The sequence below is a fragment of the Siphateles boraxobius genome, unplaced genomic scaffold (genome assembly GCF_051911475.1).
Source record: "Siphateles boraxobius isolate OS27281-9 unplaced genomic scaffold, OSU_SipBor_1 31, whole genome shotgun sequence".
NCBI lineage: Eukaryota > Metazoa > Chordata > Actinopteri > Cypriniformes > Leuciscidae > Siphateles > Siphateles boraxobius.
The window spans coordinates 10,939,385-11,157,723 of NW_027508931.1; the positions used below are offsets into that span (position 1 = coordinate 10,939,385).

Genomic DNA, 218,339 nt, shown 5'->3' on the forward strand with positions numbered 1-218,339 from the left:
TATCTGGCACTGATGGATTAACTGTAGGAAAAACCTCACGACCAACGGCATATTCCGAGGATGTTCACATGAACTCCATGCATTCATTGTTAATGTAGGCTACTTTTCGTTCTTTTTCGGCTACCTTTCTTTATTGAATTCTAACTCGCTGCCAAAAAAACACGGAGAAAACAACATGTCCTTGCTTCAGGACCCACATTGTACTGTACATTTGACATTAAGTGGCAACACAACACAGTGCTGAAAAAGTAATTCGAACAAAGGTAAACAAACAGCATAAGCCCAACAAGATGCTAATGTACTGAAATAAAATAGACTGAACTGAAAAATGGAGAACTTTATAAATGCATTAACAAAACGACGAACAGACGTTTGATTTACCTGTAAACCTAGTCCAAGTTATATGTTCTTTTACCATGCAACAGTTTTTCAGTTGGATTTATTTTTATTTTATTTAGCATGTAATGAAACTTGCCCTTTTTGTGATTTTGATAGTTTATCCCAAGTGACAGGTTGAATTCTTTGCAGAATACAGTAGAGTTGATGTATGCTCAGTTTTAGACGTCAATAAAAATGTATAGGCCCTTATATATGTGTCTCTGTGTCAAGGTTATTATAGTTTTGCATTTTTAAATTAGTTTTTATTTTAATATAATTTTCTAATTTCCTGTAAATTTCAGTTTAGTTTTAGTTTCATTGTTGGTTTTGTTAGTTTTTATTTAGTTTAAATTTATTGGACACATTTCTATTTAGTTTTTATTTAGTTTTTCATGAATTATAGTTTAGCAGAGTTAACAGAACACTTCCAGTTAAAGACATTCAATTTCAGCAAAGTTTAATGTTTGCAGTTTACAGTTAACTCTTGTGAAAACCTGTTAATAATAAAAATAAAATATTTTTTTGATGAACAAAGAACCAAACAAATGCAACTAAAAAGTAAAAATTCATTCATACGCATTCAAATTAAAAATGCAATCTTGTTAAACATGGTGTATAAGAAAAAGAAAAAATATGCGTATGATTATTCTTTAAAGTTATTTCTATGATTAATCCTTTTAAACATTATTTTTGTATCGATCCATTTATGCTTTTTGTCTTTTGCATCTTTTAAAATCACATACTTAAATTACTTACTCATATTCAAATGTTCTACTTTAGTATACTTCTACTATGTACATCTATTTCTGGGCTAGACATGCTATTTGTTTTTTCCGTTTTCTGCTTAGTGTGGTATGTTGTTTAGTTTCACATGAGATGGTTATCTTATTCGGAATTAAGGTACAGCTATTTGCATAAAATTTAGACATGATGGAAATTGGCCATTTCTGCTTCTTAGGGCTGGTTCACACAGAAAGCGATTTTGCTTTTTGAAAAACAGAAAAAAATATACTTTTTCGGTACAGCATTAGAGCTTTTTAATTACGAATAAACTATTTTTTTTTTTTGCCTATTATTATTTTATTTCAGTTAGTTTTTCAGTAACTGTTGTTAGTTTCATTTAGTTTTAGTTTTTCAATTATGTTGGAATTTCTATTTTATTTTCGTTTACGAAAATGTTTTAGTTTCAGAGTCTTAGTTTCAGTTTTCACTTACGAAAATAACCTTGCTCTGTATACACACACACACACACACACACACACACACACACACACACACACACACACACACACACACACACACACACACACACACACACACACACACACACACACACACACACACACACACACACACACACACACACACATATATATCCGTAAAATAACAGAAAAGGTACGGGCAGCTTACTACCCAGATCATTATAATTTTACAGACATATGCGCTAGCCCTAAAACACAAAGCAATGAAGTTCAAAATTCAAAATACAGGTAAAACAATAAAACAGGTAAAAAATAAATACTGAAAATTACGTCAAATTATACAGTGTACCATATTTTGAAGGATTTTATATATATATATATATATATATATATATATATATATATATTTTGTATATATATTGTATGGAGAGAGATCTGGTATATATATATAAATATCCACACCCCGATGAAGGCTTATTGGCTGCAACACGTAGGTCTGCCGTTGCTTGTCACCTGTTTTTAAAACCTAAGCCATAAAAAAATAAAGGCTTTTTATATTTTTCTAAAACTAATTAATCGAGTGTCTTGGATTGTTTTTTCTTTATATATATATATATAAAGTCTTCTGCATCAGAACTTCAAGTGTGGGTAGTAAAGTCCCATAAGGACAGTCGCCTTGTAAAATGTCCAGTGCTGCAGTCAGAGGCTTCATGGCGGTGCAGTACTCATGCAGGAACTGTTACTCTTTGTCTTTGAAGCACTTAACTCCCAGTTTGCTCACTCATGGGGATTTCTGCAATCCTCCTTACAACGTCAAAAAAGGAATTCCACATTTTGGATGCGGAGGATGCGGTAGATGAGGCATATGAGAGGAAGAAACTGCGGTATGCTCATCTGGCCACTGAAGCAGAACAGCGAGGATGGAGAGTCCAGGTTTATCCAGTGGAAGTGGGTTGTCGAGGTTTTGTGGCACACTCTACAACCCGGTTCCTCAGAGACGTCGGATTCAGTGGCCAAGAGTTGCGTCGCACAGTAAAGTACTTATCTGAAGCAGCAGAAAGGAGCAGCAACTGGCTGTGGTTGAGACGGAAAGTTTCTAGCTGGCTGTGTACAGGCCACCATGCTACGGTTTCGTAGAATTCTTGAAAACTTGAAGAGTCTGTTGGTTTATTTGTATAGGTTGTATAGTATTTACAGTCATTAGGTTCCTGTGTATATTGCGTGAATGATGGGTGGTTGGGCAGATATTGTGTTTTGCGGTAGGTGGTATGCCATACGGAACCGTTGCCACTGAAACTGCATATTAACGCACCAGTGGGGCTCGACAGCCTTAGTCAAACGGGTATGGTTGGGTTGCGGAGATATTGTGAGATTGTGGTTAGGTCTCAGCAGCAGGAGGGATGTAGAGGTCAGTAAGCTGGGCTGAGTTGAGTGGGGGACGGAGGGGGGTGACTCTGGGACGCCAGAGTCATTGTCGAGCCCTCTTGAGTTGTCGTGGGCTAGTCGACGAAACACTGAGGACGGAAGGTGCCCACTTGAAGACCCTAGAGATGTCCCCTACTCTGCTCAATCCAGGCGGTTATCATGGGGGGACCGCACTGTGGTTGCAGCCGTTGTGTGTGCTGACGCGTGTTAACACTAGACAGAGGGAGATTTACATCATCATATGGAAAGAAGCGTAAATGGATGGAGAAGCATAGGTTACTGTAAAGCTATGTCTTAGTTGGTGCTTATCTTGGCGAAAGCCGAATACAAATCAGCATGAAGTTTTAACATCTACTCTTGTGTAATGGAAATCTTGGATGTTGGTACCAGGAGCTTTCTTTTGCTGACTTCCTCCACTGTTTCTGATGCAAGGGTAGATCTACTTGATTTGGTCCAAAGAGCTGCATTTTGCTCACCTGTGGTGCGGGGGAAGAGACAGCTGGCCATCACTTTCATCCTCAGCTGAGAGGATTCTGACAGATCTAAAAAAGTGACATCATCATCATCATCTGTGGGGGTGGACTCTTCCTCCTCCATCTCATCATCGGACTCTGTGACAGGCTGATAAACTTTAAACGCCTTTACAAAGTTGGATCCATTATCAGTCACTGTTGCAACTACTTTGTTGAGTAGTCCAAATGAAGAGTGAATGTTTTCGATTTCTGCACCAATAATCATACGTGTGTCTACCGCGAATTCTCCTACATGCCAATGCAGCCTTGTTGTGCTCTAATGTGGATCTACTGATCCAGTGGAGCGTTACTCCCATATAACTTCTGTTGTTAGCAGTCCAAATATCCGCGGTAGTTGACACAAAGTCGACCTCATTCAGCGCAGCCTTCAGATTTCTCTACATCACTGCATACTCCTACTCCATGTAAGAAGAAAAAGCTGTTATGTGAGGCAGCTCGGCATTGACAGTAGTAGGGATCTTGTTGATTATGGCACGAAACAAGGGCGAGTCAACCGTGTGTAAGAGCAGCATTTCCTCTACAACATACTGCCCGACCAACTTCTTCAACTCTCCCCCACTTTCTGGTTTTGCCCCGAAGTCCAGCTCTTGTTGTTTGGGTGGTGGGGGACCTCCTGCTCTCTGCTTCGCACCACCTGGTGGGACTTGCTCTGTAAGTTTGACTGTGCTGTGCTGCGACTCCAAATGTTTCTTCAAATTTGTGTTTTTGTAGCTAGATAGCACTTTGTCACCACCAGCACAGTGTACAACGAACCTTAATATTGCCATCTTTAGCGGACACAAATTCAAAATAGTGACTTTATTTCCAGATAGAGAACCCACATCTCTCTCCTCCCTCCATTGTGGTTTATATTTGTGTCGCTGCGTGGTATCTATTACACCTGAAATGTCTTCATGCTGAAAAAGTGACTTGTCGCATACGTGACTTCACTCCCCGAGACGCAAGAAGAAAGCCAAAAATATATATTTTTACTAAGGAAAATGACAAAAATAGTAACACAGTGACTTGGATAAGTAATTTAAATGTGATTCCTGGTTTGGAAATAGTAACGCGTTAGATTAGTTGTTACTGAAAAAAGTGGTCAGATTAGAGTTAGAGTAGAGTTACCGGCATCACAGTATACACTCACCTAAAGGATTATTAGGAACACCTGTTCAATTTCTCATTAATGCAATTATCTAATCAACCAATCACATGGCAGTTGCTTCAATGCATTTAGGGTGTGGTCCTGGTCAAAACAATCTCCTGAACTCCAAACTGAATGTCAGAATGGGATTTTCACGCACAACCATTTCTACGGTTTAAAAAGAATGGTGTGAAAAGGGAAAAACATCCAGTATGCGGCAGTCCTGGGGGCGAAAATGCCTTGTTGATGCTAGAAGTCAGAGGAGAATGGGCCGACTGATTCAAGCTGATAGAGGAGCAAATTTTACTGAAATAACCACTCGTTACAACCGAAGTATGCAGCAAAGCATTTGTGAAGCCACAACACGCACAACCTTGAGACGGATGGGCTACAACAGCAGAAGACCCCACCGGGTACCACTCATCCCCACTACAAATAGGAAAAAGAGGCTACAATTTGCAAGAGCTCACCAAAATTGGACAGTTGAAGACTGGAAAAATGTTGCCTGGTCTGATGAGTCTCGATTTCTGTTGAGACATTCAGATGGTAGAGTCAGAATTTGGCGTAAAAAGAATGAGAACATGGATCCATCATGCCTTGTTACCACTGTGCAGGCTGGTGGTGGTGTAATAGTGTGGGGGGTGTTTTCTTGGCACACTTTAGACCCCTTAGTGCCAATTGGGCATCGTTTAAATGCCACGACCCACCTGAGCATTGTTTCTGACTATGTCCATCCCTTTATGGCCACCATGTACCCATCCTCTGATGGCTACTTCCAGCAGGATAATGCACCATGTCACAAAGCTCAAATCATTTCAAATTGGTTTCTTGAACATTATAATGAGTTCACTGTACTAAAATGGCCCCCACAGTCACCAGATCTCAACCCAATAGAGCATCTTTGGGATGTGGTGGAACGGGAGTTTCGTGCCCTGGATGTGCATCCCACAAATCTCCATCAACTGCAATATCTATCCTATCAATATGGGCCAACATTTCTAAAGAATGCTTTCAGCTCCTTGTTGAATCAATGCCATGTAAAATTAAGGCAGTTCTGAAGGCGAAAGGGGGTCAAACACAGTATTAGTATGGTGTTCCTAATAATCCTTTAGGTGAGTGTATACTGTATATACAGTGCCTAGCATAAGTGAACACACCCATGCTAAAGTTGACTAAAAATAGGAATAAAAAAAAATCATCTTTTGGAAATAGATCTTAATGTCAGGAACCACTGGAAATAACAGGACCCAAGTGCAGAGATGAGTGGTGAATGGTGATTTATTAACAATAGGATGTAACAATTTGTAAAAGTTACACAATCCAGAGACAGTCCACAACAGAGATCTAGACAGGAGACTTGGGCACAGGATTGAGCAGCCCAGTAACCAGCAGTCAGTCCAGTCTCAGGATGGGCAGGGCAGGACTCGACCACACATACAGAAGAAACAAGACAAGAACAAATCCACTAAAACATTAGACAAGTACAAGGCAGGGCAAACACTGTAGTTAAGTAACTGAAAAACTAAACTTACATATATGAGAGGAAAACTAACAAAACACTAAAGTATATAACTAAAGTAAAACAAGTACACAACAGGAGAAAGCTATGTATTAGATAGGTGAAAACCCCGGCTAAATAATAAATCAAAGAGAAAAGCAAAGTAACAGAAACTAACTCTATAAATCTGAGAGACAGAACTAAACAAAAACTAGAATATCTCAAGTAAAACAAGAAAGCTAAATAAAGAAAGTTAGTCTAAGATAACCCCAAAGCAAAACCTGCAAGGATACAAGCTACAGAGAGCGCTTCGGACAATCACACCTGGATATGACACGAGAAAGATCTTGGACATGAACTGAAAACAACGATCCAGCAAAGACTAGCAGTAAGGAAGCACAATATAAAGGGAGTGGAGCAAACGAGGACAGGTGAACACAATTAGTGAAGAGGACTAGACAAAGACTAAACGAGGGGGCGTGGTAAGGGGAAACTAGGAGGAAAGATAAGGGGAGCACATGGCTAACATAAATAAAGGCAAAGCCATGTGCTCAAGCACAAAACAAACATGGAAACATTGAACAAAGATACAAGAGACAAAGCTGCTAGGGCATAACCCTGACACTTAATGCCTTAATTAAAAAAATGTCTTGTTGTTTCATGGATCCAGGATACTATGCATCCTGATAAAGTTCCCTTGGCCTTTGGAATTTGCTTTGAGAGACGATCTTATGGAAAGTGCCCCATGCCAATCTCTAGGTATGGTGAAGGGTATGTGTTGATGTGGGGCTATTTTAGCCAAGGGAACTTTATCAGGATGCATAGTATCCTGGATCCATGAAATAACTGGCCTTAAAAAAATCTGCCTGGCTCTATGGGAATTTAACATAGGGGTGTCCTGACTTATGCACCCTGTATTTCTCCAAGACATATGATAAAAGGTTAATAAAAAATGTACTGTTGATTAAAATGCTAAATTTGATAATTTACATTATTACTTTATTACATATTACATTAACCCAACGCACAGGACAATGGTGACTAAAAATATTCATGATTCTGAAGCTAAAAATACAGAATTGTTTTAGAAGAATATGCTTGCACTATGTCACTGACTAGATATATTTAAAATAATGTAGGCCACTTTTTCCTGGTAACATAAGACATTTGGAATTATCAGGACCGACAAATATTCCCCCATTGCATATTACACATTATATTTAACATTATATAGGCCTATAGTAGTTTAATGCAGACACTAAAACTCTAAAAACTTGATTTTTTTTCTCACACCGTAATGAACTATCCATACACATTGTTGCATTTTTGTATTGCGAAATATTGTGACACAATATATTGTTACAACCCAGTCTGTGGCCCAATGAGAAGTTTAAACGTTCACCATACCATATTATAAAAATGTATATAACTTGTCACTTTTCTTATTTTTACTATGCTGAGAAATTAGTTGGTTTCAATTAAAATGTGGAGAAGAGTAGGCTAGGAATGAAAAAATGTATAGAATTTTTTTTTTTAAATCCCATAATGATCTATCTTAAATGTTGCTGTAATGAAATTTTTTTTATATTAAGATATGGGTCATTTCAAAGCTCAACAGACATTTTAGAATGATTTAAGAAAGAGAATTGTTTTCGTTTAGAATTAAAAGAAATATGAAATTCATATTTTATAACATTTCACTTACACAAAGGGGGCAGGTCCTATGAACACCCGCATATCTTGAGACATGAAAGTTCTCATGATAAATCTTATGCAACACTCTAAAATGCCTGAGAACAAATCACTGAACAGTGGAAGGAACCTCTGGGCTCTGCACAGACTGGATGACGTCATTCCATCATGACGTATTCACAACGAATAAAGACCGTGGGGAATGGATGTTGCGATAACAATAAAAGATTCCTCGAGGAAAAAAAACCAACGAGCACAACTAAATAAAGCGTATGGACGATCTTCAATAGCCCTCCAAAAATAGCAACTGGATAGATGCAAAAAGTGTTTGACCTTTGGCACGGTCGATTTTGCCTCACAGAAAACGATTGCAAAGTTGTTCTTAGACAGGAGGAATGAGGCAGTGAGTTTGTGTCTGTCCTGAGTGCGCGCGCTCCACTTACTCAGTCCCTACACGCATTTAAAGTCACACTGCCGCACGCGCGAGCGAGCCACTGGGACACGGACGCTGCTCGCGTGATCTTTACTCTTTCATTCAGTATTGTGTGAGGACAGGCTGCTGTGAGTGATGGCGGCGTTGACCGGAGGAGAAATGTGCGTCAAGTATCTGATGTTCGTCTTCAATTTCATATTCTGGGTGAGTGAGCGAGCGTGTTTAATGATTGATGTGTTCAGAGGTTGGCTTGCGCGCGGGACGGTGTTTTATTATAATTCGCGGTTTTCCTCTAAGATTCGTTGATAAATGCATGTGCACAGCGTAACTTAGGGTTTTAGTTAGTTTAGATTGTAATTAATGACGCAGAAACGTTTGTGTGAAGCAATAATGCAACAAGATTGCATCCATTTGGCTGACCTAATTTTACGATTTCAGGACACTGGTCGTGTATTTAAAATACCGTGTGTGTTTGTGAAAGAGTCGCTGTTTGTTTGTTTGTTTGTTTGTGTGTGTGTGTGTGTGTGTGTGTGTGACGGGACAAGCACTGCATTTTGAGTGTTTCCTTTGACTCCTCTCTGTTCGTGTGTCAGCTGTTCTCTCTCACGACTGTACAGGCGCATTCTTGTTGGTGATGTCCGATTCGTGAACACCGTTCATTTGAACAGTCTTTTTTAATGGATTATTCGAACCGATTCGCTGAGTTGTTCGAATTTGCATAGGCTACTAATTTTATTTCCACCGTTTATTTGTATGTATACAGATTTTCTGGAATTAAAAATCCCATTCATTTTCTCCATATGGAAATGTATCTTACACACACACATATATATATATATATATGTGTGTGTGTGTGTGTGTGTATATATATATATATATATATATATATATATATATATACTCCTACATTCTATACTCCTACTCCTTTCATTGAGTATGTATTGGGCCTAAATCCAGTTGTTTTTTGTGATCGGTGGTATTTGATGTACAATCAGATGTGCTGTTTCATGGCAGATTTTTTTCTTCAGAAAACTACATAATCAAAAAGAATGGAGCATTTTTGTAGTCTCATCTCAGTTAAAATTGAGTTCCACCGGTATGAAAATGGACGCAAAGTGAGGCTATTTATTCACAGTCGGGAGTCATGCAAACAGATCAATGTTTTGATCTTTCTATAGTGTTTACATATTAAGGGGGAGCTGACAAATTGCTTGGTTTTTTGCCTCTTCACTTTAAAGACGGGGTAGGCAATTTTCGGGGCAGATAGCAATAGCAAGTTAACTTTGAAAGCATGAGATCCCACCCTACCTTCAGTGTCTCCAAAGCCACGCGCATATTTGCAAAGCGCCAAAAGAGGAGAGACGGCATTTCAATACCTCATGTCTCAAAGCACATTACATTACAATAATAATGAACATAAACAACTTATGCCGGGGACACATTTAATGATTAGCTGAAACATTCTAAGACTGAACACACAGACTGTTTCCATCTACTGCAGCAGATTTAAAACACCGACTGTGAATACCAACTGAACGCTACTCTGGGCATGATCAGTCGTAAGTATCAAATTACATTCATAATCGGCCTTACAGTTGTTAAGTGTGTCCCCGGCTTTAAAGAGCACTGACCTCTGCCACCTGACTGCTGTAGATTCATTTCGGCGTTGATAGTGTTGCCATTCAAATGCAAAAATTACAGTAGTTATGCGCTGAACGAAGCATCGCTCGTTGTTTTGATTCAGGAGGAACTGTAAAAGGTGGCTGCTGTTTCGGTTGCGGTGCTCAGTGTCTAACGTTTGTCTAACTCTGCTTAGCAGTAGTATGAAACGCGTTGATGATGTGAGATGTCTGCTCGAGGAGAGTGCGCGGAGGTATGGAAATGCATGCGTGTCAACGTATGTATTTTGTATAATGATTGGACGATCATTTAATGGTCCAATGCCTTACACAGACATTATATGCATACATATAAATACATTTAGACCACTAAACTTAGTGATGGCTATCAGGATGGGAATAGAATTTCAACCAGCATAACAAAAAATGCTTCTGGAACTTATCACCTACCCTGCCTTTAAACTGGGGAGAAATATCACCTTAATGTAGTGAAAAAAGTTGTGATTTTTTTAATAATTTCATTGAAGTGAACCATTCACTAAATGTGCCACTAAACAAGCCCAGAGCCGTATGGTATGTTTGTGTCTGTCTAGCCCAGAGGGTTTATGTGAGCACGCGCCCTAGATTGTCTTTAATCTGCAGGTCTATTTATAGAGTATCATAATCTCATGGACAAACTCACTGTAAACTGCATTTGTTGTGGGTTTTAATGATGGGAAAATGTGCCCGCTATGACTTAAAAAAAAAAAAAATTGTGTGTGTGAGAGAGAGATTTGGTCTCATTAATTTGCTCTCTGTAAATGTTACTTAATATTTGCATTGCTTCACACCTCTGAGCTTAGGGTGGGCGATATGATCAAATTCTTATTTCACAATATGAGAAATTTGATTTCACTATAACGATTATATTTGATTTCACAATATGGTTATTTTGTGTTATTTTTTCTCATTTCTGTTATTAAAAATAAAGAAGCAAATTACAAACAATAGGACAAAAACAATATAACAAAAAATATGAATAAAAGAAATTAAGTTTTTCAGGTACAATAGTTTAATTTAACATGTAGTTAGAATTAGTACAGAAATGTAATAATCAAATGTAAAAACTGTACGAATTAAACATAATTTTATTCTTATGTTATTTTCTCTTTTGTTTGATTCACATTAATAGACTGGGGCAGGAATGACGTCACTTTGAAGGCCAACCGGCAGTTAGCATCACACTGGTTCCCTCGACAAAAACCCAATGGGATTTTCCCATAGGCTTTTGGATTATCGCTAAAAACAAGCTCTGTGACCAACAAAAGTTAATGATACTTGCACGATTTGTCCATCGAGATAATTGTCACAGATGAACACAACTTTTATGAATTTTGAAGCCTCAATGCAGTCGCCAGAAGTAAAAAGCTAAAGGTAGGCTATAAACAAACTACACCACGGTCCCACGAATTGGTCCCCAATTTTAAACCAACAAGATTTTACATTTGCATTTAATCATTTAGCAGAAGCATTTATCCAAAGCGACTTACAAATGAGATTATAATTAAACACCCACCCTCCAATTCTCATTACTATAAAATGTCTCATTCTCATTACCATAAGGTGCATTATGTAATATTCATGATTATATATATTATATTTAACACGCATTATATGACCAGTAATATAACCTTATAAATATTATATAATTTATATGTGACAACTTACCCCACATAGTATTATATTTTACATGATGGTAATGAGATTATTTCATCCCAAAATCTATTCAAAAAGGTTGGAAAAAAGAAAATGAAGCCCATTTTAAAACCATTTAGGACTGTTTTCTTTTTTGCATTATGACATCATTTCAGGAAAATTTCATTCGCCCCCAAATTCTCATTACCATAATGTAAAAAAATTATATATTTTTAAACTGTAACATTTATACTCCACGGTGGTATCTGATGTACTGAATTTAATTTATGGTCATTTTAATTTAAAAATAATAATGGCATATTTATAATAATTAATATTTAATATAATATTTAAAATAATTATCATTCAAATTTCACAGTTAAAAAACAGGCTTCTTTTTTAATGCAAAATATACATTTATATTGTTTTGGGGGTGAAATACAGCCCAACTAAAGTGTTCGAGATTTTAGAACTGAATGCAGTGGTAAAGTCAGCTGTAAGACACATTCACATACTACCTGTAAGCTCCTCCCACTGATGCACGGAATATTGCGCAACACACAGACATTTTCCAGTTTCACTTTGTCATACAAAAGGAGGAAGTGTGGAATAGACAAACAACACGTCTGTGTGCAAAGTTTGTAGATTAGAAGCTTGTGCAGGTGAACGCATAGTCTCTACTAACAGTTTGTTGCTCTGTACACTAACGTGACTTGGACAGCAGCGAAATGGGGGTTGATGGATGTCCAAAATGTATAAAATACACCATGTTTATCTTTAACTTGGTGTTCTGGGTAGGTGAACTTTCATATTTGTGTTTTTGTGTGTGATTGTGTAAAAGTAGCATGTCAGTTTTATTTGTGAAAGTTAGTGTTGTGTTCGGTTTGTGTGTGGAATTGCGTAAGAGGTTGAAGTGGGGTTGTTTTAAGGGTGTTTGTTTAGCTAAGCGTTGGCCTGGAGATTGGGAACAGATTTGTGCACCGTTTAGTTTTTCCGACAAAAGATCTGGGTCAGAGAGAATACATCAAAATAGAAGGACATGAACTCTCTGAAACATGAAACCATTACATCTTAGTGAGCAGGACATAACTAGAAGGAAAAATAAGTCACGTGATAAAGTGAGGATCATGGCATTGGTATGTGTGATATTTCACAATAGGTAGCAGATTTTTTTAAATGGAAGATGGTTGTTGGTTAGCGTGATGCATCAAACCATCAAATGTTGCTGTAATATTTTTTGTTTGAAAAAAGGAAGCAACCTATTTTTTTTTCTTCATGCGACCTAGGTTAATTTATGCCTGAATGGATGAAGTAAAATCAGGAAATGAAAATAGCATACAGACTGTGTACGTATAATATGAGTCAATCTGCTAAGAGGTAATTAACCCTTAAACAAGCAAGTGTGGAAAAAGATTAGCAAAAAAAATAATTTCATGTCACTTTTTACATCATCTGGACTTAAGTAAAACATATCCAAAGCAATTTTTGAAATAATTGATATCCTAGTTTCGATTTTATGAGTTGTATTTCCCAGGATATGTTGCCCTGGCTATTAGGTTATGAAAAAGGGAAAGTCATCAATATTTCTGAGATATTTGATGAAAAAAAAAATGTAATACACAAAATATACTGCATGTATGACATGTCTAAGTGTCCTAAATGAAGGCATACACATTCCTACACTGCTGAACGGTATTTTTGAACTGTGTATTGCTTATGTGTATTTCTGCTGAAATATCTCGTCTTCAACGACAATATTCACAATTAATATTAGTAGTTGTTTTGCATTTCTTTGCTGAAGAAAAGTAAGATTAATATATGCCAACTTTCTACACAGTCAGAATGTCCAGCACTATGGGCGGACATGTTTGGCTTTAGGTCAAACTGATAAAAGCGAGCACAGAAACTTTGAATCAAGTCATGTGACCCACATACTCAAACAGACTCAACTATGATAACAGAACTGGATGAAAAATTGTCTCATACCTCCTCCTACAAGCGATTAAAGAGTATGTAGTAGTGGTGCACGTTGCCTGTTTAAGGGTTAAATGTAACAAATCATGTAAAAAAAAAAAATCATCTTTTATTGAAAAATTAAACTACATTTGATCAAACTGTGATGATTGCTTTAATCTTTTAAACAACTGAGAAGATTTTTTTTATTTTTATAAAATGTAGTTTGATCACTGTCAAGTTTATAATGTTACTTCAGCATATGATATGAGAATCAAATTGGACGACTACAGTGACTCAGCTCAAGATCACTTATTTAACAGTGCATCTATTGCCAAAATTGTGGAGGGAAAAAGATCAAGAATGTCAGAATCAGAATGCCTAGTAGTTCATGCATAAAAATATTTGTCAAAGCCAACAAATGTTGAACGATGTTTGCTAACCTAGTGAAGTTTTTCAATTAGATTGGCATTTAATCTTAGCATGCAATGTGTAAAGTATTTCACTCAGTTCCTTCTTATTCAATTTCAGCAAGTGAAGAGCAAATGTGTACTTGTATGTGTTATGTATTACGTACATGCGCGTAACTTGTGGCTGGGAAATTTCCCCACCACTTTTTATCAAGGTTAAAATTGTCCCCACCACTTTTTTGAAACTTCTCGTTGCACGGATAATATACCTAATGCAAATGAAACATGTCCAGTTGATGTTAATTTATCCTAAATAAGAGGCGACCTGGCTCTGGAATGTGTTGTTTTCGGTGTCAATATTATCATAGACTCTCTTTTTATTTTTTGGGTAAATCAAAAAACAAAATGTATATAAATGTGTCCCTGCTCTTGATATGAACATCAAAACAAAAAACAATATGAGGGCGGATTACAACCCGGAAACTCTGACACGCTTACAAGTTCTTCCACCAGACCATTAGGGAATACGGATTTATGTATTTTTTCATTCACTAATTTGGAGAATCTCGAGATATAGGCTACAATATCTCGTATTATAGTAGATGTAAGAATGAAACTATCACATTCAACATGAGTTCTATGTTGATACATTAAATTCAGTGTACTATTGAAATTGATTTCTGGACATCGTAATGTTGTTTTTTGGCTGTATTTTTTTTTTGTGTTTGGCTGAAAGAAAAACGTCATATACACCTAGGATGCCTTGAGGGCGAGTAAATGTTTGGATGAACTGACCCTTTTTTCTTTTACCAGGAAAGGAGGGTTTTTATTGTCTCTACTCCTATAACAAAAATCTAATATTTAAACCCATGAAAATGCAGATCCTGTTGTAGCCTAAATAATAGTAAAAAATCACTTTTTAAAACTGTTGTTCCATTATCAGATTTTGACTCATAAAGCATCACATGTCTAACAGATTGGCAGAACTTCTGCCAGTTTTCTTTAGATTCTGCCAATGTAATTTTGCTTGCAGGTGTGATCTGTACACTCTCAGATCAGATAAAAAGATGGACTGTCTGTGCTTTTGAGTTTTACTAAGCTTGTAGTAGCTACACATTAATACATAATTCATGCACCTCCAATTTCCTGCTGATTTGTTTTGTCCTCTATGAAGAATCAGGCAAAATGGGCAAGGTGTCTGGTTAATACTGGCAGTTCACCCCTGCTGGTATAGAAAAAGACATGTATTCTGACAGAAATGTATATATTTGCAAGCTGTTTGAAGCTACTAAATATTTAAAGGTGCAATGTAGGGATGGCCCGATACCATTTTTTTTTCAAACCGATACGAGTACGAGTATTTACATTTGTGTACTTGCCGATATCGAGTACCGATACCGATATTTCTACCCCAAAAGTAACTATAGGCTCCCAGAAAAGAAGACAGAAGACTATTTTAGAACACAGGTTAGAAGACTGTTTTTATTTTCTTCTCTGCTTGTTTTAACAAGTCTAAAAATAAATAATAATGAGTAAAATAATAAATGCATTAACACACAAACCACTGTTAATTTAACATAAAAGCAAGCAGTTACTGCGTGCATTGTCTGACATGACTGAATGCGCCCAAAGTGCGCTCCCTTAATAGCCTAATTCCTAAAAAGCTGACAGTTCATCGCGATATCACACATCTGTTATTATCAATGAAGCTGACTGCAATATGAATCTTTCATAATATCCACACTTTGTTTGTTATAATTAGAGGATTTGCCAGCATACAGAATTCAGCACTGAACAAAAAAGTTTTGAGCAGTGAGGGGAGTCTATCTTAAATGCTTCTGATTAGCCATTGCGTTCAAGAAATCAACACACATGTCTGTGATTGGCTACATCGCTCAACGCTGCAAACATGTTATGAATAGAAACTCTGGCCTGTAAATCGTTTCTATTTTGTTTTAGTTGTTCTTCTTGCTTTTCTGCAACAGATGAATGAAAATCTATTAGTTTTAATATGTTGTATTCATAGATATTTCTAGTTTGCGGGAGGCCCGCGAATCGTTTTATTCTCCCGGAACCCACACACACAGAGTGAGTGCATTACCGCTCGTGCCCGCGCTCGCGCTCGGCCATCAGATCTAGTGCCGCGCCGCACTCTTTTGCGTTGGGAGTGCACATCCCTATGCCTCAGTTCACCTCGACAAAGCACTCGCTGCGGCCAGTTTCGTTTCGCAAAATGTACGTGGTATCGGGGCGTGGTATCGGCGAATTTTTATGAGTACGAGTATATGAGGACAGTATCGACCCGATCCCCGATGCCAGTATCGGTATCGGGCCATCCCTAGTGCAATGTGTAATATTTCTGAGGATCTATTGACAAAAATGCAATATAAGATCCATAACTATGTTTTCAGTGGTGTATAAAGACCTTGCATAATTAACCGTTATGTTTTTATTAGCTTAGAATGAGACATTTATATCTCCATAACCGCGGGCTCCCCCTTCTATGGAGGTCGACATACTGTGACGTCATGTTTCTAACGTAGTCCTAAACGGACAAACGCGTTTTGTTACTATGTTGCTCTTCGTGCAAGGAAGCAAGCTTAGTTCAGCGAATAAAACACTGACACAATGATGAACAACTAACAATAATATTCGCAATAACATAGTTTTACTGAATAATTAAGTAAACATAATTTCTTAATTTATCCTTGTAAAGAAACCTCATTGCTGAACTGGCTACTCTCTGCTGTCTCAGACGATGACATATTTTCCTGTCGGCCACCGTAACTTTTGTTGGTTGCAATTCGTAACCTCACCACTAGATGCCACTAAAAATCACACACTGCACCTTTAATTTAGTCGAGTTTTATTTTTATTATTTTTTTATAATTATATAATACTATTTTTATTTATTTTATGTTTAGTAATTTATTCTAATTGGTTTTTTTGTGTGTGTTTTTTTTGCAATCCACCTATAAATGTCAGATGCAGCACCATACCTGCTGTTTTAGTTTCTTTCTAATGTTAAAGGAATCCTTTTGATTGAGCTGTTTGTGTGTATTTTATTCCTTTTGCAGGCATTATGGGGAGAATTATTTATTTATTATTAATTATTGCATGCATGTCATTTGTTTCATTGCAGCTTGCCGGTACAGGTGTCTTGGCTATTGGACTTTGGCTGAGATTTGATGCCAAAACAAAAAGCTTGTTTGAAGGAGAGAACTCGCCTTATGTCTTCTACACAGGTCAGTAGTTGTTTATAAGTCTTTTTACACATGTTGTGTTGCAACTGATAAAAGTGACGCGTGTGTGTTATAGGTGTGTACATCCTCATTGCGGCCGGTGCGCTGATGATGGTTGTGGGTTTTTTTGGATGTTGCGGTGCCATCCAGGAATCCCCTTGCATGCTGGGATTGGTAATTCCCACATCATGCACCTTTTCTTCTCAAATGTCACTTAATACTATTATGAGGTGATTGACTTTTGTGTTTGAATGTGTTTTTCCCGTAGTTCTTCTTCTTTCTTTTGGTCATATTTGCGGTCGAGGTGGCTGCTGGTGTTTGGGGCTTTTCCAACCAGACCAAGGTGGGAGTTTCAAATTCTTTGTGCACGCATATCCAAACACACAGACGGTGCCCCTAATTTATGTTAATATCTTTGTGCCCATAGGTTACTGAAGATATAACGAATTTCTACAAGGAAACATACAAAAATTATAAAGACTCCAAAGAGGACACTCTGAAAGACACACTCAGTCTCATCCAGCATGGAGTAAGATCTCATCCCTTTCTCCTTATTTCTCAAAGATATTTAGCATAATTGCTACTGTGCATCTGAAACTCTTGAATATCTTTCAAAACCATGACCCTTGCGAACACCAACTGCTAGTCGGTAGTAAGTGATAGTAAACATCCTCAGAAAGCGCTTGTTTTTATGTGCTAAATGCATCAGATGGGCCGTCAAACACCAATTATTTTTAGCTTGTGGATTTTGAAGCTGTAATCATTTGCGATGACATCTGTTCCTCATCTCTCAGTTGAACTGCTGTGGAACAGGAGGAGAAATCCCGGATTATTTTAAAGAGACCTGCCCCAAAAAGGATGGCCTTGAGGGTCTCATCACAAAGGTAACTGTTTACAAGAATAAGAATTTTGCCTTTTGGTAGTTATTATACCCAATATATAGATTCCAATGATTACTTAGTTTTGTGCTGATTAATTGGACAAAAGCCTATCAGTCAAAAGGCTCAAATAAAAAATAAATGTAAGCATAAAAAACATAACTAAATGAAAAAAAGATGCATTAATATGAGAAATGCAGAAATAAAAGGATAAATAAATGCAAATCTAAATAAATGTAAATAGAAACAAAACTGCATAAATTACAACATTTTAGTATTTATACAGTCCTTCATATAACAAAGTACTGCAATACAGTCAAATTTAAAAGGTTTTCAGCAAATTTAAAAAGTTTTTAAAAATTTGTCAGTGTTATATGCATCCTATTATAGTATTTTTAATATTTTTAATTGGCTTTAATTGTACATTTTTATAATATTTTCCAATTTACGTTTTAGTCATTATGTGCTTTTGTCATTTTTATTAGGGCCAATGGCCCTATTGTTTTCCTGCGGTAATTTTTTCTTTTTTACTTTACGGGTACTTTTGGGGCCGTTTAAGGCCCCATAATGTTTAAATCCTCAAAAAAAACTTCACATTTTGCACACATGTTGGAATCGTGGGTCTGTGGTGCACCCTTTTATTGTCATGGAAATGTGTCAGACTTTAATATTCTTTTTGGGTGTTTTTGAGACTCTTTGCATGCATCAAATTGCATTAAACTCAACACACACACATCAGAGTTGTCAGCCAGTAGACATAGGAAAAGCCTTAGAAATTGGTGTGTAGGACTAGTGCCACTTTTTGACTAAAGTGGGGGGTAAGTTTTACCTGGTCACCAATCTCAGTACATATGTTGTTCTCATTGAGATGGACAATTTTCTAATTTAGTCTAAATCAGTCTTTAGCTCTGACCAACAGGAAGTCAGCTACTTTTGTTTGAATGTGTATTTTTTTAATCAAGCTCTGAGTTTTTTAACTACTGCTTCAAAGGGCTTAATACGATTCACACCAAATTTTCTCAGCATGATGCCAATATATTGAAGATATATTTTGCGATATAAATTGCAAACAGGGATTGGATATCTTGAACTGTGTCGCCATGGCGAGGGATTAAAGTAATGACAAAAGGGAAACTGGATGAGTCTCATATCTTCTAAATAAAAAATTATACATCATTTATTTATTTATAAAATAATACATAATTATAATATAATAAATAGGCCTACACATTTTATTATTTTTTCAATAATTAATGCATTATGTGCAATTTAAAAATATGCATAGGCCTTTTTTAAACAGGATTGAGAAAAGCCTTGTTGCTGAGAACAGTGTTAATTAACAGTCTTCAACTCAGTCTTAGATATCTCTCTCTTTCTCTCTCTCTCCCTCTCTCTCTCTCTCTCTCTCTCTCTCTCTCTCTCTCTCTTTCTCTCTCTCTCTCTCTCTCTCTTTCTCTCTCTCTCTCTCTCTCTCTCTCTCTCTCTCTTTCTCTCTCTCTCTCTCTCTTTCTCTCTCTCTCTCTCTGTGTGTGCGCGCGTGTGGGTCTATTTTACACTCTTGAAAATCCATTAGGCCTTCTCTTTTTCTAATAATTTGAATAACAAAATAAGGCATAGAAACCAGTTCTTTTGTTGTGGACTGACAACATAGATTCATACAATTAGTTCAATAATTGGTTAACAAAAATATAAAAAGACCTTAATATTAATTAACACTTATTGGCTTGCAAAATTTTGACAAATGATAAATTCACTCACTTGAAATTGACCTATGTTGCTGAGAACAGTGTTTTCAGACATCATGACTTGCTTTTATTAGGTATTGCATTTGGATATATATTAGACATAATCAAAATCTACTTTGTCACAGTTTAGATTTTATTCATTTTATTTATTTTTGTTTAAAATGTCTAATATTCTGGGTCAACTGATCCTTTAATCTCACTCTGCCTCTGTGTGTGTAAGTCTGTTTTACACCATTGATGGTTTAGAGTTTAACCCTTTTATTGTTGTGGTTTTGCCTGCATTACAGGATATGGAATTTCTTAAGACTTAGGATCTGTTTCTATCAATTTTAATGACAAAATAAAGGCGTAGTTCACTGACAACATAGTTTTATCTAATTAGTTTATTAATTAAGAAACGTATTTAAAAACAAAAAACTGAAAAAAATAAATACATGATAACTTCACACTCACTTGTAAGTGACCCATGACATCCTGTGACCTGAAATGATCTCATGGATGTGACTATTGTGGTTCACGGTCATAATGGCACCAGGTGCTGCAGTAAATGTGGCGTCCTCTAACAACTTTGATATAGTTCTTTTATATTTAACCTCTTTAAATCCATATTGCCTGCCATACACAGTTTCCCTAATGCCACCAGGTGGCGGTGGCGTCCGGGCCTGATTTAATTTATTTATTTTAATTTATTTTAATTAATTAATTTATTTTTTTATTTTTTTGCCAAGGCATCATTTAAAATGTTCATTTACATTTTGTATTTGTATATATTTTCAGTTTTATTTTAATTTATAAAAATGAGTTGAATAGTTACATTTTATTTAACAATAACAACACTGATATTTGCCAAGGCGAATCATAACCCCTAAAAATTGGGATTGAATTTACAATTTATTCAGTTTCATGTCTACATCTACATGTATATGTACGTATAATAATTTGCTAGTGAGCAGAAATACTTCCATGAAGTATACATCATGCAGTGATTTATCAGCACTGATTTACAATTGGCCGCACTGAACTGGATTCTTCTAGACACCAGGTATGATTGTGGATTGTAATACTCCAGCTTAGCTCAGATTTAATGCACTGGAAACGTTTGTAACCTGAGTGTATTCCCACCTCATAAACACACTGATTCCTGTGCTCTTCTGTATCTCAGCTCAGTTTAACTATCGACTCTAAATAGATGAATGGATAGATGATAGATCTTTGAATATTCAAAGTACATAACAACATTGATATAAAATAAGAAATGGATTAATTGTTTCTGTTTTATGTTCAGAGCTGCCCTGATGCCATTGATGAAGTTTTCAACTCCAAACTTCATATTATTGGAGGAGTTGGAATCGGCATTGGAGTGATCATGGTAACTTTTATTTAGGTTCATTGTGTGACTGTGTTGTTTTAATTTTTTTAAGGCTTGTTCAGCATTTTGTCCTTTAGAAGATCTATAATTAAGGTGTATATCTTTACCAGCTTAATTTAATATTATGTCAAATAAAAAATACAAAGGCAAAAAAGTATCACTGTTTCCACTGAAATTTTACTCGAGCAGCAAATCAGCATATTACAATTTCGAAAGGATCGTGTGATAAATTCAGCTTTAACATCAGAAATAAATTACATTTTTAAAACATTTTAAGTAAAAAGTTATTTTAAATTGTAATAATATTTAACACTTAACGTTATTACTGGATTTTTTAAAATCTATTTTTCAAATAAACGCTAGGGCTGGGGCGATATGGATTTTTTTCTAACCGCGGTTGAAAAGCAAGATTTTCCCGCGGTATGGCGGTAAATTGCTTTAAATACCACCCCATCCCCCCCACACACCCCCGACAGACTTTCGCGCACGCACCAGGAGTCGTTTTTGCTAGACAGACTTTGTTAAATATTGTCACCTACATCTGAAAAAAACTAGCACAATTTGAAAAAGTCAAATTTTCATCAAGCAGTAATTTGGCATGAACCAATCACTGAATAGATTTCCTTATTTAAGAATATTCTCAGAAACATTAATTGAATTCATCATTTTCAGGAGAATAGGCTACATGATGTTTACATTGGAAATGAAAGATGAACACCTCTTGCAACATGTCTTAATTACAAATATTATACTCCATATTTATGTTTACATAATATAGTGTTATTTTTATTTAATCTATGTCGATTAAATGAGAAGTGAACAGCATGCATAGGATAGGATCATAAGATGTGTCAGACATGATTTTGACCACTTTATTAAGTTTTGTTTGGTAAAAAGCCTTTCTTTAAATTAAATTTCGTTTTGTATAAATTGTACCTTAATTTTAATCACTGTTTCATTAACTAATTGCCTGGAATTAATAAATAAGAAGCAAATATAGCAGACATATAATCAGGAGGTCGTGGAAGCGCCGGTGCGTTCTTTTGCGCGTGAACTGGACCTCGTCTCATAAATGAACCAAAACCAAAAATATTTACTTATTTAGATTTATCCCTGTGCGCCGATCGGAGACGGAGTTCACTGCTGATATTGGGGATACAACATAGCCAATATACTGGGGACTTTAGCCTTTAAATATCTTTGCTGCATTGGATCAGTGTTCTTTCTAGAACAGCCAAGAGCTTTAGCCTCGCGGCAGCAGCGCCTCGCATCGCCCATAGACCTTAAAACAGTCAGCGCTGCGGATGCGGTTTCGAAAATTGATCAAAAAACGTTGGTGCGGATGGATGGCGGACAGATGATGAGTTTTGTGATGCGGTTGCGAATGAAATAATAGCCCATCCGCGCATCTCTAATACGAATGGAATGTTATTATTTGTCATGGAACATTGCGCTCCTCAACTAGCGAAATGTCGAATTTGCTCCATCTTTTGATGATAAAGGGGGTCACACACCGGACGAGAAGCGCCGCGCCGCGTTTAGGACAACTCGAGGTATCGCACACCAGACGCGCACTTTCTCACTTTATGGCCAGCAATATTGTTATGTTTAAGGACATTATGGAATTAAGATAATGTATGTACTATGTTATGATTGTACTGTACAATTAAATACAATCGTTGCTAAGTCTGCCGTCTGCACACCTCACCTCTGCACACCTCACCTCAGAGCGTCCGTTAACTGAATGAATTGAGAATATCACCTGAAAATCAGAGCCGTTAAATATGAAATACGATAACATCAGCAATTTTCACTCAAGCAGCTGATTTCTGTAAATGAATGTAAAACTAAATGTATATTGCAGCACAGGGTGAAGTCAGTATATCAATTAATGACGATTTAAGACAAATAAATGTAAATTTAATATAAAACTATGTTGCTAAATGGCGCTCTGTGGCGCCGCAGGTTTTTGAACAGGTCCTGAGCCGTAGCTGGGCGCCGCGGACAGACGGCGAATGGCGCCGCCGGTGTGTGTACACTCATAGAGAATATTGTGTTCGAATTTTAAAGACATGGCGCTGCGCGATGTGGCGCTGCGCTTCTCGTCCGGTGTGCGACCCCCTTTAAGTTTTGTTTAGAAAACCTTGAATCCATGTAAGACACAATATCATTAGACATAATCCATGTCATTAGAATCAAATAATCCATGTCATTAGACACAACGTGCACACATGTGCAGGCCTATTTTTTATTTTTTTTTGCGGTGATGACGGTGACGAGCTCAGACCCGCGGTTGGAGTCACGTGACCGCGGTATTGCGGTAACGCGGTAACCGTCCCAGCCCTAATAAACGCTGCCTTGGTGAGCAGAAAAGACCCTTTAAAATCATTTTAAAAAATCTTGCTGACCCCAAACGTCCGAATAGTAGTGTGTTTTGGCATTTCTTTTTGGTAATGCAAATACTGAAATTACACACTGCAGATTTAAAAAGATAAAAAGGTATATATTTCTTAGTACCATGATTGTAATTTGATCATAATGATTTTTGAAAACGCTGTTGATGTCCCATTGAAGGAATGTTTTCTCTATGTGCACAGATCTTCGGCATGATCTTTAGCATGATGTTGTGCTGTGCCATCCAGAAAACCCGGGAGATTGTGTGAGGGGTCTCGTTGCCTGGGAAACTGCCAGTGTATTTGTGTTGCATGATGTCTGTCACAAAGCACTGTCTTGAACATGACCTCATCAGCTAAGAGCCAGTTAAATCACAGCGTCAGGCACACAATCTGTACATGTCTCTGATTGACTGGAATTCACTCTTTTTCTTAGTGCAGCTTTATCACTGGTTCAGTCACGAGTAATGACAAGAAAGGGTTGGTTTAGCATTCCAAGCCCATTTGAAAAGGCCTTTATTAAGTCTGATTTTTTTATATTTTTTTATCGTTCATAATAGATTTGAAAGATTAACCATTGTTTGCTTTATTGTACTTGCAGTAATGCTTGGTATGAGTCGTTCTGAATTTTTCTAATGTTTTGTTTTTGATTTGTGAATAGGGTCGATTGATTTACCCACATCGGTGCATATGGCTCAAATAAAAGCCAAATTAATCATGAATTTTGTTGTGGGAGTTTTCTTTTTTCTTTTGCGTATCCAGGATGAAGTTTGTTTGTATGGATCTGTTTTGACAGCGATCGGTGTTTTACTCAACAGTCTGATAAGAGTCCCTGTGAAAGAAGGATGGCCAAAACTTCATCCAGTTTCCCATAATCACAGCGTTGACTCATGGTCACTCCATTATGTGACCGTGCTAAAACCTCTGTTTCCTTAATCTTGTTTGTATCATTTTTTTTAATCCCCCCCCCTCCTTCCTGTTTGCCTTACTTTTACAATTAGGCCGAAATTTGGCAAAACCACCCATAAAGTGGTCGTATAATTATAAACTAGTACCTCTATCTCATTCCTTTGATCGCATGTGATCTGTTTCTTAAACACAACACTTGACACACTGTGAAAAAATGTTTATCTGCATCTGTGACACTATGACTCACCAGCAAACCCAAACAGATCAAGCCAACAAAGAGATCAGAGAGTTTGAAATCATATTAAAGCACGAAGAGGCACACCCACCAAAACATTTCCTTTAATCTGATCAGAATCTCGTAAACATGTCAACATGTTTTAGCCTCCTTTTATGTCTCTCGTGTCAGGTTCGTGTTTGACTGTTGAACATTTTGTTGGACTGTAATTTTTATGATAATGCTTGGAAATGCTTTTAATCAGAAACATGTTTACATGGAATATTTCAGAATGTATCACCCAAATGTATTTTAGATTTCCTATGTAATGTCAAGTTGAACTGTTTTATATTATCATAATTAAAATTTTATGGATTGTGATATTGACCTGCCATGCAAATAGACCTGATGCTAACGTGGAGTTAAAAACATGATAGATGAACAAACTCATAAAAATGATAATAAAAAAAAGCTCTCCTTCCTCAGAGAAACTGCATATATACAGTGCATATGTGTGTGTGTGTGTATATATATACAGTATATACAGTGCCTAGCATAAGTGAACACAACCATGCTAAATTTGACGAATAAAAAATCATCTTTTGGAAATTGATCTTAATGCCTTAATTAAAAGGGAAAAAACCTTTAAGGACACCAATTTTCTTTGTAAATGAATAATGTATCTTAAATAAATGTTCTTCCTTAAAATACAGGGTGCATAAATCAGGACGCCCCTGTGTTAAATTCCCATAGAGGCAGGCAGATTTTTATTTTTAAAGGCCAGTTGTTTCATGGATCCAGGATACTATGCATCCTGATAAAGTTCCCTTGGCCTTTGGAATTAAAATAGTCCCACATCATCAAATTCCCTTCACCATACCTAGAGATCGGTACAGATTCGGTATAGCATCGGGTGAAAACTAAACATACAATTGCTTTTTTTTTATTAAACCGTGGTTTACTTAACAGATTGTGTCTCTGTCAAATAAATTCAATTATAACTAAAAGTTTCTTAAGTATAAAAAAATGATCTGTAAACTATGTAGGGTGCCCTTTACTATAACATTACTATAATATTAAAGTTTAACAACAGAGCCCAAACTATTAGCCTCAATTCCAATGCTATTTATTTTCAGAAATAATATAAATATAAAATGTTTGCATTACCCTTATGAAAAAGAAGTTTTATTCAAGTGTGCTATTAGTATACTTCTTTTAAACTAAAACTTTTAAACTACTTTTTATGTACTTCTCAGAAATATACTTCAGATTGCACATAAGTATACTTGACTTATACTGACAGAAAAGTCTAAGTATATTTGGCCTATACTTGTTGAACGAGATATACTTAAAATTATAATTAAGTATTATATATATTCTTGGCTTGTGCTTGTTTACTATTTTGATTGAGTAGCTTATTAAGTATTTTTTTTAAAAAACATAATAGTACACACTGTCTTATAAACTAACATGTTCATGTTTACATAGTAACAAGCTTTCAGGTGGAATAGCTTATAGAGTAAATAAAATTTAGCATGGAGCTGAACCTGATCTTGTGCATAATAATCCCTTACGAAAAATTTGTTTATTCAAGTGTTCTATTAGTATACTTCTTTTCAACAAAAATAAAGAAAGCATACTTTCAGTATACATTTTATATACTTCTCAGAAATATACTTTATGTACTTCTCAGAAATATCCTTAAAATTACATTTCAGAATACTTGACTTGACAAGTATATTTGGCCTATTCTTGTACTCAATCTTTTGATCGAGATATACTTAAAATTATAATTAAGTATTCAAAGTACACTTGCCTTGTAGTTGTGTTAACTCTTTTGATCGAGTAGCCTATTAAATACTTTTTTTTTTACATAGTTTTTCATATACAGTCTTATGAAACTGTATATGAAAAACTGTATATGTATAACTGTATTGTTAGAAAATATTGATTAAAATATTGATATAAAACAGATATGTTTCTATTCTGCGTATCTGAATTTTTGTGTAGGCTAGTCCACTGGTAGTGTACATAGGAATTTACTTTAATTCTACTCTACTGTTTACCCATCATTGACTGAATTTTCCAGCTATCCATGTTTTCACTGTTATACGATAGGGGGCGCTATGACACATCTTCTAGTACAGAATCTCCGGATCAAAATACAGGAGAAGAAGAAGTTGAAACAAGTGATAGAAGATTGCTCACTCAAATGTAAAATAACGTGATCATCAATTATTAAATGAAATGAAGCGTTACACATGAAGAGAAAACGACTGTGAAGCTTTGGGGTTGTTGGACTCGATCTACTCCATCTGTGTTTTGATCATCGTCCTGAATCTGATTAAGGTGTGAAAGTGAAATTGACACGTGATGGCCAAGTATGGTAACGTTAACCCATACTTGGAATTTAACCCATCCAAGTAAGTGCACACACATTAGGAGCAGAGTAGTGAACACACACACACTGCAAACGTGAATGCACACACCCGGAGCAGCGGGCAGCCTTGAGTGGCGCCCGGGGAGCGATTGGGGGTTAGGTGCCTTGCTCAAGGACACCTCAGTCATATTCTTGCCGGTACTGGAATCGAACCGGCCTACGAACTCCTGTGCGAGTATTGAAGCTGACTTCTGCTGATGAAACTGCAAACTATCTTCAGTAAATATTTTCTTTAATTTTTTATAATTCTGACTCTGGGTATTCATTCTTCATATCTGGTTCTGTGTCTTTAACTGTACACCCCTTACAGTTTGGTGTAAGAATTAGTTAACTACAACCTTTGAGTCACCAGTCCAACTCTGTTACCATTAGGCCATGACTGCCCTAAGGCGTAGTACTCTTTTTGTTTGTTTTTTTAAACTGCTGCCTTTATTTATGAAACTTACCAACATTCAAGTGTTGATAAAAAACGATACATGAAGCTAATAAAATGTTTTTAAAATTAAAGTACAGTTAAAGGTATTTTTCAAGTATAAAAAATAACATTTGAACATATTAGTATAGGCCTACTGCAAGTGCAAAAACAATATATAAATAGTAAACTATAAGTATAATGTTAAGTTCACTTAAAGAAAACTTGTATAAAACTACTAAACTAGTAGTTTACTGAGAGTAGCCCACAGTAAAAGAAACCGTGCAAGTAGCCTATACTTGCAGTATAAAACTACTAAAGTAGTTTACTGAGAGTAGCTACACTAAAAGAGCAAAAATAATATATAATTAGTTAACTACAAGTATGATGTTAAGTTCACTTAAAGAAAAATTGTAGTAGCCTATAAAACTGCTAAACTAGTAGTTTACTGAGAGTATACTTCAAAGTGTACTTTCATAAACTAAAAATTTGCTACAAGTATTAAAATAGTAAACTCCTAGTATACCCATAAGTTCACTTGCAGTACAAATGAGAAACGTAATGAATTAGTTGTGCACTCAAAGTTTACTAATGTTACACTTATAGTACACTTAAATATATACTTTTATATACTAAAAGTGGGCCAATTTAGGAGATGGTTCTCACTGCGGAATATGAAATCCACGGGGAGGAGTCGGATCCAGATCCAACTCCTCCCACCTTACATACACCTAAACCTAGACAACTCCGCCCCCTGATCCCTAAACACACCCCTAATCCCTAAACCCAACCCTAATCCTACCCATCTCCACCCCTTGGATCTTGATCTGACTCCTCCCCATGGATCTCATGTACTGCATTGAGGTGCTACTGGAATTTAGTCCCAAGCGGTTCACTACTATAGGACATATTGACATTAGTATACTTACTACATAATTATACTTAAAAAATATACTTGAACATTACTTAAGTATACTTCATAAAATGAACTTGAAGTATACTTATTTTTCGTAAGGGTTAGCTTCTAAATCTAATTTTAAAATGTTTTTACTCGAATTCGTGGTTGAAATATAATAATTTATACACAGTGGATGTCATTTTCATGACAGATTTATTTAAACCTACTGTAAATAATCAAGAAATCATTAACAGGTTAAGGAAAATATATTAAATATATAGTAGTATATCTAACTAACAAGCTGTGGACACTGAATGACTTCCTGAGGTAAATGATGTAATGCTACGTGACATATTTTTACAAGCTGTTCTATTGATGTCTTTCCATAGTAGTCATCACCAGTGTTCTCCCTAAAGATTTGTTCTTCATATTTACATGCAATTTGTTATAACATGGACTTTGTTGCCCCCCGGTGGTCTTCATGATGAATAATATGGAACTAGATAAAAATAAGCAAGCAAACAAACTTTATAACTCAACAAAACTTTATAATACACGTATGTTGTGTGCTGAAGAGATCTTAAACCTAATGTATTTCAGATGCTCATCAATAAGAGATAGAACTTGATCAGTCTTAGCAGTTCCGACTCTCTGACATCTAAAGTGAAGGAGCTCCATTTCACTTTTAAAAGGTTTGATCACTTTAATGAATCTATAGGCTATACTTAAACAGAGAGAGAGAGAGAGGAAGTGTGTTACAGTGTGTAAAGATCTCATCACCCGCTTCAGTTGACTCCACTGCTGTTTGCATGTGAATTGGGACAGTCTGTGCTTCAGGACACATCCTCAGATGGTACAGGTGGGTTTTCATTTTCATTCTTTTTCTTAGGAAATCAAGAAACTTCACATGCTCAAAAGCTTTTAAATCTAAACCTTATCTCAATAATTTTTAAATTGATTTTTTAATGTAGGCTCTTTAGTACATCATAAAAAAGATTTATTGTTCAATATATTTAGAAATCAAATCTAATTAGGAGTACATTTTATTTAATTATTTAATATATTAATCATTGATGTATTTTTCTAATTTAATTAAAAAAAAATTATACAGATATAGTCGTATCACAGAGCAAAGTGCAGACGAGAACTCCAAAGGAACTCAACACCAATACATTTCTATTATAACTAGCCGACTTTTTTTTATTAACAATTAACCAATTAGTTAAAAAAAAGTACTGAAAATGCATAAATTAGTGTACATTTCATAGTAACGTTGATAGGTAGATATTTCTGATTTTATTTATTTGTTTGTTAATTTTTTATATTTATTGACTAATACTTTCATTAATCATGGTTTTTGATATATATTTATTTTTACATTTGTATTAATTTTAATAATGTAAATAACAAAAAGGAAATATTTTATAGTAAAGGTTACAATTTAAGTTCTCTTCTAGAGATTTCTGTACTTTACAATGTAGTTCTCCTTTAGTATGTTTATTGTTGTGCATTAAAATAGCCACTAACGTCATGCATGACTTTGACCACAGAATCTCCGTGTGCAAACACACCAACTAGAGGATTCAATGCTCCTGTCACACATGAAGCAGAAACTATATGCTGTTTCTCATGTACAGGATGTACTGATCAGCTCATTAAGCGATGAGTCCCGGGATTCATGGCGTCTCTGGAGACCCCAGGCGACCTGCTTTTCTGCACTGATCGTGGGACTGACCGCTGCCTGACCATTGACTGCTGCTTTACCAACAAGAGTCTCTCAGGTGGGACCCTGATCAGAGGAGATGGACGATTTCACAATGTCTCTAATGATTTCTCTGCTTTTCAGATGCTCCGATCAGTGGCTATATTAAGGCTTTGAATAAGGTCAGCAATGAATAGCTTTATTCTTAGCATCATATCCCAGTGACAAGAGGTAACTGCTTGTTTTTATTGCATTTTCTTTTCTTTGACTGTTTTAACTCGCATAGGATTTATATGAAATCAATGCAAAAGTCATTTTTGTGGAAATCCTCTTCTGGCTGACCTGAATTCACTACTGTGCTCCCTTTTGCAGAGCTGCATGTGCCTTTGATGAAGGGGGGAAGCAGAGAACAGTGGGCTTAGATTTCTAAATGTAGTGTGCACTGCTAAAAGTTCAAATCTTGTGCAAATATGTCTGAAAACCCTGAAGACCCCCTGGTACTGTTGGAGATCCTGGAGGTGTTAGGCGCATGCCATGGGAGCGTGTTGTATCCAGACATTTGCGTCTATCTGAGTGGAAGCTTCAGCCTGCAGCCGCTTCTAGAATTACGGAGTCTCTTATACTCCACCGCCTGTAGAGACCCCTGCTTCCCCGCCACCCTCTTCCGAGAGCGCCTTCACCCGCCCTGCAGTAATCGGCTCTCAGCGGCCGCAGATGTAGTCTCTCTGTTCAACCTCCTCATGCACACCCGCATGGCTCCTACAAACACTCAGAACCGTCAGTCGCTGACGCCCTGTCAGATCTGTGGGAAGGGATTTGTGCGTTACCACTGGCCGGCCGCCTTACCCGTCACAGTAGGAGGGACCACCTCTGAGGAATGTAAATATGAGAACCTCCCTTGTGAAGCATTCAGTCATAACACAGAGGCTTCACACGCTTGGAGGACCACCTCCACATTGATTGCTCAGTCTCACTCACTCATGCACAACCAAGGCGGGATGCAGAACGCGCATTCTGGGGACGTTTCCAGAGATACGGTCAATCAGCTGGCAGTCAAGACCTCGGCGACCAATCAGGGAACCCACGTCGCTCGTTCCTGCTCTCAGAGAAGGAGTGCCTTTAAAGAAGGCATCCACAACGAAACACTTATGTCCACGGAAAGTGGCGGCCAATCAGATCAAAGCCCAGACGGACCAAGATCGGATGGCGAGGACCTGCTTTACAACCCCTATCCAGACCCCACAACGTACGCAAACGACCATCACATGTCCAACCCGGCATCACACGGGCAATGTGTGCATGACCATTTGTATGCTCACTCAAATGCACCTGAACCAGATGCGCATGCTGCCAATGCGCAATCGTATGCTGACGCCACAGACCCGTATGACAATCAGACTCAGTGGCATCAGGTGAAGCAGGAGAGTTTGGACGAGCTCCAGGCGTCCACATACTTCGGCCCTACCGTTTCCAACGAAAAGCACCAAACTCCGGTCCTTCAAGTCAAGAGCCACAGCTTGGACATCGACAGCAGGACGGCGGATGAAAGACCTGAGCCTGAAACGACTGGACTGCAAAAACCCAGATCAGAGCGGTCTGTTTTGGAGAAGTCTGGTTTACGAAAACCAGGAGCTGTTAAGATTAGCTTTGACGGGTCAAGCTTTGACCTTCCCGGCTTTGATCCTCACATCGTCAACTCGGTGCGGGATACCTTCAAGCGGCTGAGCGGCATGAGTTTGGATGCGTGGTACGATTGGTCACCGAGCTTTGAGGGCGCAGTTAGCGTTGGCACCCAGACGGAAGCTGCAGATCGCCGTGCTTTACGAAGCCTCATGCTTGGCGATAAGCTCTCCATTGACAACCCTGACATCGGCGAGGACGACATTAGTGCCATCTTCCGTTTCCTAGATGACATTAGCATGTGTGGCTCCATGGCAGTGTTGCCAGGGGAAGGAGGCGGGGCACAGGAAGGGGGCGGGGCTGGGCTGCCAGAGAGGCGTGAACGTTTGGGAAAGTTAAGGAGGTTGTTTCACTCCTTGGAGGCACCTGAGGAAGGCGTGAGATGGGGTGTGGGTCGCCTGCTCCAACGGGTCGCTGAGCTGGAGCAACAGCTTGAGCCGATCTCAGAACTACGTGAGCAACTGGCCCTTGTGCTCTCGACGCTGGACCGACTGGAACAACGGGAGCAGGCCGCATGCCCTCACTCGCATCAAATGATCATACAACCACAGCTCGCAGCACGGCCTAACATACAGCAACAGCATGGGTCCCCGAGGACCAATCCAGGAATGGAGGGCGTCAATGAGGCAGCGGCAAAGCGCAGACGTCTGTTTGTACGCAGGGCCTCCAGGAGCCACACGGAGAGCAGCGGGTCTGAAGCCCACAGAGAGTGGAGCATCAGCTTCACCAAGGAGCCACACATACAGCCTGCTAAGGTAACAGGACAAGAAATATCTGCTGAGACAACAAATGTAAAGTGGGGTCTAAATGTCTGGTAGTTTATTATGTTTTAGAATTTTACAACAAAGAAAATTATCAAGTAAACACATATTTTAAATTCTCTGTAAGAGATATTTCTTGCACATCAAATTTTCTTAAATCACTAAAGTATGTGGGAGAAAACCTAATTGTCTTTGTGACAGAACTAGACTGAATTCAGAATAGCATGTTAGCATACTACTTTTACTATTTTTGCCATGTACAGATAAGTAAAATATAAGGAAAAATATTAAGAGTAGTATGCTAGTACACTGTAATACAATTAGGCCTCTGTCAACGACAAAATAAAAGACAGTTGCCAATCAGAAAGTTTTGTATCCAATCGGAATACTAGCCAATCGGAAATGTTCTCTGCTTGTCATTCATTTTGTGCATATGTGCGGAAATCACTTAAAGAAGCTTTAAAGATTAAGCACTTTTTCTATTTCACAAAAAAAAAATTGTGACACTGACAAAGTAAAGAAAAAGTAAGAAAAAGGTCCGTTTTTGTTTATGCTGCAGGAAAGATTCATAAACCAGAACGTTTTTTTTTTTGCATTTCCGGTTCAATCGTTACAAAGTCAATGGGTCTTTTAAATGTTTTTTTTTTTGTTAACTGCCTGAAATAATGTCTGTGGTTAACACAAGCTCAATATATTTTTTTCCGAACAGGACAACTCATCTGCTCACTAATAGCCTACTGTACGTATTTACAGCCTTGTTGTATTCCAACTAAAACTTCCCAACTTGTAGACTGGCGGTGAAGTTGAAGTCATGTTCATTTAGCTTTAGCTTGAAAAGATTATCTTGAACAAAACTTGTAAGAATAATACACTTTTGCTGGTCAGAGCTTAATTTCTGCAATAATCCAAAAGCCATTGGGAAACGTTACACTTTATTTTAATGTGTCCCAGTTACAGTGTAATTATACTTTTAAGTACGGAGTAATATTATTCAACTACATGTACTTACTATAGGATTAATGTAGTATTAGGTTTTGGTTTAGGGTTAGTTGCATGCAATTATGTATACATGTAACGTGTAACAAGGACACATTAAAATTAAAGTGGTACCATGGGTATTTGTGGAGGGAAACATGTTTGATCAGGTTCGATCATATCAAGCTCGAGAACATGATCATCAGGTTTTACACAAACTTGTGGAGTTCATGGAGCTGGATTGCTGCTGTCATTAAAGCAATTTTTTTAATTCATGTACATTTTTCAATTAAGCTTTGCACCAAATTGTCATGAAGAAAATAATAAAATAGTGTTAATTTAGAGAAGAATGCTACATATACTGTATCGGTGAAGATGTAAGGGTGAATCGTTTGTTATAATATAAATCTTGTTTGGCTCCTCAGTCAGATAATTTAGGTGGAGTGTATAAAAGAGAGGTCCCCGTAGTGCAGGAAGTGATGGGTTTTCACCTCATGCCACCTGAGACCCAGAATGCACCACGCCGCACATCAGTCCAGAGCACGGCCCAGCATCTGCTTGACCGCCCCAAAGTGACCTGGAGCCAATCTGACTTAACACCTCTGGACCTTCAGGTAACATCTCCAAATGTAATGCTTTGAGTCAAAACTGTCACCTCATAAATCTGTATTTTTCTACTATGTATTTTTGCTGGAGTCATATTGACACAAAGTAAAATAAAATTTCTATATTGAATGGTAATCCATTTTTCCAAAGTGCATATATAATTTGATTTACAAGAGAGGTTCACATCTTGGATAAGTAGGTAATATCTTCCTAGGTTTCGAAAAGGTTTGTGGAACATATTTAAAGAATCTGGGTTTAATAACGGAGCATTTTCAAAATGACTTGAATTGTTTTAAATATACATCATTGGGCTCAACAGAACATGAAAGAAAACAGCACTTGTTGTGCAGATAAACCAGCATTCATAAACTCTGATATTTTCTGATTATATTTTGCAGCCCCCTGAGTCTTTGGAGTTCTGGACGGACGAGATTAATACGCCAGCCTCTGACACGCTCCTGCGACGTTCGTATTCGTACACCCGTTGCAACAGAAACCAGGCGTACCGCATCGCTGCCCTCAGCATCACTGCCACCATTATCCTCATCCTCATCATCGTCATTCCAATCAGCACCATGTAATGTACATGCAGTCACATTACATGCCTAAAGCAACTCTGAATGGCACAATATGTGTTTATTAGGTAATATTATAAAGGTTTAAATGAAAGCATGATTTCTTCATGAAGCCAATTCAACAAGCATGGCAGATTGTAAAACCTATGCAAAATAGGCTTCATTCTAAAAAAAAACATTTCCTGAAACTTTCCATTGGCCTTTTTGGAGTTTCCCTACCTTTAGGTTTGTTTTTGAATTGTAGCACATTCTCCGTTAAAAGCTCATTCAGCAGTTTATGGATTCAGGACATTCCGGTATACCCTCTTTGTTTATGGATATTGGGGAGTTCCCGTTAGTCTAATGTAATTCTGCTGAAACCTGAAACGGACATCCACTTTCTCACACAGCAGCACACGATCTCTACACCCACACCTCTGCTTTCTCTCTCCATTTAAATGCTAGGAAAATCCATTCATAGCGGCAAATTCACATGCAACTGCTATTTAAATCTGCTAAATGTCTCCATATGTGTAGGAAATGCTGACGTATGAGTGACATGTCTTATCTCTGTTTTTGTTTGATGTATTTTCTATACCTGATTTTGTGGTGAACTCGGTAAAAAACCAAAATAGTGCAACAACATGTAACATCCTCCCTCACAAAAGTTTAAAAGACAAGGAAAATGAGCCTCCAGAGATCCAGAATGGATGCATGATGGTGGATCGATACCAGCACACATTTTCAATTTGCTGAACAACAGCACTAAACTTTTAATGGGCTGTGATGGGACTGAGTGAGTTAATGCGGGAGGGGAGAGACCAAGAGAAAGAGTGTTTGTCCTCTTTTATTGTCCTGAAGGAGCCCTACTTCTGTCTGCTGCAGCTGATTAATGAGAAAAGCCTCTGATTTGCTCAGGTAAAAGAGTTTCAAATAGGAATTAATCATATTCAGTTTGATCTAAAATACTGTAATTCATCTGGCACCACTTGTGCTACGGACTACAGAATGATGATACCTCAAATCCTGCTACTTCTCTAAATGATTGGATTTACGATGAAGGATTGATCTATGCCATAAAGGGACGAGTATATCACAGGCCAGGAAACAACCACCTGGCAACCACCCAGAACATCTTAGCAACGCTTTTGCGACCATGCACAACAACCACATAACAAGTCTTAGAAATGCTTTCTATAGCACATAACTATCTGAATACTGCAATATGAAGATAATTGAATGATATGTCCTATTTTAAGGAGGCAATGTTGGAAAAGTTTTGACTTCATGATTTTGGCTGATGGTTTTTTTTTTGTCTTCCTCTTGTGCTTTAAAAATAGCCTATTGATTTATCTTCAGAATCATTTTTTTGTTTGTTTGTTTGTTGAATTTATAGCAATTGTTTTTCATTCCATGCTTGTATGAACACCTTTATATTTCTTGATAGGGAGTCTTATTTTTCAGGGCACCTTTGACTGTGAATATATATACCTTTGTCTCTTATTTTGTCTTCATAAAGCTGGTTTTGATTATTCAACGGGACCATGTCTTGTGTTTTGTTTCTTCCAGCAGTTAAACAAGCTGACAGGTGCATAGAAATCAGGTTGATCATGACAGGGGTAATATTTGATTGAAATGAGTTTTTCTGCAATAATATCAGAAACTTTTTGCACACTGCTACACTGCTGCTTGCTGCTTTTCCCACTGGAGTTTTAATATTTCAGAGCACAGCTCTCATAAACGTTTATTATCTATTTATGATCTGTCAGTTCCGTTATTGACGTAAAAGCACTTAACCGCACTTACACACATAACTCAAACGAGCCTTCCTTCTAATGTAGTTTATCTAAAATCCACTGCCTTTTTCTCTCTGCATACAGTATACATTGTAAAAGTGATTTGGTTTCATATCTGACAATGCTGCAAGATTCATTATATAGCACACATATTGATGCCTTTGAAAAGTGACCTAATTTATTTAGAAAATCCAATAAAATGCAATTTCATATAAAATATATAATTATGAAGATATAAAACATTAGAGAGTCGTATTGAATCATGATTGTAAGACCATTTCTAATAATTGGATTTCTGCTAACTTGTGTTAGTTTGTGTTAATTTAACTAGGAATTTCTATAATTCAGCCTGTTTTATATAAAATAAAAAAGTTTTTTTTCTTGTACATGCACCTGAGTGTCATATACATTGGGAACAAATACTATCATATATCTTAAGCGTCGTCAGTGATTGAATCATTGCAGTATGTGTTTACATTTTAACTATACTGTTTCCAATTAATTAACGTACAAAACAACAATTAGAAGGCTTAATAAATTTGTAAAATTACAAGGCCAATTAGTTGATGTTTTGCTGCAGTATCCAGTATTGCATCTTGCCAAATATATATATATATATATAAAACACTCAAGTGTGAGGAAAGTCTGAAAAAGAACATGGTATGTCCCTGTAGGCTACTAAGTTTAAGTCTATTAAAATCGTAAAGGGTTACATTCGAATACAAAGAATATTGCAATCTACAGTATACATTTGCATTACTTTTGTTCATGTGATAATTCAGTTTTATGCAATAATGTTCAAGTTTCTTTTTTTTACTTTAAAAATATCAAGTTTGATTACTGTCTCAATTTACCTTAACACATTAGATAAAATGGGACCGTAGCATTCGGCTAAAGTGGGACACCCTATTGAAATAAAAGATAATATTGCTTAATATGAGAAATTGTTTAGTTTTACAGAAAGCGTGACAAAACTGTCGGGAGAAGACAGATATAAAACAACTGCTATTCACAACCTGCTAATAAAGTGTTGACCAGTTTGGCACTTGTATATATCGCTTCTTTTTTTTTTTGCAGAAATAAACTGCTTCAGAAAAAGTTAGGTGCCATGCAAAATGTAACGAGTGCATTACTTGTCTCAAATGTCTTTGAGTAAAAAAAAGCTAAAAAAATATGACAGTGTTTTTTCAAAATAGAACTCTTGTCTAACATTATAAATCTTTACTATCACTTTTTTATCAATTTCACACATTCTAGGGGAATAAAATGATTAATTTCTTTTTAAAAAAATTACTGACAACAAACTTTTGAACGGCAGTGTATAACCTATTATTACAAAATATTTATATTTTAAATGAATGCTGTTCTTTTTATTTATAACTTTTTATTCATCAAAGAATCCTGAAAAAAACTATCACAGGTTCCAAAAAAATATTAAGCAGCACAACCGTTTCCAACATTGATCAGCATATTAGAATGATTTCTGAAGGATCCTGTGACACTGAATACAGGTGTACTGATGCTGAAAATTCAGATTTGCATCACAGGAATAGATTATATTTTAAAGTATATTAAAATAGAAATGCATTATTTTAATTGTAATAATATTTCACAATACTGTGGTGTTTTTTTCTGTATTTTTACCACAATACAGATCAAGAAAAGGGCGAAAGTGTTACCATGGAGACGTAACATGCGCAGGCGCTGTAGCGCACATGTGTTGTTACGCATCCATGGAAACATCTCTTGACTGTTGTAGGGGCATTTAGTTTACGTTTGCATTTTACATTATATTCACACACTTATCAGTCTGTCAGGCTTACAACGACTGTGACATGACTCATGTCCGGACCTATAATCCGCGCGTTCGTGTGGGAAACTGGAAAGAAGATGTGACTTTAAAAGAGGTTTGTTGTTTTGACGCATTTAATAAGGGTTACAGAGTGTCCGTGTAAAGTTCCATTATTGAACTGAACGCACGCTAGTAAACGAACAGTGTCTCTGCAGGAAACCCTAAAGGACTTCATTCTTCAAAAAGACAGAGGCGAACTCACAGTCCAGAAAGAAGGAGCTTTGAGACAAAACATCCTGAAACCAGTAAGACAAAACCATTTTCTGATATAGTATGACAGAAGAGTCTTTCAACAATGCTGCAAGATGATCGGGTTTATCAGATAAAATATGATGAAGAAAGATATAACGTTATTAATTAATACCCTAATTTGTTGTCTATTATTTAAAACCCTTTCGTAAATGGTTTGCTTGAATTGTAGGCCTATGCTTTATTTGATTTAAAAAAAAAAATCTAATGCAATGATCCTCAGACTTTTTTAAAGTCACAATGAAATCAAAATTGATTTATCCGTGCACATCATTATTTTTTTTAATTTTTAAAATGTAGTCTCGAAATCTTTAAAGGGATTTTTTTCACCAAAAAATGTTCACCTAAAAAATTCACACAAAATATTTTGTCATCATTTACTCACCCTCCAGTTGTTCCAAACATGTACGAGTTTCTTTCCTTTCCGTTTCTTTTGCTGAACACAAAAGAAGATATTTTAAACAATTTTGGTAACCAGACACCATTGAATTCTATAGTAGGAAAAAAATACAAGTGAAGTCAATGGGTGCCACTCAAAAAAATAACTTTTGCCTCTTGTTAAATTTAATTAATTAAAATAAGCAAGAGTAACACAATTGTTTTAATATTTTGTCACAACTTAATTTAATTGTGTTCAATCAACCTAATATATTTAAAACTACATGAGAAAACTACATGAATCATTTTTGTTGACAACTAACTGGGCAGTGGATCTGTAGTTCCCAGCATGCTTTGCAAGGGACTGCATTAGGAGGGTAAATTTAGGGATTAAACTGTTATTTTATGTGTTTTTCTGTAAATGGAAAGATGTTGTTAGTTAATGTTAATGTTTAATATTCAGTAATGTTAGAAACTTAAAAGACTTTCTGTAATGTTTTTATATTTTGTGGTTACCATTATGCAGAAGAGTGGTGAGTGTGTTTAGGTTAGGGCTGTGGGCGTTCAATATTCTTTATGCATGCATTAATCCTCATTTGCAGACCTCCATAATTAATATTCAATATTACTCTGTAAAAAAGTGGTTTTAATTAGTGATGGGTGATACTGCAAATTTCTGTATCGATCCGAAACCAAGTAAATACAGGGCCAGTATCGCCGATTTCGATACCGATACCGATACTTTTTCATTTTAAAAGCATGCATTTGAACTTGAATGCACTTACAGCAGTGTGTCATGATTTATGAGGTGAATCCATCATTAATATGCTAAATCTGAACACGTTTTCATGACTACTAGGCCTAAATATTTTGTGATCTGTGCTCTCAACTCCCCTTTAATTAGTCAAAACTACCCAAATTATAGTACTAGCCTACTGTTCAAAAGTTTGGGGTCTGTAAGATTTTTATTTCTCTTAGTAAAAACTGTAATATTACAATTTAACAATTTAACATAGGCTATCTGTTTTCTATGCCATAGTAAACTGTAATTTATTCATGTGATCAAAGCTAAATTTTCGGCATCATTACTCCAGTCATGATGATAATTCATTTTAATATGCTGATTTGCTGCTCAGGAAACATTTCTTATTATTATCAATGTTGAAAACAGTTTCATATTTTGTTGGAAACCATGATACATTTTATGCAGAATTATTTGATGAACAAAGTTGAAAGAACAGCATTTATATGAAGTAGATTTTTTTTTACAGTGTAAAACCCTTGACTGTCACTTTTGATCAATTTAATGTATCGATCCTTGTTGAATAAAAATATTAATTTCATTAAAAACATCTTACTGACGTCAACATTTTAAACCATTATGTACAGTTTTGGTTTGTTTATTGCGAAATAACTCCCGATTGTTTCTCTGTCATCTAAGCAAGGCTTCGTTTCCCAAACGCACTGGGCCTGTGAGCTCAGCGAAGCACCAGCATCGAACGCTCTCTGTGATTGATTGGTTTCGTCTTGTATACAGATGACTAGGAGAAAAGGTTCTATCCTACACAATTAACCGCTAACATTCGCTTATTTTTCCACTTAGAAGCTTATTTTACGCACTGAATTGCATGCTAAATTAATAAAAAATTACTGGTAAAAAAAACACACATTTGGATCGATATTTTTGTGTGAGGATCGATCCTTTTCGATACCACGTCAGTATCGAAGTATCGATACTTCAGGATCGATCCGCCCATCACTAGTTTTAATTAAACTGAACGCTAGTACCTCCTATCATTGGAAATAACTGTAGAGTCAAATTAGCTAAAATTATAATGTAGGCGAATCTAGGCAGGGCAAAAATTAAATATAGTCAACCTGACAAAACTTTATCTAGCAGGAATGACTAAATAAATTTCAGTTCATACCACAAGATTACAACAAATAATTTCAAACAAATTAGATTTTGTTGGAAAAATCTAATTCATTTTCGTGGTAAAGCTTTCCTTAATTTAATTAAGTTTGTTCAACAGCTTATTTTTTTGAGTTAACTGTCTGGTGACCAACATTCTTTAAAATATCTTCTTTTGTGTTTAGCAGAAGAAAGTAACTCATACAGGTTTGGAACAACTTGAGGGTGAGTAAATGATGAAAAAATTAGAGAACTATCCCTTTAACCAAAACGACTTATCCTTCTTCTTTCAACAACATCTGTTCTCTCTACTGGTGCATCACATGAGATCACAGCAATAGTAAACCACAACCATCAATTCAATTCCCGATGGACAATATCAAGTCCTGCCCCTACATTTTTTCTTGTTAGAGAAGACTTTTCACTTGGATATATGTCATAATAGGGAAGAAAAGATGCAACTTCCGTCTTTAAGTGTGACTGTTTGTCTGCTAAATGTGAGACTGATTATATTTTTTGTTTAGGTGAGTTTATCGGTGTCGCAGGATGGCTTTCTGCACTTTGGTGACACAATCATGCTGGTGAACTCTGGAGGTGGAGAACATGACCAGCGTGGCACTTGTGTTCTTAGCATCATTGCCGACAGCAGTAATATTGCATCACGTTCACAGACAAATTCAGTCCTCCACCTTCTCAGCCCCCTCCAAGTGGGGGGATCCCACAGCATGACCCCTTGTGTTAGAAACGCCTTTATCATTACAAGGTATTGCACATGCACATTCAGATGTACTCAATCGCACACCCACGGTTGCTGATCTGTTATATCATGTGATTCAGTGTTGATGGGACCTCAGATGGAGAGCTGCTCAGATATGATCAAAGCTTTGCCCTGAGAACTACTGCAGACTTTGCCGGAGAGGTAAACAACCGAATGAAACGTATGCACAGTTGTTTTGCAATTGCTGAGTTTGCCATATCTTAACATGCAATCTGTTTGACTCTACATAGCTGTTCCTTTCCAGTGATCACAGAACATTTCTGAAGTGTGCTAAGAAGTCTCGACTACAGGAGTTGAGTTTAGTTGAGGAGTTTGATTTCCTGTGCTGGTGGAAGGTCATTTACTTTGACCCCCAAGAAAGGCTTGAAAATGAGGGATACCCTGTTCAGGTGCACACACTTTCAAACGAAAACTTTTACAAATGTACTTGTTTTTATTGGCAACTTAAAGGGACAGTTCACCAGAAAATGAAAATTCTGTCAGTAATTACTCACCCTCATGTTGTTCCAACCCCTTAAGACCTTCGTTCATCTTCGGAACATGAATTAAGATATTTATGATGAAATCTGAGAGCTGGATCACTCCTCCATAGGCTTCTAAGGGATTGAAACTTGTTCACCGAAAAGTTATTAAAGACATCGTTAAAATAGTCCAAGTGACTACAGTGGCTCAATCTTAAGTTTATCAAACGACGAGAATACTTTTTGTGTGCAAAAACCCCCAAAAATAACGACTTTATTTCAACTATTCATTTCCTTTCTTTGTGGGCCTCGAGTCAGTTCACTAGTGATATAGCGTAAGCTTCTGTTGTTGTACGTCACACGCATCACACACATGACCAGCGTCGGCCAATAGTGAGCCTACGTGTGACGTATCACTATGCTATCACACTACGTGAACTGACTCGATGCCCACAGAGAAGGAAATGAATAGTTGAAAGAAAGTCGTTATTTTTGGGGGTTTTTGCGCACAAAAAGTATTCTCGTCGCTTGACAAACTTAAGATTGAGCCACTGTAGTCACTTGGACTATTTTAACGATGTCTTTAATAACTTTTCGGGGAACAAGTTTCAATCCCTGAAGAAGCCTATGGAGGAGTGATCCAGCTCTCAGATTTCATCAAAAATATCTTAATTCGTGTTCTGAAGATGAACGAAGGTCTTACGGGGTTGAACAACATGAGGGTGAGTAAATACTGACAGAATTTTCATTTTTGGGTGAACTATCCCTTTAATAACCTGGCGTGAATGCTTTGTTTTGGCAGATGAACAGCAAGGTTTTGATTTCCCACTGTAAGACAAATCAATGTCTGGCTGCACTCGGCAATCACATCCTATGGTAAAGTTTTATTTCATACTGTAAAAGTTTTAATTCAAGTGCTGAGGGAATGGCTTAATATTACAAGTACTCCAAAATTAAATTCCTAATCAATAAAATCCACTTTGCATCCTTCATTTTCTTGTCAGAAATATGTAGTTGCATTAAGAAGTCTCTTATGCTCATCAAGGCTGCATCTATTTGTTTAAAAATAAATTAAAAAACTAATATTTGAAATAAAATTACAATTTCAAATAATGGTTTTATATTTTAATATACTTTAAAATATAATTTATTTCTATGATGCAAAGCTGAATTTTCAGCATCAGTACTCCAGTCTTCAGTGTCACATGATCCTTCAGAAATCATTCTAATACGCTGGTTTGATACTCAGTTATTATCAATGTTGGAAACAGTTGTGATGCTTAATATTTTTTTGGAACCTGTGATATTTTTTCAGGATTCATTGATGAATGAAAAGTAAAAAAAAAAAAAAAACCCCAGCATTTATACAAAATAGAAATATTTTCTAACAATATCAATCGTTACTATCACTTTTGATCAATTTAACATTGCTGAATAAAAGAAAGAAAAAAATTGGCTGACCAGAAACTTTTGAACGGTAATGTATATTGTTACAAAAGATTTCTATTTTAAATAACTGCTTTTCTTTCTTTTTTTTACTTTTTATTCATAAAAGAATCTTGAAAAAGTATCACAGGTTAAAATATCAAAATATCAAGCAGCACAACTGTTTCCAACATTGATAATAAATCAGCATATTAGAATGATTTCTGAAGGATCATGTGACCGAAGACTGGAGTAATGACTGATGAAAATTCAGCTATGCATCTCAGAAATAAATTATATCTTAAAGTATATTCAAATAGAAAACCATTATTTTAAATTGTAATAATATTTCACAATATTACAGTTTCTTTCTGTATTTTTGATCAAATAAATGCAGCCTTGATGAGCAAAAGAGACTTCTTTCAAAAACATTAAAAATAGTAATATTTCCAAACTTTTGAGAGCTTTAAAACTGGTCAGTCTAATTTAATGTTAATATTGTGGGGATATTTACTAGTGTTATTCTTTTTTGTTTGTGTGTTTAGGACTCCGTTTGGTAAAGAATATGAACTCACTGCTCACACCTTCTTGGACTCCCATAAAGCTGAGCGGGACAACAACCATTGGCTGTTTTTTACGGCTCATCCTGCCAATCAAAATGAAACCCTGATGCAACTGCAGAAAGACACAGTCATGACGGATGAGCTAAGAGAAAACCAAGAGGCCACACAAGTGAAAGAGTGCAGTTAAAAAGAACAGAGACAGAGAAGGAAATAACACAATAATAATATCAATAAATATTTTTCAAAATTATTTATTTATTTATTTATATAATTACTATACATATTTCCATTCGCGAGCTCTATTGATTTTTCTTTTACAGAGTAGAGAATTTCATAAAGCCCCAAAAGGAGAACACAACTCACTGTTTCCCCCTGCTGTTGAATACTCAGCTCAGCATTGCAATGTTTATTTAGCATTTATTCAAGCAATCTTAAACACAAATTTGCTCTCTATTTAGTGTTTGAATTAGCATAAAAATATACTTTTAGATATTTTACTTTTAGACTTTTAATATACTTCTAGGAATTAAAAAACATGCCCCGTTCTGAAGTTTCCTCTTTTTTTCCCCATGCCAGTTTTCTTGTGATTTTTTTTCTTCTTATTTCTTATTTCTTGTTGTTCTTTTTGCCTCTTCCTGTCTTTGCCACTTTCTTTGTTACGGATTCTTGTTTCCCCGTCGGGCACCTATACAGAGAACAAGAAATCATGTGCATTCTGTCGTAAACACACAGATATCTGGACTCAAAACTTCTCTCTCGTATACATTCCTCGTATACAACTTTGGGGTCAGTAATACAATAAATTGATCAGTGAAAGGGAGAGACATTTTTCCATCACAGGAATAAATTACATTTTAAAATACATGAAAATAGAAAACAGTTATTTTTAATTGTAAAAATATAATTCACAATATTGTTTTTTTACTTGTTGATTGCTGATCAAACAAATTATCAAAAAAAAAACTGGTTTGGTGAAAGATAGATAGTTATAGCTGTATAAGACGTTGAAATGTTGACATGCACAAACAAACAACATTTCACAATAATTCCTGTCAATGAAGGCCAGTGAATTGTAACTGTGATACTTAAAGAAAATCAAAGTTTTTAATGTTTGTTTATATGTGTTTGTGGCGTTAAAAAAAACCCATCAATACGAACCATGAGAAATTCATCAGTCAAAACCATTGCTAAATATTTTCTCCTTAAAACTGCAGTGAACCGAAGGCAAAAACTTGCTTTAGCATATCATTAACTATGTTGTGAGGCAGAGGTGTCTCAAGAGAAAAGCCAGGTTATCCCGATATATTTTTCTGTTGATAGGAAAAATCAGGGTGCATTTAGCAATATAGCGGGTGAATTATGTTTATGATATATTACGATGTTATGATGAATATGCCTTTCTCCACTGACATTCTAAGTTCTATGGAAACATGGGTTGTGTAACATTAGGAACACATTATTAGCTGTTTGATAACGTAGTCAAGCAAAAGGTTAATCATATTAATTACCGTTATGTGTTGTTTAAATGTCTCTACGCTGTAGAAAGCGATACATAAAATGCGTAAATGACTACTAAATGAAGCAAGGGTGTACATTCAAGCTATTTTAAGGAATGCAGAAATCATTTCCACAGGAAAAAAACGTTTATATATGTCATTTAAAGGATAAAATGATTGACTAGGGGGGGACATTAAGAAATAAAAAGACAGAATAGAAGAGCAAAGTTTTTAATAGGACAGAGACATGGTGAATACAGTCGTACAGTGTGTGTGTAACAGTCATATGTAACCAGTGTCATGATCATTCATACATAAACACATATATAAATAAATAAGGAAAGGGAAAATGGGAGAGGAGATATAAATAAGGGGTTCAGGAGGAAGGAAGGTTTAAATCACTTTACGTTTGTCCACGAGGTCCACTCGCTCCACTGAGAGAGGAGAAGCATGTCTCTGGAGCGCACCCTTAGTTTTATGATATGCCCTTTCACTTCAATCTTTGACCTCTCCTCCCATTCTTTAGTCTTCAGCTGTAAATACAGAAAACTAGAGAATTAATTACAGTTCTTAAAGAAATAGTTCACCCAAAATGAACATTATGATTTTCAGTAATTAATGACTTGAATTGTTCCTAGCTTGAGGCTGTCTACACTGGAAAAAGCGACCGTTGCAATTACAAATCCATTTGTTCTTCGTGTCAGAAGTAGTATGTCAAAAATAGAACGGGGCATCGCCTCACTGCATCCAATGTAGACAGCAACACTGATTATAATTCTGTTCAACTTTATCATGAAAGAAAGTCATAGATTTGGGATGACATACAAGTAAATGATGACTGAATATTTATTTCATTTTCGGTGAACTAATCTTTAAAGATGTGCGTTGGTGTGTGGAGGAGAGCATTTCGTACCTCGCCATTGTGTCGAATCTGGTACTCGACCTGATGCTTCAGAGGAAAGAAACTGTGAGGCTGCGGCCAGGAAGAAGGCGGCCTAACCTCCAGTTCTATGATTTGCTTATCACTCCCCTCATTATTTACTGTGCAGATTGAAATGTCTGGATTGGCTGGTTTAACTAAGAAAAACAAGAGACATCACTTTCAATCAATGAGGATTAGATGAGGATTTAGACCAGTGTTTTTTCAACCTCCCCCCACTAGAGGGCCTCAGCAAACTTCCAAAGGGGCGGCCGGATTACTATATAAATATATATTATGATTAATATTAACATCCTTATTGTTAATATATATTAAAACAATCTAATGTAATTAAAGGTTTAGGGTTATTGGATATACTATAGGTTGTACAGTATAAAAATCATTATGTCTATGGAAAGTCCCCATAAAACATGACCAACATGATGACTTAAAATGACTTAAAATAAGACAACAAAAAAAGCATTAAAATAAACTGATACAACAAAAAATCTATATATTATTATTAGGTTATTTTTTCAATGAGAACATTCATCTTTCTTTGTTTTTATCTATTTAATTATGAATAAAAAATATTTTTAAATCATTTTTAATAAAGAAACACTTTTAAATTATTTAAATTAAATTATTGTAGGGCTTTTTGGGGCTAGAGGGGGTTCTCGTGTAGAATTGAACTCTGATTTGGACGAAGCAATCGAGCCAAGTGTGAAAAAAGCCTGATTCTTTAAATACTTAAAAAGTAACTAACTTACTGAGTTAATCTGAGCATAAACTGACAATTTTAACCCACACACTCACCAATGTCTCGGAGATAGAAGCTGTAGTCAGTTTTCATATAGCAACATGAGGAAACTGCCTCCCCTGTTATCAGTAGTCGCTCAGATTCTTCAGAATAGGAATTGGTTGAATGTGGGAGAAAAAATACCCCATCCACATGTTGTGACAACCATTTACCATCACCCCTAAATAAACACCAAAACATGCTCGGTTGAGTCAGAGTTAAAATCCTATTATTTAATTCGGGGGTGTGTTTGGATGTCTGATACCTTGTATTGCGAAGTCTAAAAGCAGTAAATTCATCTGAGGTCCAGGTACATTTGATGCGTTCGTTGCAGGAAAGAGTTTCAGCTGTGCAATTGATGTTAAACACTGAAAAGGAAGAAAGAAATACGCTGAAAAAGCTGAACCGGACTGAACAGACATAACTTGAATACTGTCCAAAAACTAAGCGGTCTTCCTGGTTTGCAGCCCAGACAGCCGATGACTCAACAACCAGCTGTTTTTAATGAGGCGCTTTTAAAGTGAAACTAAACGGCCTTCCAAAGCACCGTAATAATACACAAATAATGATCTAGATAATTGGTTCCCTACTAGTTTTGCTTCAAATACCAGAAATAACACAGTAGTAAATGTCCTTAAAATCTGTCAGCTATATTCTACCCACTGACAGCCGAATTTGCACAAAATATTGTAGAATTTGTTTGGACTCACAGCCTTTGACGTCAACAACAAAATATTGAAAGTGTTTTCTCATTGTTTGATAAGCTATGCGTGATTTTATGGTTGGTTGTATTTAATATTTGCATTTAGTATTATTTTTCACTGCTGTGAGGACTTCATTGTAACATTGGATGGTTAACTAATGACATGGTTAATGAATATTAGAATGCCACAACTTTGCATGGTCAACATCCTTTTTGGTGTTAGGATGACATTCCTATATCAAACAATCATATACCAAACCTTATTCCTAACCATAACCTAACCTTCTGATAGGAATGTTAGGAATATATGACGCTCCCACCTGTAGCTTCTTTAGACTTGTCAAGCAGGAGATAGGTGTAGTCTTCAAGACCCTTATCACTCCAGCAGGTGTAATTCCCGAGTTGGTCTTCCTGCAAGTCGATCACGGTCAGACTCCGACCACTGAGTTTTTCAAAATCTGATTCCACTATGTCCACTGTGTCACGTTTCCATGTGACACTGTCTTTATTCGTTTCACAGATCAGGGTAACGGATGTGTGTTTCTCACCAATTACAACTGCATAAAGAGAAGCAATTCAGAGCACAGAGTATGCAGTCACCTACATTGTGGCCACTTTAATATGCTCTGGCATAAAAAGTGACAACTATTTATAGGCTATTTAATACTCAAATGGACTATCGATTTATCTCTTTGTCCATGGTCCATCCATAGATAGATAGATAGATAGATAGATAGATAGATAGATAGATAGATAGATAGATAGATAGATAGACCCAACTATGATATAAAAACTGTGTGTGTGTGTGTGTGTGTGTGTGTGTGTGTGTGTGTGTGTGTGTGTGTGTGTGTGTGTGTGTGTGTGTGTGTGTGTGTGTGTGTGTGTGTGCGCGTGCTCTCACATTTATCAGGGAAAAGGTTAAGCGCGGACATCCTCGTTATGGACAAACAGAAAAGAACGATGAACCTCATCAACCAACCCATCTGGAGAAAGAATCCGCAAATTGAAATATTAAACATTTAGTATTTGTTTATTCAATTTTTATATTTCATTTTTATATTTCATATTTTTTTTTATATTTTTTATTTTATATTTCATTCATTTTTATTTCATTTTTATAATTCAATGATCAAATGATTATTCAATGATCAAAAGAAAATGCAAACGAAAAATTAAAACAATACCTTCATCAAGCATTAGTGTAGCAATATTTACTGAACTTTAACCCATATTGGTAACGATCAATTATAATAATAACGGTCATCATAAAAATATATAGTATACAGTCATTTTTGTAATTGTAATCCCTGAACCAAGGATCTAACATTTTATTATTATTTTTTAAACAATATTCATATTTATATATATCAGTTTACATTAATGTATATGGGGAAATATATGTAACCTATTTTATATAATGTAACTGGACACCATTTTTATTCACCATTAATGTGTTTTTTTTCAGTTTTTTAAAGGTTCCAAATAAATTTTTACAAAGGAGGCTATATAAATATTTGATCTCCAAATAAATGAGCTCGTGAAACGGACTGTACAGAATTTAATATATAAGATCCAGCGAAATGTTGTCTAAACTATAGACTATGTCACACTGCAGGATATCAGCTTTCCAAGTTTTATGTACAAAACTATTGAACCTATATTTATTGTTCTAACTTATTTTTCTCTTATTTTAACCCTGTATATTTGTATAGCCTATAAACTTTTAAATACATCTAGAGCTGTAATGTAAATGAATATGATTTAAGTGAGTTAAGTTTAGTTTGTAGCTCCGAGCGTAGGCTACGCATGTCTTCTTACCTTCGTTCTGTTGCGCGCTTCAAATTCAGCGCAGAAAAAAATCAAGTGCGTCTGTCTGCGGTGCGTCGTGTGTTCTTTTGCGGGGTCTGTGCTTGCTTTTATTACACACATTCTCACTCGATAACACCCACGTAACCCGTGGGCAAACGTATGCGGATTCTTAGAAAGAGTTCCCCTCGAACTCACAAGTTGATGAACAAGTGTTAAAATTACCACTAAAGACGCGCGCGGTCATTCTCTGCTAAATTACTAATAGATGGGTTCTCTTCCCCTCTCTGTCATCACTCCCATTTTAGACCAGTTTCAGAAGTTCTAACTGTGTTCATTCAAATAGTATAGTGTAGTGTGTAGTAGCCTACTAAATCAGTAGCCTGGTAAATTTGGGCACATATGTTTTCCTCAGTGTAATGATATGTGCCTTCAGTATCAGTCTATAAACTAATAGCCAACTATACTATACTATACTATACATGGGGTAACAGAACAAAGAGAATCATTTGCTCTCTTTGTAACTTATTTTTTACATAATACAGAGACACACTATAGAATCCATTTGAATTAATTGTCTAATCCTTATGTTGAAAATATTTATATCTTCTTAAAAATATATATATTCAACAACATCTGCCCTTGAGATATGTGGTACATTTGTTAGAGAAATTGTTTTTAATAAATCACACTTTAAGAAGAACACAACACTCTGTATGAAAGAATAGATACTGTATATTAATATTAGATGAGATGATTCAATATAATCTTCATAAACATTGAGGGGACAGAAAGGGCACATATTTTTGGCTGCCTCTGGTTACTTGATGGACTATCTTTTTCCAGGCTTTTCCTAATCAATAACTAAAAATTATTTTGTATAAATTTTTATTTATTTATTTGAGTAATTTGTGGGTTGTGTAAGGCTTTTTAGAGCACAAACGCTTCCGATTGTTTTACCTTAATTCAAGAAAAACAGAGAACATAAGAGTGGGTTGGAAGAAACTGAGAGAAGAAAAATTCTTGCTATTCATTTTTTGTCAGAATTCTGTTCTTGTCTTCAATATAATCAGGAGGTCAGACATTTAACCACAAGCACAAATATACAAATTATAAATGAAAGAATTAAGGAAGTGAGAGAATTACAAACACGAAGGAAAGACTGATGTGGCTAGAAAGAGAAGTGTAGTTTTACTTTGAATTCAAAGTTCTTAGTTTGACTTCTAAAATATAGGTTATATAGTTTGCACGGTGCCTGCAACTGGTTGTAACTCAATACTAGCCTCTTTCATGCTCAGTCTCTCTGAATTCTAGAAAAAAATATTGGGTCTTCCCTTTCGTCTCATGTCTGCTTCAAATAAATGTGTGACTGAAAGCAAACATAGTTGTTAAAGGTGATAAGAGGACTGATAAAGATCTGTGGTTGAGGCGGTGTAAATAGTAGTTCCTCTGTTCAGCCTTTGCTTTGCAAATGATCTAAACACTGTACTTCTGTATGCCACGCAGGGGGAAACCATGTCTGGCGAGTTTGGGTATTTCAGGAGGTGAAACATACGTTTATTGCATTGTGTGTGTTTATGCCTTTTTGGTGGACCTGTGGGCATGAATACAGTGAAAAGCTGATTCCGTATAGGTTTGCGTAAGGAAGAGCTTTTAAAAGGGCAGTGGACTGACATAATTCTGGCAGGTCCCCTTGATGTCAGAAAACGCAACACATTCCTCAAAAGTGCAGAAACACACTGTAGCAAGATATAAGTCATTATGTGTTATTAAAATTCACTCGCCATGCCATGAAATTTCCTCAAACATGCATTATGGTTTAAATGACACATTTCTTTGCCTTCACACATATGTCACTAATTGCTAGAATTAGAGAGGCACATGGAAACTCAGTTTGGGGCAGTTTTGTCCTTTGAGTTTACAGTCCAACAGTGCAAAGCTGCTTCGTACACTCTTAAATCTAAAGGTTTAAGGGGGTTTTAGCAGCAATGCCATAGAAGAACTATTTTTGGTTCCCTAAAGAACCTTATTTTCCTTAGTGTGAAGAACAGTTTAATAATTTAAAGAACCCTTTTCCACTTGTGCTATGAAAAGGTGTTTACAAATGTGAAAGGTTCTTTATTGATCCGCCAATGCCCATAAGGAACCTTTATTTTTAAGAGTGTAGCAACTTTAAATAAGTTGGTTACCTTAAGAGGAACTCAGACTGAGACTCTCCCCAGTGATACCCCTTAGCATATGCGCCTACATCCTGAAAGCACCAAAGGACACGTAGGTACTTCTGCTATGAAAAATGCTATTTGACTAATTTTGTGAACATAATGTTTAACCTGATGTTTCCCTTTCACTTATGACATGTGCTGAGGAAGACATTTTCTGAAAAGTCAAAAACTGTTGTTAATTTCTAGAAAGCCAGAATTGGCCTGTCCCCTCATCTAAATATCATGGGCATGAAAGTACCGAATAAGGCCAGTCACTTCTCGCTTTACTTTTTCACTTGGGTCACTCATAAATATGCTGTAAATTCCTGTTTTCCTCTGTAACCTTTTTTTTCTGCCAATCATGGGGTTCTATCTATCTATTTATCCATCTTTCTTGTCTATCTATCTTCTTTTTTATTTGGCCCTCATTCTCACACGCAGCAAAAACTATAAAAATGTCTTTATATCCATTTCTTTCTTTTTTTTTTACTGTAAAAAAAAATCACTCAACTTAACTTTGAGTTAAGTTGTATGTCCTTAGAATATTAAGTTTTCCTTTCAAATGGAACTGTCTGACGCGTGTCTAAAAACACTGGTGCGACCGGAGTATAAAAGGGCGCCTGTAGTACACGTCATCCTCTTCTTTGTCTTCAGGGATCATTTGTTTGTGACGTGTTGAGGGCAATTATGGGTAGCGCTAGTGTGAATCATTTCAGGTGCTGTGTCAGTGTTATCTGACACCTGGTGTGATGAATCATACGACCTATGTGTTTCTTTATACACGAAATCCTGCGGGTCATAAAGATCCGCTCCCCATAGCTCTACCTTGATACCAGTATTAAGTTGTATGGTTCACTTAGAACCTCCATGATAGGGCTATCCTTGACATAGTGTAGTTAGGTCTCCCCTCATTTTAGAGGGTCATCATGTTGAGGCATTCACTCTGCAGAGCTCAGTTTAGACGGTGAGACTGTGTTGTTAGGCCTCCTCTCGGTCTGGAGAGTGTTTCTGCTGAGGCACCCGCTCCCATGGCCTTGCCTATATAATGGTATTGAGTTGTATATATCTTTCTGAACCTCCTTGATAGATCCATCAGTATTTTCTGTTCCTTTCTTTACAGGTGACATCTAGTGTGTCTGGCTCTTTGTGAGCCTTCCTGACAAAGTTGCTTTTAGAATAGAGTATAGTTTCTCTCACTAGAGAGTCGTCTTGCTGAGGTTGCCTCTCCCCAAAGCTCTCTGGATCTATATATATATAGCCGTTTTCCACTGTCGGGCCAGTGCGAGCCAGGGCTAACAATGCCTCGGAACTCAAGCACCAAGCCCAAAATCAAGTTGCGTTTCCACTGTCCGGCCAGTAGACCTGCAGTGCTACTCTAAAACCCGACCTTAAACATGCCCCCATAGAACGACACACAACCACCAGCTGACTGAAAACGACCTAAATCGCAAAATGAGTATGACAGAAGCAAACGTTTGGTCTTTACTTAAATACTTAAAGGTGCATTGCGCAACAATTCACGTTAAAAATACCTGTTTTTCTAACCCATACATGCTCAAAGAACTGCCTGATGGGCTGAATGAGCCCTTCTCTGCGCACTGAGATTGCCTCTATCATCCTGTACTGTAAAATATATAAGAGGGATTCGGGTTCGAATTTGAGACTGGGCGTGACGTCATGCGCGTTCACGCTCACCAGGCTATGTCTCGCAGGTTTGTGTATTCGCCGGCGCCGCCATTCTCTGCATCAGCGAAGACAACTCGAGCGTCAAAGGTAGAAGATGGATTCAAAGAGACCGGCTTGTAGTCCATTCCAAACCCCAACGCAAACTCCACGTAAAGTAAAGAAAAGAAACATTTTGTCTAGTGCCACCAAAAGGTCCAAATTGGAGTCAGACAGGCGTCGGAGTAAGACGAGAGTCAACCTCAGCAAGGCATTCAACAAATGGAGAGATCTCCGGTCTGCTCTTGGTCTCAAACGGGATCCTCAGTTAGCTTTTTTCTTGATAAAACGGTAAGATATAGCCCAGTCTCTAATGTTTGATACGGCCAATCTATGTACGTTATGACAACAAATGACGTAAAATGTGTAATGCTTTAGCGTAAGCTAGATACATGTACAATCAGAATTGGTTTTACTACCATTGGAATGGAATTCGCTCCCGTTATTTTTGGTCTCAGAGAGTCACAATGTTAGTTTTTCCAAAAGATTGAGATTGTATTTATTTACTTTGGAGTAACTTTAATTATGTAATTAATAATGACTTTATAATGAGCTATGGTTATTGAACTGTGTTTTTCATATTTTGTGTTTTGCCCGGACAGCTGTAATATTTAGTATATAGAAGAGCTTATATTGTAATATTATGTTATGTTTAGTGTATATGTGTTGTGTTGTGTTGTGTGTGGGGGAATTAGATGTTTTAGATGATGTTGTGTGCATTTCTGTATTTGTCTTCATTGTTGTACAGCCTTGATGTTAATATTTTGTTAAAAAATTGTTAAGACCCCAGGAAGAATAGCTGCTGCTTAATGGAGTAACTAATGGGGATCTAAATAATAAATAATAAATAAATAAATAAATAAACCATTGTTAGTGAACCGTTTCATAAACTAGGAATTGTGTTCGGAAGAATAGTACATCATGAAAATAAAACATATCCAATAAAAGATGCTAACTATGTTTTTGTGTATGGCCTACCGGTAACGTTAGCCTTGTGTCCATTGCTAACATGCTAAGGTGTTCATGTTATTGACCAACAAGGAAGAACGCCGTTGTATTGGCTATATTGTATTTTTCGGTAAAAATAGTAAATTTTTCCCGTGAATGTGGTACATTTTGTATGTAGTATATATGAGGTATGTGGGGGCAACAATGTATTAAACTCTATGTAAAACAATACCTTTCTTCAGAGGCTAACTTTACTGGGTCTGGACCTGGTTTAGCTCTGATTTAATCCTATTTTAGATATTACTCTGATGTAATAATCATTATTACCTGTAATAAATTCAGTAAATTATAACAGAAAAAGGATGTATTGTTATTGGAATATTCTACTTAGCAGATCAATAACAGGCTGAACCCAGCAACCTGTTTGTCTTTTATGAAAACGTCATGGTGACATTTGATTGTTTATTACCTTGAGACATCTGAGTGAACGTTGTTGACCAACCGTGTATGGTATGATTATTATTTTGAGCTTTTGCGAAGTAATCAATTATATTGTTCATGAAGGTGTTTTCATAACAATACAATCAAAGGTGGATACAGTAAACACATAAATAAAGTTTTCTACTACCCCCGTTTTCCCCTCAGACATAAGAGTAATTTACTCAAATGTCTTTCCTTCCATATATTTGAAATGACTTGCAGATTTATAACTTTATTACCTCTGAAGACATTTTGGCTGTACACCAAAGATCTGTGCGGCAGATGCTCCTTTAGTTATGAACAGCTCGTGCTCGTGCATGCGTGCGTGTGCGTGTGGTCCATGAGCGTGCACAACTCTGATTGCAGTTTCGCTTGTCGCCAGAGGGGGCGTAGTTCTGCAAAAACTCAGAGACTTGCGTTTTGCACCTTTAAGATTCCAGCATCAATATTTGACCGATGTTATACAATATATATTTTTTTTTTACAGTGACAGTAATTTATTAAATAGTGTCTGGAGTGCACATCAATCATGCTGAATCAAACTTGTATTTACCATTTCACATAAAAAGTGAACACATACCTATTAATTTACCTTCCATTTATTTGTGATCACAGGAATACACAAAACGACCCCAATTAAGGCTTTTAAGCCCAAAGGCTTAGACTTTTAGAAAAATATTGATAAATTATAAATTTATTATAAATTTATATAAATCATATACATTTATATAAATGTATAAAAAGGTTTGAGCGATCTCTCCCATCTCAATGTACTGTTATCCTTTTAAGCCAGAGCAACAGAGGGATCTCAAAAGAAGAAAACAGGAGTTATTAGTTGTAACAAGAAGGCATGTTTTTTTATGACATATTCGGAGGCATTAGTCAACAAATCAACAAAGGCTCAGGGAAGAGACCAATAAAACATGAAACCAAATAAAGACACGATTATAATCATATATGACTTGTCTACGTTCTTCAAACAGTCTCTGGTATTTTCCACAAACATATGTGTATTTATTATTCCAATAGTTAGCATAAGTAGAATTTAGAATAGCATATACATATATTTCTGCCTCATACAGTGATCAGAATCCCCATCGGATCGCAAGGAAGTTATTTCAAACGATCACTGGTGTCTGAAAGTACATTTTTGAGCTGAAAATTGTCTCAAATATTTAAAATGTTGAAGTTAGCTGGTAGCCTCATTTGATAACATGAGAAATGGGCAGCGGTGTTGATCCTCTCCTGACCACTCCTCAAGCCCATAGCTCAAGCCCCAGTTGGCCTGCTTTGGCCCCGAGAAGCCTTGTTGAGGCCCGAAGAAGCCCCGGAAGTGACAGTTAAAACGCGACTGAAGGGGCTTTCACACAGGACGCGGAATGCGCTGCGCTGGCCGCTGGATTCAGCGTTGCCCTTCAGATACAACTCGATTTGCGCTGCTATATGCCAGAACAAGTAGGCGGAGTTTTCAAAAAACCTTTTAAGCGGGAGTTCTATTACCTCTCCCCCACGTAAGAAAATTGAACAGGTGTAACGTTAGGTGTCATGGGGGACGTGCATACGTTCTATGTATACAGTTGTATTAGACAGGTCTATTTAACAGATCGTAAACTAATAAACACAGAGAATGCGAGCACTATGTGCTCAGGCTCTGGCGTTCTCAGCGCTTCAAAAATTAAAGGTCCGCCGCCCATATTGCCTGTAAAATCTATCTAGCTTTGGTTCACAGGAGTTTGAGCATCACCATGGTACATCGATAAGAATGGAGAAGGGACAAAGGATTCCGTTTAAGCCATTTATTGCCACTGTTCACACATGAGGAGCAACGTGAGATGATGAGGCTTGACGGTTATGGTTTTTTTTATCACGCACAACCATGGATAGTATCTGAATCACAGAGACTGAGGGTCCTCACATGTGGTTTGTGTTGCTGCCAGGCAGAACAAAGGAATGGGTGGGGCTTATAAAGTGAACCATTGATTAGGAGGAAGTGAGATCAGGTGAGATTGGGTGGGTCCTTGCCATGGAAACAAGCAGAGGGCTACTGAATAGTATGACTCTATTCTACAGCCGCCCCCAAATCCCATAGGGATTTGCTCTCCCAAGAGTCATACTAAGAGGAGTGATCTGGAGGATCATCGGGGATGGCAGGGAGTTTAATCAGTCGAGAAACTGGGCGGACATAAGATCTGTTCCCTACCATTACTTCCGCCGTCCTGACCTGACCATCCTTACTTGGAAAAAGCTTTGTAATGCAACCAACAGTCCAAAGGGCCCTAGGCAATTGTGGGTCCATGATCATAACCACTGTATTAAGCTGCAAATTCTCTTTGTGTGTTTGCCACTTTTGTCTGCATTGAAGATGGGGGAGGTAGCGCTTAATAAAATGGGCCCAAAAGTGATCTGCCAACACCTGGCTATGACGCCACTGCCGGCGACTAAGGAGGTCAGAGCTCGGATAGGAGACCAAAGGCAGGGAGGAATCTCGCCGCCCCATCAGAAGAAGATTTGGGGTAACTGGGTCAGGATCGGCAATGTCCGAGGATGCGTAGCCAAGAGGCTTAGAGTTAAGGATGTTTTCAACTTCTATCAACAAAGTGTGCAGGACTTCTACTGTCACCAACTGGGCGCCTAGGGAGCTCTGCAGGGCCTGTTTGACAGAACGAATCTCTCTTTCCCATATTCCTCCAAAATGAGGGGCATAGGGAGGGTTGAAATGGAATTGAATCCTTTGTTGATGGAGTTGGACTTGCAGGGATGGACTGAGTGCTATGAAGGCCTCCCTAAGTTCCCTCTCTCCTCCCTTAAAGTTAGTACCCTGGTCCGACCAGATTTCGAAGGGAGTGCCTTTACGGGCTGTAAAACGGCGTAGGGCCAGGAGGAAAGAATCTGTATCGAGACTACAGAGGAGGTCCAAGTGCACACAGCGAGTCGTTAGACACTTAAATATAATGCCCCACCGCTTCTCGGTCCGACGTCCAAGCTTGACATTATAAGGTCCAAAACAATCCATCCCCGTTGAGTAGAAGGCGGGCTTGTACAACTGGAGACGAGCTATAGGAAGGTCTGCCATCCTGGGGACAACGGGCCTTGCACGCCACCGTTGGCACTGGGCACAACCACGTTGATATTTCCGTATTGCCTCTCTCCCTCTCAAAATCCAGAACCGCCTGCGGAGCTCTGCAAATACTCTCTCTGGGCCAGGATGTTTCAGTCTTTCATCATATTCCTGGATGAGCAGCTTAGACACTGGATGCTTGGGATCGAGGACAATGGGATGAATGGCGTTAGGTTCCTGTTCAACCTGCCGTAACCTGCCTCCGACCCGAATAAGACCTGTGTCCGTACAAACTTCGGGTGCAAGGGTGAGTAGGCGACTAGTTGACAATAGGGGTTTTTTGGCCTTGATATAGGTGAGGTCTTCTCCAAAGCTATCCATCTGTGCCTGTCTCAGAATTTCTGTCTCTACCTGAAGATAATCTGCTGGAGTTGAGGTTACCTGAGCGTTTGGGGGGTGCTTCAACTGGGCAGAAGCATCAAGGAGGGCTTGATAAGTTCCATAAAGGCTGAAGTCTGGGACCGACCTGATAGTGCCAACTGCTCCACAAAAGGAAGGTTTAATTTCAAGGTGATGTTGATCTCCATTGTTGGAGCCATCAGGGGGTTGAGGCCAGGTACCAGGGGGTTGAGAAAGGAAATGAGGGCCTTGGCTCCACCGGTTGGGCCGTTGGAGCTCTCCAAGGGCTTTACCCCTCGTAAGGTCATCAGCTGGATTATCGGCTGTATTGACGTACCTCCAGTCTTGGCAGTTAGTAAGTTCTTGTATCTCAGACACTCTAGTACCAACGAAGACCTTAAAGCGGCATGAATCGGTCCGCAACCAAGTAAGTACAGTGGTTGAATCTGACCAAAGGATGGTACGTCTGATAGGGAGAGTCAGTTCTGTTCTGAGAAAGTCACAAAGACGGGAACCAACTAATGCAGCACAGAGCTCTAATCTAGGAATGGACTGCTGTTTCTTTGGTGCCACACGAGATTTAGCAAGCAAGAAGGCTACTTGAACTTGGTTCCCACCCTCCGACCGAAGGTATGCCACTGCACCATAAGCAGATTCCGATGCATCACAAAATATGTGAAGATCTTGTGTAGAGGGCAGTGGGGCACTGATAGACGTATAACATCGAGGCATGGTTACTGTCGGGAGAATTGACAGTTCATCACTCCAGGAGTTCCAAGCAGAAAGTAGGTCACAGGGTAATAAGGGATCATCCCAATCCCGTCGCTTGTCCCACAGCCGCTGGACTAGGACCTTTGCCCTGGTCGTATAAGGGATAAGGTACCCTAAGGGGTCATAGAGGCTGGCAAGGACATGGTAAATGTACCGCATTGTTATGGTGGATGATTCTGTTGCCTGGCCTCTGTAACCGAGACGATCTGTCTGGCAATTCCACAGCAGCCCAAGAGTACATTCCGTTGAGGGCATAGTATCTCTAGAGAGCCAGAACTCACTATTTTTAGATCTTGCTTCTGGTGGTAAGTGACTGATGACCATCGGGTCATTACTGGCCCACTGTCGAATGTTAAAGCCTCCAGTGGACAAAATTGACCTCAACTGATCGAGAGTCTGACGGGCCATAGCAACTGTGGGGTAGCTTTGAAGGCAGTTATCAACGTAGAATCCCCTCTCTACTGAATGGCGCACCGAGTCATTCGGCTGAGTATGATTTTCGATGTGCCTTTGAAGGGCAAAGATAGCACAACAGGGGCTACAAGTAGTCCCAAAGGGAAGGACTTGCCATTCGTAGATGGTTGGAGGGGCATCCTTCCTCTTGTCCCGCCAAAGAAAACGAAGGAGGGGCTTGTCTTTGGTCAAAAGCTGGACTTGATGAAACATGCCCTGTATGTCGCCACTAATGGCGACAGCATGTTCTCGAAAACGGAGTAAGACTCCAAGGAGGGAAGGCCCCAGTGTAGGTCCAGGTAGTAAGATCTTGTTCAAGTTTTGGCCTCGGTAGTCAAACGAACAGTCAAAAACAAGGCGATTCTTATCATTATGTGTCACCATGTGATGGGGTATATACCAGGCCTCAGCTGAGCCTTCAGCTTCCTCTGTGGTAATCATTTTAACATGACCTGCCTGTTCAAGTTTGGAGACCTCAGTGTTATAGGCTGCTGCTTTCTTAGGATCCTTCGCCAACTTGGATTCAATGGCACGCAGTCGGGCCATGGTGGCCTGTGGAGGGGCCTTTAAGGGGGGCGCATCTGGGATCCTCAAGAGGGGTGTCGCATAGCGATAGACTCCATCCACTAGAACTCTCTTTGTGGCTACCTCAAGCAAATTCACTGCCTGATTGTCCAGCTTGGACCGAGTGGCTGCCTTTTCATTTCGACTGGGAATTGTGTCCAATTGCCAGAGCCTTTCCACATTTTGATACAACTCATCACATCGAGAGGCAATGGAGGTATGGAAGCATGTAGCAACAGAAGGGAGAGATTCAATCTCCCCCGTTGGACCTTGCAATGTCCAGCCCAGACGAGTCTTAACAGCTGCTGGTGCTCCTGATGGACCGAATCGAACTGGGGCAATAGGTGAAATCAAGTGGTTATGGTCTGAACCAATTAAAAGTAGTGGGGTGACCTTATGCATTGGTGTCAATGGCAGTCCATATAAGTGTCTATATTTCCGTTGAAGGGAAAGAACAGGGTGTGTGTGCTCCGACAAGGCAAGTCGATCAGCAGTAAAGGCATGGTTAATATCGAGTTCACCAGAACTTGAAGCAGAGCTCACCTTGAAGGAAACGGTAGCCCCCTGGAGGATCTCCACTCCTTGTCTCACAGTTCTGAGCGCTAAATCCTCTGGTTCTACATCAAGCTGTAGGCTGTGAGCTGCTGATTGCAAAAGGATAGTTCTTTCTGAACCATCATCCAGGAGGCCGAACGTCTCCATGGTGCGTCTGCCATTTCGCAAGATGACTTTAACCAGCTTCAAAAGGACTTGACCAGTATGACTTGGGCGATCTAGGTACAGGGTGTGAGCTGTGGAATTAACAAGGTAGGAATTTGTATCAGGTTTCTTGTTAATTTCGCAGAGTATTTGTAGATGTCTCCGCTTACATATATTACAGTCTCTGTTTAGTGTGCACTTAGCTGCAACATGTGGTCGGGCACAGCGCCAACACCTCCTATTTTCCTTGATCCATCCTATAACTTGTTGTTTGCTGAGGGCCTTAAAATCAGCACAGTGACTTATGTGATGACTTGAAGAGCTACAGTAGGCACACGAAGACCTTAAAGGCATTTGGGGATCCCCACGCTCACTGATGCCGTTTGCTCCGTGGAGTATAGTTGTAGTTGCTTGAGTAGAAGCAAATGGTCGGTGTACTCGAGAGGGATTTGGACCTGTGTAATCCCGCCTGGGTTGACAACGGGACTCTACTTGCAGCCATTCAGAGAGGTCGATGAGGGCATAGTTGGCATCTACTTGGTTCCTGTGCATATGGTGTTTAAAGCGGCTAACCTGTTCGTTCGGGAGTTTCTCCAATAGCCTGTCTACATGTGAGCCACAGAGGAGTTCAGCAGTGCCTTGGCTAGCCATAGTTCTTAACAGCCCAACTAGTGCTTGGAGTCGCAGGGCAAAGACATCTAGGGCATGACCATCTCCGGGGCGTACAGGAGGAAGGGCCATGATGTTCCTCAGTTCTTTAAGTACCAACTGGCGTGGTTGGCCATAGCGTTCATCTAGTGCCCTTAAGGCTTCGGTGAATGGCTGGGGCGCATATGAATAGGCTAAAGCCAAACGTCTGGCCTGGTCCACCTTCAGATGGTCGAGAAGAATGTGATACTTAAATTCCTCAGTTTCATGTGGATCCAGTAGGTTGGTCAGTGCCATTCGCAACATTCTATATTGCACCTCATCCTCTCTGGTAAGGTCAGGAAACTTAGGAGGTTCAACTGGTCTGTAACGCCTATGCCTGTCAGCAGGGGGTGCTGCAGCTCCTCCGAGAGAATACATGGGTCTGGACTGTAGAGGAACAGGAGGTAGAGGAGGTGCAAGCTGATGCCGGGCTAGTTGATGCAAGAGGTCTGATTGATGGACTGAAGGAGAAGGGCGATTTTGTGAGTAAAGGGGGCGTGAAACTACCTGAGTAAGCCCTGATACTTCATTTCCTCTTCGAGGGTTTCTGGGCTGAGCCATAGCTAAGGCTGTAGGTTCATGGCAAAGAGCTGGCGGTGGTGGGGGTGACCCCACTGTCATCTGATTTCGTTCATGTGAGTGATCGTCTTGTTGACTGGTTGCAGAGGAATAGCTGCCTTCTGGGCTTGAAGCTTCATGTCTCTCCATGAGACGCTGCAACATCCTTCCTTGCTGCTTCACCATTGTCACGGTTTCAAGTAACTGTTTAACTATGTCAGCTCAGTTCAGGTGTCAGGTGGCTCAGTTCTGGAGTGCCGTCTTGCTGTCTGGTGGCAAATGTAGATGGAAATGGTCTGGTGACGGGGGTAGGAGGTGGTGAAGTCTCACTAGGATTAATATAGCGTATTCTGTTTTCAGAGTGCTCAGGATTCTCTTCCTCATCATCTACTTGAAGTTCTTCCTGTTGACCCTCATGTGGAACATGTGTGCAATCTGGGTTAGTAACTCTATTCTCATAGCCAACTTCATAGTCCTCCAGGCGCTTGGGTGGACGAATCTTGCGTCGAGGATTAAGTGCTCCATGGGTTAGAGGTGAGTTCCCTTCAGCCATGACAATGCTCAGGCTCCGGCTCGAAGGACCACTTGTAAAATCTATCTAGCTTTGGTTCACAGGAGTTTGAGCATCACCATGGTACATCGATAAGAATGGAGAAGGGACAAAGGATTCCGTTTAAGCCATTTATTGCCACTGTTCACACATGAGGAGCAACGTGAGATGATGAGGCTTGACGGTTATGGTTTTTTTTATCACGCACAACCATGGATAGTATCTGAATCACAGAGACTGAGGGTCCTCACATGTGGTTTGTGTTGCTGCCAGGCAGAACAAAGGAATGGGTGGGGCTTATAAAGTGAACCATTGATTAGGAGGAAGTGAGATCAGGTGAGATTGGGTGGGTCCTTGCCATGGAAACAAGCAGAGGGCTACTGAATAGTATGACTCTATTCTACATTGCCTATCTATAACAAGCTACCTGATATATATATATACACGAATCATGAGCTCAGTACTTTTTTTAAAATAAAACATTTATTCAAACATTAAAGCTGACACAAAGGAACAAATTATATATATAATATATATATATATATATATATATATATATATATACATATATATATTAAAACACACCAGACATGCCAACTTAAAAGGAGATATGTCTCCATGACACAGCTTTTCTGACGATGTCAAAATTGTATCGTACAGCTCAGGAAATTCCGACAGTACTAGCCGTTCATCCATTTTGATTTCCGTGTTTGTTTGGATGTCCCGTTTCTATTGGCCGCGCTGGTAATCGTCACAGAGCGCAGCGGCAAAAGTTAAAATATTTTGTAGTTTGACCGCGGCGTGCGCGCGAGCAAGTCAATGGTGCGCACCGCTGCGCTTGCGCTTTGGTCGACGCAGCAACAAAACGCCTTCACGCGGCGCAAGCCATTGAAATGAATGGGTTTCATAGCGCAGCGCAGCGCATTCCGCGTCCTGTGTGAAAGGCCCATGACTCTGGCACACACTTGTGTAGTGCAGTAGGGGTGTCGAAATAAATCGTTTCTACGATGCATTGGGATGCAGACGAGGACGATCCGGTATTGGTTCAGTACTAGACCATAACCGATTATAATGTACTGATGCTTTTCTGACGTCATTTATCGCGTAGCAGCTATGTGCCTTGTCACGGTAGCATACAATGGCAGAGGGAGGCGATTAGCGTTAGCCGTTAGCCGTTTTCACCCCGAGCTGTTAACGCCTGGCAGAGTCTGACTGCTAAGAGTAAGCGGATGATCTCCAACGTCACCCGAATCCGCAGGAAAAAACAAATCATCCACCCGCCCCAATAATTTTCTTTGATTTAAGTATCCGCACCCGATGGTCAAATTACAATTATTCTGTGTTGTTACGCGTGATCAAGGGTGTAACTTTGGTTTGAGAAGTGGGGGGGACACAAAATGGGGGAATTTTATTTATTTATTTGAATCTCATTTCTTGCATTTACATACATTTTAGGGACTATGGTGATACAAAATCTAGGAAATAATTAAGTTGATTATAACGATACATCCTGCCAAAAATAAAAGTAGGCTACTAAACTATGTATAACAAAAAGATTTCTTACTTTTTTATTGTTTAATAGGGGCCGATTGCCAAGACTTGAGAGAATCATTTTATAACGACACAAACGGGATTTTGAAAAGTGTGGGGGGGGGGGGGGGGGGGGGGGGGGTGCGTTCCCATAGCGTCTTGTTCAGACGCATTTATTACATTTATAACCAACACGATTTTTAACCTGAAAACTTTTGTTGACAAATCTATTTTTGTTTTTTAAAGAAAGTAACCTTCCAAAGTTTAGTTGAAATGCTATAAACTCACTCTTTTAAGTTGTCTGTATTAAAATTCTTAATATTAACTTAATATGGCTTATTTTCCTAACTGCAAGTTCAACCAAATAGATAACACCACATTTCTCCATATAAAGGACTTTGTCAACAGTTTCCATTACAAATTTACAAATGTAAAGGAAAACAGTCAATCAAGTTCAAACATCCAGAGTTTCGATTTCCAGTTTATCTTTTAAAAAAGTATTTCTCAAAATTAACGGAAAAAAACAGGGGTCTCTTTTTGCCTAACATTTCAATTGCTCAGTTTAACAATGTACTTGAAACAATGAAATGAATTAATTAATATTAGAAGGTGGTGGACAATACAGTACTCAATTTCATGACAAGTGGTGCTTGAATAACCACATCTAACAATCATACTTCTCAATCATTAGCCCTATTCAGATAGTGGTTGTTTGTCATGGGGAGGTTATTTTAGCATTTACAGGGATTTTATTGCCTTCTAAATCCACAGCTCAGAATTTATCGATCTAAAAGTAATTTTGCAAATCCTTTTTGACCACTTTCATGCACTTTGTGATAACTGTTGCACTTTGCGGTAATGTGCATTACATCACTGCTCCACTACAGCGAGAGGGAGCCGTTAAGAAAATAATAAATAAAAAAGAGAACAAAATAAATGTCAGAAATCAGTCATTTTCCATTCGACCAAAAGGGTGACATTTATGTCCCCAGGACATTAAATGTATAAAATTGCATGAAATTTAACTCTAAAAGACATTTTATTATTAAGCAAAATAATAAAATTATTTTTTGTGTTTATATTTTGTGTCCTGCACTTTAAGCTAACTACAAATTTAAAATGTATAATTAAAAACATTAATAAAAACTACATAGAACACTAAAAAATAGCATTTTCTGCATGTCCCCACTCTCTATCTCTAAAACTGACCATGAAATATGATGATTAAAATCCTTCAGAAATCTTAGTTTGTTTGCATTGTTGTGTGACTTTATATCCAATCTGTGCTTTAAAATGCTTCTTTTTCATGAGAAAAAAATATTTTATCTAATATTTTAGATAAAATACAAATTTTAGTCGTGTCCCCGGGTTTTCACTCAGTCCTGTTACCCTAACACATCCCCCCCCTCTGAAAAACTTGGAATATTCCACAAGACACATTTTCAACAGGAAGTTGCATCATCTGGATCTTCTGAAGGCAATGGGATGACCATAAGTAAGTCCTCTCATTTTAATTTATGTATATTTTATGAAATTGTAACTATGACTGAGAAGGTAAATCTCAACATACTGTCCAGTTACCTAAATTATTTCTTAGATTTTATTTGTTTATTTTAAAAATATGAACTTTTGGTAAGTCACTAGAAATTGCTCTGTGCCCTCATGCTGTTAGCATGTATGCTATGTGGTTATATGCCATGTATTTGATAACTTTTTGCTTAAAAACTCAATCCTGTTACTTTCAGTCCTGTTGCTTATATGAATAAATAACAAGAGTGAGTTAAAGTAACAGGAGTGAGTAGAGTCCTCTGTTTTGTTGATTTAATACTGTAAATATTAGTTTATTTAATACTATTCAACTGAATTATGAGTTTTAAGGTTGCACTGACTTATATTGTAGACATTAGCATTAGTTTTACAACGTGAACACCATACTTTCAGGAAGCCAGTCCACCACGAGGTAACTTAAACGTTGTGTCTTTGTCTTTCTTATATTTTGTAGAAAATGGACAAAACCCATAGTCTGCAGGTGCCAGAAACACACACCTATGACATATTGCAATGGAAGGATCGAAACACACCCGCAATCCTCTCTTATCTCCCTTTTTTGTCTTAACTTCTCTCTTTCTCCCTCCATCATTCTTCTTCTCTCTCTCCTTCTTTCTCTTTCCACCTCCTTCTCTGTGAAGTACTACTAGCACATAGTACATCACTTCAACACAGAAATCTTTTGCACACAGTCATGTAGACTCTCTCCAATACACACACACACACCCACGGACGCTTATACCTGTTACCAAGTGTTCATTCCTGTTACAAAGTGTTCATTCCTGTTACTATTTTTTTCTTTTTTCTAAAAAAATAAAGTTAAACCAGTGTTTTTATAAGTTTTGTTTGGTCCATCATTTATACAATAGTTTAATCAATTAAATTCTTAAAACAATTATAAACTTGAGGGTTCGGTCTTCTTTAAAATGAAAAATGGCTTTGTGTTTTTTATTAAAATACACCTTGCCTTAATATAAAGTGATTTTTTTTCACGAATATCAATTATTTGAACATATAACCAACAATTTCTTTAAAATAAACACTTTCTTGTGGGGAAACAAAGGAATTAATTGACATGCTTTTAAACATGCTTTTTAAATGGAACATGAGTTTCGGTAACAGGACTGAGAAAATCTGCTTAAACCTTGTAAAAAAAATAAAAAATAAAGTTGGCTGAGATTGACCAATACACATTTTGAAAAGTTAAATATGTGTAGTATTAGATTCAGTGTTGAAAAAAGATAAAAAAATCAAGTTTAATTTTGAGAGTTACAACAATGCAATAATACACGTATATGCAATACATTTATATAAATTAAAGCTTGCATGGCTTTAATCATTTTACTAGTAGCAGGGTCAAATGTTTACCTTATGTAAATAAGAGGTTAAATTGTCAATTAACTCTAAAATTATGCAGGACAAGAGAAATTGCATGATAGAAAATGCCCAAAATGTATAAGAAAGAAGTTCACTAAATAAATGTATACACACACACACACACACACATTACATATATACATACACAGACATACAGACATACACTCACACAGCGGGGAGGGATTCTCCGAGGCTTGACGCCACACCCACTGTGTCTGTCGTTTGCTCCTCCTGCCAATATATATATATATATATATAAAAAATTGAAGAAATGATTTCCATTATACGAGAGTAGATGTTAAAACTTCATGCTGATTTGTACTCGGCTTTCGCCAAGATAATCACCAACTAAGACGTAGCTTTACAGTAACCTATGCTTCTCCATCCATTATATATATATATATATATATATATATATATATATATATATATATACACACTGGAACAGAATCACAGAATCAAGACAGGTGGTTAGTGGAGAAACAGAGATATTTTATTACAGCAATGAGCAATGGGAAACGCAGGTAAGCAAATCAGAGTTATTGTAGTATAGCGAGGATGAATGGATGATGACTTGTGTAAAGGAGATTGTGGTGTTGGAAACTCAAAAGCGAAAAACCAAGAGACTAGGTTGTACCTAAAACAGGATTCTTTATTGATGTGCTGTTTTTCGCTGCAGTCATCAAGTCCAACTAAGGCAGTGATATATTGTAGTTGATATAGCCGTAAAAAACCTTACCTGACAACCTTAAAGGGTTAGTTCACCCAAAAATGAAAATTAAGTCATTAATTACTCACCCCCATGCTGTACCAACCCCGTAAGACCTTCGTTCATCTTCGGAACACAAATGAAGATATTTTTGATTAAATCTGAGAGGTGGATCACTGCTACATAGGCTGCCAGAGGGAATGAAACTTGACGGCCCAGAAAGTCATTAAAGAACATGTTTAAATAATCCATGTGCCTACAGTGGCTCAACTATAAGTTTATCAAGCGACGAGACTACTTTTTTCCCGAAAAAAAAAACATAATAACGACTTTATTCGACTATTCCTTTTCATTCCTTGTGGGCCTGAGACGAGAGTTCAAGAGATTTCCACGACGCATGCGCGAGAACTGAACAAGAAGTATTAGAAGAAGAACGTCCTCTTCTCAGTTCTCGCGCATGCGTCGTGGAAATCTCTTGAACTCTCGTCTCAGGCCCACAAGGAAGAAAAGGAATAGTCGAATAAAGTCGTTATTATGGGTTTTTTTTCGGGAAAAAAGTATTCTCGTCGCTTGATAAACTTATAGTTGAGCCACTGTAGTCACATGGAATATTTAAACATTTTCTTTAATGACTTTCTGGGCCGTCAAGTTTCATTCCCTCTGGCAGCCTATGTAGCAGTGATCCACCTCTCAGATTTAATCAAAAATATCTTCATTTGTGTTCCGAAGATGAACGAAGGTCTTACGGGGTTGGTACAGCATGGGGGTGAGTAATTAATGACTTAATTTTCATTTTTGGGTGAACTAACCCTTTAAAGCATGCAAATTAATATACATTTGTAATTATACAGTTATAGCAACCCACCTAGTCCTAATCCAATCAGCCAATCAACTATTCAAAGAACTTATGGCGCTTTTCTACTGCATGGTACGGTACGGTTTTTACAATAAAGTGAACAGGAACTGGCAGAAAACTCTTGCTGGAAACTTTGCTTGACAGAATCATTTATCTGATATCATCACCTTAACCTTAAATGCTAAATACAATGTACTTCACATTAGTTTTTTATGTGATGTGAGGTCAGGATGTGGGATCAGCAGATCTTAAACAGATTCTTAAATTTGTATGATCTGCCCTTATGTTGTTGAAGTTTGGTTATTTAAGATATTCATAATAAATAATAATAAAGCAAGATTGAAGCCTGTTAAATGTGAGATGTGTGGTTTGTATTAACTGCAAAGGTAAAGTATAAATTAAAATTATTGTGACCAATGTGAAGGGGGAGGAGAATTTATATGTGCGTCACGTTTAGTCGATAAAACTCTTCCGCAAAGGATACACCTGTGTATCCTCGCTCATGACTCCTCAGGAAGCCTCCTCACGCCTCGATCCTCGCTTCCTCGTGGTGCAATCAGAGAATTGAGATGTCCCACAAGATGGCTGAGTTCGATTGGTTTCCGGGTCATAGGATGGAGGAGGGAGGAGACGAGGAGGGATATTGAGAAGCACCCACACACTTGCAGTCTTAGCATGGGACCACTTGTATTCTTGCGTGATGTTTTTCCTGTATTTGGCCCAAGTGTTCAAGTAGGCGTGAAGACTGCAAGTGTGTGTAGAACTTTTGATTACCAGATGGGACACACTTATAGTGTTGCAAAAATGCAAGTGTTTACAGAGCTTTATTTTGATTTTTTAAATACTTTGCATTTGAAAATAAACTTCTAAATGTCTGGGCCCGTATTCATTAAGATTTTAAGAATCCTCTCAGAAAACTCTTAATTTAGCTTAAAATCTTTTACGTAGGAGTCTTAGCTTAAGAGCGTTTCGGGATCGACCTGAGAGCAACTCTGAGTAAGGAAAGTCCAAAACTTTTATCTTAGTGAGGAGGCGGGGCTGACCCCGTTGCTATGTATGACACAATCTTTTGAAGACTGTGATTGGTTGGTTGTCCAAGAAGGAAAAAAATAGTGATTTTAAGTATAGGGCCTATTCTAATAGCCTGACTACGTCAGACTTCCTACTTCCGCTAATTTCATTTCGCTCCTGTAAGCCTTCACATTGAAATTACATGCGTAATTTTTCCTATTCGACCATTCTCATACACACACACACACACATTATATATGTGTATATAAATCATTTTTTCAATTTACCATACTGTTAATTTCCTATAAGGTATTTGATTGGATTAGAATGATAAAAATTGTTCCAGTATATTTAAGTGGTGGTTTGAATGTTGGTTTTAATGTAGCAAACATGGAATAAAAAAACAAGAAAGCTCAACTGGACAGAGGAACAGTGTTTACTGTGAGCCCATTTAGTGGATGAACACAAGGCCATCCTTAAAGGAAAATTCAGGCCGGGTGTCACAGCACAGAAGCAGATGTGGGAGCTTGTAGCGGTTAATAATAAATTATTTACGGTTCATTCCCCCTGCTTGTGCGGAAGCCTGCTATATTCATAAATGCATTTTTTTGAGCCTGCAAGGTGGGAATGTCCAGTGTAAACAAAATGAACAGCGACACAATAAGAGGTTCTGAAAGTGCTGTAATTGTTCGTGATCACTCTGCTTACAGAAGGTTGTGACAGACCCAAATCATCACTGCTGCATTGATGCATTTTCCCAGCTGCCAAATATCTTAATGTACAGTAGTGATTTAATTTCTTGCACTATACGCCATTCCTGCGCTGTGTCGGAGATGTTATTGTGTCTCTAATAAAATCGGTCACAAACATGTTCCCTGCACGATCTAATCTATAGTGTCTTATTAACTCACTGTCATCTATTGTCTGCAACACATTTCTTCTCCCTCTTCGTCTTTCTGCCATTTTCTCCTCTGCTAAAGAAACTCTTAAGCCTCTTAAAAGTCCTCGTCCGTGCTCCTAACAATTTTGACCTTAAGACCTCTTTTAAGGGTTAAGATGCTTTCTGAATTACTTTTTTCTTTACTAGGATTTTTTTCTTTAATTTTAAGAGTAAACGCCCACATTTCTAAGAATTTTCCTAGAATTTTGTCACTAGCTACTCTTTGCATTAAGATTCTTTATGAATACGGGCCCTGGTCATTAGTCCCTATGTAACAGAAGACAAAATTTAAAACTGTGGTGCTTCTAATTAAGTGATAAAAACAGTTGCAAATGTTTTACAAAATACACATAGCCTACTCATCTTCGCACCAATAAATGTACATGTATTATAATTAATTTAACTTAGTTTCCTCTTTATTGTTTCAGGGCACGTGATTTCCCAAACTTAATGCATGTTGGGATACGCTTGGACTTGAATATCGCTCTGATGCGGTTTTCAATAGGTTCAAGGAACTGCGCTTTGGCTTTTTTTTTACATGAGAAAGTCTTGCGCACGTACTTCCTGTCGCGTGCATGCACTCTTAAGTGGCCAAGACCACAAGTATTTGGAAAGGCCTTATGAGTGAGGGAGTGCAGCAGTGAGGGACTAGTGCAGTCGTGACATAGGCGCGCGCGCACACACACACACACACACACACACACACACACACACACACACACACACACACACACACACACACACACACACACACACACACCTCGTATACCTCCAATTAACTAAACTGTTTGTGTGAAGCATTGTAAAGTCATATAATTTTAATCAGTGTTTTATTAGCTGATAACAGGAATAGCTAGCATGTGTCAAAGCTAGGTTGCTCCGAAATTGTATACTCTCTCTTGAGTAGGTATACTTCTTTTGAATAAGTAATCACGGTCGCTTAAACGTTCTATATACTATGAGTGTGTGTAGTATGAATGTAATACCGAAGTACTACATTCTCCAAGTTGTCATGTGACCTACCAGCGTCAGTTGCGTAACTTCACTGCCTTTCACAAATTCTCTCCTGTGGGATAGTGTCGATATACTTCAGAACATCTATGCTTCAGAATCTAGGCGGATCATCCGGGTACTTTTTGCCTACTCTTTTATGAGAATGAATTCGGACATTCTTCTTTTGTCACATACTTTTTTTCACCAACTATGTAGTAGGGAAGTATGCGATTTCAGATGCAGTTATTGTGTCAAGCTAGCATAGCAAGTCTTACTATGGCTGTCACTTATCATACATTGATAAATTTTATGTTATCATAAAGAACCCCTTTCTACGGTGGCCGAGAGAGCTCAACGCGCTGCAACTGAAGAAAACACGTGCAAATTAAGAAAACATCTTCATCAGTTCCGCAACATGTGTGCTCCAAATACTCACAACACAACCAAATACAGAAACGCGCTGCGAATAGCACAGACCACAACAGAAACGTTTCCAGGTGACCCCAATAAGTGACGGACCCGGCTGGTAGGGGTGGGCGATACTGCAATATTTGGTATTGATACGATACCAAGTAAATACAGGGCCAGTATCGCCGATATCGATACCGAAACTAATACTTTTTTATTTTAAATGCATGCACTTGAACTTACATGTACTTTCCTGTGCTAGAGTAGCCTAGTGTGTCATGATTTATGAGGTGAATGCATCATTAATATGCTAAATCTGAATACATTTTCATGACCACTAAAATATTTTGTGATTTGTGCTCTCAACTCGCCTGCAATTAGTTAGTGACTTTTACCAAACTACCATAATTAGCCTATAGTAAATGCACTATTGTATTCTAGCCTACAGTAAAAAATGTTGTGGTCTGTAAGATTTTTAATTCTCTTCTGCATTTATTTGGTCAAAAATACAGTAGAAAATGAATTTATTCCTGTGATAAAAGATGAATTTTCAGCATCATTATTCCAGTCTTCATGATCCTGGGGGGCGGGGGGCTCAAGCCCCTAGCTGCCCCTTTTGTCAAGTAGCCGATTGTGCCCCTCGCTGATAATTGTAAATAATAATTATTATTATTATTATGATAAATAGTATACACCTTTGCCAGTACAGTAATAATACAAAAAAATATTATATATATTTTTTTGGCAGAAGCATTTGGCGGAGGTGAAGTGGTAGGCGGAGTTTACTTTGCAGCGCCTCATACGCAGAGGTTCGCCGCGCACCTTCAAACTTAACGAGCACGAGCAGCAGGTAATATGGAAAAGTTACATTTATCCAACCATGCTACTGTAAAAGTTGTGGCAGCATTCAAATTATGCTTAACTAAAATAAAAGCAGCCTATAACTCGATTCCACCCGCATTCTGAGTTGACAATGTTATTCGTTTTTATACGAGGCAAGTGTTATTAGCTTGGGGAAATACATCTAGTGAAATTAAATCTTAAGTCCATTTCCAACTCTAAATTGTAAGGAATGTATCTTTGATATCATAGTAACACTTTACAATAAGGTTAATTTGTTTATTATTCATGTATTAACTAACATTAACTAACGAGCAACACGTTTGTTAGCTACTGTATTTGTTAATCTAAAAAGTATGTTTTAATTATAATAATAATACACCTGTTAATTGTTTGTTCATGTTATGTCACAGTCACTGCATTAACTAATGTTAACATATACAACTTTTGATTTTAATAATGTTTTAGTCAATCCTGAAATTAATATTAACTAAGATTAATAAATGCTGTAGAAGTGCAGTTTATTATTAGTTCATGGTAACACATTTAACTAATGAAAACTTATTGTAAAGTGGTTCTGAGTTCATGATAGCTAACACTACACACATATAAATACATAAACATAAAATTTACAACATCAACAAATCTAAACATGAATTCCTCATATTAACCTTCTTGATTCTCACTGTTTTGTTTGGTAAAGTACATGATGATGCAACAATTTGTAGAGAATCTTATTGAGGAAATTCACTAAAATCAATAGACTGGTGCAGGGATGTAAAATTTTGTTGGCCAAAACCCAGAAACAGAAGAGTTAGCATTTTAGCACTTTTGGTTCTACTGTTTTGAAGGCAATGGTTTTTTTTGAATGGGTTCTTGGTAAATGTTTGAAATTAGGTCAGTGGCGAGCACAAACTCAAGATATTTTCACTTTTTCTTATAAAATACATCAGTAATACTCTCTTGTGATTTTTTTTTTTAAGGGGGTCATATAATGGTACATGCACTTTTACAAGTTGTTTGTACTGAAATGTGTGTTGGCAGTGCCTGTACACAACCATCATATAATGATAAAAATCCATCCAGTGTTTTTGTTTTAATCCTTATATGTTTTCCCCTGCCTCAAATTGCGCCGTTCGATTTTGTGACGTCACTAAATCGGACGCCCCCCCTACGATTGTTAATTGACAGCAGCGTTTCAACACAGACCTCCCCTGAGCGAGCTGTCATCGTAGTCCGCTATTGTTGATACGCTGGAGCAGAATGGCGTCTAAGCGATTGTGGTGTTCGTTCTTGGGTGTAATAATAAATACAGCAGTCATTTTGGTGTTCCTAAATTCAAACCGCTGAAGACGCAGTGGCTGAGTTTTATTTTTGAAGGGAATATTCCCAGCGATCTACGTAAATGCTTTTATGTTTGCGCTAATCATTTCTCACCAGACTGCTTTATAAACGAGGGTCAGTGTAAATCTGGTTTTGCTAAGAAGCTGCTCCTGAAAACAGAATCGGCACCCACTATTCGTGTTCCGATGCTCCTTCAGAAGAAGTGAGTGTAACGTTTTATTAACCTTTAAATATTAATCTTTGCAAATCGCTTGCACACTTCATGATGAATGCGGCTAATGTTTACACTCAGGGTATATTGCAGCATGTTTTCTCTGTAAACGACATTCTCAATATAATTCATAATCCCACGTTTATAATGGACAACGCGTTATGGTTAATGTTTCAGCACTGACAGTTGTACCTAACACTGAGATAACGTTACGCATCACTGACAAGCCTACATTTACCAAAAAAAAAAAATTTGACAATCTGTCAAAGAACTAACCTATACATCAGTAAACACATAGCATCTGTATCTCACTACTCTAAGTTACCCTGCCAGTACAAAATGTCATTATCCGAACAGGTAAACTCATCTACTCACTAATTGGCCTTCACAACCTCGTTGTGTTTATAATCACGCTCTTGAAAACATTTCTAACTTTAACTTTCAGGGAAAATGTTTTTGAAAACAAAGACTGAGGGGCCTTTTACATGACACCGTTTTCAACTAAAACGTTTTGGCCGTTCATTTACATGACAATGGCATTTTGGGGCCCGGAAAATGCAAACTTTTGAAAATGGGTTTCAAAGTGCAAGATTTTGAAAACGGTGATGTTATGCGCACGCGTATTACGTGTTCAGTCTATATGCGTGTAGTGTTTCTTCACAAAGTGACATCGCCAACTACTGGCCTGCAATGCATATACAGCGTTTTTAGTCCTTTCGCAAATGCTTGTGAAAGGGATTTTTTTTAATCTTGTTGTCTGTTTGCGAAAACTTCTGTTTTTAGTACATCGTTGTCATGTAAACGTACCCTGAAAGAGTTGTCGGAAGCTTAGTGATGGTGACGTTGAAGTCATGTTGTTCATACGCTTCAAAATTCATAAAAGTTGTGTTCTAAATAATATTTAGTAATATTGTTATGCATTCTAATTCTATCAACATCTTTACATAGAATGCCAAGGAAATAAAGGATAAAAAGAAGAAAAAGACAAGGAACTCTCAACTTTAAAACTTTCTATCTCATCTTTGGACCATGCATACCTAACATTTCTTATGAAACTTATTTAAACATGACAACATTTGTACAATGTAACTGATGCATAGATTAACATGTTTCCCTCATGTTCTTTTACTCTATCTTTTTTATTTATTTTAGTTTTCAGCTCATTGTTCTTTTCTCATTAGTATTTTGATGACATTAAACATATTGTTAACATTTTGTATATTGTATACAAAGTTGTATGTCATAAACATGTTATCTCTATATGTTTTGCAAATAATAATAATAATAATAATAATACAATATAAATATGAAATATAATAAAATAAAGTAGACTTTTGCCCGTTTACACGAAGGGAAAACACAGATATTTCCCTGCGGTTTGGCCTCTCATTTACACGAAAACCCCCGTTTCTATCACAGAAAACGATTATTTCTAAAAACTCCGGCCAAAGTAGAGATTTCTGATATTCGTTTCTCTAAATACCCGGCTATGTGTAAATGTGGCCTTTGAGCTGTAAGCACGTCCCAACCAGGTTCGTCACTTATTGGGGTCATCTGGAAGTATTTCAGTTGTGGTCTGTGTTATTTGCAGCGCGTTTCTTTATTTGGTTGTGTTGTGAGTATTTGGAGCTCACATGTGTTTTGAAACTTATGAAGATGTTTTCTTTATTTTCAGGTGATTTATATGCCTTTTTAACTAGTGAGGAGGACCAGTAAAACGTCCTCACTAGTCAGTTGTCATATTTTACTATATGTGAAAACATTTAGCCCTCACAATTATAACCAAACCTGTGTTCAAGTTCACAGAAGTATTATTCAATTTGCTGTGTCTTGATTTTAATTAAAAAAATATTTTTTAGTTTATTTAATAATCATTTTAATAATTATAATTAATTATATATATATTTTGCTAATCTTTGTCTTTTTCAGCCAGTTTAACTTATAGTGAAGACCCTGTCTGTGCACAAATAAAATAAAGAAACTGTAAAATGATTTTTAAAAAGAATTTATATAATTATTTTTTAATTCTTAATTATTAAAAAAAATGTGTTTAATGAATGTTGCAACTGTCCCTGCATGTGCACTGTTGCAACCGGCCCCTATTATGGTGCCAGTTGCAACATTTGACATTGTCTATTCAAATATAAATTAAATTGTATGTAGATTATCATATTTACACGTGTAACAGCAGTGTGGTGGGTAGCAGACAGATGTGGGTTACGCATATTACAATTTTGGCCTACCAATACAAAAAATCTCTGAGAAACATGAAGGGAATGCAAAAAGTGTTGCAACCTCCCTCACCTTAACCCTAACCCTATATTTAAGACAGTTTATTGTAGCTCCTGACTTTTCCTGCAACTCATGGATATAATGTAACTTGAATAATTAATGCTTTACATTCCCTTCATTAGTGAAATTCGAGATTCTCCAGGCCCAGCACAACTAATTTACCAAAAAGGGCTAATAGAAATATATAGATAATGTGCTTGACAGATTATGACAACTAGTTCAACCATTCTGCATTTGATGACTTATGCAATTATGGGGGTGTGACTGTTCAACAGAGAACTAGTAGCCTATAATATATTTCGATTTACATGACATAAGCAATTGATAATGTAGGAAACAACAGACAATTGTAGCTAAGCTACAACATCAATTGCATGAATGTACCAAAACATTTGTAATTTGTTTAAAATAATAAGAGATCACAAGAACAGGTAGCCTAACCTAGTTTTGAGGGTTTAAAATGTGATCTGAGAAATATACCAAAGTATCTGAGAAAATCTGTATTAATTGTGTAGGACTTCTTAAATAAAATGTTTGGGCTGATATTGGCCAATTATTCCAGGCTCTGGATCATAGCCGCTCCTTCAGGAAATCAAGTTGTGTTGGTAAAATGTCATTGATAAGAAATCAAAGAAAACTTATTTGATCAATGAATTTGTGTTTTGCACAGTTTGTGTCTGGCTGTTCCGTGTACATTTTATATTCACGAAGAAGACAAATTGCTAGGCTCTATCTATCGGTCGAGGATCTTGTAACCATAGACAGTACCATAGACATCATATAGACATCTCTATATGATATCTATGGACAGTACAAGCTTGTAACTCAATAAAGTTTGTTCAATACCGGAAGTGTGACGTCACACAATGGCGGTCTCCATGTGGATGTAGAACCAACGTGATTTTGCGCATGTTTTGGAGTCTGTAACGTACAGAAAAGCAAGCAAACATCAGTATATATTTGTTTTGGAGGCCACAATAAGGTAAGTAACCGATTATAATATTTAGATTAAACGATGCTGTTATCGAATAAACCTACAAGAGTTAGGCTCCAGTTATCATAGAAGTGTACAGTATGGTTGGTAGAAGAAACTTAGTTATTAGTTGTAGAAATATATTTAAATAGGGATTACTTATTTAAACCGAGAATGTTATATATATATGTATGTATTCAACATTTACATTTGAATAGTTGCAAATTATATTCGAGGGAGTTGTTTTTTGATTATTTTCTGTTGATTGCCAAATCAAGTTATATGTAAGGCTGAAACGAAATAAAGCTGCAGTCCAAGCTTGCAATACTAAATACTTGCAACGTATTCATTGTGATGTCCGTATGAATGTTGTGATCTGCAGGTCCCCAGAGTGAACCTGCTGTCAGCTGAGAATCAGTGTTCATATCTGAGATGGCTTCGTTTAAACCTACCAGAATTCAGACCTATCCAAAACTGGGCGAGAAAGTAACAGAGGACACGCTCTACTGGAAAAATTATAAAGTCAGCCAACTTTCTTTTGCTTATTATTTATATGTCTAAGGGTGTTAGCATCTTAGCAGCTTTAATTGGTCAACATTTCTGACAAAATGTTCGCCATTTATTCAAACTGGTTTTGATGACAGTCTGTGTTTTTTCTTTTAGCCTGCTTTACAGATTAAAGAGTTTGGTGCTGTAACAAAAATCGAATTCTCTCCGGTCCCACCTCACAATTATGCCGTTACAGCCTCCACCAGAGTGAGTCCATTTATTGTTCTATTTCTCTACTTAAATACTCCTACTACTCTCATGTTTACATATTCATGTATTTAATCATTTGAATATTCAAAGTGACTTATTGCATTGTTTCTGAATGTCTGTCAGTTCTCAATACTTTGATGCAAAAATCTATATTATTTAATTGTTGAAGAAAACTAAACACAAAATTTATTCTTTTATCTTTTCTTATTATTATTTTTTTAACAAACGCGTCTCTGTGTTTTAATAAATTCAATTATAAGTATTTTTGTTAAGGATAAAAAAAACTTGGCTAATGCTGTAAACTACAGGAAGTTTAACTTACTATTAAAGGTTACAATTAACAACAGAGCCCAAATTATTAAATTCAGTTGCTGTTTATTTTTAGATATAATAATCAACGCTCCAATAAGAAAAGAAAAAAAAAACATGTAAATTCAGGCAGGTTTTGCATTAACTTATAAATTAAATTATAAAGTAAAGTTTCTACTTCAATTCATTTTTGAAATATAATCATTTACACAGTGGCTGTCATAATTTGTTTTCATGACAAATTTATTTAAACATGCATTAAATAATCAAGGCTAATATAGTGCAAATATGAAATGCTTCTCTCTAGAGTTAAAGGACAATTCCGGGCCAAAAATGAACCTAGGGCTAAATAACATATGGGTACAGAGTCGACCGTTCTATGGGACGCGTTTTCATGATAATCGAATGTACCCAGTTTTAATGTTATTTTTAGTTTAACCACAGATTAGCTTATAATGCTTGTGTACGGGGCATCGAATAAGTACGAATACAAATCGCTAGTTAATACCACTAACAATACTCAAAATAGCCCCACACTAACACTGTAGCATAAATGAGGGTCCCTACCTGCAAACTGAAGCATTGACAACTTTGTAAGTGTACAGAAAGGTTTAATAAGAAGATACTTTATAAAGACAGTTCACTTCGCGTATACAAGCAGGAGCCATCTTTGGAAAACAGTCTCGACCAGTCGAACCAGGAACGACGTGCTACGTCATAGATATATACGCTAGATGTCGCCTTGGGGTTCTAAGCATGCGTCAAAACCGCGGCCATCTTGGAACAGGGGTCTTGTCATAGGAAGTAGCTAGGTAACGCTGAATTCATGGATGAAGCCGGACTTTTGTGCTGCGTATGGATGTTCACACGAATGAAATCTAAAACCCAGACAGCTAGGGATTACATTTAACAAGAATGTGAAATTTTATAAATTTTTGTAAATTTCTCTGGACTCAATGATAAATACATGTCTGACCGTTGGAACGAACCAAAACAACTAGAAAATCTCATTCATGACAATTTATGGTGATTTTATTTCCGTTAGACCTTTTCCTACATTGACGCTGATGCATTAAAGAGGAGGGCAGGATGCATCCTGTTCCATGATGGCGGCTCTATTGACGCATTCGTTCTAATGAACTGCTGTAGCCAAGGCGACTTCTAGTGTATATATCTATGGTGCTACATGAGCTGAACTGTGACTATCGACCATGCTATCGACCAGCACGTAGCACGCCGTTCGTGGTTCGACTGGTCGAGACTGTTTTCCAAAGATAGCTCCTGCTTGTATACTCGAAGTGTACTGTCTTTATTAAGTATCTTCTTATTAAACTGTCTGTACACTTACAAAGTTCTCAATCCTTCGGTTTGCATGTAGGCACCCTCATTATACTTCCATGTTAGTGTGGGGCTATTTTGAGCATTGTTAGTGGTATTAACTAGCGATTTTTATTCTGACTTATTTGATGCCCCATACACTAGCGTTATAAGCTAATCTGTGGTTAAACTAAAACTAAAGTTAAAACTGGGTACATGATTCGATTATCATGAAAACGCATCCCATAGAACGGTTGACTCGGTAACCATGTGTTATTTAGCCCTAGGTTCATTTTTGGCCGGAATTGTCCTTTTAATTTCCCAAGCGAACTAACCTGCTGTCGACACTAAACGCTTGAGGTAAATGTAATGCTATGTGAGAGATTTATTGATATCTTCCCGCTTTTGAAACCCTGGTTGAGAGCTGTAAAAAAATACAGATTGATCGAAAATATATTAAAATAGAAAGTTATTTTAAATTGTCATAATATTAAAAAAAATTACTCTCTTTTTTTTTATCAAATAAATGCAGCCTTGGTGAGCAGAAGAGACTTAATTTAAAAACATAAAAGATCTTACCGATCCAAAAGTATGTGTGTGTATATATATATATATATATATATACAGTATATAAATATATTTCATGTGCATTACAGTGGATCGTTTGTTTTTAATTGCCATAAAAATAATGTTGCAATAAAAAAACCTTGACCTGTTTTTGTGAGCTTTTCTTGTGTGTTCCCTGAGAATTGAACCCATCACAGTATTGTTGGTAGCATAATGCTGCTCTCACGCATGCAGTATACTGATTTTTTAATGTTCTGCATCAGATTCACGTATATGGACCTCACTCTCAAGAGCCCACACGGAGCTTCACGCGTTTTCGAGATACAGCATATGGAGGGAGCTTCAGAGATGACGGGAAGCTGTTAGTGGCAGGAAGTGAAGATGGAATTATCCGACTGTTCGACATCAAAAGCCTAGGGGCACTCAGACAGTTCACAGGGCATTCCAAGTATGACCTGGCATGAAATAATGACTATTGAATAATATAATAACTTATATTATAATAACTTAACTACATTACTGGGTTTAAATAAATGTATTGAGTTATGTGTCAGCAGTTCTCTTGTCTTAAGTCTGTCTTTCCTGCTCTCTCTCTTGTGCGCAGGGCGGTACACGCAACCACTTTCCTGTCTGATGGGTTTCGTGTGGTTTCAGGGTCTGATGACCTGTCGTGTCGTGTGTGGGATGTTGCCAGTTCTGTTGAGCTCAGCTCATTCACTGAACATACAGACTATATCAGAGCTGCCGCCCCCAGCAAACTCAACCCAGATCTGTTTGTCACAGGTTATTATTTTTAATTCACATCTCAGACATGATCACATCCCCTTCCATCTAAATCTGGCTTAGCCAGATCCATGGGTTTTAATATTGACAGAAATAAAATTTATATGTGCATAAATATACAGCAATTGGAAAGTTTTTTGTTTCATAGTGCCAACAGGTCAGTGAGGTTAAAACTGCATGCGTGTAATTTTTTAATATTAAACAGAACGGTATCTGTTTGTTTGGGGGTGGGTACATAATTTTTAGATTTAATAAATAAAAAAGTTATTCAGCAAGGATGCATTAAATTGATCAAAAGTGTCAGTAAAAAAATTTGATGTTACAAAAAATGTATTTAAAATAATTGCTGTTCTTTTGAGCTGATTCATTAAAGAATATTAAGCAGCACACATTTTCTTCAACAATAATGTTAATGATAAGAATTATTTCTTGAGCAGCAAAAATCAGCATAGTAGAATGATCATTGAAGACTGGAGTAATGATGCAGAATTTTGTTACCACAGGAATAAATTGTATATTAAAATAGAAAGCATTTTATTTTTCAAATTGTAGTAATATTAAACAATATTACTGTTTTACTGTTTGTTTGTTTTTAAATCAAATAAATTATGCCTTGGTGAACATAAGAGAATTCTTTCAAAAATATATACAAAAATTTTACTGAGCCCCAACAACAGTAGTGTGTATATGATATTGGTAAAGGGTTATTTCATCCAAAAATTCTTTAATTAATTACTACAAATGAAGATCTTTTTAATGAAATCTGAGAGCTTTCTGTCCCTTCATTGACCGCTACACAACTACCACTTTGACACTTCAAGAAGTTCACAAAGAGATTGTAAAACTAATCCATATGAATTGAGTGGTTTAGTCCAAATTTTCTGAAGAGACATGATCGTGGCTTTATATGGTAAACAGAATGAATTTAGTATTTTATTCACATATAAGCATTCATCAACTCACACATCAGTTGTGGTAAGCAGAAGCTCAACCGAACCTGCTCAAACCTCATTGGTTCTCGCACGTCAAGCGAAAGTGCTTTGAGGATCTTTTTACCACAATTGATGTTTGAGTTGATGAATGTTTAAATGTAAATAAAGGACTTAATTCAAACTTGTGTAGCTGTCAATAGAGTGTCAGAAAACTCAATTTCATCAAAAAGATCTTCGTTTGTGTTCCGAAGATTAACAAAAGTCTTACGAAATCAGGGCGAGTGATTAATGACAAAATTACAATTTTTGAGGTGAACTATCCCTTTAAATATGCTCATAAAGATGATAGTTTGTACAGTAGTTAATGTTTGCCCTGAATAATGGTTGTCTCTGTTTCAGGTTCGTATGATCACACAGTAAAAGTGTTTGACGTGCGGACAGGGAGCAGTGTGATGACCATGCAGCATGGCCACCCTGTGGAGTGTGTGCTGTTGTACCCATCAGATGCCCTGCTGGTGTCCACAGGTAGACAACACTCATCAGTCTTTACTAATGCTTAGAACCCCTTGCAACCATTTATTCTCACAGGTCATAATGCAAATATATAGACTTGGTGCATTAATGTAGTATTTGACTGATGTGCTATTTTACAACGGTTTTAAATGTTGCTCTTCCAGTCAAGATTTCAACTTTTGTCTATTTGTTTTTTAATAAAACAAGTCATGTTGAAATAATTTTGTGTATGCATTACACAGGAGGGCGCTATGTGAAAATCTGGGACCTGTTGAAAGGTGGACAGCAGCTTGTTTCTCTTAAGAATCATCACAAAACTGTTACGTGTGCATGTCTGAGTTCTACAGGCAACAAACTGCTCACAGGATCACTGGACAGGTATGTTTGCATGTGTGAGCCATAGTAAAACAATGCTATAATGTACTTATTTGTGCAGTTTTTATGACCCTGTGGTGAAAAAGTGGTATTTATTTCTTCTGTTTGCTTTCCATGTTAGGCATGTCAAAGTGTATAACTCCTCCTATAAGGTTGTGCATAATTTCGACTGTGCGGCATCCATCCTCAGTCTGGCTATTGCGGTACATTTAGTTCATTACACAGGAAGAAATCTATAAATATAAACGTATAAAACTGTTTTTTTACTTGCACTTGATTTAAGGTGTTGCTCATTGTGGTTCTCCCCTAGCCTAATGATAACACAGTTGCCGTTGGGATGACCAATGGCGTGTTGAGCGTCAGGCACAGGAAACACAAAGAAGAAAAAGAGACGTTAACTGACCGAAGGCGAAGGGGACCAGCGTACCGGGTCAATGTCAAGGGAAAGAACTTTGGGCCCAAACAGGTGATATTTTATTCTTTTATTAATTGTAATTAAATTCAATTTCTGATTTGTTAACATTTCAGCTAAAACTGGTCTGTAATATTGCTATGCAACAGCTGAAATATTCATATCATAATATAATTCATAAAATTCAAAAAAAGGCAAGTATGAAGTGAACTTTTTTTGCTTCAGTTGTCTTCATGTCTCTCTCTTTTAGTATGATTTCTTGGTCAATAAACCAGCGAAGCAGCATCTACAGAAACATGACAAACAGCTGAAAAGCTTTGAGGTGTCCAAAGCCCTGGACTCAGCTCTAGAGGTAAAACGCACACACTTGTGGATATAAGACATTTCATGTTTGATATGACTGTTCAGATGAGGCCACCAGTATATGTTTGTGCATGTTTACACAGGCATGGAAACGCAGCAGTAAACCAGATGTGGCGGTGGTCGTTATAATGGAGCTCAACCGCAGAGGAACTCTGAAAAACGCTCTCGCAGGACGAGATGAAGCGAGCTTAGCCAGGATACTCGACTTCCTTCTAAAGTGAGTAACACAGTATTATGACTTCAGACTCTCATTTAAAACATGTTATGATGGCTCAGGTACAGCTGAAGGGGATAGTTTATGAACAGTTCAAAATGAAGAAAAAAAACTGATGTAGTACAGCCTCATTCAGTTTAAACAGAAAACAAATGGGAGAAAATCTGATGTGTAACTATATTCGTGCATCCATTCTTAAAGGGACAGCAGCCTCATAAACTGTTGACATCCATTTCATTAATGTTAATAAAAAAAAAAAACACTCACTGCTTTTGACTGAATCACTTTTTTATCTTTGTATGAATTAAATATAAATTGATTCATATTCATATTCTGACCGCAGTCAAATAAGAAAAGTAACACAAAACAGTAAACTACAATCAAATCTATGCGCATATCAAATCGAAATTTGTTTCAAAATCGAGAATTGATCTTTAATCGAATCGTGACCTCAAAAATCTTTTTGAATCGAATCTTGAGGTTCCAAAAGATTCCCTCCCCTAATAATTACTGCCATGATGTATATTTTTTCACATATTAAATAACACATTTTTTCATTTTCAGTTATGAGAATTTACTGGAAAAGTGCTTAATTGTCATGAAAATTTGATAGTAGAAATAGTCGAGATATGTATATAATTTTAATTTAAGAAAAAGAAAGTATATTGTGTGTATATGCATGTTATTGAAAGGCTGTGTGGGATTCACCTTTAGACAGTTTACACTTAAGAGTTTCAGCACTTTTAATATTCTGTGAAATGCATGCCATTTGACTTCTTAGAATGGTTAAAGCACTGGGAAATTCTTAGGCAGATTCTCAGGGTGTGGTGACTGAGAATTTGGGTCACACAACACAAAAGTGACCCTGAACAGGAGGTCAAAAACTGAAGCATGAACAAGACACAAGAGTCGACCACATTTTCTTGATTCAAGGCATTAAATGCCACGATACATGTATTCAGTGATGATGACTTGATATGAAAGAAAATATTCCTAAATTAGGTTAAAGGATGTTTTTGGCTTTTGTTTTTTAGGTACATCACTGACCCACGCTTCTCTCGCCCTCTGCTCACGGTCGGGGATATTGTGCTTGGTGAGTTTCGCATCATATCATGTGCACGTGAGCAAGTAAGAATGAAGAAGTGAACTGCTGGTTGGGAAATAGATTTGTTTTTCTATGTTTTTCTTCATAAGAAATTGTGTGTGTGTGTGTGTGTGTGTGTGTGTGTGTGTGTGTGTGTGTGTGTGTGTGTGTGTGTGTGTGTGTGTGTGTGTGTGTGTGTGTGTGTGCGTGCGTGTGCGTGTGTAGATCTGTATCAGCAGGTTATTCCCCAGTCACCTGTAGTCGAGAGGTTGCTGCAACGTCTTCTAGAGCTGTTGGGTCGAGAAGCAGAACTTCAGCAGGAGTTTTTACAGGTCTTGGGAATCCTGGACACACTTTTTGCATCATTGAACCTCAGAAAAGATGTAGCCACCCTTGCTGCCCCACCAGTACCGCAGGGGTCACAGCTACAAGCCGCCTGACACTAATTACAAAACTCAGTGGGATCTTGTGACGCAACCGAAACATGCTAGACTTTGAAAGGCGTGGTGGAAACGAAAGGCATATTGGAAGGAAACAAACATGAGACAGCTGTGGGAAAGATGTTGCTTAATGGCAGTGAACAATCACTGTGTCAGCTTTTTTCTGCTGAGGTTTGCAGAATTTGAAACTGTATTTTGTATATTACTGTCATAAAATCTTTAAATCTGTGTTTTGGTTCTTTCTTTCATTGATAATCAAAAAAACGTCATATTGTAAACTGGGCCTTTACTGTACAATAATACAATAATGATTTGTGGTTTAATTCAGTGACTGACAGAAGTTAGCAGAGTATTACTTCTATACTATGTAATTACTAACTTAAAATGTATGGCAACACCAAGGGCCAAATGTAACCATATGTTCAGAATTGGGGTGGTTAAATATATTGTAAGAATCAATCATTGGGAAATCCTTATCTTTCAAGCACTAATCTGACTATTACTGACCTTGAGTATAACCACAAATTACTGTCCTAAATGTTTACAGAATCTAAATACAATTCTGAATATTTCCGACAATAAATACTCATTTTAAGTGTGATGTAACATGCAAAAGCAGTGTTGCTGCACATAAAAATCTAATTTAAAGTGATAGTTCACCAAAAATGTTTAATTCTTTCATTAATCGCACTCAATTTGTTTCAAGAGTTTTTTTCTTCTGCTGAACAAAAAAATTTTTTTTTGAATGTCAATAACTAAACAGTTGATGGGCACCTTGAAGGTGAGTGAATGATGACAATTTTAGTTTTTTTTGTGAACTATCCTTTTAAGACTTTTTAAATGAAAACGAATACCTCACACAGCTTAAAAAACGTACCCGTTCTCAAAATACATTGTATTATATGTGTTTTTAAATGTAAACAATAGTGCTTAGTAAAATCTAAAATGCATAACTGGATGTAATGCGACTGATAAAATGACTGGCTATTTGAAACATTCGATTTCGGACGCAGCGTTAGGCTCAGAAACAGAAAGAAGCTAGCTTGCTTTGTTAACGGGGTAACGGCTGCATTTCTGATATTCCATACGCGCCATCTACTGTCAGAGAGGGTGTTCATTTTCAATCAGATTCAAATGGATCTTGAAACTACAAATATTCCTATAATTTATGTGAAAGATGCTCTGGCTAGTGATGTGATGCAGGAGGGCCAATAGGATTCCAAAACACACACACACACACACACACACACACACACACACACACACACACACATAATATACAGTAGTCAACATTTGAAGTGGATCAAAACCTTTCATCAAAGTTATACATGAATTTTGAACAATATCCGTTCTTGTTTTAGGACAACTGATGAACTTTTTTGATCCACTTCAAATGTTGATTATATATATATTGTAAGTTAATGCATTTTTAAGTGTGGATTAGGTTTTAATGTACTTTTAGGACCCATTTTATTATCTTCACGATATTGTCAAGAGTAAAACAATGTTATGTGAAATTTATAAGATGTGCGGCCTGAATAAAAAACAACAATTCTAAAAAGAATATATAAAGAGATTTTAAAAAACAACTAAATTAAATTTAAAGGGGTTAATCAATTCCAAGTAATTTGCAGAGTTTTAAGTTACGCTTGGTTTAAGTATTTAAATGAAGTCATAGGAGCCTGGATTTTTTTTTTTTTTCATTTTCCGCCCTTTTTTATTAATATTAATGAAATTATAGACATATAAGAAAATATTACTTCAAAAGGAGAAACAGTAACATACTAGATAGCATTCTGAAGAAGAAGGGGGGGGGGGTAATAATAAAATAAATAAGTAAATAAAATAACGTGCTTTGAGGACGTGGCAGTTCTAAACCAATGGGATAATCACGTTTGGACTGAAGTGGACCAATCGTGAAGCGACTCGGAAGGCGTTTGCTCGGGCGGTCCTGAGTACAATCTACAATCTGATTGGTGTGTTAAGGGAAGTCTGAGCGTTCTGTCGAATCTGATTGGTCGATTGAACGGGCCATCAACTAGTTTGACATCCGGAGTTACTGAGATCAGCCGGGCGGCGTGAAACGCTACAATATTTGGTAGGTAAAGTTGCATCAAACCATTAAACAGTTTATCGAATATGCTCCGTTATGCTTCGCTGTTTTATTTATCTCGTTTGAGAGTGATTTGTATTTGCTTGAAGCTTATGTGAGGAATTTAAACGATGTTTGCATGTCTAAATATCTGTGACATTAATTGAATGTTACAATGAAATGTTATTAAGAAAAAATTAGATAATATAATTTATTTGGTAACACTTTGGAACAGCATTCATTGCACTAGCAAAAAACTAACTGGGTATTACCCTGATTGTTTTTTGTGTGTTTTTTTTTTTTAATATATGTATTATGGGAGTGCCATGTAAATAACAGGCTACATGAATATGGTAATCATTCAGTGCCATGGTACATTAATGCATTATGCTCATTGCTCCAAGAATACATGTATAGAGAACTTACTCTATCCATCTAAGAGTTACCTGTCACATAAAATAATTATCAATGAAAAGTTAGCATGATAGGAAATTATTATTTAACATAATAACAATATTGCAAGTGTTTGCATTTATATTCACTTGCTCTCCACCTTGCTTTTTGACCCTTTTAAGAAAAAATATATAGTACGTGAAGATGGACCTGTTGCCACTCTTGTTGTTCGTCGCCCTCTGCGTTCTTCAGTCCTCCAGCAAACCCATGGAGAAGAAGGACCGTATCCATCATGACGCGCCCCTCAGCAACAAGGAGCACGATGATGAGGAGAACTTCGAGTACGACCACGAGGCTTTTCTCGGACAAGAGGAGGCAAAGACCTTTGACCAGCTCACTCCAGAGGAGAGCAAAGAGAGACTGGGGTAAAAACAGACGCACCACATATCTATGAGCTCTTATGAGAAAGCTCTCCGGATCATTGGCTCTCTCTTTCTTTCTGTCTACAGTAAGATCGTAGAAAAGATTGACGAGGATCACAACGGCTTTGTGACTGTTGATGAGATGAAGCGGTGGATCAAACATGCTCAGAAGCGATGGATCTATGACGATGTGGACCGGCAGTGGCAGGCTCATGATCTCAACTCAGATGCTTATATCTCCTGGGAGGAATACAAGAACGCTACCTATGGTTACATCCTTGGTGTGTATAATGTGTTAATTGATGAATCATATTTCTAAGGTTTTGCTCACGCTACACATGAATCTGATTTGGTTTTCCAATCCGATCTTTTGGACCGAGCAGCTATACCCTCATTTTGCAAGAGATGTAATCAGATCCATTTGTTGTGAGTGTACACTGTGCACAGTCAATCTGACTACAATCTGAGCTCAAAACAACTAAAGGAATTTGAGTCAGGCCAACAAATAAATATTGTTTACCATGTAAATGTACTGTTTTAACCAGGAATAGCTTGAAATACCAACTAATATGATTGTCTATGTGTGTTTAGATGAAGCAGATCCCGAGGATGGTTTTAACTACAGACAAATGATGGCCAGAGATGAGCGCCGTTTCAAGATGGCTGACCATGATGGTGACATGAGGGCAAATAAAGAAGAGTTTACAGCATTTCTTCACCCAGAGGAGTTTGACTTCATGAAGGATATTGTAGTGCTGGTACGTCGTCTGGACAGTCAAACTTTGCTTCTTCCATACCATTGCTGTTATCTTGTTCCTAGGGTTGTCGATGTAACACATTCATTCAGTTAATTAGTTATGGAACAAATAATGCATTCAAATGCACAAAAAACACATTTAACGCACCTGCCCCAGACCTACGTAGGTCATCATTTCATACAGTTGGTTGATGATGAACATGATGCACGGCAAGAACAATTCTATGGCACCTATAGAAGGCAGTTAGAATGTCCCTAAAAGTTAAGAAATTGGGGCAAAAATGCCCCTGTATGCGTTTTTGTCTGATAACAACACGTTTGCCGACAAAGAAGCAGACATGCCTGTATGCGCTCACACTAAAACTCACAGCTTTTTTTTTTATCGAGGTGTAAGCTTTATATATAGGTTAGAAATTGCACACACACAGAAAAATTCAGAAGCATAGAAACTGAATTCCAAGAATTTTATAAATAAAACAGCTTCGCTACTGGAAGCTACATTATATTACTCTGCAATGAGGTGATAACCTTGCCGTTTCTGAGTCAAAACCCGAGGGTCAACCATGTCACATAGTATAGCGCATAGCTCTCCTCAACAGAATCATTTTTGGAGAGGATTTATGTAAACGCGTATATTGGATACCAGTCGTGTCTACTAAACAGGTGGGACAAAAAATCGGGTTTGATCCAAAAGATCAGATCTGTGCATTAAAGGTGCTCTAAGCGATTTCACACGTCCTTTAGGCCAATTTTTTTTTTGTCACATTCAGCAAACATCAACTCACTATCCGTTAGCGGCCTGTCCCCACAACACACTGGGAAAACTGCAGACACCCCAGGCTCCACAAACGGCAACAAAAACAAACTGGGCTAACCCGCACCACGAAACATAACAAACTGTTCCAGCCAATAACCGACAAGAAGGATTTGGGGGTTAATGCGCGGATGAGGAGGAGGGAGGTCTAGCTAGCCTCCGTTTTCTTTGACAATACTTTAAACGTCAACAAGAAGTGACATCACCCAACATCTTAGAGCACCTTTAAGACTTGCAGTGTAAACACAGCCTGAATGACTCAATGACTTACTCATTTAGACATTTACCGCCACCTAATGGCAGTTTAAGTTTCTTATTTACAGTATCAGTTAATTAAAAAGACATTTTATATTTCCACATTAATAAAAAAGCTCATTAAAGGGATAGATCAACCAAAAATTAAAGTTCTGTCATAATTTACTCGCCCTCATGTCGTTTCACACCTGTATGACTTTCTTTCTTTTGCGGAACGTAAGATAAGATATTTTGAAAAATATTGGTAGCCAAATAGTTTCGGATACCAGAGACTTCCATTGTATGAACCAATAAACACTTTAAGAGATAATTTGATTTGATTAGATTTCTCAAAATATATTCATTTATGTACCACAGAAGAAAGTAAGTCATACAGGTTTGAAACTAACATGAGGGAGAGTAAATGTTTACAATTTTTGGTTAACTATTCATTTAATACCCAATTAAAACACATTAATCTGATGCGATAAACGGTCTGTAAATATGTCTAAAAACCTATTCAGATGTAGCTTAAAAAAAAAAAAAACGGCCGTTGTAGCCTAAAAGTTTGTGTAATAAATTCAAATAAAATGTTGAGTCAAATAAAATATTTCTCTCTCAAGCTACTTTTAATACTATTTTAAATGATCTTTTGGGGGTAATTTGAATTTTTTTGTCTATGTTTTGATCTACAGGAGACCATGGAGGACATTGATAAAAATGGAGATGGGTTCATCGACTTGGATGAATATATTGGTAAGTCGTAAGTGTTTTTTAAGTGTGTAATTAAGTTTCCTTTTCCATGTTTTTTTTTTCTTACTTGTGCGCTTGTGTTTTTCAGGTGATATGTACAGCCAGAATGGGGACCCAACTGAACCAGAATGGGTGAAAACTGAAAGGGAACAGTTTACAGAGTTCAGGGATAAAAACAAAGATGGCCGTATGGATAAAGATGAGACCCGTGACTGGATCTTACCCTCCGATTATGACCATGCAGAAGCTGAGGCCAAACACCTTTTGTATGAGTCTGACGCAGATCAGGTAAAAACATGGTAATTCTCTGAAGCTTGCATTTGAAAGGACCCTTTGCAAAAAAGTCATAGCCATTACATATTTAGCTATTTTTAAAGTTGTCGTTTGCTCTACGCACTAAACCATTAAAATCATTGTAAACTGAATTTCTCTGTCAAAAAAAGGGTAAGATATTTGCATGAAGTTGAATATTTTTTAAATAAATAGCTAAGCCAATAAATACATAGTTTTAGCTTAACGGAACATTCTACCATCATTTAATCACTCTCATGTCATTGAAAACCTATGTAATGAAAAGTTTAGCACAACATCCAAATGTTCTTTTCCAATGCAAAGTAGATGGTAGAACAGTTTCCGGATCAACCTGCTAAACATCCCCGATTGTGATCCATGGAAAACATTTGGCAGATGCTTTTGTTCAAAGCAACTTTCATTGCGTTTAAGCCACCACCTTGCTCTACTACTGTTTGAGCTCCAGAAATTATGCATTTTTATGTTAATTAATTTGATTAAATTAATAAGTCATAATTCTATTGCTAATGGGTGATAAAAGCAAAAAAAAATGAATTGTATGATGTGATAACTGCTGAAAATTATGATTGTCTAGCTTTTTTTTTTTTTTTAAGCTGCTTCAATAACTGCTTTTTTTATCCCCATGATAGGATGGACATCTCACAAAGCAGGAAATTGTGGATAAGTATGACCTATTTGTCGGGAGCCAAGTAACAGATTTTGGAGAAGCTCTGGTCCGACACGATGAATTTTAATTGTGAAAAATTTACACTTGAGAAATGCAAAAAGAACAATAATTTATTTTATGATTTCATTACTGTGTTTACGAAACATTTCACATTTTTTACGCTGACTCGATCAAATCCAATTTTTTGCCTTTTTTCGTGAACATGTCTTTCGTAGCTTAACACTCATCGGCGTTGGATTCTGATGCGATTTCAAATGCTCTGATGAAGTAATATTCAGGTCAGCTTGTGAAGCTTGTCAAAGTGATGTGTAGAGGTTTGCCTAATGGTTTATAATGCACTAAAGCACCCATATAATGCAGCATAATGGCATTTGTGTAACCCAACACAGCATAGAGCACTTGTTTCAAGTGGATATATTGCACAAAATATGAATCTTTTTAAAATAAAAAACAACTAATACCGTTATGTAAAGTACTTCTCTAAATAATACCAAATGTCTTACAACCACTACATGTACATGTTCTTCATCTTCATTTAGCCAGAGAATGTATGATATTGATAATCAAGCATAGGAATAGATCATAGTTAGAATGTTGTGTAATTCCATTGTCTTTGGATCAAAACAGACCTAAACCAGAGTTCAGGATTTGTTTATTTCTCGAGCCTGCAGGAACACGGGATGTCGTGGCTCGGTGCTGATCAGTTTTATTGTTCTTTCATACTCAAAGGACTGTGAGTGCAAGGACAGAAACTATCAACTAATCTGGGGATCTTTTATGAATAAACCCCCTGCTCAAAGGAACATTGAACACCATTCCACCGTCTGACCTGTCAGTAAGACCTTCATGAAGTGTTAGTACTGTCATTAATGGACTGAACCAACAAACTAAAGCTGTTTTTTCCTCAAGTGCCTTTTTCTGTCTCCCTTGACCTTCAAACTGCTTCGTTATTATGCGAGGCTTTGTTTTCTTACCTTTTTTTCCTTGTGCAATTCATACATGACTGAAAATGACCTCCTCACTTAATGTTAGTATATAGTTTGTGTATGTATGTCTATAATTGAATGTGAACAATATGCTGTGGTCAGGTATTGTAAATACTGTCTTATAACTGAGAGTGTTTTCTCAATAAAATTGATCAAAACAAATCACTTTTTATATTTGTGTTTCCATTTGTGGGATTTCCAGGTGAATTGCTAGATTATGGAGATACTAATCTTATCCATTAGGGGGTGATCCAGGTCATTTGTACTTAATTGACTTCTTTTGAGGCCATAATGCAAAATAACAAAAAAAATAAAAATTGTAGGCCTTTTACCATTACTTTGACTTTGATGTTATGCATTATTACTATGGTGAACAAGGTCCATGTAATTTTAATTTTAGCTGATGAACCATCTACACCACAGATAATCTTGTTGTTTGTCATGAGTAGATTTTATTTGAATTGGTACATTGCAATGCAAAGTGCAATTTCAATACAAAGGAAACATGTCTATGCAATGTTGAACGTACTGTAGGAAGGACACAGGATGTTCCCATTTTACGAAGGCTCATTTGGTGCTCAAGCTCAATACTGTAATTTCAAACAAGTGTTGTAGCGCATTTTTAGCTTTCATCAATCTTCATCTCCCATCATTACTTTCATCTGTGTCGAGTTCTTCATTGAAACATTCTATCTGCAGAGGATCATGAACATAGTTGAGGTGTTGACCACTTGTATCTAGATTAGATACAGATCCTCCTTCTAGGCTACTGTCATCTAAATTTGTTGCAATGTCCTCGTTAACATAATATATGTTTGAGCTTGCTGTGCTGTTCGTCTCTGCTGCCAGACATTGTTCTGATCCATTGTATTGACTTGAATCGAGTGTTAACGTGCTTAGATGTGTTTGTAAGTCAGTGTTTAAGATTTTTTGTGTTGCAGTGTCCTGGTTACTTACATCCTGAAACTTTTGTACAGGACTTTCAACAACTGAAACCCGAGGATCTATATTAAGATCAGCAGATTTTCTCATTCCATCTAAAACCAAGACTTTAGGGTTCGTGATATATGGCAAGAATTCTGCTTGTGTAGTAGCATCTTCTGGTGCTGAGTTTTGTGTACAATCTCTGTCTTGACTTTCAGTTGAGTTTGTTTGTATTCTGTCCAGGTCAGACTTGACTCCGTGCTTCCCAGATAGTTTTTCGTGCCTTAATTCCAGTGGATTTGCATGAATTATTGCTTTGAAGTCAGTTTTTACATCTGTATGGCCAGTATTAGGTATTTCGTAGTCTCGGTTGACTTCTTTGAGGTGTGTATTGAGCATTTCTGACTCATTTATGTCTTCACAATATGAAGTGGTTCTTTTTGATAGTGATATAGTTGTATAGTTGTCATCTAATTCACAATCCATGTTAATTTCTTCTAAATCAGTACAGACTTCTGCCTCTGTTCTGAACGTAGTCTCCATGTATCCTTCACCCTCTTCATCACATTCCCGAACCACGATGTAGTCACGAAATGTCACCGTTTTATTGTTAAACCTATTCACGGGCCTTCCGTTGGGCCGCAGTGCCAGATAATTGCGTCTTGGTTCCCTGTTAAAAGTAATTGATGGCAAGTTCACAGATGATGATGGTGGTGGTTCCTCTATTTTGGTGTAGATGCCCTGTTTGCCGTAGAAAGGTGAGGTCGAGTAGTCGTACTCGCTGAATGCCTCGTTGTGATATGAGAACGTTTCCTCCACTAAGGGCATCGGGCGGCTCTGGTTCACCTGTCACAGAAAAACTGTATTTACAATTGCTTCTCTGAAAACACATTTCTAATGTTTAAAAGCACAAATACACAAAGTGTTACTATGGGAAATTTGAAGGTTCACTGAGTAATATTGTCCTTATTTATATTAAAATAGTTTAAAATGATCTACACTACACAGTAGTGTACACTTATCTACACTAATCTACACTTTAGTAACAAAACGGCTTGTCAATATACTCTTTAAGAAACCATTGTTTTTCCACTTTCATCTCTTTATGAAATGAAAAATGCTGTACAATGAGGTTCACTAAGGGGGAATAAAGTGACATTAACTCACCATCTGGAACATTCTCAGACTCTAAACATGAAATATTAGGAAATGCAAAAAGATTCACTTTGAGACTTGTACAAGCAAATCTTGAAATATTCCATTTGTTTATTATCAAAGTATGGCATTAAAAAGTTTGGGGTAAGCAAGACATTTTTTTATATAAATTAATACTTTTAAGTGTCAAAAGTATAACATTGACATAATGTTATATAAGATTTCAATTTCAAATAAATGCTGTTTTTTATATTATAAAATCCAGAAAAAATTTATCATGGTTTCCACAAAAATATTAAGCAGCACAACTGTTTTCAACATAATAAGACATGTTTCTTGAGCACTAAATAGGCCTATTTCACAAAAATGGCCACCGAGACCGGAAGTAGGGTAAACTCTTTTCCGGTGAAAGCACTAGCGGTAGCAGTCGGAGAACAAATGCGGAGACTAAAATCGGTCAGTCCTGTTGCGTCAGCGTATTAGAATGATTTCTGAAGAATTACGTGACACTGAAGACTGGAATAATGATGCTGAAAATTCAGCTTTGCATCAGATGAATTAATTACATTTTAAAATTAAAAATAAAAAGCAGACATTTAATATTGTAATAATATTTTGCAATATTTCTATAGTTTTTCTTTTTCTTTTAAAGGCTTACTGACCCCAGATTTTTTCTAACGGTAGTGTAAGAACTTGGAAGTAAAAGTAGTTACACTGCTCTGTTTCTTATGTATTGGGTATAATACGTTTGGAACAATTGGACATTTTCAGCACAAATGCAAAGTTTAACATGTCCTTTGTCCATGTTGTGCAAGTTGCATGAATAGATTTTGTCTTACCACATTAGGGTCACTACTGTCAGCCACATTGGTCCGGATGGCATGATCCCGCTTCTCTCTGCTCATCCGAATGCAGCGCACCAGTGTAAATAAGGCAATGGCCACCAGGATCAGATACACCCCTGCCACGCCCTCTGCCCTGCCCACTGTCTCACTGCTATACAGAAGCCCCGCCCCCAAAGGACCCTGTGGAACTTATTAAATGCATTTACTGTTTATTATTTTATGTTTTTGCAAGTTTTGCACAGACAAACCACACGCATTTTTAGTTTGTTCACAATTTATGTATGCCTAAGGATCTTTATTTCATATATATTTGTATATTCCCATGTTATTTGTGTTTTCTAGAAGATTTTCAAGTACCTGATTGGCCTTTCTGAAGAACTTCCACATGTAATGCAGCTTTAACAGTGTCTCCTGATTCCAGGTCAGTGGCTAGAACCTGCAACACAGTTGCGAATTGTCATTTTCTAGAATAAGTAGTTGTAGAATACTGTTCAGATTTTGCTTATGAATGTAGTCTACTGTAGATGTCATACCTCTAGGAAGTATTTGTGGCTGGGGAGTAGTCGGTTGGTTTTAGCAATGAGCAGTCCCTCTTGTGTAATGTAAAAAAGCCGAGAGCTGTTTTGTTGAGAGTTTAGAGAATACTGCAGTCTGGGATTGAAGCCCTTTAACCCACAAACATAAAGCAAACTCGGTTTCTTAGGCTTAAACAGAAACATGAACCCATATTTCATGCAATGAATGTCAAACCAGGGCCTTTGTGATGTTGAAATTGGATGTTGACTCTGGGGTGTTACAATTGTGTGGTTGTAAGGATTGTATGTGGTCTTGTAAGTGTTGTGATCTTGTTGAGTCACGTACATCGGAGAAGTCTTGATCCGTTGCCTCCAGGACAAGTAATTTGTTGGCGTATGTCATGACAAGCGAGGCAGGACTTGTGCTCTCACTGACAAAGCCCCGGTATGCTGAACGGTTGAACTGGGGTGGAAACTTGTTTTCTGCAAGAACCCTCACCAGAACCGTGGCTACTGCATACTTAAGAGGGTCATCCGTCTGAGCTGCCTGAGCAGAAACATCGCAATGCTCTCAAAATGCAATAAGGAAAACAACACAAAAATAAATATATATATATATATATATATATATATATATATATATATATATATATATATATATTCAAAAATAAATCATATATTATTTTAAAATATACAAAAAAATTTTTTTTTACTTTTTAAAAATGTTATTCTTTACTCTCAGACGCACCATAACTCGCAGTCTCAGTGTCGGGATCAGCAGTCTGTTCTCCACGCGTCTGGTTAACTTCACTTCTCCAGAACTACTGTCAATGACAAATCTGCCATTATCTGCCCCTGTATTAAAACACACACACACACACACACACACACACACACACACACACACACACACACACACACACACACACACACACACACACACACACACACACACACACACACACACACACACACACACACACACACACACACACACATTTTTATTATACTGTATATATATATATATATATATAATATAACATATTTTCCCAGGCGTTTAGATTAGGTTCAATGGCAGAGGATAATCACCTGACAGGATGGAGTACACTACTGGCGTTCTGAGACCCTCATCGCCATCCAAAGCTTGAATCGGACCCGGACAGAAATCCAAGACAATGTCCTGATTGACAATTAATCAGGTGATAGAAGGAATCACATACATGTGAAAGTAAAGACCTTTACATTAACAAACAAATTATTTTCAATATGAATGCTGTTATTTTTAACTTTCTACTCATCGAAGAATCCTGAAATAATGTATCAGGTTTACACAAAAAGACTAGGTAACGCAACTGTTGTCAATTTTATTTTTTAATGTCAATTTTATTTATATAGCACCATTAATTCCAACCGAGGTTGTCCAATGTGCTGCACATACTGTAGTAGACATATTAAGACAATACAATACAATTAAAACAAAAATAAAATAAAAACCGTATAATAAAAAACTTACAATACAACTTCCTCTTTGAATATAAGCCAATTCAAAAAGATGTGTTTTTATCTTAGATTTACATTTATTCATTTAGCTGACGCTTTTGTCCAAAGCGACTTACAATTGCTATATATGTCAGAGGTCGCATGCCTCTGGAGCAACTAGGGGTTAAGTGTCTTGCTCAGGGACATATTGGTGTCTCACAGTGGATTTGAACCTGAGTCTCTCACACCAAAGGCATGTGTCTTATCCACTGCACCATCACCACCCACATTTAAAAACAGACAAAGATGATGCAGAGCGAATACACAAAGGTAGAGCATTCCACAGTCTGGGGGCAGCTACTGAAAAAGCCCGGTCAACCCTGCACCTGATAATAAACCGGTCAACATTGATAATAATAAGAAATGTTTCTTGAGCAGCAAATCTGCATATTAGAATGATTTCTGAAGGATCATGTGACACTGAAGACTGGAGTAATGATGCCAAAAATTCAGTATTGCAATTAATTGCATTTAGTAATTGTTTATTTTAGACATTCACAGGGATTATTACCTGCTCGTTCTCTGTGATGTTGGCGGTGTATAGGGGGTTGGCACATATGCGTTTGCCGTGATTGGCTGAGAGAAGAGTGCAAGGCCGGAATTGTGGGTATTGGTCGTCCCCATCTGTCACATTGATGATTACTGTTGCTGTTGTGCTGTAGTGCTCATTTGTGTTAGTCTCCTAAAGCCACATGAACACATGAGTAAATGTTTTTTTTCCCCATCTTTTTTTTTATCATTACCAAACAAGTATTTTCTGTGTGTTCTTTACCACTGCAGAAATAGTCAGTCGGAGCTGAGTTTTGATCTCGTAGTCCAATGAATTGTTGAGAATCACTTTGCCACTGTTGGGCAAATCCACTCGAAAATACCAGGCATCCGGCTGGAAATAAATGATCAAATGTCCACAGATGATTATCAAGCAGCCAATTTGATTCATCAACAACAAAATTTAAGTCAAATGAGACTAAAGTATAGGACTAGCAGAGGATTTCTACTGTGGGTTTGTAGATCTGAAGAGGTGTTTGGTTCACCTACTGATGTTTCATCAATGATGTATGTGAGCGTGTCTCCATCACCATCAGTGGCCTGGACTGTAAACGCTACAGAGTTCACCGCTGTCAACTGAACATACACACATCAAACAAGAAGATCTTATGAATGGAGTGTATATATACACATATATACAAAATATATAGACAAAAGTTTGGGCTCGGTAAGAAGAAAGAAGTATCTTATGCTCACTAAGGCTGCATTGATTTGAATAGATATACAGCAAAAACCATAATAAAGTGAAATATTATTACAATAAAAAAAATAATTCTATTTGAATTTATCTTAAAATGTAATGTATTCCTGTGATGGCAAAGCTGAATTTTCATCAGCCATTACTCTAGTCTTCAGTGTCACATGATCCGTCAGAAATCATGCTGATTTGCTATTATTATTATCAATGTTGAAAACAGTTGTATGCTTAATATTTTTGTGGAAACTGACACTTTTTGTCAGGATTCTTTGATGAATAGGAAGTTCAAAATAACTTTTGTAACATTTAAAATTCTTTACTTTCTCTTTTGATCAATTAAATGTATTCTTGCTGAATAATAATAAAAAAAAAATCTTACTGAGCCCAAACTTTTGAGTTGTAGTGTATGTCAATGCATGAAAGAAAACATTTGTTGTTTTGGTTATTTTTTTTTTGTGTCTTTTACCTCGCTGAGCTGCAGAGGTTGTATGGAGCTTTGCAGGAATTCAGGTTTGTTGTCATTCTCGTTCAGAACCTCTACCATGATCCTGTGTTCAGCCTGATAACAACATCTGACTTTTATTTGACGTTTAAATTATATAGCTAAATCCAATTTTCTAAGATGTCTGTATGTCACAGATAATTGAACTTACCTGTAGGGTTTTATGTTTGTAACACCTTACAGTTGCTGTTAAAACGGAGCCGTGTATCTGTAATATCATCAGTCAGATGATATTATGTAAACAAGACAGAAGATGATAGTGTAATTGCATGCATTTATTGATCTTTTTTTAATGTTACCTCACGGTCAATAATTCTAGTTGACGTCGAGTTCAGTCTGACAGTTCTTCCCTCCAGATAAAACCAACCAGCATCTTTTCCAGAAACCGTTAAGTGCATGTGATTGGCTGATGGGTGTACAGTGAATCCAAGGTTGCCAATAAATGTTCCCATCAGGCTGTTCTCTTTGACTTTGGCAAACACGTCATGACCACCTTCACATTCACTGGCTGACAAAAAAAGAAAAAAAAGAAAACACATAACATTGATTTGAACAACATTTTCCTTATATTTCTAATTGCAGTCTGCTCTAATGTAAAATTTTGGTTGTTTTTCATGTCTGGGTGATAGTAAATGAATAGTAAATAAGTAAGTTAGTTTGTCAACTTCTAGTCAAGTCAAGTAGCCTTTATTTATAGCACTTTCTATAATACAGATCGTTTCAAAGCAGCTTTACAGTGATAAACAGGAAAATAATGATCAATGATGCAAACAGAATTCAATTCTGCTGTAAATTAGCCTAAAAAAAAGACAATCGAGTCATTATTCAGCTGAAGTCAGTTCAGTGTTAAATTCAGTTCAATAACTGTGTCGAAATTCGTCAATTATGAGGTTGAATCAGTTATATAGCAGCTACAGAAAACCCCGATGTCATCAACGAACTCAATTCAGCTTAAGGTTTGTTCTCATCCAATTGTGCCAGTGCAGTCAGCACAATAATTTTACAAAATATTAAGTTAAAACTTCTGACAATTCTTAGAATAGTTTGATGGATTACAACAAGCCTGTTGTTCAGCACTGACGGATTATCCTGACTGGATTGTTGCCAGTGATTTGTTCTTAATTTTTCATGGCACACAGATTAAAATTCCATCACATTTCTCTGCTCAAACAGTCAAAATTCCTTTTTATATTTAGCATGTTGTTGTATGTGAAGTCATTTTAGGTTGTATGGATGCATGCATGTCAAATGTGTGTGTGTGTGTGTGTGTGTGTGTGTTTGTGTGTGTGTGTGTGTGTGTGTGTGTGTGTGTGTGTGTGTGTGTGTGTGTGTGTGTGTGTGTGTGTGTGTGTGTGTGTGTGTGTGTGTGTGTGTGTGTGTGTGAGTGAGTGAGTGAGTGAGAGAGAGAGAGAGAGAGAGAGAGAGAGAGAGAGAGAGAGAGAGAGAGAGAGAGAGAGAGAGAGAGAGAGAGAGAGAGAGAGAGAGAGAGAGAGTGAGTGTGTGTTTTCCATGTGATTTGTCTCTGTTTGTGTTTAATACCAATTACAGAATGCCGGCTGACCACTGAATAAAGGTGGCAGAATATTAGAATCTTCCACAGTGGCTGTTGACTGAAGATCAACCTCAAAAACATTTCTCACTGCTGGGATACAAAAAAAACAATTATGTTAAAAATGACTTTTTGTTATTATATTTACTGTCTGTTAAAGGGGCATTCGGCAACTCCAGCTATTTCTTCGCTGATTTTCACTTTTGTTGTCGCATGTTTTCTCAACAAGCTCCCCCTACAGCTGTGGGGCGTATATTTCACAACAATGTCGTAAAAAACTCACTTGCGGCACATGTGCATTTGTTGTTATCGGAGTCTACCAACTTTGTGTGTAATACATCATACACATTTAGGGCGGCGTGTGTGTTTATGTCGAATTGCCGTAAAGCAGTTCGGGTTTCTCACAAGACTTCCTATTTCCGACTTACCGGGACGTTAGTCCCTATGGTTAGTCCCCATGTTGCAAGTTTGGGTTTCCGCCTAGGAACGTTGAGGGGAGCGGGGAAGTCACCATTCTCACCAGAACAGGTTATTAAACCATCCAAATGATTTCTAAACGGTTTTATTAAGTCGAAATAGTTGCCGAGTGCCCATTTAAAGTGTAGAACTGAAAGCTCAACAATTCATTCGCATGACATTGTTTGTATAGTACATTGCTAAACCGTCATAATACAGCTCATTATGAATTGGCTAATTTAGCTCAAGAGAAACAGATGCTGGTTAAATGTAGCTAAAAAGGCTGGAAATGTATTATTGTGTTCATGTTTAGGAAATCCAGCATGGAGTAACATGATCTGTAAATGTATGACCTAAGATAGACTTGCAGCAAACAGCCCTGCTCTTGTTTAAGACTTACAAATCTCCTAAGGAGGTTTTCAGCAGACAGTTAAGCCTTCTTACGTGAAAACACCAAAACACACTCTTGCTGCTTACACACGTATTTGAGCTGTGTTACACTATTTCCATTCAAGTAATCAAGAACACATTTAATTATTCTGTACATTGTTAAATAACGTTCCAAAAAAGTAAAGTTTAATGCTTAAATTTGAATATGCAGTACAATAGGCCTATAATATAATTAAGCAATAATATGAAAGGGTGTTGATAGGCATGACTTGCAGCATTTTTTTGAAAGATTGTTTTATGTGATATCCTTTTGGTAGAAGATTTTTTTTTTGTTTATATTATTTGAAATAGATGAATTATTATTATTATGAAAACATGAAACATTTGCTCCTATTTAACAACTATATTGATTCTTTATTCATTTAGCTTAGTTGAAATAAATAGATATGAATGAATACATTAACTCTGCAAACTTATATTCCAGCATTTGACTTACTTTGTAACTTTAGCTCCTTGTTTTTAGCAACAAAAGATGATTAAAAGTGAAATCAATTTAGTCATATGTTCATTAAACATATTTATTACTATTATTATTATTGTAATTCTCTAATGTCCATAGTGGAATTTTGAATTTTGTTTTATGTGACCGTATAGTATTGTGGATGGTTAGAGATTGAGGATTTATTGGTAATAATTGTGAATGAACATACTGTCATGCAAGAAAAAATTCAGACTTTCTCTGACAGTCTCTCTCTCTCTCTCTCTCTCTCTCTCTCTCTCTCTCTCTCTCTCTCTCTCTCTCTCTCTCTCTTTTATACAGAAGAATAGATAAGCCAAAAATAGACTTCAGGGTTGTTTGAGTATTGTGGTATTGGAGAATAAGAAAAGATAGCATGTTAACCTACCTGTCCCATCTAACTGTTCTTCAGGTCCAGATGTCCAGATATTCTCTCCAAAGTTACGTTATTACCATCCTTTATTTGGATGTGAGTGTAGGCTATAAAAGAGAGTTCGAGTATTATTTGTTTGTGACTTGCATGTAAGAGTCCACCTCATGTCTGTGTTTGGAGCAGTTGGAGAACAGTGGATAAGTCTGAGGTTTAGTGTTCAAACTCACTGGATCAGAGCCAATTAACGCCAAGGTAACGTAAGAGGTCAAGTCAAATGCCACAACTAGGTCTAACCATCATCATAGGTCTAACCAATAGCAACGCTTCACTCCTGGCCAGTGAAATAACTGTATTCTAAGATGTCCAATAACCTCTGAGCAAAACCAGCCACATCATAACCAATATATAGAGATCAAACAAATTCAGTGGGCTACAAAAGTATGAGAACACACTGAAAATTTGGGATACAAAATTGGGAAATTACCAGAAACCAAGAAGATTTTGAAAAAATTGTTAAAAATAAAAACTTTTTGCTGCACTTTTTTTTAATCTCTAATCAAATAATTACAGTAATCAAATTTGAAATTCATCTTAATTTTTCAATTAAAAGTTTCCTTAATTTGTTATGTTTATGCTTACCATTTGGAAAACAAAACTTCAAAACTTTTCTCTATGGTCTCTGACTTTTAATTGTTTATCTATGTAGTAGGTTGGTACAGATAGATAGATAGATAGATAGATAGATAGATAGATAGATAGATAGATAGATAGATAGATAGATAGATAGATAGATAGATAGATAGATAGATAGATAGATAGATAGATAGATAGATAGATAGATAGATAGATTTCTGTATGTCACATTCAAAGCAAAAATGTTACGAGATGTTTTCTCCTGATGATCCTGATGGAAAAGTGTAACAGCATGTGTCTTGTGTGGTAATCTGGGCTATTCCTGTCTCGTCCTAGTGTAGGCTACTTTATGCTTTAACAAACCCTGACAGAGGAGCGCACACACACATACACACTTGACTTGCAAGCACGCTGTAATTAAGACAGATAGAGATTAGGAGGCTGAAATAGTGCCCTCTCTTTAACCAATAAGAAATCAGAAACAAAGGTCATCTGAGTGTTCTTTTAGACATCACATTATGAAACTAAAGGCTGGAATATGCTACACGACTTTTAAAATCTGAGCAAAAGTCGTGCAGTGTATTCCAGCCTTCATTCAGTTTTACACACATAAACTTTTTTTTTTTTTTTTTTTTTAATTGAGGATGGGAAAGATTTTAAAAAAAGTGTAACAGACCAATCAACTCATATATAGCCTACACTCAAGATTTCACAAAAAAATGTTAGTTCATATAAATTCTTACAATGTAATAGTATTTTTTGTCCATTACTTCCACAGACATGGTAAGGATATATTCATTTATTATTTTAAATTCATAAAACCCCCATATATTTATTTTTATTGCCTTTATGATATCATATATTTCTGTAATTCATATTTACTCATTTTTGAATGCACGTGATCTGTTGAGCATTATGTTTGTATAATTTATTATTGTGCATTATGTGTTAATGAAACTGCTTTGTGTTCTTGAGGACTTCAAGCGCTCGAGCAGTCCGGAAATCCGGAAATGTTCAAATGAATGTCTGCAGATTTTCTCCATTGGCTGCAGAGGAGGAGGATCAGGGTTAGAGGAGCATGCAGAGTCTCCAGCGGCTGTCACATTTACAGCCTTTATTTCAATCGCGGAGGAGGGAAAACAACGAAGCTTTGCTTTGTTTTGTTTGGAAGCGACAGGAAAGCAGCTAAACCCCCCTAGCTAAACAGCCGAAAACAAGTCCAGATGTTTCAAGTCAGAGGGTCGCTGTCATACGAGACCTATACCAGAGTACTCATCAAGCTCTTCATCCGACATCTCGCCTCATATAGGGGGAAAATGTGTTATATATTTAGATATTTATAATAATTTTTTCCTCCTCTTGAGTAAGGAAAACGGTATTTCTTTCTTCCTGGCGACTTTGTGAGAACTAAACTTATCAGACTGCCGAGAATGGGGCTGAAGTCTGTAGTTGGAGATCTTGTCTGGAGTTTGTTTTTTCTCTGGAATGTTTGTGACTGTGTTCAAACTCATCAGGACGCGAATACCGGTGAGAGCAGCTGTCAATCTAACACATGATACATTGTTTCATTGATCTGTGCCGCAGCTGTATTGAATCACTGATGAGCAGGAGTTGAGGAGCCAGTGATGGATGAGTGAGTTGTGTCTTTCTATTGACATGTCCACGCTTGAATCCAGTGCAGGACATGCCTAGAAAGACAATATAATAATTATTATATTTGCAGTTTTATGACCTCAGGTTAATCTAGACTACATGGAATATTTATACTTTTAAAAATAAATTACCTGTCACCACAGGACTGTTTAAGTGAACCGCAGTAAAGTTTAATAAAAGTTATTATAAAAATGTTTTAAAATATTAAATAAAAAAGGAATGATGAATGTAATGCATTAACAGGTGTTGGAGCACCTATATAAACATTTATAGAAATGACTGTTAAAGGTAGCCTATGCATGAATTCATAACTAAAACATCCACGTTGAAGTGAATAAAGACGTTATTTTGTATCTTTTTGTAAAATGTGTTACCTCTTGGTAACATCTCCAAATTGACTGTTTTCCCCACTATAGCTATACTATCGACTGATAATGAATATAAACATTTTCCTTTGCATTAGAACAATAACTTAAAAAGTTGCAAAATTTCTTTATTATTAACTTTATGATTATTATAGTCCTAAATGAAAACATTTTGCAATAGGATAAAAGCTGACTTTGAGAATGTCCCCAAATGGATTTTGATTCTGATTTTAGATTTAGCTGTCTTCAGCCGACCATATTGTTCTCAAACCATAAGCTTCTAAAAACAAACTCAAGCACTTCTCTCTTGTTTGACTGTTATCGCTGTCTCTGTTAGCCTCTGTTTATCTGATGGTTTGTGATTTCTGTCCAGTGCAGGTATGTTTCTACATGCCTTCAGTGATATTTTTTATATTTTTTTATTTTCAAAAGATCCTCACCCCTTGTCTTCTTCCTTTTCTCTCTGTTTCTGTCTGGCTTTTTAAGCTCCTGTCTATTATCTTTTCAGTCTGACTTCATACAGAAATACCTGAGATACAGATTGAGATTGCGTGTGTGTGTGTGTGTGTGTGTGTGTGTGTGTGTGTGTGTGTGTGTGTGTGTGTGTGTGTGTGTGTGTGTGTGTGTGTGTGTGTGTGGAACTGCTTTGTCCTCAGGGAAGTTTGGAACAGTAAAGATCTGACAAGGAAAAGGAAGTCATTAAGAGCATTTTCCTCACTTGCCATCATTGCTCCGCAGAGTTTTTTCCCCTACATCTTACTATTTTTTTAATTTATTTTATAATTTTTATGTTACATTCAGGGTGCAAAAAAATAAGTTAATAAACAAATAAATAAACAGGTATAAATAGGTAATAATAATGATAATAACAAAAATAAAATAAAAATAAATAGAAAATAAAAGACATGACAAAAAGTAAAAATGGAAGTAGTAAAATATATATAAATACATTCTCATCGCCAGCTAACAATTGAAAGATGAGAAATACTAAGACAGACAAAACAGTAAGTGGAATTAAAACTGAATTCTAAATATCAATGTAAAACGAAAAATACGAAAAGGTTTAATCAGACAAATTAAGAGATTGCAGAGTTTGTACGTATACTAAGAAGGGCTTTCAAATTTTAGAGAATGATGTACTGGGTGGGTGAAGAGAAAATCACATTTTTTCTAGTTTGATGAAATACAATCCAGTCTTCAAATCAATTTTTTTCAAGTTTGATGAAATGCAGTCAAGTCTTTAATCCAGTGTGCTGGGGGATGAGAGTTTTTCCAGTTAAGCAAAATTTGTCGTCTGGCCAACAACGTGAGAAAAGCAATAAAATCAGCTAAATACATCTCACTATTTATTTACTTATAAACTGTTATAAATCTTTTCATATTCTACTGTTTTATCTCTATGATGCAGATAGACTACGATTTAAATGTGGAATAATTTCGATGTTTCTCTCTTATGCTCATCAAGACTGCATTTGTTTTACTTTTAAAAACAGTAATTTAAAATATTTTAACATTTTTTAAAACGTAATTTATTAGAATGCTTGCCTTATAATATTTATTAGCATACAAGAATAATTTCTGAAGGATCATGTGACACTGAAGACTGCTAAAAATTCAGCTGTGTCATCACAGAAAAGAATTACATTTTTAAAATATATTAAAATGTAAAACAGTTATTTTTAATTTAAATAATATTTTAGAATATCACTGTTTTTAATGTATTTTTAATCAAACAAATGCAGCCTTGGTAAGCATAAAAGACTTCTTAAAAGACATTAAACAAATCTTATTAATCTTAAAAAATTATTCCAAATATTTGACTGGTAGTAAATTAAACAAATTAGATATTTTAATCGGTCAGGACTGTGAGAACAAGAACAACCTTACGAAAAGTACTATGTAGATACCATGGTGCAGTTATGGTACTCTATCATATACTGTAGTAATACCACGGTACCTGATATACATGGTTCTGAATGAATACTAGTCATGAAGCATGTGGCATTTTAATGTCATCATAATGCTGATGCCATTCTTCATGTCATTATTTTCCTCTGTTAGTAATCAACCTCTTGAAGGCTCTAAACGTCACTCGCTCTCACCGGGTGGCGTTTAAGGCCAAAGGTCGTGACCCAGAGATGCCAGCCTGGCGTTTCCGTTCCTTCACGCCTCATCTCACGCTGCCCCAGGACTATTCCGACTACCTCTTTAGCACTTCACAGGGCGTCCTGGGTTTCCATCTGGTGGGCCGGCAAACCAGAGGCTCGGAGGCCACTCTCATCTCCCTCACCTCCCCTGCCCAGCGGCAGCATGACGGACGCCCCCTGCTGGAGCTGGTCTCCAACACCCAAGCAGACTGGCTGCAGCTGGAGGTCAGGTCACCAGACGTTCTACGGCCAGAGGTGATCAAGCTGCCAGGTGGGAGTCCCTTCTCAGTTGGTTGGGTGAGGATGGCTCTGAGTGTGGAGCCCAGACAGGTGGTGCTGTTTGTGGAATGCGAGGAGGCCGTGGTGCTCAAACTGAAAGAAGGTGGACGAATTCTGACTCTAGACTTCCCACATGATCTGAAGATCACGTTCTCCAGCACTGCAGGAAATAAGGCCAGCAAGTTCAGCGTGAGTTTATTGACACAAACACTTACAGTATGTTACCTACATGGTAGTGTCCCTAAAAAAGTGGTTGGTCTAGTGCTGTCAAATCGATTAATTGCTATTAATCGCATCTGACAAAAAAGTTAGTAAATATAAGTTGTAAATATATATATTTACAATACAGTATATATATATATATATATATATATATATATATATATATATATATATAAATATATATATATAGTGCGTATTCTGTGTAACAAATGTATTAGACTACCTGTTATAATACAGAGAAAATCTGTCAAAAACTTGTTTAAAACTAAAAAAAGTTATTGTCATTTATTAGGCAAATAACAAACTGAATAGTCTTTATTCACACATAATAACTAAAAAACGTAATATTTTTTATGCTGTTCTTTGGCCTTGATAACAGCTTGCATTCTTGCTGGCATTGTTTTTATGTACAGTACTTTTCCACAGTCTCTGTTGTTATTGACTTCCAAATAGAATCTTGTTGTTCCCAGAGACTTGCTTGTGTGCGATCCATCTGTGAATCCACTCAATCCCAAATTTGTTAAATAGGATTCAAGTCTGGAATTTGACTTGGCCAACTGTGACCAAAGAGCTTACACATAGTGGTGGATTAACTATTATAGAAACATAAAAAATCATTTTGGTAATCACCAATATTGTTTGTTTAGGGCAGCTGCGGCACAAACCTCACATTGGGTGGTGGTCTGATAAATTTGTGTAAATATACATATTTACAAACTTTTATGTTATGTGTGATTAATCGAGCTCAATCGATTTGACAGCACTAGTTTGGAGACTTATGTGAAGCTAAAAATAAGCACTTTTTGGGCTTCTAACTATTCCCAAGATGAATTTTAGTGAACGTATGAAGTCAGTTCACACAGGTGTTTTAGCAGAATAGCCACAGGTGTAATTCAGCACATTAATTACTGTCATGACTTTGCAATGGGTTTCTATTGTGTACATGTTCACAGAACTGACAGTATGTTTTTCTTATTGTTTCAGGGTTTTTGGCAGACTGCTGAACTCTCCACAAGGGCATATGAGAGGCGTCCGTGGTTCTGTGACAATGTAACAGGCATGAAAACAATAATAAAAACATTTAAACATCTGAGCTACATATGCACATTCAAAAAAACACTCACAACAGGAAACTTTCAGAGCTGCAAATAAAGGTCATACAGGTCCATAAAGATTAGAGGATTAGATTCAGGTTTAGTTGGATTTTATAGGATTATATTAGGGGTCCTTTTTGAGTGTTTCTGTGATGCTAATGAATACTCAGGATGAATTTTATGCTTCTGCATTATAGAACAAATACTGATGCACATATACTCAAATATGTCTAAACTATCTAGGGGAAAAAACATCGGCTCTTTTTTAATTTATTAAAGCCAACACAATATATTCTTCTTTTATAATGTGTTTGCATTTGTGGACACATGCAAATGCGTGTGTGTGATTATTACAGACTCACTTCCTGACACAGTCCAACCCACCAGTCCCACCGTATCAGAAATCTCGGACCTGGATATGATGAATGACCAGGCAAACCGCGGAGATGAAATTATATTAAGTACAAGATACCACAGTGAATCAGACTTGCGTTTAGGCCAACTGGAGAACAACTTGCATAGCATCAAGACCATGCTGGACATGCTAAAGAAACAGGTACATTGAGAATGTATTGTGTCAGCACTTAGTAGCACTTAGTTATATACCTGTATATAATACTAAAATAGCACTGTATCAAACTGCTTCTGATACCATAATGTTACCATGACACAACCAAGTGATAATATAGACACATTTTCTTTTCAATCAATTTTCTGTGTGTGTAGAACACTGAGCTGCAGACGAAGGTTGAGTACTTGGAAACGTGTGAATGTACAAAAAAACTCACACGAAAGTGCGTTTATGAAGGACGTCAGGTGGATGAGGGACATCGCTGGTCTCCTGACAGCCACACCGTCTGTTCCTGCACCAGTGGCCACATTCAGTGTAACCGTTTAAGTGGTGAGTAATCTAACATCCATTAAATCATCATTGTGAATCAAAACACAACATCATTAATTATGCCATATGCATTAACCATCTAATCTGCTTTAATCAGCAAGCCAATAATCCAACCGTTCCATTGGATCTGATGTTCAGACGATGTAAACTAGTTTACAGAATCCAATAGCTTCGTCTATATTATCTTTCTCTTCCTTTTCTCTCTCTTGTTCACTGAAAGTGTGATCAGCCTTAAAGTTAATGCTAATATCATTTTTATTGCACGCATATTTATAAATACATTGTAAACTGCTGTGACTAACAGGCCTAATAATAATGATAAAAATAACAATTATATATATATATATTTGATATACGTATATCATTAATATTGTCATCATCACCAGTTGGAGTGCCCTGTATATCCACCTAAAGGGCTCCCCAGACCATTGTCATTCTGTCCTGGACTACACTTCCCATAACTCTCTGCATGCCCTGGACTCATCATGTCTGCTTGTTTTCAGCTGTTGATCATTAGCTTGTTAATTCACACTATATAAGCCATCGCTGTTTCTCAATACCAAGAACGCAAAGAGCGGACTTGCGTCCTCGTTGAGACCGGTCTTGCCAGGCGACCTTAAAAGAACGAACTCGGAAGGATGCGAAAACACAGAGCGCATCTTTATGAGAATTGAGATGTGCTGCGATCTTGCTGCTTAACTGACCATCTCTGCAAATAGCGATTCACGACCAAAGCACAATTAATACAACATAACATCACAAACATATGTCACCTCACAACCTATTAAACATTTCCTTTCATATTATTAAACACATTGTTTTCATATAAGTTTATATCTTTTTCGATTTTACCGTGTGTATTTATGAGTAGCCTATGTGTTAGGAGTTACCTATGCTTTTTTGAAATGTTTATATTCCTTTTAATATGCCAATAAAAATACTGCTGCTTTCTTGAGGTCTTTATCACTTTATTAAAATTAAGCAAAAGAGTCCGACAAATGTTAACTTTCACGAGCTGTCACGTATTTCGAGCTTGCAGCGGAATCTCTTAAGTGAGAACAAGAAGTTTAAAGCTTTCAGCCTTCCGTACGTCGACTGCCCGCAGCGTCTTCTGGGATTTTTAACGGTACGATTCTTTCAAGCCTGCATTCGATGCATCCTTGATATCAAGGACACATCCGGGCACTTCATGCATCCTCTGTACTTGCGTTCTTGAGTATTGGAATTGAACTTCGACGGTTGATGATGACGTAGTACGAGAACAGAACACAAGGATGCAAGATCACTGAAGAACGCATATTGAGAAACAGCCCATGTGTCACTCAGTCACTCTTTGCGAAGTCTTGTGTGTTTAATGTTACGCTGGAATTCTGAGCCCTTGTATCCTGGTTCCCCGTGTAATGGTTTTTATCTCTGCCCTGTTACTGTTTGGATTATCCTTTCAATAAACTACTGCGTTGGGATCCTCAACCCATGTTTCTCAGAGCGGTACGTGTCAGAAGACTTCATCTTGAATGGCAGAATGAACCAGGCTTATATAGACAGGGACTGACATGGTAATGAGAACCAGCTGAAGACAATCACGAATGATGAGACCGGGCAGTGAGTTATGGGAAATGTAGTCCTTGAATGACTGGAAATAGTCTAGGGTAGAGTGCCCTCTGGTAACAAGGGTACTCCAGCTGGTGATCATGACAAGTAAGATATTCAAAATATTAATAACATATGTAATATTGATTATGCATTAATGGTAATGATTTTAAAGCATATTTTGCTTTAATTTAAACAACAACATCTCGCCATCTGTACAAAGGCATAACATAATGTCACTAAAAAGCTTATTTGATTAATATAATATTGCATTTTTCTTCTCACTTTACATCAATAAATTCATGTATGTGTTTTTATTTTTTCAGAATCCTTAGTTCTGTTTATATATACATTTTGAAATTAGATTTTGAATTAAGGAAGTTTGAGTTTGGTCTCAAACTTTTCAACCCCACTTTATATATCATTGAATTCATTGAACTACTGTTGAAACTAGTTTTCAGACACCAGATCTCTGGAGCAGTCTGGAAAGTCTATCATGAATACTTACAGACATCTTTTAGAGTTCATTTTGTAAATAAGATTTGATCTTATGTGGGCAGGAAATATGTGGTTCATCTCACATGATTATCTAAGGAGGTTTCATAGGGGTTTCGTTCCACCACTAAAAACTGTGTGTATGTCTCTGATTGGTGATTGCAGAATGCAGCTTTCATGGCAATATCTATAATAACGGCGATGTCTTCAGCCCAGACAACTGCAACCGGTGTACGTGTGAGGTATGAAATCTAAAAGATTAAGTCTTTGATCTTTTTTTAGTCTTTTAGATGGATTTTTGCTTCTCCTACACTGGCATCTCTTGTGTCATTGTGTGTGTGTGTGTGTGTGTGTGTGTGTGTGTGTGTGTGTGTGTGTGTGTGTGTGTGTGTGTGTGTGTGTGTGTGTGTGTGTGTGTGTGTGTGTGTGTGTGTGTGTGTGTGTGTGTGTGTGTGTGTGTGTGTGTGTGTGTGTGTGTGTGTGTGTGTTGTTTATAGCATGGAAGAGTAGAATGCGAAATTAATCCATGTCCACAACAGTCCTGTGAGGAGCCGTCTGTTCCTCAGAGACCATGTTGCCCTGCCTACCAAACAAGTACCCACGTTGCATCTCTACATATAATACACACACTGTACTTTCATATGTACCAATGAATGAGTGCTATATTCATAAAATATGATATTACTGTAACATGGTCTTCCAAAAAGTACTTACAACTTGCATTTGCTTCATACATGTGTATTTGTTTTTCTTCGTGTTAATCTTCAGAATGTAGACATGAAGGTGAAATCCATGAGAACGGTGATGTGTTTGTATCGAGATCAAACCCCTGCCTCAACTGCATCTGCTCTGTGAGTCTACTGTGTGTGTGTGTGTGTGTGTGTGTGTGTGTGTGTGTGTGTGTGTGTGTGTGTGTGTGTGTGTGTGTGTGTGTGTGTGTGTGTGTGTGTGTGTGTGTGTCTGTCTGTGTGTGTGTGTGTGTGTGTGTGTTTGTTCATATGATTTATGAGGACACAAATTTGCATAGTGATGTGGGTATTACACTGGTTAATGTGGTTTATGAAGACATTTCCTGAATCCTCAATTAAAATGGCTTAAAAACACATACTAAACAATGTTTTATTAAAAATTTAAAAATCAAGAAATTAAAAAAATAAGTTTTCTATGATGGGTAGGATTAGGAAAAGGGGATATAATATACAGTTTGTGCAGTATAAAAACTATTTACACATACACTGTAAAATGTGATATCATCAATAAGTTATGACAACATGTTTTTATATTGCTTCAACTCAAAATAAGTTAACTTGTCAAACTTATCAAAATAAGTTAAGCGTTTTTAACAGTTTTTTTACAAGTTATACAAGATTCATCTAGTTCTTCTTTCCGTTTAATGTAATTTAAGTTGAAACATCCAAGTTGATTGTACTCAAAAAATTACAGTGTGTGGAATGTCCTCATATTGATAGGTGTACCAACATGTGTGTGTGTATTTGCTCTCCTTGTGAAGATGAAATATAATTGAAAATTGAATTAAAATAACTGCACTACAAAGCCTGTCAAAACGTCTCAAGTTATGTATGCAACACTGGTTCCCTGAGAGGGAACAAATACACGCCCCTGCGAGATTGTGTCGTGAAGCCAGGTATAATCAGTCCAATGGAAAGACGAGATGTCATAGGCGTGTGACGTCACCGACCAGGAAACTTGAGATGCGTCGAGACGTGGTGGGAACTCCATACCCACTACGCCATAATAGCAAATGCCTGTTCTGTGTGAAGTCATTGCACACACTAAGAAGCAAGCAGCCTAGAACCTTGAGTGGAGCCAAGATCCAAGTCATAAAATTGAACAAATGTATGCTGTGAGGACCAGCCTGCCGCATCACAGATGTCATGGAGGGAAACCCCCGATAATAAAGCCTTAGAGGCAGCCATACTCCTAGTAGAATGGGCCCGGACAGCCAAAGGTGAATGCTGACCAGCCGCTTCATAAGCAAGTGAGATAGCCTCGACTACCCACTTTTACGGCACGATTGGGCCCGAAACATTAGTAAGGACCTTAGGAATATAACCCAGCCTAGGGTGAAGAAAAGCATTCACCATGCCAGGTGCAAATTCCAGGCACGAAAGAGCAACCGACAAGGCTTGCAGATCTCCAATTCTGTTGATAGAAGAAATAGCAACGAGAAATAAAGTTTTTAGAGTAAGGAACTTTTCTGAAACCTCTTCAATGGGCTCGAAGGGAACCAAAGCCAGGCCTTCCAGTACAACGGCCAAATCCCAAGCCGGTGCTCTAGTGCGCAGTGCAGGCCTCAGCCTCAGCGTGCCACAAAGAAAACAAATGAGAGGATCTCTTCCTAATGATGCACCACCCTGACGGGTGTGTTAAGCAGATATAGCCGCCACATACACCTTCAAGGTGGAAGGAGATAATCCAGAAGAGAAACGTTCTTGCAAATAATCAAGTACTGTACCAACAGGGCAGTTAACACGATTCAGTTGGTGTTCTAAACACCAGGCAGAGAACAGTTTCCATTTCAGTGAATAAAGTCTTCTCGTGGAGTATGGTGTCCACGACCTTGGTCGAGAGATCAGATTCTATGAGCTGGGCCCCCTCAGGGTCCAAGCCCACAGTTTCCACAAATCCGGGCGAGGGTGATAAATCATACCCCCTGCTTGAGACAGTAGGTCCCTCCTGATCGAAATCTCCATCAGAGAGCCGTCTAGAAGGGATACCAGGTCCGAGAACCAAACTCGGGTCGGCCAGTACAGGGCTACTAACAATATTGTTATATAACCAAAATCTTTAATACCCATGACGTTGCTATAATTAGATTTCTGGGGATTAAAAACTCAAAATGAAACCGAGTTATTCCACGATTTCGACACCTCAGTGTGGAGATTGGGAAAAAACGGCAAACCCCGGCGAGTAGGCTGTGATCTAGATTGTAGATATCTTTCATCTAGTAAACTCTTTTTAATATCACCCTGTTCCTCGGCTGGCCAGTCAATATTTAATTTGGCAACAGCATGAGTCACAACCTCCATAGACTCCTCATCAACAAGGGTATGACACGGCAAACTCTCATAATCCCGGGTAATAAACTGGATAATCGCAGTGGTGTCTCATCCCGGGGAAAAGAAACCGCAACGCATGCTTCTCCCTGAGATAGGACACTGGATCTGGCAGGTGAAGGCTGAGATAGGGCTGTGCCCATCTCAAACCCCGCTATCAGATCAATTTGGGAACCCCAAGATGTGTGTCCCCACCCGTGATAAAACGAGGGCAGGGAACAACACAGCGCTCAAAATCTTGCTTGTTCGCCATTGTAGCAATGTTCAGGGAATAAGTAGGCGGGAACCGGTGAACAATCAAAGAAACTTTATTTAAAATAAAACAAACAAACCAAAATACCGCCAGCAGCCCCTCGCGGACGACTGCTGGCTACCGAAAATAAACATAAAGAACTGTCAGCAGCCCCTCGCGGACGACTGCTGGCTACAAAAAAATACCAATACAGAAACCAAACACAACTAAAACACAGACGTGTTCCTCTCTCGATCATCAACGTCATTGCTCCTCCTTTATGCTTCGCATCCTCCGTGAGAGATGCGAGACCGGTGTGCTTCACAGGTGTTGCTCATTAGCAATCGCACCACCGGCCTAGCGCCGTTCTCTCACGTCCCTTGGCCATCCTGTTCGCCACATACCCCCACCGCCCCTCACAGGCCGGGGGGTACCCACGAGCCTGTGCCTACTCCCCCCCGGCGGCGGCGATCCCGGGGGGGTATGGACCGACAAGCCGAGGGAAACAGAGACGGAAGCATGAGGAGCGACAGATCGAGAGAGGGGAGAGAAAAAAAAAAAAAAAACTTGGTCCGGTTCCCACAACGCGCTACCATCTGGTCCCCCACCAGCTGGGCGATCTCCTCCGCGGTGCCTGGCGGTGACGCTGGGTAGCCCTCGGTGGACGGCTTGACGCTCCTTGGGCTCTAAGGCAGACGGTAGGAGTCCCCCGCTCCCTGCTCCTCACCTCTTCCTGGTGGACGGCACCAGGCTACCGGCCCACGGCGAGCAGCGGCGACTCCCCCGCTCCCTCCCGGACAGCAGCCGCCTCTCCAACTCCCAGGCGGCCGGCAGCGAGCTCGGCCGTCCCCCCGGCAACTCACTCCAGCGCACCGCCTCGAGCGTACATGGCCGCGAGTCCCCCGCTCCCTGCTCCTCCCCTGCCCGGCGGATGGCAACAGGCTCCGGCCCACGGCGAGCGTCGGCGACTCGCGCACCATGCTCGATGGCACCGCGGATTCCCCACAGCGGCGAGGACTCTCTGACAGCGCGTTCCTCCCTCTTCCCGGGTTTCGGCACCAGTGTAGCAATGTTCAGGGAAGAAGGAGGCGGGAACCGGCGAACAATCAAAGAAACTTTATTTAAAATAAAACAAACTACCGCCAGCAGCCCCTCGCGGACGACTGCTGGCTACCGAAAATAAACATAAAGAACTGCCAGCAGCCCCTCGCGGATGACTGCTGGCTAAAAAAAAATACCAATACAAAAACCAAACACAACTAAAACACAGGCCTGTTCCTCTCTCGATCATCAACGTCGTCGCTCCCCCTTTATGCTTCCGCTCCTCCGTGAGAGATGCGAGACCGGTGTGCTTCACAGGTGTTGCTCATTAGCAATCGCACCACCGGCCTCGCGCCGTTCTCTCACGTCCCTCGGCCGTGCTGTTCGCCACAGCCATGTTATATATATATATATATATATATATATATATATATATATATATATATATATATCTTTCTGTGATATTGTGCTTGCAATGACAGACAACAATAAATAGACAGGGACAATATACAGAGAGCGCTTGGTGAAGGCACAGAAGCTAGCACGGTCTGTTTTCAGGTGTGCTTTATAGTTTCCTGGTCGGTGACGTCACCCGCCTATGACGTCTCGTCTTTCCATTGGACTGATTATAAACGCGCATCACTATGCAATCACGCAGGGGCGTTCCCACCGCGTCTCAACGCAGCTCGAGTTCGCTTAAAAGGGAACCACATTAACAAAAAAAGTAAGGTTCAAGTGTAAACTAAAGCATACAGACTTTTAAATACTTTGTATGAGTGTAAATGTTAAAAAAGTTTCAATGGTAAAACTAAAATGTTAAAAGACATTTCAGTGATTAAGTTTTGGAGATGCTCCTGCAATAAAAATGGTAAATGTATGTTAAGTTTTTCAGTGAAATATTTAAATGTAATGGTAGCGGTTCAACATTTAATAAAAACATCAATGATTATGTAAAACTATTCACAACATCTGATAAAATATCAAAATTGAGTGGAAAGAGTGTATATGCTGTAAATGTTCTTGCTAGCGTCAAACAAGATACTTTAAACGTTTCTGTTTATAAAAAGTTTCTATAACCAAATGCTATTTTATACCGCAAATGTTTCTTGAATTTTGTTATGCATGTTTCAGGGTTATTATATTTAACTAAAACAAAAGCAATAAAAAAAATTGTTATCTGAAATCAAAATAAATGCCAGCTGCCTAGGCAACATTTCTCATTTGCGTTTAGTTTAATTTGAAGGACTAAAATAAAAATAAAAATAAAAAATAAATAAAAATAAAATAAACTAAAACTAATACATAAAAATGAATAAAAACTATATGTCAGGTGTGGGTGTTGTAGAGAATGCTGACCAGAATTAAGCCGAAAAATTAATGCGTTATGCATTATGCATGTGTTTATTTGCAGAACAATGAGGTGTCATGTAATCCCATTAAGTGTCCGCCCACCCCGTGTCCCAATCCCTACATGAGACGTGGGGAGTGTTGCTCTACCTGCTCTGGTACACACTCACAAGCACTTTTGAGCTCTTTATTTATTTGTGACTCTAATGGTTCTGGAACTTCTTTCTGGAAATTTGCGTGCCTATTATGTCCTTTGCAGTATGTGATGTGGGCGGTCGGCCATACATCGACTCTTTCAGCACCATTGATGGCTGCCAGACTTGTACATGTCAGGTGCTTCTTTCTCACTTGTTACATGTGTAAAGTATTACATGTTAGTGGATGAAATGACCGTATTGTTTGCGTTAAACTGTGTTGTGTTTTGTATTTTGCTCATCAGGGTGGGAATCACGCGTGTGTTGATGTGCAGCAGTGTCCTCAGACGTGTCAAGATGGTGTGAAGCCACCGTTTGGCTCCTGCTGCAGAGATTGTTCCCGCTGTAACTTTGAGGGGCAAGTTGTCCTAGACGGCGTCTCTTTTCAAGCCAACCGTGACCCCTGCAAACGCTGTGTGTGCAATGTAAGGCTGTGAGATGACAATGTGCATTTCTGTTTTGTCCTGATTCGTCAACCACATTACAATTAGACATTAACATTAGGATATTTTAATTATTATTTAAAAGAAATTAAATTTTATATTATGAAAGTGCTTGTATTAGTGAACTATTTATTTAGAATTTAGTAGACATAACTTTTGGACTGTCGGATACATTTTCCTGCTCTCTTTTACACTTTTTCTCCCTCACAGACTACTTTAAAAGTAATGTGCTTATTGATTTACATTATGTATTCTTACTTATTATGAAAAGTAATATAATTTTATAGTTGCATCCCACCACTTAATTAGTGTGACTTAAAATGTTTTCTGTAAAATGTAGGCCTGTATGCCTGTATGCATTTTACGCAGAATTAATGTAAAAATCGAAGTATTATGTATCATAAGTACCATAAGTATTATGTTGTAAATCCAAAAAAGTAATGTTACTTTACTTATTATTTTCGCAAATGTAATTTTGTTATATTTAATGAAATTTGATTGCAAGTGTTTATTATTTTTATTAGTTTTTTTAAGTTAATAATGTTTACTATATTTTGTTTTAGTTACCAATAACAGCACTGTACATAACACACGTTACTTGTTATGCATTACCCTTAATGTTGGCCAAAAAGATTACATATTTCACTTCTAAACAGATCTTGCATAGAGTATATATTCTAAAATTCACTAAATATGTCCTCTACAATGGTGCTTTTGATCATTTGCTGTGTATTTTTGAAATCAACTTTAATTAAAGAGGTGTGTGTGTGTGTGTGTGTGTGTGTTGTTTTTCTTGTAGGCAGGGAATATAGAATGTGACACTCAGTCGTGTCCTACAGTTCCTTGTCTTTTGTTGGAGACTGTAGGTGGGCAGTGCTGTCCCAGGTGTCGAAGTAAGTGTGATGTGTGGTTTTTGTACATTTTAATGAAAGTGAAAGGTGAAAGTGACACGTGATGGCCAAGTATGGTAACCCATACTTGGAATTTGACCTCTGCATTTGACCCATCCAAGTAAGTGCACACACATTAGGAGCAGAGTAGAGCCTTGAGTGGCGCCCGGGGAGCGATTGGGGGTTAGGTGCCTTGCTCAAGGACACCTCAGTCATATTCCTGCCAGTACTGGAATCGAACCAGCAACCTTTGGGTCACCAGTCTAACTCTGTTACCATTAGGCCATGACTGCCCTAATAGTTGCATCTAATGACATGCAACTTGCTCGAACATGCTCATACTCATCAAAAAAGTATTTTGTTTGATATGAAGGTTGTGTCCAGAACAATGTGTGGCACCTGCACGGTTCTCAGTGGAACCATCCTAATGACCCCTGCGCGACCTGTACATGCACGGTGGGTCATCACCTGTTTTTGATTACATTGCTTGTTTTCCTAATGTATTGCATATCTCATGGGCTATCAGTGTTTTTGTCTTTAAATGTAATCTCTCTCTCTCTCTCTCTCTCTCTCTCTCTCTCTCTCTCTCTCTCTCTCTCTCTCTCTCTCTAGGAGGGTCTGGTTCAGTGTGAGCGTGAACCCTGTCATGTCCCCTGTACAAACCCAGCCTCTACTCCCACCGGATCCTGCTGTCCGGTCTGTGACGGTGTGTCCAAACTTTTAAAAATGACTTGTTACTATACTTTAAAATCACTCTAAATAAGAACGTTTGAGAGCATACAATCAAATTGATACATATTGCTTGTCTAATTGTTATTGATTCAGTTGTTGAAATTTTTCAAAGAAAAATATGTTTTTTAGAATTGAACAATGCCATGATAGGTCTATTAACTACAAGCATTTATTGACAGGCTATGGCTATATCGCTTCAGATAGAGGTGTCTATTAAATTGCTACTTATACTTCACATGAGTTTGATATACAGTATATACAAATATATCTATACACACATATTTTTCTCACAGGTTGTAATATGAATGGAAGGGACATCCCGAATGGGATGGATTTGCCGCCAGGATCCCAGTGTGAGGGCAGATGTAAATGTGTGGTAAGTTGCATAAGAACTGAGTTGAATAAGATAAATTTTATTTTATTGCAGTGTAAATGACTTTGAATAAAAGCGGCAAATGTTGTAAATTGGTTTTGATTAAATAGTTTTCAAAAAAACAAAACAATTTTGCATTCTAGCAGAAGTTATTTTTCTTTCAGAATGGGAATATTAATTGCGTTCCGTACCCCTGCCCACCGACTCCCTGTTATAATCCAGTGAAGAGACCAGAAGAATGTTGTGAACGGTATTAATAATGTTTTTTTCATAACAATTTTGGCTAAAGTAGTAAACCAGACAGGCATCTTAAAGGAAACAATTCTTATTAATCAATTGGTGTTCAGATGTGAGGAGTGCAGATATGAGGATATTGTATACACAGACGGTCAAACCTTCGTATCCAGAGAGGATCCGTGCTTGAAATGTCAATGCTTGGTGAGTGTTTTCTGTAAGTCACTTTAGATAAAAGTGTTTACTAAATGTATGAACTTTTGAATGTATTTGTATGTGAATGTGTCTATCTTGTGATACAGGGTGGGCAAGTGTCATGTGAATCTACAAGAACTTCATGTCCGCCTCCCAATTGCACGCACCCAACAAATTTACATGGCCAGTGCTGCCCTACTTGTCACAGTAAAGAAGACAAACACAAACATCTCATTCCTCCTCTCCTTCTCTAACATGCAACATAATATCAAAGTCGTCCTGGCTTCCAAACACATGAGTAAAAAATGTGTTTTTACTGTGTTTCAGTGTGTAAGTATGAAGGAAGGATTTCCAAAAATGGAGAAGAGTTCAGGCCTCCCGGTAGTGGTCCATGCCTTCAGTGTACATGCAAGGTGAACACACACACACACACACACACACACACACACACACACACACACACACACACACACACACACACACACACACACACACACACACACACACAGACAGCTATTGTGAATCCAGCTTACACCAATGTTAATATCATCCATGAAATCATTGATGAAAATGTTTGATTTTGACAATGTTTTTTCAAAGTAATTAAAGACATTGCCTACTGTTGATAAAACAGTTTTTGTTAAATGTTGGTACATGCTAAAATTATTATATAAAATGTTTTAAGTATTTGGTTTAATCTTTTTGTGTCAAATAAAATGTTGACTAAAGATTTAAAGCGATATTTGGCTAAAATCGATGAATATGATGACACAATATTGAGTAAATGTAAAGAATATTTATGTCAAAAGAAAAAGTATCATAAAAGTACCATAGAAGTAGCCCATGTGACTCATGCACTATATTCCAAAATCATCTGAAGCCATATGATAGTTTTATGTGAGGAACAGGGCACAATTTAGGTTGTTATCTGCTTTGAATATCATTTGCATATGTGGACATTCAAACAGCACACACATCAAATATCAAAACACATTAAAATATCATGCTAGGTAGGTTTGAGGCATTGAAGCCATTGATTCTTGTGTTTTTTTTTTTGTTAAAGGAGGGTAACGTGAGATGTCACCAGGAAAGATGCCCATCTTTGAATTGTGCGGTTCCCACTCCCGCTACTCCTAACATCTGCTGCCCAGTGTGCAGAGGTAAGACACTGACACAGACACATACTGCTGCTACTGACTCATGCTTGCATAAGGCACATTCTCACATACACTACCATTCAAAGGTTTGGGGTCAGAAAGATATTATTTTTCAGCAAATCAGTATATTAGAATGATTTCAGAAGGATCATGTGACACTAAAGACTGGAGTAATGATGCTGAAAATTCAGATTTTCATCACAGGAATAAATTAAATTTTAAAATATGTTCAAATAGAAAAGTTATTTCAAATTGTAATAATATTTCACAATGTTACAGTTTTTTACTGTATTTTTTATCAAATAAATGCAGCCATGGAGAGCATAAGATACTTCTTTTAAAAACATTAAAAAATCTTACCAACTCCAAATTTTTTAAAGTTTACGCGTGTTCATTCTGTGTTTGTAGGATGTATGTGGAATGGCGTTCAGTATGAGGAAGGAGACACGTGGACTGACGCTGATCAAAGATGTTCTTGTGTGGGGGGCCAGGCTAACTGTGCCCCGACCCCCGGGCCCGACCTAGAACCCACCATACCTACAGGTAAGAGAGAGAAGAAAAGACAAGACAAAGAAAGGAAGAAAAGTGACAGATTTAAAGGCCTACATCTTTGTCTACATTTTAAGGCAGCATACAAAGTAAAAGATAGAAAGTAAATGATTTGAATACAAATCTGACCAAAATATAGTTCAAATAAATGCCGAATATATTTTGTAATTTTTTTAATTTATCTTCAAATATTAAAATATACTACAACTAAAAAAAGAAAAGTATTATAATCTATAAAAATCTATAATTTTATTTATTTATTTATTCTATATTTATTTTTATTATTTTTAATATTAAAAATAAATCTGAAAATATATCTGGAAATATTTTAAAATATATTTAGCATTAATTCAACATATTAAGATTAGAAATGTACATATGAGGAAATATAAGTAATTAAAAATGATTTAGAATATATTTTTTTATTTTATTATTATAATTGTTATTAGCAATATTTTTGTATAATTAAAATGTGTATCATTTGAAACACATTTTGAAATATATCTGATAACATCTGCATTTTAATTAGATTGAACGTCTTGGTTACGTATGTAACCCTTGTTCCCTGAAGGAGGGAAAGGAGACGTAGTCGACTGATTGGGATCAGGGTGTCATCTTCGAGTACTGTTAAAACGAGTCAATGTACATTGGCGTGCAAGATCTGCATCTCACTCTTCGCCCCGCGGCGCGGGTATAAATACGGAAGTGGATGCAATATGCTGCGGAAGCCACATCCTGCCCGTAGGTAAGTAACATGTGGAGGATACACATGTACTGGGCATTACGGGGCAGTACAACATATGGAATGTCACTGAGGTGGCTCCAGCCTATAACAGGAGGGAAACACACCGGACAGTGACGGCAGAGCGGGATTTGCCAAGGGAAGACACAGGCTCGCCAGGATCACAACATATGGGACCCAGCCTAACACAGGTTCCACCAGTGCATACAAGTGTAAGGCCTGGCATCGGACGCTCCACCACATCCTTTGCCGAACGGTGTGGGGGAACTCAACAGGGTTCGGCTAAAGAGGAACTCTACTGGAGCAAGAATGGCACACATATCCAGTCCATAGAAGGGGAATGGCACAAAGCCAACACTTGTTCACACAGGAAGCAACCGGCTCGACACATAGGCTATTTTTCTAGCGAACATGTTTGGTGTCGCCCAGCCCGCAGCTCTAAAACATCTGTCAGCGAGGCACCCTGTGTCAACGCCCAGTAAGGAGCTCTCTCTTTGGAGAGGCTCACTACCCAGGTGGACACGGTGCACCTTGGGTATACACACCAAGATGATGGCAACCACTTTCTAGTGGGCCAACTTCTGCTTGGAAAGAGCCTTCCCTTCTGCTGGTTTCCCTAACAGACAAGAGCTGGTCTGAGGTCCAGAGGCTTTGCATTCTGTCCAGTTATAAACGCAAGGAGCAGAAGGCACAGAGAAAAGCCAGGGCTGGGTCTTCCTCCTCCAGGGCAGCGCTTGCAGCCTCACCACCTGGTCCCGTTAAAGGGAGAGGTAGGAACCTAGGGCACATACCCAGGCCGGGGTCTCAGGTAACCGTGAGAGTTGGCCGGCCCGAATTCCAGGCACGGTTTGTCGAGCCCTCGCTCAGACCCATCTCGCAGGAAAGAAAGCACGGAAGACATTGAACATCTTCGGGGGTCTTCCCAGAGAGAAAAACACCAATCAACGAACAGATTCCACTTCAGGGCACAAGCATGCCTCGTAGAGGCTGCTCTCGCAGAAGTGATGGTGTCTACGATATGTTGTGGAAGATCACCTAGAAACTCCGCGTCCCGTCCTTTCGGGACCAGAGATGGAGTTTCCAGAGGTCTGGACGCGGGTGCCAACGGTGCCCCATCCCTGAGAACTGTCTCAGAGGAATGAGTCAGGAAGGGCTGTCGAGAGGAGTTCGGGGGGAACTAGGTCCGGTTGGGCCAATAAGGCTCCTGCTCCTGACTTAGCACAGGGCTGTGCAAGAAGGCTCACTGGGGAAACGCATCTCTGCGGAGGCCCCGGGGCCAGCTGTCTCCGTGCCAAGGGTACTCCGCTCGGTCCGGGAGTAAAACAACTGCCAATTGTTTTTTGGCAAAAAAAGTCTGGAGAGGCAAATTGATGTAACTGTGGGGCCCCGAAGTGGTCCTTGAACAGCTGGACCGCCTGGGGTTGGAATCTCCACTTTTCCCTGGGCCCCAGGCTGTCATGAGGCCTTGTAGGCGGCACGATTGAGCAGGCCAGAAAATGAAGTGGAATGAAGCGACATCCGAAGCCTCTGACTCCAAGGAGGAGGTGGTGGGCGAGTTGCGACATGCGAGGGAAGCGTAGCGCAATGGTTGCAGTGTTTGTACAGACCAGTACAAGCTTGCTGAGCAGCGATGTCTCAGAGCAAGGTGTACTACCAGCAACTCAAAGCAGTTGATGCCAATGCAGTCGGAGGCCCGCCCAGACCCCCGTTACTGCATGCACGATGTACGTGTTTGGTAAACACTTGTTCAAGGGCCGGCTGGCCCGGAGAAACAAAGGTCTGATCACGGGCTGAGGGTTTGGCGGCAAGCCAGGTGATTGTCACACGGAGCGTGCCGCTCTGCCATGGCCACCTCGGGACTCGGCTGTGAAGCCAGTGCTGAAATGGTCATCTTATGGAGGAAGCCATTGCGGCTGCGTATGCCATATGCCCCAGAAGCCTGAAAAGGTTTCAGTGGGACCCTTTCTCACTTCTGAACGTAACGACCAGACACGTTCCTGCTGTGAGGTGTGTTAGACCGAGTCCAGCTCCTTACCGGAAAAAGAGATTCTCAGCCCGTGGGGGCGTTTACTCTTTTCCCAGTTCACCTGAAGACCCACCTGGCTATGTAGCACTCGAAGGGTAGGATTTGTACTGAGATTTCATACCCTCAAACGCAAAAACACAGGATGGCCTGCGTTGCGGAGGATAGAGATCTGAAGTATGCGTTTCAGATTTCACATTGGCAGCTTCTGAAACAGGCTGGGCGGCCTGCCAGCGGTTCGAGGGGGATGACCCTCGGAGATGAGCAGGCGGAGGAACTGCCACCGGCGGTGGGGTGGAGGCAGCAGTGGGCCGCCGTGGCAGGATGTGCTGGATGGCCTCTGTCTGCGCTTGGGTGGCAGAACTGGTGGGTTTCCACCTCGTCGTCGAACAGCCCAACCTGGGAAATTGGGGGAGTCCATGAACCAAACCTTGTCCGCAATCCACCATCAACCAGGCTGAGCCAACGATGTCGCTGCTGGACCACTAAAGTAGACATCTCCAGACTGATCGCGCACGCCACAACGCTCGTGCCCCGGAGGACAAAGTCGGTTGCAGTGCAGAGCTTACCTATGAGCGAACGGTCTGGGCTAAGCTCGTACATGTCCATGAGTGCCCTGGCCTGATAGACCTGTAGCAACGCCATGGCATGCAAAGAGGAGGTGGCTTGCCCACAGGCTTTGTAAGCTCTCCCTGTCGGAACGGATGAGAATTCACAGGCCTTAGGGGGGAGACGAGGATCCTCCGTCCAAAAGCCTGACAGCCTCGGCGGCCCGTTTCAGCATAGCTGACATCTCTGGATCTGGCTCGGGCAACGTTACACTCCCAGAGGGAGATAATGCAGCTGAGTCATAATTTCCAGAGGTTAGCTCACCTTCCGATGCTGCAATCGGCATCCTGTTCTCTTGAGGGGCTCCGAATGAAACGGCTGGTCGGTCCATTACAGAGGGACCAGCACGCTCAACGGAGGGCTCCACCGGCTGCGGTGTGATAGAGGAGTGAGGGGCCCAAAGGGATTGGTTACTGGGCGGGGAAGTCTCACTATGATCCTCTGATCACCCATCCCTCACGGCGCCGTAGCGGGGCGTGGTAATGCGGACTCCACCTTTAAGCATGAAGGCGAGTCTCGATCTCAACACCGGAATAGTCATATTCTCGCAATGAGAACATGAACTATCCACAAAAGCTGCTTCAGTGTGCTGAATATATATATGTATATATATATATATTTTTTTTTCAAACACGTAATGCAACCATTGTGACCGTCAGAGGGGGACAGGGAACGACTGCATCCAGAATCCAGAAAGGCACGGATGGAATGACATCATTAAAAAGATGCAAACACACCCGTGTCGCTCTTTCAGGAAATGGGACCCGTCACCAGTGCCGGAGGACACAGGGGTATGACCGCGGCAACACTGAACAGTGAAATGAAACAGTGAAGCACTCACTTTTTTGCCCTCTAACCAACCGTCAACAAATACACAGAAATTATGCTGTTAAAACAGCAGTTGAGTGCTCAGAAGCTCGCGATCACCGCTGCACACACGCTGTAGAACCACCAACACTGGGAGAGTCTTCCAGAAGAACACCGACACACTCGCTTGTTGAAAACTTCAACACTCTTCAGAGACATCAACACCGATTGGCTCCGAAGCGAAACACAACTGGTGCGTGCATCCACTTCTGTATTTATACCCTTGCCACGGGACGGATTGTGAGATGCAGATCTCGCACGCCAATGTTATTGGCTAGTTTTAACAGTAGCCTACTCGAAGATGACAGGCTCCCTAAGCGTGATCCCAATCACTCGACAAAGTCGAACATAAGCGACTGAAAGGGAACGAATTTTCTCTGGACAATTCTTAATACTGAATAAAACAGGTATATCTAAAGTAGCATTTTGCTTGATAGTTTTCACTGCAATAAACTCATTGCCATGCTTTCTGGGATTTCCTGGGGCTGGTTGCATAAACATAGCAATTATGTTAAGACAGTGTCTAAAGTTCTAGTATGACCCACTAGCAGTTATTCAGGGGCACTTTTCAGTCTTACTTTTCTGTATCAAATTAGGCTAATCTACGTTTTTATGTACTTGATTTAAAAAACCTATGAACAGTCTCAAAGAAAAAAATGTGGTGTTTAACTTGTTATACTAGTCTTAGCGGTTTATGCAACCGGCCCCTACTAATGTTTGCATAATAGCCATGCTGCTTTAGATGTACATAAGCTGTCTTATTTGCACAAGTTTGCAGTCTGTTTAGAACACCTAACATTGTAAGTGTTCCTACAATGTTAAGAAGGTGTCACTAGCCTCGTTTCCATCCACTTTTTGCGCTGTTATGTTATCGACAAAGTGAATATGCGAAAAAAAACATTACGAAATTTTCCGTCTCCAGACTGTTTCCATTCAATTGGCCTTTTACCGATAAGATTGTGTGCGTGTGACGTCACGAATGCCGAAAGTGATTTGTCGCATATGTTTTGGTGTATCGCAAAAAAAAGTGCCCTTGAGCCGTTTCCATAGGCCTACATTTTTTTTATCGCAAATTCTACCTTTTGAGGTTCCAGTCAGCACCCCCAACACCAAACAAACAAACCAAAAACAAACAAACAAAAAAAAATGGAGAGAGTATTCAGGCAGTTATTTGAAATTTGCCAGCTTACTGTCATTTCAATTTCACAAATAATTGCAAGTGTCCGAAATATCAGAAGACGATGGCAGAATGAAGCAGTTGCTCATCTGATAGGGCTCGAACTAGTAACTACCCTTTAAATGCAACAAAGCTCAAGGGTCTGGGAGAGACCACACAATAAGGCGTTTTGGGAGGAAGTTGTGGAGACACTTTACAGAAAGTTTTTTTTTTTTTTTTGCAACTTTTTGCCAGGCTTGATATTACACTACACAAAAAAACTGGTTGAGGATAAATTCTTTAAAATTGGGCAATTCCAGCGCTATGGACGTGACATTTGCAGTCAAAACTTGAAATATAAATTCTCAGAAAATGCATTTAATACTGAAACGTCTGTTTATATATCCATACTCCCTTAATAAAGGAGTCCAGACATTAGAAAAATATCAGTCTACACATGCGTTTTATATTTAATATGAGAGAAATACACATGAGACATGACACAAAAAATCTTTAACTTTTAGGTGTAATTGTAATTCTATGAATTATACTGCGCAAAACAAAAGTAGCCTAATACTAACCCGATGAAGAATGGTCAGCCTCCATAGAACATAAAATATTATTTTTATTTAATTTTTCGTGTTCGCATTTATGAGGAAAAAAACAATGTTACGGACGTGACAGTTCTCTGTTACGGACATGACCGCTCTGAAAGCGACTTTAAAACTTTCAAAGAGACCTCAAACAGAAAGCACAAAGCCTTTCTTTAAAGTGAATTTCGTTTTTTATTAATTGTATCTTAATTTTAATCAATGTTTCATCAACCAATTGCAATAAATAAGAAGTAAATATAGTAGAAAAGAGATCATCAAGGCCCGTACGGAAATGGGAAAGAAGGCATTTCTGTATTCTTCACCTTCAGCATGAAATAGGCTACTTTGCAAAAGGACTAGAAACTCATTGAGTTAATCTCGCTAAATGCTTTTAAATCCAAAATGAAAGACTTAGAGGCAGATGCCTTAATGTAGGATAAATGCTCTTAGACTGTAAACATTATTTTAAATGCTTAAATGAAATGTTAGCTTTAGTCTTCTGTGTTATTTGTCTGTACCTATGTGTTTGTACTACTGCTGACTCTCCTGGTTAAATAAAGGTTAAATAAAATATCACGGAGGCGCTGGCGCGTGAACTGGACTCTCGTCCCATAAATGAACCGAAACTCAGCGTATAATGTAGGCCTACTTGCACAGACCTGAGAAATATATAGAAAGCTTGAAATTTCTACTTGTAAACAGAACAATTCAAAACGAAAGAGTCCCCAAGTAAAGTCGGTTATTAAATAAACAAATAGCAAAACGAGTTGTGCGGTGTCCACCACTTTTCAAAGCAAAGTTACGCCACTGCCACCGACCACCGGTTTCGATACTAAAGCGGATTAACATTGCCCTGTACAAGCTGGCAACCACACATATAGAGTGATGGGCGAAACTTCAGGGGTTAGTAAAACAACCGGCCATGGTTTTTGTTGTGACGACTGCATCTTGCAGGTGATGAAAATATCATGTGACACCACATTTATTTGCGTTAAAGCCCCTTTTCTCGACAAAAAGTGTTTCCAAACTAGTTTTTCGCGACAATTAAAGTATCGACATAGAATTTATGCGCTAAAGTTAAACGGAAAAGGATTGTGTCGACATTTGCAAAAAAATAACGATAATTGGCATTTCCATCAGCTATATCGGTAAACATTTTGATGCGCTAAACCTTTTTTCGCAAAAAACCCTTGGATGGAAACCTGGCTAATGGTTGCTAACATCTATAACTTTCCATCCGGCAGGACAGATAACTATCAGAATAAGTTTTAAGGTTTTGATAAATATGTGACAGGTGGTGAGTGCTGTGACTCCTGTGGGCAGTGCCATTACAAGCAGCGTTTGTATGAAAACGGCCAAAGTTTTAAGGACCCGGATGATCCCTGTGTGACGTGCACCTGTCAGGTACACACAATACTAGATTTTACATTTCATGAATGTTTAATACAAGGTTTTTATAGGGTTTGGGGTTTGTTCAATCACTAACCATAAGTATGAGCAACTGTGATAGTTAAACACTATTTAAATATTTCAGTCAGGCCCTAAAACTTTTTGCCACACCTGCCAATAAAAAATGACCATAAATGGTTTTTAACAGCCATGAAACAAATTAATCCTTATTAAAGTAACAAATGTTATTCAAGTCAAGAGCAATGAGTAATTGTTCTTTGTCTTTTGTTGTGTGATTAAAATTAAAAACAGACAGCAGCAAGAATATTAGGTTTCTGTCACTTTAAGAGCTAATGCACGGATCCAATATACTGGTACACATGCGTTTTCTTCCTCAACTGTTTACATTCTGTTAAGACATACCTACAGAATGTTTAAAAGGATACTTACAACGACAGACTTTTTGACATCATTTTGTTTGAATAAGGAGAGCTGAAAGAGAGCTCAATTCAGTATTCGCGCGGAGTCTGAGAAGTGGATTTCTAGTCACATACCTCGGATGTTTGCGCAGAAAAAAATTCCCACACAGCACACGAGTAACGAATTGAGTTCCCTTTTCCCTTTCTTGAGCTTACATATTTAAATTGGCAACTAAGGCTTAAATGTTTCATGACGATGCAACACTGATCCCTTTCAACTGTCCTGAGAGTCGTTCATGTGTGTTTACGTTCATGTAGCATTGTTAAAATTTATTTTAAAAAAGCATCGGCCAACTGCCGATTGACACCGTATCGTATACTCGCCAAGACTGATTTTTACTCGAATTTGCTGCTTGGCAAATGTTAATTTTTAGGCACTGGTTTCAGTTTTTATTAAATGTTTAACGTTTTGATAAAATATGCTGTTCTTTTCTGAAAGTGTAGAAATCTAGTAACTATAAGCTAGTTTCTTTACTTGTGTGCGTGTGTGTGTGTGTGTGTGTGTGTGTGTGTGTGTGTGTGTGTGTGTGTGTGTGTGTGTGTGTGTGTGTGTGTGTGTGTGTGTGTGTGTGTGTGTGTGTGTGTGTGTGTGTGTGTGTGTGTGTGTGTGTGTGTGTGTGTTTGTGTGTGTAGGATGGTCAGGCTTTGTGTGGTATAGCATCATGTCATCAAGTGACGTGTTCTAATCCGTACACTCCTCCTGGAGAGTGCTGCCCACAGTGTCCAGGTACATCTTCACTACATATTCTCAGATAACTTGATCTTAGTGTGCACACTAACAGTTATTGTCTCCTCTTGCCATTTTCTTCCCTTAGAAATCCGTGAATGTGATAACCGCATGATTACTAATGAAGGTACAGTTCCAAATCCTGGAATTCCATGTGAGGATTGTGTTTGCACTGATGGACGTATGAACTTACAGCTAAAAGAATGTGGGAAGCTTAGATAATTTGGTCTTGAAAGAATTTGATGAGAGATGCTTGAGATATTGAGACACATAAACAATGGAATTTTCTGTGTGTGCATTTGAATAGTCTCGAATTTCTCTCCATTGAATGACATTTCTGTTTAGGAGAAATAAAACTCTTTCCTGTAAGCACATGCAAACCAGTCACTTACAAAACTCCTCTCCCTTTCCGCCAGGATGTACATATGCAGGTAATGAGTATCCAAATGGAATGGAATTTCCACATCAAGAAGACAAATGCAGGACGTGCCGTTGCACTGTAAGTGTCTCTTTCTCATACGCTACCATTCAAATATTTGGGGTTGTGAGAAAGAAATCTCTTATGATCATCAAGGCTGCATTTATTTTATCAAATATTATTACATTAATTTACTTATATATTATACATGTATTTTATGAAATATTTTTACATTTTAAAATAACTGTATTCTATGGTAATATATTTTCAAACGTAATTTATTCCTGTGATGTAAAGTTGAATTTTCAGCATCATTACTCCAGTCTTCAGTGTCACACGATCCTTCAGAAATCATTTTAATATGCTGATTTGCTGCTCAATGCATATTTCTTATTATCAATGTTGAAATGAGTTGTGCTGCTTAAGATTTTTGTGGAAAATGTTCAGGATCTTTCATGAATAGAATGTTCAAAATCTTTTGTAAAATTATAGTCAATATAATACATCCTTGCTGGATAAAAGTATTATCTAACTTTTGAACGGTGGTGTCTTCACATCCACACACATCACAGTCTTACTGTAGTGTATCTGTGTGTCTGTTTGTCTGTAGAATGGTAACGTCCAGTGTCTGATGAAGCGATGTCCAGCGGTGCATTGTGCTGATTCGTTTATTTCGTCAGGAGAGTGCTGCCGCCAGTGTCCAGGTCACACTGCTGCTCTTATACCACAATCACGTCATGTCTGAATCACCTTAATTACAAGATGACAATTTGCAGATTGTTCTCTAAGCTGTTCACATGCTATTAACTATTCAGCAATTCAAAATAACCCTAATTCCAACATTGATGTGACATCATTACACCCCCCATATGTCCATAAAAGTGTTTGTTTGAGTGTATTTAGATGTAAATGTGTTTATTTCATTACTTACAGCACCCCCCGTTGACTGCAATGTTGAAAGACAGCATTACAGACACGGGCAGCAGTTCCATAATCCCATTGACAGGTGTCAATCATGCATCTGCAACAATGGGACAATGACATGCCAGCGCAGGCCCTGCCCCTCTGCCGCCTGCTCTCACCCCATAATTCAAGAGTGCTGTCACACATGTGATGGTGAGACACTTCCTAAAAAACACATGAAGTGCATGTGAGAGCTTTAATGATATTTCATCAACAAATACTGATATGTAGAGAGTAGATGTGGATGTACAGTATCATTTGGGGTCAGTAAAAATGTATTTTTTAAGAAATGAATAGTTTTTGATTGTTCAAACTTCTGAACGGTACCATCAAATATATCAATCACATATATATCTGTGTCTGTCTTTGGTTTTGCAGGTTGTCTGTATAATAGTAGGGAACACACTAACGGTGCTACATTTGAGGATGCATCAGACCCATGCAGGACGTGTGTTTGTCGTGATGGGACTGTGTCCTGTGACCGTGATCAATGTCCCTGCATTGCCTGTCCTTTCCCTATACAGGGCAAGTGCTGCCCACAATGTGATGGTACGTGTTTGAGTACATTTATACACATTCATGTGAAGACTTGCATGATGTTCAAGAATTTATTATTATTATTGGCTGTTTAAGTGTCTTATATATATATATATATATATATATATATATATATATATATAATTTATTTGATATTATTATTATCATTATTATTATTATGAGTTGTATTTTTTCTTCTTCTTCAGGCTGCATGTATGCTGGCGTGGAGTACCTGAACGGTCAGGAGTTTGTGGACCCTTCTGATCACTGCGGTCGTTGCATGTGCATGAATGGTTACGTGACCTGCAATAGGAGGCAATGTCACAACCCAGGATGTAGTTACCCCACCAATAGGGCAGACCAGTGTTGTCCTGTGTGTGAAGGTACCGCATGACACTGTGTCTAAGGAAAAAGTGCACTTTCAGCAGAATTAAAATTTTTGTTCAATCAGATGCTCTTTAGAATGAGAATGCCCCTCCCCATCATAACACCTCCAACGGACTTGCAAGTTGCAAATTAGGGTTTGTGGCTGTGGCATAAGTGTGTGTGTGTGTGTGTGTGTGTGTGTGTGTGTGTGTGTGTGTGTGTGTGTGTGTGTGTGTGTGTGTGTGTGTGTGTGTGTGTGTGTGTGTGTGTGTGTGTGTGTGTGTGTGTGTGTGTGTGTGTGTGTGTGTGTGTGTGTTTTATTATACAGGCTGTCAGTTTGAGGGAAGAGTTTATGCAGATGGTGAGTCAGTTCAATCACCCACAGCATCATGTGAGGAGTGCAGATGTTCTGTAAGTATCTATCTATCTATCTATCTATCTATCTATCTATCTATCTATCTATCTATCTATCTATCTATCTATCTATCTATCTATCTATCTATCTATCTATCTATCTATCTATCTATCTATCTATCTATCTATCTATCTATCTATCTATCACAATATTGCCAGGATTGGTATATATGCACAATTTTGTTTTAAATAACACATAATTCAAATAAACAGTTTAACAAATTAGAACGTGTGTGAACATTTGATACCTCAGGGTTTATCTATCGTTCTGTTTATTGTTCTGTATATCGTTCTGCCGTTCTATCTGTCATTCTTTCTATCGTTATCTGTATAAAATTAATCAAAGCAATTATGTTTTATGTGAGTGTATGTGAATTAATGGTGGGGCTGGATATTTTTGTTGATCAGAGAGGTGAGGTTCAGTGTTCCCCTAAAAGCTGCGCTCACCCTCAGCGGGACCCCTGCGCATGCCAAACGTGTGAAGGCTGTCAATACCGCAGTCGGGATTGTGAAAATGGAGAACGCTTCCCTGATCCCAACGACCACTGCCAAGGCTGTATTTGCCTGGTACACAAATAAACACCACGTTGTTACCAAAGTTTATCTTCATTTTAAACCATATATCATTATACATTTTTTTGTGTAATGTATTTTTCTGTTGCTATCACTGTGTTGTAGTTTTACTTAACACATACTGTGTTGTGTATGTGTGTAGAATGGAATTGTATCGTGCACACCCGTGTCTTGTCCAGAAGTGTCATGCAAGCGCCCTGTGCGTCCTCCAGGTGGGTGCTGTGCTGTGTGCACAGGGACATGTGAACACCTGGGACAGGTGCATGAGAACAGTGCCACATTCACCCCACCCAACGACAACTGCTCTACCTGCACATGCCTGGTAAGACCACCAGTGTATATGTGTACATTTACCATAGTAAATATAGTTACCAAAATACACTAGCATTTACATTTATTCATTTAGCTGACGCTTTTATCCAAAGCGACTTACAATTGCTATGTATGTCAGAGGTCGCACGCCTCTGGAGCAACTAGGGGTTAAGTGTCTTGCTCAGGGACACATTGGTGTCTCACAGTGGATTCGAACCCGGGTCTCTCACACCAAAGGCATGTGTCTTATCCACTGCGCCATCACCACCCCTTATATACCCCTTAATACTAGCAACAATGGATTAACAACAAATATTGAAATATACCATTGAAATACCTTTTTTTTAAACAATAAAATCAAATATAAAATAAATGAATAGAATATAAAATAAAAATGATTATAAAACTATTAAATATATATATATATATATATATATATATATATATATATATTATTATAAATAGATATTTATATTTTAAAAATATAAATATATATTTTTTTATTAAATGTAAAATAAAATAATAAAATAAAATTCCATTTTATTAACATGTTTTGGGCATGTAGTATGTACTATCATGTGTTCCTTTCTTGAGTACCATGCAAATATCAATGCAAATATAATATGGTACTGTACATATGGTAATTAAGCAGTATTATACCATGGTCTGGGTGAATACTCGATTCTGATTGGCTGCAGGGTGTCCGTTAAAAAGTGATAGAGGACACCTAGTAAAGTAGTTCTGGTGAAACTGCCTGTTTACCATTCGAAATTAATAAATAAATGCGCTGCCTACAATAGCTGTGAGTAACCACTGCAACATGCAGTCAAAGTATCCGTTAACAATTTGCTCTATCAAAACAAACATCTAACGTTAGTTAGATATTACATAGCCTACTAATACAACAATGAGCGACTTCGTTATTTCTTTTAACGTTTATGGAGAATATGACAACTTTGACGACTGGGATGCTGCTGAAGAAAGAAAAAATGTAAATAAAACGGAGAAACGACACAAAGAGATAACACCGGTAGAACTGAATCAAATAGAAGACGAAAAAGATGAGATCAACACGAAAAAAAATACGAAATGGGCAGTAAATACACTCAGAGACTTTATTGTTAAAAAAGAAATGCTTTTTGCATTTGCTGCTGCTCTGAATGAGACCCTGTGGGAGTTTTACGCAGCTGTCCAGACTACCAAGGCAGGACAGCGTGAAGGGTACAAGCTGAGCGGACTATAAATATCTCCGGTTGCTAAATAAACCAATTCACACCTCGCCGTCGTCCATTAAAACCTGACAATGGACACCTCGTCGGGCATTAACCCTTACATATTGTCAAGTCAAGTCACTTTTATTTATGTAGTGCTTTTTACAATACAGATTGTTTCAAAGCAGCTTTACAGCGTTAACAGGAAAATAATGCAACACAGTTTGTTTCTGCTGTACAGCAGATCTAGAAGAAAATAGCGTCATAGTCCAGCTTAACCCTTGTGCATCAATTAAAAAAAGTTACACATAGCTACATAGAGGACAAAAATGTCCATGTCAAAAAACTGTCATAAAAATTTGAATCTTCATTTTAAAGAAGACCCATGGCATATTATTGCCTAAGTAAAAGATAATCCAAATTAATAATCCAAAAAAAAGTTATATAGGTTTACATTTATGATAATTATTTATGAACATTATTTTATATAAAATATATATTTTATGAAACATGTTGAACTCCAAAACTGATATAAATTCAAAGCCATAAATCTAAACAAGTTGTGTTACAAATTTGAGGATGATATCTCAAAAATGAGCTTTCGATAAGATTTTGTTTGGGCGCAGTAACAGCTTTTCCCCATTGGGTGCAGCAAAACTCCACTGGTGCACAAAGTGATTGGATTTTAGATTTGCAGTTGAGTTTTTCTCTCTCAAATATTACAAGCACACACACACACACACACACACACACATAAACACTTTTTTTTTTTATTACACATATACAAACCACACTCAGACATCCATACCAACACACCCACACAATTATCATTGCACAATTTATCCAATTGGCTCTATAATAATATGCCGAAGCAGAAAAAAGGAATAAAGCGAGTATTTGCTTTACAGGCCAAACCTGGAAAAATGGCACCATCTGATAAAAAATAGTAAAAATTTAAATTTTTAAGCCTTGCCAACAGAATGAATAATAGAATAGCCTCTTAACAAAGATTGCATCATTTTATAGTTGAATGGCTCTGTGATAAAAAAAAAATTCAAAAAATTGTTTTAATGGGTTTCAAAGGGGCCATTTTTGTCCAAAAGGCGGTGAGATGGAGTATTTTGTGTACATAGAGCAAAATAGATTTATTAAAGGAAATGGCGGTGAAATAGTAAAATACCAATAATAATACACACTTGTGCCACATTTTATGCAGTTAGTATTAACACAGGCAAAGTGATAAAAAAACAAAAAAGAAAAAGCCAAAAATGTCCACAAGGATGCACAAGGGTTTAGTAAGTTCAGTGATGGTTCATTTTTGTTGTAAAATAGTAAATATTTATATAGCCTCTCCGGAGAAAAAAAGTGATGTCATCATCCAACTCAGTTCAGTTCTCATAATGGTGATCAAAAATATTGTTGAATATTAAGTGTCCCGAACTAAGGCGACAGTGGCAAGGATACTGCCATACTGGCTACTACTGTAGATACTGTATATCAATATATCATGGTATTACCATCTGATACCATCACCATACCATAGTACCAAACGTTTTTTAACATACTGCATTGCAAATTGCATATTACAAATGTGTTTTCCAGGATGGTGAGATCAGCTGTGTTGGTCCTCATTGTGCTAAACTGACCTGCATGCATCAGGTCACTGATCCCGGTTCCTGCTGTCCCCGCTGCAGAGGTACAGACAAATAAATTAGGACATATAGTATTTTTTTCCTGACATTTACTTATAATGTTAGTCAAAATTCTTTGGATCAGTCTAGTTTTTCATGATAATTTACCTGCCTTTCAGTGACCCCTAGACTTGAACAAAAACAATTGCTTTTGCTGCTGTACCTTTAAAACTTCTGTATAAAAATGAGCTCTGTTAAGATATGCTAAACTCATGGTGGTCATATGTAATGTGCTTATAGTTGTGAATACAATACCTTTGATTAATGAATGACCCTTTTTTATGTTTTGAATGAGTAGTTTCTACATTATTATTATTATTATTATTATTATTATTAATTTTATTATAAAATTACAATTTAATGAAATAAAATGTATTCATAAAAATACATTTATTTGTATTAAATTTAGTAATATTATTTATACATATTTAAAAAAAATTAACACTCCATTAAAAATTAACGCAAATCTTATATGATATTAAATAAGACTTAAAGCGTTGGTTCACCCAAATATGAAAATTTGGTCATCATTTACTCACCCTAGTGTCGTTCCAAACCCATAAGACTTTCATTCATCTGTGTTATTCAAATGAAAATATTTTTTATTCAGATTTCTGTCCCTCCATTGAAAGTCTATTCACTCAAAACGTTCATAAAGAGATGGTAAAATAAATCCATATGAATCGAGGGGTTTAATCAAAGTCTTCTAAAGAATCACAATCGCTTTATATGATAAACAGATTTAATTTAGGCTTTTTTTTATACATATACTTTAGACATTGATCAGTAAATATAAACAGAAGCTCAGCCGTACTTGCTTGACGAGAACAAACCTCATTTCATAGATTTTCAATGGAAGGACAGAAATATCTCAGATTTCATTAAAAGTAACTTCATTTGTGTTGTTCATTTGATCACACTAAAATAAGTGCTACTAAACCGAGCTGTCTCTCTTTCAGGCTGTTTTTATGATGGTGTCGAGCATGTTGAAGGCAGTACCTGGTTTCCATCTAGTGGTCCCTGCATGTCCTGTATGTGTGTGGATGGAGTGACCACCTGCTCGAAGGTCCACTGTCTCTCCACCTGTCTAAACCAGATCAGCGTGCCAGGAGAATGTTGCCCAGTGTGTGCAGGTACAACTACAATCCCTACAAACAGTTTTGTGCATGCATAGTGTTGTTTTGGAAGTTTAATGTTTTAAATGTGTTTTTCTCCTGTCAGACTGCGTGTTTGAAGGCCGTGTGTACGGCCCTGGAGAGAGTTTCCACCCTTCTGGTGACCACTGTCAGATCTGCACCTGTGAGGTATGGCTCATCACAACATTTTGTGCACATATGTTGGTTTGCTTGTTTTACGGTGTGTGTATGTGTTGTAGGTGATGCCAGACGGGGAACAGCACTTGAGTTGCTATAGGAAGCAGTGCCCGAGTCTGGTGGACTGTCCTAAACACAATATCCTATACAGCGGCTCGGACTCCTGCTGCCCTGTCTGTGCACGTTAGTATGAACACTGCTGTGAACAGATTTTCTACATTGCTGTGCTAGCATCGTGTTTCTCGTATAACTCTATAGTCTCTTTCTTCTCACATATTAAATTAATTGGTAACACTTTACAAAAACAAAGTAAAAAAGAGCAAAAGCATATTTATAAATGTTGTTTGTTCATTATACATTAACATTTATATACTTTTATTGTTAGTTTGTAATACAGTACTTAATGGTAACAAATTTAACCTTATTGTAAAGTTTTGCCCACATAATTACAAGTCAAATCACTACCAGTGTTGTTATCATGTTAACTAAGACGATAAAAAAAATGTGTTAAATAAAGCTGAAATTAATCGTCTTGGCAATTAACTTAAATAAATAAGTTGAAGTTGAAGTACTAAAATAACTGAAACTAAAACTGAAATAAAAAGCTAAATAGAAATATTTAAAAAATAAAATAAAATGACAAAAGCACTTGAAAAAATTGCTAAAACTTAGTTAGAGTAACTTAAAGTTAGGACTAAAGAAAAAAAGCTAATTAAAGATTCAGTAAAGATCAGTAAAGATTTGTGTGTATTTCATGTCCATATGTCCATTTATTTATTTGTTTGTTTGTTTATTTTTTGGAATGAGTGGGATATTGTACATTCAATATAAGAATCAAGTATTCCTTAAAGCCGTGGGATAATAACCCTGTTTATTTTGCTATAATGAGATCCTGTTGAAAATAGATTGTATTATATGCCTTATTTCATTTGAGATGAGCAAAAATACATTTTAAGGGATTTAAGTAATGTAAATTATCTAATTAAAACCAATTTTCAGAAAGTTTTTTCTACACTGAAATTTTTTAGGTCAGACATATTTTCAGTATTTTTCAGCTAAATTATAAAGACTCAACTTCAAAAATGGAACATTTTGAACAAACTGTATTTATGACAGACTTTAATTACATCATAATAATGGTGTTTATTCTTACTAAGATCTATAACATTGGTTAACATAACTTATATGAGACTCTTGAAGAAATCTTTTCAAATCTTTATCATATAGTTGAGTTATTGATTGTTTAATTCTTGTGTTTTGTGTTTCAGAGCCCCTCAGTAACTGCACAGCTGCACTGATCGGTAATGAAGTGTTAGCCACTGATGATCCGTGTTTCACCTGTCAGTGCAAGGTATCTAAACGCACTGCTGTTTAGTAAAGCCATGTTTATTGATATGGAATGCTGACGTTTAAGTGTGTGTTTAGGATTTGACATGGACGTGTATTCATCAAGGCTGCCCTCCTCTCAGCTGCCCTCTGGATTATCAGCACACACTTCCTGATTCCTGCTGCCCCGTCTGTGGCGGTACAATCTCGCTATCAGAAATAATGCAACGTTGTTTCTTCCAGTGTATGTGTGCTCACTTGTATGTTTTGTCTCAGAGTGTGTATTAGAAGGCGACAAAACCCACGTACTAAGCGGACAGAGATGGACAGACCAGGAGAATGAGTGTATCACCTGCATTTGCAATGTGAGGGAACTAAAATGAAACTATTACAGAAGAAACACAGACACAATTTTAAGCAAAAAAATTTTTTTTGTCTGTTTTATCAGGAAGTTGTCGTTATGATGTCAATTCAAGTTTATTTCTGTAGCACTTTTCACAATAGGCCTACAAATAGTTTCAAAGCAGCTTTTCAAATGCATGTTTTCAATGTTACAATTTAGGAAGCATTCTGCTATCAGTCAGAGATGAGTGTGTCAAAGTAATGTTCATATGGCAGTTATACGCAGCTATAAAATAGTTTGTAATGTGGTTAATTAACTTTAATGTTATCAAAATTTTCTAAGAACATATTTTTCTTAGCTGGGTCTAAAGTCTTCACAATTGTCAACGGCAACTTAAAGGGATCTCTCACCCAAAAATGAAAATTCTGTCAGTATTTACTCACCCTCATGTTGTTCCAACCCCGTAAGACCTTCGTTCATCTTCGGAACACGAATTAAGATATTTTTGATGAAATCTGAGAGCTGGATCACTCCTCCATAGGTTTCTTCAGGGATTGAAACTTGCCAGCCCCGAAAAGTCATTAAAGACATCGTTAAAATAGTCCAAGTGACTACAGTGGCTCAATCTTAAGTTTATCAAACGACGAGAATACTTTTTGTGCACAAAAACCCCCCAAAATAACGACTTTATTTCAACTATTCATTTCCTTCTCTCTGGGCCTCGAGTCAGTTCACTAGTGTAATAGCGTAAGCTTCTGTTGTTGTACGTCACACGCATCACACACATGACCAGCGTCGGCCAATAGTCAGCCTACGTGTGACGTAGCTCTCCGCAATCATACTAAGTTAACTGACTAGAGGCCAACAGAGAAGGAAAATATATAGTTATAATAATGTCGTTATTTTTGTTTGTTTTAGCGCACAAAAAGTATTTCGGCGCTTAATTCGTGTTCCGAAGATGAACACGTCTTACGGGGTTGGAACAACATGAGGGTGAGTAAATTCATTTTTGGGTGAACTATCCCTTTAAATCATTGCAAAAGCTGATTCCAAACTGGAGCTTACGCAATCTATTGTTACCTCAGGATGGCATCCCAATATAGAAACAGGGACTTAGCATAGCTGCTGATTATAGCATTGTAAGCAAAAGGTGATAATGTTATGATCGTACTATTTCATAGATATAATTGTAATAAGTTTATTAGAAGCAATATGTGAATGATTGGCTAAAGAATGCTAGGCTAAACAAATCTCACATCAAGAAAACAAACAAACTCTGATGTCCAACAGAATCGCATCTAGACCAAAAGTTCTAGAGACACATTTATTGATTTTTTAATGCAGTAGTAAGCACATTTTAAAGTAAATCATATGTGTGTGTGTTTTAGCAAGGGCACATCGAGTGTGATCTGCAGGAGTGTCCTCCTCTTGATTGTCCGGATGGATCGGTCACAGTGAAGAACCCTGGGAAGTGCTGTCTAGAGTGCAAAGGCATCACAACTGTAGTGCACACCATAGACACTGGTGCACAGTGTGTGTACGAGGGACAGCTGTACAGCCCCAATGACCACTGGGAGGTGGACGAGTGTACGACTTGCACCTGTGTGTCCGGAGACGTGCACTGCCAAACCCAGAGATGCCCAACGCTCACGTGTGCCTCTGTAAGATGATGATATGCACCTTTAAGGTTATATTAGGGACGACTTCACATAGTTTGAAACTTGTCGACAGGCTTTTAAATGTAGGTCCCTGTAAGTCCTTAAAATGTCGTACTTTTAGTTTTTATCAATTTTAAGGTCATGAAAAGTCTTAGATATCTTAAATGGGAGAAGAAAGGTCTTAATTATCATTTCAGCAGGTCTTAAATTTGGGGATGGAAAACCTGGAATTGCGATGTGGCTTATTGTGATAACTAAAGAAAAACAAATGTGCATTCAAAATGTAGAATAATACAGTTCTAGAATATTATATATATATATATATATATATATATATATATTCATATTTTAATTAACCCTTTTCTTAAAAGCAAGATTTATAATTTTATATTTAATATTATATTATATTATTTATGTTATTTAAATTTTTTATATTTTAGTCTTTAAAGGGGACCTATTATGCAAAATTCACTTTAACGAACACAGATGTGTGTCCACAGTGTGTGTAAACAACCAGCCTATAATGGAAAAAAAATCCACCCACTCCTTTAAAAAAAAAAAAGAATATCCATAAATCATAATTAGCCTCTCCAAACAAGCAGTTCCAGAAGCCCCGCTCATGACTGGTTATAATTTTCCCTGTTAGCACAGAACCCGCCATGAGTGAGCCGCAGCAGTCCGTCATTTCTGTTTCCTCGCTGTAGCAGCCAGAGATATACAACGTCTGCGGCTGTGCCAAAAAAACTTTACAAATGTTCTGTCATTGCATGTACTGTACCAGCGAACATAAGAGTCTCCATAGAAAAGAAATGTGCCAAAGAAAGTCTTTAAAGTGTTATATATTTGCGCAAATCATTTTACATCGGACTGCTTCACAAACGAGGGTCAGTTCAATGCTGGATTTGCACAAAAGTTGTTTTTGAAAGATTTTTAGGTTAACATGAAAGTACAAGCTAGTCGATGAGTTGAATCTACTTCACTCCACAACAACTACATAAATGTATTCACTAACCGTTCATAAACGTCCAGTTGCATTCTGAAAGTTGTAACTTCTTCCTAAATCTTTCCATCCGTGTCTGGCTCTGGTTCGAACATGTAAGGCTGAAACTGTTAGTGACAATTTCTGAATTATGGCAGCGTGACAGTCTCCAGTTTTGTTGTTGCTGGAGTATCCGAAGCATGTGCTGTAAAGGTTTCGCCCTCTTCTGGAAAGACAGCTGAGAGCAGCAGCTCATTTGCTTTTAAAGGAATACACAAAAACGGCAAAAAGGGGCAAATTTCACAAGCTATAATAAATTATATGTCGGTTATTTTGAGCTGAAACTTCACAGACACATTCCGGGAAGACCAGAGACTTAAATTACATCTTGTGAAAAGGGGTATAATAGGTCTTAAAAAGCCTTAAATTTGTTTTTAAAAACCCTGCAGACTCACAAGTCAGTGTACTATATTCAGGACAAGGACATTTTGGGCCCCTTTCAGGTATAATCTGTCTGGATATACGTACAGTAGCATTTGTGTGTTTGTAGGATGAAACTCCGGCCCTGGTTCCTGGAATGTGTTGTCCTCACTGCATTCCTCACCCGGCCACCTGCATTGTGTTTGGAGACCCTCACTATCGAACGTTTGATGGAAAGATGGTGAACTTCCAGGGGACGTGCACATATGTTCTGGCTCAGGACTGTGAGGGCGGAGATTTCAGGTGCTCAGAATATTCTCTTACTCACATCTTCACTACTGTTCAAAAAGTGTATACTGTCCATTAGAGGGATAGTTCACACAAAAATTTCACACAAACTTTGTCTAAACAGACGTGTGTGTGTGTGTGTGTGTGCCAGTGTCCATGTTTCTAATGAGGACCGGGGACGAAGGGGAGTGTCTTGGACTAAAGAAGTGACCGTGTTTATTGGAGATGTTGTGGTGCAGCTGTTTCAGGACTGGATTGTCAAGGTAATATGCGTTTTATGCCTGTTCACACTAAGAATGATAACTATAATAAATATATTAGCGTCCACTAACGGGCCTTTACAGTCCGCTTTTCACCATACACCTTACAAATGTTATTTTTCCTATATATACTTTTTATAATATAATTCTATTTTTGTTTTTTTATAGTATTTTTAATAGTTTTTTTATATTTATACTTTCACTTATGATGGAATATTCACTAGTCATGATGTCATTGTCACAGTTCCATCTTCTTTCTTACACATACAAACATGATTTTAGCTGATATACGTACTTAGCTAAATCACGGATTCTCATATTTTTATCAAATCTTTGACCTAAAATATTTATTTGAAGTATCCCCAGAGATTTTAATTTAATATTTCAATATTTTAAAAACACATATGCATTGTTTACAGTTCTGATTTTGTTTTAATGATCACGACATGCAGGTAAATGTTCTTAGTAAGTGTTTTATTTTGATTGGTTTTATTTTTAAATGATTTCTTTTTCTTTTATATTTTTATTATTTCGTTAATTATCATGTATTCATCAACTAATGAACCCTTGCAGTTTCTTTGTGAAACCCAAAGCTAAACCATGAGCTAAATTATCGATTTAACTTCAGCTTTTCTTTAGACACTTTATTGAGTGTTGAATATTGTTGCTTGTTTTCCTTTTCTTCGATACGTCAGGTTGATTATCAACCTGTCTCCCTGCCGTTTCTTAAAGAGCCATATGTTTACCTGGAGCGCAAGACCAACACCATCCTCCTAAACACCAATGTTGGGCTGAAGGTACAGTTTCTGTATGAATTCACTCTGGGTTTAATCTTCTAAAGGATAGAAACATCATGAACAATATCTCCTTAATATGAAGTGTTTCTTTATTGCAATGAGATGAAATATAGGTTAAACAGAGATGTTTGGAGAAGTCTCTGCCTTCTTAGATTTTTCTCCTGAGAAAAAAAGACCCTGATAATCTTGAGCTCAGATTTGCTAAAATGCTAAAGATTAGAATTGAGATTTCAATATGAATTCAAACATTTCTCATAAAATTCTTTCCAGACCACATCATCTCTTTGGATTGCCCACATTTATTTTGATTAATTTGCAATATTTTATATACTTTTTTATAGCACTTTCTATTTATTTATTTGATGATTGTGATTTAAGGTGTTATGGAATGGCCGGTCTTATGTGGAAGTTAGCGTTCCTGGTACCTACAAGAAGCACATGTGCGGTTTATGTGGCAACTTCAATAACTACCCTCAGGACGACATGAAACTTCGCAATGGACAAATCGCCAAATCTGAAGCAGCTTTCGGAAACAACTGGAAGGTTAAAACACTAAAACATCTTCATGCTGTAGGCCTATGTGTTGATTGATATGTGGGCTTGTAGTTGACCAGCAAAAGTAGAAATGTGACAGTAGAGAATGCGGGAAGGGGATTGGGATATGGTCATTTTCAAACCCGGTTTTCCCTTTTTAACACCAAGGCTCAACATGTCTGAAGAACACATGCTGGTCACACAATCTTGTATTGTAATTAGTTTATATATTTCAAATGTGAAATATTAATGTGAAATATTATTTTCCTTGCAGGTGGGCAGTGTAAATTCAAGTGTTCAGTGTTCTGATGTGAAAAACATTAATCCGTGTAATGAGGCTGGATACTCTGCCCGTAAGACCGCAAATGCTCGCTGCACAGTGCTGAAGTCGCCTGTGTTTGAGCGTTGTCATAAGGTGGTGCCACCCGAGATGTTCTTTGCATCATGTGTGTATGATCTGTGCGCCTGCGGGTCCAATATGGATGAGTGTTTGTGTGACGTGTTGGAGGCTTACGCGTCCGAGTGCCGTGAAGCCGGGGTTATCCTGCAGTGGAGGTCGCCGACACTCTGTGGTGAGTGAGATATACAGTACTCATGTTAACTGTCACCCCCCTTTTTTAGCATAGACGTGAAAATGCACTATCCAAACTTAAATGGTTGTAATTCATTAATCCTTGGGAGTGTTACGCCTGGGGCCGGTTTCACAAAGATAGACTTTGACTATGGCTTAGATATAGTACATAGTCAGACTTCAGATTGACATCTTAATCAGACCGTTGCACAAAGCACTTAAGACTCTGGCTATCTTAAGCAGGACTACACTGCAATGCATTCTGGATAAAATTAGACACTTTTCAAAACAAAAAACATGGCGGATCGAGGAAGCGGATTCAACCGCTCGGTGCAGTTTACCCCAGCGGAAAATGTGTTTGTTGGAGGAGTATAACAGTTACAAGGACATTTTACTTAGGAAATTTAGCGGAGAACGTAATAACAAGAAGAAATGTTTAATTTGGAAAAAGATTGCTATGACAGTTAACAGCTGTGGCGAGCAGGAGGGACGTGAGACAGCGGCGTGAGGCCGGTGAGACGCACCGGTTTCGATTTTCAGCGTCGTTGCTCCTCCTTTTATGCTTCCGCTCCTCCGTGAGAGATGCGAGCCCGTTGTGTCTCACAGGTGACGTTCATTATCACTCACGCCACCGGCCTCGCGCCGTTCTCTCACGTCCCTCAGCCTCAACCTGCTCCACAACAGCGTTAATCCGACCGTTCAGCAGAGCGTTAAAGACGTACAGAAAATATACAAAAACATGGTACAAGATGCCAAAAAAGAAATATTTAAGAGGAAATATCCTAAAAACCCTTTCCCTTCTCATAGCTCTCTCCATAACGTCGTCAGCAAACCACAAATTATGAGCCACTTTCCCTTTTCTTTTGGCTGTTTGGTATGTAACTGTTTGTTACTGCTGGTTGCCAAGGTAACATAGAGTCTTAGACCTAAGTTAGCCTGGGGGTAAGGTGTCTAATTTTTTTGGTCATAATTTAGTCAGCCTTTATTTTTGTTAAACAGTCTTGCATTAGACTAGTCTATGAGCCAATTTTAGACTCGTCTAACACTATAGACCGGTCTGAAATAGCTTTGTGAAACCGGCCCCTGGTCTCTTTTTAAAGAAGACACTCAGCAGATTATTTTTACTTCAGCAATAGTGAAAGCACTTCAAAAAAGGAAAGTGTAAAAAAGTTAAAGAAGTTTGAAGTCCTATAGAGTCGTTTTATAGAAGTTTGATACCTTTTTAAGGAGTCCACTAAAGGGTATTAAAGTACTGTTTCCATGGTAATACAATGTCCGATTTCAAAACTTCCTCTCATGCTTATGGGATAGTCATGATGATTGTTGATGACAAGTTAATTGGATTGATAATTGGAAAGTGCTCCTCCCGAACTTTGTTTAGTGAAACATCATTTCTGGGAAGAAAGGCACCGGAGCTCTTTGCACTGAAGAGCATGGAATTTCACTGCACCAAAGAGTATAGAAGAACAAGAGGCGAAACTCAATAGACCGTTCCATTGCAACACCAGCGCCCAGCAGCAGCGCTATGCTTCCGCCATTTTGGGGTGAAAGCGACTCGGCAGTCCACTAGTGTTGATGTGTTGTTCGCGAACGAGCCACTTCTCGTGAATCGAAAAGCCGATTCTTTGAAAAGAGCCGGACGATATGGCAATATTAGCTGCTTTGTAATTTTTTTTTCCAAATCCAATCAAATCTAAACTGAATGATGACAACACAGAATAACGTACAATCACTAGACTAGTGATCATCATATCCCTTTTAACAGTTTATTTTACAGACTTAGACAAGTTTTCTACTTTTTTCCCACAAAACCTTTAGTATTAGCATTACAAACACTGAATTAATACCAACATATAAAAGTAAGAATAGGACATATCAGATATTTGGGAATATTGGACAATATTTATATATAACAGCAATAGAATATAATTATATATTAAATATATATAACTGTTTTTTTGTTTTTTGTTTTTGCAGTAGCTACTATCTCATATTAATAACCGTTAAAGCAAGACTATGTAAACAAAAAAACACAGCCACTGTCCATCATGTTCTATAAGATCATCATGTTTGTAGCATGATCCAGGGGATTACCCATACAGAAATGTAATATATGTCAATATAAGTAAATAACATATATAGCCTAATGTCAGTGCCCATGTATGTCTGCTTCCTATATGAGAATATATGCAAAATTCATATAAAACAGACATATATGAAACAATGTAGCAAAAATGGCCGTTTTCATGTAAGTATATGCACATAAATGTTAAATATATGTAGCCTATAGACGCATATATGTATATATACAATGCATATATGTACTTATTTCAATGCATCAGTATGACATGCATGTATGTTTACATACATTTATTAAATACGTGGGAAACAAATATGTATGTCACATATTTATACTTAATGTTGTCCATATATGCGAGAAGCCAGTACTGTAATATATGCAGATATATATCATATATGGATGAACTCAAATATTTTCTTCACATGTTTGGACACATAAATGTTCATATATGTTGCAGGCATAGGCTATATTGTGTTCTCAAATAAGTCAAATATATGTATAGATATATGACATGTTATTTAAAATATAAGTACATACTTGGCCATATATTACATTTTTGTATGGGTAAAATGTACAAAATATATTTCAGGGCTATAGTGGAGTTGGTAACTAATAATAGTAATAAATGTGTAAAGTTGCATAAAATGGAAAACTCAATAAAGCAAGAAAAAACTGCCTCAAATATGTATTTAATGATTGGATTAACTGTTATCTGTGCTGTTGTCCAGTAACTCCAGTTGGAATTTTCAGCCCAAAATGGCGGCCGCGAAGCGCCACCTAGTGGCTGTTTCCAAAAAAGCATCAGAGTTTCGCCTCTTGTTCTTCTATACTCTTTGACTGCACTTAAAGGTGCTGCCTGTAAGAATAACAGCTAGTGGTCGAAATAGGTACTGCAGTCCAAATTCAAATGATCAGAGATCATTGTTTCCCTTGCCCCCTCCCCCTCCTAAGATTTGACACTCAGGTTGCCAGTTTAAGCACACGCGACAGAACGAGCGCAATTGACAATGAAAGCCCAGGAGACTTACACACTGTAAGTTGATGAGTTGATTAATCCGCATTTATCTGCCAAACCCACTGTATGCCCTCTTCACCAATGTGAATGATCTTTGCACACTCGTTGCTTGGAAGAGTGATTGCATGTGCAACCATTTGGCTCCAAAGCAAAAATCTGCATGAGTGGATTGGTGACGCCATCTTATATACCCGTATGTACGAGGGAGTGGTTCGGCATGCAAATTCCACTTGCCAATTCTGTTGGCTGTTTTTCTAAAACTCAGAAGTGATTAGGGCTCTCAAGTGAGACTGCATTGGTCAGTTGACATAATATTGTAGTGAATGACAGTGACAGATGGGGAACCGCAATTCTCAGAGAATAATCAGAATAATGAAAATTGCATGTTAACGGGATTAAAAAGATTTGCTCGTGTAATGTAAACAATGTGTCTTGTATAAAGCGATATATAAATTAATTTTACTTGATTTGTCGTGTTTTAGTATAATGCCATGCTTTTTCTTTTCCATCCCTACAGCTGTGGGTTGCCCGCTGGACCGCGGTTATGTGTTTGATGAGTGTGGGCCGCCGTGTCCTAAGACGTGTTTTAATAAAGACGTGCCACTCGGTGTGATCGAGGCTCACTGCTTTAAACCCTGTGTGCCAGGATGCCAGTGTCCCGCTGGTCTGGTTGAACACAACGCCCACTGCATCACCAGTGAGAAATGCCCTAAAATTATCCATGGCAATCTTTGAGACCCTTAAACTGTGGAGTCAAATCGGTTTGTCTACAAGGTCTAAATATCACTGAATCATCCCTGAGATCTGACGAACTAAAACCAGCTCTTGAAGTCAACGTGAAATCAAAATTTGCTTTATTTCTTTATAATACACATTCCTTATTCTGTAAAGGCCTATTCACACCGCACCGACATACTCCCACCAACGCCAAACGCTTGTTTTTGACGATTGAACATGTTCATTTGCGGCTTGTCGCAATGTCAAATGGGAATATCTGAGAAGTGACATACTAATCTGAGTGTGAATTGGCCTTAAAATTAGTTCACATTATTTCATATAAAAAACATTTATAATCATTATACAAATGTAAAAACTTGCTGACAGCTGACATCACAAATCCCACTTACTTATCAACCCTTGCCCTTCCAACATCTGCCTTCACTTTTCACAATTCTGTCATTTCCTGATGAATTAAAAGTACCATCCTACATTTTTTGTTGTTGAATATCCTGTTTCACTCAGAAATTCATCAGATTACAGGTATAATGAGTTGTGAACGGAGTTTTGTATTGACTTTAAAATGCTTGAGCTGAACGCACATTTCATTTTTTTAACTTTATAGTTCAAACCACATTAACAATCCTCTACTGTATACTGTATTTAGTGGTCTGTTTGTTTGTTTTTGATTGGTGCTACTGTCTGTAAGTGTTTCTAACAGTGTTAACCTGTTGTTTACTGCAGCTAAATGACACAGTTTTAGTTACACATCCAGTGATAGGAGAATATTTTGAGCAAACTGGACAAAGTTTTTCTCTTTCTTTCACGACAGATGCAAAGAGGTAAAATCTTTTTTGAATCATCAGGAGGTTTCTTTTTTAGCATGGTTGCTTGCCATAACATCAAACTAAAACATTATGGACTTTTCCTCTTCAATTTGATATTTTTAAACTAATTAATGATTTGAACAATATGGAAAGACAAATCGGCATAGTTTTTGTTTTGATTTGTTGCACTGTTTTTGATGGGCCTTTTTTGTTTGGTGCACTGGTGTTGTGATTACATTTTTTTTCACTCTCTTTAAATACAGAGTTTTATAAGCAATATGTTATTACTCTTGATCATTTTATTTACAACACTGACAGTGAATCTATGTAAAAATAGAAACACAAAAAGAGCTAATCTGATAAAGTGTCTTCACAGAATTATTTTGAGTTCCGTATGTTTGTATGTATGTTATCAGGTGCATTGACATTTATTACTATTTGTATGTCATATTTAATGTATTCTCATATTTACTGTGTCCCGTTATTACACCAAATACCACCTTTACCCAGTCTGTGCTTGTTCTTATTGCTCATTTAAAATGGGTTTCTCAAAATTAAATGTAGTGAAAAACAGTTTTTTTACACTACTTTATTTTAGATTGATACATAAATAGCGAGCCACTTAAATTAATACGATTTAATTTAGATTTAATGTAGAAAACAAAAGATTATATAATTTGAATAAAAATGAACAAATGGGATATTTGCTCAAACAATACCATAAATATATTGTGGTCTTACAAAGTTTGATTGGTTGTCTTAATTTTCATCAAAATTAAATTTCTTCAACTTTGATATAAAACATACATGTCATTTTAACTCAATGTAAATCCTAAATGTTTCAATTTAACCAAAAATAAGGTTTACAGTAGGATTCGGCCAGGCTTTTTATATATTGTAGCTGATTGGGTGTCATGATTTGTCTGAGGAAGCAGAGCCGGCCCGAGCCTTTTGGGGGCCCTAAGCAGAATTTGAATTTGGGGTCCCCTCCCACTACGCGGAGTCACCTGTGCTTGACAATTATTGACACAAATACCACGCAATAACGAAACATTATAAATGAATACAGTGAGGTTATGTCTTATTAATACAAAATAAATACTTAATAAAAAATAGATAGCCTACTTAAATAAAAAAGTTTTAACTTTTACTTTACTCTTTTACTAACTCTCTGAAACTTCTTAAAACAAACTGTCTCAAAACATATCATATAAATTATTTGCTAAAATAATGACAAAACTGAGAAATCAGAAACATAATAAGAGCAAGGGTTCAACAATGACAATTATTGTTGAAAACTGTAAAAATATTATTATTTCTCAACTGTCTCAATACAGTGTAACTGTCCTCAAAATCTTCTTTTTTTTTTTGATTATTATTGTAACAGACTTTGTTGGATTGTACATGACAGAATCCAACAAAGCTTGTTACTATAATACCAGTAATGATGTACTGGCGCTCGTTGTATATGTGTGTATGCAATGTATTTTTCCCCTCGGGGCTTGCCGTAGATAGGTATGGGTCAATTGCTGCACAAAACACACTGTAAATAAACATGCAAACGTACTTTTATCTTGCTCTTTTTGTCCGCTCCTCTTTTTTGTCATTTTTCTCTTTCTATTTGCGGCACCAGAGGGATACGTCCTTTTTTGTGACATGGCTTAACATTACAGTTGCGCACGAATTGTCTATGCACGCGCGAGGTGTCTAGATTATGCGCATGACTTAAACGCTGGCAAACCCAGCAGCCGTTGTAGGTAGGTATATTGATCATGAAATCAGAATTTACTTGTCTTTAATTAATCATTCATTCATTCATTCATATTAATTCATTCATTTATGTCACTTGTTTAAGTCATCTAAAAAAAAAAATATTCGATTTTTCGACTCTATTGGGGGGCCCCCTGGTGGCCAAGGGGCCCCAAGCAGCCGCTTAGTTCGCTTATGCCTCGGGCCGGCCCAGTGAGGAAGAGTGCGGTCAGCGCAAAGCTGCCACTGTAATCTGACCCTAAAGGTTTCCTCAGCAACAGACGTGGCTTTGTTGCAATCATGCATCATTCATGAAGATAAACTCATCAAACAAGTGAGACACTTTCTCTTTTCAAGTTGGAATTATATAAGGTAGAGCTACCTATTATGTTTGTATTTTACATTATGATGTACGGCAAGAACACATTTCATTACGTTGACTGTGCTTGTAATGTGTATATTTAAATATATCAAAGAAATTTGTGGTGCCACAATTTTTGTGGATGAAATTGAGCTTATATGAAATGCTTTGTCTTTTTTAGGATGGAAGAGTGCTTGCGTTTGGTTTGTGAGACCATCGGTGTACATGAGGAGGATGAGGTCGGCATGGACGTCATCTGTTCCCTCTATAAGAGCGTCTTTCTCATCACCGCCAACCTGGAGGAGACAAAGAGAGCCATTTCACAGGTGAACATTCAGAACACAGACATTCGGCTCAGAATCACATGAATGAGAAGAGCGCGGCAGAAAAGAGAAGGAGAAAGAGAAAGAAATAAGAAATGTTTAATGTAATATCAGAGTTTGATGTGTTCAGGTCAGAGGTGAGAGTGGAGGGTTGTCATGTTCAGCCAGAAGAGTTCTGCATGTTCTCCTTGTGATGGAGAAACAGCGGGAGAGCAGAGAAGAGGTATTTTTGTTTAATTTAATTCCTTCTATATTTCTCTGAAATACTCTGCTTTACTTTATTTTTCTTATTTCTAAAGTAAGATTATACATATATTATAAGCAAGATTATATATATATATATATATATATATATATATGATAATGATTTGCATTTGTCTATTAAACCTTTCACAAAAAAAAAAAAAAATATATATATATATATATATATCTCTTTGGAACACAAATGAAGATCTTTTTGATGAAATCAAACTTGAGCTTTCTGCCTCTCCGTTGACAGCTACGCAACTACCACTTTGACGCTTCAGAAAGTTCATACAGTAAAGAGATCGTAAAACTAATCCATATGAATGGACCTGTTTAGTCCAAATTTTCTTAAGAGACTCATTTAACTTAGGTTTAATTTTGGCTTTTATTCACATATGTAATTAATGGCGGAATTTAAAAGATTACAGAAGAAAAGCCAGTAAAAATACAGCTCAATGTACCATGTTAATTTTAAGGCATTTTCTGTATAGATTTTTCTCAGATATTATACGCATTGTGTTTAAGGGTTATAAAAAAAAATTCTGCCAGGTCATTATTAGTTTTCTATGGATTTATTTTCTTAGAGTGAACCCTTATCTTAGATATTTGGCTTTGTTTTGGGTCTTTTTGAGTACCTGAATTTGAAAATCATGTAGGATTAAATTGTGAAGTTATTTTTTTGTGAATTAAAAGACGTGAACTGCTTATGATTTCTGTAGCTGTACTGGGAGCTCCAGATGTTGAAGGCTGGTAGAATCGATCGTACTCTCAAACAAAACACACAGTCCTCAACAATCAGCTGCATCTCTAAACAACTGGTAAAAAACTAGTTCATACAAATTCATATTTAAAATTAAAATTGTATTTTTTAGTTATTTAGCTTTGCACTCTATTTAGCTAGAATCATGATCATTTACTCGTTTGAAAATCGCCTTGCAAGGTGTCTGACACATGTGTACATTATATACTTTGTGAGATTCTGTATTGTTTTCTTCTAGGAGCAAGATCCAGTGCAGTTTAGTATCTTGTGTCTTCAGAATAGGGCCAAGAGACTTTACACCAGGTCACTTTAAACACACACTCTTTAATTCATTTGCTTATACTCACAAATTTACCACACATTCCTCCTGCTTTCTGATCCAGACTTGTTCTTGATGGTGTTTGGAGTGTCCTACCATCTCTTTCTCAGAGGAACGCTGGGAGCATGCGACCGGGCAGGACGTCTCCCAGCTGTACCGACATCCTCCAACTCCTGTACTACAAATATGACACCATCAAAGAGCACCTGTACAGAGAGATGTTACAGGATGAGTATGGTAGGTACAAGATCAAATTCAGAGCACTCAAACACTCCCTTTCAAAGAATAGTCAAAGAGTATTTTTGCACATAATTAAAGGTGTTGTTTGGTGGGACTCGATGTCAGCGTGGGATCAGACAGATTGCGTGTGTGAACTGGAAGCATTTGTAGAGCAAGCTTTCAGACACAGAGACCTTCTACAGATGTGTGGGCTGCCCGGGGCCCTCCTGTGCTTCAGGTAATACTACACTTTAAAAAATTCTGGGTTGTTTCAACCCAACTATGGGTCAAATATGGACAAACCCAGCCGTTTGGTTGAATTTTTAAATTACATTTTTTAACCCAATGTTTGGGTTTGTCCATATTTTACCCACAATTGGGTTAAAACAACCCAGCATTTTTAGAGTGTTGCTATTTGTGCATCTGTACGTTAGTTTGTTGATTTTCTAATCTTCTAATATTTGCCATTTAAACCAAATATAAAATTGCATTGTAACACTTTATTTGAACCCTAATGCATTATAAATGTATTCACAATATACAGTACATTAATATGCACTATACCTTTTCATTAACAATTGTAACCAAAGGTAAAATGCATTATAATGTTTGCAGATTCTTTATTACATTAGCAATTCATAGATAGGAATTATAATGAATTCTGACTGTGGTTACAATTAATCATGATATGATGCAGTGCATCATAAGGTACATTACAAGGCATAATTAATGCCTTGTATATATAAAGGCTTTAAGTAAAGTGTCACAAAATACATTACTACTTAATTCTATTTGATGAATATGGTAGGAGCTGTGGTTCTGTGGTCTTGCGAGGCTGTCCTGAGAGTGTTAAACCTAGAGATCAGGCTTGGTCATCCAAACCGAGGGAACAGGCTTGGTCCGCTGTCATCTTCCTGTTGGAGCTGGAGTCACATTATCAAGAAGAGAAGGAAGCAATCAGCGCGCTCATGAACAGGTCATTCAATTGTGTTGATGAATTCTAATAGATGTATGTGATTGGCATCAGTAGTTCGAATACACCATAAAAGAAGAAGGTTTAATATTTTTCCCCACTATAGTGCCTCTACTGGCCACCCTGAGAATGCAACACAAACACAATGACAAGAAATTTGAGCATGCATAACTAGAAATGTTAAGCCATCATTTATTATATTAATGTTAATATCTATGCTAATGGCTGCACAATGTTGTGATGTGATTTATTGCTCCTGCAGAGTGGGACAGGAAGATCTGCGTGTAATATATCTCAGTATGTGTGTCGCTGTGCGGAGAGCTGAGAGAGAAGAACAGTCCTACACAGCACTGCTGGTCGCCAGACAGCACTGGGACAGATGGTGAGCGTGTTAAATATGGGATTTAAAACACTGACTGTATGCTGACTCATACACCAATTTTCACTCCAAAGTAAGCAAGCTTGAATAAAAACCATCTCCGTGTTCTAGGCCTTATATGAGAGGCTCAGTCAGTCAGGAACTCTCTAGAATCTGGCTTCAGGAAAATGTGGATCCCACCGCTAAAAAACAGCAGGGCTGGAAAAAAGGAAATTGCGCACAGCAGGTACTGTGTGCACATACAGTACACATGTTATTTGCTGCCCTCAAATACAAATCCTCCAAATTGCTGTTTATGAATTTGACAAAGACAGAAAGACTTTTAAAAAATATAAATAAAATGTATATCTTCATTTGCATTAAATGTGCAGTTGTTATTTAATCACCACCAAAAGTTTGAGGTCAGTTTTTGGGGTACAATTTTTAATGTTTTCGAAAAAGTATTGTATGCTAACCAAGGCCACATTTATTTGGTCAAAAATACAGTAAAAACAGTAATATTGTGAATATTATTATTACAATTTAAAATGATATATACAAATAAAGCTGAATTTTCAGTCTTCAGTATCACATGATCTTTCAGAAATGATTTTAATATGCTGATTTGCTGCTCTAGAAACATTTCTTACTATTGTGAATGTTGAAAAAAAAGTTGAAAACAGGAATATTTTTTGTAGAAACCATTATACATTTTTCTTCAGGATTCTTTCAAAAGAACAGCATTTTTTTTAATTGAAATCTTTTGTAACATTATAAATGTCTTTACTGCCACTTTTGATCAATTTAATCAATTTGGACCCCAAACTTTTGAACAACATTTTGTCATTATTGTTCTCGAACAGAGAATGATGGAAAATTTAGGAAAAACATGGGAAATTATTTTGGTTTCCTCATAAATTATTTGGTCTTCTCATTTGGTATCGGGGTTTATCAACAGTGCTACTGCTAAATACATACATTCATGTATGATTATCTCAAAAATATATTCATTCCAACATGACTTGAAGCCAGCAATATTTCTCTTATATGCTTGTACTATGTGCATTTTTATTGTTTTCTTACCCATCAGGCTGTGCTGCAGTTATTGGTTCTGTGTCAGGAGCAGGAAAGGAAACAATTGTTGGAGATCTTGCACAGGGTTTCCCTGAGCGACCTCCAGGGGCTCCGAAACATTCAGGAAAACAACAGTTAATCATCTACATATAAAAACACAAATATCACAATTAAAGGGATAGTTCCCCCAAAATTAATATTATTCTGTCATTATTTACTCACTCTCGTGTTGTTCCAAATCCAGATTTGCATTTAATTTTGGCGGGAGCTAGCCAAAATGACTAGTAATTTAGCATTAGAAGCACATCAGCAGTAAAATACACCTTCTCTGGTTTTCATTAAAAGTGTGTATATTTGTGTCTTTAAGATGTGGTCCATGGAAACGCAGTGGAGCAGAGTTGTGTGTTGAGCTTGCAGCAAATTAAAGCTGCTCTACAGGAAGCACATGGTTCTTATTCTGGACCCTTCGCCCCAGGGTGTTCTCGGATAGATGTCTCATGGGTGGAATGTGCCATTCATTTGCTGACTAAGCTGACACAAGCACATGAAGATGAGGCCTGGACTGTTTTATACTCTCTGCCAGATTTGGTGAATCTCACATACACTCATTCTCATGCTATGTTCTCAATATCATACTATCATTATTTCTGCAGTATTTAGTATGTATGCTTAACACAGTCTGTGAAATTTCGGTATGCATGGAATACACCCACTATGTTAGCTAAAATGTGCAAATCACAGGCATCCCACAATGCAGTGCACTCAAATGGACAATTTGCAATGTGATTAATGAGATTTAAACCACAATTTTTAACGTCTCTATCTTTTTAATAGCTTGTTTGATCCAGTCTCTTTCCATTCTCAGGACCCTGAGGGTCTTTGGACTTTGCTTCACAAATATGAGAGGGAACTGCATGGACCCAGTTTCCACAACCTGCATGAAGTTTTGCAGTCACGTGTGCCAGCACACGCCAGCAGAGGCACCAACACAGTGAACACTGAAACTGTAATGATAAATCACTTCCACACTTCCATCACATATCATGCTTTCCTTATGCCAAAAGCATCTATGCAATAGATTTAAAGCAAGACCTCTTTTGCTTTTAACAGATGATACCTAGAACCTAAGCAATGTTCTGAAGAGCCTACACTTTATAGTGGAAAAAGGTTCTTTAGATTTTTCATTTCATTCACTCTAAGAAAAATGGTTATTCTAAGAACTGTTAGCTGAATGGTTCTTTAGGGGCATTGCTGTGAAACCCCCCTTTTGAAACCTTTTTTTTTAAGAACTTTTTTAAAATCCAGAGAACCAGTACAACTCAAGAACCCTTTACTTTGAGAAATGGTTCTTGATACTTAGAATATTCTTTGCTGAACCTAAAGTACTTGAAGAAACCACTGAAGAACCTTCCCTTGAAGAGATGATCTAGATATTCAATTGAAGGGAATACAAGGTGAGTAACTGTTTCCTGTGTCTCTGCTAGGAGAGAGAGAGGACTGAACAGGAGCATGAAGAGCTGTCAGATGGTGAAAAACAAGAACTCTGCACTGGTAAATGACAAACATTGATATGCCACATCCTTAATATAATGCCGTACAGATGAAGTTTCAAACAGGGATACAAGAAAGTGTTTTAACATAAAAAAAACTAGTAGCATTAATCACTTGTACACTAGCGTTAAATATTTTTTTATGTTTTTGAAAGAAGTCTCTTATGCTTACTAAGGCTAAATTTATTTGATAAAAATAATTATTAAAAATATTATTGAAATTGAAAATAAGTGTCTTCTATTTGAATAAATTTTAAATGTAATTTATTCCTGTGATGGCAGAGCTGAATTTTAGTCTTCAGTGTCACATGATCCTTCAGAAATCATTCTAATATGCTGATTTGCTGTTTATGGAAAAAGTTTCTTGTTATTATCAATGTTGAAAACAGTTGTGCTGCTTAAGATTTTTTGTGGGAACCACGTTTGTGTTTTTTTTTCAGGATTCTATGACGAATAGAAAGTTCAAAAGAGCAGCATTTATTTGAAATATAAATATTTTATGACATCCTAAATGTTTTAAATGTCACTTTTGATCAATTTAATGTATCCTTGCTGAATTAAAGTATTATTCCTTAAAAAAAATCTTAGTAACCTCCTTTTGATGATAGTGTATAAATTAAAATTGCATTTACTTGTTGAGATACGGGCAAGGCTTTTATTCTGTATTTCTGTGTTTGAAGGATGTGGCATGGTTTTAGATCCAGAAGATACTCCGTATTTAGAGATTGTGTGTGTCAAAGACCCAAGAAATGAAGTGAGCATGATGGAGACGAGAGACGGAGACAGAAAAAGAGAAGAAGGAGACATTAAGAGCAAAGGAGACCATGAGGAGATTTCAGTGGAGAAACAAAACTCTCTGATCACACTGGCCTGGAGCAAACCAACCCACGGAGAGAATCACATTCAGGTACATATGCAAAATACACATGCACTCTTTCTGTGTTAAATCACCTCAAACTGTTCATTTTTACATTGAAAGGTTTGATTTCTACAGGAAGTGACCTTGACTCAACAGAAAGAAGAGGCCATCTCTATTAGAGTGCAGGAGGATAGAGCTAATAACACACATGTCCCTGACACAAATGATCCACATGATGTGAACATTTACACACACCAGGAGAACATAAGCGCACAGTATGAAGAAACGCATTCAGATAGTGAGAAAGGAGAGACACAGACACTGATCCAACAAGACCGTTCAGGCTTCATCACAGTAAGAGTATGCTTCAATTTACTTTTGACCCATAACATGTTCCTCTGTGTCAATAGCTGTATTCATTTTTGTATATATACTACGTACAATTAGGAATAGATCTGGGTTCTCAGCCTTTTTTGTTTGTTTGTTTGTTTGTTTGTTTGTTTGTTAGATGAAAACCTGAATCTGATCTACTTGAAGTGCCCTAGATTGTAATAATGCACAAAATTTTCAAAAGATATGAATATCACATCTTAACATTTTTGGCAGGTTACTCCTTTGTGAAATATTTATATTAGTATTTTATTATTGAAATGTAATGAAACATTTTTAAGTATTTATTTTGTCTTTATCTAGTTAGTTAAGTTTAGTCTAGTTAAGTGGTAACACTTTACAATCAGGTTAATTAGTTAACATCAACCTTAGTTAACATGATCTAAGAGTGAACAATACTTCTACAGCATTTATTAATCTTAGTTAATATTAATTTGCACATTTACTAATACATTATTAAAATCAAAGGTTGTATTTGTTAACGTTAGTTAATGCACTGTGAACTAACTTGAACAAACTATGAGCAGCTGTATTTTTATTAACTACATTAATATATTAACTAATGTTAACTAATGAACCTTATTGTAAAGTGAATACCAGTTTAGTTTTCTCACAATCTCAGAAACCCCCTGAAGGTCTCCCTAGGGTTGCTTGAAACTTACAAATTAACTAATAATAATACTAATAACAATAATAATTTTCAATTTTATAGTGCCTTTCTCAAACCCAAGAATTAAAGCTGGAACTGAAACAAAACAAACAAACGAAGTACATAAATAAATAGGTTACAGTCAATATCCAGTGTTTTTCTCTGAATGTTTTTCTATCACTTTGTCTTTGAAACCTGAAATCACAAGGAATCTTTATTTCACAATAATTCTACAACAAATATCATATTTATTTTCCAGGCTGGACAGCAACAGGAGGATATAAGAGATGGAGACACCCATCAGCCCGACACAACACCTACACAGCTGCTACAAAACACTGACACGCCACCAGCAAGTGTCCATTTCCCAGACGCTGAACCCACGCAAACGTTGGAGACCCACGAGATGGAGGTCTCGCTTCAGGAGCAGAGGAACCAGGAGATCTGTGAGAGAGCGGGTGAGGAGCAGCAGTTACAGAGGGAGGTCACCATGCGCTGCCTTGTGGACATCCAGAGGAAAGCAGAGCGACGCTGGCAACGGGACAGAGACAGACAACTACTCAGAGTGAGCAAACTCATCTGTGCCATCTGCACACACACAAAAATCATGCTTCAGTAAATTATAATTGACATAAAACGTTTACATGAGATAAAAAAGTCAAAATGATTATGACAACAGTTATGATATACTAAGTCACAATATGAGATCAAGTCAAAATGATGACATCATAATGAGATTAAAAAAATGAAATTGACAAAAAGTTGAAATGATGAAAAGAAATGTCTTATGTTTAAGTTTTTGTCCTAATTATGACTTTTTATTAGATTCTGACCTATGTCATAATTATTACTTTATCTTATATTTTTGACTGGTCATAATGAATACGTCATATTTTTTTACTTTTTATTTCATAATTATGATTTAGTATCTCATAATTTAGGCTTTTTCCCAGACAAAGCTTAAACCTAGTCCCTAAAATCCATGTTTGAGTTGTTTGAACTGAAAGCAATGTCTTATAATATGTCAGTGTCATTGTTTTGTCTCAAGATGCACACCAGTAATGTTTATTTTCTTAGGCAAGTTTATAAAAGCCATTTAAAGGGATAGTTCACCCAAAAATGAAAATTCGGTCAGTATTTACTCACCCTCATGTTGTTACATTCCCGTAAGACCTTTGTTCATCTTCGAAACATGAATTAAGATATTTTTGATGAAATCTGAGAGCTGGATCACTCCTCCATAGGCTTCTTCAGGGATTGAAACTTGCCAGCCTCGAAAAGTCATTAAAAACATCGTTAAAATAGTCCAAGTGACTACAGTGGCTCAATCTTAAGTTTATCAAACGACGAGAATACTTTTTGTGCGCTAAAAAAAACAAAAATAAACACTTTATTTCAACTATTCATTTCCTTCTCTATGGGCCTCGAGTCAGGTTACTAGTTTAACAGCATATGATCTGTTGTTGTACGTCACACGCATCACCCACATGACCAGCGTCGGCCAATAGTGAGCCTAGTGTGACGTAGCTCTACGCAATTACACTAGTTTAACTGACTAGAGGCCCAAAGAGAAGGAAATGAATAGTTGAAATAAAGTCGTTATTTATGTTTGTTTTTGCGCACAAAAAGTATTCTCGTTGCTTGATAAACTTAAGACTGAGCCACAGTAGTCACATGGACTATTTTAACGATGTCTTTAATAACTTTTTCGAGGCCGGCAAGTTTCAATCCCTTAAGAAGCCTATGGAGGAGTGATCCAGCTCTCAGATTTCATCAAAAATATCTTAATTCGTGTTCCGAAGATGAACGAAGGTCTTACGGGGTTGGAACAACATGAGGGTGAGTAAATACTGACAGAATTTTCATTTTTGGGTGAACAAACCCTTTAAATGTCCTAATTGCACTAAGGCCTAATCCTGGCTTAATCTAAGTCCTGTCTGTCTGTGAAACAAGGCCTTTATGTCATAATTAGGATTGTGACAGAAATCGGCTTCAACAGGGGCGATTCTAGGATTGCAATATTAGGGGGGTCTCAGCCCTCAACGAGGGTATGATTTAAAAATGTATTTTTTAATAATTTAATATATTGTCTGTATACTAGGGTATGACCAACAGTAACTTTCTACACTACCTATCAAATCAGTCCCCGAATATTGAATTAATTTCTCATAATTTTAAATAACCAGCTAATATTCATTAAGAATATAGATTGGCAATATGTGGCTTATTTTCAATGTCTCATTGCCATTACCAATCCCTTTTAGAGTTCTTTTTGTGTCGTTTGCATTTGGATTTTTTATAAAAAATGAATATTATAACAAATTTTAGCAATTTAATTGCACTGAAGTATTAAGTATAGCAAGAGTAATTCACAAAGTCTCATGCCATTTAAATGAAAGGAATTTTATAAAATAAATCAATAAATAAACCCAGGTTTTACAGTGGATGGGAAGCTGTCTTGAATTGCTCCCGCATCATATTATGTAAACTGCATTTATGACTAAGAACTGCACAGATGCAGATATCTTAACAATCTATCAATAAATGCACACGTTGTCCTCTGCTTCTGATGCTGACACTGTGCTTCTATGGATTGAAGAACATGCTGAATAATGCAGACTAAAATATGGCGATAAGCCGAGTATTTCATATGCCGCCAGTTTCATGTGAGTTTTAAAGGTGACTGAGGCTATCACGAAATAGTGCACATATTGGCTTAATCGCAAATTTTGCTTGGTGGAAAAAGGGGGACTAAAGCCCTAATAAAATGGGCCTAGTGATGCCCCTGGGCTTTAATATGTTTTATTTGTGGAATTTAGTTTTAAAAAAAAAGGCCATATCTTATGATTTTGGACCTTTTTCGAATTCATAACCCATTTTACTTTCATAATATGATGTTTTTGGGTGAAACAGAAATGGTAAACATTTTTACATTAAAAATGTAAACAGGGTCACTTTTGATTTCAAGTTGACAATAAAGAGGGAAAAAAGTTTATAGTTGACTATTGAATTAGCGAGTATATTGTTTTGATCTGTTGAGGTTCAAGAGCGACTGGCCATCGTCCAGAGTCGGAAGGCAGATGAAGATCTGTTGGGCCTGACGCAGGAAGACACACTCAGGCATCTGACTGACACACTACGTCAGGTACACACAAATTCATGTGCGTTCTTTCACACACCACTGTGTGGACATGATGTAAATGTTGATTGAATGTTGTAGGAGGATGAGCTACAACAGAAAACTTTAGTAAGAGAGAAACTCCAGCAGATGAGGAGAGAACGCTCATGTATTCTCCAGACCAGACGAGAGAGGTAACGTGTGCACACATGCTAGGCTAGCACGTTCTGACAGTGATCACCAGGTATTTCACGTCATTTAAAGAACTAATTAAATTAAAATTCCTGTTGCTGATCTCCTGAGTCTTATGGACCACAATATTCCAACACATAAAAAATAATGCTTTGGTAAATCATAAATATGACATTAAAATAGTTACATTGTGCTCATATTATGTACTGAGTAATATTAATTAACTATGTGTACTTACTATAGACTTATGGTAAGGGTTAGTTTTAGGGTTGTTTACTTGTAATTGTGCATAATTTACAGTTATTACTATAGTAAGTACGTGTAGTAACATGTAACTACTGTGCGTCACCTTAAAATAAAGTGTTACCAAAATTATAATATAAAAATGTCCAAATTATGACATTCTAAGTCATATTTGTAATGTGAAATGTCAAAATTAATTCCAAAATTACGATATATGTATTAAAAGTTGAAAGTGATACTTTCAATGACTTTTGAAATGATGAGATAAAAAGCCATAATTATATGGAAGATTGTTTCTGCCACGGAATAAAAAAACAAAAGGTTGTACTAATCTATTTGTTTTGGTTTTATAGAAATACAGCTGGATTTAAAGAGCTTCTTGCACCCACAGCTCAACGTATGACCGAAACCGAAGAAGGACACTAGTGCATACTCAAACCTATTTCGACAAACATACAGAACACACAGTAAAACATTCATCAACTTTATTGATGTAGGAGCACAAAAGTAACTGTTTGAACGATAGCATCTTTTGTTCAAGGTTCAAACACTTTCCTAATGGCCAATGATAAATGCCACCCCCTATAAGTTTATATTAGTGCTTACAATGCATGCACACACATTGGCTGTTGATCTTTTAAGAAGACTGTTGTGTTTCTTTGGCAAATAATAAATCGCATGACTCGTATAACTCTATCATAGACAGTGAGCACATTAAAACACTTTTGGGTTTGGTTTGCTTTGTATTCATCTCAGTGTGACGCCCACATGCATATTATCCTGTCCTGCCATTGAATAGAATCCAGCACTTCCTCTGAATCATTAATACAAGATTACTGACAATGCCTGAATACCTGGCAAGTATATAATGAAACACGTTTGAACAATTTATTGACCTCCAGAAAACTGCACAATGCCTCAGTCTTTTAAAACAAACTTGTGCGTGCGTGTGTGTGTTAATTATAACTTAAACAACACAGTCTGCCTCCCCACAGACGTTGCGTTTTATATATTCAGAGAGCATATATACTATGAAAGTCTACAATGGAAATGAAAGTAGTGAATAAATTATTTTGCTTTGCCTCTAGTTATAATCGTCTTTTCTTTTCAAACAGTGCATGAATGAGTTTACTTGTAGGTTTGCAGTAAATAATGCAAGTGTAAGTGTATGTCTATATATACTGCAAGTGTGTGTGTTCGATTCACTATATGATTAAACGTGGAGGGTGAGGATGGAATCTGTCCGACAAAAGGGAATCTAAACACTTCCCCAAACAAAACTTGCAAAGAATTATGGGACTACTGGTGGGCGCACTGCACCCCCGGACCATGCGGACCCCCTTCCTCGTCAGAGCTGTCGTTGTAAGCTTCACGGCGGTGACTGCCTGCTGATCCCTGACTGAGGTCAAAATCCTGCAGATCCACTTCCTCCGCATCCGCTGAGATGACAGGAACCTCTGTACGTGACGGCAACAGATCTTCCAACTCCTGTATGAACAGACACAGTCATGAAGTAATGATATCAGTGAGTGGAACTGACAAGATGGAGCTATTTGTCTTAAGTCAAAGTCTGCAAGACCTAGTAAGCATTTTAAAGGCCCACTGAATTGCCTTTGAACGCGCAGCTTTGTATGATGCGTTGATGTAATTTCCACTGAAACAGGAAGCTAAGGCAGGACATATTGAATGGCTCCTCCCCCTTTTCAAATAGCCAATAGCGTTTAGTTTACCTTACAGACTGCAAGTCATACTTGGCAGCACCATGGAAGCGAATCCGAGCGCTGATGATACGTTGGTAGAGGTGTGAATAAATTCTAGCCATTTCATTCTTAACCAACGCACATTTGGAAAACGGAATAAAACTCGAGCGTTTGAGCAACCGAACGCACATCTCCAACCCATATTGCTCAGTGATGTGTCAATGGTCACTTTGGCCATGTGGTATTTATAGCATAGGAAAGGGGACGCTTTAGACTCTAGACAGCATTTGATTGGACAGAAGATTTGATGAGAAGCTGAAGTCCGTGGTGTTGTCATAAAAATCCGTGATCCATTTTAGCGGAAGTGAGAGACAATAAGTTTTGAATCTCCTAAATGTGTATTTTGTCATTGTTTTGGAACACACCAGCTTATTCATAACCTTTAGGCTAGCATATTAATAAAAGCAAAAAATAACTTTATTTGTGATTTTAGGGGGCCTTCAAGGCATCATAGGCACGCCTCAGATGCAAAGACCGTTTTAAAAGGACTATTAAGCTTAAAAACTAACAATTTGACCTAATATGCGTGTACTTTTGAAAACCAGTGTTATTTATATACTATTATATTTTTCAATTAACAATTTTATTTATTTTATTTTTATATTTTCAGTGTAATATTTATTTATTTTTTGTATTTTTTTTTATTAGCTTTATTTCAATAAAAAAAATTTTTAAATAGTTTTAGTCAACAACATCAACACTGCTGGAAACTCACCGTTAGTTTCTCTGTGCTGATCCAGCCATTCTCGGGAAATTGCACGTCAAACTTGATGAACAGATCTCCTTTCTCAAACGGGTTTCTGTACTGAGGCATTCCTTCCCCCCGGACGACCCTTATGGAACCTGACAAAGGACAATTCCTAGAAAATATTCTATAAAAACAAGAACAAAACATTGACCACCCAAAAAAAAACCTGTGCTCACCAGGCTCTATGACTTTGCCAGGGGGATATTTGATGACGAGATGCCGTCCATCAAGGTGTGTAAGCATGAACTGAAATCCACAAAGCGCCTCCACCAGGCCAATCTTGTGGCATATGTGCAGATCGTTTCCATCACGACGGAACTCCTGCATACAAAGACATGAAGGTTTTGTTCTTTAAAAGAAGTGGAAAATGCAATTACTAACAATTTAATGTTATATTTATATAATGCAAATGTTCTCATTCTGCAAAACAGCACATCTTAATAGCCAGAAAGTGATTAAATAATGCTTGCTGCATTTCTTCAGGATACTTATGCATTATGTAAATTAAACAATGTGCACGATCATTTATCGAAACAATATTCATACTTCAACATCAAATTTAAAATAAAAATCAAGTATGCAGCATAAGTAATGTTGATTTTTATGAGCAGTCATTTTATCAGGGTACTGAAAAAAGAATAAATCTAAATATTTTTATTTTATAAATGTTATTTAGTAATTCTCAGACTGTTGTTTGGTAACTTTATTTAAACTGTACTGCTGCTTTCAAACTCAAGTTATGACTTTTATTGTAACCTATATATTATATAAAACCTACAGAATACATTCATAGACATCAATGTGCACATTATCTAAGGAAGAGCATTGAAAAAGTTGTGTAATTAGTGTAACCATTAACTGATAATCAAAAAAGTTTTTATTCATCCATCTCTGACATTATTTATATAGTTTTTAAAAAAATATATTATTATTATTCTTTATTCATTCGTATCTGTTTCTCTTCTGTATATCCGTTTTATATTTGTTTTCAGTTATGTCCTCCACACTGAATTAACTCAATGAAAATTTGTCAGTGTTAATGCTGATAACTTTGTTCGTAAGAAAAGCACGATAAAGTATTGGGCAAAAAAAAAGTTGTTATTTGGAGTCCAAATATTATCTCTTTTCTGCTCTATGTGTGTGCTTTACCTCATGATCTTTCTCCTGCATCACCAGTATAATGTCTCCAGGGTCTGTGTTGGGTGACTGGTCAGCCTCTCCGGTGAATGTGATCTTCTGTCCATGTTTCATTCCTTTATCCACGTGCACCTCCAAGACCTTCACCTCTTTACTCACCTTACGGCCGTCACACTCTTTACAGCGGTCTTTCTCGTGGATCACCTCCCCTACAAACACAACCAAGCATTAAAATGTTGAATTTAGACCATCACAAATCATGTTCACTGCATAAAAACAATGAGAAGTAGTACTGAATTCTCACCTTCTCCATTGCAGTCGGTGCACACAGACTGCATCTGCTGTACCATGCCAGGAGCCAACTGTCTGATCATGATCCGCATGCCACGGCCCCTACACGTGACGCACTTCTGCACAGCCCCTGTTTTACCCCCTTGACTGAGGAAGAAGAAGAGTTAAGGGGGGAAAAGGGGTATTTTGAAGGGATGCATTATATATCGGCCACCACATTTGTATTGGCCGATACGTGTTCATTTTTGATGTTATCGCTATCGCCCCGATAAGAACATGTAATGCCCAAGTCTGTCATATAGGCTACATAAAATTATAAAGAGAACATCATTATAAGCTTTCTTTAGAGTGTTATGTTATTTATCAAAATAAAATCACAATTGTGTTATTTATTAAAATATTCCTCATTTAATTTATTCCTGACCCAAGGCATACGCAAAATAAAGGGGTGAGGTCTGGCTAAGTTCTGTTAATAGTGTGTTGAAATTAAGAATATAGTGTGAGCACACCCCGGTTATGGGGCGTGACATTTCAGAAACACGCTCGAAGTGGCTGACCAATCACAACACACTGATCCAGCCAACCAATCAGAGCACATTGCGCCTTTTGAAAGGAGGGGCTTCATAGAGAAGCATTAGGGGTGTAACAATACACTCACCTAAAGGATTATTAGGAACACCATACTAATACTGTGTTTGACCCACTTTCGCCTTCAGAACTGCCTTAATTCTACGTGGCATTGATTCAACAAGGTGCTGAAAGCATTTTTTATAAATGTAGGTCCATATTGATAGGATAGCATCTTGCAGTTGATGGAGATTTGTGGGATGCACATCCAGGGCACAAAGCTCCCGTTCCACCACATCCCAAAGATGCTCTATTGGGTTGAGATCTGGTGACTGTGGGGGCCACTTTAGTACAGTGAACTCATTGTCATGTTCAAGAAACCAATTTGAAATGATTTGAGCTTTGTGACATGGTGGATTATCCTGCTGGAAGTAGCCATCAGAGGATGGGTACATGGTGGCCATAAAGGGATGGACATGGTCAGAAACAATGCTCAGGTAGGCCGTGGCATTTAAACGATGCCCAATTGGCACTAAGGGGCCTAAAGTGTGCCAAGAAAACATCCCCCACACCATTACACCACATCCACCAGCCTGCACAGTGGTAACAAGGCATGATGGATCCATGTTCTCATTCTGTTTACGCCAAATTCTGACTCTACCATCTGAATGTCTCAACAGAAATCGAGACTCATCAGACCAGGCAACATTTTTCCTGTCTTCAACTGTCCAATTTTGGTGAGCTCTTGCCAATTGTAGCCTCTTTTTCCTATTTGTAGTGGAGATGAGTGGTACCCGGTGGGGTCTTCTGCTGTTGTAGCCCATCCGTCTCAAGGTTGTGCGTGTTGTGGCTTCACAAATGCTTTGAAAACGTATCGAAACGTGACATGAGGGTATTGTTACACCCCTACTAAGCATGGGTGTGTTTCCCGTAGAATGACTTAGCTCACTGCTTAACTACCATAGTATGATGCATTGTTGAAAAAATCAACCAGCTTGTCACAACTGTTTCCCGAAACCGCACTGTCGCAAAATTGTCGTTCAACCACATTGGTTAATGATGTCACGCAGGTAGTGGAGTAAAAGCTTCTTTTAATGAATCGAAAGATGAGGACCAATTCCCATTTTTCTGTTATTTTGCTTTATTTTCAAATTCAATCTAGGCTCATTCTTACGTTCTAGAGCACATATGCACTCTTCAAAAAACAGCGCTTTTAAATCTCTTGACAAACTAAAAGACGTAAATGACATTTGTATGTATTCAAAATAAAAGATATGATTGTACTGAATGTCTGCTTGCTTATTTTGCTCAAGATATGGACTTAAATCCACATGTCATACAAACTAGAAATTATGCTGTCATTCCAACCATACATCTTTGTGATGCTGTTTGCGGATGTTCATTGGAACTATTGTTTTGGAAAACACGGACTTGTTGAACTATGCTAATAACTACGGAATTTGCGGACATAGTTGGCTAACGATAATTTCGGCAAATGCACCCCAGAAAGTTACTGACAGACTCAGAAGAGAGGTGCAGCTGCAATACTTTAAATGCAAAGTATGTGAAAAATAATTTGTTTTTTAACATTCAAGCATGAAAACCTTTTCTAGTAAACACCAAAACAAATACATATAGGTACTCTTTAATTTGTATAATCCTTAAAGATGTTGGATAAAATCCAGCTTAAAACACTCACCCACTGCAGGCACTGCAGAGTACGTTCTTGCTCAGCTGCAGTTTGGTTGTTTTTCCATTGTACAGATCTTCCAAAGACACTCTATTAGGTATTTAAAAAAAGAGAGTTTCAAAATTTAAAGAACTTTTTTTTATATTATGCATTTTAAATTATAACTCACCACTTAACTTTTCTTTGGAATATTGTGCACAGATAAATCATGCACACTAACATTTAAAAAAAAAATCTATTTTAATTTCATGCTGACTTAAAAATAGGTCATGCATAGAATAATTTGCCATCTTTAACAACTACTCAGGTTCTCCAGAAAAAAAGCAGAGGTTTTGTTTTCATATTCACACACTTCAGTGGATGTATCATATCCTCTCCTCTCCGTCGGCCACCGTTCCGGTTCCTGGTGCTCTGGCCGCCCATAAAGCCGAACAGACCTCCACCAAAGATGTGAGAGAAGATGTCCTCCATTCCGGCTCCACCACCACCACCCTCACGCAAACCCTGTTCTCCATACCGGTCATACAAGTCCTTCTTCTCTGGGTTAGTAAGTACCTCATACGCAAAACTGATCTCCTTAAACTAACACAAAAATATTGAATTAACAAAAAGGTCAAATTACTATTATTTCATTAATGGTTTTCAGAACATCCATAAAATGAGAACTCACCTTGTCACCTGCATTGGGGTTTTTATCAGGGTGGTACTCTTTTGCTAGTTTCCGGTATGCCTGAAAATAGAAATCACAAAACCTCACTAATTAGTGATGATGTCCTAAATAGTACTATTACTAATTCTCATAATCAGAGTTAATAGTCTGATATATATTAATTTCTCATAGATTTACATTGAAAGAGGGACCAGTGACATAGAAGCTAGAATATCAAAGAAATTTAAAGTTAACTTAAAGCAAAAAGTTTAAGTTAATCAAATACGTAACCACCTAGCAACCACCCAGTTCACCTTACCTACAACATAATGAAATGGCAAACACCCTAGCACGTTGGAACAAATGCTTTAATTTATTATTATTTTCTAATTATTTTTTAAAATCTACTTATAATTAAATACGTAATTAAAAGAAAATTTAAAAAACCCATTTAAACATTTTAAATAGTCCTGCAATTTGACAAATTGCTTTTTAGAAATTCAAAAAAGATTCCATGTATTCTGCCAATTAATCTGAGGCCACGAAACAACATAAATAGTAAATAGTTAAAAATAATCATAAACTATTTTCTAATCAGTGCTATGTACTAAAAAATTTCTGAAGAGACATGATTGCTTTACATGATGAACAGATTGAATTTAGGCTTTTTTTCAAATATAATCATTCATCAACTTGCACATCAGTAGTGGTAAACGGAAGCACAAGCATGTTCGGTTGACGTGCGAGAACCAATGAAGTTCATTCTCGCGCATCAAGCAGGTTCGGTTGAGCTTCTGTTTATGTTCGCTGATCATGTTTATATGTGAATAAAAGACTAAATTAAATCTGTTCATCCAGTCTCTTCAGAAAATTGACTAAACCACTCAATTCACATGGATTCCGTTTACGATCTCTTTATAAACTTGGTAGTTGCATAGACTGTTAACAGAGGGACAGAAACCTGGAGATTTCATCAAAAAGATTTTGATTTGTGTTCCAAAGATGAACAAACGTCTTACGGGTTTGGAACAACTTGAGGGCAATTAATGAGAGAATTTGGTTGAACTAACCCTTTAAATTGCACTATTTGTCATTGAAAACCCATTGAAAAATTGAGTACGGAGGTGAAGACCACAATTTTCTCCACATTTGACAGTTCAAAAGAAGCTGATTTCAAAGCAAAGCATGAACAAGAATATTTTGTTCTAACGTTAAGCACATTACATGGATTGTGCATTTTCTTAGATCTAGTGACTTTGAATTCGCATTACTAGTTATTTCATGTACCTACTGTGTCACAAATCCACATATCTGGCCTTATTTTTGGTCTTGCTGTGCTTTCTCAAATCCTTTGAGGACACAATCAAACAACAAAAAAAAGCCAGCATAACACGCAGGCAACTTGGGGATCAAGGCCAGAGCCAGTTCACCTTGTAACAAAGGACTGAAAACAAACATGACGATTCATATTTTAAAAAAATACCCAAAACAAGGCATTCACGTTGCATTAACCATCTCGGTCTTATGGCATATCAGATACCAGCTCAGGTTCGACACAGCAGCTTGTAAGCTAAGCATCTCCTTACACTGTAAAGCTTTTGAACTGCAAGAAGCACCTTCGTCTGTCTGCAGCACCTGGCTGATGCTCACAGAGCATAAGGACACTTACAGCTTTACATATAGCAGACAAACTACATATTTGAAAGTATATATTTCAAACCCCTCCCCAAATTATTTCTAGACCGAAAGAAAGGCCACACTGGAGGATCTAAACAACCTGCAAAACACACCAGTGGCTGCTCCCCCAACATGCAGCATCCCACGTCACGCGCATCTTTGGTTTTGTTATTGTGCGATGCGCGAGGCGGAAAGGACTGACTCTACCTTTTTAAGCTCGTTTTCGGTGGCTGACGGAGATACTCCGAGGATGTCGTAGAGTTTAGTGTCTACGACGTTCGCCATGTCTGCAGACCAGAGCAGCAGCTGCGCGAGGAGGAGCGGAGAGAGAGAAAAGCCGGCTGCGTGACGTCAGGTGCGCGCCGCCGCGTCAGTGACTCAAGCTCGTGCATGAGCACAGTGCGCGCGCTCGCCTGCCCTCCTGCGCCACAGCATAGACATCAGTGATTGATAAACAATCTCTGTTTATTCTACTACGATCTATTCTATATTAAATTTATTTGTGTTATTTGCTTTTTATAGTGTCATATTATGCCTCTCCCTAAACCTCAAATAAAGTTTTGATTAAACATCTGTACTGCTTGCTCTAGCATTTGTTTTTAAATGTCCGTTTTGTCTTTTGAATATCATAAATTCAATAATTAATTACTAATAAAAAATCCTATTTTGTGCTAATATTTTAATATACTGGCCTTGTACAAAGTATTCAGGTATTCACCTTTTAAAAAAAAATGTTTTTTACAAAGAGTAAAATAAATAATAAATAAAACATTTAAATTGTGTTTGTTGGTATCCAAGAGTAAAAGTTTAAAAAATACTTTAAAAAAGTTACAATCACTGCTTAATTTACTAATATACTATATTATATAAAATAATAATAATAATAATATATTTAGTTCTGAGTATTTCCTTCCTAAAACCTGGTGGGGAAAAACTATTTTATATTACATGTTTGACCTACATTTATATGTATATGGTATACAACTTTACATATTGTCATAAATAATGAAGAATATATTTCCTCCATTTACTAATAAGATCAATATTTCACTCTTCCCATGAACCGACCGCCCAAGCCCAAGCGCGTTCACAGACAGCGTGCGCGTCCGTGTCTCCTTGTCGGCCATTTTGACTTAAGAAATAATGTCCAAATCTTTTTCTGCTAACAGTTTAACGCTCTGAAGGGGCCAGTGCTGAAGCAGGGCTGCTGAAGGAGGTAGGACGTTGGGGAATCTATGGATGCAGGACGATGCATCGTAAACAAAATATGACATATCCACTCGCCCTTTGACACCGTACAGAACAGGTCTGATCACAGATTGCTGTTTGTTTGTCTGACATCTCAAAGTGTTTCTGGTAAGTTCACAGTAGTTTATTTGTTCACATTAATGCTGTTTGTACTATTTCCGTGTGTTTATATGCTAACGTTAGTCGATCGTCTCTGATGAAGAGTACAGATGCGTTTATGATCTGCATATGGACTCACGTGACATATGAGCAATTATTAAAAATATACCATGATGACGTTGTTAAAAAGTAACGTTAATGCCTTTCACCTTGAAGTGTATGCTCATATTACAGTCATCATATTCTGAGATCTAATACGATAGCTGTACGTAGTAACAGCCTCGACATGCTCAGGCTCCTGAAGATGTTTACCTTTGTTTATGCAAAAGAGTTTAATACGATTTAAAGGATTTTTACAGTGGAGGCATTTAAATTGTTTTGCAACATCCAGTAAACGGGCATGCAAATTCTGAGCGTTTTGATTGGTGTTTCGATTCCCGCTTCTGCGTTCTGATTGGTGGATTGCGCACAGTGACATTGAGCGAGGCCTGTGTCTGTGTGTGTGTGTGTGTGTGTATCTCTCTCTCTCTCTCTCTCTCTCTCTCTCTCTCTCTCTCTCTCTCTCTCTCTCTCTCTCTCTCTCTCTCTCTCTCTCTCTCTCTCTCTCTCTCTCTCTCTCTCTCTCTCTCTCTCTCTCTCTCTCTCTCTCTCTCTCTCTCTCTCTCTCTCTCTCTCTCTCTCTCTCTCTCTGAGATTGATATTGAACGAGGGATTTGATTTCGCCTAGTTAAGATAAATACGTATTTTTGTGAAAAATAACATTGTCGTCGTACAGTCGTCTGATTTTCATTGAATGCCCGTAGCCCTGTCACACGTAAGCGTGGGCGTGAAGTGTGTGTGGACGTGAAGTGTGTGTAGACCATAGTGTAGACTGTATGATTTGGTGTGATAACACACACACACACACACACACACACACACACACACACACACACACACTCTACTGTTAGCATTCTTGCTTTTACCAAACACGCATGATTTCAATTAGTATTTGCTGATTGATGTTCATAATTTTTAAAACCTCGCTTTACACAGTAAACAAAATTGTACATAGTTGATAAATTTTTAGTTTGTATATATTTAGACCGCAACATTTATATTTATTTAACTTATGTATACATTTTGACTACAATTTTTTTTTGTCTGTCTATTGGTCGTTCTATCTCTCTATTTATTTAGTGCTGGAAAATTCATAAAAATGATTAATTAATAATAGTTTTCTATGATAAATATTTTTATCGCTTTCCTCTAGTTGAAGTATTTCTCTCTGTGAGTGCACTGTATATAAATGTGTTGTAATAGATGCAGTGCAGTAATGGTCTGTAAGACTGTATGATGTGGTTTAGGCTAGCGGCTGACCTCATATATGCTGATTAATCCCATTAAAAGACTAAAATGGAACATGCTGTTATCTGTAGGTGTGTTAACACCTTCATGTGTGTTTTAAACAAGAGATTATTCAGCCCGAGTCCTAGTCGTATTACAGAACTGTGATGTGACTTAATTTAAATGTGCATGGCATTCTTTCATCACCACCACTCATCACTGTTTTCCTCACTGGTCTCAGTCATTTCTTGATGACTTGTCTTTGTCCTTACAGGTGCCTGTGTGGTAATGTAAGGCAGCCCTTGCGGATGGGTGGGTTATCTGACCACTGACCACTCAATCTAGGAAACCAATGTGTGTAAACTGGTCTCTGCATCCCAACCAAGGAAACACACTATCTCCCTGAAGGTAATTTACTGCTTAAAGTGTAACTTCGCCGATTTTCAAACTGCTTTGAATTGAACTGTGATACTTTTGAATTTGAACTGTGATACTTTTTATTCTCATATATTTATATTTATATTTTTATTCTTATAATTTGTAGTATTATGTTTCATGTTTCTTGTTGTATTTGTATAGTCCACTGGAAGCCTCAGCACCAAAACAAATTCCTTGTGTGTGCAAGCACACTTGGCAATAAAGCTCTCTTTCTTTCTTTCTTTTTTCTGAATTGTTACAATGCTGGTAGTTTATTTAAACGAACAATGTTTACTCCTTCTCCACGTTACCTGGACCGAGAAATTCATGTTTATTTGTCAGTAAAAGTTACAAATTTTTGTATGCCACCCATGGATAGTCGGATCGACTGAGGGTTATTAACAGAACAGTATTTGTAAGGTTCATGTTTATCATGGTATCGTGCTATGTCTACTATTTAAACAGCATTATGATAAAAATGGAACACTATGGCAACAGCTTTCTTACCTGTACACGACAGCATTTTGCTTCGAGGGGGTTGGACAAAACGGCAGTCTCTTTTAGTTTTTCCCATCCGTTTGGCCTGAAACACTGTTTGTGGTCATCCATTTTGAAATGTTGACTACAAACACTGAGGTATTTTCAGATTTTCTATTGCTATATTTCTATTCTATTTATGATTTATTGCAGCCTTTAGCCACTGCCTACAACGTGTGTCGAAATATTACTAAGTCTGTAAACAGGAAGTCATCACATGCCAGAGATGGGACACACCGAAGACAAATGGAAAGACAAAAACGCAGCAGAGAAAATGCTGTACCAGGCACAAGAAGCTCATTGTTTGTGATGCATGAAATATAGGAAGAATTGGTGCTGGGGTTTATATGAATGTATCTCTGAAGTCAACTGACTGTCTTCAGAAAAGTTGCGATGGTAATTTATTTTCATCTTGCCTCTGTATAAAGTAGTGTTTATAAGCACAGTGCTGCTTGTGTACAGAGGTAATCAAGGAAACAAAATAATTTCTGTTCCATAAGCGCCACCTACAGTCAGAAAGTGGATTTGTGTTTCCATTCAGTCTGTCTGCTGTTTTTGTTTTGTTCAGTTGTGCCTTAAGTTGCATAATTTGTCAAAGCTAAAGTCAGACCATTCTGTTTTTACTTTAAATCTTAATCTACAATCTAATTGAAATAAAAAAAACGACTGCTCATGCTACATGTGTGTAGCATCTTTGTTTGGATCATTATTAAAATGTAGTGGTTGCCTCAATTTCAATTGACTACAGATATTTTTTTTTCTTTAAGGCCAGTTTGGCATGTAAGAGAACAAATGAGCAACAAATAAATGTGTTTGTGTGTGTGTATATATATATATATATATATATATATATATATATATATATATAATATATATATATAAGGCAATCGGAATCAGTGCATCTCTATTTAATTTTAAACAATGTAAGATTCAGTGTAGTACAACAAGGACAGTCCAACCTGAAGTCAAATGAAATTAGATCAACTAATAGTCTTTAATTGACTGATGCAATTGATTCTTTAGCTGCTCATCAAGAGTGTAATTACAGCTGACCCGCTAATGTTTAGTAGTTGCTGCACCTGCTGCTCTGTATTTTACTATTCACTGTTTTACTGGTGCAGTTTCTAATTTAACTTTTTGGCAAACCAAGAGTTAGTCAGTGGCCAGCAAACCCTTTAAAACATCAGCTTGCTTTCTAATTCTAATATGCTTGAGTAACTAACATCCTCCTTCTGTCTGTCTCAGGTGCTCTCTCTTTCTTCTATAGGGTGCAGTCATGTTCTGGAAGTTTGACCTCCACAACTCATCTCAGGTTGAGAAGCTCTTGGAGAAGGAGGATGTGACCCTACAGGAGCTGCTGGATGAAGAAGATGTGCTGCAGGAGTGCAAGGCCCAGAATCAGCGCCTCCTCCTCTTCCTCACCCGGGACAGCAGCATGCTGGAGCTTCTCAACCTCGTCACGCATGAGCCCCCTACTGACCGGGAGGAGAAACTGCGCTACAAGTGAGTGAAAAGATGCTTACACTTTCTGAGCACCTCTTAAATAAAATGTTTTGAAACTTTGTCTGCAATGGGAAAAAAAGGTATTAATCAGTCCAATTAATTGACAGATATTTGAACAGCTTAATTTCATGAATCGATATTTGGCCAATTAGATATTATGTAGCAGGCTGGTATACAGATATTATATATATATATATATATAATTATTATTTTTATTTTACAAATTTACAAATTATCAGACAATTAATCAAATAATTTTTTGTATTTATTTTTTATTAATCAGACTGAGTGGTATTCCAGTATTGTTTACATGCTGTTATAGTATTTAGTAATATTTTGAATTAGCATTTATTTTTACTTCTAGTTTTATTTTTTAAAATTTTAGTTTAAGTTTTAGTAAAGTTGTGCTTTTGCAATTTTATAAGTTTTCATTTTTATATATTTCTATTTGGCTATTCTATTTATTTATTTTTATTTCAGTTTTAGTCATTTTAGTACTTCAAGTATTTCAGTTAGTTGGCAAGGCAAACATTTCAAAGTTTGTTTTTCAATATATATATATATAATATTTAATTCAGCCTTATTCCATTTTTTAAAAATCATTAATAATAGTTTTAGTTAACCATAATAAGGCTGATTAAATAGTCATAATTTGACCATTAAACAACCGATTTTTGAGATTATCAGATAGGCCGATTATAGCACCGCCTTGCATGAGATCCAGTCCAGAGCGTCTCCAAAGCCACGCCCCCTTTAAAACACATAAACACAACTCACATTTCTGCGTCTGCAAAGCGTCACAAGAAGAGATGGTGTTAAATTACCTTATGTCTCAAAGCACATAACATTACAATAATTATAATGAATGTAAACAACTTTCAGAGCTCTAGTTGTACCACCTGACTTTTGCAGATTCATTTTGCCGTTGAAAGTGTTGACATAGAAATGCATAAATCCGAGTCTGAGGACGTGAACAGCTCCGGGTAGAATATCACGAGTGGCCTTCTCTTAATTGCGGTTACGACGGCGTGAACGCAGCATAAGCTTGTTGTTTTGGTTCAGGAGGAACTGTAAAAAGAAACTGTTTGTTTGTGGCTTTCGGTCTACAACTCCTAGCCTTACGCCCGTTTCACACATACTCTGTGTGCAGTGTGTATGCGTTGCGTTGCGTGTTGCGGTGCGTATACGGTACAGGAGCAGCACGCGCTTTAGTGCTTTCACATATGCTGCGTTTGCAGTGCGCTACTGATCCGCAGTTTCTGTGTGCCACAAAATCAAAACGTTAACTTTGACATTGTTTAAAGGGATATATTATGCGTATATGATGAAATTATTACAGTTTCTTGGCAATCTATGTCTTTTTTAGCGTGAACAATGCACTGCCACTTTAATTCAGTGCGGTGCAGCACTGCAAAAATAGGCTCGGTGCGGAAACGATCTCTGCACTGCTGTATACGCACTACACCTGGAACGGATCGCCGGACCGCATCCATGTGCAGTGTGAAAGCTCTAACCTGTTAACATGGGTGCGTAAAAAAATACGCACCGCATACACACTGCACACGGAGTATGTGTGAAACGGGCGTTACAGAGCGTGCTGATGGCTTGAATGTCTGCGTGAGCAGGTGTGTGGAGGTTTGGAAATACATATGTTGACAGGCAGGTAGGACATTGTATCATTGCATTCCGACCAAATGCAATGATTGAATGAACTTTTTTTTTTGGTCCTGTGACTTCCACAGAAGATATATACGTTTCAATATTTAGACGTATTATTTATTGCTATCAGGATGTGAAGAGTTTCATCTAGTGTAACAGAAAGTGTTTATAAAGCAATTTGCCTACCTTACCTTTGTATTTGCAGTGTATATTGAATCTGTTTAAGATATGTTGGTCATCCACTAGTTGTATATGTTTTTTTTCTCCCGGTCGCTCATGCAGGTATGCTAATGTAGCATGTGAGTTGTTGACGTGCGATGTGTCCCTCATCAACGATAAAGTTGGTGGAGACGAGTCTCTGCTGAAGACACTCTATAACTTCCTAGAGCAGACGCCACCGCTGAACCCTCTACTGGCCTCGTTCTTCAGTAAAACTGTTGGCAACCTCATCACCCGCAAGACAGAGCAGGTACGCAACATGCATCTCCGCTCCTTTGAAAATCATTGATTTATGCATGATTTTTTTATCCTGATCTTTGTTGATTTGAATTTTTCATCAGATGGTTGGTTTCCTAAAGAAAAAAGAGGATTTTATAGGGCAGGTGTTGAAACACCTGGACACGTCGGCCATGATGGATCTGGTGCTGCGTCTCATTAGCAGCGTGGAGCCCGCTTGTCTCAGACAGGAAGTGCTTAGTGTGAGTGCTTTCAACCAACTGATTCATTAGTATTTCTATAATGGACACTTTGGCTTTGAGAAAAATAAACTTAAACATTTATTATTAAAACAGTTGTGCTGTTTTGTTAGAAACCGATGCTTTTTATTTTCCAAGATTCTTTGATGAATTGATAGTTAAAAAACAGCATTTGTTTGAAATAGAAATCTTTTGTAACATTCTAAATGTCTTTACTCAGATTTTTGATAAATTTAATGTGTCCTTGAGTAAAACTAAAAAATCTTATTGACCCCAAACTTGGGGGTCAGTAAGTAGTGTTGGTAGTGGTAGATGGTAGTATTTATAATATTGAAAGTGTATTTGATGATTTATTTCTTGTATATCTTATCAGAGTTGGAATAATTCATATTTTTGGAGGATTTGTATTGAATTTATATTTAAAATGTGGCACAGGGGAAAAACAATAAAACATATGTGCACAGAAGTCATTAGAAAAAAACTGAAATGAAGACAATTTTAATGTGACTTTCATGAAACAAAAAGTAAAATCTGTAATCTTTAGTTTTAATAAAAATCAACCCATGGGATATAAAAGTGGTCAAAATTAAAATCTGTTCTTTCTGTGTGTCATTTTTCTTTTTTCTTTGTGGTCTGTTTTCAGTGGCTGAATGAAGAGAGGCTGATCCAGAGACTCATTGAGCTGATACACCCTCACAGTGAAGATGAGGTCAGTCAGTAGAGTTTTACTAGAGAATGAATTACATGACAAAGTTTGATACATACCGTTAAGTACTTGTTTAAATCTCTTATTTTAAAGGGATAATTTACCCAAACATGAAAATTATGTCATCATTTACTCAGGATGAAGATGTTCCAAACCTGTATGAATTTTTCTTCTGCTGAACACAAACGAAGATATTTTGAAGAATGTCAGAAACCAGACAGTAGATCGGCCCCATTGACTTCCTTATTCCCATTCATACTACCATCAACTGTTTGGTTTCCGACTTAATCAACTTAAACAAAATATCTAAAGTCCCCCTGTAGTCAATCATTTCATCCCTTAAAACGAATCTTTGATCAACAAAATGACATATTTAAATGTTTTTTCCTTGGGGGAAAAAATTCTTCATTCCTTAGCTTGAGTGTAACTTACCCCTTGCCTCATTTAGTATAGTGGTTCTATAAATATGCAAATTAGCCCCGTCTGCACTCTCACACCAGCTCAGAGATCCTTTTGTTGACGACTACAGTACCCGTTGATGTGATTGGTTACAAGGTAGTTTGTAACGTAATAAATACCAGCGATTTCAAACTGCGTTTTTGAGACTGTCTTTGGTTCACTGCAGTTTTAAGGAGAAAAAAAACTCAGAAACGGTGTGCATTTGGACATGGTTTGTCTTAAAGTACATTAAAAACACCACCGATATATAAACTACATTAAAAGCTTGATTTTCACCACATGGGGACCTTAATAATTGAATTTTTGGGTGAACTATCCCTTAAGGAAGATTTTTTGATCTTGGTATTGAAAAAGTCCTTATGCGACATAAAACATTTGATTCCATCTTACAAATCTAAATAAAGAGACATGAAAGATGACGCATATATAAATGTGTGTTTACAGAGGCAGTCGAACGCATCTCAGACCCTGTGTGACATCATCCGTCTGAGCAGAGATCAGGCCAGTCTGCTGCAGGAAGCTTCAGAGACCGACCCTTTGCTCACAACACTAGAGCTGTGAGTGCGTGCGATCACTGCCACAGTGTTCGGTCACTTTTCATGTCAGCTAGATGGTTTCTTACTGTCTAAGTGGGCAGTTGTCAGCCAAAATAAGCAGAATGTGGAATGGACTTTATGCTTGAACAGATTAACTAAACTAAAGTCTCCGGCTGCTGTTTCAGACAGCAGAATGTTGAGGCCCTATTGAAGAACATGTTTGAAGGAGAAAAGAGTGTAGTGTGCATCGTCAATGGAACGCAAGTGTTACTCACATTGTTGGAAACTCAGAGACCTGGGTGAGTAACACAAATGCATTGAATCATACACACACACACACTCACACAATCACTGATACTAAAGTGTATATGTCTGTGTAACAGTGTTGAGCAGGTGATTGACCCGTGCTCTCAGGGATTGGAAAAGTCTTACACTGTTAACAACAGCATTTTAATGGGCATCCAGCCACATCTAAAGCACTTCCACCACCTTCTGTTAAACCCACTCAAGGTTGGTCTGCTCCTCTGGTTTTATCAAGTCTTAAAACAAAGTCAAAGTCAAATCACTGAAAGATGTCTCACAGAGGAAGTTGATGTTTTTGTTGATGCTCTCTCTGCACTCAGAAATGTGTGATGTTGACCACGATGGGTGTTCTTGAGGAGCCGTATGGCAACGCGCGGCTGTATGCGTCCAGATTGATGGCTGCTCTCCTGTACACCAGAGCTCCCAGAATCCACCAGGAGCTCTGCCAAATGAACATGATCAACCTGCTGCTGGTATTAGTCATTCTTAGTCTAGCTTAAGTCAACAAATAAACAAGATGTTTCCTTTCTTAGAGCCAATCATTTTTTTAAATACTTTACATTTTTATCTATCTGGAAATAAGACAATTAGATTTTTTTTTATTGTAAGAAATTATTCATTTTATTTATTTAATGCTTTTTCAAGAAATGAATACGTTTATTCAGCAAGGATGGATTAAATTGATCAAAAGTGACAGTAAAGACATTTATGTTGTTACAAAAGAATTCTCTTTCAAGTAAATGGTGTTCTTTTTAACTTAATATTCATGAAAGAATCCTAAAAAAATTAATGCATAATGGTTTCCACAAAAATAAGAAGCAGCACAACTGTTTTCAACTTTGATAATAAGAAATATTTCTTGAGCAGCAAATCAGCATATTATAATGATTTTTGAAGCATCATGTGACTTTAGTATTGATGATTGGAGTAATGATGCTGAAATTCAGTTTTGCCATCAGAGGAATAAATAAAATGTATTTAAAATATAGTAAAATTGAATATCATTATTACTGTTTTACTGTATTTTTGATCAAATGCATGCAGCCTTGGTGAACATAGAGTTCTTTCGGAGACATTTCTATTTTCTTTCTTAATCTGTTTCTCTCTTTAGGACTTGTTTTTTAAATTCTCATGGAATAACTTCCTACACATCCAAGTGGAGCACTGTGTCTCTGCCATCCTTAACCAGTCAACACAGAATGGAAAAACACATGACAGTCCAGATCAGATTCAGCTGGAAACACAAAACTCTGACAGATCTGACATGTTCACAAGCTATGACTTGATAAAGCATGTAAGCATGACCCTCACTTATTGAAGCTTTGTATAGTCATATATAGTAACATGTAATATAAAAATAAATTCGCAGTAGAGAGGAACTATATATTACCATGTCAGCAGAATAATAATCAAGTTTGAGTCACTTGCTAGATCTGACTCACTTGGTAAATGTACATATGCATGCATGTAAATGTGTAAAAAAAAATTTTGTTTGTTTGTGTGTGTGTGTGTATATATATATTAAACCGTATCACACTCAAACTGGCTTTGGTAAATGTGGTTTACAGGACTCTCCATAGGCATAATGGTTTTTATACTGTACAGCCTGTCGCATCACAAAACTTTCTGCATTTTTTAAAATAAAAAAAACACATTCGTTTTTTTTAAGTTATTTGGTTTGAGGACACAGGAAGTTATATATGTCATTGAAATATATTTGTTTGTGTGCAGCTACTAAAGGACTGCAAGCTGGTTCAGAGGATTTTGGATGCTTGGGAAGAAAATGACAAAACACAGTAAGGAAAAAGTTAAATATCTATGAGCTGAAGAGTCAATACGCTTTTGCTGGTTGAGTATCTTATGATCTTATATATCTGTGTGTATGTTATAGGGAAGCTGGAGGCATGAGAAAAGGGTATATGGGTCATCTGACCAGGATTGCCAACACAGTTGTGCAGAATGCAGAGAGAGAACAAGAACAGACCCAAATCGCACAACTAATAAAAGGTAGCTAACACGCTGTGTTTTTGAGAGGATTTGTGTGTTATATACGTATGTGTGTATGTGTATATATATATATATATACACATATATAATTTTTTTTTTTTTTGCTGAATAACAGTATTAATTTCTTTAACAATATATATCTTACTGACCCCAAACTTTTGAATGATATTATTTTTTAACAAACCTCATTCTTTGTTTTCAAACTTTTGGTATGTCTGTGTATGACAGAGCTACCAGAGGCCTATAAAGCTCGCTGGGAGCAGTTTGTGAATGAAACGCTAATGGAAACTAACAAGAAGAACACTGCAGACCTGGTGAGAGTTTGCACAAAGTCATTTGCTGTGAAATCATAGGAAGTATCTTAACATCAAACACGACAATCCGCAAATCACCTTTAATGAGCATCTTTCTCTTAACAGGTGTTCTCAGATTATCAGATCCAGCAGATGACGGCAAACTTTGTTGATCAGTTTGGATTGAATGGCGATGAATTCGGAGAGCATGACGGCAACATCAGGTGATTCCTGCACAAAGGGTTCGATTTAGAATTAAATGTAGATTCAACTGTTATATATAAATATTAATCTAAATATTAAATAAAATGTATATAAATCTTATGTTTAAAAACGGCATGTTCTTTAATCCTTGATAATGTAAATCTACCATAATTAGAAAAAAATATATAAAAAAATTATTGAATTTAATTGAAATATTTAATATTGAAATATAAATTCATTTAATAATGAATTGTTTATTGCTTCATGTTTTTAGCAAGTTTAAACTCTAGTTTCTGTCTGTTTTTCCTGCAGCGCCACATTTGATCGAATCTCAGAGATCAACTTTAACCTGGGAGACAAGGGGGTGAGCCCTTGTTTTTCCATATTTTTATTCTTTCTTTATATTTCATTTATTATTAATTGTTCTATATTCTTATTACGCTTTGGGTTTTTTCTGTTTTGGGTTATAATTTTCACCATATTATCATTATTTTTTTTCTCATTCACACTATTGTTATTACCCTTCCCGTTTCTCTCCTCTCTCAGAAGAGCTCTGCAATCTTTGAGACTTGCACAAAGGAGCGAATACGGCCTTTTGAAGATCCTGAGGAGGAGGAAGATATTTGGGAGGATAAAGAAATCAACTATGCAACACAAGTGAAATCCAGAAGCAGGTTCATAAAACACACACACACACACTTGCACTCACACTCTAAACATTGCCTGCTCTGACTGGCGTATATGGTTTATTTTTTAATAGGTTCGGACTGGTGACAAATGCTCAGAAGAGTGAGGTGGACGGTGGCTCTTGCAGGCGTTTGGGGTCACCTGACATGGAGTGGTTTCCAGAGACCAAACAAACTCCAGACAAGATCCAGAACCAGGACATGGACAAGCAGTCCAGCGATCTGCAGAGTAAGCTCACAGCTCACATGATCTAGATTTAGATCTCCCACCTGATCTCATATAATAACTGAATGGAAAAACGATTACAACCCAGCAGGTCCTGGATGGACAGCGAGTTTTGAAGATGACTTCAGCTGTCGGGATTTTGCTAGTATCGCCATAGATACGGGCTCCAACGTGTGGGGAACCTCTACCGCCCAGCTCAGTGAGACTGAGGAGAAGGGATGGGCGACTTTCACTGACTTCCAACCTTTCTGCTGGTGAGGGAGAGACTGTGTTTTAGGTGATATTGTGTATTCAGGTCAGGTGACACTGTGCTAAATGTTCTGGTGTTCTGTAGTTCAGATGCAGGACCCAGGTGCAGTTCACCTGTGGACTCGGAAAATCCAAACAAACAGAGCCAAAATGAAGAAAGTGAGTGGCTTACTTGCTTTTTTCTTTTACTAAATGGACAACAAATACTTACATTTGGGTTGCGGATGAATATGATTATCATACTGCTCACAAAACATTCACTACTAGACTTAAGAGATATAACCAGATTAGATGGAAAGGATCTCAAGCTGACAAGCCGAAGACATTACTGTCTATATATACAATATACTTCCATGAAAGCACAACACAGCGCTAAAACAACCATGATGAAACAACCCTTCACGATAGATAATACTTTACAATGAACTCTGTTGGAGAGATACATATGGCATTTATCCGTTCAATAAAATGCCTTACTAGGGCTGTCGCGGTTTTACCGCCATTTATTTATTTATATTTATTTGTTGCTATATAAATACGTGTTATGATGTGGTCAGCATACACAAAAACAATGTAACTGAAACTAAACAGCGTCTCTGCGCATTGAAAGACTGTCACTCAGCGCGCAGTTGTTATGCCAACGGACTGTCTTTGAGTAAGTCATTAAACCGTTCATTCAACAAAAACGTTCAAAAAAGCTGATTCCTTAAATGATAGATGTAATGAAACAAGGCGTTAATTATTTTTTAACTTTGAGCTCCACTTTTCAAGGCTCAGCTGGCCAGCAATGCTTCACTTGTTTTGGGCAAAGCTGAAGCAATGCTTCACTTAATAGAGACCAATGGCATTGATTCATGCGTGACTCGCTGCTTTCCCCCCACGGCTGTCCTCGCGCTGTGTAATGCTGACCAGCGCTGACGCCATTCATGGTAAATACCCTTACACGTTAAAAGGATGATAGCCTACGACAAATATTTCACTTTCCTTGGAAACGGCAACCTTTTCACGAATGTCCTTGACTTCAAAGACAGACGCAGGTAATCGCACGCGCTCAGTCGAACACATTCACTGTCTGTTTAGGCTTAGGTCCAAATCCACGAATCCTCTGTACAAATCACCATGATAAACAGTCTTGTTATCATTATTAACTTATTTAACATTCAATACACATGGTACGAACTACGAAGGGTGGCCTTATGAAAAAAGAAAACGCGGTTCGCGGTTGCTGCGGTTACTTGCATTACTCTGTGGTTGGCCTGTCAGTAGCGCGGTACTGCGATATTGCGGTTATCGCGACAGCCCTATGCCTTACTCTCCTGTTGAGTAATAAAAACGCCATTGCCACGTCGACTTTACAACATTTCAAATCCCTCAGTTCTTGCCATCTCTGAAAAGCCAAGCCAATGTTGATTCTCGTTTTATTGCAAGTTCTGTCGCGTTCTCTTTTTGCCAGCAGACTCTCCTCTGTTCAGTGTTTTTTTTAAACTAGTGATTCCCCTTAGGCTCGAGATTGTGTCAACTACACTATGCCAGTCCCACACCATGCACATGTCAAAATATCGGAGCAACTTTTTCTCCATTTATGGATATGACGAGACACACAGCGAGTGACGTATATATTCGCAATTTCCTGCAAAAACCATCCCGAGAGGTCTAAAATATAAACACTTTTAATTTTGAAAGAAAGGATTGATGATTTGACTAGTGTCTAGAAATAGTGTACATTTCACTTAAACATTTACGCAAACATATGTTATTATTAATAATAATATTATATTTATTGTTTGCATATTTACGATACTGTTTTTTGTTCTAAATGTTCTTGAAATGGTCCATGAACATGAGTTGATAGCATGTGTGTGTTGCAGTGAAAGGCTCGTCAGCGTGTGTGTGGAGTGTGTGTGGGGCGAGGAAGGCTCCTCTGGTGGCGTCCGACAGCAGCTCAAGTGGCTCAGACAGTGAGGAAGAAGACAAAGCCAACATCATCACAGAGAGCGTATCCAAGGAGAGCATTACACTCGCCTTCGATGCAAACAATGAGAAAGCAGTCTTCAACAGGTAAACCATTCTTTGGATTCCATCGAAGCATTTTTAAAGCATTATTGTACTTTTTAAACATTATATGTATCATTCTTCTTCTTAGTATTACTAATAATCAAATTATGTAATGTTTTAATTTATTTCTTAATTCTTGTGCAAAAAGTTTGGTGTTGTTAATGATAAATAAAACTCTAATACACATTCTTGCATTACTAAATTGTTTGCAGACAGTTGTTGAAAATTTAGCAGCAGCTTTGACATTGACTCAAGACTTACTGACAAAATGTGCACAGTGATGTCCTCTTATTGGTTGCTTCCACTGTCTTGCAGTGACACTAATGCCAAAGCAACAGATGTCATAGCAACAGGAACCATGGCGATACCCATCACTGGTACTCAGTCGTCCAAGGAGCAGAAATAAATATAGATACATTTGAGTGTTCTTCCATAGGAAATTACTGGACATGTATTTAAAGCCTACAAATGTCTCATTCTACAGGGGCGACTCCAGTAGTAATGGCCCAATGTAACAGCGTTTGACTCGCCTCCATCCCCATGAAAACCGTCGCTCCGCTCATGAAATGTTAAATGCTGTGGTTTCCCTGTTTTGGCATTTGCTGTTCCCATCGATCTGCAGTGTAGTTGCGTGGGTCTTTTTAGTTTGAGCATGAGCGGTACTCTAGATGATCTCTTGTCTTTTCTAATGAAGACCCCTTCAATGTTGGAGCACTGACCTTTGACCCCTGTGAGAGCGGCCCCACTGGTCTGTGTGCGTGTTGTGGAACTAGAATAAGATGCAGATCCACTCATGGTATATGCATAAAAAAGCTTGGTACGTTGACAGGCGTGATGTTTCTAAACCAGTGATTTCTATTTAGAACAAGGCATGATATCAAGCGTGTGATTGCGACTGTGTGTGTGTGTTTTTCTTTTGTTTTTTTGTACAACTATCTTTGTGAGGACCGGTTTGAGTTTTAGACCATCGGATTGAGGACAAAGAGTAAAGCGAGAACCATTTATAGGCCTGTTTGAGGGTCAAGACTTGGTTTTAGGGAAAAGGTTATAATTCGGTTTAGGCGCTTAGATCGATCTGTGTTTTGATCGATCAGATCACAAGTAGATGAGAGAGAGACATTCCTGTTTACACCTGGTATTTTAATCTGTCTCAACACGACCGGAGATGACGGAAAAAATACGGAGAGCAGCAGCCGAATGCGATGAGAGAAATCAGGAATGGTGAGAGAACATTGTGCTTGGTATGTTTTTCGTCTTCAAACCAAACTTGGGTCTCCAGCCGACAATGTTTAAATCCCATCTGGCTAGAGCGCTTCCCATAATATTCATGTATTATGTCAGTAGGCGCTCTTTTGTGGCTGTTCGAACGCATTCGACCACATGAGCGTTTACACTACGAAAGCAAACGGTCAAATGTGTTTTCGATTAACTCTGGAAGTGGTCGAAAGTCAAAACGTTTTAGACCCCGTTTACACTTGCATTTAGCGTCGTCCACTTGTAATTCGATTGACCAAAATGCATCTTAATACCAGGTGTAAACAGGGCCTTAGTTGTGATGGTAGGGTTAGGGTAAGAGCTAGAGATTGCATTGTGTCAATGAATGGGTTCACAAAGATGAACATGAATGTGTGTGTGTGTTCTGTCTTGATCAGTCTCTGTTTGCTGTAGCCCTTGGGCCCAGTACTGATTTTATTTCAGTGCTGATTTGTTTGCACTTACGTTTCCACAGCATTTATGTTTCCAGTTCTGCCCACAGAAACACACACGTATACGAGCAAAAATAATTGGGAGTATGTCTCAATAGTTCTGTTGTTGTGGGCTGCTTTCATCTTAAAGGAATAGTTCACCTAAAAAAAAAAAAATAGGTTACTTGCACACCGTCAGGTTTCAAACATGTACGACTTTCATCTGGAGAACACAAAAGATATTTTAAAGAACGTTCATGCTGATCTCTTTTATAGAATAATAACGCAGAAGTCGTATAAACCAACGTTCCACGCATGGAAGGAATGTCATACAGGTTTGAAACGGTATTATGAGGGTGAGTAAATGATGACAGAATTTTATTTTTGGGTGAACTATTCCTTTAAACGTGTTTATGTAAGACTGTTTGACTCTGATTGTGTTTGTGGTTGGTATTTGAACGAACTCTCAGGTGAACGTCGTGTGTCAGAGCGAGTCAATGTGCAAAAGAAGAACCGAGGGCGCGTGTGCCTTGAAATATTAGAGAATGACACATCAGTATGTTTAACGTGTGCGCACATATCCTTAATCAATCTTCCTAGATCACTGTCAGGTCTTAGTAATAATGTGTATTCTTTACGCTATGTACTCTTAATATTATATTTTTTATGACTAATTACTAGCGCAACACTAGAACGCTGCAGTGTCCATTTCAATCTAGAGAGATAGCAATAATAGTATGGATAATTTCTAGGTTTTTCTTTCTTTTTTTAGTAATGTAGCTTTGACGAAATGTGCACACAGGCACACAAACTGTTTGTGAGAGTGAGTGTGTGTGTGTGTGAATGTTAAAGAGGCTCGGTGTGTTTTCAGTTTGATTTTGCACTTTTAAAAACTTGATTTTGATACCAAATACATTGGGATGTTAGTGGCGGTACGATGACTATAATGAGAGCCCTCGGTCTTTGTTCGGTCTATGTGCAATTTTGAATTTACAAGCCGTTGTGTTATTGATATTACGTGTGTTTGTTGTGTTTAGGAGACTTTGAGCGAAACTCGAGAGAAATGGTGACTGATCCGTACCAGGCTCTGTGCTTGAGTGCAATTCATAGTTTTTAATGTTAATTTAAAATTATTATTTTTGGCCAAAATTTACAATATTTAATTTTCCATCTTTCTGCCATTCTGGATGACAGGGTTTCATTCTCTCTTTCCGGAGATTGACATTTGATCGTTCTTTTGTTTGTTTTTGTGTTTAACTTTAATTCAGCACTTAAATACTGCCACTTTTAGTTGTGGAATATCAGTAGGGACTTTCTAGAAATAAAGGCAAGACACTAATCCCCTTTTATCATCTTCCACGTACATATTAACCACTTTTTCTAAGTGTACTCTAGTCTGTAACTGAGCTAACATCTTTAGTTGATACAGTTACACTGGTTTAGAAGGTTCTCTTATAGTTTGTCAATGCATTAGCATACTGTAAAAAGTGATGAAACCCGTTGCCTTTAAAATTAAATAAACTTCATGCATAATTGAAAAAAAAAAGTTACTGTATGTGGAATTGTCAAGTTCTGTTCACATAACTAAAAATGATTAAGTAATAAACTTAATGCGTAATTGAAAAGATTAAGCTGTGAACTTGACAATTCCACATAACTGAATTTATTTTACGTTTTTTTACTTAATTTTGAGGCAAAGGTTTCCTCAGTTTTTTTTTAAGTTGTCAACTGATTACTTTTTACAGTACAGGGCACGAGGACGAGACAGAATTTTTTTTTTTATCAAAAATGTGACGTAAGAATTCTGCCAATGTAATGCCACATGTGGAACACAGAATTTGTGATTCTAATGTACTTTTTTTTTATTTATTTTTTTATTGTTGTTTCATATGCCCTTCTTCCTCCACACCACAATGAAAATTTTATAGCTGAAAAATAGATGTATCAGAACCTGCAATGTGAAATTTATGTTGTTGGGTCCTTTTCTCTTCAGCTCTTGTATGTATTCATGTACCCAAAAACACAAACTCATATTGTATGTAATGAACTGGTACAATATTTTGTGGTATGTTCTGCCTTGAGCGTATGTCCATAGTATGAAACTGGAACACTGTTGTCATTTAGTCAAATGCCTTTTTATTGTAAACTGATGCTGGTGGTTTCTATTTTATTTTATTTTTGGTATAATGCAATACTGTACCTGTTATCTGTTGTCAGAGTTAGGCTTTAAAATCCGATATCAAACAAATAAATATTTCAAATGGGTTTGTGTGTCGTTCAATTCACATGTAATTATTTGTATAGCGCTTTTCACAATACACATCGTTTCAAAGCAGCTCTACAGAAAATGCACGAGTCCACATTACAATTTAGAGTGATGTTATCAGAGGTAACTGTCTAATTATATATTTCAGAAATGTACATATACAAATCACAGTTAGCTAAAAATGTATTCATTAGACAATGTAATAATTTAAGGCAGAAACAATGTGCTCATTGAAGTAATGACTACCTGTTAACAAATGATTATGACATATAGAACATTTTTTCTTCAAAATGAATACTACAATGTACAATAATACAATGTTTAGCAATTATGAAAGTTAATATTACACTGTAAATGGACAGGACCTGAGTTAATGGATATATTTCATCTAGCTAGCAGGTACTTTGTAAAACACTGAAAATGAACTTGTTGAATCGTTTAGTAGCAAGTTTGAGTGGAGTTTGATGAATGCATTCTACATTAAAATTGTGAAAGCAATGAAAATTTAACTTTTTTAAAAGTGCCAATATAACAATTACTGCAGACGATAGTAATTGTGTAAAAAAGGAATACAGTCTGGGAATAAATTGGGTAAGATTTTACAATAGGATTTCATTTGTTAACATTGCTTAACTACATTAGTTGACATGAACTAACAATGAACAATATTTCTACAGTTATTATTCTTAGGTAATGTTAATATTAACATTTATTAATATTTTTAAGATCAAAAGTTGTATCTTTTAACATTAGTTATGCATTGTGAACTAATATGAACACTTTTATTAACTAGCATTAACAAATTAATATAATACTAATAGTTAGTTCATGTTTGTTAATACATTAACTAATGTTAACAAACACCTTACTGTAAAGTGTTACCAAAATTTGTTCACATACTTTCATATACTTTGGCAAGTCAAGGCAAATGTGTTCATTAAGCACATTTCATCCTGTTTTAGCATGTGAAACACTGAATAATAGTAATAATAATCATCACTTTTAATTTTACTAATTAATAATTATTATTATAATAATTATAACACAAATAATTTTTCAATAATTTAATCATCACTTAGAAAAAAACCTTTTTACAATAATTTAAGAATAAGGAATAATATTAGGGGGAACAATGCAGTATAATGTTTGTGATCACATGCATATAACAAAGTTATATTAAAGTGTTAAGAAGCATAGGTCCACTTTTTCACAGAAATTAATTGGTGCAAAACAATAACATCTGGATAGTATCCTGTAAAGTTGTGCATGATTTTTAAACATGTCTAGGCATTAAGTGCCTGATTAATACAAAATTAATTATAATTTTCTTTATTTATATATAATTTTTTGTTGTTGCAAATACATTGGTAACATCATACAATGTCATTTGTTAACATTAGTCAATGCATTAGCTAACATGAACTAACAATATATTTTTACAGCATTTTTAAAAAAATCTTTGTTATAGTTAATTGTTCATGTTGGTTCACAGTGAATTAACATGTACTAATATGTTTTAATAAAAGGTTTAAAAAATATATCATCTAAATGTTAGTTGAGACATTCACTAGGCATTAATAAATGTGGAAGTATTATGTATTGTTAAATGTAAACTAATTTTAATCAAATGAGAAGTTAGAAAAGTGTTACCTTTATATTTAATGTTGTGACGTTCCCATACGGTTTGTTCTGCCTTCTGTCATCATGAACCTAAAGAATGAAACCAAACAATAAAAAGTGCAAAGACTCGGAATGACACCAATCCTGCGTGAAGTGCACAGAAAGTGAAAGTTCCCCTGGAGGCACGAGGGGGTGGGGCCTCAGGTGAGAGGAGGCGGGGAAGCCTAGAGATGGGGGCGTGGCTTTGAGTGAGTGTGTGTATAGAGAGTAAATATTTTTCAGGACTGGTGGAACCTGTCCGTCTGCTTCACCGGAGACACAGTGAGACTCAGCCTGAAGTGTAGGACACACAAAGAACAGCAGAGAGAACACGAACACATTTACCAGCAAGAGAAACCAGACAGAAAGCTGGACTGAGCGACAGTCTTTGTGTAGACCTTGGGATTGGACAGACCAACATGCGCATCGGGAACTGCTGTGTTTGTTTATGTGACAGGTGCGTCAGTGTGTTTGTGTTTCAATGAGGTGTGTGTGTGTGTGTGTTTCTGAGGACATTTAATGGGTAAGCATCCTGGATATGGGGGGATGTCAGAGTTACAGTAGCTCTGATGAAGAGGATGTCAGCGCTCTGAAGGCAAACCACACCAGCCTCAGCCTGTTCAAAGTGTGAGTATACACTTTACTCCCTGTCTAGTGTGTGTGAGTATATACTTTACTCCCTGTCTTGTGTGTGTTTAGGTAAAGTAAGAAATGTACACATCAGACGAATGCCTGCTGAAGAGATAAGCACTAGCATTTCTTCAGGAAAAGAATGTGTGTGTGCGTATAAGTGTGTTTGTTCAGTAGTTTCAGCTGTGCAGCTTGTTGGAGAGGATCTCAAAGTCAAAGGAAACGTCCAAAAGCCCATGTGTTTATGTGTTAAAACACAGACCCCGTGCATAAGGGTTTATGGGTAAACATACCTGCTGTAGCCCGTGTATTTACATATTGTGTACCTGCGCATGAGTGCAACTGGGCGTTTGGGGGGAAAATGCATTGCTAATATCAACGCTGCCTAAAATCAACACTTTATCCTAAAGCATTAAATACATCAAATAGTCATGTACCATGGTACTGTAGGGGTAATACTGTGGTGTATTGATATGGTCATATGCTATTTTCATATACAATAGTACAGGTACACACTACTCCAAGATAAGGACATTACCACAGTACATGCCCAAAACCATGGTAGATATATGACCAATACAATGTCAATGTCAATTATTAGTTTAATGGTTTAAGTTGTTATAATAAATATGTCTATTTTTCGCAATCATCCGTGTCCTGTTCGCATTTGTCATGGCCGTTGAGCCGGGTTATGACACCATGTACTTGTTGATACTTTCTATTAGTATATGTAACAGCAAAATTAGAAATACATGACTCTTATATTTGTTAATATTTTAAATTTATGGGAAAAGGAAATGCTAAAAATAACTAACAATTTGTTGTTGTTTGTGAGTTTGAACTAATGCGCACCGAAGCTTAAAAGAACAGAACAATTCTGTAATATTTATAACAGCTATATGTACATTAAAACATGAAAACCGCAACAAACTTTCAACAAAACAATGTCAATTCTACTAAATCATTTAAAATGTAACTAATACTTTAACTGATAAAATATGAAAGCCAATATTAAGGAAATATGGGTATTTGAAGATTTTACTGTACAGTACAAGAGGTTATAAGACCTGTATTCTTTAGTTTACTAAAAATAAAAATAAAACATGCACAAATAAAGAAAAACAAAAAACTATAAGCCGAGTCGTTGATTTAAATAACTCAACAGGGTGTGATGAGATTTTTTTTTTTAAGTGCATGTTCTGTTTCCTAAAAAATAAATGCCACCTGCTTTGATATTCTGTTTCTAATAGCATTTTGGCCATTCATTTACACAACAACAGTGTTTTCGGGGCCTGAAAATGCAAACTTTTGAAAACAGGTTTCAAAGTGCAAGTTTTTGAAAACAACACAGTCATCGTCTCCATGTTAACTACAAAAACTCGAATTTGTGAAAACTGTGATATCATGTTCAGTTTATAGGCGTGTATTGTTTCTTTATAAAGTGATATCGCCAACTACTGGCCTGGCAGCATAATACAATGTTTTTAGTCGTTTTTCCACAGATCCGTGTGTGAACTGGGATCGTTTTGACAATGGTGTCATCTGTATGTGAAAAATGCAAAGGAAAAACATTTACGTAAATGTACCCAAAGAGTGGCATAAGTATCCAAATACTTTTTGGGGCCACCATATGGAAGATATTCCTCCCCACAGCTTGTGTTTTAATCCATCAGGGACAAGGCCACCATCCCAAACCTCCCACCACACACACTATCAGTTATTTCAAGGCTGAACTGGGAGGTCTGTTTTCTCTTTATGTACACACACTCTAGGTCAGCTTGCTCCCTCGGCCCAACGTGTGTGTGGTTTATCTCATTTGCATGAAGGAAAATTAGGGCTGTCTACAGGAAGCAGCACTCTTTCCAGTGTTAATATGCCGAGTGCTCACTAACAAGAACAAGCTAACACAAACCCCTTCAGTACATACAGCAATGGACCAGCCCCATTTGCACACATGGAAAACTAAACTAAACTAGATCCCTGTGTGTGTCCTTGTGTAACGTTCACACCGCGTTTTCACAAATTGTTCGCTATTTGCTCAGCAGAATAACTATTTAAACACAAATTAACTGGCAGACAAGCTCGCTGCAAAATAATTCTCAGCCAGGCACATAGCCATTCATAAATCAACACATTTCAAATGAGTAATGAATCAAATCAAATAAAAACATAAACATGCAAATTTACCATGAAACGAAAAGTGACCTTATTTGACCCTCCATTCCTAGTTATACTGTGCGCAAGTCATAAGTCATAACTTTATAAAAATGTAATAAATTCTCATTGAATATTCTGGTGTCTGTGTGTGTCTGTGTGTGTATAGAAAGAATAAGAGTCTGCATATAGTCCCGTCTGCTGAGGTCAAACCTTACCTGAAAGACCACTTCCTGTCCAGACGCATCACTGACATTGACCTTTTGACCCTCTCCGCCCTGCCGCACGGCCTAGACCAGCAGGAGTGGATAGCAACAAACAGTGAGTATTCAAAAAAAAAAATGAAATATTAAAGAAATCATTTATATTTTTATACCCCTTCAGTACATACAGAACTGTATATATATATATACACACACACACACACAATATATGATATACATAATTAAGACTCCGAGAGGTGAATGCCATTTACAGTTAAACAGTGATCACAAACATCTAAAAAATGATGACACACTCAAAAATCTGTGTGAGCAAATCAGGGCTTAAACAATACACTAGAGAGGGAAACATTTCAAATATTTCTTAACATATGTACAGTACAATGTTCAGTAATGCATTAGGAATGCTGGGAATGTGTTGGGCAAGGCTCACATAACTGCAATGGCTGGTCTATAGTTTAACTTATTCTGACCAGGAGCTTACCCACTTAAAAAGGACCATGTGATTAACATGTAAAATGACAAACCACAGCTTGCTTCTTTATGAGACCAAACAACATACATCAGATAGTTCAACAGTGATCTGTGGGTTTGCCAACTTCTTTTTTTGCTCTTTAAATGTGTGTTAACTCAATCTTACCATCTCTTTCAGCGGTGTCGTTTTTCCAGCACACTACACTGTTCTTCAGCGCTCTGTCTGATTATTGCTCAACGATAAAGTGTCCAGCCGCCAACAGCCCAGGAAACATGTGAGCAGAACACACACTTCATTTCAGCTAGTTGAAAGAGAGTCACATCTTGAATAAAGGATTAATTGAGACATACATATACCCTTACAAAATAATTTGCCATGATAACCATAGTTTATTAATGGTGCACAATACAAAATTACAATAGTAGCTCTGAAGTCACTGTGTTATTTTGGTGGAATATATACTGTAAAACAAAGGCAGTAGTTTTAAAAGATTTCACATTAAAATCAGTATTTTATAAAAAATGTAATGCCTTTTGTTATATACAAAAAAAAAGTTATAAAATACTGAAAGCAAGTAAGCAAATACTAAAAGAAGTCATTTTCTGACAGGACACAAAAAATTACAGGTGAAAAATTATATACATATATAAATTATATATAAAATATATATCATTATATAAAAACTATATATATATATATATATATATAGAGAGAGAGAGAGAGAGAGAGAGAGAGAGAGAGAGAGAGTGGATAATGTAATTAGTTTTGTTTTGAGCTCTTGTGCCTTGTTAACTTTATTTAATTTTTAATTTAATTTTTAATATATTTTTCTATAATAATTATATAATATAATATGATTATTGTTTATTTTTCGAAACAAATAAGGTGGAGGAAATGTGCAACACTGTTGTGGTTATTATCGCTGAAAAACTTCAATACGAGTCGTCAAGCGTGCAAGCACAGATATCAACACCCAATGGTGACAATCAACAAACATGATTTCAGATAAAATGGTATAAAAATATTAGATAACAAGTACTGTAGCTTAGTTATCACAAAACAAACAATGACAGCCAAAAAAAAAAAACACATCAGGAATGCAACTGTGTCGACAACACACTATACAGTTAATATTTAAATATTAAAGAGATTATTGTGATAACATAATTATAGTGATTCTTTTGTGAATCACAGTAAATAGTTACTTAATTATAAACTGCATAAATACTACTGTATTTTGTATAGTGCATGGTTACCATTGCAATTTTTGTAAGGGATCCTTCATAATGAGTTGTTTATGCCTGTGTGTTTCCAGCCTGTATGAATGGACGGATGAACAGGGGAAGAAACTGAAGTGTTCAGCTCCGGTCTACATCGATTACGCCATGTCCTACATCCAGGAGATACTCGCTGATGAACGCGTGTTTCCCACCAAGGCTGGTATGTAGAAAGTTTATAAAGTTTACAGAGAGCCTTAGCACCAATGAGCTGAAAATGACCTGTATGTGCGACTGTATATGTGTGTGTTTAGGTTCATCATTCCCCCCTGGATTCATCTTCTTGATTCAGAAGGTCTTTGTGATGCTCTTTCGTATGCTGGCTCACCTGTTCAGCACTCATTACCAGGACGCAATCGCAGAGGAGTTACACCCGCAGCTCAACACGCTCTTCACACACTTCATAACCTTCAGCCACACGTTCAGACTGCTGGAGCCCTCAGAGACGGCTCCAATCGATGAGATCATCGCCCTGCTCGCGCACTGAAACGCATGGAAAGTGACACGAAAGGACTCGTCATTAGACCTTGAATCACAAATGTGATGCTGCGTGGACCCAACGGACTGAAAGTCCTCATCAAATGCACTATTTTGGACAGTAATTAGTTAGATGAAGAATCCCTTCAATGTTTTGACACAGTAGAAACAGAATGTGTAAATCAACTTCAGCTCAGACTGAGCTCTGATTGAACAGTGCAGCTGATCCCACCTATGAGTGAATTTTTTTTTTCTGTGCCAACTGTGAACATGGGCAATTTTCTCTTGGCCAGTGGCCACATGGCCTTTCACCGAGATGCAATTTCTGGCAATCCGCACTGGGAGCTTTTAATTGCGCTTTGCAAATGATGGCCACATTCCCTCTAGATGTGTTTGTCAGTCACACAGACTGAAAAAGAAAAACAGAATGTTATTTTGAACTTTCTAGGCTACTCAAAGAATCCTGAAAAAATATTAAATATCACAACAAAAATATTAAGCAGCACGATAGCATTGCTGGCATTAATAGTAATTGACTATGTTTCTTAAGCATATTAGAATGATTTCTGAAGGATCATGTGACATTGAAGACTCGAGTAATGATGCTGAAAAATTCAACTTTGCATCACAGGAATAAGCTACATTTTTAAATATATTAAAACTGATTTTTAAAATTGTAATAATCTTTCACAATATTACCGTGTTAATGTACTTCTTTCAAAAAATCGTACTGACCCAAAACTTTTTAAAACGGTTTTGTTTCACGGACAAGGCTTAAGTCTAGAGACACATACTAAAAGGCATTGAGCCGTTTTAACACTTTAACACGTTTTGGTGATGCACACCAGTAATGTTTTTTTCTAAGGCCTTTATGTTTTTTGGTCCATAATGCTTTTGGGACGGCCATGATGAACACAATCAAATGCTTCATTATATCGAATATAACGAAAAGCGTAAACTGAGCGTAAACATTTGCTACTATTTCTTTAGCTCCGCCCACTCTGAAATCTCATGCAGTTAGCTAACGCCATGTATTTATTCATGCAGAAACCGTAATGGTGATACACAAACATGAATATTAATCTATTAATCTAAATATTAATATGACAGATTGGCTGCGCTGCATTTTCGCTTCCCTTAGTAGACATATCGACAGATGTCTGTTGAAGTCGCTGTAAACGCCCATCGTGTCTGTTAAGGACATGGCGTGAGAAAGCAGAACTAAAACGCCATGTTCTGCAGTAGACAGCATAACTAGGGGGTTTTTTTTATCACTTGGTTCTGAATCATTCACAAACCTCATGTCACGCATATCACCTCTGTTGTCTCATCAATTCAGCTTATAATTCTGACTTGAACAATTACTTGATTCACACAAAAATCTTCAAGAGAATGATACTGTGAAGAGAGTAACATACAGCCATAATATCCTGCTGTTGATTGTCTTACACGGATTCAGTGCGGGTTTCTTCTGAATAGCCTACTGCTGTTGAAACATGAGGATCATAGGGAAAACAGATATTTATCCTCTATCCTAAGCATTCATAAATGGTCAGCCCTGAGGATATCAGAACTATACACATGAATACACACACACAGTGGAGAGCTGGTCTGACTCGTTCCCAAGAGGAATTAGATCCCTTTACTCATACAAATATCACATTCAGCCATTGTCATGCATCAGTGTATTTATTACTTTGTATATTTTTTTTTACTACAAAAGGAACTACATATTGGGATAACAGTTACATATTTCTCAAAAACAAAATAGACTGCCCTATTATTCAATTTGCAAAATGTTTTAATCAGCAGCATGCTAGACTGTTGTCACATGATCTAGCCACGTTACATGTTTGCAATTCCAGTATGTGAATTAATATCAGCTATTTTGCATTTTCAATCCATGTTTGTCCAAAAATAAGTTCACTTTTGGAAGTTCATTTAAATAATGAGTACAACAAAAAAGTAAGGCATGTTGCATTGTGGGATTCTGCCCTTTGAAGTGCACTCTGATGTATACTGCACATTTATGCTAATGTAGAATGATATCCATGCATGTGTGTCTACTTTGTATAATATGTGACTTTAATCTGTTATTTGTGTATCAATAGTATGCTTTTTCAAACATTGACGGAACAACACATTCACTCTGCACTGTATAACAGGTTTGATTTGAAATACCATACTAGATAGTATGCCGTTACAAATTCAGCCTTTGTGTCAAAGCATTGAGTAAACATAAATGTGTTTCTCCAGCAGGGGACAGCAAACGAAATACTGTTTTTGCATAACACTAGAGTTATTGATTTAAAACACTCTCACACACCTACAGTATTTATTTAAAAGAGTCTACTCCAAAGGGCTGTTAACACTGCGCTGTGAAACCTTATGAAACAGTGTTTGGATAAGAATTTGAAATAAAGCCCTTTGACCATTAAGACTTCTCATAAATGCACAGATGTGATTGGTTGATTCTTCGTTCAGTGGGTACCTGCTGATGAGCCGAGATTGGAGGAGTGAACGGGTGTGTAGTACAGTAATGTACAGTAGCTGTGTCTGATCACTAGCCTGCAGTGTGAGAGGCTGAAATGACTAAGTGCTTTACTGGACTGAGTTGTAGCCAAAAGTGATGTCCGGAGTGAATATTTGTTTATAATGACCCTGCAAGTTCCATTCCATCAAAAAATGTTTGATTTTAAATATGGGGGAAGACCAAAACACTAAACTTGTAACTACAGCTACTGTACAGGTTTTATTTTACTATGCAAGAAAGCATATAGAACAATAAACTTAGAGGGAAAAGCATACATTGACTACAACATCAGTTATTAATATTTCCTTTGTTCTCTCTTGTTTTTGCATGTTCATTCAATTTTTTGGGACAGTCTGGCCTAAACTGATGTCTGCACAATTTTCATGTTTCATTGTGTTGTCACAAATAAAACAATTGACCCCAAGTGAAACTTTCAATAATATTTGAATAAAGGGTGAAGATGTCAATTTTCCTCGGCCAGACCACTTTTAGCCACTACTGTATGTATCATGTGCACATTTAAAATGGTGCTGAATCAGAGGTAATAATGCGGCAATAATTTTTTTAAATAAAAAAAAATCACAATTATATAACACAATTACGCAGTGACAATTTCCAGATACTGTGTTACTCATTTTAATGAATTAAACTGAACAAGAGGCAAAAACCCCATTACTTGTCTTTACTCAGTGCTGTAGAAAGGGGTCAAAACTGAATTTGTGTCTGCTTTAAAAAAATAAAAAAATCATATTTGGGGTGAAAATAGGAAAACTATCACTGAGACCGATAAGAGATGAATTAAGCTCTCACCTAAATTTAATATGGCACAATATACCGGTTGAATTCTACAATATGCTTTTAATAGGATTATAATAATATTGTGATGAGTTTCTTATAACAGTGGATGATAGTGCAATGAATAATGAAGAGAAGAGGGACACTTGGACAAACACACAAATATACACTTACACACAAGCAGACGGCTCTGTCTGAGCGAACTGAGGCATGAATGCAAACGTATCCGGTTGCTGTCTGACCCATGACGCAAAACAACACACACACACACGCACGCACGCACGCACACACACACAGTCCGAGGGCTAGTGGTAAAAGTGTATGGTTTGTTTGTACTGAAAATAAAAGCCACAATAGTAACAATTAATAATGCAAAAAAATAAAAAAATATATAAAAGATGAATTATATTTCTTCTGTGAATCAAAAAGGCAAATGGTCTATTTACATTAAGCTGATAAAAGTAACTTTTCCAAATAATGAGACACTCAAAGTTTATAACATCATTTACGAGACTGAGGTGTAAAAAACATCCTAAGCTCTTAAACACACAGTGTGCCTCTTAACACACTGGCACACAAACAAACCTGACCTTTATAACACTGCATTATAAAAAATAATGCAAAAAAAAAAAGAAAGTTAGTGCTGCTATACAATATAGACAATGGTATTGATTTTAAAATCACACTAAGGTCAAGGTTCAACTATAAAATGACCTTAAACAACAAATCGACAACAAAGACCACAAAACACACTAGCATCAGCAACTCTCACGGAGTCTCAGACTGACTCTCATTAACATTAACCGAACTGTTGTTAATGCTCTCTAAAATCCTCTTTAAAAGGGCACAGGACACAGTGAGCTCGATTAAACCAAACACGCACTTCTTAGTGGCTCATTTTAAAGGTCAGAGATAATATGTCACACCTGACAGCACAATTATATTTTTATATCATGACACAGTATAAAGGCACAGTATGAAAACAACACTTCCCTCAAGAAGTGTTAAAGAGCCTTATGTTCCTATAATATAATTTACTTTTTGAAAAAAGACCAGAGGGTAATTTAAAACAGATTTTAAAAGTCAAATCCTTCCAAAAATAAATAAATAAATAAATAACTAAATAAATAAATAAATATATATATATATCCTCCCAAACGCCAGCTAATAAATAAATAATTATCAAATATATATTTAATACATATTTATTTATTTTAGTAATGTATTTCTAGTAGGCCTACTTATTAAATATTGCACTGTTTTATGCATTAAAAATATGGCAAATTATACAAAAAATACATTTGATCGTATACTATATATTAAATTATAATATATTATACTTGTTATTTCATACAACCTTAATTTATTAATGTAAGTCATATATTTATAAACCATTTAGATACATTTTATTCAGTATTTTATTCTTCAACAAGCTCCCCAGTTTTAAGATTAAATAAATATCAAGAAAAGTAACTCTGTTAAAAAAACTAGTAGCCTAATATAAATATTAAAAGCTATTATAGTCTTATATGTACATGCGTTTTAAATGAGAAAAAAACAATAGGCTACACACACTTTATCAATACCGTTATTCTACATATTAAACCGTATTAGCATATTGGCCACACCCACAGTTATTTTGGTATGACAGAAATCACACTGAAGGATGTGCTCTTTAAAAACACGACAAACAGAAATATTTATAGAAAACACAGTTAATTTCAGTGATGCGAAATGAACTGGTGACTCTAAGGAGGATATTAAATCATAATAATAATAATAATGTTATGTGGAGTTTCAGTTATCCACGTCTCCTCCCTCACAGTATTTAAGAATCTGCTCCATCCATGAGCCAGTACTGAGAGTTTCTCCAGACACATAAATCAAAGTCCTTCACTCACAGGACGCGATCCCAACAGTCTCACACACCGCGTGATCACGGGAAACAAACGGGATACCTCCCCATATTAATGTGTCTATTAAAGTAGGGAGTTAATAAGCTTCTTCCCTGTTTAAATGTAACTTTTCTAGATAATTTTACTGATCTGACGAACTTTGTAAGAACCCTAAATGACTGTCTCGTCTGTTCTCCTCCACAGGCAGCAGTCCGCGTCTCTGTAAGAGCTGAGGAACCTCATCGAGTCGGACAACACACTGCTATCATGAAAACACTGCTGCTCGTGTGTGTGTTTCTGCTGCCTCTGCAAACACTCGCGCTGCCGCTTCGCAACAGGTGAGAGACGCGCGGGACACCGGCGCCGCCCGGTCACCCGTGATGATGCCATCATCAATACACCATGCTGTTAATATTATAGTCCATTTCCTGGATGTTTAATATCATGATTAAGGAAGGTTTAATATCCAAAGTTAAGAAAGCTTCGTTTAGTGAACGTGCGCGCAATATTTTTAAATAATGTAATCTTTAATAAAACACAATTGTTCATGTAAGTTCAGAGTGCATGAACTAAGGTTAACAGACACAACTTTTGATTTTAAAAATGTATTAGTTAATGTTGAAATGAACTTATTAGATAAATTAGATACATAAATGCTGTAGGTGTATTGTTCATTGGTTCACATTAACTAGTGTTATCAAAATAAACTTTACTCTTACTGTAATCTTATTGCCTATAAATAGAAAATGTAGACATTGCATAGATTGCTACAGTAAACTGTGTATATAAGATAACTTTAGCAATCTATGTAATGTCATGGCAAGCCATTTTAACATTCATAATCTAGCATATTTATTATATTTAATTGCTTGCTTTATTTTTTCCCTTCAATTTCACTACTACTAAAAGAAATTCTAGAAAACAACTTGTAACTAGTTGCCCTATTAAAAACATGTTTTGTACAATTGTCATAGATACTGGTGTCTCATAAAAAAAGCTGACTACATAATATTACAGTGTATAATAGTTTCATGATTTGTTATCGCAACATTTTTCTTTGAACAAATCAACTTAGATAATGTGGTTCAGATAACAACATTTTTATACAATAAAGGAGATTGGTTTAATAAATACCAACTCAAAATATGATGAGTTCATTGACATTAAAAATTTACTAAGTTAAACAATTATATTTTACAGTGTTATACAGTTGCTATTGAGATCGTGACTAATACATTTGGTAGTTAAAAGTATATAATGAATAAGAAAATTTTTTAAATAGTCACATTTAGTATCTAAAGAATTGGTACTAAAGAAATTGTTAGTTTTAAAGAATGGATGTTAAAATGGCTTGCCACATGCGTGTGAGTGTGTGTGTGTGTGTGTGTGGACGGGTGTGACCTGTAGTTCTCTATGAGATAGTATGTGTCACTTGACTGTCTACATTTGGCACAGAGAGCTTAAGAGAGACGTGCCACCTGTAACGTAGTTTCTCAGATTTCCCCATCGTGACCGCTTGGATATGGATGGGGTTATTCCTAACTCTGATTTGCAGCATGAAAGATCCTTCAACACAATCCACATACCTCCTAAAGTGTTGCATTAAATTGCATTACTTCTAAATTGTTAAAAAATCAAGTGGCATTAATTTTAAAGAGCACACTTTCCCAAAAAAAAAAAAAAAAAAAAAATTCACAAAATAGTGTTTGTTAGGTTTTAAACGATAAAACAACAGACATAATAATAGAAATTCTGCAAATATGACACGCAGAGTATTTGGACACTAACAAAAAAAACAAAACAAAACAAAAAGTCAGAGGAACTGCCTTCATACATCCACTAAAAAGCACTCCAACACAGTTACTTAAAAGTATTAGCTAAAATGTTTAAATTAAAAAAAGCTCTACCATATTTGTTAACAGGTGTTACTTGGTTTTATATTTTAATGGTGTCACTTAGTTTGCAAGTACTTTTTGGGGGCCACTTCACCTATTGGTTTGGGTTTTGAAATTGTAATTATGCCACAGGTGAAAGTGATCTCAAAGCCTGATTGAACACAGTCTCAGTGGCGCCCCCTCCTGGTGGGATGAGGCAGTTTACTCCAGTGTGGCCTTCAAAAGTGAAACAAGCTTACAGAATAAATGTGAACACGCAGTGTGCCTAATGTGAGAAAAGGTCATACAGACCGTGTGGCGTCACAAACAAACAGTGATTTAAGACTTTAATGTTCAACTGGAAATTAAATCCCCTTTTAGTCACACACTCACACAAGGGCATAATGAATTTACGTAAGGTGGGTTTAAGCAGTTTTCCCCAAATTAGCCCCTCTGGCTCTGTTTTTAAAAATGTGCCTCTCAGCGAGTGGATTGCGACATCATTCTTAACAGTGTGTTAGATTAAGATGGATATTTGTGCATGATAACATCACTCGCAGGCCCCATGCGGGGCACTAACGTGGGAACGCTTCTCGATCTCTTTCTCTCTCAACCTAAAACTTTCAGACTTCCTCCTCTTAGTCTTCCACAAAGCAGAATAAAACCCCACAATACGTCTCCTCTTCTTCCTCTGTCTCTCTTCTATAATCCAAGAGACACTTCACCCAGCTGTCTTCCATTTTCACAGACCCGTGTGTGTGTGTGTGTGTGTGTGTGTGTGTGTGTGTAATTTAGCACCTGAGACTGAAGTGTATGAATGGAGCAGTGAAACAGTAGGACTTTAGCTTTGGGCAGAGGCTTAGAAGGGCTTATGCTGGGACAGGGTGATTGAGTAACGGTGCTGGGTTGCTGCTCTCTGGACCGATTTCAATTGACCAAAGATCTTTATGATGCGGCAGAGGATTTTCTTATCTAATCATGGGCAACTGCAAGAAAGGATGTTAAACAAATTAAGATAAGCCGATTTCATACCGATAATGCAAAGTAAACTAATTACTAATTGAATAAAAATGAATTGAAACGTGAATAATGCTTAACTGTGCAAAAGTTGCCACCAGCAGGGCTGTGCGTCATTCAGTATGTAATTGAGAATGTCTTTGAATTCCTAAATTTGAATTAATTTCGAAGTTTGAAATTGAATTTTCAAATTTAAAAAGGAGTTTTGGAAAGAACTAAAAGAAATAAAATTAACACACAGATAGAGAGAGAAGGACAGACATACATTGATAGACAGACATACAGAACGATAGATAGCTGGACACTCAATTACAGACAGACAGATAGAACAACAGACAGATAGAATTATAGACAGACAAAGATAGAATAACTGATAGATAGCTAGACAGATAGAATAATAGACAGACAGAGAGAGAGCGAGAGAGAGAGAGAGAGAGAGAGAGAGAGAGAGAGAGAGAGAGAGAGAGAGAGAGAGAGAGAGAAAGAGAGAGAACATGATAGACGACAGACATAGAATGACAGGAATGTAGAACTGAATTTTCAAATTTAAAAAGTAGATTTAAAAAGAACTCCAATTCAATAAAAAAAAATCCGATAGACTGGTCGAGAGAGACAGACAGACAGAATGATTGACAGAACGACAGACATACAGAACAATAGATAGCTGGACAGACAGAGAGACAGATAGATAGAACAACAGAAAGAATTATAGAAGGACTGATAAAACAACAGAAATATAGAATGAACACACCAGCTATTGTCCGCTGTCTGCAGTAGCGCTCATGCAGTAGAAGAGGATTTAAATCTAGCAATAAATGATCTATTTCCCAATTAATACAATTACACTTAACCCAAGTTTAGCTAGTCAGCATCTTCCCATTAGCCCCTGCTGGTAGATATTATAACTACACCATCTGGCACCTAAAATATTCTTTTAACATTGACAAAATGAGCTCTGTATTCTAACAGGGAGCAACACATAAATTGCTAGTATTTAATTAGTATTACACTACCGTTAAAAATATTGGGTTCAGCAAGTACCATTTTTTTATGCTTTTGGCAGAAATCTTTTATTTATAATTAAATTGTAATTTATTTCTGTGATGCAAAGCTGAATTTTCAGCATCTTTACTCCAGTCTTCAGTGTCACATGATCCTTCAGAAATCATTCTAAAATGCTGGTTTGCTAATCAAAAAACATTTATTATTATTAGCAATGTTGTATAGAAGCTTGTTTCCACCACAGAATAAAAAATAAAAAAAGGTTATTGCGATTTTCTCTCAATTCTGACTTTTTTCTTTCACAAATTGCGAGTTTACATCTGTTTACGTGTGTAATAAAGTGAGAATTGCATGATATAAAGTCACAATTTTGTGTTATGAAGACGCAAATTTGAGTTTATATCACACAATTCTGAAATAAAGTCAGAAATGGGAGACATACTCAAAATTGCAAGTTTATATCTCGCAATTCTGACTTTATTTCAGTGAAAAAGTCGCAATTATATTTAAAAAAAAAATGATTCTGTGGCAGAAACAAGCTTACATAATGTTGAAAACAGTTGTGCTGCATAATAGTATTGTAGAAACCTTGATACACAACCTTGTTGAATAAAACTATAAAACTATTAATTTCTTTAAGTAATTTATTAGTGTACAGAAATCTAACAGGTATAGTATTATAGACCTCAAACCAAGAGCTAAACGCTCCTTATGACCGGAAATTGCTGAGAGTCACGGTGGTCAAAACAAGCGAATTTGTACATGTGTGTTATATTACTGCCAGTCAAGACTAATCCTGTTCATAAACATTCTGATAAGGGTAAGAGTAAAGCATTGCCCTATATCCCCCATTAATGCACAACATAAACTGACTCACAGCCTATAACACCAAGTGAAAATTACACATACATAAAGATACTCAGGTTCCATGCTTATTACTAAGGTTAAAAAAATAATCTAAAAGGATATATATATATATATATATATATATATATATATATATATCATACAATCATTCAGGAAAACTGCATCAAACATTTCCTAAAAAGGAAACATCTGCAAGTTTGGCAGGCATGTAAAACTGGGTGGCATGAAGGGTATTGGTGCCAGTTTATTTATGAGCAAGAAAATCAAAGCACAAGTCAAAGGTGACTGCACTTTTCAGAGAACTTGTACATCTAAATGAAATCATTTGGCCCTGTTCTATCCAGATCATGTGAACAGTATAACAGCTGCTATTTGGGTTTTACAATTCACAGGAACACTTAAGGAAGAGTAATACAAATTATATTGATCTCTTAACTTATCAAAGCAGCCATCTCAAGACTTATATTAGTTATGTGACAGTTAAAGAAAGAAGTAATCCATTCTTAAAGACCTGACTTTCCAAACAATGGAAAACATTGTGGTTCTGAGATGCTTTCAAAACATTGGTTCGTTTGAACGACCCGAAATGCGAGCGTCTGGCTCAACCAATACCAACGGGATTACCTGTCTGGCTGAACAATGGAAAATTTCATTTCAAGAAAAAAAAATAGGTTACACTTTATTTTAATAAAGGTAAAGTACAGTAGTTACATTGTCCTTACATTAGTAGTAACATTAACTAACTACATGTACTTAGGCCTACTATAGAGTTATTATTAGGGTTTGGTTTAAGGTTGGTTACTTGTAATTATGTATCATTTACTGTTATTACTTTAGTAAGTGAATGTAGTAACGTGTAACTATGTCACTTTAAAATAAAGTGTTACCAAAAATGTAGGCTACTAATGACACATAGAGGATAAACTTCACCTTGAAGAACTAAATCTCATTTAGAAATAAAATAAGAAAATGAATAGCAAATATAGTGCCCAAAATTCCATCATGACAGTGCATACAATCATGTGGAACGATCCTCAGTCTATTAATTTTTAACCCCTCCTTCTCGTTTCTCAGATTTTACTGATATTAAAAAAAAAAAAATTAAAAAAAAAACCTGAATGCTCTGAATGTCTGCTGTGAGCCAGACAGAAGACAGTAGAGTAAGAGTAGCACACGAAAGAGTGTGTGTCCTAGAGTGAGGGAATATTAGTACATGCCACACATAACTTGGACTACAGCCAGAGAAACACTCGATTAATAACAGGCTTCAAACACTCCACCTAAAATGGTCTTAATGCTGCCAAGCCTCGAATTTAGTGATGCTCAAACTACGACAACTTCAATGTGAATGTCTGAATGATGCATTTAAATAGATTTGGTCAGTGCATGCATGTGCTCCACTGGTGGTCAACCAAATTATTTCTCTTTCTCCCACCAGATTGAGTTTTCCAAGTAAGCCTGGGAAGCTTCCAGAATCAGGAGGTGGTATCGCCAAGGAAACCATCACTATTCCTTCAATAGCTTCAATTGCCGGGGCAAGAGAGCGCCGTGCGGTCTGGAGGGCCCTCCTGCATAAAGGACCCCCGTCGAGACAGACACTGGCCAATCAAAACAGCAGCGCTCAGGGACATTTCCGGGAGCGTCGACATGTCTTCAGAGGGTCACGCGGTCGCCAGCAGGGTCAGCTGATGCGTGTGGGATGCGTTCTCGGCACTTGCCAGGTACAGAACCTCAGCCACCGTCTCTACCAGCTGAACAGTCAAAGCGGACGGCAAGAGTCGCCAATCAATCCCAGAAGTCCACATAGTTATGGATAAGACTATGACTGACCACACACTAAAAACCATTCCAAAAATGTGAAAACAGAAGCAAACAGACACCAGCGGGCAACAAACTCAACAACTGGAGTAATCAGTTTAAGGTGGTCCTGTCATGAGAATTCAAATTCTCTTGAGCTCTTGAAATAAAACAGTTCAATGCACCATGTAGTTTCAGAACTCAAAACTTCTTCCCAAAAAGAAAGCATGTATTGAAACTGAGCCGCAAAAATAACTCGTTCTAAACTTCTGAAACTCTCATGTCATCTAGATGAAAACATTAACATACGGTATGATTACCAACATTTACATGCAAACGTCTATGTAATGTTCAGAAACTTGGCCTGGGCATTCATAAGGAGTAATAAGGGGATGTAAGAAACTACATCATTACTACTCCTAAAAACCAGAAGAACTAACGATAAGTGTAAAATGAGGGAAAGTTTGACAAGCCTTACGCTGTTCATGACTGGGTATAACACCTGCTGCTCTGCAAATACATCTGAAGGATCTCAAGAAAAGAGTGACTTTTTTTTTTTTTTAACAATGTCCTTGATCATTTCAGTCTTAATTGAACAGTTTGAGTGCCACATTTCAGCACAGATTGTTTAGTGAATCTCATTAATGTCTTAAAGTAGTGCAACTTTGTAAAGAGGCCGTTTCTGAAGGAGCAGCCAACAGAAAACACACATAAAAACCTGGTGGACCTCAGGGAACAGAATACTGTTGCATTCTTTCGTTAAGAGAAAGTCTTAATATTTGCCGCTAAGTTATTTCCCACTTTTATAATTGATGCCCTCCTGTAATGAAGCGACTTGCACCTTCATTGTCTTTACAGTAATCCCACACTGTATGAGAAGATTGTCATCTCTTTCTCTGTCCCTCAGACCTGAGACAAAACGCCCTTGACTGAGCCGACTAAAGCCGAACAGAGCTTAAACGTGAGCTTCTTAAGAGAAAACATCCCGTATTTGAGCACTTAATCTATGTTTAAATATCTTTGGGTTTCACTGCATTGGATAAAATATCAAACCAAGTGGCATTTATTTAAAAGACAGCACAAGCACAAAATAGACAGTTAGGTTTTAAATGATTGTTTAGTCACCCTAATGCCCAAAGCTGATCACCTATGTGACATGTAACGGTCGATGATTATTGGTCATGTCACAGTGATAATCTTGACGTGTTGCATCTAAAGGCCTCATATTTGAATGGACACGGACAGCAAAGGGCTAGTTTCTCAGTGAATAACTTACTTCAAGCTGTTTAAATGCAATTAAAAAATAAATTAAAAGAGCCATACAAGTAGGTTAAAATAATTTCAAAAATACCTCAGAAATTGCAGTTAGTTCTGAGAAAAGCTCAGAATTTGCTTGCAATAACCATTCGGTATGATATTTTATCAACTTATACGATGAAATTCAAAAGATTTTAATGCCAGTAGAGTCACCAAAGGCAAAAATAGTAACCGTTTTTGTACGGGTTTCCGGAACAATCCTCCCATCAGCCATTAGTTGGACATACAGAACCAAACTCACACCATTGGTTGAGTCAATGTCAACATGTTGGGCTGCTCAAACCAACAGAGTAATGCTACAAGCGTCACAGACCCACACTGTTTACACTCTTCGGGGAAATAAAACTCTTACTTATAGCCGTCTCTGCACTAGGACTTGAGAAAGTATTTTCACTTCGAAAAATTACACATAGCTGCTTTAAGTGTGCGCATACCTTTTGGGATCACTGTATATTCCCATTTAAACTTTTAAAACGTCAAATCTTCATCCATAAAGCTCTCAATCTTTCAATATCGTCTGCTCACGTATGTTGCACTTGCCAGTCTCAAAGCATAAAATCACAAATAAAACATGGATGACAACTTTAAACAACACGCTCTGAGCAAACAAGAGTGCACACACATACACACACCATCAGTTTGTGAGTGCGTCAGGGGTGGAATGTTTGCGATCCTCATGTTCACATTTAGGTCAAATGCTACTATTAAACAAAGCACTTTAAAAGCAACATGATCGATCACCTTCTTTAATGCCATTGACTTGAATGGATGAGATGCTATTTAATTCTAAGTTAACATAAGCTTTTGAGGTGTAAATATATTTTACAAGAGTATAATGATTGAATGTTTGTAGTTGTGAGTCACTGTGCTGTATTTTAATACGATTTAGCTGTGTCAATAAACAAAACAAATGCAAATGCTTGTCGTTTCGTTTGTTAAAATCATGTGGGCAGCTGTAATAGAATGCAAACACAGACGCACAGATCATTCTACTGTGACCTTCAGCGTCAGAGTGACATAAGTGGGAAATGTTCGGGGTCATATTTTTTAATGTTTATGAAAGAAGTCTCTTATCCTCACCAAGGCTGCATTTATTTGATCAGAAATATAGTAAAATACAGTTAAACAGCAATATTTTTACATTTTAAAATAACTCTATTTGGATATATTTAAAAAAAGTAATTTATTCATGTGATGGCAAAGCTGATTTAACAGTCATTACTCCAGTCTTCAGTGTCACATGATCCTTCAGAAATCATTTTAATATGCTGATTTGCTTCTCAAGAAACATTTCTCATTATTATCAATGTTGAAAACCTTAATTTGTGGAAACTGATACTATTTTCAGGAATCTTTGATGAATAAAAAAGTAACAAAAACTGCTTAATTGAATGAAAATCTTTTGTAACATTATAAATGACTTTTGATCAATTTAATGCATCCTTGCTGAATAAAATAATTAATTAGCAAGTTATTTGGATATTGTCGGGCTATGGTTACTAATATTACGTTTTCAGACATACTTATTCATTTGATATGCTTTTTTACTTAATGGACGCAGTTCATTTCTATATATATATATATAGACATATATATTACTTAAATGGAGACCCCTTCTTTACAACATTCTCCTTGCGTTAACCCAGAACACACGTTTACTTGGCTATCTAAATAAGGACATTGCATAGACTTTCTATAGTTTTTCTATTGTTACAGTTGTTTAAAATTACTCTAACCTAACCCTAATCCACACCCTGACAGAAACTTTCTGTATTTTTACAAAACACAGTATTTACTTAAAGCAGTTTTTACATATGAGGACATCACCAAAAGGATGTCTTTGTCAGGTTTAGCTCACTTCTGGGCAGTGTTGGGGGAACGCAAAAGTAACACCAGTAATGTAATTAAATTATTTTTTTCAAGTAACTAGTAAAGTAATGCATCGCTTTTAAATTTAAGTGACTTTTTTTAAACAAATAACACAAGTTACATTGTTTTCCCCATGTATTGACAGACTAATATTTGCTCTCCTGTCCCCATGTTGAGAGAAATCTGAAGTAAGTGAAGAGAGGCTGTGTGCGCAATGTAAACCTGATGGTTGTTGTAGTTCTAGACTAAATGTGAGCATGCATTTACTCATCTTACTTGCACAAAAAAAAAACAGATTCAGTATTCCTCAAAATGAACAAAAACGATATAACCATTAACAGTCATGGCATCTTAAGCACAAAAGCCATTGGCACATCCGGTTGTCATTGGCATGTTCCACTAAAACTTTTGGCGTGCCGATGGATTGCGATTGTTGTGGAGCATGTCGCCATATATTGTGGCACCTCCAACAACCAAGTGCCACATGCCGCTGTGTGCCGGAGCATCAGGGTACAACCATTTAGAGATGTAAGAAAATGCCACAAACCATTATGAAGTGACAAACCATTCCAAAACTAATTTTGAAAACTGCACCAGCCATTCAGAAGAGTGCTGGACCTTAACACTGGCTCTTCACAATGCAGAGTAATGTAGGTCTGTAGATATTATATTAAACTGGATGTCTGATATTATAGTCTGTCTACAGGAAGTAAAACACTTGCACAAAACATTTAGGCATCTCCAGAAGGAATCCATGTTCACACCATAAAAAACAAACAAAAAAAGTTGTGTTTACTATTACATAATTCCATAAAATTATACTAACCAACCACATATTAAATTACAGGTGTATTTATATTTATTTAAAGATTAATATCAGTTTTTGCTATGGTCTAAATCTCTAACAAATATATCTTCCTCAAATGTCATAAGATTTGGTTTATCTTGCCTTGGCCAGTGTTACACTTACTTATACTGACACTGTGCATCCAGCATCATGCAAAAATAATGGTTTACAGTAACGGATGCGACTGATAATGTGGTATAGTGACTCATGATATTTATTTCATGTGTTTCCTAGAATGGGCAGTTTGCTGATCAACAAGATACAGCAGCACTGGTATTACACAACATTCAAATACAGATGTGCCAAAAAACTGTCTAGATGTTCGAAAAATATCACCGATTTGTAAAAAAGTTTAATTTATTCATTTTAAAAAAAACACTTACGGCGACATGCTCCACAACAATGTCTGTGGCACTGTCACAAGTTTTAGAGACACATGCCACTATAAACTGGCACATGCCGCTACTGTGCAAACTCAGAATATTATACAAACTTTATGCAATTAAACTTACTTTAATAACCAAAGTCTTTGCTGCTGACATTCGATGACCCAGTTCAACCATAAAAAACAAAAATGACTTTAGATAAACATATAATTTAGATACATAACATTTGTGTTTCAGAATAAATGTTTGTTTGAGCTGCACCCTCTACTGTACAGGCATGCATTTACATTTCCTTCAGCCTATGGCTTATTTATTTCAAAAATATAACTTTTTTTGTTATTATTAAAAAACAAACAAGCTAAGCCCAAATGAGAAAAAGAAAAGCAAAAAAACTAACGCACGCAATTAGATACTTTTTTTTAGGGACTAACGCATTATCATTATGCATTATTTTTAAAAGTAACTTTACCCAACACTGCTTCTGGGTACAATTTTCCCCCCAAAATATGGTTAAGAAGGTACCTTTATTCTGATGGCAAGACATCCATTCTCAGTTTTAGGTTAGACTGCCATCTGCAGACCTGAAACATTACACAAAGTTAGCGTAAACTTATAGAGAAAAAGTGAAAAATTCCTAAAGAAATACATTAAAATGGATGTTATAATGATAAACTGGATTATTTTTACATTTTAAATCTTCTCCAAGCAATTTCAACAGTTTTGTACTACTGAATTAGACTAGATTAAACCCACTATAATATCATTTTGAAACAAATTCTATTTAAATATTTTGAATGGACTTCAATAGAAAAATGTGCTTTTCTAAAGCCAGATAGTGTAGTTATAATGAAGTGAGGGTTAACAAGGTAATTTAATAATAACATTTAATTAAGAGCCATATTTAGTCCATTATCTCTATAATAGCATGATTAAATGTGTTATAAAAGTCAAGTCAAAAGTAAAAATAACAAAAAACTAAACAAAACAAAAAAAAACAGACAAAGACGAAGAGGAGAAAGAAATGTTTTAGATCTCAGAATGAGTGTGTGTGACAGTATTGCAGTTTATCTGCTTGGTTTTAACTTTAGACCGTGCACTCGGTGCATGTGACCTAGAACCAGACATGTCACTCACCCACAAACTATCAGCCAATAAAAACCAGGGGTGTAACCTACTGTAAACACAAAACACACACACGTTGGGTTTCCGTGTTTTATGGGGCCTTCCCGTAGACGATAATTTTTATACTTTACAAATTGTATATTCTAACTTCTAACGATAACCCTTATCCTACCTATTACAGAAAACTTTCTGCATTGACATTTTCAAAAAACATAATTCTGTATGATATACAAGCCATTTTCCTCATGGGGACCAAAAAGCATCCCCACAAGATAAAATATTTCTGGTATTACCATCATTATACAATGTAGAAAATATCCCCCTTTTAAGCCATTTGGTATATGAGGACACAGGAAGTGTCCTCACAAATTAGGTTTAATTTGTTATTCCAATGTCATTATACACATTTCTGCCATCATAAACATACATACATATATATGGGTCATTCCTGGGATTCGGTAATATTTCAGTCCACTAGATTTTTGAAAGTGGTGGTTCACCAAAATGAAATGTTAAAAGCTTTTCACAATACTTTGGTTTGTCCTTTATAATGAATACAAATAATTATTGCATTTAAATCCTTTTTATCATTAAAAAAAATCTTATTTCTGTCTAACAGCAAGCATTTTGTCATGTCCCTGTGGTTCTTGCTGAATTTGTACTTTGAAAATAATTAATAATATGTGCACAGTGTCTATAATTTTCGGCAATAATGCTATTATTTATTTGTTTTCCTTGCTTTTGAAAAGAAATTTAAAAAAAAAAACAAAATATTTGATAAAAAACAACTTAAAGTTACGTCCCTCAGTCTGAACTCGACCCCGTCACGCCAACCATTCTCCGCCCATGATAATTTAGACTCCACCCATATGTGACATCATTCACGGGAAGTTGCATCATTCAGCTCTCTTCAACAGCATGGTGCAGAAGAAGGCGAGTGATATCACACTTTTTATTAATTTTTTGAGGTGTATTATAGTCAGGGAGGGTACTGTCAGGCTTAACAACTCAGCCCCATCACATACAATTAAGATGGAAAATTATGACTTTTCAAAATTTTATTTTAATCCATAAAAATCTACATTATACTTATTTCATTGCCTGCCATGTGGCCCACTCTTCTACACCACATTAAGAGCAGTGGCCATTTTGAGCAAAAAAACTCAACCCCATCACACTCAACCCCGTCACATTTGTCATTGTTTCGGGGTTGTAAACTTTGTGACAGGGTTGAGTTATTCGCTTAATTTAATCAATGATTTCAATTTAAAAGTTTAATTTCAGTAAATATATTATTACCAACTCATATTTTAACTCATATTTTTGTTATAGATAAAATATTTGATGTAATGTTTCCACTTAAACTTCAACAGGTATCCTAGTCAGAAATGGCACCCACATCAACAGAAGAGAGGCAAAGGCAGTTTCGTGCACGCAGAGATGTGACCCAGAAAAAAGGGCACAGTACCTTGAGAGAGAGAAGCAGAGATTGAGAAGGAATGTTGAGGCAGGAAAGAAAAAAACAATTACT

The 218,339-nt window shown here is 37.1% G+C and overlaps 13 protein-coding genes and 1 long non-coding RNA gene across 30 annotated transcripts; 10 read left to right on the forward strand and 4 right to left on the reverse strand.

Moving 5' to 3' along the window:
* The first annotated feature begins 7,997 nt into the window (after positions 1–7,997).
* On the forward strand, positions 7,998–24,292 carry cd9a (CD9 molecule a). 2 transcript variants are annotated; one of them, XM_077193755.1, is made up of 8 exons: positions 7,998–8,491; positions 17,086–17,188; positions 17,262–17,359; positions 17,454–17,528; positions 17,613–17,714; positions 17,980–18,069; positions 21,094–21,177; positions 23,775–24,292. In XM_077193755.1, exons 1-8 carry the CDS (start codon positions 8,423–8,425, stop codon positions 23,838–23,840), a joined length of 687 nt encoding a protein of 228 aa, XP_077049870.1. In that variant the 5' UTR covers positions 7,998–8,422; the 3' UTR covers positions 23,841–24,292. The 2 variants fall into 2 exon arrangements, with proteins under 2 accessions (XP_077049870.1, XP_077049871.1); XM_077193756.1 differs by lacking the exon at positions 7,998–8,491 and adding an exon at positions 12,111–12,374.
* Positions 24,293–29,195: 4,903 nt separating this feature from the next.
* On the forward strand, positions 29,196–36,258 carry minar1l (membrane integral NOTCH2 associated receptor 1-like). Of its 3 annotated transcripts, none has more exons than XM_077193757.1 (5): positions 29,196–29,302; positions 29,994–30,150; positions 30,518–32,580; positions 33,987–34,175; positions 34,566–36,258. In XM_077193757.1, the coding sequence occupies exons 3-5, from the start codon at positions 30,616–30,618 to the stop codon at positions 34,746–34,748; spliced, it is 2,337 nt and encodes a 778-aa protein (XP_077049872.1). In that variant the 5' UTR covers positions 29,196–29,302; positions 29,994–30,150; positions 30,518–30,615; the 3' UTR covers positions 34,749–36,258. The 3 variants fall into 3 exon arrangements, with proteins under 3 accessions (XP_077049872.1, XP_077049873.1, XP_077049874.1); XM_077193758.1 differs by having other exon boundaries at positions 29,241–29,302; positions 30,081–30,376; XM_077193759.1 differs by having other exon boundaries at positions 29,241–29,302; positions 30,081–30,150.
* Positions 36,259–38,239: 1,981 nt separating this feature from the next.
* Positions 38,240–44,466, forward strand: cfap161 (cilia and flagella associated protein 161). The gene is made up of 7 exons (XM_077193761.1): positions 38,240–38,424; positions 38,525–38,614; positions 41,433–41,671; positions 41,746–41,827; positions 41,917–42,075; positions 42,950–43,023; positions 44,118–44,466. Exons 1-7 carry the CDS (start codon positions 38,353–38,355, stop codon positions 44,320–44,322), a joined length of 921 nt encoding a protein of 306 aa, XP_077049876.1. The 5' UTR covers positions 38,240–38,352; the 3' UTR covers positions 44,323–44,466.
* A 195-nt stretch (positions 44,467–44,661) lies between these two features.
* Positions 44,662–50,055, reverse strand: il12b2 (interleukin 12B 2). Its single transcript, XM_077193760.1, has 8 exons — positions 49,871–50,055; positions 48,954–49,035; positions 48,373–48,609; positions 47,615–47,717; positions 47,367–47,530; positions 46,545–46,708; positions 46,039–46,164; positions 44,662–44,820 (listed from the first exon to the last, which is right to left on the reverse strand). The coding sequence occupies exons 1-8, from the start codon at positions 49,979–49,981 to the stop codon at positions 44,662–44,664; spliced, it is 1,146 nt and encodes a 381-aa protein (XP_077049875.1). The 5' UTR covers positions 49,982–50,055.
* Positions 50,056–77,847: 27,792 nt separating this feature from the next.
* On the forward strand, positions 77,848–86,279 carry utp15 (UTP15 small subunit processome component). Its single transcript, XM_077193770.1, has 13 exons — positions 77,848–77,992; positions 78,366–78,505; positions 78,647–78,739; positions 81,199–81,383; positions 81,540–81,718; positions 83,050–83,175; positions 83,406–83,541; positions 83,660–83,741; positions 83,849–84,004; positions 84,201–84,302; positions 84,397–84,530; positions 85,562–85,620; positions 85,837–86,279. Exons 2-13 carry the CDS (start codon positions 78,416–78,418, stop codon positions 86,049–86,051), a joined length of 1,557 nt encoding a protein of 518 aa, XP_077049885.1. The 5' UTR covers positions 77,848–77,992; positions 78,366–78,415; the 3' UTR covers positions 86,052–86,279.
* Positions 86,280–88,017: 1,738 nt separating this feature from the next.
* Positions 88,018–93,643, forward strand: calub (calumenin b). Its single transcript, XM_077193771.1, has 7 exons — positions 88,018–88,149; positions 88,719–88,961; positions 89,046–89,239; positions 89,550–89,716; positions 91,459–91,519; positions 91,605–91,804; positions 92,458–93,643. The coding sequence occupies exons 2-7, from the start codon at positions 88,741–88,743 to the stop codon at positions 92,560–92,562; spliced, it is 948 nt and encodes a 315-aa protein (XP_077049886.1). The 5' UTR covers positions 88,018–88,149; positions 88,719–88,740; the 3' UTR covers positions 92,563–93,643.
* Positions 93,644–93,913: 270 nt separating this feature from the next.
* LOC143696916 (cadherin-related family member 5) lies at positions 93,914–103,691 on the reverse strand. Of its 8 annotated transcripts, none has more exons than XR_013186084.1 (15): positions 103,508–103,664; positions 101,747–101,849; positions 100,507–100,715; positions 100,359–100,415; positions 100,172–100,264; positions 99,498–99,584; positions 99,232–99,342; positions 98,971–99,141; positions 98,010–98,100; positions 97,669–97,775; positions 97,267–97,467; positions 96,939–97,070; positions 96,763–96,841; positions 96,400–96,585; positions 93,914–95,251 (listed from the first exon to the last, which is right to left on the reverse strand). XR_013186084.1 is itself a non-coding variant. In XM_077193819.1 (15 exons), the coding sequence occupies exons 3-15, from the start codon at positions 100,657–100,659 to the stop codon at positions 94,121–94,123; spliced, it is 2,607 nt and encodes an 868-aa protein (XP_077049934.1). In that variant the 5' UTR covers positions 100,660–100,715; positions 101,769–101,849; positions 103,508–103,691; the 3' UTR covers positions 93,914–94,120. The 8 variants fall into 8 exon arrangements, 7 of the variants coding, with proteins under 7 accessions (XP_077049934.1, XP_077049933.1, XP_077049935.1 ...); XM_077193819.1 differs by having other exon boundaries at positions 96,400–96,593; positions 101,769–101,849; positions 103,508–103,691; XM_077193818.1 differs by having other exon boundaries at positions 96,400–96,593.
* A 1,454-nt stretch (positions 103,692–105,145) lies between these two features.
* Positions 105,146–152,038, forward strand: kcp (kielin cysteine rich BMP regulator). The gene is made up of 46 exons (XM_077193772.1): positions 105,146–105,652; positions 108,205–108,758; positions 109,776–109,848; positions 110,242–110,441; positions 110,612–110,786; positions 113,037–113,113; positions 113,369–113,465; positions 113,640–113,722; positions 118,633–118,726; positions 118,828–118,901; positions 119,008–119,187; positions 120,005–120,098; positions 120,469–120,551; positions 120,708–120,801; positions 121,121–121,203; positions 121,365–121,450; positions 121,548–121,638; positions 121,737–121,836; positions 121,957–122,042; positions 122,693–122,789; positions 123,195–123,329; positions 130,620–130,729; positions 131,827–131,920; positions 132,009–132,047; positions 132,337–132,419; positions 132,949–133,042; positions 133,272–133,454; positions 133,680–133,850; positions 134,045–134,221; positions 134,533–134,615; positions 135,027–135,185; positions 135,334–135,513; positions 138,317–138,410; positions 139,365–139,538; positions 139,627–139,709; positions 139,781–139,901; positions 140,987–141,069; positions 141,144–141,243; positions 141,321–141,409; positions 142,776–143,048; positions 144,575–144,747; positions 144,884–144,995; positions 145,688–145,789; positions 146,168–146,332; positions 146,598–146,895; positions 150,507–152,038. Exons 1-46 carry the CDS (start codon positions 105,556–105,558, stop codon positions 150,722–150,724), a joined length of 6,111 nt encoding a protein of 2,036 aa, XP_077049887.1. The 5' UTR covers positions 105,146–105,555; the 3' UTR covers positions 150,725–152,038.
* A 65-nt stretch (positions 152,039–152,103) lies between these two features.
* On the reverse strand, positions 152,104–155,497 carry LOC143696908 (uncharacterized). Its single transcript, XR_013186080.1, has 2 exons — positions 155,320–155,497; positions 152,104–153,939 (listed from the first exon to the last, which is right to left on the reverse strand). It is a non-coding gene; the product is annotated as an uncharacterized LOC143696908 (long non-coding RNA).
* LOC143696906 (uncharacterized) lies at positions 153,031–166,003 on the forward strand. 5 transcript variants are annotated; one of them, XM_077193776.1, is made up of 21 exons: positions 153,031–153,290; positions 153,389–153,616; positions 153,825–153,969; positions 154,097–154,189; positions 154,932–155,030; positions 155,211–155,275; positions 155,356–155,528; positions 155,610–155,748; positions 156,319–156,486; positions 156,746–156,865; positions 156,974–157,088; positions 157,932–158,049; positions 158,283–158,503; positions 158,781–158,921; positions 159,400–159,466; positions 160,146–160,372; positions 160,460–160,678; positions 161,623–161,928; positions 164,404–164,508; positions 164,584–164,675; positions 165,270–166,003. In XM_077193776.1, the coding sequence occupies exons 2-21, from the start codon at positions 153,594–153,596 to the stop codon at positions 165,340–165,342; spliced, it is 2,709 nt and encodes a 902-aa protein (XP_077049891.1). In that variant the 5' UTR covers positions 153,031–153,290; positions 153,389–153,593; the 3' UTR covers positions 165,343–166,003. The 5 variants fall into 5 exon arrangements, with proteins under 5 accessions (XP_077049891.1, XP_077049892.1, XP_077049893.1 ...); XM_077193777.1 differs by having other exon boundaries at positions 153,450–153,616; XM_077193773.1 differs by having other exon boundaries at positions 153,038–153,290; positions 160,460–160,684.
* Positions 165,388–173,810, reverse strand: dnaja2b (DnaJ heat shock protein family (Hsp40) member A2b). Its single transcript, XM_077193779.1, has 9 exons — positions 173,643–173,810; positions 171,780–171,839; positions 171,462–171,691; positions 171,119–171,199; positions 168,866–168,999; positions 168,574–168,770; positions 167,601–167,745; positions 167,392–167,519; positions 165,388–166,404 (listed from the first exon to the last, which is right to left on the reverse strand). Exons 1-9 carry the CDS (start codon positions 173,718–173,720, stop codon positions 166,216–166,218), a joined length of 1,242 nt encoding a protein of 413 aa, XP_077049894.1. The 5' UTR covers positions 173,721–173,810; the 3' UTR covers positions 165,388–166,215.
* Positions 173,811–174,524: 714 nt separating this feature from the next.
* ppp6r2b (protein phosphatase 6, regulatory subunit 2b) lies at positions 174,525–192,593 on the forward strand. 3 transcript variants are annotated; one of them, XM_077193780.1, is made up of 22 exons: positions 174,525–174,791; positions 176,383–176,516; positions 178,308–178,565; positions 180,507–180,693; positions 180,785–180,922; positions 181,563–181,628; positions 182,529–182,641; positions 182,806–182,919; positions 183,004–183,130; positions 183,244–183,396; positions 184,035–184,217; positions 184,655–184,719; positions 184,815–184,930; positions 185,159–185,244; positions 185,350–185,447; positions 185,740–185,791; positions 185,974–186,101; positions 186,188–186,342; positions 186,428–186,593; positions 186,674–186,747; positions 188,457–188,646; positions 188,959–192,593. In XM_077193780.1, exons 3-22 carry the CDS (start codon positions 178,339–178,341, stop codon positions 189,047–189,049), a joined length of 2,529 nt encoding a protein of 842 aa, XP_077049895.1. In that variant the 5' UTR covers positions 174,525–174,791; positions 176,383–176,516; positions 178,308–178,338; the 3' UTR covers positions 189,050–192,593. The 3 variants fall into 3 exon arrangements, with proteins under 3 accessions (XP_077049895.1, XP_077049897.1, XP_077049896.1); XM_077193782.1 differs by having other exon boundaries at positions 186,431–186,593; XM_077193781.1 differs by having other exon boundaries at positions 174,554–174,791; positions 178,330–178,565.
* A 1,877-nt stretch (positions 192,594–194,470) lies between these two features.
* LOC143696910 (MOB kinase activator 2) lies at positions 194,471–201,925 on the forward strand. Its single transcript, XM_077193783.1, has 5 exons — positions 194,471–194,880; positions 197,207–197,358; positions 197,911–198,007; positions 199,049–199,173; positions 199,265–201,925. Exons 1-5 carry the CDS (start codon positions 194,792–194,794, stop codon positions 199,495–199,497), a joined length of 696 nt encoding a protein of 231 aa, XP_077049898.1. The 5' UTR covers positions 194,471–194,791; the 3' UTR covers positions 199,498–201,925.
* A 2,555-nt stretch (positions 201,926–204,480) lies between these two features.
* adm2b (adrenomedullin 2b) lies at positions 204,481–213,501 on the forward strand. Its single transcript, XM_077194000.1, has 3 exons — positions 204,481–204,799; positions 204,915–205,048; positions 210,909–213,501. The coding sequence occupies exons 2-3, from the start codon at positions 204,978–204,980 to the stop codon at positions 211,285–211,287; spliced, it is 450 nt and encodes a 149-aa protein (XP_077050115.1). The 5' UTR covers positions 204,481–204,799; positions 204,915–204,977; the 3' UTR covers positions 211,288–213,501.
* Positions 213,502–218,339: the final 4,838 nt, after the last annotated feature.

What these genes read in the sequence shown, in the direction of transcription:
- LOC143696910 (XM_077193783.1), top strand. Translation starts at nt 194,792, where the DNA reads ATGGGGGGATGTCAGAGTTACAGTAGCTCTGATGAAGAGGATGTCAGC. An exon ending in GCCAACAGCCCAGGAAACAT is followed by an intron (nt 198,008 to 199,048) that starts GTGAGCAGAACA and finishes GTGTGTTTCCAG; the next exon opens with CCTGTATGAATGGACGGATG. An exon ending in CGTGTTTCCCACCAAGGCTG is followed by an intron (nt 199,174 to 199,264) that starts GTATGTAGAAAG and finishes GTGTGTGTTTAG; the next exon opens with GTTCATCATTCCCCCCTGGA.
- dnaja2b (XM_077193779.1), bottom strand. Translation starts at nt 173,720, where the DNA reads ATGGCGAACGTCGTAGACACTAAACTCTACGACATCCTCGGAGTATCT. An exon ending in CCGAAAACGAGCTTAAAAAG is followed by an intron (nt 171,840 to 173,642) that starts GTAGAGTCAGTC and finishes TTCTATTTTCAG; the next exon opens with GCATACCGGAAACTAGCAAA. An exon ending in CACCGACTGCAATGGAGAAG is followed by an intron (nt 168,771 to 168,865) that starts GTGAGAATTCAG and finishes TTGTGTTTGTAG; the next exon opens with GGGAGGTGATCCACGAGAAA.
- LOC143696906 (XM_077193773.1), top strand. Translation starts at nt 153,594, where the DNA reads ATGAAGATAAACTCATCAAACAA. An exon ending in AGACAGCACTGGGACAGATG is followed by an intron (nt 156,866 to 156,973) that starts GTGAGCGTGTTA and finishes TCCGTGTTCTAG; the next exon opens with GCCTTATATGAGAGGCTCAG. An exon ending in GAGACAGACAACTACTCAGA is followed by an intron (nt 161,929 to 164,403) that starts GTGAGCAAACTC and finishes TGATCTGTTGAG; the next exon opens with GTTCAAGAGCGACTGGCCAT.
- calub (XM_077193771.1), top strand. Translation starts at nt 88,741, where the DNA reads ATGGACCTGTTGCCACTCTTGTTGTTCGTCGCCCTCTGCGTTCTTCAG. An exon ending in GAGAGCAAAGAGAGACTGGG is followed by an intron (nt 88,962 to 89,045) that starts GTAAAAACAGAC and finishes TTCTGTCTACAG; the next exon opens with TAAGATCGTAGAAAAGATTG. An exon ending in TACCTATGGTTACATCCTTG is followed by an intron (nt 89,240 to 89,549) that starts GTGTGTATAATG and finishes ATGTGTGTTTAG; the next exon opens with ATGAAGCAGATCCCGAGGAT.
- utp15 (XM_077193770.1), top strand. Translation starts at nt 78,416, where the DNA reads ATGGCTTCGTTTAAACCTACCAGAATTCAGACCTATCCAAAACTGGGC. An exon ending in TGCCCTGCTGGTGTCCACAG is followed by an intron (nt 83,176 to 83,405) that starts GTAGACAACACT and finishes TGCATTACACAG; the next exon opens with GAGGGCGCTATGTGAAAATC. An exon ending in CCCTGGACTCAGCTCTAGAG is followed by an intron (nt 84,303 to 84,396) that starts GTAAAACGCACA and finishes ATGTTTACACAG; the next exon opens with GCATGGAAACGCAGCAGTAA.
- LOC143696916 (XM_077193818.1), bottom strand. Translation starts at nt 101,840, where the DNA reads ATGTTTTTGAGGTTGATCTTCAGTCAACAGCCACTGTGGAAGATTCTA. An exon ending in ACAAACATAAAACCCTACAG is followed by an intron (nt 100,265 to 100,358) that starts GTAAGTTCAATT and finishes TGTTGTTATCAG; the next exon opens with GCTGAACACAGGATCATGGT. An exon ending in CACTGAGACTGCGAGTTATG is followed by an intron (nt 97,468 to 97,668) that starts GTGCGTCTGAGA and finishes GTTTCTGCTCAG; the next exon opens with GCAGCTCAGACGGATGACCC.
- minar1l (XM_077193757.1), top strand. Translation starts at nt 30,616, where the DNA reads ATGTCTGAAAACCCTGAAGACCCCCTGGTACTGTTGGAGATCCTGGAG. An exon ending in CACACATACAGCCTGCTAAG is followed by an intron (nt 32,581 to 33,986) that starts GTAACAGGACAA and finishes TTGGCTCCTCAG; the next exon opens with TCAGATAATTTAGGTGGAGT. An exon ending in TAACACCTCTGGACCTTCAG is followed by an intron (nt 34,176 to 34,565) that starts GTAACATCTCCA and finishes TATATTTTGCAG; the next exon opens with CCCCCTGAGTCTTTGGAGTT.
- cd9a (XM_077193755.1), top strand. Translation starts at nt 8,423, where the DNA reads ATGGCGGCGTTGACCGGAGGAGAAATGTGCGTCAAGTATCTGATGTTC. An exon ending in TCTTCAATTTCATATTCTGG is followed by an intron (nt 8,492 to 17,085) that starts GTGAGTGAGCGA and finishes GTTTCATTGCAG; the next exon opens with CTTGCCGGTACAGGTGTCTT. An exon ending in TCGGCATTGGAGTGATCATG is followed by an intron (nt 21,178 to 23,774) that starts GTAACTTTTATT and finishes CTATGTGCACAG; the next exon opens with ATCTTCGGCATGATCTTTAG.
- ppp6r2b (XM_077193780.1), top strand. Translation starts at nt 178,339, where the DNA reads ATGTTCTGGAAGTTTGACCTCCACAACTCATCTCAGGTTGAGAAGCTC. An exon ending in GCTATGACTTGATAAAGCAT is followed by an intron (nt 184,218 to 184,654) that starts GTAAGCATGACC and finishes GTTTGTGTGCAG; the next exon opens with CTACTAAAGGACTGCAAGCT. An exon ending in GAGAAAGCAGTCTTCAACAG is followed by an intron (nt 188,647 to 188,958) that starts GTAAACCATTCT and finishes ACTGTCTTGCAG; the next exon opens with TGACACTAATGCCAAAGCAA.
- kcp (XM_077193772.1), top strand. Translation starts at nt 105,556, where the DNA reads ATGGGGCTGAAGTCTGTAGTTGGAGATCTTGTCTGGAGTTTGTTTTTT. An exon ending in GCCAGACTTGTACATGTCAG is followed by an intron (nt 118,902 to 119,007) that starts GTGCTTCTTTCT and finishes TTTGCTCATCAG; the next exon opens with GGTGGGAATCACGCGTGTGT. An exon ending in GTGCTGTCCCAGGTGTCGAA is followed by an intron (nt 120,099 to 120,468) that starts GTAAGTGTGATG and finishes TTTGATATGAAG; the next exon opens with GTTGTGTCCAGAACAATGTG.
- cfap161 (XM_077193761.1), top strand. Translation starts at nt 38,353, where the DNA reads ATGACTCATGTCCGGACCTATAATCCGCGCGTTCGTGTGGGAAACTGG. An exon ending in AACGCCTTTATCATTACAAG is followed by an intron (nt 41,672 to 41,745) that starts GTATTGCACATG and finishes CATGTGATTCAG; the next exon opens with TGTTGATGGGACCTCAGATG. An exon ending in CTCGGCAATCACATCCTATG is followed by an intron (nt 43,024 to 44,117) that starts GTAAAGTTTTAT and finishes TTGTGTGTTTAG; the next exon opens with GACTCCGTTTGGTAAAGAAT.
- adm2b (XM_077194000.1), top strand. Translation starts at nt 204,978, where the DNA reads ATGAAAACACTGCTGCTCGTGTGTGTGTTTCTGCTGCCTCTGCAAACA. An exon ending in GCGCTGCCGCTTCGCAACAG is followed by an intron (nt 205,049 to 210,908) that starts GTGAGAGACGCG and finishes TTCTCCCACCAG; the next exon opens with ATTGAGTTTTCCAAGTAAGC.
- il12b2 (XM_077193760.1), bottom strand. Translation starts at nt 49,981, where the DNA reads ATGTGTGTAATAAAAGCAAGCACAGACCCCGCAAAAGAACACACGACG. An exon ending in AAGCGCGCAACAGAACGAAG is followed by an intron (nt 49,036 to 49,870) that starts GTAAGAAGACAT and finishes TTCTTTCTCCAG; the next exon opens with ATGGGTTGGTTGATGAGGTT. An exon ending in TAACCTTTTCCCTGATAAAT is followed by an intron (nt 48,610 to 48,953) that starts GTGAGAGCACGC and finishes CTCTTTATGCAG; the next exon opens with TTGTAATTGGTGAGAAACAC.